The 288,358-nt window shown below is 43.7% G+C and overlaps 1 long non-coding RNA gene across 1 annotated transcript; it reads right to left on the reverse strand.

The window, feature by feature from the left end:
* Positions 1–3,090: 3,090 nt before the first annotated feature.
* LOC309855068 lies at positions 3,091–229,290 on the reverse strand. The gene is made up of 4 exons (XR_014306597.1): positions 228,524–229,290; positions 183,955–184,057; positions 16,132–16,312; positions 3,091–3,253 (listed from the first exon to the last, which is right to left on the reverse strand). It is a non-coding gene; the product is annotated as an uncharacterized lncRNA (long non-coding RNA).
* Between the last annotated feature and the right edge of the window lie 59,068 nt (positions 229,291–288,358).

The raw sequence follows: 288,358 nt of genomic DNA on the forward strand, positions 1-288,358 counted from the left end.
ATAGTTTACCTCTTGTAACTCTTCACTGTTTCCAGACAGTGTCTTGATTTTTTTTTCCCTGCTATGTCTCCTACTAAAATGCAAGCTTCACGAGGGCAGGAACTTATCTAGTACCACTATAATCTCCAGTTCTAGAACAGCTTCTGAAAAAGTAGTCCCTGACAAACACCTATTTATAGAATGAAAGACTCTTAACATCCCAGTGTGTTAACTTATAAGCACCTTTTCCAAAATGCTATGTACTTTTGACATACTGAGATGGTGTCACACGTATGACTTTACATCTTGGTTTTGTCCTCTAATATTATACTTAAAGATTTCTCTAGGAAATTACAAATTCTTTGCAGAGCTCCTTTTTATGAATTTGGGATAGTTTATCAAAGGGAGAGATTATAATTATTTTAATCACTCATTCTGTTAGATGTTTGGGTTGTTGCCACCGTTTTTATTTGGATTAACACAGTGATAAACATATTTAAGCATAGATGTTCGCCTATAAACTTGAATATTCACTAAAATTGGATTTATTAGGTTTAAAGGGTAAGATGATGTTAAACCTTCAGACACTTTTTTGAAATAGCTTTTCGGAAAGATTGCAATAATTTACACACCTTCCAGCAGTAAATTACCTCATCCTCAGCAGCTTTAATAGGTTTTCAGTATTTGCTAATCTGATAAATTAAACTGTTGTCTTTTATAACTAATAAAGTCAAATATTTTTATAGGGCATCTTTTAGTGATTAATAACAGCATTATATCAACACCCATTTCTATAGGCTTAGGAAGGGTTTGGCTTTATCAAAGCATCATGTAAGCTAACTGTGAATTTTCTGCAAAGGAAAAAATTATTGAACAGCCTTATGGGATTACCACATAAGTACTGCTTGCCTGTCACCTACTTTGAAGAAAGATGGACCTCTTTTATGGTACAATTTCCAGGAAATGCATTATACACCCCTTGTTTTCTTCATAGGATGTAATTTCCAGCACTACTGCTACACTTCCAAGAGTGAGGCATTTCTGAACCTCTGGTGGATATTTTTAAGGGCCCATCACAAAGCTTCTGGGAGGGGTCTCTGTTTGGCATTTTCTTGGGCCATGCTTCTGGGCAAAATTTTGATCATTTCACTTTACCCCTTGTCCCAGAACGGAATCCATGAACGTGTATCAGCAAAAGGACATAACATAGCACGTCTCCTCTACAGTTAAGCTAACCTTAAAGTTAATCTTAGAATTTTCAATAACTGTCTCCCCAAACGAGGCATGTTATCCAATGATATCAAATTAGCATGTTAGAAGGGGTGCTGCACAAATAGCTTACATTGATTCACAGATGACTTTAAAAATTCAGCGAGCCAAGAAACCCACATTATTGATTCATGCTAACAAAACGATGAAGCACAGCTAATCTTTACAACACACGCTGGGCAGAATGACATTTACAAATGCAGACAGACGGAAACCAATTGGACATAATTCTTTAAGGATTAAACTGATGGCTGCAATTAGATGAGAAAAGGTGAGCAGTCTCACTGCTGGGAATTGAGACAGCCTCTGGGTCTGGGCCTAATTTGGCCTCTCCCTTGGTTAACCATGATATCCCACTGACCAGCTAGGTGAATGGAGTTTCCCATGGCTAGTCAAGCTTAATTAAGTTGGTTTGTAAAGTATGCCATGTTATTGCTTCCAATTGCTTCTTGGGCTTTTAATCACAAATGCTCTGAAGAAGGCCATGCTTAGGATCGTCACAGTTGGGTGCTATCACTGTAGGATACCAGGTGAGTCCACCAAAACGCTTGCTGGGACAGAATATGAATATGTCCCTTCCCAACTGATTCTTTGTTGGAATTAAATACTCTGAGTCCGAATGAAGAGGAAGTCCTTGGAATCTGATTTTTTTGTTTGTTTTGCTTCCTCCCTTTTTTAAAAAAAAATGATTTTATTTATTTACTTATTTAGAGAGGAAGCATGGGAGAGCAGAGGGAGAGGGACAAGCAGATTCCATCCTGAGCACACAGCCTGACCCCAGGGCTCGATCCCACTACCCCTGAGATCATGACCTGAGCTGAAACCAAGAGTCAGCTGCTTAACCAGCTGAGCCACCCAGACACCCCTCCTTCTTTTTTAAGAAACATTCAGGCCATACTCACAGCTTCCCACCTTAGAGAACAGCTCTGCCATTTCTGAGCAGTTCCAAGGTTAGCCTGATAAACATCACCCAAAGAACAGAAAATCTTGATAACCTTCAAGATAACTCTCATCGTCTTAAAATTCATAATGACTCTGGTTATCAGCAAAGCGGAACAGTATGGAGTTAGAAGTGCTTTGCAGGCGTGGAGTGTAACAAAGCACCTGTGTTTGAAAATCAAATCCCATTCCTGTCACTTACACAGTAAGGGTTTAGTACAACTTGTTCCTATGTCCTAGATCCCCCAGCCCAATAGATCTGCCAGGGTTTCTTAGACTCTGCTAGAATGGCTCAGGGAAGCTCTTCTAAAAAATATAAAACACACCATCCTAAAACACCATGGTCCACATTTGATAGTTTCCTTGTCCTCTCTTCCCTATCTTTCCAGTGCATTCCATAACTTCCCCTCTCTCTGCTATGCACTTGTATCTGGGGAACCAGCAAGAATATACCCAAAGAAAAACTCCAAGAAAGGACAATTGTAGAGACACTCATCAGCATTTTTGAAAGAGTTATTACTCTGTCGGTGGATAGTGAGCAAAAACCAAGCAGACAAAACCTGTAAATTACCTGAGACACAAAAGTATGAGTGTTTATCCCATCAAACACAGGCATTGCCAAAAGAGCAAAATATCTCCTTGATGGACTCAAACTCAGACCTGCTAGTTTCCACATTTGTCCTTTCTCACACTTAGAGGAGATGCCACGTTTGCTTGTTGTGGTGGGGTCTTATAGCAGAAATTGCTTCCCTTTTGAAATCTGACCTTCATGGAGTTAAACCCTATCTCCTCGACATTTGGGACAAGTAAACAAGTCTCACCTAGCCTCAGTTTCCTAATCTGTGAAATGTCCACAGTGTGACAGAACTCAAGGCTCAGTTTCTGTCCATATTGCAACCCTACCTTTCTCTGTGCAAGCTTCATTCTTAGGATGCAGGTGAGCTCCCAGCTTCTCCAGGTTCAAATCCAGCTGAAACAAGGAAGCCTCCTGCAAAGTCCTAGGGAACGTGAGGCTGAAGTCTGAGAGTCCTGTTCGACCCAGATCCACGGGTCAATATCTCCAAAGCTGCATGGATAGAAAGACAGAGGTGAGAAATTCCCAACCAAAACAGGGGGCTGTGGCCTGAAATGTAAAAATGTCTGCCATGTTTGCCCAATGGGAACTCCATGGTAACCTTCTCAATGCCCGATGTTTCTTAACTTGGTTGTAGATTAGAATCACCTGAGGAAAGTGTCAAAAAACAAAACACTCTCTGGGCTCTAACCCAGAAAGGTTAAATCAAAACACCCTGAATAAGAACTAGACATTGGTGTTCTTTAAGCACCCCAGCCAATTCTAATATTTTGCTGGGGTTAAGAACCCTGTCTGTGTAGATATGTACAGAGATAAATCTTCATACAAACCACTCATCCATATGGGATGTTTGGGCATAAAACTTTGTTTTGAAAGCTATTCTATAGAGTCAAAATCAGAACTCTCATCTAAGAAGTTCAAAAGACTACAAAGTTAAGAGACTAGAATCTTGTCACGATTTTCCAAGTAATTAAAGATCTTCAGGGTTTTGAACAATCTGAACAAGTTGCAGCCTCTGCTCAAAATATGCATCAGCTAAAGTGCATTCTGATGTTGTCCAGTTTTTTTTTTTCTTGTACATCTCTAATGACTGTGAACTCGTGACTTCATGGGGGAACAAAGTCCAATCTTGGAATTTCTTCCATAGCTCTGACTTCCCGAGACCTACATATTGTTTAGAATTCTGATCCAGAAGTTCTATAAAATCACTCTAATCTCTGTCTCTGTCTCCTGGCTTTCTCTGTCTTCTCTCCCCAGAGCAATCACCACTTCAACTTTTCCCCCAATCTCATTTCCTCATCTGTTCCTCATGTAGCAAAACGCTGCAACTTTTACTGGGACCACACTTGTCTGGATGCACTCCAGGTAATCTGTAAACCTGAAATTGTACTCTCGGTTACCAGACACAAAGCCCACAGCTAATTAGAGAGCTGGTGGTTGATCTAGACTCATTTTTAACTACTTCATTATTATGCCGCTTATAGTTCAAAAAAAAAAAAAAAAGCTGGGGGGAGGATGCGGGAGCAGTTAATAAAACTGAGGAAACTAGAAAACAAATCAGAGAAATAAACCCAAGCAAACATGTTATGACAACAAATGCAAATTTTTTAAGCTCCCTAATGAAAAGTCAGAGACTCTGAGATTGGGTCAAAACTTTGAATCCAGCCTTATTCTGTTTACATTGGCCAGACCTAAAATAAAATCACTTATTTGGGTTAAATGCAAAAGAATAAGCAAAGAGGTGCCTGTCTACTGCAAACAAAAGTTAAGCCAGGGACTGCAAAACGAATGTCAGGCACTGTAGGATTCAAGTAAAATATCTTAAAATAGAACAGATTATTTTACTCTGATAAATACGCAATGCACAAGGCACACCAAGAGTCATAAATGTTTACTTACTGAAATCGTTAAATACCTAGAGCTAAATTACTAGCAATGCAAAGGGCAGATGATATAAACACTTTGGTGCCGGGAGATTTTAACACTCAGAGTTCTCGACAGATTAAGTGGACCAAAATAAATAAGGATGTAAGGGATCTCAATAATATGATATTGATTGAACAGACTTTTAAATATTATGCCAAGAAGATGATGAAACTTCTTTCAAGAGATCAATTAATACAATTTCCTAAATTTATATAATATTTAGTCACACGTACTCAAAACAAAAAGTGGTAATTTAGGTCACGTTCTCTGAGCATATATAAAAAACACAGCAGAGTATACAAAATATAGAAAAAAAACACAGTTTTCTGGGCATATATAATGAAAAACACTCTTTAAAAAAATCTAAATAAAGGAACAAAAACTAGAAAGGTCCAAGCCTTTACAAATTAAAAATCTCCTTCCTAAATAACATGTTGGTTAAAGAGAAAATTAAAACACTGGTTATAGATTATTTAGAAATAACTTATCTGAGAAAACAGAATACAAAAATGTGATGGTCCAAGAGTTTAGCCTGAAATTTTATTAAGCAAGAAATGATGAAAAGAAATGAACAAAGGAAAGCACATTAACTTTTTTTTCAAAGGCAGCAAGTGAAAACGGAGAGAAGTGTAAGAAAGACATGAAGGGGAGATTTTTAAAAACTCAATAATTTAAGAAAACAAATAACCTGTATGGTGACTACATAAACCTGAATGCTATTTTGTCCACAGAAATATTAAAAAAAAAAAAAGATGAGATGGGACGCCTGGGTGGCTCAGTGGGTTAAGCAGCTGCCTTCGGCTCAGGTCATGATCCAAGCAGCCTGGGATCGAGTCCCACATCGGGCTCCTTGCTCGGCGGGGAGCCTGCTTCTCCCTCTGCCTCTGCCTGCCTCTCTGTCTGCCTGTGCTCACTCGCTCTCTCTCCCTCTATCTCTGACAAAAAAAAAAAAAAATCTTAAAAAAAAATATATATATGAGGGGTGCCTGGGTGGCTCAGTGGGTTAAAGCCTCTGCCTTCGGCTCAGGTCATGATCCCAGGGTCCTGGGATCGAGCCCCATGTCGGGTTCTCTGCTCTGCAGGGAGCCTGCTTCCTCCCCCTGCTCTCTCTCTGCCTGCCTCTCTGCCTATTTGTGATTTCTCTCTCTCTGTCAAATAAATAAAAAATTAAAAAAAAAAAAGATGAGAAAACAGAATAATAGCAAATACTGTTAGTTTTGTGCCTGACAGTGGTTTCATTAACAAAGATACAAGGAGGGTACTGTTATTATCTTCATTTTACAAATGAAGAAATTGAGGAGAACTGATGAACCGAAGAGCATGCAGCAGAGGAGGGATCAAAATCCTGCCGCCCTGGGGCGCCTGGGTGGCTCAGTGAGTTAAGCCGCTGCCTTCGGCTCAGGTCATGATCTCAGGGTCCTGGGATGGGGCCCGCATCGGGCTCTCTGCTCAGCAGGGAGCCTGCTTCCTCCTCTCTCTCTGCCTGCCTCTCTGCCTACTTGTGATCTCTCTCTGTCAAATAAATAAAAAAAATCTAAAAAAAAAAAAAAAAAATCCTGCCGCCCTACCCACGACTCACTCCTGACCCGTGCTTTGTTGGCCTCACAACACAAGGGAGAATTAATAGATTTAAAAAACTACAAATCAATAAATTAGAAGATAATGCAATGTAAAATAAATACATAATTGTATACCAAATAAATTTGAAATTTTTAGTGATATTGACAAGTCTTCCGGGAAAATATAAACGATAAAAAAAAGGCTCAGAAATGCAAGTATAACTTTGATAGAAATTGGAGTAAGTCATATAAAAATCACCTCTGTGGAAGATACTTGGCCCAAGTTATTTTAAGTGTTAAGTATTTCAACATTTTAATAATAAGTAAGTCCCATGTTAGGTTAGGAAGAAATAAGAAGAGAAAATGTGTCCTAATTTCTTTAGTGGTGCTGGCATAAGGGCTGGCATGAGTCTGCTCAGACCCAATAACTGCAGCCGAAGAAAGAGGACGCTCCAGTCCGATCTTCCTTATTGATATAGATATAAACACGCTAAATAAAATACCAGCAAGGGCAACTCAGCTGAGCTTCGGAAGGATAATTTACCATGACCCAGTAGGTTTTACTCCAGGAAACCAAGGATGATTTACTATTAGGAGTTATTTAATATTCAAAACTCTATTAACGTAATTCATCACACCCAGTGGGTCAAAGAGGAAAGACCATAATCAAATACCTCAAGGTTTTTGACAAAATTGTGTATTCATCTCTGACTGACTCATCTTGGAATAAAGAACTACTTTGCTAATCTTGTAAAGAACGGCTCTCACATCTCAACAGCTGATGCTTTACCCACCTACGAGACCCAGAAACACTCCCACTGAAGTCCTGGCAAAACAGAGGTCCCGGGGCCCCTTGGAGGCTCAGTCGGTTAAGCATCTGCCTTTGGCTCAGGTCATGATCTTAGGGTCCCTCGATGGAGCATCACTTCCCCTGCAGTGGGCTCCCTGCTTCTCTATCTCCCTCTGCTTATGTTCTTTCTCTCTTAAATAAATTAAATATTTTTAAAAAATAAAAAAATAATACATTTAATTAATTTATTTATTTACTGGATAGAGGGCACAAGCAAGGGGAGCAGCAGACAGAGGGAGAAGCGGGCTCCCCGCTGAGCAGGGAGCCCCACACAGGGTGGGGGGGCTCGATCCCAGAACCCCAGGACCACAACCCAAGCTGAAGGCTGCCCCTTAAATGACTGAGCCACCCAGGTGCCCCCAAATAATAAGTTTTAAAAAACAAAAACAAAAACCAAAGGTCCCTGCTTTTCAATGCTTTAGATATTTAAAAAGACAAGTGAAAAACCCAAAATATTAGGTTATGTATCAAAATGACAATGAACCATCACATCTTATCTGTTAGATGGCTATTACCGAAGAGACAAAAGACAAGTGTTGGCCAGGATGTGAAGAAACCCTAAGCTGGTGCACACTGCTGGGAATGTAAATTGGTGCAACCACCGTGGAAAACAGAGGTTTCTCAAAAAAATTACAGGCAGAATTACCTATGATCCAGCAATCCAACTTCTGAGTGTTTATCCAAAAGAACCGAAATCAGGATCTCAAAGAGATCTACGCACTGTCATGTCATTACAGCAGAATTCACAAAAGCCAAGATATGGAAACAATCTAAATGTCCAAGAGCTAACAAACAGATGAAGAAAATTATATATATATATATATATATATATATATATATATATATATATATATAAAACAGAATATTATTCAGCCTTAAAAAAAAAGGAAAAAAGGAAATCCTGTCACATGCAACAACATGCATGAACATTGAGGTCATGGTAAGCAAAATAAGCCAGGCACAGAAGGCCAAACACTGCACGGTTCCACTCATATGAGGCATCTGAAAGAGTCCCACTCATAAAGAGGGAGAGCAGAATGGGGACTGCCAGGGGCTGTGGGGAGGAGGGAACAGCAAGCTGCTATTCAACTCCTAGAGCTTCAGTTTCACGAGGTGAATGTGTTCTGGAGATCTGCAGGACCACAGGGTGCCTACAGATAACAGCATGGTATTGGACACTTAGAAATTTGTTAAGAAGGTAGCTCTCAGGTTATGCATTCTTTCCACAACAAAAATATAATTCCCTATTTAATAAAATAGAAATTCCTGAATGCTTTGACTTTTTGTATAAGGGTACAGAATCAAATATAAATGTTTAAAAAGGTTAAAATTTTTTTAAAAGGTTGGCTTAATGCCAGATTGCACACATGCACGTGCACGCGCGCGCACACCCACACACACACACACTGGGGTTAGACTTGGGTCTGGATCCCAGCTGCATTGTTTACTAGCAACTGTGGTAAATACTTGGCTAGTATGACCGTTGGTTTCCTGTGTCTGAGAGCAGTGAACCCGCCCCATAAAGGACAGTGAGGATTCCACAAGCAGTCACAGACAGAGCCCTTAGCATGGGGCCTGACACATGGCAAAGGTTGAAATCACCACTGCTATCAGGCCTAGTCACAAGTGATAAGACCGTAGCTCTAGAAAACACAGTCAAATCAACTGGAAAATAATCAGAAGTCCAAAAAGTTCAATAAGATGGCCAGAAGCAATGTAAAGACCTACAAATAGTAGTGAAAATCAGGTAGAAAACAGAAATCCCCCAAAGGGTCTTCTGTTGGGAAGACCCTTTGGCGGGATTTGGCGCAGAATCCCTTCTTGGGCCATCTCTGTCCCATCCCTGCCTGGTGATAGCTTGGAATTATCATTTAGATTTGAAACATTCCTCAGCCTCTTGTGGAAGCTTTGCCTGATCTCCAGGTCAAATCCCCTACCATCTACTCTTTCCTAAGAGCATCTCCTTTGCAGCTTACCAAAGCAGAAATTCCGTATTTATTTGTGGCATATTTGGATAAATGCCCATTCTCCCCCCAAGACTTGGGTTGTCAGACTATGCAGTTTCTAAAAATTATGTTCACATAATTGGATTTAAATTCTACATGCTATTTATATCATTTTAAAATGCATCCTGGAAGTCAGTATCTAAGCATCCAATCCTAGTTTTCGAAAGCACACATTGACATCCACATCCAGAGAAGAAAACAAAGATATAGCATCATATTAACAGCAACACCAGATGCCTTATTTTTAACTTTTCTTTCTCTTTAATACTCAAGAATACTTTTAATCATTTAGTACAAAGTCATACTTTCTCTCCTTTAAATGATACACAGGGACTTACCAAATACCACAATTCCCCCACAACTTAAAAGAGAGATACATACATACATACATACATATATACATATGTATATATATATAGTTTTTTTTTAAACCATCTGGTGACAGGTCAGGTGTTCAGGTGGCCAGTCACTGATGTGGACCACATATAAACACATGCCTGAAAATGTCTCTCTTTCAGAAGATTATCTTCCTGGACAATAAAGTATCATTCCTACAGGAGAGAAGAAAGAATCGCATATATAAAGAAAGCATCAGCAATGATGATAAAAGCTGGAGAAATATTTTAATCTGTCAAGTATAAGAACCAGCCTGAATTTCAGCCCACAGAGACTCACACACGTAGCACGCCCTCAGCGACACACGCGCACACACACACACATGCACGCCCCAAGCCCAGTATGCCATCAGGTACACACTGAACATCTACTATGTGGCTCAGCCCTGTGCTGGCTGCTCCGAGGGCTTCCTTCCTGTTCTCAATGAAGTCACTGGTGACTGAGAACCACACATGGAGGAAAGAGAACCAACAGCATAAAATGGGAAGGGAATACCGACAAACAAGGGGGTAGACTGTAGCTTTGCATGTTTGCAGAACTAGACCTTCGCACCTGTCACTGGCTGCCAGCGGGACTCCCGGCAGTGGTGTGAATCAACAACCTTGCTGTTTCCACGGCACTGGCATAAATAGAGGAATGGATGGAGGAACTCCTGTGCTAAGAAAATGCAAACACCTTGGTCAGGTTCCACTCTCTCGCCACCTACCCACCTGGCATGCTGCCCCCTAGTCTGACTGCAGAGCTTGTGCCCGAGCCAAGGGCTCCTTGAAACGTACTTCTCCTTCCATCTTTGGTGTTTGGTTCTGCTTCCCTCCCCAGGAGGAAGTCTTTCCTGGCCTTTCCCGCCGGAGGCAAGTGCCCGCCTCTGTTCTTCCAATCTCCTGTGGTCTTTCGCTTTTTGCTCTTGCTGTCCTACACTGCACTTTCTCCTCACCTTCTCTGATTCACCCACTAGGTCCAACTCTTGTCATGTTTTATGCATCTTAATATGCCCGGGTCCTAGCTCTCTGACTCTGGGCGTACTCCGGGCTGAGGATATGACACTTCCACTGAATGAAGGAAGGCAGGAAGGAGTAAATGAAATCCAGCTTAGGACATCTTTATGACCTGAGCTGCCTTTGTTCAAACTGTTCTATGCACCTGAGATGTCCTTTACTCAACCAATTTCTACACATTTAAATTCTAATCTTCCTTAAAGGTCTTAGGACAAACGCCACGGACGCCATAAAGACTCCCTGGCTTCCAGCTAGCAATGACTTCTTCCAGTGCCTACAATCCTTTATCAGGACTTCCTGATAAAGGAACCTGTGGATATATTTTATTTTGTTTATTTTGAGAGAGTGAGTGCATGCACTTGCACATGGGTGAGTTGGGAGGGGGAGAGTGACAGAGAGAATCTTAAGCAGGTTCCATGTCCAGCACAGAGCCCAACACAGGGCTTGATCTCATGACCCTGCGATCACAACCTGAGCTGAAATCAAGAGCTGGACACTTAACTGACTGAGCCAGCCAAGCGTCCCAGTGTGGGCACATTTTACACACCTTCCCCATTAACGGATGCACCCTGTGATGATAGAACCCATGCGTCTCCTCCACGCTTGGCTCCCTCTTAGCTACCACCGCACTGTAGATAACAAACAGAGAGTGGGCAAATGGATAAGTGCAGGATTAGTGGCCTGGAGATGTTAGTCTGGTGTTCATTCCCCCATGGCTGGACTTGGCAAATTGAAGCAGAGCAGAAGGGGTAGTGGTGAAGACAAGTTCTTGGATCTTACTCAGAACTCAGATATTCCCATCACTGCCATCTTTTATGAGTCGTGTTTTCACTCAGCCTATCAGGAAATGGATGTGATTTCCTGTAAGTATCTGAATGAACTTAAGGTGTCAGAAGAAACATGAGACTGTCATCTGGGGGAACGTCACGGATGAAATTCTTTCTGGAATCCCATCCTTCCAGGAGAGTGAGGCAATGACATTTGCACTCTGCCTCATCGAAACACACCTCTGAAGACAGAGGCGTGGACGGTCTCAGATGAGGGGTTCGGTTGTTCTTGCTGTCTAACTTGGGGCCTCCCAGACACACTGTTTCTCTCCTGTCTGGGCTGGATCTTGGCAGCTCCTGCAGCAATAAGGGGAGTTATTCTGGGGAGGCGGTTGATACGTGGCTACTCCTCCCACAGATCAGCAAGAGCTGCTTGAAATGTTAAATGTCTCCCAGATGGAGATACTTAGCATTTGTAGGAGGAATAATTTGGAGGAGAAAAAAATGCATTTGTCTTTTTGGCATCCTGTGGATTCCGTTCGAGAAGAAAGAGAACACTGCGATTCCTGCCATCCACATGTCACTATTTTCTTGGAATTTTGCAAGTTCCAGTGACTGTGCTACTTCTTCCTCCCATCAAGTTTTGGATGTGCCTGAGCTCAAGGGAAAAGTGTATAGAACTGAGCCTCAGAGGTCAGACAGTTCCAAATTTCCCCAAAACCATCCAAGTTCAGCCTCTTGTCCATCAGTGGCAAATGCTTCCATATGTGTGTACCAGATGGTTTTTTTTCTTTTGGTAAGATCTCTTAAGTACAGGGAAGGTTGCAAAGTATAGGGCAGACTGGTCTAGAACACTAGGACTTAGGACACATGAGTTCTGGCCTTGCTTCTGCCACTAACTTTCTTTGTGATCATGGGCAAATGACCTTATCTCACAAAGCCTTGCTTTCTTTTCCCACCTATGAGACAAAGGGGTTTGGTTAAATAATCTTTAAATCCCCCTCTAACTGAAGAACAATGCTGTCATTCTGCTATGGCAGTGACATTGAGTGATATCATTGTAAGGAAACGTGAACTTGTCCTTCAACTAGGAAGCAAAGGCTTTGCTGAACTGCCCATAGTGCCCACTACTCATGGAAGAGAAAGAGTGCACCACTCACAAAAAGGCTGAATCAGTGACCCTTTTCTACTTTTCTCCTTTTCCAAACACCATAAGATACCCATGGCTCACCAGTAAGGCTCACCAGTAAGTCAAGTCTTTGAGTTAAGACCTGCCTTTGGCACCAGACTGAATTAAAGCAGAGAGAAAGCTGAGCAATAGCACAGAAAACTTGTAACTGGGTTGCAAATGTGCTCCCATGACATTGAGGTATGTAAAGAAAAGTGTACCTTACTTATCTTCTATGACTAGTCTCACATTCTTTAGGAATTCCCACCTTCCTTTGGTAGATCAGTAGGTAAATGGAAGTAGGGGGCTAAATTTAGTCCAAAACACAGTAAGCTTGGCCCTATTCAATAATGTAAACAACTATTGGGCACCTGGGTGGCTCAGTGGGTTAAGCCGCTGCCTTCAGCTCAGGTCATGATCTCGGGGTCCTGGGATCGAGTCCCACATAGGACTCTCTGCTCAGCAGGGAGCCTGCTTCCCTCTCTCTCTGCCTGCCTCTCTATCTACTTGTGATCTCTCTCTCTCTGTCAAATAAATAAATAAAAAATCTTTAAAAAAATAATGTAAACAATTATTATAGGAAACTCAAACTAACTAACTTCCTTTTTTTTTTTAAAGGATAATGTGATCTTCCCAATTTCCTTCCTCTCGTCCCGATCATTCCTGAGAGATTCTGGGCACTAGGGAGAGGGAAGAAGATGACCCTGGGTGCCTCTGTATTTCTGCTCCCCTGCACTGTGCCCGGTTGGTCACTGGTCACCAATCACCGATCAGGACCTGACAGAGAAGTCTGGGGCTGCTGAATTCGGGAAACTGTCTTCTCATTTCTTCAGAACCCAGATTCTGACTCGACCATACTGGGCTGGATATACTTGATTTCAGCGTGGTCCCAAGCTCCAGGAACCCTACACAGTGGCCCCTGGTAGCACGGTCATTTCCTCACCCTGGAAGCTTCCTAGATAAGAAACTCTTATCTACCCTCTTCCTCTTTCATCTTGATGTACAGGGAAATTTCTTGGTTCATTATACGACATGGGACTCCAGTAGCACTTGGGAATGGCATTTGAGTCTCTATGTGTCTGTCTCTCCCCCTCTTCCTCGCAATCTTGTTATGGACCTATCTATCACCTTGATATCGAAGTCTCCATTTTAATATAGGGGCAGCTTGGAAGGAGTCAAGTCCGCAAATCCCAACCTATCTCCACGCCTGATCCTGAAAGAGAAGGGAAGGATCCATGTGTCTCCCAATAGCCTCTCTTAGTAAGCTGAACCCATTCTGAGCCAGAAGAAAAAGGAGGGATTTCTACCCTTCCTGTCTTATGAGAATTTCACTTAAATTTTATCCTATTCTTTTCTGAGGTTAAAAAAGGGTTTTTTTCTCATTTTCCCTGGGGCTTTATTGGTACAATAGCATTCTGGGAACACAATTCTTGTGGTAGAAGATGAAAACAAGTAATTCATATTTTTAAATATTATTCCCATTCCCAAATTAGTTCTCCAATTGCTGAAAGAGACTTGCTTGACTTAGGGGTGACTCACTTCCCGTCTGCGAGCCTTTGAACTATAAAATGAGGTGGTCGGAACGTACATCCACCAAAACATCTTCCAGTTCTTATGTCCTGGTCTCACTGCAGCCACGAGGAGCTGTGGGAGGCTCACAACAATCTGGAAAGCCAGCCATTCCTCTCCTCAACCATGTTAGGGCACTATTTAGTTTCTTTGGCATCTCAGCTATGAAAAAGTTAGCTTCACAACCTTTTGCCTAGGCTAAACTCCACTGTGACTTGTATGCTTTAACAACTGAGTGTTCTAGTTATTTTAGGAAAAACAGAGAAGAGGAGAGGGACAAGATGGTAGTCAACAAGAACAATTAAGCTCCCTTCTCAATGGCTGAAACCTGAGGCTGGTGAAAACGGACAGGATCAAAAACATATCAACACAGAGGTCCTGGTACACTCACCTTAATGCAGAATTAAGTCAGGCAGGGCAGAGAAACTTCATGATCAATTTTAAGATTTGGAAAGCTGAGAGATTGGATACTGTCTCACACACACACACACACACACACACACACACACATAAGATCCATTCAGAAAAAAGGTTCAGTGGCATCAACTCAGGGAGTGGTGACTGTTCTCCAGATTGCGACTGTGTCAGTCATTCTAACATGTGTTAGATTCTGCATGCTTTACGCACGTACATTGTCTAGGATTGCTTTTTTAATGACAGCAAAAAGACTGTGGTCTGCGTGAATGTCACGTTTCAGCTATTCTAAGTCAGGATGGGAAGGTGGACCCTACCACTCAGAAAAATGAAAAAAAAAAAAAAATCTCTTGGGAGAATGTAGTGTTGAGTTACAACATTCCATTCCTTTGGCCTATCACGAAATATTATTAAGGCCACTGTGTGCCAAGGTAACCTGCCAGGTGATGAGCGATTCTATGTCACAAGAAAGGCACAGTCCCTCCCCTTGCAAACATGATCAGGTAAGGAAGCTGGTAAAATAAGCCAACGATTCGATTTAAACACAGTTAGTGCTAACAGTTAGAGGGGGCTTCCACAGAAGCCGAGAGCTAACCACCTAAGCTATCTCGTGGTTGTTGGGTAGGTGAGCAGTCAGAGGAGGCCTCTGAGAGGACATGGCCTTTGAAAAAAGAACTTCCAGTGTTCCAAATTGGCCTGGCTAAGGGTGATTTCCATGAAAAGAGATAATGGAAGCCTCCAATCCTCAGATTCCCCGATATCAGTCCCAACTGTACTTGAGTTCTCCGATCTTTCTCCCTCTTAATTTGTCTGTATTTATAAACATAGAGCTGCATCCCAGAGCAGCCCTGCATGGCTGACTTTAATGGCAGCACAGAAAATAAGCAGTTGGCATTTCTCGGGGCAGCCCAAACTACAGAAACTCCTGCTAAATGCTTGAAACAATGTAATGCTTATAGAGATTTGGATTTCTGGCATGGAACCCATTTTATTTATTTATTTATTTTAAAGGGAAAGAGATTTTTTTAAAAAAAGAAAGAAAGAAAAGGAAGAAACAGCAAACAAACTCTAAAAGAATGCCTTCAAACTCCCCAGTTCCCAGGGCAGTCAGACATCAATAATGTATTTTAAGGCCGTGGGTTTCTCATTCCTTGCTGTCTTCCGGGGCAGTCCTCGGGGGCCACCATATTGAGTTGCAGCAATAACCGTCTTGGCCACATCGTGCCTGGAATCATGCAGGGAGTAGCCCACGGCCCCCAGTCTCATTGCCTTAATGAGGGACTCGAAGGGTTTACTGCACACCCGGCTCCCTCTAACTGACCTCATAGGAGGCTCATAAGGGGAATATTATCTGTCAGAGGCTGGTTTTCTTTAACTGATTTTTATGTAGCAAGCAAGGAACTGCTCCTGAGAAACAGAAACATCCTGTTGTGCTAAGATGGACACTTGTGGGCTCGAATCTGCTTCTCTGATTTACCTGGGCACGTCACCTTACCCTCTGAGGCTCAGTTTACTCCTCTGTTCAATGGTAACATTTCTTCTTTGTAAGATTATTATCCTAAAATTAAATTTTATATTTGCCAAATATACACATTGAAAAAAAATCAAAGAGTACTGAAAGTCTTAGAATGAAAATCCGCAGTTTCACCCCTCCTTCTTCCTGAACCTGCTCCCCAGGGAGCCACTCTCCACTGCCTGAGCTGATTCTTCTAATACTTACCTCCACATATTGAAATACTGCAGATTTCTCTTGTGCTTGCCTTGTTTCTCGCATATTTGGGTCTTCCTCTTTCAGACTGGACCTTTCCTGCACAGAGGTGGTGGTCAGATTGAAGATCAAGGCTCTAGGAAGCCGTTGTGAGTTCCATGCATGTGAGGGCAGGGAGCTGCCTGACGAAATTCTGTGTAGGACGAGAAGGCAGGGAGTCAGCCTATTCATTTGAGAACCACAATATTTTAGTACCTTGATATCTTTCCTCATCGACCTGTCACTTTCTCCAGATAGCCTCTGGGTGAGGAGAAGGAAGCTGAGGGACCTTAGGGTTGACTCACTTCTCTTTTCAACTGTCCGCTGTCTTTGTTGAGCCCAAGAGTCCTGGGCGTGTCTCCTGGATTAATACAAAAATCCCACTTCTGTGGAGAGTCAAAGATCCATATAAAGCTTCTAAATCCCAACTCATTCCCACCTTCCCGAGCCTGGGTCTCGGAAAGCCTGCTCTGCTCGCACCTCTTCTTGTCGATGTCTCTCATCAACTCTTCTGCTTTCCACTTCCCAGAATCCACCTAAATCTCTCATGGTCTGCTCTCCTCTCCTGTGCTCTTTGTCTTTGTAAGATAATACCTTCTTCCCTCCCTCCCTTCCTTTTTTGCTACCTCTCCAGTGAAATTTAAGGAGGGAGAAGAGATACATTCTTGTGGCCAAACTGCCAACACTTCAACCCCTTACTTTATAAACAGGAGTTCTGTTGAAGACCTGCCCAAGGTAAAGGAAGTACAGTGTCCTGCCCTACCTGGCATATATTTAAGTACTCAATAAAATAACTGCACTGTGTCTCTCGTCTTCCCCGAAGAACATTCCCTAACATCCCCAGAGGATGGCCTGAGAGCTGTAAGACTTCTAGGAGACTACTGGAATCCATAGTGCCTCCAAGGGAACAGTGAGGAGTCTGAAATGCTGTTTCTCCAGGTCAATTAGCTCTATTAACTTAACTAATCCTCAAGACAGCTTCGTTAAGCAGGTATGGTTATCATTCCCATTTTATGCCCATTGTCTTAATATCCAGGCGCTGTAACAAGGGGATGGGGCAGTCTCTCGTTTGGGAGGAAGGAAAGAAAGAAGAGAAACCTCCCTTAACCCTCTGCCGGCGACCAGACATCAGAGAAATGCATCCATCCTGCCCTATGAGAGCCTTTCCAAGGCCCGGATAGACACAACTGGACATTAATTGAAGTGGTGAAAACAGATTTAATTTTCTATATTATTTGATAACTACTGATAGCAGGGGGAAAAGCGGGACTCTGCTCCATTTGTGCAGAGATGATTTGGGCGTTTTAAAGGGAAGGTGAGTGGGAGGAAAGTGGGGGGGCTCAGCTGAGTCAGAGAAGAGGAAATTTACAAAGGGCTGGTCAGGTAAATGCAAAGGGCTGTGTCTGCTGGCTGGCAGTCATCAAGGTCAGGTTTCTCTCCTGCAGACACTGGGAGACAGAAGTCCTATCCTTCTGATCACTGCATTCAAAATGAAAGGCTCTCAGGTCCTTAAGGAAAACACTTGAATTTTAAGAGATATATATTCGCAATTATAAGACCTTTTTGGTAGATTGCCTAAGGAAGAAAGGTCAGGGACCTATGTCAGGTGTTGGCTAGGGACAAACAGTAAATCCCTCCGCAGCACTGAGCTTTCTCAAGCAGGCACTTTAACAGAGGACTGGGGTCACCCTTTGGACGTGGCCTTCTGCTGCTAGAAGTCACATTTGGACAGAGCTCGGATCAGCAGTTCTCTCCACTAGGTCCCAAAAAGATGTAAAATAATGGTCTTAGTGTGATGCTAGTGCGCGCGCACGCGCACACACACACACACACACACACACACTCTTACTATGGAGAGTGATAACTAATAAGCGAAACTACGGTCCCTGGGTATGCTGGTGCCTGAGCTCCCCTGCAGAGTTCCCAATCAATGCAAGGTTGGCTGTCTGCAGCTCGACTGAGTTACTCAGATTACAAATGAAAACCAGCCCCTAGAGAGTGCACACTGCCGCAGCACAGAAGGAAAGCATAATTCTTGCTTACACTTGGCTTTGTGATCAGTTTCTCCCCTGGTAGCTACTCTTGTAACTTCTTTTTAGGGCTGCCACTTTTATAAACACACACACACACACACACACACACACACTCACACAACCCACAACTTCTGCAGATCAAGTCTTTCGCATCTCTCCACGGCATTCCTTCCCCGACTCGGTGGAGGATATTCTTTCTCTGTGGCTGCCTGTTTCAAACAGAGCAGCTCTTTTTATAGCTTAAAAAATAAACTGAATAAGGAGTAGCAGTAACAGTAGTAGGAATTATTATTATTGGGTTTACTGTTACAATTTCCAGTTTCCGGGTCTAAACGTCCAAACGCTATGTCAGATATTATGCTAGGTGCTATGTAGACATTACCTCTAAACCTTCCCCGAACCACAGTACTCATGTACAGATATCATTTTCTAATAAATGAGGAAATAGGGATCAGAGACACTAAACAATGTACTCAAGGTCACACAGCCAGCACAGAGGGTCTCAAACCCAGATCTGTCTGCCAGAAGAGCTCAGGCCCTCCCAGTGACACTGAGATAATGGGAGCACGTTCTAGGCATAAGAAGAGCTGACTTTTTGACCGGACATCATCCCCATCAACAGAGGTTTGAAACAACATCAGATTAAAAAGTCAGAGGATCTTCCCCCAGCCCAAGAAATGCTATCATCTGGAACTTTCAGGTTTATCTCATAAGACAGACAGAAGAAATGACGCCTACCTATCTCCAAAGATCAGTGTGTGAGTAAACTCTTGGAACAGTAGTAAAACTTCAGAGCATCTGGTAGCTAAGGAGAATCCCTAATGATTTAATAAAATGCCCGTCCTCTACCATCCCTCACAGAAGGACGCTCAAAGTAGAAATCTCTACAACACCCCTGACAGATGGTCATCCTGTTGATATTTCAACGTCTGAAATCCAAAATGCTGACAGTCCCAGAAGATTGTTATATCATCTTTAATGAGCTCCAGCAAATTTTTTTTTTTTTTTATAATTTCTGCTCTGGTAAGTGCAAGTCTACCTTTTTGTTCCTTATACTTGTTAATGGTAAAGTAAGAACAGCGACGATCACTGACAATGTACCTACCGCATGCCCAAGTGCTGTATGTGTTATCTAAGTTCATCTTCAAAGCAACTCTCGAATGTAAGTATAGTTATCCTTTTTTTTAGGAGTCAAGGAAACACACTCAGAGCAGTAGAAGGCTGTGCCCAGAATCACATGGAGAGAAAGTAGCACAGCTGGGATGAGCACCTGGTTCCAGCAAAGCCCAGGCTCTTGACCGCCATGCCAAGAGGATGGAACGAACATAGGCCTTTCCTCCGCCCACTGCCCTTCTGATTTCTTAAGAAAGAGCCCATGTGTTCTTTTTTCCCACCTCCTTTCCCTCCTGGCTCTTTCAACTGTTCATTTTCTGAAAGGATTGGCAATGGAAGTAATTTGAGGTCCGCGTGCTGAGATACGGAGCAAGAGTGGAAAAGCCAGGCTTATTTTCGTAGCATCTTAGTGTTTTACTTGAGATGGCAAATGGAGAGTATCTGGACGGTCCATCTGGTCCCATCTGCAGGAGTAATATTTTGCTTGGAGAGCCCTGGGTTCTTTGGATAACGGGGAGTAGAAGAGAGCTGTGGCTACATCCCAGCTTCTCATCCTGTGAATCTCAAGGGCAGGTGAGAGGTGAGGCCCCATCCTCTGGGGTCACTTGACTGAGCTGGACGATGGGGGCTCTGATGAGGGTGAGGTGAAGGAGGTAAGATGGAGGCGTCACCACGGTAGTTGGCAGTAAGTAGGCCCAAAAAGGTTTTCAAAACCAGATGGCTGCATTAAGTTTAGAGTGAGCCTCTCCAACACCACACTGGTGACACTGGCTTTCTCTCAGTCCCTGGTACTCAGCAAACCTCTTCCCACCACAGAACTGTGAACATGCTATTATTGTTCCTTCACCTTTTCCTTCTCTTTGCCCCAGTAACTTCCATTAGTCTTTCAAACTGTGGCTCAAGTGATCCCTGGGTTTTTAAAACCAGCTGAAAACTACATTTTAAGTTTTCCTAGGATGAAATACCTCTCCTTTCTGTGCTAATCACATCTGCAAATTTACATTTATTTCTGTAACTAATTAATATTTATCTTCTTGGTTAGGCATAAACTCTATAAGAATAGGACCCATCTGCTTGTTTCTCACCATCATTTTCTCAGTCTCTAGCAAGGGGTCTGGAAGAGAGCAGGGGCTCAAAAAATTATTTGTGAATTAGAAGATGAATGAATAAATAGGAGTAGAGGAAAAAAGCAAGGCAATGAGGGTGGCTTCCAGAGAAGATGCGATAAGCATCACAGATAGTTAAAATCACCAGGCACTTCCCAGGGGGCTGTCACATATGATCATTTTATGCAACTGGAACCACTTGGCTTTGCACAGTGCACAAACTAGACAACTGTATTTGGTGGTTCTACAAATGGTCCAAAGGGCTTCCAAATGGTCCAAAGCTCCTTGCACAGATGTACCAGATCTATTTAAGAGTCAGTGGTGTAGAGCAGACACATTTCATCATTTGTTATCCTTTAAAGTTCTCCAATTAACATACTGGTTCTCACTGGCTTAGGTACCTCCATAAACCCAACTTCCGATACTAAGCAAGGACTGTGATATATGAGCAAGGAATAACTTCCACATACTCTTCAAAGATTATGGTGATGAATCCACCTCAGAGATGATCAGGTTTACTTATGCCTACATTCCACCATACTGCTTGGTTTCTGGATCCGTCACCCTCAGAGCTCAAATAAAAAGCCAAGTGCCTTCCCTCTGGGAAAGTCACATATCTTAAAAGGGTGATAAGTATCTCCAAGCTTTCTATCCATACCAGACACTGTCAGAGCTCTCCTTCACGGGCCCCGTCTGTGCCCCACTGACCTTTCAGCTCCCTGATGCATAATGTAGGGAGGAAGAGAGCTTGAATCTCGCCTTAGACTCAGGTTCATTCAAAGACCCCAAAATAAAACTCAGGCCAGGGCAGGAAATGAGGGCCAGGTGATCCGGGTTCTCCTCAACACCTACTCCTACTCGAGTTTACACACCCTAGTGATTTGGGAACCAGGAAAGGCTCCTCTAAGTGGTAGGCCTTGTAAGACATGCCTCAGTAAAGCCATATAATTCATATGGGAATGCTCTCAGCCACAAGTAGTACAATAGCCAATTAACAAATAGGTCCCTCCTTTCATATAACAAGAAGGCTCCTGACTTGGTTCAATGATCACAAGTTCTCAAGCTTCCCCGCAGCTAGCTATCTTAGCTTTCCTTCATGGTCTGCTCTGCTCCCAGGCCCCATAGCCACGATATAAGTAACATCAAGCAGGAAATGTGTGTGTGTGTGTGTGTGTGTGTGTGTGTGTGTGTCCACAGTCAGAGAAGCAGTAAGAGTAATAAGTAAAGGGACATCTTCCCCCTTTTATCAAGAAAGAAATTTTCCTGGAAGCTCTACCCAGCAAACTATTTTTGACCTCCTCCGCTGTATCTGTATCATAGGGCATGAGGCATGTCTCCTGGCTTCAAGGGAATCTGGAAAATCAAGAGTTTTAGTTGGGTACATTTCTACCCAGCACGAAAACCAGAGTTGTTTTAATAAGGAAGCAGAGTAAATCAATGTCCGGTAATTATCTTTCTGAATTGCCAGTGCAAAGCAGTTTAGTTATCCTGAATTAGAGTCCTCTCCGAGCAGCTCGGCACTTGACAAGGACTTTCTTCCTATCAAGGAAAACCGCCACAGTCTCCTTGGGACTTTTTCAAATAACAACAGCGGTGCAGGTGAGAGAATTGTTAATCAAGGCTTGTGCTCTCTGACTTTTCTACAGAAATGGATATCAAATGTACTTTTCATGGTAACTGAAATCTGATTTGTGCACCTGATGGTTTAAATAAATTATTCTGCCTCAGGAAATACCCATCACCCGGCATGTAAATGGAGATCAGCCATGTCCTAGTGGGATATGAGAGGGAGAAACCATCCCATCTCAAGGAGACCCTCACGTATATGTTGATTCTGATTCAGTGTCTGCCTTTCCGCGTCTGTCTGCCTGAGCTCTTGTAACAAGTCTGCTAGCAATCCTTCATCTCAGAGATTCATCCCATGTTGAGCCCACATCTCTGGCTAAAGCAAACGCAGGTGTGGAAGAGAATTTTAAAAATCAGCTTGTTATTCAAGAAGCTGGAATTGGAATCCAGGGCTTGTTGCTTGCTTGCAAGTTCAATAAGGTAATGTTTATAAAACATCTAGCTTGGTCCCTGGTGCACAGATGCTTGGGAAATGTTACTCTTATTAACATCACTTTAAGAAAGTGGAGTTGAATGAGATTAAGATGCTAAATTCTAATTGTCACCCAAATCTAGAAGAACCAAATTTGATGTTTCAGAGGTCTGAACATGGTCTTTGGAGTCCTCTAGAAATCAAATTCAAATCCCTTCTCCTCCACGTGGTGATTGTCCTGTTAGATAACCTGCTAACCTCTTGGGAGTTTCATTTCTTCATCTGTAAAATGGAGGGAAATAGCTCCGACATTACTTCGTTGATTACTCATTCAACAAATGCATATAGTACAGATGAGACAGATGTTGGGGATACACATATTAACAGGACATAGGGGACACCTGGGTGGCTCAGTCGGTTAAGTGGCCACCTTCGGCTCAGGTCATGATCTCGGGGTCTGGCATTGAGTCCTGCATTGGGCTCCTTGCTCGGCTGGGAGCCTGCTTCTCTCCCTCTGCCTGCCACTCTGGCTGCTTGTGCTCTCTCTCTCTGTCAAATAAATAAATAATCCTTGAAACAGGACATAGTTCCTTTCCTTTGTAATTCAAAGTCTAGTGTATGGATATGCAGAGCAACCTTAACTGCTTACATTTACTAAAAATCTACTAGATGCTGAATGTTCTAAACACATTATCCAAATACTCACAGCTTCCCTACAAGATAGAGAATACCATCCCTGTGTTACAGTTGCAGAAACAGAATTCAGAGAATTTAAGGAAATAACCCAAGGACACACAGTTGATGGCCATATCACGATCTGCATGCAGGTTCATGGGAACTCAGCACTGGGCATGACACCAAGGGCATGGCGAACGCAATCCAGGAAACCGGTACTCTGTTACCACTGAGGTCCCATTAGCTACTTTGGCCCTGTACATAGGGGATGAGTCGCATGTGACCACAGTGACTGCTCTCAGGGCTACCTGCCTTGCAGACGCAGATGAACGTGGGTTTGCTTTAATAGGTCTGGAAGATGAGCTGCAAAAATGATTATGTAGCAGAGGCAGGCCTTACAAGACAGCAGAACAAATAGAAATAGCCTGGGAGACCAGCAGCCCGGCATTAATTACCAAGGGCCCTTGGAGAGCACAGCTGTATCCAAAGCACGTGATTGCACAGATACACACAGAGACCCTGTCAAGAATGTATGATGACTGTCCTTAAAGCTCCCTAAATAGGTACACTGGGAAAACGGGCCTACACCCTGCCAAGAAAATGAGTAACGCTAATAATAACAATTACACTTATCAAGCAATTAATAGATGTCAGGCACGTTGTTTAACAATTTACATACACGGTCTGCTTTTCCTGTCAATGGCTCTTTGAGTTGGATACTATAAAAATACCCAAACTCTAAGGGTGGGGGAAACTGAGGCTTTAAGAGGCTGAGCCACTTGTCGAAGTGATGCACTTGGTAATTGGCAGAGTTCAAAAGAAGGTCCGTGTGAGCCCTGTACTCTTCACGACACACATCATTATAAACACAAACATTATAAACTCGACCTCCACCCATAACATACCTCTATAAATGGACAGACAGACAACCATCACTACTCCCCCTACTTACCGCCAACTCCAGCCCCAGCTGGGTCCCATCCCCACCTACCCACTGGCCACCTTCTTCCAGATCTATTTCTCTATCCCCATCACCAGGGCCTATATCCCCAAAGAGAAAGATTTTCCTGCAATGTGACCTTGGGTCATGTGCTCCTAAAACATGTTCAAAGTGCGCCCAGGCCTTTTCATATCACCATGTCTTTGCAATCCTTCCCTTCCAGGGGACTGAATCAGAAAATCCTTGGTTCAAGGGCCCCTGGGTGGCTCAGTCAGTTCAGCATCCAACTCTTGGTTTTGGGTCAGGTTGTGATCTTAGGGTCATGAAACTGAGTCCTGAGAGTCTGCTTATGACTCTCTTTCCCTTTGCCCTTCTCTCCTGATCTCTCTCTCAAATAAGTAAATCTTTAAAAAAAAAAAAGGAAAAGGAAAAGAAAAGAAAACCCTTGGTTCAAATCTAGGCTTCACTCCTCCCTGCTGGGTAAACTTGGGCCAGTCACTTAACCTCTCTGAGCCTGTGTCTTCATCTGTATCGATGTCTATTTCCTCAGGGTTCTCATTAGGAATAAATTAAATGAAAAATTTTATGCATGGAAATTTAAAAGACATGAAAATGTCTAACACATAAGAGGCAAAATAACTGTTATTCTCCTTCTCTGGAGAGCACATACTCATCCTTGAAAACCCAGATCAAAGTCTCCTCATTTTGCCACAGGTGGATTTTGTCACTCTATCCTCTGTGTTCTGGGAACTCTCTGTATCTCTAATTAGCATTTTTCACATTGTCTTTCTTTTTTTTGTTTTAATCTGTTTACCAGACTATCTCTTCTATGAGAAGGTGAGCTCCTACAGGGAAGAGGCTTGGTCTCATTTCTGTGTGCATCCAGACTGTCTACCGCCGTCCCACCACGGGGTAGGGTGATCCATTATTTGCCAATTGAAGGCATTAAACCGCATTAACACTCTCTCATCCACACAAGCACCTGGAGGGGGCAGGTCTTGGAAAGCAGACTCGCTGTCTTGTTTTGTATATGGTCTCACAACCAGCACGGGAGCATCTGTCCAAATCTAACTAAGGACGACTGAAAACACAGCGTCCTTCCTTTGAGCCCTTATCCTGTGCTATGCACCCGCGACTTTACATATGGTTCTCTAATTCTCACAGTGCCCTTACGAAGTTCATGAGACTGGACTGAGAGAAAGATGGGTTAAATTATGTTTGTGGTCGGGCTCCGTGCTCTGCCGGTGAAGGGGGCATATCTTGCTCTGGCTCGGGAGAGTCTGTTTATTAAGCAGAGCGACGGTTCATTTGAGGCGTCTGCTCGACTGGGGGGCAGGGGAGACAGACATTTGGCCAAATGTCCTGGTGTCTGTGAGGGTGTTTGTGGAGAAGATCGATGTTTGAACAGGTAGGCTGAGTAAAGCAAGTTACTCTCCCTAACGGGGGTGACGCTCGTCCAATCACTGGAGGGCCTGAACAGAAGAAAAAGGCTGGTCCTCTCTCAAATAAGAGGGACTGCCTTCCGCCTGACTGTTCTGAGCTGGGACAAGGGCTTTTTCGGCCTCTGGACTAAAAACAGACTGTAATTTGTCCCACTGGCTCTCCTGCGTGTCCACCTTGCGAACTGCACATCTTGGGACTTTTCAGTTTCCAGAATTGCATGAGTTGATGTCCTTACAAGTCTCTCTCTCTCCCTGCATTATTTGGATTTTTGTCAAATGAACAGAACCAAAACGATATGTCGCTCCTACTGTTTCTTTAGAGAATGCAAATACAAGCAGAATCCAAATGACATTAAAATAAGGAAGATTGGGGCGCCTGGGTGGCTCAGTTGGTTAAGCAACTGCCTTCGGCTCAGGTCATGATCCCAGAGTCGCAGGATGGAGTCCTGCATCGGTCTCCCTGCTCCCTCTGACCTTACCCCCTCTCATGTACCCTCTCTCTTTCATTCTCTCTCTCTAAAGTAAATAAACAAAATATTAAAAAAAAAAAAAAAGACTGGAGGGGGTCTGGGTGGCTCAGTGGGTCAAGCATCTGCCTTCAGCTTAGGTTATGATCTCTGGGTCCTGGGATCGAGTCCCACATTAGGCTCCCTGTTCAGTGGGTAGTCTGCTTCTCCCCCTCCCTCTGCCTTCCACTCTGCCTACTTGTGTGCTCTCCTTCTCTAATAAATAAATAAAATATGGGGGGAAAAAACAAAATAAGGAAGAAAACTGAAGAAATAAGAGAGGCTTATTTGATACTTATAACCTAAAAATACTAAAGTAGGAAGAGAAGTGGAAAAACAGAAGAATATCTTAGCTTATAGATCAAGAAGCATTGGGGGACAGTACAGAGAAATGGGAAAATGGTTTTGTAAGGAATCATTCCCAAGTATGAGACACTGAAACAGAGAAATAGAGAAGTTTTATGAAATAGGTAGAAAATTGGGATGTATTCCCTTCTTTGTCATTTTCTCATGACTTTGAATGAAGCTTCGATATTTTTTTGGCTCTATTTCTATAAAAATGAGATATTATATAAGACAGGACCATCCAGGGCCCTGGTTATATGTGGGTCACAATGTATATTCATATTCTCATGCATCAACTGAGCATTTGGGGTGGGTGATAGGTCTGTGACCATCTCTCTTGCATTCTCTCTTTCTCTGTGTATCTCTCTACATTTATCTCTGTCTCCTTCTTTGACTCCTTTTCTCCCTCTCTCCTCCCCAAGGTAACTAATGTATTAAGCTAAGGATACAGAAACCTGTTGGAATCAGAGGAGCCTCACTGAACATGGGCCATTGCAACGTGTCTCATGGTCTCCAGGCTCTCTGAAAAGTACACATTAACACACACCAGATTTGGAAAGTCCCATTCCTAACTACAATCCTTGAGTTTTATATACTCACAAGGTGCACATCAGAATTGCAAACTAAGTTTCACCCACAAACTACATACTTCCATTTAAGGACAGTTTTGTAAAAGAAGAAAAAGGAAGAAAGAAAGAAAGAAAGGAAGGAAGAAAGAGGGAGGAAAGGAAAGGAAAAGAAAAGGAAATAAAAGAAAAGAAAAGAAAAGAAAAGAAAAGAAAAGAAAAGAAAGGAAGTGTGTGCTTTCTCCTGGTTCTCAAACCTAAATTCAGTATTGGCAAGGTCATGTCCTCATCAGAGGTAATGGGGGAGAGAAGAAGAGAATTCTTCAGTCACCTTGAAAACAAAACAAAATAAAAACACACACATCTGCCCCTAGCATTCCAGAACACTTGCTTCCCTGCCACCAAAGCTCTGTTAACATCATTGAGATAGCTCAAATTATAGATAGCAAAGACAAGATCTGAATTTGGGTCTACCCAACCCTGAAGTACATGGTCCCAAACTCTCATTTCTGCCAGCCAGCACTCAGTGATAAATGAGGCCACGTGACCCTTAAGTAAGGACAATCCCACATTATCAGCTCAGCTCTGAGAAGTTACCCAAAAAGTGAGCGGTTTTCTCCTGGGAATCTGAAATGCAGGAGTGGATACACTGGTATGACCAGTTCCTCCAGGGCAGGTCCTATCAGATGTGGACCCAATTCAAGCCAGCCGTGAGGTCAAATAATGCTTCTGACGAATTCTCAGTTGGCAAGCAGGAGGCATGATAGAACCTACTGAAATTTATGACAGAAAAAAAATATATATCAGATAATTCAGTCTCTTTGGCAGCTTCGGGTCAGAGATTTTAAGTCTAAATTTTACTTTATTTTGCTCTGAATAGAAACAGGCAATTAAAGATGTCCAGAGAAATTTGCTTTTGAGGTAAAAAGGTCCTAAGACTATACTCGCATGTTCTATGGCACTCCAAATGTCAAATTGGAATGGTCATAAAAAAGGTAAAGTTGAATGTTAACCATAAATTGCTGCAATTGAAATGCCATAAAACATGATAGCCTCTTGCAGAATTTTAATATTTGGAGAGGATTAGAACTGCACCGAGCCCTTGAGATGTTCTCTGACACCCTCATTCCCAAATCCCCACCACTGGTGAAAATGAGGTACGAACTAGAACTTGAACCCAAATTTCTTGATTCTCAGGCCAGAGAACTCATTCATTAATTTTTGAATGCAGGAATGAAATATTTATGATGGGTGACTTAATTTTTACCCTTATGTCAAATTTCACTGACACCATTAAATATTTCAGAAACAATCACCAGAAAAATTCCCGACACACTCCACAAGGGGAAAGAGTTTAGAAGGGGGTCACAGAGGGTGTCTAGGACACTGTTTAAATCAGAATATGTTTCTAGAATATGATCCCTGGTTAAATGCATTCAGGTAAATTATAAGATATAGTCCCTTCTTGGAGATTCTCAGTTCTCTTTAGCTTATTAAAAGTTCTACAGAGTAATACAGAGCACACTTAGCATTCTCTGTCATCTAGCCTAGGGATCTGATAGTACGCTGCAAGCTAATCCTGTCCAAGTAACTCCTGAACCCCTGTGAATTCCCAAGCTTATGTCTATATACTTTTCTTCTTTCTTGAGAAAAATGGAATTCTTTGGAAATTGGGATATGACATTATTCCTTCCCCCCAAAGATAACAGGACATTTCCCAAAAAGCCTACGGAGTAAGCTTAACACAGAAACCTTGTGGGAGAGCGGATCCTACAAAGGCATGCGAAGTCAGGGTGAGCACTGCCTTCTCAAGAGTTTCAACTCTTTTGTGGAGCCAAAAGTGCAGACAGAGCCAGTGGTGGCAGGATGGGAGAATGAAGAAAAAGCAACTATTGGAAGGGAAGGGGTCAAGGAAGCTCTGGACACTGGCTTAACACCCAGAGTGATCGACTAGGTCAGTGGTTCTCGAACTCAAGCATGCATCAGAACCATGCTTATTCAAACAGGGTGCTGGGCCCCACTCCTCAAGCTTCTGAGTCAGAAGGTCTGGGTGGAGCCCAAGAAGTTGCCTGCCTAACAAGGTGCCAGGTAACGTGGATGCTGCCGATCCCAGAGTCACGCTTTAAGAAGCACTGGCCTTGACCATTGGCTTACCTAGGATTTCTAGCATGAATACTGAGCTTCTTCCAAGCTCATAATACTTTCAGCATGACATCTCCATAGTTGGCCTCACCTAGCATCCAGGTCACATCCTGTGGCCACATCATCTCAACCTTTCACATTGTCTTGAGAATGTCATTCAAGGTCTTTCCCCTTCTCCCAGGCGTACACCAGATGCTATATCCAAGCCATGGAGAGGACTTGCTATAAGGTACTTGAGCAAAGCTGAGTGGCAGGGGAACCTGGAGGAGCAGCAGAAATTTCACTCTCTGTTCCTGGAAGATGAGCACCAAAAAGGGGTGCCATAATGCAATCACTTTTCCTACATCACAAGGTCCTGCTTCTCTTAGTAGCTTTTCAATATAGTCTTGTCACTGCTCTCGATAAATTATTTTAATTTTTATAAAAATGCTTAAGAATGAACCTACCTACTTGACCCAGTTACCTTTCTAACCTAAGCCAATCAGACTCTTGCTCCTGAGCATTTAAACACAAATTCTCCCAAACCATTTCCTAACAGAAAGATGGGAAATCACTGAGGCACAACACTGGAGCCCTGAAAAGTGAACCCATTCAATTTCTGCTCCTCAGATCCTGGAGCTACCCCAGGTACAAGCTTCCTGAAGCCTACTTATCCAAGTTTTGCTTCTCTGTGCCCCCTCATTTCTCTTTACTAAATCTCTCTCTCTCTCTCTCTCTCTCTCTCTCTCTCTTTATGTGCCTAAGTAAGCTAGTTTGTTTCTAGGACTTAAAATCTGATAGGAGAGTCTTCCAAAATAAAAGATCTAGAACTCTATATTTAACCCAGATTTAAAAAAAAAAAAAATGTCTCTGGATAGAGAGTGAAGTTGGGATCTAAGACTCCAGGCCACTTGGCATCCATAACACACACACACACACACACACACACACACACACGCATACGCACACACGCTACACACACACATAAACACATACACACATGCACGCACACACACACGCGCACACACTCTGACCCAGGAATATCCCTGAAGAATCTCTAGAACCTCAGCATTTGTCGGACACAGTGTAAGACCTTGAGCCATAACACTGGCTTCTGTTAGGGACTCACTCTGGCAACCAGCAGGAGATAAGGACTAAGGTGGATCTAGTCATCTTCGAGGCCAGTGGGTAAAAATATTACCTGCCTCCCTGAGGGGTTTAAGTATAAATTTCTATTTTAGATCATCCCTCAAAGAGTCACCCCCCGCAAAAGGCCTAGTTATATTCATATATAACACCAACTCCCTGGCCCATAAGGCTGTATTTCTCATTTCATCAGCAGAGATGGAATCAGATCTTTGGCTCGACAATTACGACACGCATCCAAGGTTTTGCTTCCTCCCAAAATATACAATAGGAAATAACAGCTGAAACTGAGCCAATACATGTTAATTTCAGCATAAATTGTTAAAGAGCAGACCTCAGCAAAGATGCAGCCGTGGAGGAGGCCCACACAACAGCACCACCGGAATGCGTTCCAGCCCGGTTCCAAGCAGAAGTGGCTTCACAAAGGATTCAAAGAAGGAAAGAAATGCACATAAATCAGTTTTGTCTTAAAAAAAGAAGGAGGAGGAGGAAGAAGGGGAAGAAGGAGAAGAAACAGAGTTACCCATCCCACAATATCCTCCGCAGGATGGCTCAATGAAGCAAGTCACCTTCTTTAGGAAACAAGGTCTCTTTACCTAGTTGAGGGCCATTCTGCCTCCACAGATGGATGCTTCACTTGGAAGCACTGGGACTCCAGGAAATCTGAATCTCACAAGCGGAGGGCCAGACCATTCTAGCCAGGAGACTGGAGGGGCAGACTTCTGGAGTACCAGACAAGTCTATTCTTGGGTATTATTTTGACCAGGGCGGTTCGGTCAAAGGGTGAGGGTCTTAGAAATTCTGATGACCAAACCAGCTCTATCAGGCAGTTGGGATACAGACTCTCTGAAGGTTAACCAATTCAGTAAGGGCAGAAGGACTCCAAAATCTCCATAGGTCCATATACGGGACAGAATCTCAGAACTAGGGGACTGAACCAGTCTATTGAGGTGACGGGCCATTCAAATGAGAAAGGGCCAGGCAATCACATGAAGGAAACTCACATACTCTGAGGTCCAAAAGTCTACCTTTACAAGAAATTGGGGGCTCAGACCCACTGGCGAATTTCAATCTGGTATAGACAGAAATGTTTTTTGCAGAAAAATTCCCATCTTAGTACATTACTCTGTAAAGAGACTAAGGCTGGAAGGAGTTCTTAAACAATCCATATCCTGCATATAAAGATGAGAATAAAAGCATTCTTGATCCAGGCTGGAGCCAAAAAAAAAAAAAAAAAAGAAAGAAAGAAAGAAAGAAAAAAGAAAAAGAAAATAAAAGAAAACAAAAGAGAAAATAACCCTTGAGTAATATTGAAAAAGGAGCAGAAATATGAGTACCCAGGAAGTGTGACACACTGAAAAGGAGTCACTGATCCCACAACCTTGTCAAAACAGCGTCGCCCCTTTGTCTAAGCTTACCTTTGCTTCTCTGCATTTAATTCTCAAGTAATCACTGAATACATGTCCTGAGATGCCCCGACATTTTCTTATAAACTGCCATTTTGCTTAGATGTGATCTCTGGCTGGCAGCCAAAAAACTGTATCAGATACAATTTCAAGGTGTTAAAAAACACACGTGGTCTTCATTGCCTTATTCTCGGTCCCGCCACCACAAAGTGCCTACAAATATACGCTGCTCCATTTGAAGAAATAAAAGTTCTCCAATTACGTATTTGCATCCAGATATCGGCACAGCATTCATAGTTCACAAGCATTTTCACAGCTTCATTGATTGGGGGTCCTTATATATTCACAAGGTTAAAGAGAAGAATTGTTGATGTGGTTATCCCAGTTTTATAGATAAGAAACAGAAGGTTTGTGAGATTAATCAGTTTGTCCCAAGATCTCATAGCTCACAAGTGATGCAACCTCATTTAGAACCAGGCATGTCCCAGTCTACTGCTGAAGTCCCAGCCTTACCATCCATCTTTAGAATTTCTTCCTACAGTACCCCCCACTCTGATTTCCCACCCCCAATACTGTGTATCTGGAACCGGATGCTGGTCCATGCCTGGCATGGAACTGCTGTGTGATCTTAAGCAGGTTACTTAACTACTCTGAATCAGATTCTGCATCCATATAAAAGTCCCACAAAATAAGTATTTGGGCAGCTTGAATGAAATGATATGCAAGAATGTGTATTGCACAACAAAGTAACTAAAAAATGGAAGGCCCTGAGGTCACTCATTCATCACCATCTTTCCCTTGGCCAGGTGGATGGCATTTTCATAAAGGGACACAATCACTCCTGAAATGTCAGTGTTATTGCCTTTTTTTTTTTTTTTTTTTTTGCTCTGTCTCAAAAGGTCAAAGTGTAAGATGCTAATACTCCTGCTGTGCCTGAGATGAGTCTTAATCTAATTCCCTAGCACAGATCCACCCTGAACATACCCTAAGAGAGTCTTTGTCCCTGGGCAGATTCAAACCTCCACATCTGGAGTCTATAGGTTGGAGGCCTGGGCAGATGTCCCTCTGAAAATGTTACCAAGGAATCGTGAATTCCTCGAATTGCTGCCAGCTTATCTACATGAACTACCACGTTTGCCAAGTCAAAAAAGATCTCTAAGAGCCTGGGCCCAGGAGAGAGAAGCCCTGATGGAGACAAGGTAAGAGAACAGTCTCAGTGCTATTCTCCTTGAGGGAGGATAGGATTCATCCCAGCAGGGAAGGCTGAACACCAGGAGGACCCAGAGAGCCTTGTAGGGCACGGAAGCAGAGAGGGAGGGTGTACACAAGGAAATAGATCCTTGTTCCAAAATCCACCTCTCAGGTCCTGACGGTCATTAATTAGCAGTGTGGTTACGGGCGAATGTCCTACTTTCCTGTATTCGAAAATGGGAGAGGAAGTGCTTTGAAAGGAACAGGGCTTGTCTGGATTTATGAGGGAGGAGCAGGAGGTCATCAGAGGACTCACAGGTCTCTGCTCAAGAAATCAAGTTCATGAGACAGGAGACCATGGAAGAAAAACACGGTGGAGGAAAAGCACTGGGTGAGGGCTGCCCTGAGCTTCCTGAGCTAGTGAGCTATCAAAATGGAGACATGGGGCAGGCCACTAGGTATCCAGAGCTGTTGAGCCAGATGTGCTGGGGAATGGGACCGATAATCACATGTCACATCTCACTCTCGTCTGGCTCTCGTTCTGGCTCTGATGGCTGGTCCTCTGGGGACTCCATTTCCTGTCACTAATCCTCCCGGCCCTGAGACCCCTCCGCAGGATCCCATCTCATTTCCCTGCACATAAATCAGCAGAAGAACCATGCTAAGTCCCAGGTGATAAATGAAGCCCTTCCCCAAAGAGTTTGGCCCAAGCCCAAAGCAGCAGCTTGCCTGTCGATTTATTGTCTGTTTAAATCATTTCTTGCCTCTATGACAAAATGTTAATGACAAAATATAGGTGATCCTCCAAGAGAGGGAAAAGCTATATTTTTGCAACTGGAAATTAGAAATGTATTATTAACAATGAACATCAATTATATATTTTAATGCTCGCATGGGAGAGGAGACGGGGGCATAATTTGCAGAGAGGTGCAGGGGAGCCCTGGAAGCTAGCATGGCCATTTTATTAAACACGGATCCTATTTCCTGCAACCATGAATATTTCATTTGGAATATTTACTTCATCCTATTACTCAGCCATTCCTTCTTAGCTAAGCCACGGTTTTAGACAAGTCTTTTCTTTCTTGGTCTTGTTCTTGGAAGAATGACACTTATCCAGAAATGATGTATGATTCTGAAAAAGAGTATCCTGAAAACCGAATTAAAATTTACTCAGTGCTCAGGAGAATCCATAATAGCACTGGAAGGAAGCCCCATGACCACTTTAGGCTATGAACAGCTCTATGGGAAATGAACATGAGGTGTTTTCAGTATTGATAATTACTGACCCCAGAAAGACTTTCCAATAATCTAATCCCTGGGTCCAGGTCTGCCTACTGTTCTTTCACCGCGACCCGCCCTATCCCTATCAGAGCCCCCCTTGGACATCCCAATTGCCTGAGGATAAGACACACACCCCCTTCCAAATGTGCCAGATTCTCAAAGGAAGGCCAGGCACAGAAACTTCAATCTCATTACTAGATATTGGTCTGTTCAGGTTGTCAATTTCTTCCTGATTCAGTTTTGGAAGTTTCTAGGTTTCCAGGAATGCATCCATTTCGTCTAGGTTGCTTAACTTATTGGCATATAACTATTGATAATAATTTCTGATGATTGTTTCTATTTCCTTGGTGTCAGTCATGCTCTCTCCCTTTTCATTCATAATTTTATTAATTTGGGTCCTCTTTCTTTTCTTTCGGATCAGTTTGGCCAGTGGTTTATTGATATTATTGATTCTTTCAAAAAACCAGCTTTTAATTTTTTTTTTTTTTTTTATTTGACAGACAGAGATCACGAGTAGGCAGAGAGGCAGGCAGAGATAGAGAGAGGAGGAAGCAGGCTCCCTGCTGAGCAGAGAGCCCGATGCGGGACTCGATCCCAGGACCCTGAGATCATGACCTGAGCCGAAGGCAGTGGCTTAACCCACTGAGCCACCCAGGCGCCCAAAACCAGCTTTTAATTTCACTGATGTGTTCTACTGTATCTCTAGTTTCTATCTCATTGATCTCTGCTCTAATCTTGATTGTTTCCCTTCTTGTGTACGGAGCTGACTTAATTTGTTGTTGATTCTCCAGTTCTTTAAGGTGTAAAGAGAGCTGATGTATTCTGGATTTTTCTGTTTTTTAGAGTGAGGCTTGGATGGCTATGTATTTCCCCCTTAGGGCTGCTTTTGCTGTATCCCATAGGTTTTGGACTAATGTGTCTTCATTCTCATCTTCTTTGATTTCCTGGTTGATCTAAACATTCTTAAGCAGGGTGGTCTTTAGCTTCCAAGTGTTGGAATTCCTTCCAAACTTTTTCTTGTGGTTGGGTTCCAGTTTCAAAGCATTTTGGTCTGAGAATACATAGGGAATAATCTCAGTGTTTTGGTATTGGTTGAGCCCTGATTTGTTACCCAGTATGTGGTCTATTCTGGAGAAAGTTCCATGTGTGCTCGAGAAGAATAAGTATTCTGTTGTTTTAGGGTAGGATGTTCTGTATATATCTATGAGGTCCATCTGGTCCAATATGTCTTCAATGCTCTTGTTTCTTTATTCATTTTCTGCTTGGATGATCTGTCTATCACTGAGAGTGGCATGTTAAAATCCCCTACTATTAATGTATTCATATCAATATGACTCCTTATCTTGATCACCACATGGTCGGTCCTCTCAATTGATGCAGAAAAAACATTTGACAAGATACAGCATTCGTTCCTTATTAAAATGCTTCGAAGTATACAGATAGAGGGAACATTCCTCAACTTCATAAAATCTATCTATGAAAAACCCACAGCAAATATCATCCTCAATGGGGGAAAAGTGGACAGCCTTCCCTTTGAGATCAGGAACACGACAAGGATGTTCACTCTCACCACTGTTCTTCAACATAATACTAGAAATCCTACCAACAGCAATCAGACAAGAAAGAGAAATAAAAGGTATTCAACTTGGCAAAGAAGTCAAACTTTCTTTGCAAATTACCCAGTATTTTAAATAGAAAACCCCAAAGACTCCACCCCCAAACTACTAGAACTCATACAGCAATTCAGTAATGTGGCAGGATACAAAATCAATGTACAGAAATAAGTTGTTTTCTTATACATTAACAATGAAAATATAGAAAGGGAAATTAGAGAATCAATTCCACTTACTTTAGCAGCAAGAACCATAAGACACCTGCGAATAAACCTAATCAAAGAGGTAAAGAATCTGTACTCAAGGAACTAGAGAATACTCGTGAAAGAAATTGAAGAAGACATAAAAAGATGGAAGACCATTCCATGCTCATGGATCGGAAGAATAAACATTGTTAAAATGTCTATACTGCCTAGAGCAATCTATACTTTCAATGCCATCCCGATAAAAATTCTACCAGCGTTTTTCAAAGAGCTGGAACAAATGATCCTAAAATTTATATGGAACCAGAAGAGACCCTGAATTGCTAAGGAAATGTTGAAAAAGAAAAACAAAACTGACGGCATCACGTTGCCTGATTTCAAGCTTTACTACAAAGCTGTGATCACCAAGACAGCATGGCACTGGCACAAAAACAGACACACAGACCAGTAGAACAGAGTAGAGAGCCCAGATATGGACCCTCAACTCTATGCTCAAATAATCTTCGACAAAGCAGGAAAAAATATACACTGGAAAAAAGACAGTCTCTTCAATAAATGGTGCTCAGAAAATTGAACAGCTATGTGTAGAAGAATGAAACTCGACCATTCTCTTATACCATACACAAAGATAAACTTGAAATGGATAGAAGACCTCAACATGAGACAGGAATCTATCAAAATCCTAGAGGAGAACATAGGCAGTAATCTCTTTGCATCAGCCATGGCAACTTCTTTTAAGACATGTCTCCAAAGGCAAAGGAAACAAAAGCAAAAAGGAACTTTTGGGACTTCATCAAAATAAAAGCCTCCCCCACAGCAAAGGAAATAGTCAACACAACAAAGAGGCAACCCACGGAATGGGAGAAGGTATTCAGAAATGACAGTACAGACAAAAGGTTGATATCTAGGATCTATAAAGAACCCCTCAAACTCAACACACACAAAACAGACAATCATATCAAAAAATGGGCAGAAGATATGAACAGACACTTCTCCAATGAAGACATACAAATGGCTATCAGACACATGAAAGAATGTTCATCATCACTAGCCATCAGGGAGATTCAAATTAAAACCACATTGAGATATCACCTTACACCAGTTAGAATGGCCAAAATTAACAAGACAGGAAACAACATGTGTTGGAGGGGATGTGGAGAAAGGGGAACCCTCTTACACTGTTGGTGGGAATGCAAGTTGGTGCAGCCACTTTGGAAAACAGTGTGGAGATTCCTCAAGAAATTAAAAATAGAACTTCCCTATGACCCTGCAATTGCACTCCTGGGTATCTACCTCAAAGATACAGATGTCGTGAAAAGAAGGGCCATCTGTACCCCAATGTTTATAGCAGCAATGGCCACAGTTGCCAAACTGTGGAAAGAACCAAGATGCCCTTCAACGGACGAATGGATAAGGAAGATGTGGTCCATACACATAAGGAAGATGTGATGGAGTATTATGCCTCCATCAGAAAGGATGAATACCCAACTTTTGTAGCAACATGGACGGGACTGGGAGAGATTATGCTGAGTGAAATAAGTCAAGCACAGAGAGTCAATTATCATATGGCTTCACTTATTTGTGGAGCATAACAAAGAGCATGGAGGACAAGGGGAGTTAGAGAGGAGAAGGGAGTTGGGGAAAATTGGAAGGGGAGGTAAACCATGAGAGACTATGGACTCTGAAAAACAATCTGAGGGGTCTGAAGTGGCAGGGGGTGGGAGGTTGGGGAAACCAGGTGGTGGGTATTATAGAGGGCACGGATTGCATGGAGCACTGGGTGTGGTGAAAAAATAATGAATACTATTATGCTGGAAAAAAAAAAGAATGCTATTGGGCAATAAAAAGGACTGAACTACTGAAAAAAAAAATTAAAAATAGGGGCGCCTAGGTGGTTCAGTGGGTTAAAGCCTCTGCCTTCAGCTCAGGTCATGATCCCGGGGTCCTGGGATCAAGCCCCCCATAGGGCTCTCTGCTCGGCAGGGAGCCTGCTTCCCTTCCTCTCTCTCTCTGCCTGCCTCTCTGCCTACTTGTGATCTCTGTCTGTCAAATAAATAAATAAATAAATAATCTTTTTTTAAAAAATAAGAAATTAAAAATAGAAGTACCCTATGACCTTGCAATTGTACTACTGGGTATTTACCCCAAAGATACAGATGTAGTGAAAAGAAGGGCCATCTATCTATACCCTAATGTTCATAGCAGCAGTGCCCTCAGTCACCAAACTGTGGAAAGAGCCAAGATGCCCTTCAATGGACGAATGGATAAAGAAGATGTGGTCCATATATACAATGGAATATTACATCTCCATCAGAAAGGATGAATACCCAACTTTTGCATCAACATGGACAGGACTGGAGGAGATCATGCTGAGTGAAATAAGTCAAGCAGAGAGAGTCAATTATCATATGATTTCACTTACTTGTGGAGCATAAGGAATAACACGGAGGACATTGGGAGGTGGAGAGAAGTGAATTGGGGGAAATCAGAGAGGGAGATGAACCATGAGAGACTGTGGACTCTGAGAAACAGACCGAGGGTTTTGGAGGGGCAAGGGTGGGGGGATGGGTGAGTCTGGTGGTGGGTATTAAGGAGGGCATGTGGTGCATAAACAGTGAACTTGGGGACACTGAAAAAAATTTGAATTAAAAAAAGAAATACACATTCTAATAAATATGCAGAAATGTACACATGTGACTTATACCCCTGCAAATATGATAAGATGATAAACTTCACGAGGGCAGACATGCTTGCCTCCTCCCCCCGCACTCCTCCTCCTCCTCCTTCTTCTTCTTTTTTTTTTTTTTTAACAGTTTACATGTCTCTAGCCTGCATATAAGACCACTCCTGCTACTTCAGTGTATGGTATTAAAGGAAATATTTCTCTTCATTTTACTTCTGGAATATAGTGTCATTCCTCCCTCACAACCTCATAGAAAGATTTTTTTTCATTGTATGTAATTTATTTATTTATTTATTTTAAAGATTTTATTTATTTATTTGACAGATAGAGATCACAGTAGACAGAGAGGCAGGCAGAGAGAGAGAGGGGAAGCAGGCCCCCTGCTGAGCAGAGAGCCCAATGTCGGGCTCGATCCCAGGACCCTGAGATCATGACCTGAGCTGAAGGCAGCGGCTTAATCCACTGAGCCACCCAGGCGCCCCATTGTATGTAATTTTTTGATAGACATCAGGTGACCTTCAGAGTGACTAAGAAATAAGCCTTCAAGTGCACATGCTGGTTGGTACTGGCCAGAACGGGGCTTGACGTGAAGACTAATGTCTGATCTGATGCATGTAGCCCTTGTGTATGACACCACTCATGTGTCCCCATCATTGGGTGAGCTCGGGGAAGACAACGATCATCTCAGCCTTACACAAATACCATCTAGTCACAGTACACTGAGAGCTTTGCACATCGTATCTCATTTACTGCCCTCAACCACTGGGGAAAGCAGGTAGAGTTACCTTACCTACTTTACTGAAGACAAAAGTGAGGCTCAGTGGGATTAAGCAACTTCCCCAGACACATGCAGCTTTTAAGTATAGAATCAGAAACAGAACTCACATCTCGTTGACTCCAAAACAGGTGACTTTTCACATTGGCATCAAAGCATCAGTCTCAAACACATGCTGCTTTTCTTGCTGATTGCCCAGAAAATAGCAAACTTTCTTGCACCGCAGGTCCTAAACTACCTTCTTCTGCTTGTGCCAGACTGCAGACTCAGCAGGCCTGGACCTTGGCTCCAGCTCTCTGCCTCAGGGACCCTCTGGGCCTTTGGGGCCAGAAAAGACACTTCTCCAGTCCAGAAAAACTCCTTCACCTAAAAGTCCAGTTTTGTCTGGGTAAAGAACAAACCTATTAGAGAATGGCCTATAAGAGATTTTAACTCTGGCTACCTTTGGGAACGTGTTTAGGGATAAGCTCTCTAATGAATGCTAAAGGTAATTGGTGTGGTTTCTGTGGTGAGTGCTAAGAACGTCCCATAAGAGTATGACTGAAACCCTAAACAAATGACAGAATGTTTAACTGTGTGTGCAAATAAAATTATTCAAATCCCCCTAATTTGAATATAAAGTTTGAAAGACCATTTAGATTTTCTGAAGTATTTTAATGACCTGAGAAGATTGTCACACGAGCATGGTACAGAGGAAAAAAAGAGTGGGTGTGAAGCTCTGCATAGGGTATGACACAGTTATGTAAATTATTTAAAAGGTGTGTGTGTGGTGTAGGTGGAGAACCTGAAGATAGATACACCAACATGCTAACAATGGTTCCTGACAGATGGCATTATGGAGACTTTAAATTATCCTCTTTTATCCTTTGTTGAATTTTCCAAATTCTCCTCAATGAAAATATTTGCCTTTGTCATGGGGGAAAATAAACATTTAAGTAACTACAATCTGTTCGGTTATAATTTTAAAATTTACGTGGAGGTCTAACATAGATTTGAGTGTGAACTTGAAAGGAGAATAAAGCTTTCAGATTTTGCTCCTGTGTCCATTTACCATTAGAGAGCATTTTCTTTGCATGTTTTCTCTTTGTTCCTTTCCTTCAGAGATAATGGAGTTCGAGTACCTGTGTTAAACAAACATGTCTGAAGGCCTGCAAACCAATTACAGCCTTCCTCCCAAGCCCAGAAGAGGGGAAAGGAGGAACATCTACTTTCCCTGTCAGATACACATACTTAGGCTGGGCACAGATGACACTTTTGCGGACAAAGGATAATACTGCAATCACTCCTGATTATGTTCCTGCTAGCATCACACTATTCGTCACTGCAGTGTGCTGGAAGGAGGAAAGAGGGCGAGATGTAAGAAGATATTATAATTTGAACCCATGATATCTTCATGAAAACCTTTTCTTCAGAATCAGAACCCCCTCTCCTTCTCTCCTTCCTCCCATCAGATATTCTGGATATGGGACATGCCACGTGACCAGTAAAATTTAAGTTTCTGCAGGGCAGAGTGGCTGTCTTAATTTACATTTGCCCAGGATGGTAGAAGTCGTAACTCCAATGAAAAATAAACAAGTCCTTGGGATTGTAAGAAGGTCCATGTAGTTTTCCACTGACATTTTTTCTGCAAACATCAAGGAGGAAAGGGTTCCCCCCGCCCCAAGCCTTTGGTGAACTTTATACCCATTTTCTGAGCAACTCAGTTTTTGAGAGCCACTCTTAATTCTGTACTAATCAAAACTTGATTTTAGAAAAATCAGGAAGATACGTTATAAGAGCTGTCAGTCCACTTTCTAATGACCCAGATTCCCTTCTTCAAGGCCAAAGCCATAACTTTAATATGAAAATATATGTTCACAGGGTTTGTACCAATGCCTATTAAGCCAGGGAGGAGGCAAGAGGCAGAAAAGATCGACAGTATATTTTCATTCAATCTCTCTTAAAATAATGATGCATGCAACTTCATGTCATTACTTTTTAATGATCTTAGCCTAGTTAATAGCACAGTAATATTCCAAAAAGGAGCAGGGAATTATCTCCCCATTTAATTTTCATTGCAAAAGTGAAAGGAGCTCTCTCTATTTTTTTTTTTCCCCTGCCAGAGCTGTCTGCAGTCTATGACTGCATTAGCTCTGCTACATTACAGCTGAGCTAATGGATCAAAACCAAGTGATTAGTTTTCTACTCTTTCGAGCTTTTCCAAGTACTGACTGACTGGCTCCCAGAAACTTGGACGTGGCTTTTCAATGTCTGCGTGAAGTTGGCTTGGGTCTTTTGACCTTCCAGCAGCCTTGGCGGGATTCATTATAAGTATTCCTTTGGGTTTGTGGGTTGCATAGAGGAATTAAGAAAGAGGGCTTCTGGGGAGTTTAACAGAGATAATGCATCTATGCTCAGTTTTTCAATCTTAGTCAAAAGCCCAGACAATCCCACCATTCACAAGGCATTCATCCCTCCATTACTTACTGTGTGCTGGGCACTGCTCTTGGCCCTTGGCATGCTATACTGACCACTACAGAGACAGTTCCCTGTGCTGAAGCTCATAGCAGCAATATTTTGAGTATGAGATCTCCTCAATAAAAAATGCTCTCGATTGGAACAAGTACAATGAGTGGGACCATTTGTTTCGGGAGAAAGGAGTATAATAAGCAGCAGACCAACCTAAATATTGACTTAGATCAGAAGATGCATCCCAAATAATATTCAATGTGGAAAAAAATAAAAGAGCATTTCTGAACCACAATGACACGCCACTATGTATACAACAGAATGACAGAATGGCTAAAGTTAAGATGGCTGACAACACTAGGTGTTGACAAGGATGTAGGGCAACTATTAGTCTTATACACTGTTGTGGGAAGGTAAAATCAATCAACCACTTTGTAAAAAGTTCTGAGTTTCTTCCTAAATGAGACACATTACTATGCTGTGACCCAGCAGTTCCGCCCCTCGGCAGATATCCAAGAGAAATGAAAGCATATGGGGCGCCTGGGTGGCTCAGTGGGTTAAGCCGCTGCCTTCGGCTCAGGTCATGATCTCAGGGTCCTGGGATCGAGTCCCGCATCGGGCTCTCTGCTCAGCAGGGAGCCTGCTTCCGTCTCTCTCTCTCTGCCTGCCTCTCCGACTACTTGTGATTTCTCTCTGTCAAATAAATAAATAAAATCTTTAAAAAAAAAAAAAAAGAAATGAAAGCATAGATCCACTAAAGACTTGTACAATAATGTCAGTAGCACCTCTATTTGTAACAGCCAAAAGCTGGCACCTTGTTCATCAACAGGAGACTCTGAACCAAGGACAGAATCTTCATTCAGTGTAGTACTACTCAAAACACAGAAGAAACAAAGTACTGACATGCGCAACAATGTAGGTAAATCTCACAGACATTATGTGTCTAATTTTGCTAAGCAAAATGTCCAACACAAAAGAGTAGATATCATATGATTGCATTTACCAAAACATGTAAAACTAAACTACTGTGGAAAAAAAAAATTAGAACAGTGACTATCTCTGGAGGAGAAGGGAGAGGGAACTTGCTGGGAAGAGACCCAAAAAAACTTTCTGGGGTGACAGTAATGTCCTATGTTTTGACAGGTACTTGGGTTACACAGGTGTATTCACTTGTCAAAGCTCTTGTAATATTACACTTAAGAACTATGCATTTCACTGTATGCAAATTTTATAAGAAAAAACAAATGTAGACAAATACTGAACTCTGATTAGTGATACCCATGCTGATAGTTGCAGACATCATGTCTGCAACTTGCTTTGAAATGCATCAAAAATATAAGCAGAGGGATGGAGGGAAGGAGGAAGGAAGGATAAAGAGATGACGGAAGAATGTGTTACAAAGTAAGCAGAGTAAAGCATAATTCTAGAAACGAGGTGGTTGGTATATGGGTGCTCATTGTAAAATTAACCTTTCTGTAAGTTGAATTTATCATAAAAAAGCATTAGAAAACTGTATCTTTGAATCAAATAACTATGGTAGATGACATACATCACTGGCACCTTTCTGTCTCCCTATATTAGCCATTTTTAAACTATGCTGCTCACTTGTCTCCCACTTAAAGATCCATCATCCCCCCCACACCTTCTGAAACCTCAAGGTCCTTCCCTACATCTTCTACCATCCAGTAAACCAAAAAAATCAACACATATGAACTTGTTAAGGCTTTAAAATAGGTCAATGTGCATGACCCTCTCACTGGGGTACTTATACTTCAATCCAGTAATTCAATTAACATTCACCAAATACCTTTTTTTTTTAAAAGATTTATTTATTTATTTTAGAGAGAGAGAGATAGCATGCAAGCACAAATGAGGGAGGAAGGGGGTAGAGGGAGAGAATCCTGCTGAGCATGGAGCCTGACAAGGAGCTGATTTCACCACCCATGAGACCACGACCTGAGCCCAGACCAAGAGTCAGACACTTAACTGATTGAGCCACCCAGGTGCCCCTCAATAATTATCTTTTAAATTTCCCCACGGCCTCATCTATTTCCTTTTATTTCAATATAGTAATTACCATGTTTTGTGCATCTCCTGTGTGCCAGCTACGATGCTGAGTGCTTTCATAAGTTATCATTGTCACCAGAAACAATCCTGCTACATAGGAGTCACCATCAACTGCTTTACAGATGACAAAACTAAGGAATTTTCTTAAGGTCACACACCCGCCGTAGGGCAAAGCCACCATTCAAAACCTGGCATGTCTGATCATGAAGGCCATGCAGCTTTAACAAGCAGTCAAAGGCGACCTTTAAGGTTCTTTTCTGTTCCCAAATCAGATTCCAGAGGGTTAAAAACAAAAACAAAAATGAAACAAAACCAAAAAATGCCGTACTACATATTGTTGAGCAGAGCTATTAAGGGCCTTATTGAAACTGTAACTAACTACTAACTGACTAACTAACTAACTAACTACTAACTAACTAACTAACTAACTGAAAATCCTCATCTTACCTAAGGCATTACCTGCAGCCAATCCTGCAGACAGCTGTGCTTCCTGTTCCCCAAACACACCCTTGTTTTTAAGCATAACACAATGCAAAAAAAGACAATCAGGGATAAATCTGGAAAAGAGCATAGCAGCTGTCACCAGGAACCCGAGATACAGATTGTTAGAGCTGAGGTTGAATGTGTTGTTTCCTGGAAGCCACAGTGCAGGGGGGAGAATCGTGCATTCTGTAGCGCTTGGTTTCAGATCAAAGATAGTGCACCAAAATATCTGCAGGGCTGAGCATCCCCCCGCCCCGCCCCTGGACAACCTGGTAGGAATCTACCACACCCTGACTCCAGGAACATTAACAGGGAACAGTTTCTTCGGCTTTTTCTTTTCTTTTTTTTTTGTAAACAGAAAGATATGAAAGCATTGTTTAAATGGGCAGACCTTCAGGAATGCTCCTTAAAGCAGTGGACCTTAGATGGGAACTCGGCAGCTTTGCTGTGAGGCTAAGCACCGGGTTCACATAACTTGGTTCCATGCAAATCTCATAAATTACTGATTTAGAACTTAAAGAGTCCAGATAAAGGACTAAGCTAACTGGTCTTTTGGTTGATGGTGGGCTGCAAGTGATTCATGACTGGTTTCCCTAATAGCAATTCATGGGTCAGAAACTCAGAGTTTTGGGTTAGAACGCACACATGTCTCACTTTGCCATTAAACACCGCACACATGGCTTACCTAGATGATCAACTAAACTGTAACAATATCCCCTTACATGAAGCACCACCAGGTGGTTTTCAAAGGCCTCCAACCCCACCCCTCACCCCGCCAATTCTCATCTCTGTACCACAGACACAGCAGATACTGTCATTTCACTTTACAGAAGAGAAAAGAAACGAGAACTGACAAACATTAGAAATGTGATAGTCGGGACGGCTAGAACTTGACCTTGCCCTCTGCTCTGACTAGTAACAGTAATGTAAAAATAATAGTAATAGTAGCTGTGATAGTACCGATAGCCAACAGCAGCAATACTAACTAACAGTCATAAAGACATCACAGCTGTAAGCAAGATGCTTTGCCTCCGTGGGTCAGGGATGCTCTCGTCCACCAGCGGGCCAGACTTCCCCAGCTCAGCAGCTCTCTCTTCTGGATGATTCAGAAAACCTGAGCCTGTCTGCTGCCATTTTGTTAGTTCCTCACTACGGCTCCCCGCCATCATGGCTGCAGGCAATGAAACTGAGGGGCTCCTAGCTGGGTCGGTGACACGTTCACATTTCCTGAAAACCTTCCAGAGGCTGGCAGCAGTGGGACACTCCCAGTGGGACACTTCCGGGCCAAGTCCTGAGATCGGGTTTAGATTCACCTGCTGCCTGACATTTAGTCCTGACATAAGGTCTGCCCATTTAGTCCTTCCCAATTCAAGGTGTGCCAATGGGGTTCCCCCATGGTTTGGGAACCCTCCATCCTTCCTTTCCTCCCTTCCTATGCCTTATTACACTGAGAGAAGTTTGGAGGGTTGTCAGCATAAGGTAAAGAGTGTGTGTCTCACAGTAGGGCTCATGAACTGTAGACACTTCTTACCCAAAAGTGATCGAGAACCTCGCAACACACAACCAGCACAAGCTCCCACGGCCAGGCTCTGTGACTCAGCTTACCTGTCCCCCAACTGGCCAAAAACTAAGCAAAAATACAATGACCTTGTATGTTATGACCCAAAAAAATGCAACAACATGTCTTTTATTGTACGACACACAATTCCACAGATTTCTATGTTTTCACAGATGACTTATCTTCAAGTCACCAAATGAGTTACTAAGGATCATAGATGCTGGTATTCAGGAACCAATATCACTACGTTCCTAGAGCTCTCTGAAGACTAATTCAGTATTCTTGAAAGAGTACTTGGGCCATGAAGAATCCCTTATGCCCCTTCTCACATGCAGCAGAGGGGTCTTTGGTGCTAATGGGCACAGGAAAAATCAGCTGAGTTGCCAAAAATGGGGGGAGGGGGGTTACTGCAACTGACTACTAGAATTTCTACCTTAACTCATGACCTGTTTCCCTTCTTCCCACGCTCCTCATGCTCTCATTAGCACCAAGTCGCCTTTCTCATTTCACAGGAAAAAGCAAGCCCTTCCAGTGATGCTACCATCCAGCTCTCTGCCTGCCTACATGCTGGTATGTAGGAGCTGCTACTGAAGGCATGGCACAGGGGAGGGCAGAGTTTTGCAGCCTGAAGAAAGAGTGGAAGGAGAGTATTTGGCACATCAATTACCAACCTCAAGGGCTGTTCATTAAGTGAGATGATTTATATAAAGCACCTAGCACATAATAAATGCTCAATAAACATGAGACCCTTTCACTCCCCCTCCCACAATCCATCTTCTACCTGCTGATTAATTAGCGAGAGGGCTGCATATCTGAGTGATGTGCCATATAGACCGTGGACAGTTGATTCATCATGAATAATGTAATGTCACAATCTGGACTATTTATATTCAGATGAATTGTACATAATATGCCACACATGCTAAAGAGGAACATTAATATTTAGCATTCCAAGCTAAGCCAGGATGATTAATTTGGCTTTAACTTCGTATCTTCTTTGCAGAATTTTCAATCTCCTCTCCTTTTAAAGGGACATTATAAGAAATATTTTCTGAAACATAAGTGGAACTTGCTTATGCATCTTTCAAAAGCCTTAAAAAATCTCCATGGCTTTTTACCCAAATATTTCAGTTCTGAGACTTTATCCTAAAGAAGCATTTCAAAATATAGAGAGGAGAAAATCATTATGCACAAATATATAAATGATAGGTAATCAGTTCAGTAAATTCATCCATTATATAGAACATTATGCAGTCATTAAAAATTACTTACACAAAGCATTATCAACAACACAGAAATATACTTCTGGCATAGATTTAAGTAGAAATAATTAGCATAGACTAAGGGACTAAAGGAAGAAACACCAGCATGTTTACTATGGCCGTTGTGAAATAGTGAGTCTACTGATAGCTGCGCTCCTACTTTCTCACATTTCTATAGAAATACTTCCCCCAACCACTTTTTAATTGAAAAAGCTCTTTTAAAAAGAAATAAAACATCACTGACTATAAGAACCATGAGGTCAGAGTCCTTATTTCTCTCTCACTATTGTGATACCCTGTGTTAGCGCAGGACCTACCACATAAACATAGAGTGATTTTTATCAACTGGTTTTCCTGCAGTAATGATTTCCACTACACTTTTTTTTTTTTTTTTAATGTTGGCAAGCTTCTAAAGTCAGGTAAATTTAGTGATAAGGAGGAAGGAGATGACAGTCACCAGCCACCATTTCTTGAGTACCTATTAAATGCCTGTCTGGTGCTAGCCAGTTACCTACTTGATTTCTAATCCTTTTTTTTTTTTTTTTTTTTAAATGTTATTTCTAATCCTTTTAACAGCCTTGTGAGCAAATGCCATTATTTGCATATCCCAGATATGTACACTGAGGCACAAGGAAGACACTAAGGAATGTGGCCAAGTCCTACCGCTGGCAAGAGCAACTAAATCCCCACTGGTGTGACTCCAGTGTTTTCACTCTTTCCAGTAGGACTCACCCAGCCACTTGGATTATTCTTGGGAATTCCAAAAGCAGAAGCTCTCTGTTTGTTATTTATTATTTGGTTATTTGGTCATTTTGTTAATTTCAGAGGTGAAATTTACTGATTCATCAGTTGCATAGGACACCCCCTACTCAATACATCAATTGCCCTCCTTAATGCCTGTCACCCAGTTATCCCACTCACCTCCCCTCCAGCGATCCTGTTTGTTTCCCACACTTCAGCGTCTCTTACAGTTTGCCTCCCTTGTAATTTTCATCTTATTTTATGTTTCCTTCCCTTCCCCTATATTCATCTGTTTTGTTTTTTAAATTCTGCACAGAGCTACCCTACTTCTGAGCAACTGCACTCCTAGGTATTTATCCAAAAGATACAAACACAGTGATTTGAAGGGGGCCTGCACTCCAATGTGTATAGGAGCCATGTCAACAATAGCCAGTTACCTTTCTATTACCCATCCTGCTCTACAAATGCCTTCAGATTCTTTTTTTTTTTTTCAAGATTCTATTTATCCATTTGACAGGCAGAGATCACAAGTAGGCAGAGAGGCAGGCAGAGAGAGAAGAGGAAACAGGCTCCCCGCTGAGCAGAGAGCCCGATGTGGGGCTGGATCCCAGGACCCTGGGATCATGACCTGAGCCGAAGGCAGAGGCTTTAACCCACTGAGCCACCCAGGCACGACCCCTTCAGATTCTTTCACTGAAGAACTTGGCCTTCTGGAGTCCCCGGGCCTCCTGGCAAGGCCAGAGAGGACAGCTCTTCATTGGGCTATCTTGTCCACCAGGAAGGCAGACATAGAGGTTCTATGCAAAATCAGACAGTGATCTGGTGGGCTTTGGGGTTTCCTGGATTCGCAGGTTTAGAAGGTGCTCTCTTCCTCATTCTTTCCGCAAATACCCATTGAGTGCTCTCTCGGCGCAGCACAGCAGTAAGTTCTGGAGTCTGAGCGGGAGCCAAACCTGTGAGATCCAGGTCTGCCCGGAGCGCCCATCCCATGGAATAGGTAGCATTGCACACAGAATGAGTGGACTGCCGTGTGCCCCGACGGACAAGTACATGGACAAGTACAACAGGGGCATTCAGAAGGTCCCTGAGGAAGTACCAATCGTCTGAACTATGACAGGTGAGTAGAGATTGATTCAGCAAGAGGGTGGGAAGGGAGGACACGTGGCTAGAAGAAAGCTGGAGCCTGGGAGAAATACACATGGTCAGATTTCTGCAGAGCAGATTTCTGCAAAGCTAGCGAGAACAGAGAGCAAGGTGGGAGGGGGAGGCCGGACAAAGGGCACATAAGGCCACGCCGGGGCTGTCTGCATGGATCCCCAAAGCGAGGGGAAGTCACAACTGTCCTATAATCAGGCTCAAGTGACGGCTCTAAGAAAAATCCCTCTGACTAGTGTGGGAAAGAACTGGGGAGGGGCAAGAGTGGAGACCACCTCCCCCTTTGTGCCCTGGCCCAGAGTAGCATCTCTCACTCGGCACACATTCCCGGGACACCGGCTCCTTCACGAAGTCCACTCTGTGCCTGGGAGTCTATCTAAGGAACCCCTCCTGTGCCCTGGAGTAATCTGCACTTACCCCATCTGAGCACACGTCACAACACATTGGCCCTTCCTGGTTACTTTGTTGTACCAACGTTAACTCACCAACATTAACATGTCCTAATCTCTCCATATGTATTTGCCCGTCCGATGCTCCCAATGTCCCTATGCAACAGGTTCTGTTAGTATCCCCGCGGTAACACATGAGGAAACTGAGTCACAGAGCGGCGAGATAACATGTCCAGGGTGATGCAGCTACGAAGTGGCGCCACTGAGTCCCAGAGCCCATGCTCTAAACCATGACACTGTAGTGAATAGCAAAAGACTGGCATTCTGACCTGTTAGAGCCAGCATTTAATTATCTGTGTTAACGGTTTAAAGCAGCAGCCTGCTTCCTCCACAACAGGGAGTAACTATGAAATAATCCCTGGCGGACTCGGTGATACATATGGGCTTTTCTCAGTAGACTGACCTTCGTAAATTACCACTTAGAATAGCCGATGACAAAACCAATCCCTGTTCCCGCGGCAGCAATCAAACTAATGGACAGGAAGTAACTAAGAACTAAATGGACTAAGCCAAAAAAAAAAAAAAAAAAAAAAGGAAAAAAAGCACTCAATCAACAAATTTAATTAGCACTTACTTTGTCTTCAAGCTCCCGCCATCTTCCTCTGCCCGCCATCGCTGTCTAACTGCTTGAAAGCACATCCCACACCATAGTCTCTACTTCCTTACCTCTGGTTCACTCATCCTGAAATTTGGGTCTTTGTTCCCACAACTTTGTAGAGGGATTTCACCTTCTACAAAGAGTCACCAATGACCGCTGTGTTACCACGTCCAGTGCCTTCCTGTGATCTGTGCCCTGTCTGTGGCATTGGGCCCCCTGCAATACCTTCTCTTTGAAAATCCTCTCTTAGCACCCTGAGTCCTGCTGTGAAGACCAAAGGACAAGGGATCCAGAGGGCCCTATCTGATTCCTCTTCTCTCTGTGACTGGTAAAATCACATATTCTCCCTCTGCCCCTGAGTTTCAACCCACTGGGTGCTACTGTGAGATTAAAATGAGTCCCAGTTGTGACTTTCTCTCTCTTTTTACCTCTCCTAATCTTGTAGGGACATCACAAAGAATTTTAATAAGGCAATAAGTACTTCGAGTCAGTTGGAAAATACATGAGTAAACAAAACCTCCAGGGAGAGAATACCGTGTTGGATTCTGAGACTTGCAGTCAGTGTCAGTGAAATTTAGCCTCATCCCCTGAAATGAGTTTTGCTTTGTTTTTCATTCTAGCAGGGGACGTCACTGAAGAATATGAGGGGTATGGAGCTTCAGAGATGGGGGAAACCACCTGTCACACAGACAAGGAGCCTCTGGTAACTGCGGTTACGGTGGTAGTGGATTAAAAAGGGCTTGGGCTTTGGTATCAGACACTTGGGCTAAAACTCTCGTTCAGCAAATTACCAGTGCTGTAAATTTCTGCACCCGTGCTTAGCTCTCCGAGGCTCAAAGCTCTTATGGGGAAAGTGAGGATGACAGTAGGAGGGGTAGTGAAGAACAAAATGGGATGACGTAAGCACAGAGGTCTCGGCATGTTTCCTCTCCTTTCCATGCCCATTCGAAGGATTTAGATGCCGCCATCTTCCCAATGTCAGAAACACAACTCATGGCTCACTTCACAGCCATGAGTTTCCCCATGCTTCCCAGCCTCTACAAGGTGGGCAGGGCCATGTGAATAGTAGCGTCCAATGGCATGGGAGGGGAGGTCATCTGTGCCACTTCCTGCTTGAAGGCTTCAGGGCCAGTGCAAGATGCCCCCGCCACCTATGCCTGGTGGCAGTCACCCAGAAGCCATGAGATCAAAGCAGCTTGCATTTCTGACCAACCACCGGGAAGGCAGCCCTGGAGAACTGCCTAACCTGCTGTGGAACCTGCGTGAGTGACACATAAACCACTGTTGTGCTAAACCACTGAATTTCTGGGTTGGTCTGTCATTATGACACAGCCTAGCCCACCCTGATTAAATCCATCACTCACTGGGGGTTCCTTGTTTTCTCAGTGGTGGAAGAAAGGGTGAATTAAAGCTCATTGCTTTTCTTACCCCAGGTCTTTGCTACCAGCATCTCCCCTTTCCTTCTACCTCTCTCCATCACACACCAGAATCCAATATTTTAATTTGACCTGAGAAGGTGAGATGACATGTCCAAAGCCTCCCAGCATGAATGTGGCATGGCCAGGCCAAGAAGGCAGGCCCTCTGACTTCCCAGAAGCTCTCCGTCTAGCCACACTATACCACCTCAAAGCTTCCTACTTCAGACGTTAATAATGCTCCGAGCTTGCCATACCTTTCAGTCACTGTTAAGTAATACAATCCGTGCTACATTAATGCCAACAGAGCACATTACCATGCCCTAGTCACTAAGAAGAAGTATTGTCAATTCACCATTCTGTTTGCCAACACATGCAAAATGTTTCCAGACTCATTCTCGAGGTTTGGCACAAGGAGAGAAGATATAATACAATGAACAACAGTTTGATTCATTTCATATTGATAACCAGTCTGGTTGTCCTTCTATTAATATTCTTGGCTAGCTAAACAAAATTCGACAGAGTCCCAGAAGGAAGGTGGCTGATAGCATTAGGTAGTGTGGATGAGCTCTAGAAATACAGCTCCCGCCTGGTTTAGATTCTCATGCTCCCCTTTTCTCCCTCCATGGGTTTTCCAAGGTTCGGTTTTTCAGTCACAAAATGGGAATGAGAGTAGTGCCAGCCTCAGGAGGCTGCCCTAAGAAGTGAAGAGTATCACGCACATGAAGTCCTGAGCAAAATGCCAAGCCCAGAGTGAGGAGCTCAATCGATGCCAGCTGTGATTATGATTGCTCTTTAGGGATAGCTCTCCCTGTGTCTTAATAATTAACTTTTCCCAAAGGCTTAAAGGAAAACTGGTAAAGGAGGTAAGGATGAAGGACCTTAAATTATCATTTATGAAACACTTGCCTATTCTGCGGCAGGATTCTTGACAGATACTTTGCTAACATTCCACCCTCTAACCCTTATCCCCACCCTATGAATTAGGTATAGGTATAGGTATCCCTACTCCTAGACAAGGAAACAGAGGCTCAGAGAGGTTAAGGAACTTGTCCAAGGTCACATAGCTGGTAAGTAGTAAGCAGCAAAACCAGGAATACAATCCAGAACAACCTGCATTTTTTTCCACTTCACAACAATGTGCTAATTCAGTTTACTCCTCGTGGATCTGCTGTCTCCAAACACCTTCATGGATACGTATTTTGGGAAAAACAAAGGGAATTCCATTTGGGAGTAGAGGGACAGGCGTATTTACCAGGACTGCCATCTGGAACATCTTTAGTCCTGTGCTCCTGCTGAGCATTTACTTTGTGTCCAGCACAGTGTGTAGCACTGGGATCACAGAGACAGATTGGATGTGGCCCCTGAGGTCAAGGCCATCAGGGTCCAATGGAAGACGGACATGGATGTGAGTCAATTACAGTAACCTCAACAGCACAACAAAATAGGAGAGCATAGAGGAGACGGGGTGGTCAAGAGACACTTCTTAGAAGCAAAACCTCAAGCAAGTTTTGAAAGATCAATAAACACCTGCACGCAGATTTGGGGAGAAAGGACATTCCAGATGTGAGATCAGCCTGTGCAAATCAAAGAGCTGTAAAGCAGCCAGTTTTGCTGGACGATACCACGTGTATGAGGGGGAGAGGAAAGCCCAAGAGAGCAGGCCAGGGTCCAGTCACTCCTGGGGACCCTGCTCCAGACAGTGAAACCCGGAGCTGACACAGATGGGCAGGCTTTATTCCAGAGCCTTCTGTTTGCTGAATGAAGCCAAGTAGGTATAAGGCAGTGATTTGGAACCCTGGATACTAGTGAGCATTTAAAGAAATCCAATGACAGGATCCGGCGGCCCCAGACCAATTAAATCAGCCACTCTGCAGGGTGGACACTAGTGCATCCAAAAGGCTCTTTGGGCAATTCTAATGGAGAGCCAGGATTCAGGCTGCTGGTTTAGAAGCAGGAATAGCATCTGTGAGCTCATGCTAGGGAAGCAGAGTCTGGAAACAACAATATTTTTAGGAGGTAAAACTGACAATTTTGATTGATGAGATGTAAGTGCTGAGAAGGAGGAAGAGGGTGGGTGGGAGGAGGCACTCCAAACATATTTATAATTATATATATATCATCTCCCATAATATTGCCAGAGAGTCTAACAAGCCCATCAGCAATTATACATGTTTTCCATCCCCGTGGTGGTTTATCTAAGGAGAGGACAAAAATATTACAATAACTCAAGAAAGCATATTGCCTTCCACAGACACGATCCTCAATACTCGGGGGTCTACATTCATTCCAGTCACCCTTCAGGATCCAGAGGGATTTGCGCTGAACTCATCCTGGCCTCCTGAAAGAGAAATACCTAGGGAATTTCAGGGCAGGAATGAAATGGCTGTCTCGTTAGTGCATTATTTACTTTGATGCAGAATGCTGGCAGGCGCAGCAGCCCAGCCTGGGCCCCACTGTTCACATGGCCGGGTAGGAAGTGTAATGGGAATACCATTAATTTGATAGTTTTAAAGGAGGTGATTTCCTTTCTGAATTATTCTTAAGTTGTGAAATGAATCTGGGCCGGTTTGTAAAACCGGCAAAGAGTCAGGGCACCATATAACCTTGATTTTTCCGAGTCCTTGTGCTATAGGGAAAAAAAAAAAAAAAATCTCCTCTGAACCCAGTATAAGGGGGTTTAAAAAAATAAATAAATAAAGGCCCGGCTCCTCCCACCCCCTAGGCAAATTAGCAAGACAAATGTTAGCAAAAAGCTCTGCAGACGCACCATTATTTACAAAGGGGAGAGGGAAGAAGATGCTATGAAATAAATCATGCTGACAGTTCAATCAAAAAAAATCAGAATATATTATTCATGCCGCTTCTCAAGAGTTGGAGGGAAACTGGACAGGGAGAGCCAAATATGTACTTGTGTGCTTTATTTACCCATAATAACAATTTGAATCCCTAAGGAACCCCTGTTTAATGAAATCTGCATGCTAACCGGACGTGACAGGCCTGCGCAACACATTTTTTTTTTTTTTTTTAAATTCCAACCCGGAGCCAGGACTGTTGTAGGAGGTACTGGGAATACAAAGGTGACCAAGACAGGCGAGACCCCAGATCCTATGGAGGATAAATTCCTGAGCTGAGCAGGGTGAACGGGCAGGCAACAAGCAAGCAAACAAGCGACACAATGGTCAGCTCAGTAGGGACCAGCTAGCGCCTACTTTATACTGGGGACTGGATGAGACCTCTCTGCCAGGTGACATTTAAGTTAAGTGGCCAATCTGAAAGAATCCAGAAAAACAGTGCTCCAGCGTGGGGTCTCCCCCAGGGTGAGGACTGGACATAAGACCTAAGGTGGGGAAGTCCAAACTGGAAAAAAGTCCACTGGGCCGAGCTGCAGTGGGCATATGGCACAGGTAAGAGGTGACGTCGGAGAGGAAGACAGGAAATCCTCACCCAGACAAGACTTTGAAGGTTGTGGGAAGGAGCCTGGATTTTATTCTGAGATGCAAAGCAGGCTGCTGGAGGGTTTTCAACAGAGGGGCAACATGATCTGATTTAAACACTGCGCAGACCCCTGCGGTTAGGTCAATAATTCAGTGCTGTGCTTGATTCCACGAGGGGGAGGAACACAAGCAGGCTTAGGGTCAGAGAGGGGGTGCACCCAGAGGAAATCCTTGAGAAAGACCAGTTGAAACCTTTGATAGTAAGAGAGCCAAGTGAGCCATGGAAATCACTTTGTAAGTGTTGATCAATCACCAACATGAACATGTCTGGGAGAAATGATATAGTGTAGGGTGGGGGTTGCCGCAGAGGAACAGGATCTGGAAGAGAAAACATGGACCAGCATGTCTTGGGAGGAAGCATGAGCAGCAACCTGGTGGTCACTGGGCATGAGACTGGACAAGAATGCTAACAGGCCTCGGGGTGCCTGGGTGGCTCCTTGGTTGAGCGTCTGACTCTTGGTTTTGGCTTAGGTCATGATCTTGGGGTCTTGGGATCCAGCTCTGTGCTCAGCATGGAGTCTGCTTCAGGATTTTCTCTCTCCCTCTGCCCCTTCCCCTCACGCTTGCTCACATTCTCTCTCTCTCTCTCAAATAAATAAGTCTTTAAAAAAATTTTTTAAAAAAATGCTCTAGGCCTCACATTTCAACTGGGGGTGGCACTGCCCTTACAGGGGCAACAGGTAGCATTTCTGTCATCTAGGAGAGAGGAGGCTAGTGACTTCTACTAGGGAGAAACCAGGGATGCTGTTAACCATGACACAATGCACAAGAGAATTATCCTGCCCCAAGTGTCCTTGGAGCCAAGGTGGAGAAACCCTGAGGGTACTACAGCAGGAGACTCAGACAGGCCCGGGTTTTCAGTCTGCATTGTGCGATCTTGGGCAAAATCCTTAATCTCAATGTGACCCAGTGTCTCCATCTGTAAAATGGAGATGACACTAGTCCCTGCCTCCCATGGGGATGTGGATATAGAACTGAGGCCACAGGTCAATAACCACACTTGGGGGCACTGAGAGGAGAAGACAGAGGCTGTATCATGTTCTGTGGAATGAGGTCTCAAAATACCTGGGTGAGCATGGGAGGTGGGGTAATGCTTTGTATGGGGCATAAGAAGATTGGGGTGTGGGTCTGGGTTCTCTCACACACAACGGGTGACTTTGAAAAGTGGTCCAGCTTCCCCTGCCCTCCCTGTCCTAATTCACAAGTGGATACAGAAGCACAGGACCGTGTCTCCATGACCACCCCAGTGGGGACAGTCCTCTCCAGGTTCCAGCCTCTACAGGGAGAGACCAGGGACAATTAACTGATGTGTCCATATAAGCTGGGGTACCCTTCCTTCACATGGCAGTGGGGGGCCCACCTGCCCCAGAGGGCTTTCTAAGGAACACCTCAAGCCACCCTCATTTAACTCAACACTGAAAAGATGGTCAAAAAACATTTGCTAAGAATGTCTCAACGAACGTGAGATTTCTCAACCTTAGCCCTATTGACATTTGGGGTGATTCTCTGGGTGGGGGTGGGGGGCTGTCCTGTGTATTATAGAATATTCGGCAGCATCCCTGAACCTCCAACCATGAGATTTAAGTAACCCCCAGTGGAGAACCACTGAGCCAGCATGGTGGAGTAAAATAATCTGTACGGAAAGATAAATGTTGGACTCAAATCTCATCTCTACCCCTTGCTAGCCATGAGGCCTTACACAGACCACATCCCCTCTTCGGGATTCTGTTCTCTCATCTGTAATATGGGTCTGGTATTTCTCTGTAAAGGGAATGAAATCATACGTAAAGTTCTAGCACGTGACTGATTCTTGAAAAGCTTTTCTTCTTGTTTCTTTTACATGGTGGAAAGTTAGAGTCAAGACAGAACTTAGTGGCTGGATCCCAAGAACAAAATCCATCCGTGATAACAGGAGCCACAAACAGTGCGCAGGACCCAATGCCTCTTCAACCTTGTGCCGTGAACATGTGCTCTCTCCTCTACGGAGTGGATATGATTAAGATCACCACTGTCCTCAGTAGCGGAAGACCCTCCTGGAGTCTTCACCATGTCTGCAAGCTGTCTTGACCCCATTCTGATTCAAAGAACGCTTGACCCTTCAAGTCTTCCCATTTTTAGGGAGGGAGACTGTGAACACCAACTCTTTACAAGATCCACCAACACAGGGGAAGAATGGGAACCGCAGCAGGCCAGGGTAGGGCACGGCGGGTCTCCCTGACAGCCTGGGTTTGAATCCTTCCAAACGAAAGCCAGTGTGCCTCCAAGGAACTGTCTGTGTGCTGGCAGATGCAAACACGGAAGCACAGTCCTCAAAGCCAGCTGCAGGCAGACATCCTAACGAAGGAGTGGTACTGATTTAAGCCCATTTTGTGAGGTGGCCACAGCCTCCATGGGAAATCAGCACCATCCTCCGGGGGGACAGTTAAGCACCTTATCCTGTCATGGGGATGGAGGAAACAAAAGCCTCTCAGGAAGGGAGCCTCCCAAGTGGCACGTTCGGCAGGACATTACGCCCTAAGCATTTTCTTCCCATACTGCGTTCTGCTGAAAAGAACAGACTATTAGGATTTAAAATGCCTTTCAATGCTATTTTGGTGACAGGGAGCCAATGATGTTCCCCAGTCCTGCCCACCTTTTACTCTTCCTCTTGGTGGAGTTCCCACAGGACATATAAAGCAAAGAACCTTAGCCAAATGGAAGCAAAGACTGCTTTGTTATTAGCTGGACTGATACCCAACACTACAGTGCTGAACCTTCTAGAAAGGCTAGTCTGTGTAGAATGGACTTGACATTCACCTTCTTAATGCAAAGAAGAGTCCTGGCTGGGTAGAGTAAGGAGGATCTCTAGGTATTAGGAGTGTGGCTGACAGAATTCACCTGACGGACCACCTATGTCTCTTTACGGGGGCTGAGCGACAAGCAGGAGTGAAGGGATCTGGCTGGGCTGGCCCTCAGCTCAACTCAGTCACCCAAATGTATGAAAGGAATAGGAAAGAGGGAGTTTAGGGCAGTACAGATCTTTAAAACAGAGGACCCCAGTAAATGTGGCCCATACCAGCCTCTTCTGCTCCCTTAGAGGTAGGCGCTAGGATGGGAATGTACTGAAGAAGCTTCCCAGCACAGGGAGACCAAAGCTTCTGAGATCACCGCCCACTAACAAGGAGCTCTATGCACAAGTGGTCCTTTCTAGAGGTGCCTGGATGGCTCCATTGGCTAACCGTCCAACTCTTGATTTAGCCTCTGGTCATGATCTCAGGGTCCTGGGATCAAGCCCTAAATCAGGCTTCATGATCACCGGGGAGTCTGCTTGAGGATTTAGTCCTTCTGCTCCCCACCCCTCTGCTCTCTAAAATAAATAAACAAACCTTAACAACAACAAAAAAGGAAGTGATCCTTTCTAGGAGATACAAACTCAAATTGGTCCTCCCACCTCCAGTGCCAATTATGAGGGCCCGGCACAGAAGAAGCGAGTTTCTGAAGATGCAGTGCTGCCGACCTTGGAAAACGGTCCTTTGTTCACTCGGTTCTTCCTTTATCTAGCCTCACACAAAACAGCTTCCAGGGCCGCATGTGTGAGTCAGCGCTTCTCCTAGGAGCAGGCCCGTGGATGACCAAGGTCAGGTGTGGGTGGGGGAGAAACCATCCCAGCCCCCCAAACTCTGCCGGCTGATTCAGCTCCAGCCTCTTCTGCCCATGTTTCCCCAAACTTTGCTCCACCTCCTGCCATCTTCTCTCTGCAACTCAGGCATTCATTCATTCATTCATTCGTTCAGCAGATATTCAGTGCATGCCTCCATCTTGGGTGGGTGCCCCAGGGCAAAAGCTGAGAGAGAGAGATGTGGGGGGCATATGAGTCACGGAAGGAGAACCCCTCAAGAGAAGCTTCTAAGGGAGGAAGTGAGCAGAAGAGAGCAGGAGAAAGACTAAAGCAAGAGTGTGCTCACGGGCAGAGCCTCAGCTTGGCCCCATCCCCAGGGGCATGGCTCTCAGCAGTGACTGGCAGACTCTCTCTGCAAAGGGTTAGATATTTGAGCCTTTGCAGACTGTGCGATCTCTGTCACAACTGCTCAACTCTGCCACCGGGGTAGGAAAGCAGCAGGGGCAACACACAGATGCGTGAGTGTGGCCATGAGCTGAGGAGCTACCTGTCCTGCCCACGAGGGTACCCGGCGCCCGGGATACCGCAGGCAGGCATCAGTGCTGTTACAGCACCCCCCCCCCACCGGGGTTCCTCTTTATGGTGCCCCTGGACCCATGCTCCAGCCGCCAGGAATGCTGGGTGCTACTGGCTTGCAGCTCCCCTCCTTATACAGAAAATTGCCCACACCTAACAGAAAGCACCTTGCATTGGAGATCATACTCCCTCCCCTCATCTACCCAGCATCGTCCCATAGCCAGTGGCTGATGCATGTGGAGACACAAAAGACCAACCCTCTTGCCCCCCAGATGGATACTTCAAGGGTCCCTCATAGGCTCTCAAGTCAGGCTTAGCAAGTTACAGCCCAGGGGCCAATGTGGACCCACTGTGCATTCAACTCAACTCCCTGTGCCTAGCAGAGCCCAGAAGAGAGCAGACAGAGCGGACGTTTATTGAAGAGAGTGGAATAAAATTAAACCTTAAAAGATCAGCAGGATTTGGGCAGGGTAGGGAGAGGAAAGCACTGTTTCAGGCCCTCAAACAAACCAAGGGCTTTATTACACACTTTCCCATCTGCCACCAACATTAGCCTGCTTCCCCCCGCACCACCGTACCTGGCTAACCCACCTCCCCAGTTAGCACTACTTAGGTTCAACAACGATTAATATTTGACGTCCTACATATTTGCAAATAACAGCAAACATTCTTTGGGCATTTACTGCAGGCCAAGCGCCTCGCAGGTCTACATAGCATAGACAATAAGCTCTCTTCTTCCCATTTCACTGAGCAAAATGGGGATTTAAGAAGTGAAATCAGCTCTGCAAACTCAAGCAGCTGCTTACAGTTATAGCAGACATGAAGCTGGGGTGGACATGGAGCTAACTTCCTGATCGCTGGGTTGTGCTGCCTCATGAACCCCAACGATAGAAACTGCGGGAGAATCCCAAAGGTTATGGGGTTAGGGGGTTCTTTCTAGGGGGTCTGAGACAGACTCTGAAGCGATGGCTCCAGAGGGTGGCTGAAAAGCTGACTGAGCTCAGGAAGGACCGAGCTCAGGAAGGAAGCCTGAGGTCTGGGAGCCAACACCAGAGAGGAACTCCAACGGCATCTACCCCGATGCCGCCCTCCCTTGCCATACATCTCCGACATGACCATTATTAGTGACTGGGCTCAGAAGCTCACCACCTTGTATGATCTGAATTGATCCAGTAAAGAATTCTCTGAAAAGCACCATTAAGATGATTTATAGTCTAATTTTGGTGGCTATAGATTCTGAGTCAGACTTATGACTGCAGAGAGGAGAAGAAAAAAAAAATCCTGCACTTGCTTGGAATTCAGGCGAAGGTTTCCGTATTGATAGAGAAGCATGGCTGGCTGGGAAAAAGTCATATTTTTTAAGTTTACAGCTACCACTCCTGGTTTGGGGTTGCTATGGCAACCGAAGGCCTGCGGGGGGCCTCTGCAGTACGGAACGCTGATTGATAGGTCTCCCGAACACTGTTTAGACACTTCTGTGCTAGGAGCCAGATAACATTAGTTTATTTATTAAAATACATGTTAAAACACCCAGCCGTCTTTCTTGCCCCGGCATTTCATTCTAATCATTGTTGTTAAGGAATTGTTAACAGGCTACTGATAGGAATGGAAGGCAGGTCCCATTAGGGAGCTAAACACCATTTCTCAGGGGTGGGGGGACGGGCCCAAGGCTCTGGGCAGTCCCCTGCACCATGCATAATCATGTTAATTAGGCACAACTGACTGCTTCACTGTCCCACCACCCGCATGCTGGTACCGGACCCACCTGGGCTTGTAGGGAGTTTGAGGCAAGGCTGATCCCAGCAAAGACTTCTGATCCTGGCTGCGAGGAGGCCCAGGCTTGTGTCCAGCTAAGGCCCCTGAATTTCTGTCTTCTCCATCAACAGGCTGCCAGCCTGGCCTGGGTGAGTGGCAGTTTGCACCTTGTGAAGAGCGAGTGTCATGGAGCACAGGCGGCCAGTGTGTATAGCCTGTCAAAGGTGACACGGCTCAGGAGATGGCCTACAGCTGCAAGCAGGACAGGCTGGGTGTGAATCCCTGTCTTGCTGCTTGCTGGATTCCTTATACTAAGCCCAAATACCAGCCAACGCTGCTCTTCCATGAGTTTCAATCTCCAGAGCAACCTACATACAAGCAGCCTTTGCTCATTTACTCATTGGCTCACTCCTCTACCATTCGGGTACCCAGTCGTTCCACAGAGAGCAGTGGAGATGCTCTTGTGTGCCAGGCACTGGGCCACCAGGCTCAAAGGAACAGGCACTGTACTGCTCCCGTGTGACTTATATTTACTTGGGACAAAGGCATTAGAAACTACTTTTTAGAAGTTTTTTTCATGGTGGATCTTAAGAATGATAAAGGAGATTGATATAGGTGATTCTAAAGGACAAATCTAGTATTCTGTGGAAGCACGTAACTGGGGACAAATAGGAACTGCCTTGGCAAAGAAGATGCTGGAAAGCAAGAGAGGCATGACCTATCCGAGGCGGGATGCATTCCAGGGAAAATGAGAAGCATGGGCAAAGGTCCTGTGGTAAGAAAGAATTCAATGTGTTTGAGGAACTAAAAGAATAGTGGAAGTGAAAGAGAGTGAGATATTCCACTGGAACAAACTGAAGCCAGAAAAAAAATTCCATTCCTTGCCTCTCTTCCAGCTTCTTAAAAAGCACATAGAAAGGAAGCTAGGTCCTGGAGGGAGCATAAAGGTTGGAAACAAGTTGGACTAAGAATTTTCTTCTAGACCTTGATCTCTGAATATGTCTGTGACTCTTGTGTTTTTGCCATTGTCACCTTATTGAAGCTGACAACTGTCTGTGTTCCCACAGAATCACCATTCCTGTAGGGTTCTGGCTTGAACTGTCCAAAAAAGGAACTTGTGAGGGATTTTGAAGGCAGAGATTGAACTGCAATCCTTAAAAAAGTCATTGAGTCCGACATGGTGAGGGACACAGATGTTCTTGGGGGACCTCAGAGTGCCCTCCCTCTCCTCTGCGCCCCAGCAAGCTTGCCTTCCTGACCACCCACCCTGCGGGCCAACGGCATTCCCAGGCCGCTACCCTGCACCTGGCGGCTGACTCCCAGAGGTACAGCCATATAGAGTCAACCTTGGCCCCGAAGAGCTCCCTGGGAGCACCCCTTTGTGGTCCTGCTTCTCCAAATGGACATGCCAAGAGCCTCGTATCTGCCCCGCCCCCAGGCCAGTGCTCCCGACAAACTGGTTATTGGCTTTTTCTGCTGCCCTTTTGCTCCCTTTCCAGGCCTTGATTTCCCCAGCTCCTCACCCAAGTGTGTGAGGTACAGTTCCTGGGAGAAAAGCTCACCTGACATCAATCCAGAAGAAGGGAAGGGAAGAGAGAGGAAGGGCAGGGGAGGCGAGGGCAGAGCAAAGAAGACACCTCCACCCTAGAATCCCATCAAGCTGCCTGCCTTCTTTTCCTGCAGGAAGGGATCCACGGTTAGAGCCTCCTACCGCAGGTGCCTTTGTGGCCTTCCCCCCTGATTGGAGCAAGTCACTGTTGGTGGCCTGTTGACACTCATTTCATAATTGAGGAAAAATAGGATGCCTTTCTGCCATCAGGAAATGTGGCACTGAGGGGCGCCTGGGTGGCTCAGTGCCTTAAGCCTCTGCCTTCAGCTCAGGTCATGATCTCAGGGTCCTGGGATCGAGCCCTGCATCAGGCTCTCTGCTCATTGGGAAGCCTGCTTGCTCCCCTCTCTCTCTCTCTCTCTCTGCCTGCCTCTCTGCCTACTTGTGATCTCTGTCTGTCAAATAAATAAATATTTTTTTAAAAAAACATTAAAAAAAAAGAACTAAAGCACTGACTTAAATGGGCGTTGAGGTGCTGTGAGAGGTGAGAACGGAACCTGGAACACTCGCTCCTCCCTCTCTCACTTCTACATGTCCCACCCTGTTGGGACAGCCCCTGCCACGGTTCCGTCCCATCACTCACGGTTCAAGACCCAGCATGGCACCTGGAGGCCCAGGGCCTGGACTCAAATACCTGCTCTGCTGCCCCCTGCCTGCCGCCCTCAAGTGACATCACCTCTTTTGTCCTCCTCTGAAAATGGAAGTAATCACCATCACCCAGAGAAGCATCTAGTAAGATAATGGGTAGAAAGTTCTCAGCACAGTGCTTGACAGCTCAGCTCATAAGTGCCACTGTTCTCATCGTACTTGTTACAACAGGTCCAAATTCCTCTACCTGGTTTTGCATTTTTGAATGAAACAAAATACGCATAAGTGATGCATATTTTGTCCAACATTTTTTCACAGCAGCACATGCTGGTTACTCTGAGAGTTCTACTGCCCTTCCCTGGTGTTCTCTCTCTTGCACCTTAGACAGCCAGTGAAGTAGTGACTGACTCTTTTGTTTGGCCCTCCCAAAAACCATTCCCAAACCTCGTAACCTCCCCCACTGCAGACAGAGTGAAAATAGACCGGACAGCTGCTTTGTCAGGCTCCTTGCAACTCAGAGTGGACCCATGACCCAGTTCTGATTAGTGAATTATAATGGCGGAAATTCAAAAGCATAGTGTCTGAGAAGGCTTTACTGATGAAAGGGACAGGTCTTATTGGTGCTTCCCTTCCTCCTTCCTGCCTTGAACATGGATGTGATGACTGGTGCTGTGGCAGCCATCTTTCACACGTGGGGATGAGAAGCTTATAGCCAAGAATATGAGAACAGATGGACAGAAAGTACCCGAGTCCTTGAAAACGTGACTGGGTTCCTGAACAAACCTGGAGACACATATGTGTCCTTATACTTACTCAATTTGTCATTGGGGAGAGGTCTGTGATTGCCACTTTTCATCATTTCTGTTTACTCACATATAAAAGCATTCTTAACTGATACCACGCTACTATGTCTCTACATATAGGGAGGCTCAAAAGGATGGGCAAAATCCAAAAGTTTTCACAGCTTTTAAGTAGCAGAATCAGAGTTCAGTCCCAGAATTCTGCCTTCTCTCCTCCATATATTTAAATTCCATTTTGATATCAAGTCTGAGTCCTAGACCCACCGTAAATCTTTCTATGTTTAATCTAGTCCACAGAGAACTCTTGCCGCACTGATTCCCATCTTCCCATTTCTACAGTTAAATGTGGCACTTTGTGGATTTCTAATTCTTTAAGGGCATTGCAATTTTGACCCTCCCCCCCTCCCTCACCCCTTAAGGTCAGAGAAGCCACCTAGTACGTAAAGAAGATCAGGGGATTTGGAGATCGGTTCAAATTCTGGCTTTACCTCCTGCCTGTTGTGTGGCTTTGAGAAAAAGTCAGCTCGTCTCTCTGGATCTCATTCTGATTTATGCCATGAAGGTCATAACGTTGCCTTGAGGTATTAATGAGGAAAGTATTTGTAAAGCAATTAGCAGAGTACCTGACTCATAACAGACGCTCCACATGATAGCTACCACTGTTATTACTGTGTGTTTTTTCTCTTGCGTGCTGCCTTAGTGCGTCGCAAAGGGACAACAAATAGGATGAGTTCAATAAGCAACTGTTAATAGAACAGTCCATTGACTATTTCATTAAGAACTTACTGAGATGTCACTTTATTCCAGACAGTGTGCTAAGTATTTGACTTTAAAGATTTTTTTCAAGTCAAATACAACACCCCTGTCTGGGGCACCTGAACAGATAACTATAATACAATGTGACAAATTAAATAATAAAGAAACTCATAGGGTTTTATAGAGGAAGAAATCTAGGAAGGCTTGCAGGAGGAGGTCCCAACTTGGCTCCAAAAGAGTAGAAGAAATTAAACCACAGGTTTGCAAATGCCTTCCAACCCCCAGAACTTTGTTATCCTTGCCTAAATTAAGTAGAGAAACAGCAGAGACAGGAGTGGCGTTTGCATATCTACGAGTAAGGACTCAGATTTGTGTTTATGATAATTCACTCCTGCATCTTAGGACTCCTGTCTGGAGGCTGGATTAGTTAGAAACAAGCTCCTTTTCAAGCTCGCTTTCATTTCAGCTTTTCCTCCTTTGCGGTAAACACATAAGCCATTCTCTAAGCTCTCTCCCTTCCCTTTCAAGCACCGCGCAGATTCTTAGAAGCAGCCTGCCAAGAAACAAAGGTTAATTCTGCAGGGAATGAGTTGCCAGAGCCATGTTCTTATTTTAAGTTTTGATTTAGGGAAACGACGTGGGTCTGTCTTTATTTTGCAAAGTTCCATCACATCTCCAAAGGCAGATCCATCAATGTCTCTCCGCACGGGGGCCAAAGTCACAGGCAAGATTTTGATCCTCCACCTCTGAAAAAGCAGGATACCGGCTTTGTCAGTGGCTTGCCGGGCCTGTGGGGGAGGGGCGCTCTATTGGAAGACTTCCATCCTGTCAACCTGACTGCACCCAGGGTGCTGTCGAGTCACCCGGCAACAACAAGGCTGACAGCAGGACTCAGATAAGAGCCCCTGAGGTCGATGCATTTGTGAAATACCAGAAGGTCACAGGAGTCATCCTCAGTTGGTTACCGTGCTGCTGGGAAGACTCCTGTCTTCCAACTGTGAGCCTCTGATTGCCTGTGCCTGGCCTGGTCTGAAAAGACTTTTTGCAAGGGCTTCTTGGGGACTCTCCTAGAAGGAGATTGCTGTATAACATGGAAAGTTCGGTAGGTCTGGGGGTGCTTTGTTCATTCACCGAGTATTAATGAATACCTACCGTGTACCTCGGGCAATCCAAGTCCCAAATATGGATAAGCAGGGCTGCCACCTATGTTGCTCAAGTTCTGTGCTGCACACAGAAGGAAACTGTGGGGTCAAATCCACTCCCCAAGCTATGAACTCGTGCAGCTGTGTCTGCCAAGAAGGTGGGAGGTTTTCTAACTCACCTGCTTAGAGAGAGCAATTTTCTCTAATTTGCACAAACATGCAGTCTACTTGGTGTACAGGGCAATCACAGCGCTTGCTTTTATTCTAGAAGAGGATGAGGAGAAGGCCAGGAGATGTGCGTTGTGAGCAACTTGAAAACTGAACTTATGCGATTTTTTGTACTTAGGTAGTCTAGCTAGGAGCTGCCTATCATGACCTCTTAACAGACCCTGAAAAGAATTTGTGTTCATAAATGCATAACTGAATAATGTAAAATTTACTGAAAATTCCATGGAGTAAACTAGCAACCTAATAATATGTGAGATGACTTGAGATTTTGCCAAGGGCTAAAAAGGAAATGAACAGTGAGGCATTAATGCAGTGATGGGTGAGGGGTATTACCTTGAATAGTGGTTGATAAGGTTTTCCTCAATGATGAGCATCTGAGCTTTAGACTAAGGTACAGAAGACCCAGGCATTAAAAAATTGCAGATCCAAGGTAGTCAAAGAGTCCAACGGTCTGACTAGAGGAAGGTGTATGTGGATTTCCCAGGACATTTATTGGAGGGAAGGAGAAGGATATCCCAGGGATAGCAACTGCATTTCCTTCTGGGTCCTGACATTGTTCTTGTGCTCAGAATCGATCGATTCCTTGCTATTCTTGGTGGGCAGAAAGTCTTTGCAAAACTTGACCTTTCCCAAGTGTTATCAATAGAGCTAATAGAGATGCTGTCAGAAATGTCCACTAATCATCACACATCAAGGGGCTTTTGGAGTTCAGTGTTCTTGGTTCACAATTTCTGCTGCCCTTGGAATGTGTCAATGTTTGTTGAAGAGTCTTTCTTTACAGAAGTTCAATTATGGTATCATATTGATTCATTTTATGTCTTATATTTTTACATGTTTATATATTTGTTTTCACCAAAAGACTAGGAATTCCTGGAAGGAAGGGCTCTGATTTTTCCATTTTGTGCTCCCAATACTAAAATAGTATAGAATTCAAAACAGATATTTAGTCAAGGCTTTTGTGTTCTGATGATCCTAAGATGATCCCGTAACAAAGCCGCTTGTTATTTCGATACTTTAATTAACTTTTAAGACTGACAGACAGAGACGATAACTGGAAAGTCCAAAGCCACTCTCCTGGACTGATGACATTCTCCTGTGTATTATAAATGACTTGAAAATGGGGTCTGTGCATTTTTCCATACTTGGGTAATATAGATATGAGTGGCCTTGTTGTGTCCTCTTAAAGTACCCTAAATACATCAGTGAATAATGTAAAATTTACTAAAGATTCCGTGGGATAAATAAGATACTTAAACTTACACACCAAGATCAACAATCTAAATTTCCCTTTTGAGCTCCCTTTTTTTTTTTAAATTTTTAATTTTTTATAAACATATATTTTTATCCCCAGGGGTACAGGTCTGTGAATCGCCAGGTTTACACACTTCACTTGAGCTCCCTTTTAATCAAATTTCACTCGTCCGTACTGTCTGAAAACTGTGTCTCTGTATCCCTGATTTCCTAAAACACTCCAACTTCACTGACATCTTCTCTTCCTTACTTCTTGGAGTATCTCCTGTGGGCCAAACCATTTGTCAAAGCTCTCCTTCTAAATGATTCCTGTACTTTCTTCAAATTGGAGTTTTCATAACAGCTTCTAAGAAAATATAATACTCTCCATACTGTTTGTCCAATAGTGTTCATAGTGTTTTGAACATAATAGATGCTCAGTTAACAGCTAACTGGCTCCTCAGTAGCACAGCGCAATCTATGACTACTGTGTTATGAACAAAACAAAAGCTTCTAGTCTTACTAAGATTACTCAAGATCTACCCCCATTTTTCTGTTGGAGGGGGAGCTGCTGCTGAGGCCTGTCATCACCAAACAGCAAAACAAGACTTTCCTCAGACCTGTTAAACAGTAAACAGCTTCTAAGTTTGTGCATGTACATGGGGATGGCTATAAAGCACTTCTTATCTACTTCCTTTATGGGTTAGAAGCTGTTCTACTGCCAAAAAGCCAGTGGTACTGGGATCCCAGGTAGTAACTGCTCTGGCAATTCCTCCTTCCTTACAGTGCTTTTTTAAAAAACTCTGCCTTGCCAGCAACCTCTTTGACCTTGGCCATAGTAATTTCTTACTATGACACAAACAAACACAAAAATGAACTACTGAGACCTTATCAAGATAAAAGGCCTCAGTACAGCGAAGCAAACAAAACTGAAAGTCACCTACAGAATGGGAGAGGATATTTGCAAATGACATATCCGATAAAGGGTTAGTATCTAGAATCTACAAAGAACTTATCCAACTCAACACTCAAAAAACAAATGGGTAGTTAAAAATGGGCAGAAGACATGAGTAGACATTTTTCCAAAGAAGACATCCAAACGGCTAACACATGAAAAGACACTCAAAATCACTCATCAGCAGGGAAATGCAAACCAAAACAATATTGGGATATCATCTCACACCTGTCTGAATGGCTAAAATTAACAAGGAAATAACAGGTAAACAACAGGTATTGTTGAGGAACAGGTGTTATTGAGGAATACCTCAGGAAACAACAGGTATTGGTGAGGATGTGGATGAAGGGGATACGTCATCCACTCTTGGTGGGAATACAAGCTGGTGCAGCTACTTGGGAAACAGTATGGAGGTTACCCAACAAGTTAAAAAGAGAACTCTCCAATGACCCAGCAATTGTCCTACTAGGTATCAGCCCAAAGGATACAAAATTGCAGATCCAAAGGGGAACATACACCCCGATGTTTATAGCACCATTATCTACAACAGCCAAACTATGGGAAGAGACCAAATGTCCACTGACAAATGAATGGATAAAAGTGTGGTGCATATACACAAAAGAATGTTAGTCAGTGATCAAAAAGAATGGAATCTTGCCATTCACCACAGCATGAATGGAGCTAGAGACCATTAGGCTAAGTGAAATAAGCCTGTCTGAGAAGGACAAGTGCCATATGATTTCACTCAGATGTGGAATTTAAGAAACAAAACAGATGAAAATATGGGAAGGGGGTAAAAGAGAGGGGGGAAACAAACCACAAGGGACTCTTAACGAGAACAAATGGAGGGTTGACAGAGGGAGGCTGGTGGGGGATGGGCTAAGTGGCTGATGGGTATGAAGGAAGACACTAGTTATGATGAGCAATGGGTGCTGGTTTTCGTTTAAAGATTTATTTATTTGAGAGAGAGCGAGAGAGGAAGAGAGGGCAGGAGGAGGGAGAGAGAATCTCAAGCAGATTCAGTGCCTAGCGTGGAGCCCCCTGTGGGTCTCAATCTCACAATCCTGAGATCTCAACCTGAGCTGAAAGCAAGAGCTGGATGCTTAACCAACTGTACCACCCAGGGAGTGTGAGCACTGGGTGCTGTATGGAGGTGATGAATCACTGAATCCTACTCCTGAAACCAATATCACACTGTATGTTAACTAGCTAGAACGAAATAAAAATTAGAAGAAAAAAACAAAGTATGTTCAAAAAACAATAATAATAAATACAATTAAAAAAATAAAAATCGGGGCATCTGAGTAGCTCAGTGGGTTAAAGCCTCTGCCTTCGGCTCAAGTCATGATTCCAGGGTCCTGGGATCGAGCCCCGCATCGGGCTCTCTGCTCGGCGGGGAGCCTGCTTCCTCCTCTCTCTCTCTGCCTGACTCTCTGCCTACTTGTGATCTCTGTCAAATAAATAAATAATTTAAAAAATTAAAAAAATAAAAATCTACCTTGCCAAAAGTCCACAGCACCTACCTAGTGATTCTCCTCCAAGGACTCTGCTAAGTGGAGTAAAGAAGGCACATGGCCCTGATTGAGCCCACAACCCTCTCTCTCCCCGGGTATCTCACACTGGGGCACGGAGAAGGAATTAGCGGCTCAACTAGATGACCTGTAGATCAACAGACCTATAGATAGCAGATGAAGCTGGACTGAGGGGAGAAGAGATGATGTGGTCAGAGAGCCAAGTGGGAATTCCCGGTGATTCTACAGTTTCTAAGAAGCCTCTGGCATTTATCTGGTAAGATTCTCTCCACATCTTTGTAACAGCTTCAGTTATAAACTCTGTTCTTGTGCATGTGTGTCTCTGGCCCGTAAACCCAATCATGCCTGACCAACCACCTCCTTCCACCTGACAGAGACAACCGTGCCTTCCCTGTGGTCTCCCTGCGCATGTGGCATGCAGGCTCCTCTGACTACACGGAATGTGACTTGTCATTCACACATCTCCTCCTTACCAGGCTGTGAGCAGACTGAAGTCAGGGTCCGTGAGTGCATCCCTAACCCTACTAGCTAACTCCACCCTAGGGACATAATAAATGCCCAAAAAATGTTTGTTGAATCACATTAAGAACAATGTCATCTGCAGAATAAAATCATGTACATCTCGATTTATTCCTAAGCCCTCACGGTTTCCACAGGAGGCCGGGATTCCATAATCAGCTTCGACATGCCTTTACAACACTCACCAACCACAGACTGTTGGGGGGACTCTTCTCTAAAAATAAGTTCATTCCTGGGGTGCCTGGATGGTTCAGTGGGTTAAGCGTATCTACCTTTGACTCAGGTCAAAGCCAGGGTCCTGGGATCAAGCCCCACATTGGGCTCCCTGCTCAGTGGGAAGACCTCTTCTCCCTCTGTCCCTCCTCCTACTTGTGCGCTCTCTCTCTCAAATAAATAAAATCTTTTTTTTTTAATTTTATTTATTTATTTGACAGAGAGAGATCACAAGTAAGCAGAGAGGCAGGCAGAGAGAGCGGGGAGGAAACAGGCTCCCTGCTGAGCAGAGAGCCCAATTAGGGGCTCAATCCCAGAACCCTGGGATCATGACCTGAGCCAAAGGCAGAGGCTTTGACCCACTGAGTCACCCAGGCGCCCCTCAAATAAATAAATAAAATCTTTTTTTAAAAAAATAAGCCCATAGTGATGCTGCTGCCACGAAACCAGAGGACCCTCTTCAGTAGGAGCTTTTGAATGCCAACCTGTATACAGTCCCCTCACACGTTACTGAAGGGTCTCCTACAGCCATTTCTCATTACCAAATAGGCCCTCAACCCACCTCTTCAGACCAGTGGAATCACACAATTACATGTGAAGCTCATTTCTTTCTTTCATTTCCTTCTGATTACAGGGGTAATACAATGGGAGATGGTGCTCCAACGGCATCAAAGGTTGTTTTGGTCCCATGTCCCCAGACCCGCGTTCAGTGGCCCACAACATCTGCCTCTGTCCCAGCCCTCACCGCCCCTTTATCTAAGGCTGGGAACCACTTGTCCAGGATACCCAGTGAAATCCACCAAAGCTGCCTTTGCTGTTATTATGGATGTTTACTGTGTGGTCAATGCAAGAATTTTTTTTTTCTACAATCTGTGTAGTTCACCAAAATGCTGCTGAATGGGATATAATAATTAAAAAAAAAAAAAAAACCTAAAATAAAATTTTAAAACTCAAGAAACAAAAGGGCTAGGGTTAGTAAGGAATAAAAATCCACGTTTTAAAATAATAATATGAAATGTAGGTCCACGAGTGCGGCTTAAGAAGCCATGAACACATTTGAAACTGGGTGAGCTCTGTAAATCATGAGAAACACAGTCAAGGATGATCATCGATGTTCACCTACCCACCGTTTAGCCTGGGTATTTCAAAATTAGCTAGCAAAAAAGTAGCAGAGCAGGTTTTACCCCATAGTTTTTCTTTGAGAGAATCCACAGAACCTTAACTTTTGTACATTGTAAGATCAAAAATTAACAGTACAGTGCATGTTCTTTTTACATAAATGCATAGGAGTTTGATTCTATCTTAAACTGAGTAATCCAGAATTGGATACCTTTCTTACTATGCCATTTGATCTACATGTAGATCAAATTTTTCTTAGAATGGTGGTTTCCAAACTCTTGAGCACATTAAAATACCCAGTGGAGATTTAAAGTTGTTTGCCCACCAAAATCAATTAAATTAGAATCCCTGGGTATGAGACCCAGGCCTTGGCATTTTTAAAAGCTCCTCAGATGATTCTAATACACAGCCCAAACACAGAGCCACTGTCCTCAAAAACATCTGGGAATGCCAATCATCCGTTCCCATTAAACAGCAAATCCCTTGCCTCCCTCTCAGATCTCAAACAACCTGATCCAGACAAGCAAGACCTATGCAGGATAATGAGAACCAGATTTGGGGAACGGGCTGTAAAGTACATAGACGTAGATAGGTAAGTATCTCAAGCTATTTGGGCCATATCTCTATGAGTCGGATACCTCAGCAAACATATCCTTCATTGCAAATACACAAAACACACACTTTCCATCGGCTGATGTAAATGTGGTTGGGGATCAGAATAAAAACTGCAGGCAGAGGGGCTGTCAGTTTTGGATATCCTGGGAAGGGAGAGAGGGAGTGGCTCACTGGCCACCATGAGCAACTGGTCACCATACATTCTGGTTGTCTTCAACTCTTCGCCCTCCTTATGACAAAGCACAAGCTAGAACAACATAAAATAATGCCAACAACCCTTCCAACAGAATTAATTAATAACTTTTTAGAGGTATGCATAGGACTATTTGTGCTCCCAATACAAAACACTGAGCCATTATTCAGTTGATCCACAGTTACCACTGTAGAGATAAAGATGAATATATACAGTCCAATTGGAGTAAAGGATACACATCCCTAGAAAGAAATTTTCAGGTTGGAAGGTACTTTAGAAGTCAAAAATTCCAAATGCTATATTTTAGGTCGGGGGATTCTGAGGCCCAGAGAGGACTAATTACTAAGGCTCTGAATTCTAAGACCACCATTCTACCTTCTCCTCAAAGTCTTTTTTCTTGAGTCCATCAACAGTTGACCACCATGGCTGATTAATAATATTTCAGAAAGAACCTGGAGGCAGAAGAATAAGGGGTTTCCATAGTTACATTGGGCAGAGCTAAAATGGGAACACTAGACTCTCCCACCAATTCTAGAGGAGCAGGTATCGGCCCCAGATAAACTACACATATTCTAGTCTGCACTGCCAGCTCAGAAAAGCATTAATTGAATCATCTTGGAAAACAAAAGTTTACCTCTTGGAGTCTCAGTTTCATTCGTCATAAGTAAAATACCTATAACAAAAAACATCTATCCTGCAAGACAGTTAGGAAGATAAAGCAAGATCACCAGGGGTCAGTGGGCTTTTTCTATAAAGACCCAGATAATGAATATTTGAGCCTTTGTGGGCCACGTGAGATCTCTGCTGCAAGTTTCCTCACTCATTGGTTTAGAATCCTTTAAAAAAGGTTAAAAAAAAAAATTCTTAGCTCACAGACTATATAGAAGCAGGCCACCAGCTATAATCGCCATGCCGGTCAAGACCATATGGTTCAAGAATGTAGAAACTAGGCATGTCTTAATGCTGTATATTCAGCAACCTAGGGTAGCACTGGATGTTTGAGTATTTACTCTGCAAATCAGTTACGGAATAAAATATGTAAAGGGCTTGGTCCAAGGTCTAACATGTAAAGCTTACTGTGTCTATTCATGCTGTTACCATGAGACAATAAGAGATACAAATAGACCATCCATACAGGGAGACTGAAAGCTGAATTAGTCAATAGAAGGATTCAGAGAAAAAAATAGGCAACTGTGATCTGGAATAGCTAGGCAAAATATCACTGAGAAGGTGGCATCTGCCTGAGCTTGGAAGAATGGGGAAATTTTGGAGAAACAGAAATTCAGAAGGTAACAATAAATGTGTTCCAAGAGAAGTAAGAAGGAAGTTGTGTACCCACTACTATGCCATGTTTTATCTACATTATCAGAACAAGATTATGGTTTGACAATGATCACCTCATTCTATGAGTCCTTAGGATGTGAAACTCAATGATTATTAGGGTAACCAATGGATATGGGCAAATTCCCATAGGGAGAATGGACCCCTTATTGTTTTGCGTTTCAATGATAGTAGACTACCTCTACCACAAAGATGGCCCTGAATGACCAGTGAACATGAAAACATATGAAATTCCCTTCTGATTCACTGTGAAATAAAAGGGAAACTTGATCATTTAGATCAAAGCCACCATCTCAACAGTCGCAGAAGCCGATTCTGTGCACAGACTGTGGCTAAGCCTGGAAACTTCAGGTGTCCCAGCCCACTGAGCGCTATGCTGCATTTTGGATTACTGACTGTGCATGCACATGTCAACTGCAGACCTATAATTGTGAAGCCAGTCCTCCGATAGCATGGAACAAAGGTGGTTGAGTGTCACGGGGGGGAGAAGCACTCTCCCCCCTTCCCCACTAATAAACCCTCCAACACAAGCTGAGACGAGGTACTGCCAGGCCAGCACTGGGGTGTAGAATTACACTGATCAGATCACTAACAGAAGTGTTCCCTGATTTATACCTCCCAGTTTGTGAATGGTTACATACTGGCAATGGAAACATTATGACATTGAATTCTCCCATCCTCTTTAACAGATAAGGAAGTAGTTTCAAAGGTGAAAAAACCCAGCTCTAGTTCACCCAGCTTAAGAGTGGAGTTAGGTCTCTCTGTCTTTTCACTAAACCACATGGTTCACCTTAAAAGATGAATTATAAATGACTAGCATCAGCTCCCTTGCCAAGAATGGATTTTGAATGGCAGAAGGCTTTGAGTCTCTGAGCAAGGATTTGACACTCAGACAGGGGAGGCAGAGAGAGTGAAGATAAGCTTCAGAGCTATTTTCCTCGGGTACAGAAAGCCCAGACTTCATCAGTCAAGTACACAGGATCTCGGGGCCTTACGTGAGCGCGGCTGGAATTTGGATAACGGTGACGCCCAGAGGGTCATTAGACCATTGCTGCAGTCAACAGGTGCACAGCCATCAGGCCCAGGGTTACAGCTCAGGCTTCCTAAAGCTGCTGTCATGAGAAGTCAAGAAGAGACGGGCAGGGACCTAGGAGACAAAGCACGCCCCGGTCCCTCATTCAGAATAATTGGCCATGTCTATTAAAATGTAACCTCTGGATGCATCATGCTAGATGGGCTATGTCAAGTACAGACGTTAGTAGTGGGTCTGTTTCATTCAACCCTTTGAGATGGATCAATAGAAAGATGTATACGGTGCCTGTGTGTCTGGCAAAAAAAAAAAAAAAAAAATAGAAGAAGAAGAAGAAGAAGAAATGACCTCAGTGAATCTGAACAGCGATTAGATTTCTTAGAGCATCTACGAGAGCCTGAGTAAACCAGGCAGGTTCAAGTATGTGATGGATCTCTGCCGTCCAATTTAATATTTAATATTTTAATATTTAATCCAAAATCCATGTGCCCCATTTTTTAAGTTACAGGATATTAAAAAGTGAAGCTATTAAAAGCAGTAAGTGTTTTAGTTCAAGAAGAGAGTACAACCTTCCCTAAGTGACGGGTGGGCTCTGGGCGTCGTGCTTTGTTTTTGAAAACGTGGATTTATTTCTTAAATATTTATTATTAATGCAACAACGATCCTACCTGGTATTTATATAGTATCTTGTCTTCTGAGGAATATTTTGGCTGAATAACATCATCTGTCTTTATGAACCTCATTGTCAGGAAGAATGCTGAACTAACTTTTGCCTTTTCCCACATGAGAAAATAGAGGCCTGGAGAGATTAAACAGGTTTTCCCAACTCAGAGAGCAAATCTACTGGATTTACTCACAGAGAAGCTGCTCAGACCAGTGTCGGCTGGCTACAAGAGTAAAAGCCCCACTGGAGATTTCCAGAGCAATGTCCTTTCCACCATTTGTTGACTGCTTACTCATAAACCTTTACCTAGAGTGCGATGCATGTGGGGCAGAGACGCAAACCTTGCTTTCCAAATGACTCATTCAACTCCTTGAAAAAATATTTATTAAGTGCCTACTATGTGCCTACTATGTGTCAGGCACTATCAAAGCCCTGGAGCTGTGCATTCCTCTCCTACGGCTACTGTAACAAATGACCACAAACTCAGTAGCTTCAAACAACACACATTTACACTCTGGTGGTACTGGAGGCTGGGAGTCCTAAAATTAAGGTCGTCAGAAGGGCTGTGTTCCCCCTGCAGGCTTTAGAAGAGAACACACTGCCTTGCCTCTTCCAGCTTCTAGAGCATTCCTTGTTCATGGGCTCTGCCCCCATCTTCAAAGTCCACTCCTCTAACCTCTCCTTTTCCTGACTCGGTCCTCCTTGTCTTCCTCTTGCAAGGACGCCGTGATTGCCCTGGGCGCACGTGGATAACCCAGGCAAATCTCCCCATATCGAGGTCCACCAAGCCCCCTTTGCTCTGCGCAGTAACATACTGACAGGGTCTTCCCCGGGGAGGTGGGTCATCACTCAGTCCACCACAGACCGGAAGGATGCTTGACTTGGCCGAACCCCTCACAGCCATTGTCATGGGCTGGGAAAGAGGCACATGGGCAAATGAGAAACCGTGAAGGTAAACAACAGAGATGCTAAGAGGACGAGCTTCTAGCCCAGAATGGCAGGTGTGAAGAAGGCTGCCGGGTTAGATGATGTTCAAGGCTAGTAGTCCTAGAGGATTAATAGGACACAATCTCACCCAAGAGCAAGGTGGTATGCTGGAAGTCAGGCAGGCCAGGGAACAAGGGTGCTCTAGGTGAAAGGCTCAGCAGAAGCAGAGAATGGAGGACACTGGTCTAGTTCGCTGACTTCAGTGTATTCTTCCAACTGGGTCTGCTTTGCTTCAGAGTCATCCTGAGTGACAGACAGAAAAAGGACCAGACTGGCCAGCATAACCATGAAACCTGGAGCTACTCCGTAGGTATCACGCTGTTACTCCCATTTGACAGAAGAGAAAACAGTTGATCAGAGAAGTCCAACTTTTAAGAAGGGTCAGGGCCTGGAGAAAGTCCAGATTACTGGACTTCTGGTGCTCCAAACATAAAGTGAAATCACGAGCATGAAGTTCCTGGCACCGTGCCTCCATAGTAGGTGTTCAATGAACACTGGGTTGTTTTTTTTTTTTTTTTTCTTGTGGATGCTTCATCTTGAGCTTTTCTGCTCTGGAATGCAACAATAGGGTTCGTGCCAGGAAGCCCCTCTAGGAAAAGCAGGTGACTCTTGCCCGGGAGACTCTCATCTCCCAGGGAGCTATCACCCCATGTTACTTCATGAGGATTATGAGGAGTTTCCAGGAAAATGTTACATGGGGCACAAAATACAGTTCAGAGGAAGCAAGACCACAGCCAGCACACTCAGACCTCCAGATCCCATAAAACTTCCATTATTAGAGGGGCATCTGGGTGGCTCGGTCAGTGAAGGGGCTGCCTTCAGCTCAGGTCATGGTCCCAGGGTTCTGGGATCGAGCCACATCAGGCTCCCTGCTCAGCAAGGAGTCTGATTCTCTCTCCCTGTCCCTCCCCACTGCTCTTTCTCTCTCTCTCAAATAAATAAATAAAATCTTTAAAAATTTTTTCTATTGTTGGAGTTCCACTTTTCTCTCTTCTTGAAATAGCTACATTCAGGGGATAAATAAATAGTCATGATTTCTGTTCACCAGAGGAGCCCTAACTTCCTGACTTTTCCCCATACGGTCGACAGTGTCATGTGGATGAGAAGAAGTTGCCGATGCTGGGCCAGGTCGGCTGCTAATAATCCCATTTCTATAGACAGAACCTGAATTTACCCACTGATAAAATAAAAGGTTTTGAACCAGATGATTTGTAAGACTCCTGAATTTAAAATTCTATGATTCTATAGTGAGTCTGGAGCATAAAGAGACACCAGCTCCAGACAGCCTGGGCTGATGGGCAAAGCATGACTTTGGGACTTGACATGCTTGAGTCCATGCACCAGGATTTACTCACAAGATTACTTAGCTTCCCTGAGTCTCAGCTTCTGCAAAATGAGGATACAAAGGCCCAACTGGAGGGGATGATTGGGAGACTATGTGAAATATCACAGGAGACAGAATCTGGCACAGAATCAGTGTTTAGTAATCGCTGAATGCAGAAGTTGAAAGGTGAGGTGTCTCACCAATGGTTTGCCTCAATATTGGCGGCCAAATCACATTCTGAAAAATCTTCTTTCTCTGAATTTAATGTTGACAGTTATCAAAGTATCAAGGGTTTATAATTCAAAAAGTCAAGAGTATTAAAAGGCTTAAAAATAAGAAAGGCCCTCCCCTTCCTTGCTCCTCCCCACCACTAAAGAATGCCCCTCAGAGGAAATAAATTCTTTTTTCCATTCCTGGTCATTTCTAGTTTCCCTCCATATTTTGAAATAATACGGTCATACTGTTTGCTTTTCTTTTTGGGGGGATGGAAATGTTTTCAAGATTTTAATTTTTTAATTTGATAAATTTGACATGTTGTGGTTTGTAAATTTATAATGCACAGTGTGTTACTTTGATACATTTATATATTCAATATGCTTATACATTTAATAAGATTGCCAATTGTTTCTTAATATATCAATTTTAACTTCCTGTTAATGGTATTAAAAATGTAGTCTCAGGGTGCCTGCTTAGCTCAATGGATTAAGCCTCTGCCTTCAGCTCAGGTCATGATCTCAGGGTCCTGGGATCGAGCCCCGTGTCGGGCTCTCTGCTGAATGGGGAGCCTGGTTCCCCCTCTATCTCTGCCTGCTTCTCTGCCTACTTGTGATCTCTCTCTCTCTCTCTGTCAAATAAGTAAATAATCCTTAAAAAAAAAAATGCATTCTCCTCCCCCCCCGCCACGCACACTCACTGCCAATTCTGTAATACAGCATTTTGGCGAAATTGATAACCAGCAAGTGTATCACTGTGGCTGTTGAGGCAAACAGAGGACAATGGTTCCATTTCTCCCCCTTTCAGGTTTAGTTCTTCACAAAGTTACTGCATTTTTCCTTTTTGACCGTCTAGGCACCTAACGTGAATTCTTCCCTGAACTCTCCACAACTCCAAACAAATTTTAACATGATAAAGTTCATCAGTAAGCTCTCAGTCCTTTACCTAGGAGGTAAAGACACCGGGTACTGACACCTGGGTCATCTTCTCCAGTATGGACGGGTTGCTCCGCATAAATACTGTGCGAGGAGCTTCCCACATCACCGCCTTCCCTCCTCCCCTTCAACACCTTCCCATCTTCCTGGGACTGTCTTTAACCTCTTGGCTCTGCTGAATCCCATTTCCATGTTTCCATGTTTTCCTTCCTCTTGGCTCCCCACCCCTGTCTTTTTTTTTTTTTTTTTTTTTTTTTTTTTAACAAAGGCACATGGTCCAAAAGCCTTCTTGGGTAAATTTTTAAAAATTTATTTTGAGGTATAGCTGACATACAGTGTTACACCAGTTTCAAGTGTACAACATAATGATCTGACAATTCTGTACTATAAAAATAGTTTTCATTATCTCTTCACTCATGAGTAATAATTTGAGTGGGAGTTGAATTTTAGGTTATAGTTTTGAGAGCAGGGATCTATTGTCTTCTAGCTTCTAGTACTTCTGCTGAGAAGTCCAGGGTCGATTCCTTATTCTTAATCCTTTTCATATGACCTGTTATTATTCCCTTGAAGTTTTTAGGATGATCTCTGCATCCTCAGCATTCTGTGACTTAAAAATGATGTGCTTTATAATGAGTTTGAAAATTTATTTTACTGGGTACTCAGTAAATCTCTATAGCCTGGAGCTTCATACCTTTTACTTCTGGGAAAAGTTACAGCATTCATCCTTTGATAAGCTTCTCTCTGACATTTTCTGTTTCCTCTCTCTGCAATTTCTGGTAGTTATATATACAACTTCTGAACCGTTCCTCTACTTTCCTGAAATCTTCCCTAATTTACATCTCTTTGACTGTGCTTTCTACCATCTTGGAAATTTCCTGAACTTTCTCTTTCAATTAAGCTTTTGAAAGTCTGTCTTATCTTTCATATTTTTAATTCCTAAGAGTTGTTCCTTGTGCTCTTACAGCTCACCCTTTATAGCCTCCTTCTCTTGTTGCAGCAATGAAATATTTTCTCTAAATACTCGGAGAATTATAATTATCATGTATTTGAAGTTTTCTTCTGCTTCCTGTGTTGTCTCTGTTTTTCTCAACCTCCTTTTTACTGTTTGTATGTTTTAGTTTTTTGTTCATGAACACTTTTCTCAGATGGCTAATTGTACTTGGTAATGTACTAATATTTGAATGAAGTAAACACAAACAAACACACACACATAGTCACACTCACATGCTGACTGGAGGATCTGTGGACAGAGTTCATCAGCTGAAATTCAAGAAAGAATTTCACTATCATGGACCAAATTCTCCTCCTGCAATAAACCTAAATGTTAGTATCTGTAATTCTCTTTTTAGGGGTTATTTCTGTTTCTTTCAAGAAGATTCTTTTAATTTTGTGTCCAGAGGAAAAATCCAGGCTGCCAACATTCCAGGAGCATGCCCACCACTCTCTGTGCTTAATATTTCTGAATAAGGAGCCATCTCAGTTTTTCTGAACTTTCCTCTCCCATTCCCTGCCTAACTTCCCAGGATGGAGCTGGGAATCTGGGGGTCAATGAACCAACTCTCCTGATATCAGTAGATCCTTTGTTCATGCTTTCTGAGGTAGGTGATACCTCCAATTCCTGAAACTTTCTTGAGGTTCTGTGACCCAGATCACCTTGATTTTTATTTATGTTTCTCCAACCTTGACAAGACCTTAGATTTTGGGATGCCTGGGTGGCTCAGTTGGTTGGACAACTGCCTTCGGCTCAGGTCATGATCCTGGAGTCCCGGGATCGAGTCCCGCATCAGACTCCCAGCTCCATGGGGAGTCCGCTTCTCTCTCTGACCTTTTCCTCGTTCATGCTCTCTCTCACTGTCTCTCTCACAAGTAAATAAATAAAATCTTAAAAAAAAAAAAAACACCTTAGATTTTGGTTTTCTTGGGCACCTGGGTGGCTCAGGTGGTTAAGCATCTGCCTTTGGCTTGGGTCATGATCCCAGGGTCCTGGGATCAAGCCCTGCATTGGGCTTCCTGCTCAGCAGGGAGTCTGCTTCTCCCTCTGCCACTCTCTCTCTCTTTCTCTCATGAATATATAAATAAATAAATAAATAAGATTTTTGTTTTCTTCATGTTGTTACTTCAGTTACCATTCACTGGTCCCCATTCCATTACTCAAAACTTGGTTGACATACCTTATCCATGATTGTCTTCTCTCTTATTTTAACTTCTCACTCTATTGATACCATTTATCCCTTCAATGTCATTTAGGTGGGAGTTCACAGGGAGGAATGGAGATAAAGGGATGAGTTCAATCAGCAGTGTTTAACTGGGAGGTGTGTTGGGGGTTCCCTTCTGCGAGAGAATCTGTACATGGGTGGCACAAGGAAAAATAGAGACAATGGATATATATATATTTTTTTTTAACAAATGATCAACCTTTTTTTTTTCTAATTTTATTTATTTATTTGACAGACAGAGATCACAAGTAGGCAGAGAGGCAGGCACAGAGAGAGGGGGAAACAGGCCCCCCGCTGAGCAGAGAGCCCAACACGGGGCTCAATCCCAAGACCCTGAGATCATGACCCGAGCCGAAGGCAGAGGCTTTAACCCACTGAGCCACCCAGGTGCCCCGAGACAATGGATATTTATAATTAAGTCTCTAGGTTTCCAATTCACAGTGGCTTCATTTTCTAGAGTAATAGAAATGATCTAGAATTATTCTGCCTTCTCTAGAGATCTAGATGAAATTAACTTGAATTCTGACCTCACATCCTGTCTTTCCTGAAACTCCCAACACTCCCAAAGCTTATACTTTCCCTAAGCACCCTTTTCTCTGCTCAGATGGACTGGGGTTGTTTTTATTTGCTTGTTTATCTGTTCTAGCATCACCTCAAATCTGGGGCACGGGGCTTTTTTTGTATTTCAGCCCACCCTCTCCCTTTCCCCCATACTCTAAGGAAATAAGCCTTCTGAAAAGTTTCCCTGCATGTAATAGGCTTCTTACTTCTCCAGAATGACATCTGGTGTCAAATGGTAAGATTTTAATCTCCCTCGCCTTGCTATTTCACGATCTATGTAGAAGTTTATTTCTAAAATGAACATAACAATTTAAATTGGATGGGTCTTCTATGTATCCTGACAGAAGAGATGAGGAAATCATAGTTTTCTATCAAGGAGGTAGGTGGTCTACAGCCATGAATTCTCATAAATAATACTTAAGACATCCTATATCTGCTTTTGTTTTCTATATCCCAAGAAAGAATTAAGATATTTAGAACAAGGCCAAGAGGTGACAAAGGACATCTGTGTACATTATTTCACTTAATCTTCTTAACAACCTTGTAAGACATCATTTCTTCCCAGTTTACAGATGAGACAACACAGTTCAAATGACTTTTCTGAGCCACAGAGCTAGATAAGAGCAAAGTCAAGAATTTTAATAACTTCCACTGACCATGAGTGTGCTTTTACACTCATACATACACTTAAACATAGAAATAGACAGATACATAGACAAATAGAGAGGTGTATACATATAAATGGATTTGTGTGTGTATATATGTAACATTTCACTTTCATGACTGCAATTGGTTATTGTTATTCCTCTTTCTCGTATTTACAAATTAAGACAGAGAAAAGTTAAGCAATATGCGTGAAGTAACATACATAAATAGTGGGTATATAAAATACTGAAAGGCTCCTGGAGGGCAATTTAGCAATACATTTGATGTGTTATAATGATCATGCTCCTTGACCTGGAGGTAATGACTTCTAGGCATTTATCCTTGGGGGCCATAAAAAGACAGGCTGTTGTTGTTGTTTTTTCCCTATAAAAAGTGCTCAGCATAGTAATCTTTATAAGAGCACACTCAGAGGGATGCCTGGGTGGCTCAGTGGGTTAAGCCGCTGCCTTCGGCTCAGGTCATGATCTCAGGGTCCTGGGATCGAGTCCCACATCGGGCTCTCTGCTCAGCGGGGAGCCTGCTTCCCTTCCTCTCTCTCTGCCTGCCTCTCTGCCTACTTGTGATTTCTCTCTGTCAAATAAATAAATAAAATCTTAAAAAAAAAAAAAAAAAGAGCACACTCAGAGAAACTAAGAGAGAAAATGAGACAAGGCAAGACAGAGACCTTAAATATCCACCAATAGGGGATTGAGGTAAATAAATTATAATATATTCATGTAATGGGTAATTATTATATGGCTACTGAAAACAATGGAAATGTTTTTCAAGGCATGGAAACACATCCATTTTGAAGAGGAACAAAGCCATAAATAAAACTCTATGAAACAGTTTCCACTGTTTTTGCTTTATGTTAAGATTTATTTATTCTAAAGAGAGAGTGCGCATGTGCCCACAGCAGGGGGAAGGGCAAAGGGAGAGGGAGACAGAACCTCAAGCAGACTCCCCAGTCAGCAGGGAGCCAAATGTGGGGCTTGATCTCGTGACCCTGAGATCATGACCTGGGTAGATACCAAGAGTCAGATGCTCAGCCGACTGTGCCATCCAGATATCCCTCTGCCATCTTTTGTAAGCAACATCAACAACTATAACTAGCACCAAAACCGGGCTTCCTCCATGGCAAGTACTTCTCATGGACATATCAAAGTAAATGATGACTATTTCTCCTTAGTATGATTATTTCTTCTTCATACTTTTTAATATATACTAGCTATTTTTAATAAACATTAAGAATATAAATGTCGACTCGTTAGTATAAGCGTAGATAGAATTTTTCAAATAGGTTAGTAGCTTTGGGATTTCTGGGGTGATTAAAAAAACAGTTCAGACATTCTGAGATTATCATGCTCACAAACCACACATTCCCATGAGACAGGAGCTCAAGCCAGATTCCTGAGCTAAAGGAGCCCCTGGTCTCATGCATATTTTCAGTGCTTCATCTTAGGTCAATTCTGGGACATCTCCTGGCCAGTTCCCAATTTCATGTCTGCCATATGCCTTAGGCAAGGGATTCCAGAGGGTTCTTTGCAGGGGGTGGGTCAAGGGAGCATTCAGTTTTATTGCATCCCGGAAGTTATAAGCTCTCCAGGGATTCAGAACACATGCTTCTTCATGCTTTATAAGCTTGGGAAGCTGGGGTCTCTCTGCATTCTAAACTGACCCTTCTGCAATTAGAAATGAGATTTCCAGCAGGGGCTCTATCTTGGTGTGAACAGCAGACAATAGCCTTTGGCTCTCTCTAACAAGATCAGCAAACCAGGCTCTTCAAATTGGCTAAATTTATATTGCACGCTAGGCCCTGTGAATAAATAACAAGGAAATTCTTTTGTTAGCTTGAAAATAATCTATACAAATTCTATCTTAATAATAGTCTCTCAACAGGCCACGTCAGTGCCAGAAGGCAGGGGCCAGAGCAGAGATGGGAACAAGAGCTCAGAGTTTGGAGTGACTGTAATGAAATGCTACACCTGCTGCCTCTCAAAGTAGAATTGATTGGATAAAAATTTAGTACACAAGAGTCATCCTGTGCTTGTTTCCCAGGCTTTCGGTGTCTGGAGATTAAGCACCTATTTCCCTGGAACCTGGAAGATGCTTTGAATTTCGAGTGAGATAAGCAGTGGCCTGGCACATGGGAGGTGCTCTGCGTTTAAAAATCAAATGAACTAGGAAGGGGGGCAACAACCATTGGTCACTCTGTCAGTTAATATTCATTTGGTGTCACACAGACCTCTTTCCACACACCTAAAGCACAAAGGGAATTTATCTACTTGCATTAACTGAACATTTCAGGAGCTGGACCAGCTGCAGGAGTGGCTTGATCAGGGGTTAAAAGGCTACCACAAAACCTAATTTCTCTTTCTTTAAATTACAACTTGACCCACCTTATGATGGCTTCATTTCTTTTCTCCCCTCCCCCCTTGTAAAAAAGTTCTTCCATTATGATCAGAGACAACTGCAATGTTTTCAGAATTACATCCCTTTGGCTTCAATTTCCTTGTGGAAAAAGCAAGAATATCTTTCCCTGGAGGCCCAACAAAAAGCTCATTATGCTCTACTGGCTCTGTCTAGGTCACATATCTAGCCATTGAACTAATCACCGTGGCGAATAAATAGATCTAAGTATGAACAACTTCGACTGTGTTCCCTTGACTTGTATTTAGGAAAGTGGGAGTGAGATCTCATCACCACCCAAAAACATGGACTGAAATGGGGAAGGACTAACTGAACCACAGCTAAATCAGAGTATGCTTGAAAAGACTAGTGTGCCTGGATCTGGTGGCAAAGACCTCAAATACAACACCGACATTATAGAAAAATGCTAATTATTCCCTTTAAGATTTTATTTATTTACTTGAGAGAGAGACAGAGAGAGAGAGCATGAGCGAGGAGAAGGTCAGAGAGAGAAGCAGACTCCCCATGGAGCTGGGAGCCCGATGCGGGACTCGATCCCGGGACTCCAGGATCATGACCTGAGCCGAAGGCAGTCGTCCAACCAACTGAGCCACCCAGGCGTCCCTAATTATTCCCTTTAAAGAAGCCACTTAAAGCTCTTTTTCTACAAAGGAAGAGAATGAGTTTTCTATTTCTTTTTTTTTTTTTTAATATTTTATTTATTTATTTGAGAGAGAGACAGTGAGAGAGAGCATGAGCGAGGAGAAGGTCAGAGAGAGAAGCAGACTCTCCATGGGCTGGGAGCCCGATGCGGGACTCGATCCCGGGACTCCAGGATCATGACCTGAGCCGAAGGCAGTCGTCCAACCAACTGAGCCACCCAGGCATCCCTCTCTTCTATTTCTTGTAGAACAGTCCACGGGGTGGGAGTCCTCTCCCACCTCATTGCAACCCCTGCTCTTCGTGGGTGGATCTAGCTAGGTCCCTCCTCTCACTTCTTGCCCCCCTCAATTCTTCAGCCTGTCCTGATGAAGGGAGGGCGTTTCCTCTACTTCGTAGTACCAGCCGTCACTGGCAGATTACTTAGTCTATGCCAGGCATGGCACAACGTCCTTTAGGCAAAAATCTCATTTAATCTTCACATAAACTCTAGGAGGTCACATCTGCTATTTATGAGAAAAATGAGGTTCAGGAAGATGATGAACTCGGGCAAGATCATACAGCTATGTGATGAGAGGAAAGGAGTCTCACAGTAGCACGCTTTCTGAGCCGGTACTCTTCCCTGTACAATTCCATTATCTCCCTTCTCCACCACCCTGAACTGATTCACAGCAATGCTTCCACTCTCTCTCTTTTTCTTAGACCTGGTTTCTCAATCCTAGCCTCCATTCGCATACTTTTTGTCTTATGACTGTAAATATGTTTTAAGCTCCACATCATTGGCTCAGAGGCCTATACCTTCCAAGGATACCAAACTGGCCTCATGGGTAGGACCACGTTTCCTACATGAACACTGCCACCTGCTTGGTCCCAGGAATACTGACCACTACTTGTGTTTTTCATCCCTCTGCCCCCTGATTAGGAAAATCCACTTTGACAATATCTTACTTGACTTACTATCTTCCCTGCCAAGAAGAAGCTTCCTCCCACAAGATAGGTAAGCCCAAAATTACAGAAAAAGAGATACAAGGGCCCGTAGCAATATGCAAAGATGTGCAATGTCACTGAGAATATCAATTTCCTCCCACGAGACAGGTAAACCAAAAACTCGAGAAGAAGAAATACAAGTGCCCCATAGCAATATGCAAAGATATTGAGAATAAAAGAGATGCAAATTAAAACTACATTTGAAATAACCACATCGATTGGCAAATTAAAAAATAGACAACATATTCCTTTGGTGATGCTGCAGGAAAGAGATACTTTCATCTATTCTAGTGGATTACAGAATGCTACAACCATCAAGGAGAGGAAATTGCCAATGCTTACAAAATCTATCTACCCACTTATCCTTTGACTAGCAATCCCACTTCAAGGACTCCATTCCAAGGAGAAGGGGTCAAAAATTTGAGTGCACAAATGCCTAAGCCTATTCTCTGTGGTATTCGTTATAATGGAAAAGACTAGAAATTACCCAAATGCCATAAACAGGGGAACAATGAAAATAACAATAGTACATGCTCTTGATGGAGTACTATACAACTGTAAAAAAGGGATGAGGAAAGCAGCTGCTGCTTATTTTATTTATTTATTTATTTATTTATTTTGCAATTCTGTATTTGCCAATTAAACCACTAGCTACAATTCACTTGTGCCCCCCAAGTCAATACTGATAGCCCTTTTCACAGTCATTCCCAGACACACACATGCATAGAAGAACAAAACACTTGAGTTGTCTGATATGTACATTCCTGGTTACGGTCAAACAAGAGAGTCAAACTCTCTGCCTTCTACTTTCTGTTCTCATACTATAAACTTGTGTTCTTTACACAGTATTTAGTGCCATATTTTTCACACTTTTGTCTGCTTGATTATTTTAACTGTTTAAAACACACCCAAGGGGCGCCTGGGTGGCTCAGTAGGTTAAAGCCTCTGCCTTCAGCTCAGGTCATGATCCCAAGGTCCTGGGATCGAGTCCTGCATTGGGCTCTCTGCTCAGTGGGGAGACTGCTTCCTCCTCTCTCTCTCTCTGCCTGCCTCTCTGCCTACTTGTGATCTCTGTCTGTCAGGTAAATAAATAAAATCTTTTTTAAAAAAATAAATAAGTAAGTAAAACACACCCAAGCATAATGCCAAAGTACGATTAAGAGTTCCTAAGCAAAAGAAAGCTGTGATTTGCCTGGCAGAGAAATATGTATGTTTTGTTAGATAAGCTTTGTTTGGGCACGAGTTAGTGTCTGAGTCTCATGTTAGTGAATTAAGAACATATATTAAATAAGGGACCTTTAAACAGAAACACACATAAAATAAGTTTATGTGCTGATTGGCTGACAAAAAATAATTTATGACAAGAGGCTCAAAGGAATCTAACCATGTAGTTCCCCTAAGAGGAAGGATTCAGAATTTTCTGGTTCAGTGTTGATAGCAACTTTATTGAATATAACTACAACAAAGGATGAGAATTTCCTACATTTCTACATAGTGATAAGGTGTGTTCTCTAGGATGCATTCATAAGTAAAAAAGTAAGGTTCAGGGGCGCCTAAATGCTAAACATCAGACTCTTGATCTCAGCTCAAAGTCTTGATCTCAGGGTTCTGAGTTGAGGCCCCTCCACTGGGCTCTGTGCTGGGTGAGGAGCCTACTTAAAAAAAAAAAAAAAAAAAGTAAGGTGCAAAAGGATGATTATGGAATGCTACTTTTTAGCCTATGAAAAGAACAGATATGAATAGATATTTACTTGCTTACATAGAAGAAAAACAATGAAAGAATACACAACAAAAACAGTTACCCAATGCAAGTGGTAAAAAACATGACGTGGAGGGGAGAGGCATGGACACTAGACGTCTCTGAGTGCAATCTGTTCCAGATATTTTACTTTTAAGCAAGTATATGTTTTTTAAATCTTAATACTTATAAAACAATAGTTTAGCAAAATTTATAATGAATTAAATAAAATTTGCAAGAAGCGATCCCACAAAATCTAAAACGAGGAAATAAGTGAACTCAACTGTGTATCAGACTGGTGGCTTCACAGCGAAGAATTATGTTAAACCATTTCAAAATACAGTGATTTGCCTGCATGTCCCCACTGGGATATAGCTTAAGGTTAAAGACAATGGCAAAGAAATTGCAAGTTGTTTTCAGAAATCATATTTTTAGTTGTAATATTGATTTTGTTATTCTGGGACTGTTGTAAGAGTGTTGTAGGATAAAGCAAGTCAGTATTTATGTTGCTGTAACTGGGGCTGAGGATTTTTGTTATGGGGAAGCAATATCCAAGTACAGAATCAGAAAACTTGGGTAAGCCCTCTGACCTTAAAGGCTTGTTGGAGATAGCGGGAGGAACACATGATGTATTTTCTCTTTTAAAAATACTCACTTCCTAGCTCTATGTACAAAAAAGGCCTAGAAAGAATAACATGGCCTAGAAAGAATGACACAGCCCAGACTGTGGTTTCTAAATACCATTTCCCACTAAAAGGAAGGAGGACTCTTTGGATATGTGGTCAATTCCCCATCTGGTCAGAAAATATAAAGAGTGGGCCCAGAACATGAGATTGTCCCAGAAGGCAAGAGAGTTAGCAAGACCACTGGGTCAAAACGATTCAAGCAGTTCTCTAGAAGGAACTCCTACAGGCCAAAGGTAGTTTGATCTTAACTTTAAAAAGAAGAATATACTTCTTTAAAAAGAAGAATGAATAAAAATAATTAAATATGCCGGGGTACCTGGGTGGCTCAGTCGGTTAAGACTGAGAAAATATGCAAAGCCCAGAGATGTTCCACAGCCACATGTTACGCAGAAACATTCTTTTGAGGATGCTGTCACTGATATGGCTACCACTGGATGCTCAGGGCAGGAGCCCCTGGACTCTCAATGCTGCCACTGCCACTGGACCCTTGGTGTTTTCATTACTAGACCCTCAAGATTCAAGGTCATGGGCCTGAACCTCTGGTTGACCAAGGCTGAATGATTAACTATACTCCAGGTGCCAAAAAGTGGGAAAGAGGGTCTAATCAGGTTCCTTTGGCTTCTTCTATCATCAAGACAGTACTTCCCACTGGATGCACAAAGGAAGATTCTCCTAAAAATAAGAATGTTTACACCTTGAGTAGCAAAATGGTCAAAAGACCACGAGAGAAGCCAAAAACAACTTGCTAAAAAGATGAGTAAGCTTTATCTAGCCATTGCTGAGCACATGCTAACTTCACCAAATATCTTAGCATAATAAATCATGGAATTATCAAAGTCAGGAGAGATTGGTGTTAGTTGATTAACGGGCCATGAAGGACAAGTCGGAAGCTGTCTATCCATCTATCATAAAGCTTGCGGTGACTTCAGAGAAGCCTTTTAACTTCTTCAGCATCTAATTCAATTAAAGGATCACAAGTTTCACTGAATAGAAACTGTAGACGAGAAACCAATATTCTTCAGTTTAACTTAGAATTATATTATCAATCCTAAGAACATGAAAGAGGTCAAGTAGCGTGAGTCATGATAAAGAGCAGCACATCAAGATGACTCTGCGGGAATGTCTGCGCTCCAAAGTCATTTGGGAGAGCCTTGGGATTCAGAATAGGAAGAGGCTTGACTCCAAATGGATTGTGGTTTTCAAAGAAAAAGGAATCAAATTTTAAAGACAAATTTAAGCTCTTTTGGATGAATAAAATCAAATTGTCTACAATTTAAGAGTATTTCTTTTTCCACCCCGTATCCTCCCTCCAAAAGCTGTCATTAAATCCGTGGTGATTTTTAGAATCCATACGATACTGCAGCAAATGCAAAGTAAACTTTGGTTTAAAGATATTGCCTTCGGGCGGCATCTTCCAGACCCAGCTAGACTTTCTTTTCCTTTCTTGACCATACACTCTTGGCCTGAACTTTCTCACCTCTGTAGAGTCCACAGTCCCATGTCCGAGCTGAGTGGCGTATAGGGACAGGGGACATCAAAGTTTTGATTTCTTCCCCATGAGCAATGCCAGGAAGCAGTCTCTGCTGCACAGTGAAGGAGACCACTGAGAAGAAAGGGTAGGGAAGCTGACCGATAGCTATGGATTCATTTCTTCGCCTTAGCCCCTGAGCCAGTGACTAGGGGTCCTAAGATTGCTTGGGAAATCTGTCCTTCTATCTTGTAGAGCCTACTATACCTTTGGTGCAGACAAGCACAGAGTAACGGGACCTGGGGGACAGGAGGAGAATATAGCTGCCCTTGGCTCCCATTACCTATAACATATTTAAGGCCAAGAGCCATGTATCCCTAGAAACACAGCTCTTCTCCAAATACCATTTCTAAAAATGGTGAGACTACAGACCTGGTACGCTCGAAAAAAAATTAAAATAAAATAAAATTAAAATGGTTAGTCTTCCTTTATCTGATTGCTTTCAAAATTTATTATTGGATTCCATTTTTGTTTACTTGTTATGTTTCAGGAACTGTATGTATATTATCTCATTTAATCCTCCCAAACACTCTATCAATACTATTTCCCCCCACTCTCCACTTTATAAATGATGTAAATGAGCTTTGGAGATGGGGTTGGGACTTGACCCCAAGCTGTGTGTGCAAAACTCCTCTGAACTTAATCAGCATTGGATTGAACTCATCAGATTCTCAAAACACACTTTTAAAAAAAAAATAATGGTTTTATTGAGGTATACTTCACATACCATATAAGTCACCCTTTTAAAGTATATGCTTCAACAGGTTTTAGTGTATTTATAGAATTATACAACCATTTCCAATATCTAATTCCAGAATATTTGCATCACTCTCAAAAGAAATTCTATTCCTATTAATAAACACTTATTCTCCCTACCCAGCCTCTGGCTACCACTGACATATTTTCTGTCTATGAACTTTCTACTCTGGAAATTTCATATAAATGGAATCACACAGTATGTGCCTTTTGGGTCTGACTATTTCACTTAGCATAATGTTTTCAAGATTCATCTATGTTGTAAGATAATTCAGTACTTCATTCCTTTTGATAACTGCATATTATTCCATTGTATAGCTATGCCACATTTTGTCTGTTCATTCAACAGTGGATGGACATTTGGGTTGTGCCCACATTTTGGCTGTCATAAATCATGTGCCATGCAATCCATGGATAAGGTTTTGTATAAGTTTTGGATGGACATATTTTTCAACTTTTGTAGGTACATACCTAGGAGTGGAATTTCTGGGTTATACAATAAATCTATATTTATCTTTAAGGAACTGCCAAACTGCTTTCCATGATGATGCACCATTTTACATTCCCATCAGCAATGTATGAGGGTCCCAATTTCCCCACATCTTACTGTGTGTCTTTTTTATTAAAATAATCCCAGCAGGTATGAGTGGTATCTCATTATAGGTTTGATTTGCATTTCCCTAATGATTTATGATCTCGAGCATCTTTTCATGAGCTTAATTACCATTTGTGTATCTTCCTTGGAGAAGTCTCTATTCAATTTTTTTTTTTGCCCACTTGCAAATTGGCATATTTGTCTTATTATTGATTTGTGAGAGTCTTTCATAACTTTTCAATACAAGTCAGATATACTATATGCAAACATATTATCCTATTCTGTGAGTTTTCTCTTCACTTTCTTGTCAGTGTCCTTTGAAGCACAAAAATTCTTAATTTTGATTAAGTCTACTTTTTCTTTAGTTGTTAGTGCTTTTGGTGTCATATCCAAGAAATTGTTATCTTATACAAGGTCATGAGATTCTATTTCTATATTTCATTCTAAGAGTTTTATAGCATTAGCTCTTAGGTCTATTAACTTTTTTCAGCCAATTTTGTATACAGTGTAAGTAGGGATTCAATTTCCTTTTTTAGTATGAGGATATCTAGTTGCCCCAGTATCATTTGTTGAAAAGACTATTCTTTCCTCAATTTAATTGTCTTGAGGACTTTTAAGAAAATTTAAAGATTTATTTCTAGACTTTCAGTTATCTTCCATTGATCTATATGTGTACCTTTATGCCAATATCACACTGTCTTGATTAAGATAGCTTTGTAGTTTAAGTTAGCAATAGGGAAACCTGAGTTTTCCACCTTTGTTCTTTTTTCTTTTCTTTTTCCATTTTTTGTTCTGTTTTGTTTTGTTTTTGCCAAGAACTCTTGGGCTATTCTGGGTCCCTATTATTTCCATATGAATTTTCAGAGCAGCCTGTCAAATTATACAAAAGAGGCAGCTGGGATTTTGATAGAAATGGCACTGAGTTTTTTCATCAATTTGGGGAATATCGATGTATTATGATATTAAATCTTAATTTCAATTTTAAATGTTCCAATTCATGAACATGAGGTTTATTTCTATTTATTTTTTTAAGATTTTATTTATTTATTTCACAGACAGAGATCACAAGTAGGCAGAGAGGCAGGCAGAAGTGGTGGAGGAAGCAGGCTCCCCATGGAGCAGAGAGCCTGATGTATGGCTCAATCCCAAGACCCTGGGATCATGACCTGAGACTCGAAGGCAGAGGCTTAACCCACTGAGCCACCCAGATGCCCCTATTTCGATTTATTTAGATCTTCAAATTCTTCCAATGATTTTTTTTTTTAAGTTTTCAGTGACTAAGTTTTTACTTCTTAAATCTATTCCTAAGTATTTTATTCTTTTGGATGCTTTTGTACATGGAATTTTCTTACTTTCTTTTTGGATTTTTCACTGCTAGTGTATATAAAAACAATCGATTTTTGTACATTCTTCTTATACCATGCATCCTTACTGATCATATTTATTAGTTCTAACACATTTTTTGCATGTGAATTCTTTAGGATTTCCTATCTACGTCCTCAAAACACTGCTTGTGAAAGCCTGAATCTGTGGATGGTCTCTTCAGATCCGAACTTCATTTTAATTATAAAGCAAGACCCTCTCTTACCCCGTTGGTTCTAATTTTGCCTTTGTTGTTGTTTCATTGATTTCACCACCTAGTAGCTATTCTCTCTTCTGGAAACAGTACCCCAGTTCTTCCAAGGGATACACTCCCTCTTCTGCTCTCAGTCCATAGCCTTCGGGGAGCTCCAGTTCCGGGGGTGGGCATGCAGTACAAATCTGGCCCTCATATCCATCCAGCCATCACAACTGGTCTGGGCTTAGCCTACAGCACAATCAGAATCAATGAGCTGCATTCCCATGAATGAAAAGTCCCCCATAAGCTCACACACTTTACTTTTCTGTTGGACTTGGGTTCAACACAAAGACAAGAGATGGAGAGAGATTGGTTCTGATTATATCACTTCAACCCAGGAACACACCATACAGAAGTCTGCCCAAGTCCTCAACTGTTCAGGTTTGTGATCCAATAAACTCTCCTCAGCAATCAGCCAGTTCAGAGTTGGTTGTCCGTCACTTGCACTGATGTGAGTGCAGATAAGGGGTCAGGTATTGCTACTCATAGAAGAGGGTAGTATCTCCCAATGCAACCCCTAAGAGCTTTATTTTAACTAAATGGGTTAGTGATAAAAGGCGTAACAAACACTTTTTAAAAATACCATCATGTTTTACCCTTTCCATTCCATGAAGGAGGCTCAAATTTCAAAAACGGATTTTCATTTGGGGCACACATCTATGAATTATTTAGCTTTATGTCTGGCAATGCACTTTACTTAAACTCCATGTGCAGCCCCTCCAGTGGTTAATTTAATATGGAACAGTCCAGGCTCCCTTCTTTCCCTGGTTTTGCTAACACTGAGCTTGTTCTCAGAGGGTCTGAGGCCATGAAGACTCATCACCATAGTGTTTTTAAAAAGAATCCCATTAGGTGGGAACAGCCAGTGTATTTTATTAGGAGGCTCTTCTAGAAAGTTTTGCATAATATCCAACAGTGTTCAGCAAGGGGGGAAAAAAAGAAATTTCTTCAAATAATCAGTTCTACAAGGGAGGCCGTTTACTTTTACACCTTTGTACATCACTGAACTCCGATCTTGAACTCTAGAGAGAGAGCTACCCTCAGCTTATGATTTTACGTTCACCAGGAAATGCAGAAGTTTTCAGCTCTGAGGACTAAAATCTATCCCTCTGGTTAAAATATTTTAGCTGACAGAAAATAGGAAATTACTCTGGTAAAGGAAGCTCTTTCATTTCCCACCTGAAGATTTATTTAGAAAGAGGGGGTTAGGGAAGCCAGAAGGGGATCCCCTGACTAAATGACCTTGATTTATTATTTGCCAACTTTATAAAGTAAAGGCACATAGCAGTGCTTAACAGCCTAGATTTGGAACTTCTCAAACATGGATCAAAACCTTGCCTCTACCGCTCACTAGAATGTGCTCATGGGAAAGTTACTGAGCCACTCTGAGCTTCAGACTCTTCTTCTGTATAATGGGATTAATAATAAAACCTATTCATAGGCTTTTGGAGGACTGAATGGGAAAACACAAAATGCACACAGGTCCTGGTGCCTAATAAGCACTCAATAAACATTATGTTATTACTGCTACTTCATAACCTTAGCAGAAAACAATGAATATCAGACATCCCTGTCTCACTCTGAGAAGGCATATTCGCAATCCATTCCCAAAGCCCAGGTGTCCCAGCTGAAGTGCTTTGCCAGATGTGACCCAGACTGAAAAAGGTGGCATTACCTGCCCCTGATGCTGTCCTTGAAAGAATGGCTGTGTCAGAATATCCATGTGTCACAACTCTTAAAATCATGGATTTCAACTCCAGAAAAAAATCACTGGTTATTGGCATATAGATCCTTTTTTTTTTTCTTTTAATTCTGGTTGCTATTTTTTTTTTCCTTTCTGCTTCTCTTTTCTTACTCCTGAGTTTTACAAGTGTCAGGAGAGACCATCATTAAACTTTCTCGACCTCTGTTGTTATCCCACTGGAATACTTAAAAACCTCTCTTCTGAAATTTGGCCAGAAATGACAAGGAATCATGAGTTAATTCCACCAAGCATCCACCAAGAATGATGACTCTCAAGCTAAAGGCGTTTTTCAGCCATCACAGTGGAGTGAATGATGTGGACATTAGTGCCCCTACTTACAGTCATTGATGAATCTGCTCTGAGCGGCTGGGGCACCCAAGTGTGGCGGCAGCAATGGGGAGAGAAAGGGATGTACCGGGGGATGAAGGAGCTCATTGCACCTGTGTATTTTGGAGGCCAAGACTACTGCCAGATGGCTCAAGAAATGGGATGCAAGAAAAATGACTTTTATCACCTAAAAAGAGTAAAAGATTTAACAAAAGCAAACTCTACGAAGAAAGGACAGCCAATACTGCCTTAATCCTAGCACTTCCTTTCATGGCATTGGCCGATTCCATTATCCTAGCTTAGGAAAAAATGCCTCCTTTACAGGTGCATTCTGCTGCACACAGCCATTATTAAAGCAATTTGTTAGAGGTGGATCGTGTACATATTCAAGCAGGATAATCATACCGGAGAAGGTGGGCTGAAGTACTGACTCAGCTGAAGAGGTCATGGGACATAACTCCGTTCTCTAGACCCAGGTAAGGATGGCCACACTGAGTGACCTAGCTGTACAGCACACTCTAGTGGGATTTCCCCCCAAAATATATCTGGCAATGGGATTAAGCCAATTTAAAAAGAAGACACACGTGGAATCCTGCTTTAAGAGAGGAGAGCGCATCAATCAGACCACAGCCTCTTTCAGGAGAGAAAAATTTCAGTCTGCCTCTTAAGTTTCTTTACTCAAACAATCAATATTTATCCGACACCCACTCTGCAAGGGGATGGTAATTTACGCAGGAGAGAATAAGAAAGACAGAATGTCCTATTTTTGCACGGTTGCTGTACTGGTGGGAGAGGCCAAACAAGGCGCTGTTTAATTTAATTAATTAAATTAATTATTTAATTATTTAATTTCAAAGGCGAACTACAGGTACTTTGCATATGAATATTAATGAACTCTCCCTAATGGGGTGGTCAGAGAATGTTTTCTTGAGGAGGGAACATCTGAGCTCACCACTAATAGATGAGAACTAGTTAAGAAGTAGGGTGGCCAAGTGGAAAGGTGTTCTAGACAAAGAATATGGCGTAGGCCAGAGCTTCAAAGCAGAACCAACAAGGAAAAACAGTGTGATTGTAGCTCAGAGAGTTGCAGGGGAAAGGCACATCAAGGCTCTAAGAAGACTGTAACAGCCCTTCGCACGTGCTGTGCTCCTTGCTGGGAACACAGTGGAACACTGGAACATGTGTGCAAGGCCATTGTGAGAATTTGGCTCTACTCCAAGAGAAAGGGGGAGCCATTGAACAACCTTAGGCAGGAGGAGTGACAGTAGTAAGCATTTTTGAAAGGTCATTCCGTCTTACGTGTGAAGAATGAGTTGGACACTGCAAGACGGAGTGTCCGGTCAAGAAGTATTTTGGACAAAAACCCAACAATACTTGGAAATTGACTGGATATAGAACAGACCGATGAATCTCTCTGATACATGGCGAGGAGAAAATTTTCATTTTAGAAAGAAACTTTAACACTGAGGAAATTTCCAATATTTGGCTCCACAACTCCCCACTCTGAGCCTCATTTAGTGAGACAATTAAAATCAGCGTAATACACACTCTGAGTGTGATATTATCAGACATGGTTGTCGTAATCCTGGAAAAATAAATGTGGACGTGCACAGTGTGCTTAAAGTGTTCTCAACTGTTTTTAAGGTCTCAACCGCCATAAGTGGGGAGTGTGGCTTCTCCCCATGGCAGACCCAGAGGCTGGAGCCAATGCACTGAGACCCCCTAGAACTGTGTTCTGATGCTGAGCACTGTGGCAAAAAGGCAACATCATGGATCTGTGAGGTCAGCTATGTGTCAGCTGACAGTCTCATTTTGTCCCTACTTTTGGGTGGTTCTGACTCTCAAGTATTACTATACCCCTCTGAATTTCTCTTTCTTTCTCCCAGAAGTGAACCTGAGAGAGGCACTGTGTGTGTAAGGCACTCACAGTAAGTACTTAGCTCAATAAATATTAGTTGCTTTATTAGTCCCTTTTCTCCAAAAGTAATTATAATGATCTAGCTAATCATCACATTTGTAATAAAATAACAGTAATAGCTCACCGTTACTGAATGCCTCAATGTGCCAGCAACTATTCAAAACACACATATTTATATTTATTAATTCACTGAGTCTTATAACAACCCTGTGAAATAGATGCTATCAGCATACTTGTTTTATAGATGTGAAAACAGAGGACAAAGACTCAGGGCCGTCCAAAGGAGTGGCCCCAGCAGGACTCAAAGCCAGCTCGTCTGAGTGGGTATTTTAAAAAAGTTTTCATACAACTTATGAGGCAACAAAAGGCAGAAACGGAGGTTGAAATTTATGTTAATCACCTTCTGTGATTCTATACTCTCAATAAATTCAGACAGAAAAATCCAAGTAGACTACACAGAGGCACAGTGCTCTGAAAAATTTAACACTGTGCCATGCTTATGAAGAATGAAACCCGCTGGATGTCTATTTCACGGCGTTCCAAATGCTCCCTCCGCCCTTTGCCTGATGACAAAGAAACAACAACTTCAATTTATATGCCAACTCATCACGCCCCAGCATTCCAAGGTACTTTGCTGGGGACGAAGTGCAGTGGTTTAATGGCACAGTAAGTCACACTGGGTTAATGACAGAGAATAGCCATGCCAACAAAGTCCCCAGCTGGGCACCCGGTCAGGGATCTGGGCACGCCAGCCAAACCTGTAGTGGGGAGGGCTGAAAGTGTGAACCAGCCTCCTCTTCTGCTCTTCTCTGGTGAGGGGCAGAGAAATCCTGCAGACCTATCCAACTTATCTCACGCAGAACGCTTTAATCACAGCCACTGCGATGGTAACAACTGGACTGCTTAAGACGGCACTTTGAGAGCTCAGCTTTTGATTCCATCTGTTGGTACAGAGGTCGGTAGATATTGATGCGGGACAATGCTGTGTGCTGTTTTCAACACCTGCTTTTCCCCGGGAACTCCGCGAGAGCAAGAGTGAGTCAGCCTGAATCACCGCTACATCATAGCACTTAGCATGATGTCTGGGAAAATAATAACAATAACGAAGAGGGGGAGGTGGAAGTATCAGCTTACCCCTACTGCGCGCTTACCCACCACAGTCTAAATACTTTCCGTGAATAACTTAATGCTGATAATAATCCTATGTGATAGGTTCTATTGCTGTCCTATTTTACACATAAAGAAACTGAGGCGGACTGCACTGCAGCAGTTGGCTCAACTGCCAAGTGGTAGAGACAGGATTCAATCCCACGCCCCAACCTCAGAGTCTGTGTTTCTAAGCACTATACCATGACGTCCCTCTAAAGAGCAGAAAAAAGCCATCCTTGTGCAGTGAGGAAATGTTCGAGCAACTCCAACAGTAGCATGGCAGGTGGGTGAGGAACTAAGTGTGCCTTCTTAAGAAGGCATTCAAAGCCGCAGGGAACCGTTCCAAACTACACACCCCTTTCTTAGCCATTTCTCATCCCCACTCCTAGATGAAAATCGTTGCCACAGTCAGTTACTTTTCGTGGCAGGAAGTGTGTTTTCTCCCTTAAGCGTACTGGTGAAAAAAAGAGACTTAAGAAAGGACTGCTCTGTACCAGGGGTTCTCAAACCCAGCCACACTACAGACAAAACCAGGGAGTTTTTGTTCCACTGAAATCATTCCCTTTACTTACCCTCGTTCATTCACGTAGCACATCCATCCTACCATGATGTCATCACCCAATGATGGATTCTGTTTAATAGAATGCTGGTTTTTGAACAGAAATTATGATATATTTAAATATTCAGGGTATGACCTTTTTAAATTTCTAAGTGACTGGAATAGCTGCATAGGGCAAGTAACAAAATCCTAGAGTATGAAAACTAATAGGAACATCAGAGATCTTTCGATCTCTTGGTTTGTAACTAAAGACAAACCAGGGCTCTTTTAAAAATAGAGATGCCAGGCACCCGGGTGACTCAGTTGGTTAAGCATCTGCGTTTGGCTTAGGTCATGATCCTGAGGTCCTGGGATCAAGGCCTAAGTCAGGCTCCCTGCTCAGCGGGGAGTCTGCTTCTCACTCTCCTGCCTGCTGCTCCCTCTGCTTGTGATCTCTCTCAAATAAATAAAATCTTAAAAAAAAAATAGTGATGCCATGCCCCGCCTTAGGTTAAGTAAGTGAAAATTGCTGGGGATGGGGTACGGGCACTGGTATTTCTTAAAGCCACCCAGGTAGATCCAATATAATAGTCAAGATTGAGGAGTGCTGGTCCACCCTCCTCATCTAAAAGCAACCAAGGGATTCTCCAGGCCAACCTCATTCCCCTTCCTTTGGTAATAGCTTCGAGGTACATTCCCCTTCCTTAGGTAATAGCTTAGGGGTACAGATATCAGGGTAGTCAGGTATTTTAAAATTTACCCCAACAAACATTTCATGAGCATCTCCTATGTGGAAAACACAAAGAAGTATAAAGCACAACTTTCATCTTTATGGCCATAACGCTCAATGATGAGATCACACAAGCCTAAGTATATGGCACAGCTCTCCTATGTGAGAAATACCACAGAGATGGGAAAGAGCAGGAGGACTGATGGGAGGAGAGGCCCTAATGGAAAGCGGAAGTGACTCCTCTCTGGACAGCTAAGAAAAATGCCATAGAAGCGAGAACAAAGGGAAGAGGAAGAGCAGAGAAAGCGAAGATGCACATGTTCTTCTTTTCCTCACTTAAAATTTATTTTGAGTGGCGCCTGGGTGGCTCCGTGGGTTAAAGCCTCTGCCTTTGGCTCAGGTCATGATCTCAGGGTCCTGGGATCGAGCCCCGCATCGGGCTCTCTGCTCAGCAGGGAGCCTGCTTCCGCCTCTCTCTCTCTGCCTGGCTCTCTGCCTACTTGTGATCTCCGTCTGTCAAATAAATGAATAAAATCTTTAAAAAAAATTATTTTGAGACAAGTATGGATTCACTGGTAGTTGTAAGAAACAATGCACAGAAATTCTATCTGCCCTCCACTCAGCCTTCCTCAGTGACATCTTCCATGACTAGAGTACACACCACATTTATTTTTGACAGAAGGCTCTGAGGACAAACAGATTTTTTAAAGTTTAAAATAGCCTATTAGATAATTTAATTGCAAGCACAGATCAACATTTTATTCCAAACTCATGGTGGAAGAAGAGACCTTGCTTGACCTTGGAAGGGACCATGTCGAGGAAGAGGAATGTGAGGTAATCACAGTTAGGCTGGATACATGTATGGAGAGCATCTAGTTCAGATCATTAGACCCTTGACTGACAGTCCGCTAAGGAGGTGGGTCGGTAGTTTCCCAGAAGAAGTCTTATCTCATTAAAGTTTAATGTAAAAATGCTTAAGCATTTTATCACAAATCTTAATTTCCTTCTTAATTGGAGGCTGTGAATTACATCATGAAAAAAGTTCTGTCTCAAACCACGTTTGGGACCAGTTTTCTTTATCATAAGCCAACGAACTCAATGAGGTACGGAGGACCCACTTGAGATTTAGAAGGACTGAACACGATGCCTCCAGCTGAGCCCATGGGGAACAGAACCCAAGAAGCCACCCATGAGCGAAAGACTGGCCATGTGGGAACTTGAGCTTCTGTGTGACATAAAGGACTTGATGCTTGTTATGTATTCCTTCTATATTGGACTGTGATTCCTCTGTAATGCAAGCTACGGAAGGGCAGGGATATTTGCCTATTATTTACACTGATTTTCTCCATTAGAAAACACGTTTTTTTCCTGCAGAAGAAGTATAAATAACAGACATTATCAAGCACCTAATTGGCCTGCAGTAAGTAGTGGTTTAATAAAGTAAGTCCTAAACACTCAGACACCAGTAATACTGCCAGCCCTATGTTTGAGTCATGCTAAAGGGGGGGGGGGGATTTTTAGATCAGAACTGCACTTCATGAACCAATATTTGGGGAACACATGCATGAGTATACTCATATATGTCAACGCCCCAACTATGAAGAAAATTTCAGCTTCATCTTGGACAAGGACCTCACAGGGACACAGTGTTGGGGATCCAGGAATCACTCAAGAAAGTCTTTATTGTAATTATAATGATGAAGAACAAGGCAGTGGTTTCTGGGGATTGAGGTGGGGGCTGTGATGACGAAGAGATAGCATGAGAAAGTTTTTTGGGTTACTCCGTATTCTGTTTATGACAGTGCCTATCCAACTCTTTGTTGGGCTGGCAGAAAGGGCTACTTAAGATGGCAAAAGTTCCCACCACAAAACCTGAGCTCAGACAGGAGAACAAAAACCCAAGCAGGAATCTAAAAACCCTCCCGCCCCGGGCCCCAGTGGACCAATGGGATCCCGACGAGGAGGCGAAATATCCGAATAAGGAAAACTTGCCAAAAGACCCCTGAACTCCCCTCGAGGCCCCTTAAAAGTCCCCTCCTCCCTGCCTTGGGCGTGACTTCCGCCACTCCGCTTTCCACAGTCGGGGAACCTCGCCCGAGGGTGCCCACCTCCTTCCGGTGCAACTTTCCTGGCTCCCCTTCTCCTGAGCCCTGAAACTTCGACAGAGAGTGTTTTTAATAAATCTTGCCTTGCACCCACTTTGCCTGGTGTTGTGTTTATCTCACCAGAAAAAACCTTACACTCTTTACATTTATTAAATTTAATAGAATGCTGGGTGTGCCTGAGTGGCTCAGTCAGTTAAGTGCTGGACTCTTGGTTTCAGCTCAGGTCATGATCTCAGGGTTGTGAAATTGAGTCCTGGGTCAGGCTCCACACTCAGCACAGAGTCTGCTTATCCCTTTCCCTCACTTTCACTCATGCACACACACACATGCTCTCTCTCTTGAATAAATAAAATCTTTAAAACATAAAATAAAATTCATATAATGCTACACAATAAGTCAATTACTTTAAAAATAAAATATCTGCCATTAAATGACTACTAAATGTATATATTATGAACTGGCCAGCCAATGAACTAGTACTCCCTTCTCTTGGACTAATCCCTGCCCCCATACTTGATTAGATTTCCAGGAAAGCTATTTATATTTGATATTCCATCCCCAACCCACCCTTCAGGGCAAGTGACAATGAGAAGGCATGAAGCTGGACTAATTGATTCTCTCTCAGATATTTAAAATTGGGATTATAGCCACAAGTCAACCTCTTAGAGTAACTGGAATAGTAAATGGTAAATGGTTGTGAGCCAGGCATATGCTTAAATAGATTCAAAAGCTGAAAAAGCTGGCTTGCCAGGGAAAAGGAAGAAGGATGCAAACCCCCCAAAAGTGGACATAAAGGAAATGAGAAAAAGAGAAAGAGAATCAGACATATTGACCGATTTCATGGTTCCTCTTCTTAAACTCTATCTACTTTCTCAGTCTTCACTTCAATGAGCTATTCTATGCTTTTCTAACATAACCTGGTTTATGTTTATATTTAATCAACCTCAAGTAATCATGTTGCTAGGATCACAGACTCTTTCAGTTCATTGATGTGCCATTAAATACTAGCTCCACCACCTCTAACACAGGACCATTTGGGCAACTCAACCTCGCTGTGCCTCACTTTTCTCATTTTGTAAAAACAAGAATAAAAGGGTCGTGAGGATTAAATGAGTCCATGTAAGGTTGTTAGAGCAATGCCTGACATATAGTAAGAACCCAAATATTGTTGTTGATATTTTTGTTTTCCTTCCTCATCTCCTTAATACTAACAAAGCTTTTTCAGAATCTGTCTAGATTCCCACTCTCACTCCAAAGCAAAGAAAGAGCAATGATCATCCATGTTTTGCAAGGTGAGAAGACAAGGTATGGGAAAGTATTTCATCCATTTTAAGAACCTCAAGATCTCCCCCAAAACATGAAAGAGTTCCTTAAAATAATAATATAGTGCAAAATTATGAAAATCAGGAGTTTTATTATATTTCATTAAATTCTGGTAAGATTTCCTAGAGAATTATTATATCACGCAGTGCCAAATTACATTCATGACCATTCACTAAGTTTATTCCTATTCTCTCTGTGCCATGAATATAGTGGGGAGTTGTAGATGACATCTTATACCCACATTGTAATTTAGGGTTTACAAAACACTCCCTTGGATTCTATTTTATTGTGGTCTCTATGACATCCTTAGAGGCAGGCTGTTGAAATTTTATAGATGAGAAAATTAAGGCTCAGAGAGAATCCAATGTCATCCAACTACTTAGTGTAATAACTAGGATGGAGATCTTCTGGCCCCAAGATTAAGTAAGCTTTTTCACAATAATCGTAATTATGCCTACCAAACAAACAGCTCTGCAGATGAAGATGTTCTCCCCACTTCTCAGACTCTACTACTAACTCATGTTTTCCAGACCCATACGTTTAGTGCTCACAGCAGTGCAATTTGGTAAGTAGACTATCCTCATTATATAGATTATGTACCATGTACGAAAAGTAGCAGAGGCTCAGTACAATATTACCTTCTACAGGGGATTTCATTTTCTTCTGGCGGCCACAGAGTATTAGCAGGTCATCTTGCTCTGGTAAAGACTGGGTTTCAGGTTTTTAAGCACATCCATGGAATTTGCTGGCCTTACCATGCCCCTGGACATCCTGAAAAATGGGCTTTTGAAAAAAGGAATGGCCTTTTGAAGTTTCAGTGCCAACTAGGTGCCAGTACCTTGCAGGGCTGGGGTAAGGTTCTTCGAAACGCTGTCTATACTCTGAATCAGCATCCAATATACAGTGCTCTTTCTACAAAGCCTAGGATTTGAGTCCAGGAAGCAAGCGAGGGATGAGTGACTCTGCAGGTGATTCAGAGATAATCAGAACTACCAGGCTGCAACTGCCCAGTGCCTCAGGGTTGGGGCCACTGTGAGAGCAGTAGGGGTAGGGCTTCCCTCCAAAGCCCTTTGGAGCTTCCCTGGGGGTGTTACTGCTGCCCTGTGGATATAATCATCTCCGGACTTAAGATCTAATGGATTTTTGCCTTGCTAGTTTTCAGACTTTTTAGGGATCCATCACCCCATTCTTCTTTCCCATGTCTCCCTTTTAGAATGGGATCATCTATCCTATGCTTGTCCCACCATTATATTTCGGATGCATGAACTTGTTTCATAAATTCACTGCTGGAGAAGAATTTTGCCTCAAGATGAATCATACTACAGATCTCACCTGCACTTGATTTAGTTGATATTTTGATGAGACTTTTAACTGCAGGCTATAGAGTTGATGGAGGAATGGATTAAGACCTTTGGGACTCTTAGGATGGAATGAATGTACATCAGGGTTCCCTTGCTTCTTCAATCAAAAAATACCTGGAGGTAGGTAGTCACCTACTCCAAGAAACAAATGCCAAGAGTGGGGCTGTGAGAATGAAACATATTCTTTACCGCAGGGCTCCTGCTCTGGTCTAATGTCCAAGCTGTAGACCTTTATAACCAAGTTCTTCAATGACTAAATCTCTCTGAAAGGTGCCCAAAGTGGGCCTACTTTCTACCCATTTCTCTCCACTGTGATGAGTAGCTAGCACTACACTGATGCTTCAGTAAGCATATCGTGAGAAAGCTAGATGAACTGAGGTGGGCGAGGAGAAAATCCTCTAACCATAACAATATTAAAATCATGATGTTGCTAAAAACATTCTGAGAAATAATTCTTTGGAAATACCTATTATCCAAATCCCTGTATGATAGAGATAAAAGAGAGCAGTCCTTGTATAAACTTAATTAAGAGCAAAAAAATTGTATAAACTTAATTAAGAGCAAATATATATATATATATATATATATATATATATGCAGTTTTTTAAAGAATATACTTAAAGCCACAGAATAGATTTTGAGTGTAAGTTAAAGCAGAAAGAGCTGCAGGGTGTCTCCCTATGCCTTATCCAGTTATATCAGTGAGAAGCAGGATATGAAGGTAAAAAGTTCCTTTTAAGCACCCTTCAGAAGATTTGCTTATTCCTAGCATCATGTGTCCATCAACTTGCCAGTCTCCTATAAGGTCTGTTTCCTTGATATTAAAAATGATATCCACACCATCCTGTTATCGGTGCCCATGAGTCACTCACTCCTTTGAAATTCAAGCAAAATTAGCTCAAGACGCATACCATATGCTGGGGAAAAGCTCAGTGTTGATCCCGATCTCTGGAGATTCTTGAGTTGTAGGGACAGGACTGTCACTATCTCTTAATCACTTCTAGCTTGGAATATCACAGTTTGGGGAGACGATTCAGTTTATGATAAGCACACTTTCTGCCCATTTCTGCACTGTCACCAGTGACAGAGCCCCACCCCTTCAAACCTGATTGCGGGAATGGCAGTTTTCTACTGAAAGTCTGGACAATGACTACAGCACAGCCAGTAAAGCAGTAAATCATCTCACTGTCTTAAAATTCCTTCAACCTTTTGGGTACCTGGCTCAGTTGGTTGAGCATCTGATTAATGATTTCGGCTCAGGTACGCTCTTGGGGTCATGAGGTCAAGCCCTTCTTCGGGCTCCAAGCTCAGTGCAGAGTCTGCTTTAGATTCTCTCTCCTTCTTCCTCTCCCTCTGCCTCTCCCCCTGCTTGTGCTTGCTCATCTCTCTCTTTCAAATAAATAAAGTCTTTTTAAAGAATTCCTTCAGCCTCTCTGTCTGCCAGCAGGATGCTCATGGGCCATGCAGTTCAGTCCATTCTTTCTCCTTCCTCTTCCTCACCTTTCCTTTGCTCCTTGCAAGCCGTAGCTCCTAAGTTACACTACTAACCTCCTATGCAAGCCAGTTTTCAAGGCACCTTTATTTCAGTGTCTCCTTCCTAACTCAACATCTCACCACCCACCTTCCAATCCTAAGGGGTCTATTCTTCTAAACAACAGGAGGTCTCTCCCCAAAAGAAACTCAGCTGCCAGATATAAAATTATTAATTTTTACCCTGTTTCAATACTTCTACTTCTAAATGTAACCAGTAGGTGGAAACTAATCTGTGCCAGGCACTAATACATAGTGGGTGAACACAACAAAGTTCCTAATTTCATCAAGTTCCCAAGTGGGGGGCTCTAAAAACACTTCTTTGTTTGGAAAAAATAGAGTAAGTTCTTCAGCATTAATGAATGAATACAGGGCTGTATTTCCATATCTGTGACTCGGAACTCAGATTTTTTTATACATAATAATGATTCTTCTGAGAATATCCACCTGGGCCCTCTCTTTGCATAAACAGGGGAGCGACAAACTACCAAAAAAAGTTCCTAACCAACTTCTACTAAATCCACCTTATCAAAATAACTACCATTCTCCATTTCCTCTGCAAAACATACAGACTGCTCTCGACAGAAAGCTGGAAGCTCATGGCTAATAGGCAACTCTAATTCTTCTGCTAGATTAACCAGCCAACTACCAGTTCTAATTATATCAGATAAGAAGGCTTCTACTGCATTTTTCCAAATAAAAACATTTTCTCCCCAAGTGGAACTCTAACGCCGGCTGTTGAAAAAAAAGTACTTCTGTTCTCTTCCTACCACAGAGATGACTGGATGCTTCAGGAAGACTGTGCCAGGACGACAAAAAATTCACCTCCTACTTATGGTAGAATGTAATTCCAATCTCCATCTGCAGGAAGGAAACTTAAGTGCTTGAATAAGTTATCAGTTAACTATTCCGGAATAACAACAATAAGCATTTATTATTGCTGCAGAATCTACTGGTGAGCAGGGAAGTCCTATTGATATGAGCAATGTTTGGGTGATTTCATCTTGTATCTGTGGTTAGCTGACAGAGTCACTGAGAGGTAGCTGGTCAAGGATGGCATCACATGTCTATGGTTGGCTGGCTTTTGGTCAGATCATAAGAAGTGACTGAAACCTATGAATCTACACATCTATCAGGCTAATTCAAGGCAACTACACAGAGTTCCAAGATAAAAAGTAGAAGAAATAGGGCCTATTGAGGTCTAGTCTCAATACTGACACACTGTCAGTTCGACCACATTCTACTGGTCAAAGTAACTTACAAGGTGAGTCCAAATTTAGGGGAAAGTAAATATGATCCACCTATTTATGAAAGGAGCTACCTATTTATGAAAAGTGCAAACTCTTATAGCAAAAGTTGTGGATAGAGGGAGGAATGGAAAACTAAAGCCTTTATTGTAATTAACATACCACACTGGTTGGCACGCACTGTCAACTTTTTTGCGTTGTATCTCAAATTTACCTGGAAGTTTTAATACTTAGAAGAAAGACAGTGGATTCCCTTCTATTCCAGACGCAGAAAGTCATGAGAGACAGCTGCTCTCATACAAAGAACCAAAACAAGTTACTTAAGGCAGACCAAAGAGCTGAACCTACATGCATGTGTGCATGTGAGCCCATGCGTGCATACACACACACACACACACACACACACACACACAGGGCCTGAAAGAACAAACCTCCAAAAAGTGAGAAGCCCCTTACACAAACAAGAAACTGTAGATAATGGGAAAAGGGGGAAAATAACAAATTTTCTAAAAAAAAAACAAACAAACGTAAAAGCCATGTAAATGTTTGCATGAGAAATTAGAATTTCAAAGAGCTCCAGCCACAAAGCAAGTTTTACCACATCTTCTAAATATTTTCTCAAAGGTGAAAGAAAATATTTTCTCAAAGAGGTGAAAAAAATCAGCCCTGAAATGTTTCATTCCTCCTCACATGTAATGATACTATTGTCCAAAAGGAATGAAGAGGCAGGTGGGAGAGATGAGACAAATCTCTCCCCCATTCACACTGGGTTTCATCTAAGAAACATTAAGGTAGGACAGTAGACCTGAGAGAAACCATAACATGTTTCAGGCTTTCAATCATTAAAGAATGGGGGAGAATGAGTAGATGTGATAAAATCTCCCTTGAAGGTATTCTAGTAATTTATGATGATTATAGCTACAACTCTTAGAAGACCCAGAGGGTAAAAAGTAGGGCTGAAAAGTCTCCTATGCTGAATTAAGGACCAATACTGGAGAGCAGAGTATTCCCCAGAAACCCAATGTGCTAGCAGGCTGGTGGGATACCAGAGGAAAAACCCCCCTCAACTCTTGTAATTGGCAGCTTGTTTGTGCAGCACAGACATATTTTAGTAATCTCACTAGCATCCAGATCCCAGGTCCTACTCATTAGAAAATCCTGATTCCATTAATCAAATCATTGGAGGGGAAGGAGTCAAGATGGCAGACAAGTAGCAGGCTGAGATGACATCATGTAGCAGGAGATCAGCTAGACAGCTTATCAAACCATTGCAAACACCTACAAATCCAACAGGAGATCGAAGGGAATAAGAGTAGCAATTCTAGAAACAGAAAATCGACCACTTTCTGAGAGGTAGGACCGTCGGAGAAGTGAATCCAAAGTGACGGGAAGACAGACCGCGGGGGGAGTGGCCGGCTCCCGGCAAGCGGTGGAGCAACAGAGCACAAAATCAGGACTTTTAAAAGTCTGCTCCACTGAGGGACATCGCTCCAGAGGCTAAACTGGGGTGAAGCCCACGTGGGGAGAGCGTGGCCTCAGGGCCCACGTGGTCACAGAAGGATGGGGGTGTCTGAGTGTCGCAGAGCTTGCAGGTATCAGAGCAGGGAAGCCGGCTACAGAGACAGAGCCGAGGAGTGAGTTCTCAGCTCGGCGTTACCTTGAACGGGTCACAGGCTCGGTGAGCTCGGAGCGTGGCCAGAGACCAAGGAGATGGAAGTGATTGAGCGCTTTTCCTGAGGGCGCACCGAAGAGTGGGGCCCGACATCTCGGCTCCTCAGGACCAGGGATTGGGAGGCCGCCATTTTCATTCCCATCCTCTGGAACTCTACGGAAAGCGCTCAGGGAACAAAAGCTCCTGAAAGTGAACCGGAGCGGATTACTCAGCCTGGCCCCTGGTAAGGGCGGTGCAATTCCGCCTTGAGCAAAGACACTTGAGAATCACTTCAACAGGTTCCTCCCCACAGAAGATCAACAAGAAATCCAGCCAAGACCAAGTTCACTTACCAAGGAGAACAGCGGAATTCCAGAGGAGGAGAAAGCAAAGCATGGAACTCATGGCTTTCTCCCCATGATTCTTTAGTCTTGCAGTTAATTTAATTTTTTTTATTTTTTTTCTTCCACGAAATTTTTTTTTAACTTTTACCCTTTCCTCTTTTAACATTTTTTAACTAGTTTATCTTAACAATACCTTTTATAAAAAATAATAATACATTCATTATTATATTCATATTTTATCCTTCATTGTATCTAACTTTATTTTTTGTAACATAGGGTTTTTTCTTCTAAAAAACTTGGGGTACAAGTTCTTCTAATAGATCGAAATATATCATAAATCTATCTCCAGGCTTGTTCTAGTCTCCAGCCTGAGCAAATTCTCTCCACTTTCTTTTTCTTTATTCTCCCAACCAACTTACTTTATCAACTCCTTTTTTAGAAATTAAAAAAAATTTTTTTCATCTTCATAGGCATATTCCATCCCTTCATTGTGTTTACCCTTATATATGTTTTTCATTCTTTAAAATTTTGGGAGGTAGTTTCTTCTAAGAGACCAAAATACTCCCAAAATTAAGTGGATGACCCTGTTCTAGTCCAGTCTAATATATATATATTTTTTTTTCTTAATTTCTTTTCTTTTTTTAATTTTTTTTTCTGAACTTCTCTTTATCCCCTTTCTTCCTCCCCCACCCCCATGATTTGGGGTCTCTTCTGATTTGGTTAAAGTGCATTTTCCTGGGGTCTTTGCCACCTTTTTAGTATTTTATTTGCTTCTTCATATATTCTTATCTGGACAAAATGACAAGGTGGAAAAATTCACCACAAAAAAAAAAAAAAAAAAAAAAAAAAAAGAACAAGAGGCAGTACCGAAGGCTAGGGACCTAATCAATATGGACATTGGTAATATGTCAGATCTAGAGTTCAGAATGACGATTCTCAAGGTTCTAGCCGGGCTCAAGAAAGGCATGGAAGATATTAGAGAAACCCTCTCTGGAGAGATAAAAGCCCTTTTTGGAGAAATAAAAGAACTAAAATCTAACCAAGTTGAAATCAAAAACCTATTAATGAGGTGCAATTAAAAATGGAGGCTCTTACTGCTAGGATAAATGAAGCAGAAGAAAGAATTAGTGAGATAGAAGACCAAATGACAGAGAATAAAGAAGCTAAGCAAAAGAGAGACAAACAGCTACTGGACCACAAGGGGAGAATTTGAGAGATAAGTGACACCATAAGACAAAACAACAGAATAATTGAGATTCCAGAAGAAGAAGAAAGAGAGAGCGGAGCAGAAGGTATATTGGAGAGAATTATTGTAGAGATTTTCCCTAATATGGCAAAGGGAACAAGCATCAAAATCCAGGAGGTGCAGAGAATCCCCCTCAAAATCAACAAGAATAGGTCCACACCCCATCACCTAATAGTAAAATTTACAAGTCTTAGTGACAAAGAGAAAATCCTGAAAGCAGCCTGGGAAAAGAAGTCTGTAACATACAATGGTAAAAATATTAGATTGGCAGCGGACTTATCCACAGAGACCTCGCAGGCCAGAAAGAACTGGCATGGTATATTCAGAGCACTAAATGAGAAAAACATGCAGCCAAGAATACTATATCCAGCTAGGCTATCATTGAAAATAGAAGGAGAGATAAAAATCTTCCAGGACAAACAAAAACTGAAAGAATTTGCAAACACCAAACCAGCTCTACAAGAAATATTGAAAGGGGTCCTCTAAGCAAAGAGAGTCCCTAAAAGTAGTATATCAGAAAGGAACAGAGACAATATACAGTAACAGTCACCTTACAGGCAATACAATGGCCATTAATCAAATCACTGGAAGCCAAGGGTAAACTGAATCAAATAAAAGCTGCAGCAAAGCCCAGACTGAGCTTACAAATCAGATTGAATTAGCCTTCATCCTGGTGTAATAAAGGGTGTATCCCTTTCTGGAGGTAAACATTATTTACTTCAGTCTTTATGATTCCTTTATGTCCAGCATACAATCAAAATAAAATCACAAGACATACCAAACAACAAGAAAGAAATGCTATAATGATAAGGAAATAAAACAGAAAATTGAAGCAGATCAAGAAATGGCCCAGAGGTTGGAATTAGTAAGTAAAGAATGTAAAAATAACTGATTAAAAATGTTAAAGTATCTAGGAGAAAATGCATGACAAGATGGGGAATTTATCAGAAACATGAACCAAAAAAATATCAACTGGAAATACAAAAATGAAAAATAAAATATCAGGGAAAAAGAATTTAACAGATTGGCTGAAGAACAGGCTAACTGTAAAAAAGGAGGGAACAAGTGAATGAATAGATGAGTTCATAAAAGTATCCAAACTAAAACAAAAATAGAAAGAGAGTAGGAAAAAATGGGCATTAGAGACTTGTGACACCATATCAAATTGTCCAACATATGTGTAACTGGAAATTTAGAGAGCAAGGAAATGTATGAAATGGAAACAACTGAGAATGGCCCAAAAGGATTAAAGATATTAACCTACATATCCAAGAAGTTCCATGAACACCAAGCAGGAAACAAGCAGGATAAATACAAAGGAAAAATATAGGCACTTCACAGTAAAACTGCAGAAAACCGAAAATAAAGAGCACACCTTAAACAGCAACCAGAGATAAAACCTAATACATACAATGGAAAAAAATATACGAATGATGGCTGCCTTCTTAGGAGAAACAATGAGGATCAGAAAAAAAAAATGCACTGACATCTATAAAGTATTGAAAGAAAAAAAAGTCAATCTAGAATTCTGTATCAATCACAAATATCCTTCAAATTTCAAGGGAAATACAGAAATCCTCAGACAGACAAAAGCTAAGAGAATTCATCTCTAGCACAGTGGAGCTACAAGAAATGATGAAAGAAGTGATTCAGGCTGAAAGGCAATAAAACTAAATGGAATTCTGAAAACCAGTAAGAAATGAGGAGCACTAGAAAGGTTAAATAATTGGCTCAATGTAAAACATTTTTATTTTAGTACCTTTATTTTATATAAATACATTTCCATCAATTTCATTTAATTATTTGGAGCAAATAAAATGATAATTATGAGGCTTATTACATAAAAAGTAGTAAAATACAAGATGGCAGCAGGAAAGGTTGGAGAAAGTATTGGAATTTAATTGATGTAAGGTTCTTATATCCTCTGTGGAGTGATACAATGTTATTTGAAGGTAGGCTCCAATCATTTAAAACTGCATATTGTAATTTCCACAGCAGCTACTTGACACCAATAAAAATGAGTAGCTAAAACTTAATTACAGGGAAAAAAAATTAACAGATTCAATTTACCCAAAAGGAAAACAGAACAAAGAATAAGAGAAAAAGGTGTAAAATAAAAATCAGAATGGGAAACTAAAACTCAATTATATTCCTAATTACATTAAATGTAAATGAACAAAACCAGCCAATTAAAGGGCTGACAGCTGGACCAATGAGGGGTGAGGGGGAATCTTATAATGATATGCTGTCTACAATAACAACACACACACAAAAACACACACTTTAATTATAAAGAAAAATACAGGTTGATAGACAATGTATATAATATAAACATAAAGCATAGTAAAGCCAGTATGGCCACACTAATATCAAACAAAGTAGAATTACAGAAAATAGTACTACCATAGATAAGAAGGAAATTTTCATAATGATAAAAGCATAAATTCATCAAATAAACAGAGCAATCCTACATGTTAATTTAGATTCAACAACACAGCTTCAAATATATAACACAAATTGACATGGAACATTCTCCAAGAATTTAATAAACATAAAAATTTTTAAACCATAAAGAAGAAAAAGATCATACAGAAGATATTCCTTAAACACAACAGCATTAAATTGCAACTGAATAAAAAATAAAGTATCTAGAAAAATCCCCAATTTTTAAATTAAATGGCACATTTATAAATAACTCATAGATCAAAGAGGAATTGATGAGGAAAACTAGAAAACTAGAAAATGTGACTGAGTCACAGTGAAAATATTAGAACATATCAAAATTTATGAGCTATATCTTTAAAAATGCTTCCAGGAAAATTTAGGGTATCAAATCTAAAGCAGAAGTCAGTAAACTATAGCCATGGGCTAAACTCAATTTCCTGACTATTTTCATAAATAAAGTTTTATTGAAACAAAGGCACACTCATTCATTTACATTTTGTCTACAGCTGCCTTCAGGCTGCAATGGAAAAAATAGAGTAGTTGTAACAAACCACATGGCCCACCAAGCCTCTATTTAGAATCTATTCCTTTATTTTCAATCTACTGTAAGTTTTCACCTTAACAACTGAGAACAAAGTAAGTAGAAGAGATGAAATCATAAAGAGCAAAAATTAACAAAGTATAAAACAGGAAACAATAAGAGAAAATATATAAATCACAAGTTGGTTCTTTAAAAAGACTAATAAAACTGATAAATCACTACCACAACTGAAACAAACAAAAAAAGATACAAATGATCAAGAAAAGGAATTAAAAGAACATCATTACAGATGACATAGACATTATTTTTTCTTTAATGGTCAGGGAGTTTTTTGAGTAACTTAATGTCAAATAAAAAAACTTAAATGACATAGAGCCCTTGAAAAAATAAATTATCAAACCTCACATAAGAAGAAGAAAATCTAGGAGTGCCTGGGTGGCTCAGTGGGTTAAGCCTCTGCCTTGGGCCCAGGTCATGATCTCAGGGTCCTGGAATCAAGCTCCACATTGGCTCTCTGCTCAGTGGGGAGCTGGTGTCCCCCTCTCTTTCTGCCTGCCTCTTTGCCTACTTGTGATCTCTCTCTCTGTCAAATAAATACATAAAATCTTAAAAAAAAAAGAAGAAGAAGAAGAAAATCTAAACATCCTTATATATATTAAAGAAATTGAGTTCATAGTAAACAACCAAAACTTTCACATATATTCAAGTACAGCTAATGTCGCCAGGGAATTCTACAAACATTTAAAGAAGAAATGATATCAATTCTACAAAGCCTTTTCAAAAAAAAATAGAGGATGAAACACTTTCCAATTTATCTAGGAGCCCTATGGAACCCTGATATTGACATTTGACAAAGATTATTACAAAAAGAAAATCACAGATCAAAATATGTTATGAAGAAATGCAAAAATCCTCCTGAATATCTAAGCCAACAGAATTTAATAATACATTTTTAAAAAGTTAATGCATTATGACCAGGTAGGATTTATCCTATGAATCAAAGATTGACTTAATATTTAAAAAAACTCAGTTAATGTAATATATTACAGTGGCAAAAAACAAAAATCATATTTGCATTCCAACAGGTGTAGAAATTCAATACCTTTTGTGATTAAAAAAAAAAAGAAGAAAAACTTCAGTACATGAAGAATAAGGAAAAAAACTTTGAGCTGAATAGTTAATCTACGAAAAACCTATAGTTATCACCATTATCTCTTATTATATTTAATGTTAATCATTTTACCCCAGATTAAAAACAAAGCCATGATGTTTTTCTTACCACTTGTACTCAGTAATATCCTGGAAATCATAGACAATGCAATAAAAAATAAATAAAATGTATAAAGATTAGAAAAGATAAAATTCTAGTTATTTACAGACGATACTATTGTGTATGCAGAATGTCTAAAGGAATTTACCAAACTACTAAAACTAATTAGTAAATTTGACAAAGTCGTAGGACACCACGTTGAAATAAAAATTAACTTTATAACCACACCTAACCAGTAAACAATTGAAAACTGAAATTTAAAAACACACTGACCCTTTCTTTTTTTCTTCCCCTTTCCTTCCTGAAAAACTGTCCAAAAGCCATTTGGTGGGCCTGAACACAGGAATCTCTGCAGGAAGGTAAGAAAAAGTTGTTATGGAACAGTACGTGGTGTTGAAGCCGAAGCATTAGTAAAGAGAACATTTAAAAGAGAAACTGGCCCACTGCAAAGTGTCAGAGGCTGAGCAGAGGGACAGGGCAATCTGCACCAGGGAAGGTAGGTAGGTTCAGGGCACCAAGCCCATGTAGATTGAACAGGGCATCCAAGTGGGAGGGAAGCCCAGCACAAGGTGCTGGAGTCTGAGTAGGGTGAGCAGGGTGGCAGCAGTGATGGGGGAATGGTACCCACAGAGGGAGTGATCAAGTAAGTAAACATACTGAGGGTAATGTAAGTTAAATTTCTACCATAAAGAGATGCACAAATATGAAAAGGGAGAAAATTAGAATGAACTCCACAGTGTCAGATGGAATTAAATGCATTGGTATAAACCAGTGATTTTCTATAAATATATACAGGTACCCATTAAACAATATGTATAGTAATGAGCATACCTAAGACCCAAGTGTTGATTTCTGAACACCATTCTGAAATAAAAGGATTAAGGTTTCTTGGATAAAAGGCTATTTCCAGGTCTAAAGCAAGAAAAGCAAGATGAGCCTGGAATATTTTTTTGTTAGAAAGGAAGTTGAGTAGTTAAAGCACAATGCAGGTATGTCAAACAGACACAGGGGGCTGGATTGAAGGTGCTCCTGTCAGCCCAAACTGGGACAATTTGAGCAACAAAATAAAGAATGATATTAATAAAATAAAGTCTATTAAATAAAACAGGAATGCATAAAAACAGGAATTCATGAGCATATGCTGATAAAAATGACTAATTTTGAAGTTTGATAAAAATAAGAACTTTCAAAGTATCACTAAATAAGTATCTATTACAAAGGGATAAATAGTAAATTTACAGTGGAGAAGTTTAATAGATGCTACCTTAAATCAATCAAATAACATCAATCAAAGTAAAAATCCTCAGTAAGAGAACAAATCAAAACTATGTGCCACTTGACAGGGTGCAGTAAGAATATAATAAAGCTCTGTTTCTATAATATTTCTGCCAAAGATGAATAATTTAAATCTAACAAAAAGGAAAAGTCAGAGCCATCCAATGCCTATGAAATAATTGTAGAATTTGTCAAGGTCATTAAATTTAAAGAAAGACCAAGGAACTATTTCAGATTAGTACAACAAAATACAACACATGTTTCTGGATGAGATGCTTGTCCTTTAAGGAGCATTTTGGGGAAGTTGACAAACCTTAAATGAAATCTTAATACTATATGTTAACAACATACCCGTATTTATTTCCTGATTTTGAAGGTTGTATTGTGGTTATTAAAGGAAACACCCTTGTTTTTAGGAAATGCATGAAGTATTAGGGGATGATATGATACCAGGATGACAAATTACTCTCAAATGCTTCTAAGAAAAAGTTTCTTTGTTCTCTACTTATAACTTTTTGGAAAGTTTGAAGTTCTTTAAAAAGAGAGAGAGAAACAGTATAATTTTCAATAATATCAGAAGTGTCAAATATGTAGGGATAAATCTAATGAAATATGTGTATGACGTTCCTACAAACAACAAAAACAACAACAACACAGTATTCCTGAGAAAAGGTAGAGACCTGAATAAATGGGAGAGTCATACAATGTTTACAGATTAGAATACTCACTGTTGTTAAGACAGTCATTGTCCTTAACTGGCATGCAACTTCAACATCATTCCTATCAAAATTCCAGCATGCTATTTATTACAAATACTCAAGATAATTCTAAAATTTATATACAGTATTAGAGATCAAGAATAACCAAAGCAAAATTGAAAATATTAACAAAGCTGGAGAACTAAAACTATCTAATTACAAGCCTTATTCCAAAGATACAGTAATCTAGACAGTTTCATAGGGTGGTAGGATAAAAACTTTTCAGTGGAAAAGAATAGACTATGAAGAAATAGACTCACACTTAAGTGGTCAACTGATTTTTCCTAAAGATGCCAATTCAGTTGTATGGGATAAAGAGCATCTTTTTAACAAATCTTGCTAAAATGACTGAATTCTGTATAGGGAAAATAATGAACCTTGATCACTTTCCTCTGTATAAACAAAAATTAATGCAATATGAATCATGTGCTTAGACATAAAATTCAGAAACTGAACACTTTTGGGAAAAAAAGGGAATATTCTCATGACCTTGGATAGACAAAGTTTTTTTGAACAAGACAAAAAAATAGAAACCCTAAAAACTAAATTTTTAAAGGTTAGACTTCATCAAAATTAAAACATTTCACTCATCAAAAGACACCATTATGACAGTGAATAGGGTAAGGCAAAGATTAGGAAATATATTTACAACATCTATATATAACAATGGACTTACATCCAGAGTCCACAAAAAAATAAACAAACAATTAAAAAAAAATAAGCAACCACATTTTTAAAAATTCACAAAATACCTTAACAGCTTCTTCACAAAAGAAGACATACAAATAACCAACAAGTATTTCAAAAGGGATTCAATATCATCATCCTCAAGAAATGTCAATTAAAGACTATAACCAGCACCTGAAACCCACGAGAATAGCTAAAACAAAAGACTGACAATGTCAAATGTTGGCAAGGATGTGGAACAACTGGAACTCTCACACACTGTTGGTATGAGTGCACAAAGGTCACCATCGCTTTTAGAACTATGCATCAGTTTCTTATAAAAGTTAAATAGATGTGTACCCTCTGATCCACGTGTTCTTCAACTAGATATTTACTCAACAGAAATAAAAAGATGTTTACTCAAAATCTCCTATCAGAAGAACATTTTAGCCACATGGATAACTGCCAGAAGGTACAACAATGCAAACACCCACCGAATGGAGAATGCTGAAGCCTTCAGTGGAGTTATCACCACTCCGCAATAAAAAGAACACACTAATAGCACACATGATAATATGCATGGGTCTCAAAAGCAGGCATGTTAAACAACAGAAGCAAAAAAAAAAAAAAATCCAAACCATAAGAATAACCATATTTATGGAATTGGTATATGAACAAAGCTAATCTAAGATGACAGAAATCAGCAGTGTTGCTGGCAGTGGGAGGTGAAGCCTCAACTGGCTGAAAAAGAACCGAAGGGTTTCTAGAATGATGGAGATCTGTGTCGTTTTGAGTGGGAATTTCACTGATGTGTATAATTGTCAAAACTCAGTGTATCTTCCTGTATATTAATTATATATCTCAATGAATAAAAGAAGGTCCTTTACTCTAAATGTCTGATTCAGGACCTATCTCAGATGAGCAAAATGTTGAGTATTTAGATTTCTTCCCTCCAAAAGAGCACAGCATCTGAAAAATTAAACATTTAGGATATGTATAATACATCAGAATACACATTTGCAGCTCAGTGCTTCCAAACGGATACTACCCAACCAAACAAATCAGCGAGAGAGAGCCAACACAATTTATGTGTAACTGGCGAGACCCCCGCGATGCCCTGGGTTGTATCCAACAGCCAGCAGCACCCTGTCCGTGACTCAGGGACCACGCAGTCACTGCTATATCACTGGGGTTGAGAGCACTACCTTGCAAGCCAGGCGGACCTTGGCCCAAACTCTGCCTCAGAAAATACCCTACTGTAGCTTCACGCTCTTCTGTAATAGTTCTGCGAGCCGGAAGTCTAGTGGTAAATGGGTGGGCGGTTCATTTCCATCTATTAAAGGGCTCTACTCGGTTCCTGCTCATTTCTGGGGATGACCCCTAACCTCAGGGTCACCAGATGTAGCATCAGCTCCAGACACACAGGCTACACTAGAATTATAAATGCATACTTCACTTAGCCCCTCATACCCTCAGCCACCCCTTCCCCTCTTTGGGAAACAGCAAACGAATAACCAAGACGCCACACCAAGTGGCACAGATATTGGAAAGAAGCGCAGCCAGAATGTAAAATGCCTTCCTTGAACAAGACTGTCAAGGAGCAAATAGATATTTCCTTATTTGGGGATTATGCGTGATCAAGGATGCCACTCCACGGCCCTGGGTTCGCATTTAATGCCCCTCAGGAATGCAAGTGTTTGACAGGCTTAAAACACATGCATCTATTTCCAAAGACAGAGACAGACATCAAGGCCCTCCAGTCTGAGTGTGGAGACCAAAGAGCAAAGAGCAGAAGAAACCAGCAACAGAGGGTGAGCCCACAGACGGCTGCTACCGCCATTTGTCTTAGAGCAGAAGCAAGGAAAATGCTCCTCTGACTTTGGAAAACTTTGCATACCCTCCCCCCTTTGGCCCCCCCACCTCCGTAACTGCCAAGCATCCCCAGACTTCCTCAATAAAGCCCCAGATGCCGCTATCTTCCAGGATAGAGATGTGACCCTCTCTTCGTATTTCAAGGCAGGGCAAGACCTCGAGATTTATTCACTACGGCTACGGGGACCCTCAGATGGTTTGCTGAACCAGGAAGAGGGCTGAGCCACAGCAAGGTGGCAGCTCGCTCCTTCCCAGAGAGCCACATGCTCCTGATTCACTCACACACTTTCCTCTGGGCAAGCCAACTATTTAAAACCTTCCAGTGTGGGTCTTCCAGGAATTACAAAGTGGGAGTGCATCAGGACTTGAGGATTGGGGGCCCCTGTCCCCTGGTGCCACGCCAGCTGGAAGACAGCCAGGAACTGGTTACAGAGTCTCTTTGACAGAAATGGAGATTAGCAGGTGTTAAAGACAGATTAGCAACTCAATGAGTTTCTCACTGGCATAATCAGTATTCAAAAAGGAAGGTTCTAGAGGGAAGGTGGGCAGCCACTGGGAGTCTTCTCTGACAAGAAAACATTTGCCTGCATTTACCAGGCCCCTGCAAACTCAAGAAACCAAAACATAAAGGTAGCCCATTAACGGACTGTGGAGCAGGCAGGCTCTCAGGCTGAATGTGCATCTGAGAAAAGACGGGGCCATATGCACGCCAATGTTCACAGCAACAGTGTGCACAATAGCCAAACTGTGGAAAGAGACCTGATGCCCTTCAATAGAGGAATGGATAAAGAAGATGTGGTCTGGGGCGCCTGGGTGGCTCTGTGGGTTAGAGCCTCTGCCTTTGGCTTGGGTTATGATCCCAGGGTCCTGGGGTCGAGCCCCGCATCGGGCTCTCTGCTGGGCGGGGAGCCTGCTTCCTCCTCTTTCTCTGCCTTCCTCTCTGCCGACTTGTGATCTCTGTCTGTCAAATAAATAAATAAAATCTTAAAAAAAAAAAAAAGAAGATGTGGTCCATATATACAATGGAATATTACTCAGCCATCAGAAGGGATGAATACTCAACTTCTGCATCAACATGGATAGGACTAGAGGAAAGGATGTTGAGTGAAAAAAGTCGAGCAGAAAAAGTTAATTATATAGTTTCACTTATTTATGGACTGTAGGGAATAGCATGGAGGACATTAGGAGAAGGAAGGGAAAAGGAAGGGGGCGGAAATCAGAGGGGGAGACAAACAACGAGAGGCTGTGGACTCTGGGAAGCAAACTGAGGGTTTTAGAGGGGAGGGAGGTGGGGGCATGGGTGAGCCTGGTGACGGGGATGAAGGAGAGCATGTTCTGCATGGAGCACTGGGTGTTATATCAAACCATGAATCCTGGAACACCACATCAAAAACTAATGATGTACCCGTATGGTGACTACCATAACACAGTAAAAAAAAAATTTTTTTTTAATTTATTTGATAGACAGAGATCACAAGTAGTCAGAGAGGCAGGCAGAGAGAGAGGAAGGAAAGCAGGCTCCCCGCTGAGCAGAGAGTCCGACGCGGGGCTCACTCCCAGGGCCCTGGGATCATGACCTGAGCCAAAAGCAGAGGCTTAACCCACTGAGCCACCCAGGCGCCCCAGTAAAAAAAATTTGTTTAAAGAAGAGAAAGAAAAAGAAAAAAGAAAAGAAAAGATGGGGTCACACTAGGTTCAGTTTTGTTTTCTAGGCACTTCTTGGGGACGGGCAGGAGGAGCTTCCACCTCTGTTCTCTCCTTTTGTCCTGACTCGGGTTCTTACTCTAATGCCAATACACTTGGAGCTGGTGCCGTACCTTCCTTCTGCACCCTGAGGTCCGGCCATTGGGCTGGACGGAAGAGGGCAGCATTTGAACAGTCTCAGGTGAAACAATGCTGTCTCAGTCCATTTGGGCGACTATAACACCATAGACTAAGAGTGGCTCAACCATTAAACTTTCTCTTACTCCATTTTAAAGGCTGGAAAAATCCAAGATCACTTTCAGCAGATCTGGTGTCTGGGGGAAACCCTCTTCTCCTTGTACCCTTACTTGGCAGAGAGAGAGAGGTCATCTACCTTGTCTCTTTTTAAAAGGGCACTAATCCCACTCATGAGAGCTCCACCCTCATGACCTAATGACCTCCCCAAAGCCCCACCCTCTAACATCATTCCATTCGGGGTTAGGCAGCAACATATAAAATTTGGGTAGGACACAAACATTCAATCCACATCAAATATCAAATACATAGCTAGATTTTTAGAGCGAAAGAAAGAAAACAGCTCTTTATTAAAGTACCTACTATTTAGTGTGCATTTCCCAGGGCCCCTTTCATCATTTGATGTTAACCCAAAGGACAGAGTAACCCAAAAGACCTAGTCCACACTTGTAGATTTCACATAAGAGAAAATAAAGACAGATTGAGTTCCCTGTTTCTTTCCTTCCCATGGTTTTGCATTTCCTTCTTAATGCTATTTTGAATTTGTTTGGGCTCAAATTATATTACACCCTTGTCATCTCCATTAGCTAAAATGTATTTATGGCTGATTATGCATGCAGAAAATAAATTAAATATCTGAATAACATTACCGGTAATTGGTGAAATTGCCTTATGTTTTCACATCCTTACAACAAAAAAGGCATCAACAAATGACCGGGAAAACAAAAGGATAATCCATTATAATTGTCCATATTACCATAGAGATAGGACAGACACAATTATGGGCAATTTCAGTGTCTAAAAATCAAGTGTGATGAAAATTATATTGAAGTTAACACAAAAAGAATTACTTTAACTGGGGCTTTAAAACAACTGCTAGTCAGGATAAAAGGGAATAGCCCCTGCTTTGAAAAATCAGCCACAACTTGGAAGTTGACACTGAATCTCTTAAGTTCTACAAAATCCAAACCATGGCTGAAGCGCTCATTTAGATCTGCCTGAATGATTCTTCATGATACCGACACCCTTCAGACACTACTGCTTTCCTGGTGAAATATTCATGCTGATTTAGGGAGAGATTCTAATGTGGTTTAGTTTCTAAACACCTAAGTGCCACCCCCAGCAGAGCCCGATATATTTATTAGATGAGAATGGCTTCATCTCTCCTTCGGTTGCATACCTGTGTTGTTTGAAAATGATATAAATTTTAAATATGTACCATAGTAATTATTTTATTATGGTATACGTACTGACCAGGTGGGAAGGATGCCAGTTGCTGGATCAGAGCAGAATCTGAGACTCCTTTTGTATAGGCAGGGGGCCCCAGTCACTGGGGTTTCCAGAGAAGCTGCCACTTATCAACCAATAGGGAAGTCTTTTAACATTTTCACAGTGGGGCAACTATACCAGTGTCCTGCTCGATGTCGGCACTGCACAGACACACACACATGAAAGACCAAGGCTGGCCTCTCACTTAGCCTCATTTATCCAGGTGGCTCCTCTCAGCATCCTGGCAAATGGACACCCCAGGAAACTGCATCCCCGCAGAGCTCTGACCGGTAATAGGGCAGCCCAAGCCAAAGACCATTTCTATAAGAACACACTTTCACTTTTAGCACTGACTGCTTGAAAATCCAGGTCTGCCCACAGAACACAGCAGCTGGGGCCCAAACAGAGTTAGCACCATTTTGGTTTTTAAATCTCAAAAACGTGTGAGATTTAAAACAGAGAAAGTCTCCAGATCTACCCAAGGGAACCTAAAGAATAAAATAAATCCACAAAGAGAGAAGGGGCAGGACCTGTGTCTTGAGAGAAACAGAACCTTTCCATTTATACTGTCAGAGTGAACTTTAGAAAGTGCAGACCCAGTCAAGCCATTCTTCAAAATTGCTCGACTGCCAAACATTTACTTTGGTACCCAACGGACTTACCTTCCTTTATTTCTTGCTGCCCGCATCTCTTGCTTCTAAGCACTACTGGTACCACTGCAATATCAGAACACGTCACACACTCCCACTCCACTGAGTGGGCACTCCCACAAACCATGTCTTAAGTCTTGAAATCGTTTGTTAGAAAATCACCTACTTGCCTCCATCCCAGTGTCCTGAATAACACAAGACTTCATGCCTATTAGGTCACAAGAATTTGGACCCAACAGATAATTCAATTTAATCACCAAAAATGGTAGGCAGACTATGATAAATCTTTGGCAAAGTAAAGATATGTCTAATATAGCCTAAGATCACATGATCAAAAATGAGAAGACCTGAAAATTAAAAGACCAACTGTATCATGGTAGAGTGGTAAAGATGAGGAAGAACTGGAACTTTCATACACTACCGATGAGAATCCAAAACGGTACAACATGGAAAACAGTCTGGCAGCTTTTAAGGACTTAAACATAAACCTATTATATGATCCAGTCTTTCCAGTCTTAAATATTTATCCAAGAGAAATGAAAGTGTATATTCATACCAACTTTTTACACAGATATTCATAGAAACTTTAGCTGTAATAGGCAAAAACTGGAAGCAATCAAATGTCCTTAAACAAGTGAATGGATAAACAAATTGTGGTACGTGTATACAATAGATTACCTCCCAGCAATAAAAATCACTGAACTACTGATACACAATAACATGGATGAATTTCAAAGCAATGATGCTAAGTGAAAGTGACCCAGCAAGGAAAGTATATGCTATATGATCCCACCTATATAAAATTCTAGAGAATGCAAAGTCATCTATAGTGACAGAGAGCAGATCAGGGCTTCCTGAGGGATGGAAAAGGGAGGCGTAGGAAGGAGAGACTATAAAGAGGCAAGTGGAAATTTTGGGAGGTAATGACCATATTCCCTATCTCTAGTATGATGATGGTTTCACACGCAATAGACAAGCCAAGACTCATCAAGTTTTACACACACACACACATTTTTTTTTTTTGAAAGTAGGCTCCAGGCAGGGCACAGGTTTGAACTCATGACCCTGAGATCAAGACCTGAGCTGAGACCCAGAGTCAGACACTTAACCAACTGAGCCATACAAGTAAAATTGTATGTCAATTTTACTTCAATAAAGTTATAAAAAATTAAAACTAAGCATATGAGAAGCCAGTCATTGTAGTTTAGGGAATGCTCTGATTTTAGAAGTAGAGGTTAGAGACTTTGAAGAGGGACAAAATAAAATAAAAAAAGTCTGGGGACGCCTGGGTGGCTCAGTTGGTTAAGCAGCTGCCTTCGGCTCAGGTCATGATCCCAGCGTCCTGGGATCGAGTCCCACATCAGCCTCCTTGCCCCGCAGGGAGCCTGCCTCTCCCTCTGACTCTGCCTGCCACTCTGCCTGTGCTCTCTCTCTCTCTGACAAATAAATAAATAAAATCTTAAAAAAAAAAAAAAAGTCTGACAGTCAAAGTCAAGGATGTCCAATGATAAAATACACTGGCCTCATAGGTAGTGAGCTGTCAGTCCCTGGGAGTATTAATCTGATGACCACTCTTAGTCCTAGAAATGGATTTCTGCCCTGGCTGGGCAATTCTCATAGACGATCCCTGAGATTCTTGTAAACTCTAAATTCACTCATTCACTGAGATGGTACTGGCAGGGTACATTTGCTGGTAGCAAACTCCCTGTTACGGATGCTCACAAAAACATCCATTAGGAATTTTCCTCAAGAATAAAAGAAGTGAAAAGAATTCAAAGGACTAGAACTTCAAAGTGGAGTTGAAAGGAAATCAGTTCTTCAGATATAGGAATTACAAGTGAGTACAAAGAGAAGTGAGTGATGGAACTTTGGAGAGAGGGTGGCTGGGTGGCAGATAGTCTGGTTGTGAGAATATCTGGGAGCGGGGGAGAGGCACTGGGGTCTAGAAAACCTAGGGGGTTGATGTAAGAAAATGAGAAACAGAGTCTCAGCAGGGGTGGGAAGCTGGGGTGCAGGGATGTTTTATCACAGATGCTGATGGACTTGATCTGGAATCATCTTTTAAAGAACAAAATACAACTCCATGTTCAAAAGCTTCCAATAGCTTCCTGTCGTACTTAGAATATCATTAAAATTCTTTACCAGGGTTGCATGGGTGCTGCTAAGCAAAAATTGCAAGACAGAGAAAAATGTACTACAAAAACGGGGTGGGATTAAAAACAACGACAATAAAAATTCCTTGCATGTGTACGTGGATTCTACACGAGCATTTTACACAAAGGCATCACTCTCAATGATGGCACTAAATTAAAGCTTCTCCTAAAGCCTGTCCCAGGTCCCCCATAAGCCCCACTCTGGCATATGGTGCTGCTCTGAGGGGGAGACAGGGATAATTGCTGGAAGCAGAGGGGGTCCTTCAAGGAGCAGTTGTGATCCCCACCAGCCACCTGGATGAAGCAATTAAATGATCGAGTGAGTGAATAGTAACAAGATGCCAAAGGGATTAAAATTGACTTGGGTAAAGGAAAAATGAGGTCAATTTCCTCACTCCGGGAAAACAAGGTGACTGTTAAGGGCAGACTCTTCTCTTTATCCCACATCCCCTCCTTGGCTCATAGAGGAGAGGACAGCACTCTGATTTTGTGCAGAGGAAGCTGCCAACTCTCTCTACTCCTTTATCTCCCCCGCCGCCCCCCGAAAAACGGAAAGAACTAAAATAAGTAGTCAGAGGGCAACACCTACTGGACTGTGGTTTCCTAAAGGACAGGGATGGTGTGCCTCAGAGATAGGACCCACTGTTGACCACTTGCTCTTGAACACATCCCAGACACCGCTTTCCTTCTGTCTTCTGTGCTCAAGTTCTATAGAGCTTGTCACTGTAGCTGGATAGATAACTCAAGTCAGACGTGACCTACAAATTAACCGTCTTCAATTCTAAGGAGAAAGCATAGGAGACTCTACTCAGTCTTGGGACATGTTGTTATTCAAGGTTTAACTGGAAACTCTGCTTTGGATGTAGTTAGGGGTGTTAGGTAGCTGTCATGAACATGGAACCATATGCTTTGTTGGGGAGCCCAAAAGTCAGAATCCTGGAAGAGACTGCTAGGATATGACTACCCTGAAGTCTTAAACAGTGAGAAAAACCAACGGAGTTACACAAAGGAAGTAGCAAGTTAGTCTCGGAATATACAACGACTTTAGGCACTCCTCTACCTTCTGATCTCACTGCTGTGCGGTACTCACTCTTCTTTCTACTTCATATGTGAATAAGTGGAGACGAGCACTCTGGACTGAATGTTTGTGTCCCCCAAAATTCTTGTGTTGAAACCTAATCTCTTATGTGATAGTATGAGGAGATGAGGGCTTTGGGAGGTAATTAGGTCATGAAGGTTAAGCTTTCACAAATGAGATGAGTGCACTCATAGAAGAGACACCACAGAGCTCCCAGCCTTCTTCATCATGTGAGGACACAAGTAGATGGCCATCTATGAATCAGGAATCAGGCTCTCACCACGCATTGAGTCTGCCAGCACCCTGGTCTTGGACTTCAGAGCCTATAGAACCATGACAAACATCTGTTGTGAAGAAGCTACCCAGCTGGGAGACACCTAGGTAACTCAATCAGTTGGGCAGCCGACTCTTGATTTCGGTTCAGGGCATGATCTCAGGGTGCTGGGATGGAGCCCCAGGTCGGGCTCTGTGCTCAGCAGGGAGTCTGCTTGAGAGTCTCTCTCTTCCTCTGCCTCCCCCTGCTCACTGGTATACTCTCTCTTTCCCTCTCTCAAAAATAAATCTTTTTTTTAAAGATTTTATTTATTATTTATTTGACAGACAGAGATCACAAGTAGGCAGAGAGGCAGGCAGAGAGAGAGAGGAGGAAGCAGGCTCCCTGCTGAGCAGAGAGCCCGATGTGGGGCTCGATCCCAGGACCCTGGAATCATGACTTGAGCCGAAGGCAGAGGCTTTAACCCATTGAGCTACTCAGGTGCCCCGATTTTTATTTTTTTAATTGTAAGAGAACTGGGAGTGGCACCAGCCTAGTTTCAGAGAGCTCCTCGTCACCACACTATTCTAACTCTTTAAATGCATGAAAATATATCATAATGATTCTTATGTTATGATTACAATTCGAAAGAAAAACATACTAAACCACGTATGCACAGCAGCTCTCTAAGCCAAAGATGGGCAGAAAACGCAGAGAAAAAGCAGTGTGGTACAGCGAGCAGAGCTCAGAGTGTGGTCCCAGAAGACTAGGGTTCAAGTGCCAGTTCTACCACAAAATCAGCTCCTTCAGCTGGGAAACTCTGTGTCCTGGCAAGGCTCGGACAAGCTCACACTCACAAAAGCATCTTACATACGCAATGCTACATCTGAACAAGCAAATGCTTGATATGCTTGTAGTGTCAGTTGTTCTAAGTCACCAACTTTGAGTTGTCCCAATGGTTCTCCACAGAGTGTTTTTTGTTTTTTTTTCTCCCAAGGGACACTGGGCAAAGTCTGGAGACATTTTTGGTTGTCACAACTTCGAGGAGGGTTTGCTACTGACATCCAGTAGGTAGAGGCTGGGGATGCTGCCAAAGGTCCTGCATTGCACAAGACAGCCCCCTAAACAATTATCCAGCCCAACATGCCACAGCTGAGAAACACTGCTTTAGAAATACATGTGTTACGACAATTCGGGAACAGACCGGAAGCTCAATACACATTTGCTGAATATTAGTATAGGAAAACAAGGGAACAATCAAGCCCTGCGGGAAGGTTAATCTCAGAGAGTGAAGTCACGGCCAGTACACTGATGTAAACCAGCCAGGAAGGCTGACAAGTGAGCTACATCTCTGCTACTCAAATTGTGGTTCATGGACCAGCTTCACCCTTACCTGAACACCTGTTAGAGAGACTCCCAGCCTCTACCCCAGATCTACTGAATCAGAATCTGAATTACAGTAAGACTCCCAGGTGATTCATAGGTATGTTAAAGTCTGAAAAACACTGTCCTAGAGTCTGTACTTGATGGTAGGTTACTTCCCAATGCCAGTCTTATATTCCAACTGCCTAGTGCAGAAACTAAGGTCTCTTAAAGATCAGCCCAGCTGAAGTCTCCCCCTGGCTATCATCCAGCTCTGTCCACAGGTGGCATTTCCTCCTGGATGCTCTCCATTTGGATAACGGGGAGTGTGTCCCCCAGGCACAACAGCGGAACCTTCTCTCTTTGTTCACAAAGTAGAGCGCTGAATATAATGAAATATGGCACATCATCAATACCCCCCATGCAGAAACTGTACAGAATGCCACAGCTGAAAGATTCTTTGAAGAGGAAAAGAAAATTCTATTGCAACTTTTATTTGGAGTTTGATTGCTTCATTGCCTCTTGCCCTCCAGGTGAAGGGGCGGCCAAGAAAAATGCATTCTGTGTGAAACTATGAGCTTTGATAACGTTCTGAATGTTGCTCAGACTGTGCCCTGTTGCACTGAGAAGGGAAAAGGGGTGCCCCGCATCTTCCCCAAAGCCAAACACTTCCCCCAATCAGGATTCTCTTATTCCTCCTTAAAGGAATAACGGGACATAAGAACGCAGTATTTATCAAGCACCGCTAAATACGCTAAATACATGGCCCTATTCTAAGTTTTTGACATATAGTCACTCCTTTAAAAACTCTGAGGCATTACATACCCTATGAGGCAGGAACTATCAATAGCCCCATTTCATAGATGAAGAAACTAAGCACAGAGAAGTTAAGTAACTTTCCCAAAGTCAGATTATCTTGGAAGTGGCAAAGTCGAGATTTGAACCCATGGCTTAATTGTGTATTAAGGGCTCTGAAAGGATTTTATGAGCATCAGTAAGATGAAATTTCTTCCCTGATGCCATAGTCAGCCTGGGAAAGGGGGAGGAAAAAAATGAATACAACGCGCATTAGGTGCTTGGAGCAAAATGTGCTGCTCTCCTGGATAGCACCATCATCACATTCCTCCTCTTTCTCTGTCCTTATTCTAATTTGACTCTAGAAACATGCTAAAACTTATCAGTTACCTTCTAGGAGGTCATTAAATAATGGTTGAATGAATGAACAAAGTAATTCATGAACAAATGTGGTCCTACATTGAGATATGCAGACAGTAAGGCATTCTGAATACTAATAGGCTCTTAGAGTGAATTATCTGCTTTTTTTAAATTTTTCTATCCAGCACTATTTCTCAAGCCCCCTCCTTATTCATGGAATTGCTTCTTTCCACCCCCATCTCTACCAATGTGGTTCCCACTGGAGTGGACATGGCTTTAGCTGACTGGCCAGGGATGAGCTCCTAAACTGAGCTAGGCCAATGAGTTCCCTTCCTCCAGATTTTTGTAATCAGGAGGAAGAGAATCAGAACAATCTCTCTAAGGCAGTTAAAATTGTATGATGAAAGAAAATGGAATCTGTTGGCATCCACATTTTCAACCCCAAGGAGAAGTCTTGTCTCAGTAAGAGAGCTGCATAAAGCTTGCGCTAATGTGAAGTCAAGAACCAAAGAGATGAGATGGAGAGAAATTACTTTTGACATCGTTCAAGGCTCTGTTTCCAGACACGTAACATCTCTGAGCTTTCATTTCCTCTTTTGTAAGAATAAGGGGAGGGAAAATACATCTTAAAGGGCTACAGTATCACCACTGTTGAAGAAGGAAGGGTCTCCCAAACAGACAGCATCCAAGGAATGGGGAAAGTTGACCATCCCTCCTATCTTCACAGTCATGGCCCCTAGCATCACAAAACACTTAACAGTAGAGAGAATCTAGTTCCTTCTGTTCTTGAGTTCCATCAAATAGCCTTCTGACTCCTGACCAGAAGTGAAGTGGAAAAAGAGTTGCTGTGACGGACAGTATGAATAGGTAAATCTCTATGTCAGATGAGTCTTAGGTTTCTCATGAATAAAATGGCAGATTACTTTTTTAAATGTATATAGCTGCCCTCCTGTGTCTTTGGATGCCAGGAGCCATTTCTCAGGGTCTGCTCACCTGGACAGGCTCAGCATTCAAATTCGGCTCCTGTAGAGCTGAAAGATCATGCCCTTTTGGCTCCCACCCAACATCTGGCCTCAACAAGGTGGTTTCCCACGGCTATTACAAGGCTATGCGGCTCCTCAATGAAGAAACACAGTAGTTTCAGTGAGTTCCAACCACAATATGGCCAATGGAAATAGCCCTGAAAATTCCCTAGACCCATGGTTTTCAGATTTTATTTGAGGATCCTCAGAGGTCCCCTGGGGAGAAGGGAGGAAGTTAAAATGGAACGGTCCTTCTACTGGCTTCCACCACTGTAGCTCTAATCTGATGTACTTTATTTAGGTTTAACATGTATTAGGGTTCTCCAAAGAAGCAGAAGGCATAGGAGATAGATAATAGACAGACAGACAGATAGATAGATAAGGAGATGTATTATGGAAATTGTCTCAATTTGTTATAGAGACCAAGAAGTCCTACAGTTTGCTGTCTGCAAGCCAGAGAACAAGGAACACAGGTGGTATGTTTCAGTCCAAGCCCAAAAGCTTGAGGATCAGGGGAGCCAATGGTGTAAGCCCCTATCTGAGTCTGAAAGCCTAGAAGCAGAGCACTGATGTCTGTGGGCAGGAGAATATGGATGCCTTAGCCAAAGCAGAGAGACTGACTTTGCCCTTCTTCCACCTTTTGTTCTACTTGGGCCCCCAGGGCACTGGATGATCCCCACCCACCCTGGGGAGGGAGATCTTCTTCAGTCTGTCTAATGATCCAGGTGCTAATCCCTTCTAGAAACATCCTCAAAGATATGTCCAGAAATAATGTTCTACCAGCTATGTAGGTATCCCTTAGCCCAGTGAAGTTCACACATAAAACTAACCATCACATAACATGTTATACATTCTGACATTTCCTCTTTTATTTAAAAATTTTAAAAGGCAACCATACCTCACTAAATAAACCAGGATCTCCTAATGGGTCCCACACTGAAGTTTGAAAAACATTACTCTAAAAAACAAAACTCATTTCCCGAAGTTTTGAATGGGGACACATACATTCTAGGACTCAAGCCTTCCCTGGGGGTTGGGGCAGGGAAGCAGAGGTTGGGGATAGCAAATAAACAGAAGGTTGTACAACACAGGGTCTATATTCCCACACAGCGACAATTGGCTGACTCTGAGTGGTGGCCAATGAATTACATGGAGCATTCCTCTTCCAGTGGACCAAGGTCCTTTTTGCTTATGACAATCTCACTAATATGGAAAAAGATCTCTGACTTGCCCTCTTCATCCCAGACCTTTCCCAAAATATAAGTCTGAAGAGGAAGCAATTCCAGTACCACGGGGGCTCGCCCCGAGGTTGCCTTGACTTCCACCTGTCAAGCCTCCCACTGCAAAACTCTTCTCACCAGGGATTTGGTGAGTACACCCGGTTCTCCTTTTGATAAATATACTTTGCTAAGATGCAGGTCAGTGTAATTTCCCAAAAGGTTAGGAGGAGTGACTGCTCAGAGAGGTCTTGCTTATTATTTCAAATGCCACCCATCCCATTCTCTAACATTTACTGAGTTATTTACAACTTGATTCCTGCCACACCTGCCAGAGTATCTGACCTACTCTGGTCTCCCCTCCAGGCACCATCTCTCCAGCCCTGAAATGAGAGTGGGGGGCCATAGGGCCATGCCTCCTAGAGCCAGGGTGGTCTCTAAGCTAAGACAGAGAAGCTACCGTAATGGGTAATTTTTGCACCAAGTCATGCTTAAAAGTCATCAGTAAAATTCACCTATTTTGAGGGATGCCAGGTTGTTAACTGTGTCCATGTGGCTGCAAATGTTGAGTCCATTTTCAATTTGCTCAGACAGATTAAAAAACCAATACTAATGTTTTGAACTAGCAAGCCTCAAAAACACTTCATTTCTTCTTAAAATAGCGTGGGGCATGTGTTTGGGTGAATAATTTCAGTTAAAGAAACTTTGGGGGGAAGATATTTTTAAATAAAAATCCAATTTAAAAATTTAATAAAATAAAAAATTATAATAAGAGTCCCACAAGATCTTTCATCTCTTCAGTGTCTACTATGTATCAGGCAGACATGTGCTATTCAGCTCTTTGCTCTGTAGACAGAGAGAGAGAGACCGAGAGATACAGGTAGTTGTTTAACTCACAACACCCCTGAAAGTGAGACACTAGAGAGTTAATTCTTTTTTACGAATAAAAAACCAAAGCTCAGAGAGCTTCAGTGTTTTCCATATGCCATTCGGTCATTATCGGAGCCAGGACGAGACTTCAGGACCATCTGTGCTTTCTTCCCTACCCACTTCTCAATCAAAATTATACCAAGAAGCACCCCCCTGCAGCCAGCATCTATGTCCGCATAGGCATCGAAGCACCAAGATTACTCAAGAAAGTAACTCTGGAAATTCCCTGTAGCTGTGGATTTTCTTTCCGTCTGGAATGAGAAATTCTAGAGCTAAGGTGGGCCCAGACTCCTTTTCCCAAGATCCAGAAGATTGTGGTTTCCAAGCCCAGAGTGGTTGAACACCTCAACACCGGGACCAGACTAACTGAGACTGCTACCCACCTTCCCTCACTTAGTAGTGAGGAGACCTTGGGCAAGTCATTTAGTCTTGCTAAGGTTCAGTACCGTCATCACAAAGAAAGTGGGGCATTAACAGTGCCCAACTCATAGGGTCATGGTGGGAGAAGAGTAAAGTACTGTGTGTAAAGCCCATCACCCTGGGGCCAGAGCGGTGAGGAGCAAGCATCAGATATTGTCATGGTTAGCCAGCTGAAGGCCGCCTGAGCAGCCACGAGAGCCGTGATCGAGAATCTACAAGAAATGAACATCACAGCTTTACTACGGGAACAAAATGACCACCTCTCACCCCACCCCATATGCACTCTCCTACCCCACTGACCACCCACAGCATCACCACCACTTCCTCCTCCACTGCAGAGAAAAGCCTTCGGCCAGGTTTTCAAAAGTAGACAACTGAAAGGCAGCCTTTGTCAGTCTGTCGGTCTGCAGAGTTCACCCTAGGAAGTCCCGGACTGTGTGCATCCCGGGCTGGTCCTCTGACCTGCCACCTCCCCCACTGGGCATCAACTCTGGGTCCTTTGCTCTTCAATCTACATGACTAAAGAGCTCCAACCTCCTCTGCACTGACTCTCGGGTCCTAACAGTAGGAGACCGATCTTCCTCACTCTCCCCTTCCCTCCTTCTTCTTCCTCCACCCCTGCCCCTTCCCTATTCTTCCTTTCATCACTTTTACTCCAGGATAATTAGGTTCCACCCAGTTTGACCTATGAGCTCTCAGATCTGCCCAGTGTTATCTGCTTCTCCATCCTGGTTCAGTACCAAGCGTAGGCTGGAGGGAAGAAATTCCCCTGTCCCATTAAATGTCTTCTCATCTCAGTGTCCTTGTGCCTCAGGTCTGTGTTAGTTTTCTAGGGTTGCCAGGACAGATGATCACAAACCTGGAGACTTAAAACAATGAAAGTATTCTCTCACAGGGCTAGAAGCCAGAAGTCCAAAATCAAGGTGTCCATTGGGCCATGTTTCTTCCAAAGTTTCCAAGGAAGAATGCTCCCTCACCTCTTCCAGCTTCTGGTGCATTTGGGCATTCCCTGGCTTGTGACAACACAACTGCCTTCTCTTCCCTCTGGGTCCTTTCTTCATCTACGTCTAAAGAGGATAAATGTCATTGGATTTAGGGCCTGTCCTAATCCAAGACAATCCCATCTCAAGATCCTTAATCTGTACATCTGCAAAGACCCTTTTTTCAAGTAGGGTCATGTTCACAGATTCCAGGTGGACCTCCCTTTTGGGGAACCACCTGTTTAAGCCATTCCTTGGTACAAACAAATCCCTGGAGAGTTGTGGTATATCTTCCCTGCATCATTCAGCTCACCTTACTCCTTTACCAAAACAATGCCAAGACCTCTCATTCTGTGGCACAAGCCAGATCTTCCACTCCCTTCTCCAAAGTCCACACTGTGCAGAAATCCAAGCCTGGAGTAGGAGCTTGTGGGAGTGATATGGGGAAATGAAACAGAACTCCAGGAAGATAAAAGGGTCTTTGGTCTCCTCCCAGAGCCAATCAGCTGTCCCCTCTAAGCCACGAGACAGAGGCTAAGCAATGAGCAGACCTCAGCACTTCCCAAAACCTATTTCCACTGTGGTAACAAAATTTCTAATTTCAAGTAAATCTAGGAAGTGTTGAGTTAAATAAATACAAATTGGTTTCTTCACCAAAGATCTTGCCAAAGCTCTCAATACGGTAACTACAAACAGAGGTAGAAATGATGTATAGTATTTCCCAAACTTACATCCCGGAGAACCACTTTACCTGTGAGGTATCTCATAGGCCTGGCATTCTTCCAAATATACAGTGGGGAGATCCTGATACAAATCACCCCATGCAAGTAAGGAGCTATCAAATCACTGGGGAAATACAAACTAAAACCACAATAAGGTACCTCTTTATACCCACTGGGATGACTATGATCGAGAGACAGATGATGACAAGCATTGGTGATACTGTGGAGCTGTGGGAACCTCAGAATTAACTGATGGGAACAAAAGATGGTGCAGCTGCTTTGGAAAGAAAGTTCAGCAGCTTCTTTAAAGGGTCAAATGTACCATGTGACCCAACAGTTTCACTCAGGAAAGAAAAGAAAAGAAAAAAAAGATATATATATCCTCAGTATGAACGTGCATAGCAGCATGTTCCTAACAGCCAAAACCTGGAAACAGCCCAAAATCTCATCAACTGGTAAAAGGATAAATAAAATATGGCAAGGCCACACAATGAATTATTATCCAGCAATAAGAAGGAATGAAATACTGATGCATACTACAACATCCAAGAAACAAGGGGCCACATATTACATGATTCATATTATATGATGTATATGAAATGCCCCCAAAATATAGATCTACAGAGACAGAGTAGATGAATGGTTGCCAGGGGACTGGCAATGGGATTAGGGATTGGCTGGAAATGGACATGAAGAATTTTACTGACATGATGAAAAGGTTCTAAGACTGGACTCTAATCATGATTGCACAACTCTGTCAATTTACTAAAAAATCATTCAGTTGTACCTTTAAAATAGGTGAATTTTATGGTATGTAAATTATGTCATGATAAAAGTTTTTTTCAAAAAGCGCTGCCATTGATTAATGAAATAACATTTTATTAATCTAAAAAAAAAAAAAAAAGACACCCAATGCTTACTTAAGTGAAGGTGTTGAGGAGTTTTCAGAGTAAAGAGGAGGCAAGTTTCCAGTACAGAGTTCTTCATCACACTTGGGCAAGTTGAGCATCTTGTATGCAGTCCCCACCTCTTGGGTTGTGTTTAGAGGGATGCAATGAGGTCTTTTTTTATGGAAGGATTTCTGGAGCTAACCAGAATACGTGTGATGAATCTCTGCCTGCAAACTGTACACTCAACAAAACAAGACCCAGCCCATAGAATTTAATAAAATGGTAGGATTGATTAGAATTCCAGGACCAGGGTGATGGAGGTTCTAAGGGAGAGGGATTGGGCTCTTTGATCTGCCTGGTTCCACCCTGACTTCTTTCTAATTAGCAAAGCTTTTGAGGCTGACTGATAAGCATTCTGGGCACTGCACATGTCTGGCCACTGACTAATTAATTAATTTTTGACTTTGAGCAGTGACACTTAATTTGAAAACTTTCTACCATCCGTAGATAAATGTGGAAAAGTAGGGCAAAAGATTTAAAAATATGCTAAAGGTGCCATTTCAAATCCAGCTCACTCCCAAAGCAGCAGAAAGGGTCAATGAGTTAAATAAAGAGAATGGATGCTGGAGTGGATGGGATGGATCTGGGGATATAGCGCTAGGCTGGCTCTGCACCCATCCCACTGTGTGTTTGGGCTTAGCTCTTTACCCTCTCTGTTCTTTCGGGCACTTTATTTAAAGATTAGTCTCCTCTGCAGCTTTGTTTATTGAAAAGTGACTGTGTGCACTGGCCACAAAGAGAAAAGAGACAGAAAACAAAAAATGACTCCCCAAGAGGGGAATGAGAGGCTAGACAAGATTTATGAATCTACCCAGAGGTTTTAAATGAACACTGCCTGGGTCAAGGGTCTGCAAACTATACCCCAAGAGCCAAATCCAGCCTGTCATGGTTTTTTGTAAATAAAGTTTTATTGGGACACCCATTTGTCCATGTACTACTGCCTTTGGTTGTTTTCATGCTACCATGACTGAGCTGAATGGGAGCAAGAGAAATTATCTGAGCAGCAAAGCAGAAAATATTTGCTCTCTGACTCTTTTTTTTTTTTTTAAGATTTTATTTTTATTTATTTGACAGATGGAGATCACAAGCAGGTAGAGAGGCAGGCAGAGAGAGAGGGGAGGAAGCAGGCTCCCTGCTGAGCAGTGAGCCCGATGTAGGGCTCGATGTGGGGCTCAATCCCAGGACCCTGGGATCATGACCTGAGCTGAAGGCAGAGGCCTTAACCCACTGAGCCACCAGGCGCCCCTGCTCTCTGACTCTTAAGAGAAGAAGTTTACCAATCCCTGGTCTAGCATCATGCTTTTTTGGTATAATTTTTTAAAGTAATAATTAAAGAAACATTGGAAACTCTTCCTTTTTAATCTTAAAAGATCTCCTTTTTCTGACAAGAAAGGAACTAACATTTTTTGAGCACCTCTATGCAGCTGGCTCTACATCCCTTTCTCAAAGATTAGCCTCGCCCCAAATCTTTGAGGTGGGGATTAACATGGTCATGTTTCAGAGGAGAAATTTGAAGCTCAGAAAGTTAATAACTAGCTCATAAGTTACAGAATCGGCATTTGAAACCAACCCAACTTGTCTCCAACATCACAGCATGATGCCTTCCTATTATGCCAACATTAAAAGTGAACATTTTGGCAAAAGGCTCCCTTAGACATTCCCTTTGTAAAGGGTCAAAAAGCCTTGGGATAGATTTTAGAGTGATGCATTCGGTAGCCTTTATGCAGTCATCTCTGTGCGAACTTTATCCTCTAAGCTTGGAGAAAAGCCCCTCTACTAATCCCCTTCCAAGCAGAACCAAGACCAGGCCATAAAATTTAATAAATACTTACCAAAGAATTGAGAACTCCAAAATTTTTCACATAGGGGAATTCATCACTGCCACTAGAATTACTGCCTCTCCAGTAGAAATCCTATAAATGTAGGTCCCTTTTCCTCTTATCCCCAAGTCCCAGATGCAAAAGAGAGTCACGCTTCCAGCCCAAGGCCTTCTCTTTCCCATCCCAGTGTATTGACCATAGAGAAGACCCTTCCTTCAGAAGAAATTCCCACTCCAACCACACAGCAAACTCCACCCTTTAAGGTCCAGATAAGGCATTCAAAATATTTACAGTGTAGTTCTGAAGACAGCATAAGAACCATATGATCCTTTCATTAATACACCACATTAATACAAGACAGCATAAGAACCATATGATCCTTTCAACTGATGAAAAAAAAAGCATTTGACAAAGTACAACATTCACTCATGATAAAGATCCTCAACAAAGTAGGGTTAGAGGGGAATTATCTCAACATAATAATGGCCATATATGAAAAACCCATAGCTAATATCATCCTAGATTGGGAAAAACTGAGAGCTTTTCCTCTATGGTCAGAAATAGCACAGGGATGTCTACTCTCACCACTGTTATTTACAATAGTATCGGAAGTCCTAGCTAGAGCAATCAGACAACATAAAGAAATAAAAGGCATCCAAGTCAGCATGGAAGAAGTCAAACTTTCAGTATTTGTAGATGACATGATATAACATATAGAAAGCCCAAAATACTCCATCAAAAAATTGCTAGAACTGATACTGAATTCAGTAAAGTCACAGGATATAAGATCAATGTACAGAAATGTGTTCCATTTCAATATACCGAAAATGAAACAGTAGAAATAAAGAAAAATCAAGGAATCAATCCCATCTGCAATTGCACCAAACACCATAAGATACCTAGGAATAAACCTAACTAAAGAGGTAAAGACCTATACTCTGAAAACTATAAAACACCAATGAAAGAAGCTGAAGGTGACAAAAAGAATTGGAAAAACATTCTATGCTCATGGATTGGAAGAACAAATATTATTAAAATATCCATACTAAGCAAAGCAAATAATGCAATCCCTGTCAAAATACCACCAGTGTTTTTCAAAGAGGTAGAACAAAAGATTCTAAAATTTGTGTGGAACTACAAAAGACCTTGAATAGCCAAAGCAATCTTGAAAAAGAAAAGCAAAGCTGGAGGCATCACAACTTCAGACTTAAGGCTATATTACAAAGCAGTAATCATCAAGACAGTATGGTACTGGCACAAAAACTGACACATAATACCAATAGAACAGAACAGAAACTCAGAAATGGACCCTCATACTACGGTCAACTAATCTTCAACAAAGTAGGAAAGAATATCCAATGGAAAAAGATAGTCACTTCAAGAAATGGCATTGGGAAAACTGGACAGCAACACGCAGAATAGTGAAATTGGGCCACCTTCTTATACATACACGCAAGTGAAAGACCTAAATGTAAGACAGGAAGCCATCAATATCCTAAAGAAGAACAGAGACAGTAACCTCTTTGACTTTGGCCATGACAACTCCTTACTAGGTATGTCTCTGGAGGCAATGGAAACAACAGCAAAAATAAACTACCAAGACTTCATCAAAATAAAAAGCTTCTGAAAAGTGAAGGAAACAAGCAACAAAACTAAAGGTCAACCTACAGAATGGGAGAAGATATTCAAAAATGACATATTTGATAAAGGGTTAACATTACAAACTACAAAGAACTTATCAAACTCAACATCCACAAAACAAATAATCCAATTTAAAAATGGGCAGAAGACATGAGTAGACATTTTTCCAAAGAAAAGATCCAGATGGCTAACAAACACATGAAAACATGTTCAATGTCACACATCATCAGGGAAATACCAAATGAAAACAATGATGAGCTATCACCTCAAACCAGTCAAGATGGCTAAAATCAACAAGACAAGAAAGAACAGGTGTTGGTGAGGATGTGGACAAAGGATGCATTGTTGGTGGGAAAGAAAACTGGTGCAGCCACTCTGGGGAACAGTATGGAGGTGTCTCAAAAAGTTAAAAGCAGAACAGCCTTATGATCCAGCAATTGCATTACCAGGTATTTACCCAAAGGATACGAAAATACAGATTTGAAGGGATACATGTATCCCAATGTTTACAGTAGCGTTATCAACAAAAGCCAAATTATGGAAAGAGCTCAAGTGTTCATCACAGTGGAATATTACGCAGCCAGAAAAAAATAATATTTTGCCATTTGTAATCATGGGGATGGAGCTAGAAAGCCATATGCCAAGCAAAATAAGTCAATCAGAGTAAGACAAATAGCATATGATTTCTCTCATATGTGGAATTTCAGGAAAAAAAAAACAAATCATAAGGGAAGAAAAGAGGAAAACCAAGAAATGGACTCTTAACTATTAAGAAAAAACTGATGGATACCAGAGGGGAGGTGGTTGGGGGGATGGGTAAATAGATGATGGGGATTAATGAGGGCACCTGCTGTAATGAACACTGGGTGTGATATGTAATTGTTGAATCACTAAGTTGTAAACCTGAAACTAATATTATACTGCATATTAACTAACTGGAATTTAAATAAAAATGAAAATAAATAAATAAATACATAAATAAATAAATAAAAGTCTGCCTGCTCACTACCCCAGAAGGGCTATGTCCAGGCTAGTCCAGTTCATGTTCAAAGTCCTTTCTCCAGTCTCAGGTAAAGAGATCGGCTCTGACCACATTGCCCTCCCAATAGGATTCTGCACCCCTTATCACCTATAAGCAAACTTCTAGGAAATGAATACATACGCATTTCCCATGAAGAAATAATTTTCAAATATCATTCAACCAAAATCCATTTTTAGAGAGGAACAGGTTTTTTTCTAACTCTGCAGAGTTCAACCCTGCTAAAGAGAACATCGACTTTTATCACTAACTGGAACTCTGAGGATTTCAGGGCATAACTTTTGCATTTAAGTTCCATTTGACCAAGGTCACTAAGAGCTCTTGTCGCATCTTTGTGCAAATCAGCAAATGGCCATTTCCTCCCAGCAGGTATACCACTGGACAAGTGCACAGTGCCACTGTGAGGGAGAGCAAAGGGCTCCCCACTCTGGGTGCACACTCGTCATCCTGGGGCGCAAGGCCAGGCAAAGGGATCATGGGCTGGGCTTCAGTGTGACCTCTGTGTAGTGAGCAATATGCAAAGACATCATGATTCCACATGGTTTTCTCCAGCAATATTGGTCATATACTTCTTACCTGTTTAACTAACACACTCATTCCAATGACTTTTTTCATAAACAGATGTCATCTGCTAAAATTAAACAGATATCTACCCCTAGAGAAAACTAACGTGCTGAGATCGTCAATAAATCAGTTCAGGAGACCTGGGTTGAATTTACAACTCAGTCAATTGCCAGCTGTGTGATCTCACATATGTCACTTGGTCTTCCTCAGGTTTTCATCTATAAATTGGAGGTATTGACACCAGCCCTCCCAAGATCTCAAAGATGTTCAAAATCTCTAATCACGAAATGCAGAGTGACTTGATAAACATAAAAGGATCTGTGGATATTAAGCAGTAACCACCTAAAACACAGAAACAACATATGATATCATTCATGCTCCCATCCAAAGTCATTTTTCCTATTCCTGCTGTCTCTTGGCTACAGTATTCTTCCAGCAAAACTCTGAGAAGGGCCATTAGTTGTCCTTGGTTTTCCAAAAAGGTCATCCAACCAATAAAGGGTTTCCAATGTGGAAGGTAATTAGCTCTCAAAGCCTTTCCATCCCACCTGATCAATTAGATGAAGCACTAAACACTCCCATCCCCAAAGTGCATAAAATTGAATTGTATGTGTGCTTTACCGTTACAGAATGATAATGTGCTGCTCTCAGAATCGGTCACACAAGCCGGAGAATAATCAATATATTTTTTTGAAGTCTGCACCCTGCCTGGTGATATTTGACTAAGGTTTTCAATTTCGGGAGAAAGTAACACAAAATTTTTAAAACTATGATTTTTAAAACTAGGCTTTGGTGTGGCTCCTCGGGTCCACTTTAAAGGCCCCTGCAGAATCCAGCCCTGATGGCAACTGGGCCACATTGACCATGCCTTTCCACTGCCATAATCTGCCATGTAGCCTCAGCGACAAGGCTGGATGGAAGTACCAAATGCAAGGCCCATTTTTCTTTGTCAAAGTCTCCCCGCGGTAGGAGGAGGTGTCAGACATCTGGCATGGGATTTTTCTCAGCAACCCACCCAAGCATAGATGTGCACCCTTTCCCTCCTCTCCTAGAAGACAAGTTATTTAAAAGATGCATTTCTGAAAGCAGCCTTCTCTGCAAGTAATGTCAACAGCCACAAACAAAGGGGGAGGGAAGAAAAGGCAATGCGGGGGGGCATCGGAGGAGAGGAGGGAGGTGCCTCCCTACACACTTGAAGGAAAGATTGATGCACGTGTCAAAGGCGGTGATAAGACAGGCCGAGCTTATCAAAAACCGAAGCTCTGATGACAGAGTTCACATGTGGCGGGTAGATAAGAGAAGCTGGGTTCTTGGCTCCCTTTTTTCTCTCCCCAAAGACCCTGTTTTAATTTCCCACTCCGCATGTTACGTTTTCAGTCCCAATGGAGACCATTGAGCCTCGTTCAATTCCTTTTCTAATCTCACTGTAAAGGTTTCCAGGAGAGGGTGATTAGCAGATGTCGACCTCAGAGCTATTTGGGGAAATATTGTGCGAGGGGTGTCAGAGATCCAAAATACAGCTGAAGGTTTTGGAAATACTCAGAGTGTGGGAAGGGAATTAAGCCGATGTTGAACATGCACGTACATCCCAGCTCTGCCACAAACACGCTGCGTGACTTTGCATAAGTCATGTCGTCTCCCTGGAAAGGAGTTCCCTCTTCTGTAAAATGAGATGGGCTGTGTTACCAAGAATCTTTCCACCTGCAACAATCCCATCTTCATTGTGGCTCTCTGGAAACCAGGCTGAGGGGTTGCAAAGCTGGAAACCTGAGCCCAGAGTCTTCTACTGTGTTATCATTAACAGAGGGTGGGTTGCCTTAACAAAATACCATAGATTGGGGTGCTTAAAAAACAGAGATGCTTTTCTCACAGTTCTGAAGGCTGGGAGTCCAATATCAAGGTGCTAACAGTGGTGGCTCTTGATAAATGCCCTATTCCCGGCTTGCAGAGAATATCCACCTCATAGCTGTGTCCTCACACGGCAGGAGAGCAGAAACTCCAATGTCTCTTTTCCTTCTTAGAAGGGCACGAATCCCGTAACTCCTCCCTCATGACTTCAAATACTACAAACCTCCCAGAGGCTCCACCTCCTACTACCATCCACCTAGGGTCAGGGCTTCAACATGTGAATTCAGGGAGGGCACATTCAGTCCATAACAAGTATGGGAATTATTGCAAGAGGACCAGAAGCTGGCATGAAAGTCTGTTGTACTTTTCCTTGAACCAAAACCACTTTTTGTTCCCTTTGCCCAAGCCTGAGATGAAACGAACCCTTTTCAAGAAATGGATTTCTCTGTTTCCCTACTTAAGGCTCCTCCATGGAATTTTGCCCTTGAAAGTGGCTGCCTGGCATTGAGAAGGATCCGGAGGCCATGTTTGGGCTGAGATGGGAAGAGACCTGTGATGGATTAGTAATTCCTGCCCTGGATGCCATGTGGGAGAGTAGTCGAAGATACATCACATGCTTGTCACCCCTGACACCCTAAGCCTGAAGCAGTGGTCCTCCAACACTGGTGTGCATCAGAATGATCTAGAGAACTCACTGAAAGTACAGGTTCCCAGACTCCATCAAGGATTTCTGACAAGTGAGTTGGGGTGGGGGGCAGGGGCTGTGCATCTCACTGTAACAATGCCGCAAGGTGGATCATATGCATATGATCCTGCAGTCTCTCTGCTGGCTACAATCAAAAAAAAAAAAAAAAATCAGTATCTCCAAAAGATATCTGCACTTCTGTCTTCACTACAGCTTTATTCACAACTACCAAATACAGAAGCAACCTAAGGGCCCATCAGTGGATGAATGGATAAAGAAAAGGTAGAACAAGTGTAGGGATAGAGGGTACATACCTCAATATCATAAAAGCCACCTTCAAAAACCCACACAAGTATCATTCTCAATGGGGAAAAACTGAGAGCTGTTCCCTTAAGGTCAGGAACATGGCAGGGATGTCCACTATCACCACTGCTATTCAACATAGGAATAGCAGGACCAGAAGTCCTAGCCTCAGCAATCAGACAACAAAAAGAAATAAAAGCCATCTGAATTGGCAAAGAGGAATTCAAACTCTCACTCTTTGCAGATGATATGACACTTTATGTGGAAAACCCAAAAGGCTCCACCCCAAAACTGCTAGAACTCATACAGGAATTCAGTAAAGTGTCAGGATATAAAATCAATGCACAGAAATCAGCTGGATTTCTATAAACCAACAAAAAGACAGAAGAAAGAGAAATTAAGGAGCTAATCCCACTTACAATTGCACCCAAAACCATAAGATACCTAGGAATAAATCTAACCAAAGAGGCAAAGAATCTGTACTCAACAAACTATCGAATACTCGCTAAGGAAATTGAGGAAGACACAAAGAAATGGAAAAAACATTCCATGGTCATGGATTGTAGAAGCAAATATTGTGAAAATGTCTATGTTGCCTAGAGTAATCTACACACAACGCAATTCTTACCAAAATACCATCAACTTTTTTCAAAGAAATGGAACAAATAATCCTAAAATCTGTATGGAACAAAAAAGACCCTGAATAGCCAGAGGAATGTTGAAAAAGAAAAGCAAAGCTGGTGGCATCACAATTTCAGAGTTCAAGCTCTATTACAAAACTGTAATCATCAAGATAGTATGGTACTGGCACAAAAACAGACGCATAGATCAAGGGAACAGAACAGAGAGCCCAGAAATGGACCCTCAAGTCTATGGTCAACTAATCTTTGACAAAGGAGGAAAGAATGTCCAATGGAAAAAAGTCTCTTCAACAAATGGTGTTGGGAAAATTGGACAGCCACAGGCAGAAGAATGAACCTGGACCATTTCCTTACACCACACACAAAAACAGACTCAAAATGGATAAAAGACCTCAGTGTGAAACAGGAATCCATCAAAACCTTGAGGAGAACACAGGCAGCAACCTCTCAGACCTCAACCACAGCAAGTTCTTCCTAGAAACATCACCAAAGGCAAGGGAAGCGAGGGCAAAAATGAACTATTGGGGCTTCATCAAGATAAAAGGCTTTTGCACAGCAAAGGAAACAGTCAACAAAACCAAAAGACAACCGACAGAATGGGAGAGGATATTTGCAAATGATATATCAGATAAAGGGCTAGTATCCAAAATCTACAAATAACTTACAAAACTCAACACACAAAGAATAAATAATCCAATCAAGAAATAGGTAGAAGACATGAACAGACATTTCGGCAAAGACCCCCCAAATGGCAAAGAGACACATGAAAAAGTGCTCCACATCACTTGGCATCAGAGATACACAAATCAAAACCTCAGTAAAATACCACCTCATACCAGCCAGAATGGCTTAAATTAACAAGTCCGGAAATGACAGATGTTGTCAAGTATGTGGAGAAAGGGGCACCCTCCCACACTGTTGGTGGGAATGCAAGCTGGTGCAGCCACTCTGGAAAACAGTATGAAGATTCCTCAAAAAGTTGAAAAATAGAGCTACCCTATGACCCAGCAATTGCACTACTGGGTATTTACCCCAAAGACAAAAATGTAGTGATCTGAAGGGGCATGTGTACCCCAATGTTTATAGCAGCAATGTCCACCACAACAGCGAAACTGTGAGAAGAGTCTAGATGTACATCACAGATGAATGGCTAAAAAAGATGTGAGATATATATATATATATATATATATATATATATATATATATATATCACAATGGAATACTATGCAGCCATTAAAAATTGGAATCTTGCCATTTGCAACAATGTGGATGGAACTAGAGGGTATTATGTTAAATGAAATATGTCAGACAATGACCATATGATCTCACTGATATGTGAGAAATAATGCAGAGGATCATAGCGAAGAGAGGAAAAATTGAAACAAGACAAAACCAGAGAAGACAAACCACAAGAGACTTAAGAGTCTCAAGATCTCTGGGGCACGTGGGTGGCTCAGTGGGTTAAAGCCTCTGCCTTCGACTCAGGCCATGATCTCAGGGTCCTGGGATCGAGCCCCGCATCGGGCTCTCTGCTCAGCGGGGAGCCTGCTTTCTCCTCTCTGCCTGCCTCTCTGCCTACTTGTGATCTCTGTCTGTCAAATAAATAAAATCTTTAAAACAAAGAGTCTCAAGATCTCAAGAAACAAACTGAGGGTGGCTGGAGTGGAGGAGGGTGGTAGGGATGGGGTGGCTTCGTGATGGACACTGGCGAGGGTATGTGCTATGGACAGTGCTGTGAATTATGTAACACTGATGAATCACAGACCTATACCCCTGAAATAAATAATATACATTAGTGTAAATAAAACAGCTCTATTATACAACAGATTATTTTTCAGCCTTAAAAAAAGAAGTAAAATCTCTCATTTATAATGACATGGTTGAGCCTGGAAGACATTATGCTAAATGAAATAAAGCAGACACAGAAAGACAAAACTGTGTACCTCACTTATATGTGGAATCTAAAACAAGCCCAACCCCTATAAACAAGAGTAAAATGGAGGATTATAGCAGCTGTAAGATAGGAGTGTTGCCTGTACCTGGAGGACAAGGGATGACCCAAGAAACAGATGGACAGTCCAGATGGGTGGATGGCAGGTTTCAATAAGCACCGGGACTTACATACAAGGCTCGTCTTAGGTGGCTGCAAGACAAGTAGGTCTGTGCACCTGCTGGCCGGAATTTTAAAAGTTTATACAGAAGGTGTAATAGGGTCTAGTTACATACACTGTCCAGATAGTCTCAACAACACCTTACTACCTCAAGGCTATGTCCTTGAAATGGCTCCAGCTATGGGAACAGTGGGCAAAGCCACATCCCAAGGACAGGGATGGGGGTAAAGAGCCTCTAGCTGGTCAGGTCCAGCCTGAGGGTCAATAAACAGTCATATCCTTTCAATGACCTCCTCCATAAGAGGATGGAGAGAAGTCAGGAGGGGTTGTGCAAGGGGTACCAAGGTGTGTACTTGTGGAGGATAAGTAAGCTCTAGAGATCTAATGCACAGCATAGTGACTATAGTTAATAATACTGTATTCTATACTGGAAATTTGCTAAGAGTAGATTTGAGGTGCTCTCAGCACACACAAAAAACTGGTAACTGTGTGAGTAGATGGAGATGTTAATTAGCTCAACAGTCGTAATCATTTTACTGTATATAAGGAGATCCAAACATCATGTTGAACATCTTAAGTGGATGTAGTTTTTATGGAGTGAATAAACTGAGTTAATTTTCAAGCATAAACTTTGTGAAAGAAAGTGGCTATGTCCAAGTTAAAAGCATTATAGTTTCTTCCTTAAATTCCCTTCCCTCCCTCAAAACATGCAGCTCTAATTCTCCCTCCCAATCTAACCACATTCCATTCACAACCTGAAAGATTCTGTGTATTTGTATGGAGCGGTTTTAGCTTTCTGAAGCATTTAGACACCCTTTTGGTATTTATAAGACATCTTCCAGGTAGACTAGGCAACAGCATTATTTTCTCTGGGCAAATGAGATCGGCCCCTGGAACACACATCCAGAAGTGAGTCAGAATGTACAAGGTCACACATCCCATTGGCCTCCGGCGTGTCTCTAGCATCACTGTGTCTCCAGGGTGGCATCGTGTGCTGTGGGTTATACAATCCCAGGGGGCAGGGACAGGGCTGAGCGCAGGCACCGCACCCCACCAGAACAGAGGCTCGCTATGAGAATGCTTAGTGGTAACAGTCACTGTTGTCACTCTGGGGCAAGGAGATGATTGTAAGAGAACACTGCTGTCGAATACCATCCTTGGTGGGGCAGACAGACTCACTGAGCTGGAGTTTGCTAAAGGAGAGCCAGTCAATGGTATTCTGTTCTTTATCTTCTGTTCACGGGCACCCAACGCTCGCAGGGGCAGAAGAAAGGGAACTGGCTTCTCGGATACGGCAATGCAAAGGTCGAGTCTGTGTATTCACAGGTATAAATGTCAGATACAGATTAGCACACCAGAAGAGAAATCAGATTTTTAAAAAATGAAAAACAAAAACAAAGTAACAAACTTTTCCCAAATTACTGGTTTTCCAAAAATACCGTGCACCCAGATGCCCCTAGAGGGCCTGTTAAAATCCAGACTGCTGGCCCTACCCCAGACTTTCTGATTTCGTAGGTCTGGGTGGGGCCTGAGACTCTGAATTTCCAGCAAGTTCCTGATGAGGCCACAGATGCAGCTCTGACTCTGAGGACCATGCTTTGGTGCTTATCCATCTGTAGCATGCGCAAGCGACTTGCAACTACAGGTGAAACGCAGATTTGGCCTCAGGAGGTCCCAGCTGTCTTTCCAACAGGCTCTTAGTGACACTGATGCTGCCAATCTGTGGACCACGGTGAGGAACAGGGCTGGAGCCTGGCATCCCTCCAAGGGATGTGCAACAACCCCCTCACATCTGAGGGCACTGCTGTGACAAAAAGGGGAGGTGAAAACGAGTGGACCCACATTCTGGGATGAATGGACACATATACCAACAGACTCGTGGACAATAAAGGATAAAGTCTGCGTGGCCAGTTACTATGTCAGTCCCTAGCTCTGTTCCCCCAGCAGGGCTATCTCAGGGCATTGAACTCTGCTCTGGCTCTCTTAAGTTTGCACCAAAGGTGGAATCCCTAGAGTACTGGGAAACAGCAAGCGGGTGCCCACCCAAAGTGAAAGAGAGCCAGCACACCTGCTTGGCCTAGGAGAAACATGGCCTTCACACTAGAAACCAGCTGGGACCTCGAGCTGAGCCAGGCGGTGCTGGTCCCTCATCAATCTGACATCCCTGAGGCTATGGACAGAACATGGCCTTACCTCAACCAAAAAGAGAAGAAGAGAGGGAAGGAATGGGGCAGAGAAAAGAGACAGAAAAAGGAAGTTGTGCTCTCATTGTAATGATGATTACATCATCATTGTGATAGATGGTATTTGGAATAACGTAGAAGTTCAAAACAAATACAGAACAATTTGCAAATTGCATCTTCCTGGGACTTTTCTCTTGGCTTTTTTGGTTTGTTTGCTTTAATTGAAAGCGGTGTGCTTCGGTGAGCTCACGCGACATGCACTGTTCAGTTATTCCAAATGACTGGGGCTGCGTGATGCTCTATTTTTCGTCAGTTGTGGAGCACATTTTATGTTTCAGGAACTAAAGTACAATCACTTCCTAACTATCATATTGCATGCAAATGGCTCTGGCACTCAGGTACAATGGCACTTTCTGAGTGATTGGGAGGGTCACCCCTGGGTCAAAGATGAGCAGGGATCATGAAAAGCAGGTGGTTCCCTGTGTACTGCCTAGCGAAAAGGACAGGAAACTGGAGAAGAACCAGCCACAGGGGAACAGAACATGGCACCCAGGGGTCCCCTGGCCCTACAGTCAGAAAAACGGGGGTAAAAAGCCCAAGAATGTGGCTGGAGAAACTGGGGCAGGCAGGAGACATGGAGCAATCCACTTTATTTCTAGAAAGAGAAAGCCCACTGCCTTTTATATTCTCAAGACTAGAAACTTGTATCAAATCACTCTCTGAAACGGGGCAAGTTGCAGTAATTTATTGAATTCAAATATTGGGATTTTTTTCCCTATCTCCCCACAAGGAAAAATTGTTTACCCCAAACCAAAAACAAGCACATATTTACTCACAACACTAACAGCTAATACAGAAATCCCTATATGGATAGACGGCTGGGCCAGTAACCTGACTTTCACTCTTCCCAAACACCGTATAAAGTAGGTATTATTTCCATTTTATAAAGCCTGTCTTTGCTGAGCCATCAAACCAATGCCAACAGCCACTACCTCTAGACTTTTTGACATCTGGATTTTTCTATCGCCTGCAGGTAAATGCATTTGTTATTAGAAGCCAAACCAAAGTAGTCACGCTTTCTCATTCCTGAAATGCTTGACGGTCTCCTGCTTTGTTCTTTCTCCCTTTACTGGAGTTCTTCCAAACCATCCCTAAGTTCTTTGTCATTCAACCAGAAGACCAAGGGGCTGGTCTGTGTAGCCCTTACGTTAGTGTCAGTTCTAAACAGCGGCTTACAACGCCTCTTCTCTGGTGCTGGATTCACCCGAAGTGTCCCAAAGCAACAGCCCCAGGAGGAGGTAAATGAGTCTGATTTCAGAAGAGACAAGGCCATCGTCTCTCCTCACAAGCAATCTCACAGTACAATGGTAATTACCAATAATGATAACAGCAGTTCATACACATTCACCATAATCAATGCCTCTCACCATGAGGGTCCTTCCTTTCTCCCATATCTGATCTTGGTGGAAGAGGGAAATTTCAGCATAGTATATTCCAGAAACATGCAGTGAGCCCTCAGGTAGCCACCTTGACTTCCTTTCCCTCCGTTTTTTCAGAACAGGAAGTCAGGAAACGGAGGGATCACCCGCGGCACCAGGGTACCCCGCCTCCCTCCGCAGCCGGACATACACTGTCTTGATCGCAAGCAGGCTGCATTTAAACTGAAGGAAGGAGACAGCGCCTCTTTAGGTACTTGGGAGAATCATGATGGAGAAGCTCCAGAGATATGACAAAGCATTCAACAGTGATCAGATGTGGTGGAATCCAGGGGGCAGGAGGATGTATTTCTCGGAGAGAGCTGGGATTGAGGGATGGGACACTGGAGAAAGGAGGAGGAAGGAAAGCATGGTGTGAAGCTTCTGACACAGTCTCCCAGTGACCTCCTCCCTTTTGTGAGCGAGCCAGACCAGAAGATTCGCTGCTGGCAGAGAGAATGTGGCAAAAGTGATGGGATGTCACGTCTGTGATTAGGTTACAAAAGGCTGTGATTTCCATCTTGCTATTATTCTCTCTGCCTCTTCTCACATGTTTGCTCTGATGGAAAGAGTCACACCCTGCAAAGAGGTGAGGATGGCCTCTGGCCAAGCAAGTGAGGAACTGAGGCTCTCAGTCTGACAGCCTATGAGTTTCTAGATCCTACCAAAAATACTGGGTGGGCTCAGGAGCGGCAAATGCCCCGGCTGACCTTGAGGTGACTAGGCCCCAGCCCAGACCTTGACTACAGCCAGTGAGAGAGCTTGAAGTGCTGAATCCAGCTCTGCCACTCCTGGATTCCTCACCCTCAGAAACCGTCTTGTTTAAAATTTTGGGGTCATTTGTTACGCAGCAGTGGAACATACAGAAAAAGCAGAAAAAAATACACACATGCATAAATGTTTTGAGTCCTCAAAACCTTTCTCTATTCCGTATTGTAAGAAGGTTTTCATTTTGTTCTGTTTGAGGATTTTTCTTTGTTTGCCGGCTTGATTTTGTTTCGGAAGTTTTCCTTTCTATTTCTTTTCTGCTCAAGCCGCTGCTGATTGAATCTGGGCTTTTTCTGGGTTAACCAGGATGGTACCAACCTATCGTTGTTACCATGGCTGCCATTTAATCTGACTTTGTAACATGTCAGGCACTCTGCTGAGATTTTTAACTATTATCTCATTTAACCCTCACAACCACCCAGGGGAAGAGGTACTAGGATTACCCCCACCCCTTTCACACATGAGAACATGGACATTAGAGAGTTCCAGTTTTGCCTGAGTCACTTAACTGGCCAGCTGTAGAGCCACAATTCAGCCAGGGAATCTGACTCACAGCCTATTCTCTGAAACACTTAGCAGGGCAGAGGTGAAGAAGGGAGATGGGGTGGGAAGGCCAGCAGGACTTGTGCTGGAGAGGGCACAGATCCCAAAGGCTGGCTGTCAGAGTACCTGGACGGGGAGAAGAGCTGACAAAGACCAGGTTTTGCAAGAGAAAGGTTGGACAGGTGGAAAGGAATGCATGAGGGACTGGGTCACCACCATGCATGATGAGGGGAGTAGGAAATGGAGGGAGGAAATTTGGGAAAGAGGGGGCCCAGAGAGAAGGAAGGACAGAGAGAGAGACCGAGTAATTCTGCTGTACGTTACGCACACAATCTCTTTTCAGCATTTCCAAGAGCTGCAATAAAGACCTAAACTACCTGGAAAGTAGAGATGGCCACAAGGAGATGGGCACAACATCAGAATTACCTTGTGTCTTCACATTCTGTTAGCTTCTCCATCCACAGTTTCTACGATGCCTTCCTGGTCTCTCTGACCCCTTGTCTGTTGTATGCAGATCTGAGATTGTTCCTAATAATCTTCTGTATCTCCTTCCTCCTCCTGGCCACTGATGCTGAGCCACATCCAACCCTCAACCTTCTTCCTCCCGGATTATGCCAAAAGCCTCTCAAAAGACTTGTGCGCCTTCTCTCTTAGCCCCACCAACTGCTCTTCTAGACTAGTAGTGAGGCAACTGGTTTAGTTATACACACCTAACCAGGACCATGCAGCACCAATGCCCTTCACATATAGAATCAATTACAAGTTTCAAACCATGACATAAAAGACTACCACCACCTCCTGAGTGAACTACAGTGACCATTTCTCAGTGGAATAAAAAACAAGTAAGTCCTCTTGCAATTGCTGTTCCTTGGGATCCCACTCCCTCCCCCAAGAGAAAACCCTACTTTTCCTGTATACTTCTAAATATGTGGGATGTGTAGATAAGCATAATGTGTAGGAGGATTAAACTGTACCCACTACAACTCACATAAAAAATGCAGCAAATACAATCAACTGATCTTTGACAAAGAAGCAAAGACAAAACAATGGACAAAGTCCCTTCAAGAGATGGAGCTAGAACAAACAAGTGGACATTAAAAAAAAAAAAGAAAAAGAAAAAGAAAGGTCTAAACACAGACTTTATGCCCTTCACAAAAATTAACTCAAAATGGATAGATCTAAGTGTACAAAACCATGAAAGTCCTAGGAGAGGGGTGTCTGGGTGGTTCAGTGGGTTAAAGCCTCTGCCTTCAGCTCAGGTCATGATCTCAGGGTCCTGGGATTGAGCCCCGCATCGGGCTCTCTGCTCAGCAGGGAGCCTGCTTCCCTCTCTCTCTCTCTGCCTGCCTCTCTGCCTACTTGTGATCTCTGTCAAATAAATAAATAAAATCTTAAAAAAAAAAGGCAGAACAAAAAACTCCTAGGAGATAACCTTGCTTACCTTGATTACCTCTTTAGATACAACACCAAAGATATAATTCATGAAAGAAATGATGATAAGCTATATTTCATTAAATTTTTTTAAAAAATTAAAAATTGCCTCCATGAAAGGCAAGCCACAGACTGGAAGAAAATATTTACAAAAGATGTATTTGATGGACTGTCACTCAGCATATACAAATAACTCTTAAAATTCAACAGTAAGAAAACAAACAACCCAATTTTTAAAAAGGGCCAAAGGCCTTAATAGACACCTCACCAAAGAAGACTGTACAGCAGAACTGCATCTCTTTTCTGCAGCTGTCATCAGGGAAATGTAATTAAAGCAACAATGAAAAACTATTACACACCTATTAGAATGACCCAAATCTGGAATACAGACAACACCAAATGCTGGTGAGGATGTAGAGCAACAGGAATGCTCCTTCAGTGCTGATGGAAATACAAAACAGGACAGCCACTGAAGACAGTCTGGCAGTTTTTTAAGTATAATTAATATACAAGGTTATATTAGTTTTAGGGGGTACAACACAGTGATTTAATAATTCTATGCATAACTCCATGCTCACTGTGATGAGTGGAGTCACCATCTGTCACCATACTGCATCATTACAATGTTACTGACTGTATTCTCTAAGCTGTACTTTTTTCATTACCATGATTTATTTTATACCTGGAAGTTTGCACCTCTTAATCCCCTTTATCTATTTCACCCAACCCCCTACCCACCTCCCCTCTGGAAACCACCCATTTGTTCCCTGTACTGAAGACTCAGTTTATTTACTGTGGTTTGTTCATTTATTCTTTAGATTCCACATTTAAATGAAATAATATGGTATATGCCTTTCTCTGTCTGACTTATTTCACTTAGCATGGACCCTCTAGGTCCATTCATGCTGTCACCAAAAAAAGAAAAAAGATATCATTCCTTTTTTTTAACAGGTAAAATTCCATTATTTATCTATCTATCTCCCTATCTATACACCACATCTTCTTTATCCATTCATCTATCAATGGACACTTGGGTTGCTTCCATGTTTTGGCTACTGTAAATAATTCTGGTGGTTTCTTACAAAACTAAACTTGTTCTTAATACATGATATGGCGATTTAACTCTGTGGTATTTATGCAAAGGGCAAAACCTGCACATGGATGTTTACAGCAGCTTTATCACAACTGCCAAAACTTAGAAACAGCCAAGATGTCCTTCACTAGGTGAAGGAATGAATAACCTGTGGTCTATCCAGACAATGGAATGTCATTAAGCACTAAAAAGCAATGAGCTATTAAGCCACGAAAAGACATGGAAGAATCTTGAATGCATATTGCTAAATGAAAGAAACCAATCTGAAAAGGCTACACACTGTGTGGTTACAACTATATGACACTGTGGAAAAGGCCAAACTATGAAAAGGACCAAAAGATTGATAGTTTCCAGGGGTAGACTTGATGAGAGAAATAGACCACAGAGGATATTAAGGGCAGTGAAAATACGTATGGTATTATAACAGTAAATATATATCACTATGCATTTTTCCAAAGCCATAGAATTTACAATACCAAGAGTGAACTCTAAAGTAAACTATAGGCTGTGGGTGATTTCGATGTAGGGTCATCCCTGGTAACCAGTGTACCATTCTGGTAAGTGATGTTGATAGTGAGGGAGGCTGTGCATGTGTGGCGGTAGACAGAAAATAGAAAATCTCTGTACCTTCCTCTCAACTTTGCTGTGAACCTAACACTTCTCAAGAAAAAACAAAAGTCTTAAAAAGGCAGCAAACTTCAGATTTCCCTGATTTCATCTTGCTCAGAGCCCCATTCCACTAGGTAGTACGGAAAACACTAAACATGCCAGGTTTTACAGCCCCATCTCAGGAAGTTTAAAACAGTCTTGAGTTGGGTCAGACTTTTTAGGATAAACATTCAATCAAATCTGAAGGTCCAACTCTATAGCAGGACTGTTTCTCTTTTCCACAAGGTATCCCATGCATGCAGGAGAGGAAGGAAGAATCAGGTCACCACACATCTCTTAGGATTTTTCTAGTGCCTGCAACAATATGGCTGGACTGGTCTGTTCCTGGTATCTTCAAAAGGGATGGCGGGGTCTCTCGACAATTAAGGTATCATACTGGAAACTACTTCTCTTTCTGGCCACTCGTCCCTTGTTGCAAAGTCCCTGTCTTCTGAGAGCTCTTTGTTCTGACTCCAGATGGCCCCCAGTTTCTCTTAGCATCTCCACATCACCCTGCAAAGACTAGGGGGACTTCTGGACACAGGTTGCTGAGAATGCATCCCATGTTACTCCCTCACTATTCCTCTACCAAACTGACACAGAGCTTCTAAAAGTCAGGGGTGTGAGAATATTCAGTCTGCACTACAGGAAATCAGAAGCATGCCCCATCCTGCTCTGAAAGGCCTCCAGAGTTATTTTCCTGTTTCTATCACCACCTCCTGTGTATCCATCATAGAGGAGGCACTGGAGACATCCACACCTTTCTCTTTCCCACCGGCCCTACTCCTCCTCCAGGACAGGACAGGCTTCCTTTCACAACTCCACCAAGCGGAACGCATGCCCTGTCCTAAAACCCTATAGTCTAAGTTGTCCGGGCTTGCACCCTGGTGCATAAAAAGGCCTTTAGAATTTAGAAAGAAAGGGCAAACAAACAAATGCACAAAAACCTTTATCTCTGAATGAAGTTTCAATCTAAAGATTATTTTCTTGCCAGTTACTGGGAAAAAAATAAATAAGTCATCTTTGAGAGTCAAGGTTGAGTGATGACCTCTGTGTTCCACTCCTTGCGGTCCTCTCCTTCTCCAGGGCCATCAGCTCATGTCTTAGCTTTAATAACTCAAGGGTGCTGTGAAGAAAGAAACTGGCTTCTAAGGGAATAATTAACCACCATGGAGTATTTCAAAAACATCACACCTATCGTGTGAGTATAGGTGTATGTGCTGTGTGCCTATTTCCACATAAGTACTGACATGTTCTACACGAGGGGTCTGCAAAACCATGGCCTGTAGGCCAAATCCAGACTGCCTCCGGTTTCCTGTATTGCCAAAAATTATTTTCATATTTTTTAATGATTGGGGAACAAAACAAAAAAGAAAAAAAAAAAAACTAACAGAAGAAGAATATTTTGTGACATATAAACATTTCCGAAATTCAAATTTCATTATGCATAAAGTGTTACTGGAACACAGGCCTGGTCCTTTATGTAGTGTCTACGGCTCTTTCACATAAAGCGGGCAGAGACCATATAGACCACAGAGTCTATGGCAGTAACTAACCAGCCTTTAGGGGAGCCTGAGTGGCTTAGTCAGTTGAACGTTCATCTCTTAGTTTAGGCTCAGGTCATGATCTCAGGGTCATGAGATCAAGCCCAACACTGGGCTCTGCGCTCAGTGGGGTGTCTACTTGAGAATCTCTGTCTCCCTCTCCCTCCACCCCTCCCCTGGCTCACATTCTCTCTCTCTAAAAATAAATTAATTTTAAAAATTGTCACTAGGGACACCTGGATGGCTCAGTGGGTTAAAGCCTCTGCCTTCAGCTCAGGTCATGATCTCAGGGTCCTGGGATCGAGCCCTGCATCAGGCTCTCTGCTCAGCGGGGAACCTTCTTCCTCCTCTCTCTCTCTGCCTGCTGCTCTGCCTACTTGTGATCTGTCAAATAAATAAAATCTTAAAAAAAAAAAAAAGTCACTATCCAGCCTTTTAAGAAAAAGTTTCCCAACCCCCCTCTTTTTTAAAAATAGATTTTATTTATTTATTTGACAGAGAAAGAGATCACAAGTAGGCAGAGAGGCAGGCAGAGGGAGAAGGGGGAAGCAGGCTCCCTGTTGAGCAGAGCACCTGATGTGGGGCTCGATCCCAGGACCCTGAGATCATGACCTGAGCAGAAGGCAGAAGCTTAACTCACTGAGCCACCCAGGTGCCCCCAACCCCTTTTCTATACTGTTTGCTTACTCTGTTTTTTCATCTTAAACATATCTTGACAATCAGTCCTTACTGAATGGGATGAACTCCACATTAATATGAATTTCATCCATACACTAAACTACTTCATTCTTTCAGGAGGCTTTTTCCTCCTGAAATTTTCCTCTTACCATACTGCCACTATGAATATTCTTGGACATCTGACCTTCTATATATAATATACCGCACCTCCTTCCATACTCCTCCCCCTCCAGACCATAAGCCCCCTGAAGATAGCAACCTTGTCCTTATGGTTCCAGAGTAAAACTAAATAAAAACATTGGTTGGTTGATCATAATACATCTGGTTCCAAGTGTAAAATTAAAACAGAATTGGCATTCTCGCCAAAAGCTGAACGTCGTTCAGACAAAGGGATTTGAACTTCTGTAAATCCCACGTCCTTTAGTAAGGAAACCTATCTTCTGCACCATTCTTAGTATGCATAAATATCTACTCTGCCTCCCTTTTTCTTAGCAATTTGACTTATGTTTAGCAACCATACCCCAAGATAGCATATTCCTCTGTGACAAGATTTAATTAAACTTCCAGCAAAATAATTAGCAAGGCTATCTTAAAAGACTGTTTTAAAGTACCAGAGTGATACCAAGGAGCAAATAGAGTTAACACTGTCATCAGAGATCAAAGCCATCCGAAGACGTGACTGAAAATTTAACCTCCAGCAGCTGACTAATGAAGAAGTACACAGTGGAGCAGTTGTGATATCCTCCCTCTCGGGTCCCATCAACAAATTCATTTGACATGGAAAGTTTCCCAGAGGAAGCTTAAAAATGGTAAATTTCCATTAATTACATAGCAAAGAATGTTCTTCTCATAATTTATTATCCATTAGGAAACTTTTGGGGAAGCTGTAATGTCCTCTTATTATACAGACTATCCATTACTTGGGGAGGCTGATGGGATCGACTAAGTTTCTCAACTGATGCGAAAGCTCAGGAAGAAAGGAGGGAGACCCTGGGTAAAATTACCTTGGCTGTAACAGGGGTGATGGCTCTCTTGACAATGAGTCCTGTAGTGATACAGCGGGAGTGGTGAGAGAATGGGGACGTTCAACAAGCCCAGCTACCTTGGTAGGAAGGTAGGACATGCTACCTCTCACCAGGATTCTTGGGAAGAACAGGGAAAGGTCAGGAGATACAAGCCAGAGAACTTATGTGCGAGCCTCTGCGCTACCACTCGGTCACTCGACCGTCACAAGGAAGTATTTAAGTCGGGGTGCCTGGGTGGCTCAGTGGGTTAAAGCCTCTGCTTTCGGCTCAGGTCATGATCCTAGGGTCCTGGGATCGAGTCCCGCATCGGGCTCTCTGCTCGGTGGGGAGCCTGCTTCCTCCTCTCTCTCTGCCTGCCTCTCTGCCTACTTGTGATCTCTCTCTGTCGAATAAATCAAATCTTAAAAAAAAAAAAAAGGAAGTATTTAAGTCTCCTTGTTCACCTGTACAGTGGGTATCCCACTCTCCTCCTTGCCTATTTATGGCAGCTGTGGGGATACTGGGATTATGCCGCCAACACTCAGCTGGATGGTGAGCAGAGGAATTCTCTACAGAACCTCCTTCTCACTTGCCTTTCTCACCATCTTTCATGAATACCTCTTCCCCCCAGCAGCTCCCTAGAGACCTAAAAGTGGAATAACAAAGGTGAGATTCTGGTTATTTTGCAATTAACACAGAGACGTGGTGACTCTCATGTCTTACTTTGGGGTCCACAGTTGAAGAGTTTGCCTTACTTTTTTCTCTGTGTTGGGGATATATGTATGAAGGTTTATTCACTCTTTGGAGATGCATATTGAACTACCTTCCAAATGGTGGTGACCAATTATTGCCCTTTTGCATTTCTTAAGTAGTCAGAAAATCCTGATTGTTATTATCCCATACAAGAGATATGAATACCGAATATTTCAGCACTCATTATGCGTCAGGCATGGCACTAAGTTCCTTTGAAGCTGGTACAATTATCATCCCCATTTTATGAATGAGGAAGCTAAGGGCTATCGGTGTTCTCCTACATTTGCACCTTCTAAATGCTTGTCTCCGCCTCGCACATCCAATGTGTCTGTCCACTCCCATCAAAATCACCATCACCCTTCTTGCCAGTGTCAACCCTACCACTTATCAGAGATCCGTAGATCCTGCCCCTCTGTCCCTCATCTTCCGGACTGCAGTGACATACATCTTAATCAGCATTTAAACAGTTAAATGGACCAGGATCTGCAATGGACCTAGCTTGCTGCCCAAAACACAGTGGCTGTTTAGTAAATGGTGGCGGCAACATAGCCCGGAAGGTTCAGTGCAAGAGCTCAGGGTTCTGAGGTCTTGGTTCCAACCCTGGCTCTTCCACTTACAAAAGGGACACCTTACCCAACATGCTTCACTTCTCCAAGACTCCACTTCATCTTGGGAATAATAATACGTCCCCTCACTGGGTTGTTGCGCAGATTTTTAAGTGAACAGGATGCACATAATATGCTTGGGATGCTGTCTGGCACTATAAACATTCCATACATACCACTCCCACGACTATTGTTATTCCCTGACAATGCAAAGCTTCTAGTAAGTGAGTTCTCCCCCCAACCCCCCAAACCCCCCCCCATGCTGTGTTCAAGCCAGATAAACCAAATTAACCTTAGGAAGCTTATTACCTTTAAATCTTGATTGCAAACATGCCCCCCTCCCCCAGCAAGACTCTCTCATTCTCTCAATTCCTCTGTTAATTCTTTGGCTGATTATTTTTCTTAAATAGGGTTAGATTGTTTTCCCCCCAACAAACTCAGGAGGAAAAATAGAGATGAGGGAAAAATCTGTTTTTGCCATTAACTCTGTCTCTCATGCTGCCGGCAACCTCGGTGGGGCTCTTGTCAACCCTCCTCACCTCCCATCTGCACTTGAGTTTCCTTTAATTTTAATAGAAGCAGTAGTAGGTCAACCCACCACAGCCTGTGACCTGGCCAACAAAACCAGACCCGAACGTGGCATTCATAGTACAGGAAACTTCCAAGTGTGCTTTAAAATAAATACTCACCATAGGCTTTGCGGTCAGCTCTCAGAATTTGTCTCAAACTGATTTGCATATTCAAGACCATATTCTCCAAAGCTTTGGCCCATTGGGGAGTGATTTGCATTCAGGGAGGAAAGGCTAATATTCTAGTCTTAGCAATTATTGAAACACATGCAGTCAGTGCTCTAATAAATTATCTTAACCCAATTACTAGAAACATTGCAAAACATTACTGTGCATCGAAGACCGTTCTGCCCAGGAATCTTTATTGGCAGGGTAATTAAAAACGTACTAGCTATGGCTTCTGCTCAAATATTTGGGGATGTTTTGAGCCATCTGAATGAGCTCTGTAGGACTCCGAGGAGGAAGATCTGCCTACTCCTTGCTTCACCCATCCCTCCCTTCCCCGTTCCTCATTCCTGGAGTCACTCCCTGGGTCTCATTCCCTCATCAATGCCACCCTCAAGTTCCTTCCCACCCTAATCCGTCTTCCAGGAATAAATACTTATATGGGTTTGGTCCTCTCTCCTCCATCCCTTCCTTCTCTGTTCAAAGCAAAAGATTTTCATTAGTTGTCATGTGCCTACCGTGTGCCAGAAACTGTCACAGTATCAGAATATCCTAAGGTAATGTTGCAAGGAACAGTATTCTCATTCCCAAGTATGAGAAAATGTAAGGATTAGAAAGGTTAAGTGAACTCCCAAAGTTGACAAAGCCAATAAGTGGCAAAGCCAGGACCCAACTCAGATCTGGTGGTGCCCAGATTTTTCTCTCATTCTTCAACAAAGTATTTATCTACTGCTGATCTGTGTCAGGCACTGTGGTAGGTCCTAGGAAGGACAGTACACAAAGTCAGGCAAGGCCCCCACCCCGTGTATGCAGTGATCAGGTGTATCAGTCAGGGCATACGAGTTACACTGAAGTAACAAGCAAGCCCCAGATCTCAGTGGGATGTAATAAGTTGCTGCCTCATTGGTGCCATGCACCCACAGAGGCTGACTGAGCCCAGAGCAGGTCCTATGTCCTCATCTAACTTTAAAGTAGATACAGACACATAATCCTAGCAGAAGACTGGGAAGTTGGAACTATTCGGTGAACAACACTGACAAAAACCCCAGCCCCTGCCAGACGGAGAGGAGGGATGCCATTTTCAAAGAAGCAACTTGGAGCTCTGCGGCAGATTTACGATTGAGCTGTGATCCTGGCCGGTGACCCCAGCGCTCTGCTTACAGATCCAACATTCCACTCCAGTCCCATCTCCATAAGACCACAGGGATCCCAGGCATCAAACCCTGCCATGATCACAGGGACAGGCAACCTTCCTTCCCTCATAATTAGGCTCCTCTTCCCGTCCTGCAGTGTACACCAGGAAGCTAGAGTCCTGAGCCAGGATCCGAGGGTGCAAATGAAGGCAGCCTGCACCCAGAATATGGAGGTGGCCAGTGCAGCCCTGCCTATTGAATTCATGTTTTAGAATATGCAGAAAGTTCTGAGCAATTTAATCAAGCAGCCACAAAGAGGTCGTTCTCCCTCAGTTTCGTTAAGGACACCATGTGGCACTGCTTCTCCGTTCACTGTGGGACACAACTAGACTGTATCATCCAATTTCATCTACACAACAATGCTAAAAGGAACATATCAATGGCTCCATCTTACAGGTGAAGACACAGGAGCAGGAAGTGGCAAAGCAGGCACCAAGCCCTTGTCTTTCTGACATCTGAGGGCACAGTAGCCTGGAGCAGCTAGCTAGAGCCTCAGAACCACAACGACACTTTGATTCCAGGGCCCCAAAACCAAAGGCGCCTGAAGCTGTGAGATAAACAAAATGGTCCAGAGTCCAACACAGAAGTAGCTGAACTCAACCCAAATCCACCAACATTTAGTGTGAGAATAAAAACTAATTCAGAAGGACCTACAGCATGCCAGAAAGCAGACAAATGCACAGGCTATGCGTTTCCACAGTGTGCATGACTTAGGCTCGAGGCTGTATCTCTTTATTTAATCTTCACACCGTCGCTACGTTAGGTATTTTATGGATAAGAAGTCTTGAGTCTCGGGGCCGCGTGGGGGGCTCAGTCAGTTGAGTATCTAAGCCTTGATTTTGGATGGGGTTATGATCTTGAGGTCATGGGATCCAGCCCCATGGGCTCCAAGTTAAGTCGGGAGTCTGCCTGGGATTCCCTCCCCCCCACCCCACCTCCTGTTCACTTGTGCACGGTCTCTCTCACTAATAAATAAATCTTTTTTTAAAGATTTTATTTATTTATTTGATAGAGAGAGAGATTGCAAGTAGGCAGAGAGGCAAGCAGAGAGAGAGGGGGAAACAGGCTCCCCACTGAGCAGAGAGCCCGATGCAGGACTTGATCCCAGGACCCAGAGATCATGAGCTGAGCCGAAGGCAGAGACTTAACCCACTGAGCCACCCAGACACCCCTCTAATAAATAAATCTTTAAAAAATAGAAGAAAGAGGGGCAACTGGGTGGCTCAGTCATTAAGTGTCTGCCTTTGGCTCAGGCATGACCCCAGGGTCCTGGGATGGAGCCCCACATCAGGCTTCCTGCTCAGCAGAGAGTCTGCTTCTCCCTCTCCCTCTCCCCTGCTTGTAACACCTCTCTTGCTCTCTCCCTCTCTGTCAAATAAATAAAGAAAATCTTTAAAAAAAAAGAAAAGAAAGAAACCTGAGTCTCATAGAGGATGAGTAACTTGCCAATGCCACACAGCTTTTTTTTTTTTAAGATTTTATTTATTTATTTGACAGAGATCACAAGTAGGCAGAGAGGCAGGCAGAGAGAGAGGGGGAAGGGAAACAGGCTCCCTGCCAAGCAGAGAGCCCGACTCGGGGCTCAATTCTAGGACCCTGAGATCATGACCTGAGCCGAAGGCAGAGGCTTTAACCCACTGAGGCACCCAGGTGCCCCTGCCACACAGCTTCTAAGAGACAAAGTGCACACACAAATTCTGTGCTGCCTGACTGCATATTTCTGGTTCCTAGGGGAAGGCCAAGGATTTCCCCTGCAACACCACACACACACACACACACACACACACACACACACACACACACACACAATGTACATATACATGGATTTTCAAGATTGTCTTAGAAATAGCAGAGCATCACCTGGGAACGGGTAGGGGCTCTTCCCCTAAAGTGAACTGTGCCTCACTCTGAACCAAGCCCACTAACTTGTCAGGTGATACAACCATCATCAGCCCTACCAACAGCTGCAAAAATAGTAGGAAACAGGAAGAAGACAAAAGGGAAGGAAGTGAGAGGGAGAATACAAAGAAGAACCAACGTCACTCCCTCCATCACGATCAGTTAAGAATTTCACAAGAACCAGCATGTTCTGAGTAACTTACAAGCACCATTAAATCATTAAATCTTTACAGAAAGCTCCAAAATGTAAGCAGCAATATTATTCCTATTCTACAGGCAAGGAGACTGAGACACAGAATGGTTGGGTAGCCTCCCCCAGGTCACCCAGCAGAGGACCCAATTCTGCATGTCAAGCCCATTCTCTTAACCATGCATCTGCCTCTGATGAAATGTGGCAAGGGCTCTATGTGGATCAGGGCTTGAGGAGGGAGGGACACAATGCATTTTCCTGTGAGGGGGTAAAAAATAACTACACAACAGGCTTGGTTTCTTTCCAAAAGGGGTTGTTTTTCAAAGGTCTGCCTTATAGCCCTCCCACCTTCCTCTTAGTACCCAAACCAGATTTCCTGTTTGGTGGGTGCATCCCTCCCCCAGCTTCTGTGAAAATTGGCTGATAGCAACTCACAGCTGCACACGCCGGACTCCAGGATACTGCTTTACCCACTCCCTCCCCTAACCCCGCACAGAGGCAGGACCCATGCTTCCTCCTGAGGGCTCTCCCCAAGAGCCCTCACAAGAATCCCTGCCTCAGGCTCTGCATCTAGAGTACTGGACCGGACACCTCCCTTCTCCTGCTCTCCATCTCTGCCTCTGCTCACTTGGGGTTCTGGTACATAAGCATCTCCTTCTCAGACTCAGAGGTGGGAGAGGCAGAAGGAGGTGAAGTGAGGGACTCTGAAATCTGGTGTTGCTGGGAGGCAGGAGGCCAGGCAACTGAGAGACAGCAGCCAACTCAACCATGTTGGCAGTGCCCAGCCACCCCCAGGCCAGCCTGCCCTCGGCCTCATGCACTTTGGGTAATTAAGAACAGATGGCCCAGCACCTCCGCCAAGCCCCATTAACTCCTTAATGCTGCTCTTCTGGAGGCTAGATGGCGGCTGGAAAAGCCAGCTTTGGAGGTCATCTAATTAAATGATGCCCGGCACAGAGGGTTGCCTAGTCTCTCTTCCCAGGCTGGCAGCTGCCCCCGCTGCTTCATCTGAGCCGCCATCGGTGACCAGATGGGCTGGGAAAGGGGCCCGGGTGTGCTGAATGGGGAGAGAGGTGCTGAGGGCAAGGAGCACTGGCTTCGGAGTCAGGGGATGACCGCTGTCCCGTGTCCTCAGACAGGTCACTTAATCCAGGTCTCACTCTCATCACCCGCCAAACGGCAAGGTAATAAGAGCGATAATAACCATGCAACAAGAAGTTTAACATTGTTCTCACGGTCACTACTATTCCCTCAGTATTGAGGATCATTCTAGTGGTGGTAAAAATGCTGTGCCAAACCCTTCACGGGAAATCTACTCTTTGATGTCCATAACCACTCTCTGGGATGGTACCTCTTCTGAGCTCCATTTCACATATGGAAAAACAGAGGCTTGGAGAGGTTAAGTACTGTGCCAAGTTCATTTGGCTGGAAAGAGCCAGAGGGAGGATTCGAATCCAGGTCCGACCAACTCGAGAGCTCCTGCTTGTCACTACCGCGTGACAGCACCCCCCGCCACCTGCCTGGCAGGACAGTCAAACCTCAGAGGAAAAGGAAAAAAGAAAAAACACAAAAATGTTCCCTTGTCCTTGACACACCAAAGAATCCTTCATCCCTCTCCTCCAAAAATAAAAAAATAAAAATAAAGACCCTATTACTGATTCAGTCCATTCTTTACCAGATGACTTTCTCAGACCTAGACATCCAAGGCTTGTACCAGAAACTCCAGGTCCTTTGTACTGCTTCTCACTACCTAGACCAAGGGAAAGGTAACACATGTATATCTTCACATTTTGTATAAAAAGGAGGTTCTGAGAAGGTGGCTGCGTCCTGGGTGAATGAGAACCAAAGAAACGTAAATGCTTGTGTCTCACTGGAGATCGCTGGCCACGTCTGATGGGCCACAGGGGAGCACAAGCAGACGAGGGATATGGGCTTCTGGTAGGATTGTGGGGGCGCTGATCAAGAGGGCACAGGGAACCCACATCCTACACACACACCTTTGGGGCTGACTGACCGAAGTGCACTTTGGTGCCTGATTTCGGCCACTGACAGGAGAGACTTCAAAGAAATAGGCAATTTTAGTACCTGGTTTTGAAATTTAAGAATGCTTTGGCAGAAAATGTTTTATTTCTTGTTACATGGATGTATTCCGTTTGTGAAAAGTCCCTGAGCCACTGACTTAGAAATACACTTTTCTGACTGGATGTTATACTTCGATAAAGAGTTTTTTCAATAAAGGAAAACTACCTCTAATGAAAAGCAGGAAGTGCTTTGGAAAACCCAAACGGCTATCCGGGCTGAAAGTGCTGCCATTCTTACCACACTGTAGACAATCCCCCAGCCCCCACCCCACCGCCCAAAGAGCCGGCTCCTCATCTTCAAACAAACGGGTACTGGGTTTGCTGCATCCCTGCCCGTGGCAGTCTTCACGATGGTGGCGGAATGGTCCCCAAGCCAGCCTACCGCTGGAAGCGTTCGGAAGCATCTTTCAGGCAAGGCTTCATTCCTCTTATTCTGCAAAGGCTTTACAAAGCCAGACATTCTCCTCCCCTATCATACCCACTCCTGGAAGCTGGAGACTGACACAGTGTAAGCAGCTCCGTGGAGAGCTCACCCTGGCAAACGTTAAGCTTGTCGCCAAAAGCACCGAATCCCGACAGAACACTGGTGGACCCTCCCTTTAGCCGCCTTCAACCACCAAATATCCCACTCATCTTCTCCACTGTCCCTGCCTCTGTCTGGCTGTGTACCTTGACCTCTACTTGTCTTCGAATTCCATGTGAGACTTCTAATACTTTTCATCGTTCCCCACTTCCCCCAATATCACACCACTTTCTCCTCCAGCCCTCCCCAGTCACCATGACCATCCACCTGGTTGCTGAAGTTGCAGATCTTAGAATCACCCTTGGTTCCTCCTGTTCCCTGACGCCTCACATCTGGAATCCAGCTGCACCTCCCCGCCTCCAGTGACATCACTGCTCCAGGTCACTTGGATGATGGTGGTAGCTCTCCTTCACCCCCCTTCCCAACTACTCCTACCAACAACCCAACACCCCAGCGAGTTCTGAAAATGTAAATCAGATTAAGGTAACCCCCTGCTCTGAACCTCCATGGGTCTCCCCATCCCACTTAGAGCAAACTCCAACGTACTGCTCTGCTTACGGGCCTATGTCTGCAGACATCCACTTGACATTGTAGAGAGGGGCCCCCTCACTCCGCCCCAACACCAGGGACCAATTTCCATTTCCCAAGCACTAACCTCATTCCTGACCCAAGTCTTTACACTTTAGCACAGGACACTTTTTCCTTGGCTGTTCCCATAAGTGGTGGCTTCTCAGCCTTCAGGTCTCAAAGAAAGGTCACCTCCTTGGAGGGGCTCTCTCTGACCACCCATCTCAACTGCCCCCAGTTATTCCCATTAGACCATCCTGCTTTGTCTCACTGGCTTACTGTCTGTCCTCCACTCAAACAGGAAGGACCATGGTACCTATCTGTTCTATTCTGCCATGAGCCTTTAGCACCCAGCACATGCATCACTCACCCAGGCTGCCTACAAGAGAAGTACCTACCTCTGGCCCACTCCCCAGTAGCATCCCAAGTCATGAAGAGATAAATGGGGCATAAAACATGTCAGATCCTCCTCAAATGTTTCTGCTTCCCATACCTCACTCCGTGCATGCCAATGTCCCAAACCAACAGAAAAAGTGCGGTTGACATGGGCCTGCCTCCCACCTTCCCAAGTACCAGTGGTCACGTAGACAGACCTTCACCCCCCACTCAACTGGGAATGGAGAGGCAGCCACATGAAACAGTGGAGCAGAAAGTCTGGACTCTACATGTGGAAGGATCCAAGGTCAAGGTCTAGTCCCAATGTGTTTATTAGCTATTTTCCCTAATATGAATCCTTCTGCCTCAGTTTCCCCTTCTGTAAAAGAACAATCAATCCATCTGCCACAAAGCAATCTGTGGCATGAGGGAATCCTTTTGCGGTAAACAATCCCATGAAGTCCACCTAGAAAATGTTCAGTATAGTAGATGATACCAAGCACGCACTAAATGTTATCTATGATGAAGAGTGATATCTCTGGGAAGCCTGCAGTCTCTCTTTCTAGCTTCCTTCCTCTTGAGAAGACTGCCTTGCTCCACGGCCTTCTCAGTCTGATGGAGATTCTGCTCCCACACACAGCTCTCAAAGCCAGTGCTCAGTGGGAGCCCTGTCTCTTTCAGAGCGAGAGCCAGTTCCTCCATGGAGACTACACGCAACTGACCCCCATCAGCTCTTTGACCCTCTTCACACCGCTCTCCCCATGATTTGACTCTGCTCCAGACATCTTGGCCTCCATGCTGTTCCTCAAAACCTTTTTAGTCACTCACCAACTTCGCCTATGACCCTACCTTCCTAGAACCCACTCTACCCCAGCTATTTGCATAGTGCCCGCCCTCCTCTCCTTCAGGAACTTGATTAAAACTCCAGGACAGTCTCCTGGGCTACTGCGCTAGGCTGAAAATGACTCCCCAAAGATGCCTACATCCTAATCCTTTGAACCTTAGGTGGCAAGAGGACCTATGCAGATGTGATTAAGGAGCTCGTCCTGGGTTATCCAAGCAGGCCCACCGTCATCACAAGAGGAAGGGGCCATGAGCCAAGGAATCCAGGCGGCGTTCAGTAGCTAGAAAAGGCAAGAAAACAAATATCCCCCCAACAGCCTCCAGAAAAAACACAGGCCTGCTGACCCATTTCAAACTTTTGACCTCTAGAAGTGTCATGTAATACATCATGTTATCATAGCAGCAATGGAAGGCACATACAGCTATCTAACCTAAGATTGTGCTCTTCACCAGATGTGGGCATATGCAGGTATCTTGCACACAACACACACACACACACACTCCTTACCCCATCTCCTAGATTAAAAGTTTCTCTATACCCCTTACCATCTGACAAACAAAGTAACTCAGAAAAATATGGCACGTATTTCCCGCACACATACACACAGAAATAAATGTTCTATGAAAACAGCAATTTTTGTCTATTTTGGAAACTGCTATATTCCTTGCACCTAGAAACAGGCCTGGCATTATTGAGTGGATCGACACTCACTAAATTTGCTGACTGCATACCTTCTTTCTCTTTAGCACTTATATATCCTATTCTGTTCCGTTATATAAAATCTCTCTCACCCCTCGACCCTCAGCCCTTGAGAGCAGGGACCTATCTCCCTTGGTCACTGCTACATCCTTCCATCACTAACACAGAACCTCGCCCTGAACCCAAGATGATCCCCACCAACAGGCGATGCATGAGCATGATACCACAGAGTTGTCAGAATTCCAACCTGTCAAGAGCCCTCACATTTTATTTGATTGCAAATATGTCTAATTCCCAGTTCACTGAAGCAAGAAAAAAAAAAAAAAAAGAAGAAGAAGAATCCACTCAAGTCTGTAATTTACAAAGCAAATCTGCCCAGCAGAAATACTCATCTTCAGAAGACAGTGGGATTCAATCATTTTTAAAAAGGGAGAAGAAAGAACCCCACCCCGTTCCTCAGACTTTCCCATTATATTGTTTGCAAACCTTCTGAAAGCAGTTTGAGGCCAAGGCTAATCATTCTGCCTCAAGGGGCTCATTTCCTGTGGCTGGTGGTACTTTTGTTCCTGAGGAAGGAACCAGCAGGCAGGATAACTGAGATTGTGGCCCAAGTGCTTCTGGGGGAAAGGATGTATGAAAATCCAGTCGAATCCACTTGGCTTGCTAATTAGAATTCCGGGAGTACAGGGCAATGCGTCCCTTTGAAATCCTTGGAAACAATCAGATGAACAATTTAACTATCCCTAAGAGGAAATATGCAAGGACATATTTAAATTATATTATTTTCACTTTAAATAACCATGTAGGAAAAATTGGTGACCAGAAGTTAAATGAGGCAGGTGTGGGGGAGGAGGGCGATCAGTATGTAATAGTTGCCTTTACTTTTTTATTTCCTTGTCAAATTGAGCTCATCATGCCATGTTGTGAAGGACACTTCTGTGCCCGTTCCTGGACCCGTCCGTGGGCTCCTAAAGGGCAGGGACCATGTGTCACTTTTCAGCGCACTTCCCGGCAGCCGCGATAGTGCCTGACACATGCTAGACACCGTGCTCGCTGGTTAAAGAGATGAGCAGACGAGCAGATGAACAGAGGGATGAACGGATGCTTAAGCCGGGAATGAGTGTGCTGGCTATCCCCTCGCCTGATAACCACTACCCTGGGCACATGTGCAATCCACAGCAGCTTGGGCTATCTGGAACAGAACCTGGGAATACGTTCGTAAACTTTTACCCCAGCAGGCCTGCCCCAGGAAAGTTTGGGAACCCCATGCTGCATCCACCTGTTTCATGCATCCTCACCTAAAAATGACCTTGGGTTATGTTTCCCACCTGCAGCAGCAGACGAAAGGTTCTTACATTCAGAAGGAGAAGCAAGCCCTTTCCCCTTCAAGCCACTCCGTATTTCCCCCAGCCACCATTCAGCTGCTCCAATCCCAGACTGGTATTTCCATTCTGGCTCTCTTCAGTGGAGCGCTGAAAAGTTTCCAACCCAAGATGGAGACAGCAGAGCACAAGGAGCTCTGCATGCAGCCTGACATCCACACAGTGACCACATTCAGTTCCCTGGAAGACCTCGCATGCAAAAGCAGGGCCTCCCGGCTCAGATTCCCTTGCACACAGTGTCCTTCCTGCCAGGTCAGCGGATGCACCAACTTGGGAAATACGTGTTTGGCATGGTTATTTACTTTATGTCACAACACAGATCTCTCCTTTGAGGAACAAGGTCTCCACAGTGGCTTGTCAAGCTGTGGTCCGAGGAGCCTTTAGGGGCCCGCCAGACTCCAGGACTCTGTTCTCCTCTCTCAAGACACCATTAGAATGAAAAGGAATTGGTGTTTGAGGACCTGGAGAGCCAGACCTTGGAGTGATAATTCCCATTTATGCCGGGGTGACAGATAAAACTGGACATTGACTGTCATCAATTCTTGGAAGTAGGAGGAACCACAGAAGAAATGAACACTCCCTGTATTCATGGTCCATCGCTGCATAACAAACTGCCCCAGACCTTAGTGCAGAAAAAACAATGTTGATCATCTCAGTTTCTGTGGGCCAGGAACCCATGCATAGCTTATCTGGGTTCTTTCCCTCTGTCTCTGACAAAGCCGGAGTCATCCTGGGCTGACTGAGCTGGGGAAGGCTCCACTTCCCAGATCACTCACATGGCTGCCAGCGAGATTCAGCTCCTCAGCGGTACTGGACTGGGGGCCTCGGCTCCTCTCTCGCTGTTGGCCAGAGCTGCTGCCATATGGGCTCTCCATTAGACAATCCAAGATATGGCAACTGGCTTCGGAGTTGAGCAAGGGAGAGAGAACATACAATCCGGATGGAAGGAACCTAACCTTTTTGCAACCTGATCCTGGAAGTGCTGTCCCATTCCTTTTCCTGTGATCTGTTTATCGGAAGCCAGCTCACGCTCTGGGGGAGGACATTACCCATGAACGTGAGTACTGGGAGTTGGGGACCCCTTGGTAGCCATTTCAGAGGCTGCTCCCTGCAACGCCTAAAGGACCCCCATCAGATAACCTATCAGAAGCAATGCGTGTGATATGGTCAGCCAGACCTAGGTTCAGATCTTGGGTCTGTCACTTACTATTACCACCACTACTAAAGGCAACCATGAGGATGTCATGAATGCAGCCCTTCTTACTGACTAGACACTCTACAGATCTTCACGAACGTCATTTATTTTATCCTAAACATGCCTTTGAGAAAGTGCTTTTATGACACCCATTGCACAGATGAGGAAACTGAGCCGTAGGAGAGCCCAGCCTTGCCCAAGCCCTCCCAGTAAGAAAAGCAGGCAGATTTCGGCCTCTGTGCTTCAGCACCGTGAAAATCCCTCTAACCTCCCCCATGACAGGCTCTGACTAACACTGGCCAGCAAGGGCTAGCAGAGAGGAACAAATAAACTAATTAAAGAATGTCCCGTGGGCAGAGATGTATAAAGGAGATGTATTTTGTTTAACAAATACCCACTGAGCACTTCCCCTGTGCGGAGCACTGTGCAGATTCGGGGTTCACTTATGCAGTTTGCTCAGGACTCGTGCCAACCCTGGGAAGTAGGTGGTGTACGTGCTCACTCTGGCTGATCAAAACTAGACTGTTTGGAGAGCTTTACAAGTTGGGGGACTCATTGAGCCCTCAGAATGACTCTAGCAGATGCCAGGGGCCCTCACTTGGATCACTGAAGACACACAGGCCGATTCCCAGTCTCTGGCACCTGCTTCTTGGCCAGGGCTTTCTGGGGCTGCCAAAGCTTGCTTCCCCCTCCCGCCTGGCCCGCACTGCTGCTCCTCCCCTGGGAACATCCTTCAACAGTGACTAATACCCCGGCACACTCATCCTTCCAGAGGGGTCACTTGGAGCCGAGTGCTAAGCGATGTCAACCCAAGTCACTGAGAGTGATTTCTGTGAAGCCTCAGTGGCCACTGGCTGAATAATACGCCCTTTCTGGCTGCCTTCCCTTCCCTGGCCCACTTCCCCACTCCCCTACCTAGCTTCTCTGATCCTTTGAGATAAATTACTTATACTCAAATCTTTGTCTCGGTGTCTGCTTCTGAGGAACTCGAAGTAACACAATGCTATTATTAACCTCATGTGCAGAAGAGAAAACTGAGGCACGGAGAGTTTACGTCTCTTGCCCAAGGCCATGCAGCTCACACAGCTGGGAAGTGGTGGAGGCAGGATTCAAACCTGGGCAGTCTGACTCTTAACATTACACATCCTGATGTTTTTCCTTCTAACTAAGCTGGGTAAACAGAGTAAGAATAGCTGCCTTCTAGCGCCAAGGAGAGCCCTACCCCAAAGCACTGTGTAACCAGCGGCCAAGCAGACACACGTGCTTTCATGTACGACTACAAAGACCAGCTCCGGTCTTCAGCAAACATGTCAGCTCCCCAACACAGCCGGCTGCGATCCCACTGAACGATGTGATTATGGAAGCCATGTTAATGGTGTTATCACGTAGCAAGGATTTCTGGTGTGCTTGTAAACCTAAAACCTAAAACCGTAATTGCCAAAGAGAACTCATCCCCTACAAATCAAGTCTCTGTATTGACAATTACATCCGGTGTTGCATGGAATTTAATGCCTAAATAATGAAGTCAAAGAACAAAGCTGGAGACTGAGCATTTGAATATACTTGATTGATTCATTTCTCGCTCCCGTTTAATAACCCACTTAGTCGGTGACGGTTAAGTGCAGCAGACTTAGAAAGAACATAACACACCAGAGAGAAAACATTTCACAGATTAATAACTGGATGTGGGTACAAGCTGGCGCTCCCCTAATAGCAGCACAAAAATAGGTTATCGTCAAAAATCTGGATTTAATGTTCCAAAATGGGGATTCGTGCTTTTCTTTTAGACGGCTCCATACTTATCACCACAGGCTAATGAAACATAAATCAGAAATCAGGAGCTAATAAATGCAATTCTGGGGGAGTATTTTTTTTTAATTTAATACCTTCGAAGATCGTGATCTTTGTTCAAGATCTTTAATGTTCAAATTACAATGTGTGAATATTAAGTATATTCGATTATGATTGAACTCTCCAAAAGGCTAATTTATGAACCCTACAGCCTGACACGCATGCACTATTTAAAGGAGGATGTGGCCACAGTTCATTTATACCAATTTCTCCAGTATAGAGACAAACACTCTTTAACTGCCTGGGCGAATAAAGTCATGCGCGTATATATCTGGCTGGTTTGCTTGATTTGTGCCAAGGGATGTACAATTAAATGATATTGACTCAGTGTTTAAAGCAATTTTGGCAGGAATTTTGCTTTAGGGAATGTTCTCTTAAGTTTCTTACTTGCTGTCTGGGTGAAGGAAAGAGGTGGTTTGCTCAAGGTAGGGTGCTTTCTCAGGTCAGACAGTGACAAAATGTCCTTCCTCTCCAGCCATAATTCTCTTCCTAAAATAATTTTATGATGTCTGTGGGAAAATACTTTTCCCCAATGAAGCCAGTTTTAATGTCAGCTGAACAACGTCCTCATCCCTTTAATTTGTTCTGAGATTTACTCCCTGCTTGTCTGGTTTATCAAGGGAGGGGCCAGCCCCTGGTTGTGAGGAGAACTGCCTCATGTCATGCCCAGAAGGATGTATTACTAAAGCAGCGGGAACAGGAGGAAGGAGAGTGAAAGTGTTTCCTCTGTGCTAGGAAACACTCTGTCCCAAGACAACTGGGTCCATTCATTCTCCTTTTGACACAGCATAATTTTTTTTTTAATTTCTTGCCAAAGATTATACAGGATACCAATTTAGTAAAACTGAAACATGAAGTCAGAACTCAGAAGTTAGGGTAAGACTGGGTAAAATATAATGCAGAGACTGACACCTCATGATCCTAACCATTTGATTGAGACCATTTGATTCTGAGCCCCCTGGCGGTCAAGGTATAGAAGGAAACTCATCCCTTAAATAATTCCCCAGGGGAGGCAGACATTTTCCTGGCCCTTGAGCAAATACTGCCACTGACCTGCATTGTCTGGAAGAACTGACAACCCTGCTCCCACGCCCTGCCTTCCATACGCACACGCCTCCTAGGGGCAGGCTCCACTTACTGAGCACACAGTATCTTTATGCAATTTAGCAATAACCTTTCCCCTCTCTGGGCGGGAGCGGGGGTGCAGGCAAGCTGACTGGGCCTAATGCAGGGAAGAAGGCACCCCTTCCTCCAACAAGACAGAGCCAAAGAAAGGAAAACAGCTTGGCCAACACATGCTGGCTTGATAATCAGCTTCCATGCACTCCTTTGGCTGGATGGTGCACAAGGACCTGGACTTAATTCTGAACATTTTGGATTCCCTGAAGCAGTACCGCAGTCTTTGGTGAAAGCCAAGGACAGTGTCTGTGGGAAATTTAAGGGAAAACAATTCTACTGAGGCCAAGATAATGAGGTCCTCAAATCCCCAATGGTCTATTTCAAAACTATCCTGGAGGGTTATCGCACTGACCGCATCTTCCAAAGTACTACTTCTCTCTGTATGTTCAGAGTATTTCAGAATAGATCAGAGAAATTAAACCATTCCGCTACCTCACGGTGCTCGAGGAGCTCTGAGGAAGGCAATACCAGCCCCGGAGTGGACCTTCTAGGATGGGGGAGAGATTCCTTTCCCAGGTGAGAAGGGCAGAATGGACAGAAGGCAGAGATAACCACAAAAATCACCATCTTCTCTCTTTTATTTCAATAAGCCCGCTTTTCCTTCCTTAATTTCATTTGTCTTGGGGGACTTGATTTAGGGAGCCATCCAGGTGGGTTTCAAGTACAGAAACAGGCTGTCAATAAGGAAGGCAGCCCAGAAACCATTCAGTTGTAGGGAGCGACAGATAACACGAGTGCTAGTAGCCTAAAGAGTGCCAGAGTTAAGTCGCTTTAGCAGGGAGAAGAAAAAAGAAGGGAGCAACAGAGCAGGGGGAGTGGACCAAGGCTCTGAGACTTGCCACTACGAAGCAATCCTCTGTAACCCTCTGACAGCGAACCAAAGACAACAAGTTGGTACATTTTCCACCAACATCATGCCACTCGGTGAGAAGGTTCCTTGTTGTTGCAAGTAACCTCAAAAGAGACACACACACAGTCTCTCTCTCTCTCTCTCTCTCTCTAACCATTAGGAACACTCTAATCATGAGGGGAGGGGTCTCTGTTGGAAATAATTTATGCTGGCCATCCAGAAAGCAGTATGCAAATTTTGACTGTTCTGACTGGACAGAACCTGGCAGGACGCCAACCAATGCTCACGCAACAGGGTTTAACCCTTTCATCTTTGTTTCTATGGTCAGTCTGGGAGCAAGACTGCCCCCTCCCCCAGACTCAACTCACTAAGCTTACAGGAGAGGTTTCATCATTGAGGAGCTGGTGCCTGAGCTACAGAAATCCTCCGCTCCCCCTGTTCCTGGTTTTGTTCATGACCTCTCCTATTATGGTCAACATCTGGAATGAACAACTAATAATTGCAGCAATGCCTTGAGGGGGTTTCACCTATTTACATATAAATGGTTCTGACCAGAGCTGGCCACCAGCAACGGTTAATTTAATTTACTATCCCTTGGCAAAAGAATAGTCATTGGTTTTTCGGCACTTTTAACCTTGGTAGACCCTTGGGAAATAAAAATTAGATTGAGAGAAAATTACCAGTGGTGGAGAACAGTATAAAAGTGACAGTAACATATATAAACCTCCGGCAGGAGTGAAATAAAGTGGCATATTATTGTTCGCTGTCTTCCGAAGTTCAATATTTCTTGCGTGATTTACACTTCCGCCATTGTCTCGCCCCCTGGAGTAATTCTGGCCACTCCGGGCAGCCTCTCCCAAGATGCATATCCTTGTTACTGTCAGGGAAGGGACGGATTACCTGGCTAAGTAGGGAGAGATGTTTGGACAAACAGCCATGAGAAAACAGGGCTCAACAAATAAGACTTTAAAGAGGTGCCTGGAACGAAGCAGGTGAGTGGGATGGCTAAGGCTGAAATTCCAGCTTTCTCCACAGAATTCTGTGACCATGCTCCATGTGGAGCTCAGCTCTGACTGGAGGTTCTGAGCAGCCAGTGTTGCCCTCTCAGCTTCATTGCTCCCCGCAGTATGCCTCCCACTCCATGAAATCCCCTCAATTCTCACACTCTCTCACACGCACGTGCACGTGCGCACACACACCCATACCTATACGACAGTTGTTTCTCTTCCCTGAAACTTTGCTCCTCTGCCTGGTCCACTCTTCTTCCCCTTCTCTATTGTGCCCGTCTAGCTCCTAATTGCCTTTCAAAACTCAGCCCACATATCACCTCCTCTAGGAAGATTTCCCCGATTACCTCCAGGCCAGGTGATAATCCTTTTCAGAATTATCCTTCTGAACTTGCCACTTCCATTATTTGCATTCATCTCCTTATGCCCTTCTGTCCCACCTCCAGAGCACAGAATGAGACCTCTATGACCTCCAAAAGAACTGAAAATTTAAGTCCAGACAGAGAGGTCAGGATTCAACACAGGAGACAGAGGCAGAGGTTAGAAAACTTCTGACATCTCTAAGTGGACAGATTTTCTGGTGTAGGCTTTTCCTTCATTGCACATACCACAATTTTGTCCTTAACTTATTTTACCTGGTTGATTAATACACACACACACACACACACACACACCCATACACACACTAAAGGCTGTAAAGGCAGGGGACATGTCCATCTTTCTTTCCCACATTTTCAGTATCTACCTCAGTCCCCAGCACATAGATGGTGCCCTATAAACATGTGTATAATTAATTGGCTAATTAATTAATGAGAAGATATGAAACAGATCAGGGAGAGAAAAAGCAGAAATAAGGTCATCTAGGGGCCTGAATTCCAAGGTTCATGTGCAAATGTCCATGTGGCACAAGAAGAAACAAGCAAAGAGATGTATGGAGATGATGGACAGAGATGTAGAGAGATAATGATATTAGCTCCAATTCCAATGAAACTGCACCCAAGCCAGAGAGGGTCTGATTCTGGGACTTATGTTTAAACAAATATAGAAACCACCAGATTTTCTTTTCCCTGAGAGGACACCAAGCCCATAACTTATTGACTATAAACAGACTCAAATGACGAAGCTCCTGGCATCCACAAACACCGTCATTTTACACGTAATGAGGTAGAGCAGGATTTGATTCCCTCACTCACTGAATTGATAACTTCTCATGAAGAGAGCACGGAATTTGTTTAGGAAACACTCTGATTAACAGTTTGGAGTAGAGCGTAAGACTTCAAAAGTTATGCACAAGTCACAACAGAGGACACCGAAGTGCCTTGTTTAAACAATGATCACAGTGACCCTGGGGTTGTTTTGTTTCCCCAAGCATTGTTGTGAGTTGAATTTGCAAGTCTGGGGCAGAGAAGAATTGCTCTGATAATAGAAAAGAAGGGAGGGATCCAGGGCACTGCAGTGGGCATCAGGAAAGATAGACACATGGGTGATGAAACTCTAAGAGACTGGGGAATTTCTCACTCTGCTTGCTGTGGGCAACATGATTTAGACACTCACTCCCTGTCTCCCCACAACATCTTCAGTAAATTCTGTTTGGCTTCTTAATGCTCTCACGTGAGGTGATTTTTATTTGGGAGATGAGAAGGAGGATTCAAGGAGTAGTATAAGTTGGTAGCTGACATCTGGTTGTTAAAAAGACGAGGAAAATGATTCTTTTTTTTTTTAAGATTTTATTTATTTATTTGACAGACAGAGATCACAAGTAGGCAAGAGAGGCAGGCAGGGAGAGAAAGGAGGAAGCAGGCTTTCTGCAGAGCTGAGAGCCCGATGTGGGGCTCGATCCCAGGACCCCGGGATCATGACCTGAGCTGAAGACAGAGGCTTTAACCCACTGAGCCACCCAGGCGCCCCGGGGAAAATGATTCTTAGCCAAGCTAGTGGACTTACCAAAGAACCCTCTGCTAGGCAAAGACTGAACCACTCAGACCCACCAGCTTCATCTATCCCTGTCCTGTATGCTAAAGATTTCAACTTGCCTTTTAGCAGGGTACTGTAGGCAACAGAAAAGGAAGGGTGAGTTCACTCTGGAGAGTTAGCATCAACATTTATTGACACCTAATACACATCCAACCATCTACGTGCATTCTCACTTATGCTTCACAACATCTCTATGGAGTAGTCAGTGTTACTTCTATTTTACAGAGGAAGAACGAAGAACTTCGGAACTATGGAGGTAAACTGTTACAAGTCAGGGAGCCAGTAAGTATTACAGCCAGTATCTGAATTCCCATCTGACTTTCCACCATGTTACACCACTTCCTTATTTTTTTTTATTAAATTTATTTATTTTTTTAATACACCTATAATGTATATTTATCCCCAGGGGTACAGGTCTGTGAATCGCCAGGTTTACACATTTCACAGCACTCATCATAGCACATACCCTCCCCAGTGTCCATATCCCCACCACCCTCTCCCATCCCCCCTCCCCCCAGCAACCCTCAGTCTGTTTTCTGAGATTGAGTCTTTTATGGTTTGTCTCCCTCCCAATCCCACCTTCTTTCATTTTTTTCTTTTCCTACCGCCCAAACCCCCCCACACTGCATCTCCACTTCTTCATATCAGGGAGATGATAGTTGTCTTTCTCCAATTGACTTATTTCGCTAAACATAATACCCTCTAGTTCCATCCACGTAGTTGCAAATGGCAAGATTTCATTTCTTTTGATGGCCACATAGTATTCCATTGTGTATATATACCACATCTTCTTTATCCATTCATCTGGTTCTTTCCATAATTTGGCTATTATGGACATTGCTGCTATAAACATTCAGGTGCATGTGCCCCCTTTGGAGCACCACGTTTGTATCTTTAGGATATATACCCAGTAGTGCAGTCGCTGGGTCATAGGGTAGCTCTGTTTTCAGTTTTTTGAGGAACCTCCACACGGTTTTCCAGAGTGGTTGCACCAGCTTGTATTCCCACCAACAGTGTAGGAGGGTTCCCCTCTCTCCACATCCTCACCAGCATCTGTCATTTCTTGACTTGTTAATTTTAGCCATTCTGAATGGTGTGAGGTGGTATCTCATTGTGGTTTTGATTTGTATTTCCCTGATGCCGAGTGATTACACCACCTCCTTATAAAAGCTATATGATGACTAAGAAAGGAGAAAGGACAGAGTTGGGAGATGAGGCCACCAATTCAGGTGGAACTTTCTGGAAGAAACTATTGCCACAGAGGACTTAACACTACAGGGACCCAAATGAGGTGTGCTGGTAAGGTAGATAATCATAAGCCTGGAAACTGTGGGGCTTACATTTGCCATGATCACCAAGGGGAGTCGGACAGCATGGTGCCGGAAATGCAGGCATTGGAATCCGGCAACTCCTCATTTGAATCATGACTCTGATTTATTTTCTAAAACGGTTCAACTCCAAATTTCCCTTTAGAAATAATAATCATAAACATAAATTTAATGATTAGTCAAAAAGAAGAACAGCCCTTCTGAATTAGGGAACAACTGTCGCCAGAGAATAATAACCCTAAATCTCCTTTGCTGGATTCATGGCAGCCTCCAGTTCACAGAGCGTGAGAGCGCAACCTTGTAATTTCCTTAATTTCTAAAAAGGAACTGAAATTTCTGCTGTCATTGGGATGAATCTTAATTCTATGGAAGATACAATACTGAGAGTGGTGACTGTTTTGTCACCTTGGGCAAATTATTTCACCTCTTTGAGACACGGCTCTGTCATCTGTAAAAGGGGGATAACCATGCACCGAAGTTCATTTTGAAGGTGCTGTGAGATAAGGCATGGAAAGAGCTCAGCACAGTGCCCGGCACAGAGCAAGCACTCACTGAAAGGGAGTGAGGGGAGTAGCGGTGTCCATGGTAACAACAATGATGGAAACGATGCAAAGATGAGACCCCAATGAGACAATGATTTGTTGCCTTTGATGTAGATGTGAGTGATGATGATGATGATAATTTGGTGATCAAGGTGATGGTGATCATGGTGACAAAGACAACAGTGCCATGATAAGATCCTGATAAGCAGAGGTCATGATGTTAACGTGTTTGTTAATGGTGATGATGTTGGTGAGGATGAACATGATGAAGGAAGAAAAAATGAAAAGGAAAAAAGCAGCAAACTAGAGGAAAGAAAGAATTTAAAAAAAAGAAAGCCTAGGATCTCTGTGATGAAGCAACTGTAACTCGTGAGTGACTGGGTCCCACACACCCAAAACTAAGGTGCTCTGTCCCTTCAACCAGAACAGATGGGCTCTTCCCTATCTACACACCCATGGACATTGCCTCTGGGATCCTTCTAACTCCAAAGATCAACCAGCCCACTCCTCCCCCAAGGGGAGGATTTTTAAAAATTATTTTTTGATTTATTATTATTTTGATCTCTGAAGAGAGTAATGCAGCCATGTCCTTTCTGTGAGGTGAAGCCAAAGCCGTGAAGACTAAAAATATACAGGGGCAATCCTCGAGAGCCTGGTTTCCAAGTGGACCGAGACCATGCCTGGCAGGACCTGGCCAAATCACTTGCTCAGTGTCATCATTCATGAAAAGGAGCTGAAGCCTTTACAAGTGTTCTAAGAATATCAAGCAGATGAACGGGATCATATAAGCAAATGTGCTCCGTGTTCTCTCGAGTAGCAACTATGAATATCTCAATTTTTAGAGAACTATAAAGTACAGAATTATTCTAATGGTTGAAAGCATGACTTTTAACAAGTTAATTAATCTCTTTGAATCTCTAAATGATGAAATAATAAGTTTATATAGCAGTACCTGTCTTATAAGATAATAACAAGCCTTAAAGGAGGTGATCTATATAGAGCCCAACATCGTGTCCTTCTTGTGGCAGGCTCCGGGAACAGTAGCTGATATTATTACTAGTGTTGGAGACAATAAAACAAATAAACCCAAAATACAGATGTGATGATGTGACTCTCTGGCTTAAAACTTTTGGTGGTTTAGGGGCGTCTGGGTGGCTCAGTGGGTTAAAGCCTCTGCCTTCAGCTCAGGTCATGATCTCAGGGTCCTGGGATCGAGCCCCACATCAGGCTCTCTGCTCAGCGGGGAGCCTGCTTCCCTCTCTCTCTCTTTCTGCCTGCCTCTCTGCCTGATTGTGATCTCTGTCTGTCAAATAAATAAATAAAATCTTTAAAAAAAAAAAAAACTTTAAGTGGTTTCCCCACAGTTCTAAGGACAGGAAAAGCCCTTCACAACTTGAAGTCCTACCCAACTCCCTACGCAACTAACCCTTCCCAAACTGCTTGTATGCCTCCTGGGCTTCAAACTCTGTGTGCTCGCACACTCCCATCATGCCGCGGGCCCTGCTAAAACACTCAGCCCCCAGGCTCGAGGAGGCTGCCTCCCTCTGTGGCTCAGAGCCCTTTGAATCTCCCACGTTACAGCATGGTTGGGTAGTTTCTCGGTGATTTATCTGTTTCCACAACTACTTGGGATTGAGATGGTATACTGACCGTTAATCTTCGCCATCTATCATAGCACCGGGCACAGAGCAGAGCCCAGTAAATGCTTGCTGAATGAAGGAATGAGTACTGTGATTGATGTTTGCATGGGGCGCCGAGGAGGAGCACGGAAGGGGTCAGAGGAAGTCTGATGGAGGGTGATACCTGAGCAGGATCTTCATGGACAGGCAAGATTTATCCAGGCAGATAAAAAGAGTAAGAGCATTCCAGAAAGAGAAGAGAGCATGGACAAAGTATAAAAGCATCACACAGCAATGTGTACTGGGGAAACTTCCTATAATTGCACAGGACTGAAATATAGGATTCCAGAGTACAGGAGTGTAAGATGACGCTGGGTGGGCGTTGGGGAGGCATCAGTAAACTTAGCCTTTATGCAGTAAACACTGGCAGCCATTGAAGAATGTAAAGCGGAGGCTGACTCGATCAGATTGTGGCATGGGATTGAAGCCTGGGATCTAGTATCTGATCTGTTCCCATTCTTCCCACCCTCCCATCCGGTTCTCCTTTCCCATGTCTTCTTGAATATATTCTTTCCTTTCCTACAGTTTCCATTTATGCTTTTGTTGACCCAAGGGGTCAGAGGATCATGAATGAAGCTAGGTCATCCTAACAGCAACAACTGGGATTCAGGGGATAAAATTCCATTCTGACACAGCTGAAAACTCTAATGGGCACTTCTCAATGTGAGGGCTCTGAAAATGAGGCAGATGGTCCAAAAATGAGGCAGGGATTGTATTTTCATGTTGACATAAAGGAACATGCTTATTTCTTGCTTAAAATAATTATCTACCTGAGCATGCCTGGGACAATACACTAAGCCTTTCCAATGATCAAAGCGCTTCTTTTTAAATCATAAATACAATTCTTCTCATCTCTCCTCTCTCAGTGCAGAATGCACACAATATCCACTGAAGAGCATGGCTCGTGAGGTCATTCTAAGATGATGGTTATCAAACTCAAAGTCTCAGCCTTCCCTGAGGATTAAGGTTAGCGTTAAGGTTTAAGTCTAGAGTTGGGGTTTAGGGTCAAGGTTTATATTAAGGTCAAGATGGCCTTTAAGGAAAATATTTTAGAATGATTATGATCTGAGCCACTTAGAAGGTCCAAAGAACGAGACCCAAGACTCTAGAGGTTAGGTAGAAACCATGATATGAAGCGAAGAATGAAAGGGTGGCCGAGGAGCTAATAATTAATGGAGCAGGGAGACATTTTTGAGAATTTTGAGAATGAGGATTAATACCCTTCTTCAAGAGCAGGTGTCAGCAAAGATTTTCTGTGAAGGACCACAGGGCAATTATTAACCACTATGCAGGCTACCTCCAGTTTCTCTCATAGATACTTAGTTCTGTGGCTCCAGAGTAAAAGCATTCATGGGCCATGCATGTATGAACAATGGGTAATATGAATACAGGTATGGCTGTGTGTCAGTAAAATTCTGTTTAGGAAAATAGACAGCAAGTAAAATTTGGCCCTTGTCCTAGGGTCTTTAAGAGCATGTTTGGTGATAGACTATAAAAGGACAGTCTTCTGAGAATTGAACCAATGTAGAGAGATGCAGAATGGAGATACTGGAAAGGAAGATCAAGGCTGCAGTATTATTAGAAATCCTAGATCCAGCCACACCTGCAACTAAATCCCCCTGATATCTTCATTTACAGGTTCGCCCTCCTCATCCATGGTTTTGCTTTCCATGTCCGGTTACCCATGGTCAGCCGTGGACCAAGAACAGATGATCCTCCTTCTGACAACAGCCTCAACACTATGTCAAAGAGCTGTATCATTGACCTCACTTCATCTCAGCATGTAGGCATTTCAACACATTGCATCATAACAACCAGGGTGGGTACAGGACACTAAGATATTTTGAGAGATCCAGTCATAAACCTTTTTTTTACAATATATTGTTATAATTATTCTATTTTGTTATTAATAGTCATTGTAGTAATCTCTTATTATGCCCAATTTATAGATTAAACTTGATCATAGGCATAAGCATAGGAAAAAATCACAGTATATGAGGGCTCCGACTGCTGCTGAGGATCTTAGAACATACTCCCTGAAGATAAGGAACACTGCTGCGTATGAAATAACAAATTATCTTTTTTGTTTATGCAGTGTGAGGTAGGTTTCTATCCATTGTTTCTAACCAGAAAAGTCCTGATTGGCACAAAGAATGTCAGAAAAAAAAAATCTTCTGACTCCCAATCCAATGTTCTTTCTTTTCAGGCAGAAATGAATGCCCTAGTTGAGATATCTTTTGTCCTCACCAAGGCCAATATTGCATATGGGGGCTAGATTTTACTCCAAGAAACTCCTATTTCCTGGAGTATCATTAAAGGAAAGGAGGTGCCTAAGAAATGCTGCCCATGGATGTGGAACGTTGACAGAACAGCTCTGGAGGGCCAGATGGATTCCAGACAGCTGTGACTTGATGGAGACGCTCCACTTGGCGGGGCCATGGAGAGCCCAGCGTGAACAGCATCAATTAGCAACCTCTTTTGAGAGAGGATGATTATAGCACACCACTGCAATCAAGCTTCATGCAGCCACTACAAATAATAGTTATGAAGTCTCCGTAGCAACGTGCAGACATGTTTGATAGGAGTTTAGAAAGAGAAGAGCAGAATACACCACAATTCTCATTCATAGCTGAAGAAATTATGAATTGGTACAAACGCCCCAGAAAGCAATTTTGCCGCATGTATCAGAAACCTTTAAAATAAAAAATTTTAAAAAAGCCTTCATGACTTTTGATTCAAAGAATCTACCCCAAAAAAACAGTCGGCAACATAAGCATGGATTTCCACGTAAGGATGTTCATCACAGCATTATTTACACTGGGGATAAAACAAAACAGTGCCCAAAGGCCAAACGTAGGAAATTGATGAGATACACAACGGTGTAGCAACATAGGGGGAAACATGATGATTGTGATCAAAATGACGGTTAAGAAGCATCTCTAAGGCCATGGGAAAATATTTACACAATAACCAGTACACATGCCATGGTACCAGTTTTCCTTTTCACTTACCCAGATATGGTGAAGTGTTTGAAGTGGTGGACTCAGGGCTCCTCTCATGGGTTTATCTGCATGGGGATGCTTTTCTGGGGCTTAGGAGTAAGAAGGAGGACTCCTAGAGAGAGAAGAAACCAAGGGCAATTAAAAGGATGTAACGAGGGGTGCCTGGGTGGCTAACAGTTATGTGTCTGCCTTCAGCTCAGGTCTGACCTCAGGGTCCTGGGATGGAGCCCAGCCCTGCTAACTGGGGAGCCTGCTTCTCCCTCTGCCCCTCCCACCGGCCTGTGCTTGCACTCTCTCGCTCTCTCCCCTCCCCCCAGGTGACATACCATGCCTCTCTGATAGATGTTCTCAAAGCACTTTATGTTTCACCTTCAAAGCACACCGTAGATGCTGTGAGCATGTATTCAATGATGTGCTGTTCTCACTCACCAGTCCCATCTGGTTGAATATGGTAGCCACGGTAAAGAGCATGTGGCTATTTAAAGTTAAGCGTAAACTAATTCAAATAAAACAAAAACAAACGTTGATTTCACAGTCACACCAGCCATGTTTCAAGCAGATGACACAGATAGGAAACACTTCCATCAGCACAGTCTTACTGGACAGTGCTGTCCTAGCCATGATTCCAGGTCTTGCTCACATGCCATCCCTAGTTCCTAGAATCTGGCACATTATAGGCGTTTCATAAACATTTCCTGAGTAAATACAGTAAGGAGAATGTTTTCATTAAAAGTAGGACCTCGGGGGGAGCCTGGGTGGCTCAGTGGGTTAAAGCCTCTGCCTTTGGCTCAGGTCATGACTCAGGGTCCTGGGATCGAGCCTCACATTAGGCTCTCTGCTCAGCAGGGAGCCTGCTTCTCTCTCTCTCTCTCTCTCTCTCTCTCTCTCTCTCTCTGCCTGCCTCTCTGCCTACTTGTGATCTCTGTCAAATAAATAAAATCTTTAAAAAAAAAAATTAGGACCTTGGGGAGCCTGGGTGGCTTAGTCTGTCGAGTATCTGACTTTTGGTTTCAATTCAGGTCATGAGGTCAGGGTCGGGGGATCGAGCCTCACATCGTGCTGCATGCTCAGTGTGGAGCCGGCCTGAGAGTCTCTCCTTCTCCCTCTGCCCTGCCCCCAAATCATGTGTTCGCGGACTCCTGCTCTCTCTCCCAAATAAATGAATAAATCCGTATTTTAAAAAGTAGGACCCAACATAGCAAGAGAAATAAAACCATACCTCCCCCTTAGATCTGTCCCATTTTCCAACAAAAACTAGTTATGAACACATTTCTTTGGTAAGCAATAAACAGAATAAAAATGATAAAAGAGCTCTGAACTCAAACTTGGTGTCCAGGTACATGGCATCAGTCCTAGCGGCAGAGAGGTCTGGATGACACAATGCCGTCCACTCAGGACTAAATCTGAACTGGAAGCTGGGTATCTCCATCACTGGGGCCAGGCTGGGGGGATGAGAGAGCCAAGGCCCTGGCCATGGCTGGTCCATGCTCTCTTCACCAGTGATAGGTTTTTCCCAACAGCTAAATGGGAAAATAAAAGTTAAAATCTCAATCATATACAGGGACCTGAGGGTGGTGAGCTCCAGAGCTCTAGAAGACCCAGGCTATTCAAGCCCTGTAGGCTCCTCACTCACACACACATACACCAGCGAACAGCTTAAGAATGTCAATGTGGAGAGGCAAGAAACTACTCTCATACACCTCCTTCCCTACTGGAGGTGCTCAGATAAATGCTGAATTAACAGCTAACTCTCAGTCTTGGAGGGCTGGTACCTCGTAAGTAGCATTCACACATTCATTTAACAAATGTTGGGGACACCTGGGTGGCTCAGTTGGTTGAGCAGCTGCCTTCGGCTCAGGTCATGATCCTGGCGTCCTGGGATCGAGTCCCACATCGGGCTCCTTGCTCAGCAGGGAGCCTGCTTCTCCCTCTGCCTCTTCCTGCCATTCTGTCTGCCTGTGCTTGCTCTCTCCCCTTCTCTCTCTCTGATAAATAAATAAAATCTTTAAAAAAAAACAAACAAACAAACAAATGTTGACAGAGGGACAGGCAATTTTTTGGCACCAGAGATATACCAGTGAACGAAAGAGAAACATGTCTGCCTTTGTGAAGCTTATTACCTGCCAGGCAAGGGTTTCCTATTAGAATCATCTTGGGAGTTTGGAGGACTCCCACTGCTTAGGACGGACACACACACACACACACACACACACACACACACTTAGGACAGACACACACATACACACACACACACACGTTGATTGAAGTGGTCCAAGATAAGAATAGGAACAGATTAGTTTCCCAAGTGGGTCCAGTGAGCTGTCACCCAGGGAAACTGTGGTCCCAAGACCACCAACACCAGGAACTCCTGGGCACTTGTTAAAATGCAAGTTCTCAGGCCTCTCCCCAGATGTACGTTGTCAAACACTCTGGGAGTAGGGCCCAGCAAGCCATGTTTTAACAATCTCTCCTGGTGACTCTGATGCCCACAAAAGTCGGCGAACCCTGCTCTAAACAACATTAACTGGGGAGGTAAGTTTTTAGAGGTAGAAGACTCACACTCTTCATCTTTTCCCAATCACGGCAGCAGCACAGGTCCATATGTGACTGACACACCAGTGGGTTTTCAGATGCTCCCACCAGTACTCAAGGCCCTGCTCTGCTAACTAAGCCTCCTCCTCTTCCCACCCAGGTCCCCAGTTAGCAACTCCTCCCCAACTGCCAACGAGCCTGGCACAGACACCTTCTGGCCACCGTCTCCATGATAAACTACAGGTGTGACTGGCTCCCACAGCCATTTGATGTCCTTATCTCCCACAGGGCTGCACAGTGCACACTCTCACACACAGAGACTTGCCTCAATGTGGCACACATACACACAGAGTCACCCCCTTTCCACACAACACACATAAACATATTCCTCCTCTATCACAAATATCACATACGCACAAGCACTCGGGGTCAAGCATACATTCACATCCTCTTATGCTGTACTATATATATATATACACACACCTGCTGAAATCATATTTTACCAGTAATTCTCCAATTTGTCTGCATAGTGGCCTCACCCACAAGCTTTAAAAATGCTGATGCCCAGGCCACAAGCCACACCAATGAAACCAGCATCTCTGGAGTTGGAACCCAGGTATCTGTGTTTTTCAAGCTACCCAAGTGGTTCCAGTGCACAGCCAAAGTTGGAAATCCTGTTCTATGCCATGACTAATAGAAGAATTTTGAGGGTCTCAGGTTTTTTCAGAGAAGAGACGAGATCCATGCTGAAAACTGGAATTGACAGACTTCCAGAGGTCTCACAGGAAGCCTGTGAATCACGATTTATCTGCACCAGGCATCTGGTGTTTATTTTCCCATTTGTTGTATACCCATGAGTCGAAGACCCCTGGGAACACATTTCCTCAAATGAGGTTGGCATTACTGGACCACTGCGATGAGGGGGATGGCCCACCATGGAGAAGATGCCATGAGGCATCTCAGTAAGAGATTATTAGTAGTATTAGCAGAAACTTGTTAGGGTTTGAGATGGTATTGTGTGAATTGAGAGAAGTGGCAAAGGAGCAAGGCTTCCCTCTGGACTGGACGTGTCAGGAAATGAAGATGACGATAATTCTATGACCGGGGATCCTAATGAATCTTATCTAGTGGACATGAGGAATAAAGTCATAACTGGTAAGGAAGAAGACATGACTCCCTAAGCCAGGGAATAAGGATGCCTAGATTTTATGGTTTCAACAGTGGTGTTGTTTTGTGCTCACACATGATTACAGAATGTCTTGTGTTTGTCTTGCTCCATGATAGCCACCGGGTGGCCCTGTCTAGTGTTGGTCATCTGTGCCCCTGCCGATGTCCACCCAGAGAGCACCAAGGACCAGCTGTGAGTGTGACGTCAGCACCTGACTGTCCAGGGCTGTTTTCCTCTTTCTCACCTCTCCTGCCTTCTCCATGTTGACTCTGTATTGTCTCTCTGCATTCTACATGTGTCTGCTTGTTCCTCTAGGAAATAACCCTCATGTTCTCTGTGTCCTCTATAATACATGGCACACACAATACACATAGCACATATGATACACGCTGGATGTGTAGACAAAGGAGCCTCCCCATTCTGAAAAGTATCCTGGTTTAGATTTGGAACCAGAAAATCCAACTTTGAATTCCTACTTTCTACTTGTGAAGGGTACAACCTTGTACACGGCTCAACTTCTCTGAGCTCTTCTCTGACTGAGGGTGACAGGCCCCATCTGCCCCACTAGGTTTCTGGTGGCAAGAGATGCAGCAACTCTGAGAGCTCAGGAAGGTGGCAGAGCAGAAGATTCTCAAGAAAAGCACACAGAGCAGGTAATTAGACAGGAGAGATGATTGGTTTGACCAATACCTTGGTCAGGGGTAGCAAAAGACCATTGGCTTAAGGGTCCTCTCAGGACTTAAAAGTGGGTACGGGAAGTTGAATTACCAGGTGGAATGCCAGTCACCTAGGTGATCCTCCGGCTCTTAAAAACTGGCTTCAACAGTAAGCAACTAGACACTGAAGTTGCTTAGAAGGCCATGCCGTAACACTTCCTGAGTGCTCAGTATGTGTTGGGCATTATGATGCAGAAGTGGGAAAAAAATATATACTTTCTTCCCAAAGATGCTCCTAGTCTACTGAGAAATGATGATGATATTGGGAAAAGAGAGACACAAGTAAAACGACTGCAATTCACCATAATAATAAGAAGAATAAGAAGCAGCAGCAGCAGTACTTAGAAGCTAGAGTATAGCATACAGCAGGGAGGAGTTAATCCCATCAGGGCCTGGGGAGGAGTGACACGGAGAGTTTAGGGAAAACCGGAGAGTTTAGGGAAAACCGTACAAAAGGGATAATGCATCGTCTGGGTTTTCCCAGGATAAGCAGGAACCTGCCAGGCAGATAGAGGAGGAAGTATCAGGAAGAAGTGACCAATTACCATCAGGAAAGGAGAACGTTACAGTAGGAAGGATAGAGAGGCAGAGGATACTGATTCGGATGGAGTATGAGGGAAGATTCCAGGGTGCAAATGATAGTCTATTTCTTGACCTCAGGGGTAGTTACTACGGAGGTTTATGTATAATATTAAAGTTATAGGTTTAAAAAAAAAAAAAGGAAGAAGTGACCAGTAGGAGATGCAAAGACAAACGAGTATAAGATACTTGGATGTGGGGGCGCCTGGGTGGCTCAGTGGTTTAAGCCGCTGCCTTCGGCTCAGGTCATGATCTCAGGGTCCTGGGATCGAGTCCCGCATCGCGCTCTCTGCTCAGCGAGGAGCCTGCTTCCCTCTCTTTCTCTCTGCCTGCCTCTCCATCTAATTGTGATTTCTCTCTGTCAAATAAATAAATAAAATCTTTAAAAAGAAAAAAAAAGATACTTGGATGTGTTCTGGGATCTTGAAACACATCCATGAATAAGTCTCAAGGGTCTCTAAGACCGCCACGCCAACTACCACATCCCCAGGCCATAACAAATTGTCCAGGGCATTGTACTTACTTACAAACGGAGGGAGCAATTAATGAACATTACAGCTGTTCCTATCAGAGAGTTCAACCACTGTGACAGAATTCTAAACATTTACAAATGTACGTGCATGGTGTAGGCTTGCTTTACAGGTAGAGTTACATCATATTGTCACGCTTCCAACAATCCCATGTGTATAAATGTTTGGAATTATCTATAAGGTTACCTGGTATCAACGCTCAAATCCAGGTTTTTGAACAAAGAACTATACCAATATTGAAATTTCTTCTTATTCTTATTCAGTCCTTAGTTGCTGTTGCTGTATTCAGGAAGGGTCTGACCCAAGGGCCCAAGACTCCCCCCCTCCCCCAGGCTCTTCTGAATTTCGCTTCTCGAAAGCCAAGTTTAGTGAGCTATCTGTAAGATAACTAACTCTCTATGAGAGAGCCCTGGGCTCTTCCCAAAGATCTTGCTTTTACATCAGAGACTCCAAAGAGAATTCTAGGAGTAGCTGCCAAGAGAGCTTTGGACTTCACAGACCACGTGAGTGGAAGTCCCCTGGGCGAACAAAACTGAAAGTCATCTATGTGGCCAAATTTCGTGGGCGGAGAGGTCATTCTTTTAGGATATGCTCTGTACAGATTAGAGGAGTGGGTACACTTCCACTGGGTGTCTGGATCCTCTGTGCTGAACATGCTACACAGCCAACTGGCTAACGAACCAACCCTGTCACCGCCCCCCGTGTCAGCCATGTCTAGGGCCGGTTGGCCTTGAGACAAATGGGTCCCCACTGTGGCAAGCATAAAGCAGGACTCACTAACAGAACGAATGCCTCTCTGGGTGGCTGAGGCAGTGGTGGAGACCCAGATGGCCCAAGACATGTGAAGAGTCCAGATGAAATCATTCCATGAAATGGGAGCACGAGGAAAAAAGTTGTGCTCTAAAATATTATTTTGGGTTTTTTAAAGATTTTATTTATTTAGTTATTTGAGAGGAAGAGAACACATGCTACAAGGAGAGGGAGAAGGAGAGAGAATCTGAAGCAGACTCCACACCGAGCACAGAAACTGACGTGGGGCTCAAACCCACAACCCCGAGATCATGACCTGAGCAGAAACCAAGAGTCAGCTACTTAAGGAACTGAGCCATCCAGGTGCCCCAAATTGAAATTGGCATATGAACTAAACAAATTAAATGTAAATAGACATTTCCATCTCTAGAAATTGAGATTTTCAAGTTGGCCAAAAAAAAAAAAAAAAAAAAGTATTAGCCATTTCATTAAGATCATGAAAGTTAGTGTAATTCAGAGATACAGATATATTTAATACTGAGTGCTGTGAAAGAGGCCTGGGGGAGGCGTAGGGAGGGTCAGGAAGGAGGATGAGTGGATCTAAGCCCTCCATGCTGTCCCCACATGCCACCTACACAGAGGACTCGACGCCCTTGGAGAGGTTCATATTCCTCGTCTGTGCTTCTCCCTGTGACCTCTCATCTACCTCTTTCCATACAACCTCAGTGTCTATGACTCTGTCCTTAATTAGTTTTATCTTTTTACATCAGTATCAAAGAGGTATAATTTATGTAAAATAAAATGTTTCCATTTGGGGGGCATGGCCTGACAAGTTTAGAGAAGTGCATGTGGCTATCTAACCCATACCCCAATCAAATACGACTCCCTAAAGAGTGTCCTCGTGCCCCTTCATGGTCAGTCCTTTCTGTCACCACGGGGTCACTTCCCCATTCTAGGATTTAACGTGAATGGAATCATACAGAACACGCTCCTCCACCTCTGGCTTTTCACCCTCAGAAAGAGGCTTCTGAGATTCACCCACACTGCGGCACATACTGCCACTGTAGTCTTTTTCGTGACTGAGGAGTATGGCATTATACGAATCCGCTTCTATTCATTTATCCGTTCTTATGGTGAAAGGCATTTGGGGTTTTCCCGTTTGTGAATATGACACCTAAAATGTATACAAACATCCAACATCCTGTGCTGCCTTCGTCCCGTGTCAGAACAGTTAATTCTCCTGTCATATCGGGTTCTCAAACCGCCTGCAGCAGCTCCATCGTGGGCAGGAGCACAACAGAATCATCTTTAATTACCGTCAACAGATTTGCCTTCCTGCCCCAGAACTGCTGGCTCTGCGCTCCTCGAGAACGTGCTATTTGACTCAACCCTAAGACACCCTTGCCTGCCAGCCAAAAGTATTCCCATCAACCATGCTCCTGCCCTGAAAATGGAAAATAGGGATTTATGAATCAGGTGTAGGTGATCAGGTTAACTTCTCCAGGGACCAGTCACGTCGACAGCATGCGCCCCCTACATGGTGCATGAGAAGGGCACTTCTCTCTATGGATCCTTCCCCAAAGCCCATTACACCAGTCCAATAAAAGAAGCCCAGAGAGACAGTCGACGACCAGTACTCTTCAAAACTGCCAAGAAAAACAGAGGAAGACCGAGAAACTGTCACTGGACCAGAGGAAACTCACGAGCCGTGACGATGAAATGTAATGTGATCCCCTAGTCTGGATCCTAGAACAGGAAAAGGATACAAACACAAAACCTGGCAATCGGGCTCCCAGCTCCATGGGGAGTCTGCTTCTCCCTCTGACCTTCTCCCCTCTCATGTGCGCGCTCTTTCTCTCTCTCTCTCTCAAATAAATAAATTAAAATATTTTGAAAGAAAGAAAATAAATCTGGCAAGATTTGAATGAAGTCTGGAATTTGGCTTATAGTGATGCCGCTGTGTTGGGTTCTGTGTTTGACCAATGTACCACAATAATAAAATTTTTTAACAACATAGGAATCTAGATACAGGGTCTACAGGAATGATCTATGCCACCTTTGCAAATTTTCAGCATATATAAAATTGCTCCTCCCCCCAGTTTTTTAAAAGGTCAGACTTGAACATTCTGAGCACATAAGGGCCAATCAGGTAGTTGGCCTGAGACACGGCCACCCCAGCCAAACCCGCTGTGCCTGCCCCTCCTGGGAGAGGCCGGCTAACCCCTGTCTGTCTGCACATCTTGTTCCACCCCATGTCCCCTTTGGGTAGATCTGCCTGGGATTTACGATTATTAAGCTGCTGTCTCATTGCTACAGCCAAAAATCCTTATCGTAGCTTTTCTGCACAGACTGGCCAATAAACAGCCCCAACCAAGGAGAGAGAGGCAGGCTAAGCCTGGAAAAGATGTGTTGTAATGCACACATCGAGGCCCAGCTATCTCTGGGAAGAAGATAAAGCCCGAGGGGGACACGTACCACCCAAAACTCCTCCGTGGGCGGCAATACACCAGTGCCTTGCCTTTTCCATCACTTTCTCTCTACCCCTGGAAAGTCAAGCACCCCGGTATGGGTGAGGCGGCCGTTTTACAAACCCTGCGCTGGGCTCCAGTTTTATTTCCCAGGGTTAACGATCAAATAAATCTGCCCTGCCTTACCTCTACTAAGCTGCTTAAGAAACGATGCTTTATAGTCAACATAGATCAGATTGGTACTTTCTCCCTTTGAAAGTTGCTGTCAGTAGAAGCTCTCGCTCTACCTAATGAACCAATATTAGTTTAACTACATGTTGTTAATTAAAAGCAGAGTTTTATGCAGGCTTGTTTTTCCTGGGGAGGGGGGGGGGGGATATTATACTTGCAGAGCTCCCAAGTCCTAGAATTTATAGGCCTCCCTTAATGGATATGGTAAACTATGTTTTAAGGTTTCCTTCCCTTAGGGATCTCATTCTCCTTCCAACCAAGATCTGACCCCAGATAACTTTCTATAGCCCGGGCCACTTAGCTTCTTTGTGGGAGAAAACCTTTCCTCCTAGCTTGTTGTAAGTTGTTTTTTCATCCCAAATCATTTTCTTGGTAAAGTCAACATGAATTGTGTGCCCAAGAAGACAAAAGCCACATCTCCTGGTGGTTCTAGCCAAAGACCTCGGGGAGTGTCTCCATTTGGGTTCTTCCAGAAGCAAACCCTAAAATTAAGGATTCAAATGCAAAGGATTTATTCAGAGGTGATCCAAGGACCCATGAATACGGTGAAGAGAAGTGAGAGAGGAAGGGAGGGAAACCACTACGAAGGGTAGGTTAACCAGGCAAATTCCCACCGTGAGAAACTGGGGCTTCGCCATCCTGGCACTCTCTAGGACCAATGAGGAATATGCATTGTTGAGTCATCCAAAAGGGCTGGAAATTGTTGCCCAACTTTCAATCATCATAGGTTGGTGCCTACTCTTGAGAGATGTTAACTTCCCACTCCTTTCAGTGTCCCAGGAGCACGGGCAAAGTAGGCTCCAGGGACCACAAAGACCCTTCAGGCAAAGAGACGCGGGTACCAACAGTTGGAAGTTAGGCCAGCTTCCACAGAAACAGTGACAGCAGAAGGGCTGTGGGTTGGACACCAGTATCACCTGCAAAAACAGTGGTGAGTCAAAGCAGAGATGATATGAAGAGCCTCCCAGCCCTCTAGCCATACTGGGTAAACCCCATTTCTGCCTTTGGCAGCAGCAAGACAAGAGTCTGCCACATTTTAAATATGGCAGGGAGGCAGACTAGCTCCAGAAACTGCTAGGTGGGACACAGTGTACAGCGCGGAGGCTTCCCTTTCTCTTTGTGTGGTCCTAGGAATGGCACAGTAGAAAGATGTCTGAGCCAAGGAATCTGTTTCTGCCAGGAATGGTGACCTTGGAAAGTCACTTAACTTTCTCTAGAACTCGGTTTCCTCCATGTGTGACGTGGGGATAATAAGAAATATCTCATTAATAAGAAATATCTCATTAATACTTGAATGAAAACTAATATGATCTCAAGTCTATAACTAAAAAAACTGGAGCATCCAGTGTTACTGAGAGAAGCAGATAAGATAATACATTCATAAGGTAGGAACGCCTGGGTGGCTCAGTCAGTTAAGCGTCTGCCTTTAGCTCAGGTCATGATCCCAGGGTCCCGGGATCGAGTCCCGCATGAGGCTCCTTGCTCAGCATGGAGCCCGCTTCTCCTTCTGCCTGCTGCTCCCCCTGCTTGTGTCCACTCACTCTCTCACTCTCGCTAAATAAATAAAATCTTTAAAAAAATACATTCATAGGGTAAACAGCAGCCTACAAAGATAAGGTAGTGTTAATAAGAACTTCTTAAGAGGAGCCTTTTCAAGACAGTCTTTTGGAGGATGGTTGCCAAAAACACAGCCTTCCCAAGGCTTTCCTTGGGTCATTAAGAATATTGCAACCAATGTATGAGAATGGTCATGAGACCATCAATCAATGAGAATGACAATGGATACTAGCGGCAAAGGAGGACTAAAAGAAACACAAAAAGCAAATGCAACCCATTATTCTTGTTTGGATCCTGGATTTGTTTGTTTGTCTTTTAAGATTTATTTATTTATTTGAGGGGGAGGGCGGAGAGAGGGGGGTAGAGAGAATCTCAAGCCGACTCCCCACTCAGCACAGAGCCCTGACACAGGACTCAATCCCAGGACCCTGAGATCACAACCTGAGTTGCAATCAAGGGCTGGATGCTTAACCAACTGAGCTAGCAAGGCAACCCTGGATCCTGGTTTTAAAAAAATTGTTATAAAATATAATTTGAGAACATTATGGGAATTTAAATATGGACCAATATAACAGAAGATATTAAAGAACTGGTCATTTTGTCAAGTGTGATAATGGCACTGTGGGTCCATAGGAAAATGATCTTGTTCTTTGGGAGACACAGGGTCACATATTTAGGGGTGAAGTGTTATGGGTCTGTACTTACTTTAAAATGACTGAGTAAGATACAGCAAAACGCTAACAAATGCTAGGGGACAGCTGTATGGGTGTCTGTTATACTGTCTTTTCTACTTTCCTGTAGTTTGAAAAGTCTCACAATAAAGAGTCAATTATTATATGGTTTCACTTACTTGTGGAGCATAAGGAATAATACAGAGGGCACTGGGTGAAGGACGGGAGAAGTGAGTTGGGGGGAATCGGAGGGAAGACGAACCACAAGACTGGGGACTCTGAGAAACAAACTGAGGGTTTTGAAGGGAGGGGGTTGGGGGGGAATGGATGGGCCTGGTGGTGGGTATTAAGGAGGGCACAGATTGCATGGAGCACTGGGTGTGGTGCATGAACAATAAATCTTGGAACAGTGAAAAAAAATTACAATATTAAAAAAAAGACTTCCCGATGTTTTTAAGCAGTTTTTAAATAAACATTTCAAGCATCAGAAAACTATATAGCATACTTAGGATTTATCTGTGCTGTTACATATCAAACCCTCATTCATTTAGTTGAAAATTTCATTGAGATCATTGTAGATTCACATGCAGACACAAGAAATAACCCAGAGAGCCCGCACGAACACTATGCCCAGTTTTCCCCATTGGTACCATTTTGCAAAACCACAGTCTAATACAATACCATAATGTATGATATAATACATTACAATCATATGCATGATCTAATACAATACCATAATGTATGATATAATACATTACAATCATATGCATGATCTAATACAATATTGTAATGTATTCGTAGCACTGACATCAATTCATCTAACTCCATTCTCCCCATTTTTTATCTAGTTGTGCATCTAGTTGTATGCAAATTCCTCATACGCATAGGAACATGTATCCACCATCACACTGACATACAGAACACTTCTGTCACCCCAAAAATCCCTCATGTTGGCCTTTTATAACTACACCCACCTCACTCCCCACCTACACCCCTCCCCATTGCTAAGCCTTGGCTCCTCGCATTCTAAATGACTTAGGTCACTTCAGAAATGTTATATAAATGGAGTCATATGGTATGTAACCTAAAAAGTCAACAGGCAGTGAGAGGTATGACTGAACTAGGAACCAGAAGACCTGGGTTTGAGCCCAAATTCTGCCATTGGGTGAATGTATTTCTTAGGTATATACCAATTTATCTTGGCCTCTATTTCTTCAACTGTAAAATCAAGGGGCCACTTGCCTTCAAGAGTACAAGGATTGGCCCAGGAGGCAAAAGTGTGTCCTTGGCAAGAAACCCAATATGAACTGTGGCCCCAAGAGTAATGCGGGCACCCTCTGTACTGGCTTCCAGGCTGCCATACTTCCTCCTTCTGAATGACTTATGTTGACATTTAGATGTCTCCTGCGTTTCTGCACTCACCCCAATACCTGAGAGAATATTCTGCTCTCCTACACTGATGTAGAAAGCTTCTAAGCCTGGGGAGGTCCTGGATGGTGTATGATAAATCCATTCCCCAAATAAAGGCCAGCTTGCGAAGCCCCTTGTCAGACAGTTAAAACTCTCCTGGTGACATCCTGACTTTACTGCCAACTTCTCTTCCACGTGAACAGACAGTCTGACCTTTTCACGGTCTGCATTTCACCTACCAAAAGAGGATATGCAACTACTGGAATTCTACACCAGCAGAACAGGGACAGATGGCTACAGGGACAGGGTGCTCTGAACTCTTAGCATTTAAATACGTGACACACTGCACCTCTCTGCAGCCAAAGTGTGACTCCAACGTCATCTAATTTATGTTCCATTATTTATTCTGCGGTGATGCCTTCTCCAATTACTAATAGATAATTGCATAAGAGGAAATGAAACCCAACATGCCAGGCTAATGTGAGATCATTTTATGGGCAAATTCCTGGCTTGGAAACACTTGCTGAAATGGGGCACAGGTGATTTAGTACGATGAAATCAGGGAGACAGGGCCCCCTTTAATTAGCTCCTTAACTCATTTAATGATGCATCGTGGATCCTGAAAGCTGTTATTGTTTAAGGGTTTAATGTGCCGTACAAGTCCGGGAAAGTAGCCTGGGAAGGGAAAAGGCAAGATACTGACTCCCAACCCAAGTTCCCCATGTGCCCTGCTCAGCAGCACCCACAGCCCTGGGGATGGTTAATTTACTTTCTCGCTCCGTTTTGCGCATCAGATGTTAGTAGGAAGAACTTTGAGTGGCTTCATGCCTCCATTAGCCTCAAAAGTCTACTTTACAACCTCGCCACTACATGGATTTCTACTTCCTGCCTCAACACATTCATAACCAACCACAAGGGACTCACTTTTCCCTCTGAAGTCATCCTTCACCTTGGGAAAATCAGAGTCCAAAGGAGATGAGCAAGAAATGTCATTATTTTTCTACAAGAGAACTTTTCATTTCCAAAGTTCATTTCACAGGGAAGGTATCGGAATTGTTGGGTTCTCCTACCCTTGGGGATACCAGTTACCTGTAGGCATGCATGGCTTCTGCTCTCTTGTTTGTTGCCCTGGTTTTCTAGCTGAGAGCTCTAGGGTAAAGTGCAGGCACACCTTCTAGGTGACCAGTGCCTGCACCCAGGCTTTCACTGTTTCCTCTCTGGGGCCGGATGTGTTGCCATATCTTTCTAAGTTCAGCTTCTCCTGGCATTCCTCTTCTCATTCAAGTTAGGCACCTTTGGGTGGCCTTGTCCACATGGACCAAAATGCTGGAGATCACAGATCACAGAATTTGAAACATAGAAGGAGAACTCAGAAAGAACCTGGCACTGCTCCCAGTCCCTCACAGTGCACTCAGTCAGGAGTAGGGGTCGAGTATGAACACAAAAGAAGAGCATGAGAAAATTTCCATTCTGACAAACGGTTCTGTGCTCTGGTTGTAGCGGTGGTTAGAAGACAATATACCTGTGGTAGAGTTCGTAGAACCTGAACACATACACAAAATTACTTTTACCATAGGACAGTTTAAAAAAGCAAAATTAACTTCGAAAATAGAGAACTAGCATGTTTGAGGGTTGGGATCCAAAGGAACACAAGTGAGACACCGGCGACCCGAGTACAGACTTGAACTTTCGGCCTCCAGTACTCTGCCCATCTGCTTACTCGTCCCATGCCCCTACCAGATCGAGGCCCAGCTAATTACGGGTGCTCATAAAAAGTCAGCGCTGAGGGAAGCTGTCGTTTTTCAAAAAGCCCTTCAAAACACCCGTAGTGGTTTTTACTCGGACCCGTCCCTTGAGCCCCAGGCACAAACGTGACCTGCAGCCTGGAAAGCCCCATTTCAGTGTTCTCCAGGCTCCTCAAACTCCACAGGGCCACAACCGCACTGATGAGTGCCCGTCCCCCAGATAAAACTCCAAGCAAAAGCCAAGTGTCTCTTTCCCATTTCAGTAAATGGTACCACCCTTCCTGCAGCTACTTAAGCCAAAACCTCAAATGTCACCCACTCCTGGTCGGCACTCCTCCCCTGGAAAACTCCCAGCTTCCACACCTGCCCTGCTGCAGGCCATTCTCCGCAGAAGGAGCTGGCCTTTTAAATGGAAATCACGACATGCCAGCAAAACCTCTGGTGCTTCCCTTCATGCTTAGAATCCACTCCCGTGTCAGGCCCTCTGTGGTCTGACCCCTGCCCTCTCTCCCAACCCAGCTCTCTGCACTGACCCTCTCTCTTACACTCCAGCCGCTTCTGACTTTGAACTGCGCATCAAATATGTCAAGCTCATTCTTTGGGGTCCCTACCCTCACTGGTCCTTGGCCCGCATGACCCTTCCCCTGGACTGTGGAGTGCTCGCTGCCTCTTTCCCTGTGGGTCTCGCTTCAGATGTGAACTCCTCGGATAAGATGTCCGTGACCCCCACCCTGATACACCTTCTTTGAAAGTGAAGCGCATTCATTATTTTCATCACAGGACCGGATATTTTCATTTATAAAAATAAGTCACCTACTGTCTTCCTCTGAGCTGTGGGGTTCTTGCTAGGTTATTCTCTGCAACAGTTTCGTGCCAAGAACAGGGCACAGAGTTGGTGTGCAGCAAATGTTTGATGAATGAATTGATTGGAAAGGAAATGAAGGCAATGCACGTATTTAAAAAAAAAAAAAAAAAAAAAAGCTAACTGGGATATCCTCGGAGAAATTCTCAAAGACTGGATAAGCTGGCTGACGTATTCCAGAGGACACTTTCAAAGGAACAATTGCTAAGGCACAAACGATTTCAGTGAAAAACTATAGCCCAGGGGCAAGAATGCCTTTCTCTTTGTATACTGTAACTTCAAGACTTGGAGCTTCTTCCCTCAGCTGGTAGGACACTTTCTCTGAGGGCAAAGAGTAGGGCATGTATTTGGGGAATGAATTAGTATATTTATTGGGCCACATCCCCAAAGACAGACCACTTGTTTCATCAATGTTACAACTGTCTCCAAAGCATGGAAAAGGCTCTCCAATCGGCAATTTACATGGGCAAACTTAACATATTGGACGATGTTGATTTATGGTGACAATTAAGAACATATTACCAAAGTCTATTTCACCATTAACATCCCTGGGGACAGGATAAGTTTTAAATCTTCTGGCTGCTTCTTCCCTAAAGGCTTGGATCTTGGCTAAGGATTTAGAGATTATAAATTTAACAAAGGATGAAAACTGCAAGAGGAGAGTCTTGAACAGCAAATAATGAGTTTAACCAGCGTCTCAAGTTCTCAGCAAGATTTATAATGCTTCTCTGCCTAAGGCCAAGGAATCTTTTATATTGAAGTTTATAGTGCTGTCCCTTGCTGTTTTAGATCCAGATGTGAGAGTCTGGCCCTGGAAGGGGACTCTTCAATGAAGTCAGTGGTCACTGCTTCGGCAGAACATTCCTTCTGAGGACCTTTCTGGAGAATAGTATAGTGACCAGCATGCAACAGCTGTCACCTCCAAAGAGCTCAAGAGGCACCTCTGGCTTGAACACGTGGCTCAAAGTACAGACCACTGAACTGCATCAGACCAGAAAACCCAGTGGCTAGACTTTCAACACTCTGGAAGTTGGCTTACAGTGGCTTGTAAGAACTCTGGGGCTATCAAGATTTACTGGGATGGATCAGAGCAGACCTCCCAGAACATCTACTCTACGCAGAGCTCTCGGATGCCACCAGTAAGTCTTTCTCTTTGCCTTTAGTTATTTTCCTCTGAAAATGCAGCCATCACGAGGACCTCAGGAAGACCAAGGGAGGTTAGGTTCCTGAAAAACATTCATTTCTTCTGAGACATTTACCCTCCACTGGACCATCCACTAGCACGGCAATATTTCTATACAATCCTGCCCAGTTTTCACTTGAAATATGTTATCTACAGGACACCTGGCACTCCACTAGGTGCTAGACTATTTTGAAAGACTAAAAAATTGAGAACCTGAGTAATGAATATCCAGGAGGAGAATTTCAGATACCAGGAAGGCTACAGGGGAAAGCATTTTAACTCTATTTATAGACAACCCTACCTTATCCCCTCCCCTACTGTCTCCCAAAAGAGAGAGTCATATGAAGGTTGGCTTGCATGACCATATATTGGATAATAGAGCCTAGCACATTCTGTGAGTCCAAAATCTCTGTGTTGTCTGATCATGAGCCTTTCAAAGCATGGCATTTTACCAAACATGAGAATCACCCACAAAGTACAATGTGTATTATGTACACACACACACACACACACACACACACACACAAATATATACATACAAATAAGCCTAGGAAATGTATTGTTCTGCACAGCATGGAACTGGCAGAAGATGGTGGATCTGATCACCAGAAGCTTAACTGCAATAATCAGTAAGTATCAGAGTGCCTGGGTGGCTCAGTTAGTTAAGCAACTGCCTTCTGCTCAGGTCATGATCCCAGAGTCCTGGGATCAAGCCCCATGGTGGGCTCTCTTCAGTGCAGAGTCTGCTTCTCCCTCTGCCTCCCTTTACCTCTGCTCATGTTCACTCACACTCTCCTTCTCTCAAATAAAATCTTTAAAAAATAAAATTAAAATAATCAATAAGTATCTAGAAATAGCAGGTAGCCATCTTTCATAACATAAACATTTCTCTTACAGAATAAATTTTCGTAACATGAACTGGTCATGATTTGGCGTAACAGGATGATGAGCATAACTAACATTTATTGGGAATTTACCTTGTGCTCAAGAATGTTACATTCACTGGGAGTGATTCTCATCACGACTGAGTTAGGTAATGTTTTATATCCATTCTACAGATGAGAGAACAAAAGATTTAAGTGACATTTCAAGGCTAAACAGCAGAGAAATAAGCTGGGATTTGAAGCCTCTAAAATTTGACTTTAGAGGCAAATTTTTCTGAAAAGGCTAGATAATAAATGTTTTAGGCTTTCCAGGCAATACAACCTTTGTTGTAACTACTCAACTCCACCATTTGATAGTCGTTGGACAACAGGAGGTGGATGCAAATGAGCATGGCTGTTTACCAATAAAACTTTATTTATGGGCATTGATATTTAAACTTCCTAGAATTTTCACGCATCATAAAATATTCTTTTTGGGGTTTTTCCAACCACTTAAAAATGCAAAAACTATTGTTGTGGTTGAATCAAAAATGGGTGGTGGGCTAGACTTGGTTGGCAGGCTGTAGTCAGCGGACCTTTGCTATACGCTACTTTCTAGTCCTGATATCTTGGGAAGGTCTCTCAAAGCCTTAGTGTCTTTTTTTTTTTTTTTTTAAGATTTGACTTATTTATTTGATAGAGGGAGAGAATGAGAGAGAGTGAGCATAAGAGGGGGAAGGTCAGTGGGAGAAACAGACCCTCTGCTAAGCAGGGAGTTCAATGCAGGACTTGATCCCGGGACTCCAGGATCATGACCTGAGAGCTGAAGGCAATTGCTCAAGCAACTGAGCCACCCAGGTGCCCAATGCCTCAGTGTCTTATTCTTAATCACTAGGCTATGACACCCTGAGTGACAGAATACAGTAAGTCATTTGCTCACTCACGTGTTCATATTTTCATGTAACAGGTATTTATGGGACCATGCACTGGGGTAGAAGCTGAAGATGCTAGATTCAGCCCCATCCCTCAGCGAGCTTACATTTCAGTGGGAGTAACGGATAAGCAAGTGTTGCATGTGGCAAGCGTCTCATGGCAATGCAGAGAGTGCTATGGGACTACTAACTCTGGAATAAGGAGCTCAGAATGTCTTAAAGTCATCATTTCGGGACACAGGTAGTTCCATTCCAGGAGGGGGCCCCAATGCTTATGGTCATGCATCCTACCCTCTTGGGAGACTGAAGGATTATCTGAATCACAGAATCTAGGTCATTGCTCTAATTCCTTGACGAAAGATGTATTTGTTTTGTGTAGCTGTGTAACATGTTACCATATACTTAACAGCTTAGAACAACACACATTTATTATCTCACAGTTTCAACGGGTCGGGAGTCTGGACATGGCTTAGCTGGCTCTTCTGTTTGGGGGCCCACGAGGTGTGATCAAGGAATCAGCGGGGCCACGTGCTCATCTAGAGGTTTGGCTGGAGAAGAATCAGCCTTGGAAATCACTCACATTGTTGGCAGGATTCATTTTCCTGTGGCTGTGGAAGTCGGGGTGGCTTGCCTCTTCAAGGCTAGCAGGGATCAGAATGACTCTTCTCAGAGTCATACAAATATAAGTACATATCAACAATGAAGGGAGTGACAGCCCATCACCCTTGCCATATGACATAACTTAATCAAGGAATCCGTCATGTATTGGCAGAAGCAAGCTGCAGTCCTCCCATACTCAAGGAGGAAGAGAACTTCCAGGGCACTATACCAGGAGGCAGAGCTCATGGGGGTCGTCCTAGGATGCTGAGGCCACAAAGACTTCAGGCACACAGGACTGACAGCATACGTGGCTCACGTGGTCTATGTGCTAAAAGAGCTTAGAACAGTGTCTGGCATGGAAGGGGCTCGCTATCATTATCCTTATCATCTGCCACTGTCACTATGAGGAAGGTTCCCATCCATAATTCATCCTGCTCAGAGTGTCATTCCTCTCTCCAAGGTGATCTGGGATATTGCTATGCAGAGAGCAACTTCTCTTCTCTCTCTCCAGGGACTTCCACACATCACGCTGAGTCCACATCCCCTTTGATGGCTTGGAATCTTGGAGCGGACCTAGCGGTCCTGTGCTACATCACTGTCTAGGTGGAAATGCTTCTGTCAGAGATGGGTTTGGTCAACTTGTGCCCATAAGCCTTGAACTCCCAAATTCCAAATGCTAATTTTCTTTGTTTCAACAGATTCATCTCATAATCTTACTGTGTACCTCCTGCATGTCACGGATTACTCCTTCTCCTTCTTGGTAGATTTGCTCCAACTCCTATCCCCAGAATTATCTGCTATTTTGACTGCTGTAATTTGTATTCAGTATCACTTTTACACCCATTCTATTTAAGACTGAGTCCATTTTTTTTTACAAGCAGTATCTAAAGTTTGAAGTGTCAGAGAAATAGCGCATCTCATTGACCCTCTCATACATAACCTTAGGAGTGCATTTGACTGAGCTTTTTCCTCTCTCCTTCTATTTCCTACTATCTTTTCCTGCCATTGAGATTCAGAATTGCTCTGTGCCCTCCCTCTTTTAGAATCAACTCTCAAAAAAGGATGGGGGGTGTGCAGCTGGGTGGCTCAGTCAGTAAGCATCCATCTCTTGATGTCAGCTCAGGTCATGATCTTGGGGTCCTGGGATCGAGCCCCATCTTGGCTCCGTGCTCAGTGGGGAATCCATTTGAGGAGTCTCGCTCTCCCTCTGCTTCTTCCCCTTCCCCCACTCATGCACACACCCTCTCTCTCTCAAATGAGTAAATAAACCTTTTTTTAAAAAAAAAAAAAAAAGGAAACAAAGAAAGAAAGAAACTTCTGGTACTTTAGCTGACTATCTTTTCTTTTTTTGTGCTTCTGACTTTCCAGGAATACTTTCTGATTCAAGTGTTACCCTATCATTAGTAATAACAATTAATATTAATATTGATGATATTAATAAAAACTGCCACTGCTAGAGCTCTAATTACATTCCAAAGTCATCTGTTCTAAGACATATTTATACATATGTATATAAAACAGGAGCATCTCAGTGGCTCAGTCAGTTAAGCATCTGCCTTCGGCTTGGGTCATGATCCCAGGGTCCTGGGATCAAGCCCCACCTTGGGCTCCCTGCTCAGCGGGGAGCCTGCTTCTCCTCTCCCTCTGCTCACCACCATGCTCGCTCTCACTCTCACTCTCTCTCTCTCTCTCACTCTCACTCTATCTCAAGTGAATAAATAAAATAAAATTAAAAATAAAAAAAAACAAAAAACAAAACAGTGATCCCTGCAAAGCTTCAACATGATGCCAGGTTCTGTGCTAAGTAAGCCTGGCATAAAGAATGGGTTACCTAAACCAGCCCAGTCCCTGCTTCCTGGGCTCACTCTCTGTTGAGTACTGAACCATATAAGATTGCCAATATTTAACCACTTTTTCATTTGCAAGAGTGGCAATCTCATAATCTCATAATCTCTCTTAAATGATTACACAGAAATACAATTATTATCTAGGAGCCATGCAGAAAAAAATGTGCAGTTCTACATACAAGCAAAACAGGGGAAACTGACTAAATCTCAGGTTCAGGATGGTGTTGGGGAGATGCTTCTTCTCCAGCACTATGTTGCTGCCCGAGTGGGGGGAATTCCAGTGATGCCATAGCCCTGCCGTCCTCCACCGTCCTCCACCGTTGAGTTAGGGAGAGAACCGTTACTGGGTCCCCTTCCTTCTCCTTCCTCTCAGCAGTCTAACCCCCCAGAAATATCTGCTTTGCTGGGTCCTCCATGCTTGTGTGTTTCTTTTTATTGTGGCAAAATCCACACAACATAAAATTTGCCACTTGACCCATGTTAAGGATGCAATTTAGTGGCAGTGACGCACATTCACACCACGGTGCAACCATCACCAGCCACCTCCAGAACTTTCTTTCGTCTTCAGACTGAAATTCTATCCCCATTAAATTCGCCCCCATTCTGCCCTCCCCCAAGCCCTGACAACCACCTCCACCTCCAGTCTCTATGAGTCTGACTACTTCAGATATATCATATAAGTGGAATCATATGGTATTTGTCTTTTGGCAACTGCCTTATTTTACCAACCATAATCTCCTCAGGGTTCACCCATCTTGGCGCCTCCTGTGTCAGAACTGCCTTCCTCTTTCTAAGGCTGAATAATTTGCCTCTATATGCATATACCACATGTTCTTTATCTAGTTATCCATCCATTAGAACACACCTGGGTTGTCGCTCCCTTTTGGCTAATCCTGAAAATGTTGCTATGAACATGGGGATGCAAATATCTGTTCAAGTTCCCGCTTTCAATTCCTTTTTTTTTTTTTAAGGTTTATTTATTTGAGAGAGAGAGAGCATGTATGTGCAGGGAGGGGCAGAGAGAGAGACAGAGACAGAGACATACTTTAGCAGACTCCTCACAGAGCATGAAGCCCGATGCAGGGCTCAAACACCCAACCCTGAGATCATGACCTGAACCAAAACCAAGAGTTGGATGCTTACCCAGCTGCACCTCCTCCTCCAGGGCCCCTCCCACTTTCAGTTCTTCAGGGAACGTACCCATAAGCGGAACTGCTGGACCAGAAGGCAATTCTATTTTTGATTCTTTGAGAAACTACCACACTGTTTTCCACGGCAGCAGTGCTGTTTTCAGTCCCCAACAGCAAGGCACAAGGGCTCCGATTTCTCTATATCCTTGCCAACATTTCTTTTCTTGGTAAGAGCCATCTTCATGGGTGTCAACCAGTATCTCACTGTGGCTTTTATTTGCATTTGGTTTGCATTTCCCTAATGATGAATGATGTTAAGCATCTTGTCTTGTGTCTACTGGCCAACTGTAGATCTTCTTTGGAAAACTGTCCATCCATATCTATTGCCCAACTTTTCATCAGGTTGCTTGTTGTTGTATTGGAGTTCTTCGCATTGTCTAAATATTAACCCTTTATCAGATAGAAGTTTTGCAAATATTTTCTCCCATTCCATGAGTTGCCTTTTCACTCTGTTGACAGCAACCTTTGAAGCAAAGTGATGAATTTTGGTGTAGTCCAGTTTTCCTTTCGTTGCCTGTGCTTCTGGAGGCCAATCATGCTTCAGTTTTGCAGAGGCAGACCCACCCCTGGGGATCATGCGAGGACCTACACCACTGAGAGTGCAGTTCATTCTGGGTGTGGTGGTAAGAATCTCACTTATCCACAGAAATAAGCCCTATTTGCTCACATCAGCTTTTCTGGTTTAACAAAGAGATATTTTGATCTCCAGAACAATTACTCCTTGCCTTTTCCTTAATTCATGTGGTACTAATTTATGCCTTTCTCCTAATACCAAGGATGTAGGAGAATGTGATTTTAGCATGATATTGAAAGGATGCACAGAAGTTGATGAATTGGAAGCAGAAGAGAAGGGCAAATCATTTGAGGCAGACAGGAGAGAAGATACAAACGCGTTGTAATAAGAGAAATACAATGTTATTGAGTAAATGAAAAAAAGCACAAGAGGGGCTGGAAAAGGTAGAGAGAAGTCAGCAAAGAGGACACTGCCAGCAAGGAGCAGACCCAGAGCCCTACATCAGCAGGATCTTGTGGGGTAGTGTGCCTGCCCTTGGCCAGAGGTAAGCCTGCTTTCCATGACCCCTAAAGGTTTTCACTCATTGGTTACCCTCATTCCTGGGTATGAATAATAGAATCAAGAGATTTCTCCCAGAAGATGAGGTTTCCTATTGAATAACAAAGATAAACATGTCATTTTACTGACACCAAAGTCTTAGGTAAAAAAAATGTTTTGGGGAGCCTGGGTGGCTCAGTGGGTTAAAGCCTCTGCCTTTAGCTCAGGTCATGTTCCCAGGGTCCTGGGATCAAGCCCCACATCGAGCTTTCTGCTTGGCAGGGAACCTGCTTCTTCCTCTCTCTCTGCCTGCCTTTCTGCCTACCTGTGATCTCTGTCTGTCAAATAAATAAATATAATCTTTTTTTTTAATGTTTTAATTGGATAACTAAACTTCCTTATGCCAAAAATGGGGGAGGTGGGGATCACAGAAAAAAGGGAACACAAACTAAACTAATTCAATAGGGAGTCCGGGTGGCTCAGTTGGTTAAACATCTGCCTTTGGCTCATATCATGATTCCAGGGTCCTGAGATCAAGTCCAGCATCAGGCCCCTTGCTCAGCAGCAAACCTGCTTCTCCCTCTGCCTGCCAGTCCCCTGCTAGTGCGCTCACGCTCACTCTCTCTCTCTCTGACAAACAGATAAATAAAATTTTTAAAAAACAAAAAAACAACGCTAACTCAATAAAGTGCTTGTCCAAAAAAATTTTAAATGAACACCCCAAAATACTTTTGGCCATTAGAAATATAAACGCCTTCCACAGTTCCCCAGTATAGAAGCTCCTCAAGAAGTTAAAAATAGAGCTACCCTATGCCCAAGCAACTGCACTATTAGGTATTTATCCAAAGGACTCAAAAAAGTGATTCAAAGGGGCACCTGCACCTCAATGTTCATAGCACAGTGGCCACAATAGCCAAACTATGGAAAGAGCCCAGATGTCTATCAGCAGATGAATGGATAAGATGATGTGGTATATATACATACAATGGAATATTACCTAGTCTTCAAAAAAATGAAATCTTGCCATTTGCAACAACTAGAAGATAAAACTAGAAGATATTACGCTAAGTGAAATAAGTTAGTCAGAGGAAGACAAATACCATATGATTTCCCCCATATATGGAATCTAAGAAACAAAACAGATGGACATAGGGGAGGTGAAGGAAAAATAAAATGGGATAGAAACAGAGAGAGAGACAAACTCTAAGAGACTCTTAATTACAGGAAACAAACAGAGGATTGCTGGAGGGGCAGGGGAGGGATCCCTGGATGACGGGCATTAAGGAACACACTTGATATAATAAGCACTAGGTGTTATAAGCAACTCATTAATCACTAAATTCTACCCCTGAAACTAATAATACACTAAAAGTTAACTAAACTGAATTTTAAAAAAAGAAATATAAACATTGTCTGGGACACCTGGGTGTCTCAGTTGTTCAACTCTTGGTATCTACTCGGGCCATTATCTCATGAGTTGTGAGATCGAGCCCCATGTCTCTAGGCTCAGTGTGGGGTCTGCTTGAGAGTCACGCTCCTTTTCCTTCTGCCCCTCACCCAGCTCACATGTGTGCTTGCGCTCTCTCTTTTGCTCTCCCAAAAATAAATAAATAAATCCTAAAAAAAAGAAAGAAAAGAAAAGAAAAAAAAAAAAACTTTCCCCTAGTCCTTGGCAAGGAGGATCTGTTTGTTTTTTTTTAAGATTTTTATTTTTAAGTAATCTCTACACCCAACATGAGGCTCAAACCTACAACCCCAAGATCAAGAGTGGCACGGTCCCCTGACTGAGCCAACCAGGAGCCCCAGTGAATGAGTTAGATCTTAATAAACAACACTTCCCTCTGATGCTTGAATCAATCCGCAGCACCCAGGACTACACAGAGGTACCTCATTGCTTTACTACCCACAACTTCCGTAGGAGGATGGGTACCATTATTAACCCTGTCCTGCAGATGAAAACACCAAGAGATTAAAGAAGTGAGAAGAATTCCCAATGGTCATCACACTACTGCATAGTAGAAAGATGAAAAACCACTCTGACGCCAGAATTCACATTTCTCATCATTATAACAACGGCCTCATTTACAGAAGAGGCAGCTTTGCCTAGCTCAGTTAAAAAAGACCCTTCCCTAAATATGAGATTTTCATGTTGCTTTGACCCTTTATTCAGCTACCTCCAGACCCTGATGACAGACCTCCGGCGTGTGTACGAAGTTCTCCTGAGTGGGAACGAGGGGGGAGAAAAAGGGAAGATGGACGCACTGTGAAGAAGGATGTGTGTAAAGAAAGAAGACACCATGGAAGGAAAAAGGGGAGTTATCCCCCTCCCCCAGAGAGCATCTATCTTACTAAATCTACTTAGCCCCAATTCTTTGTCATCCAGATATTAGCTTCTCCTACCCAAAAAGCGAGAAGCAGAGTTAAAGACAGAGAATTAAAAATAAGACTAGCTCTTTCTCATTCATTCACTTTTGACATTAATTCATGGAGGCCCTTCTCTGCATCCGGCACTGTTCAAGGCATCTGGGATAGATCAGTGGGCCAGACAAGGATCCCTCCCCACATTAAGTCCTAATGAAGAGAAACAGACAATACCCAATAACCAAAATATAAAGAGTAGGCCCAAAGGGTCTGAAATAAGTCTTTCTCGCCCCTTTATCACTTCAAATCTGGTCACTGTAATAGCATTCATGAAATGTCTGCTCTGCGAAAGACTTGACTTTAGATGTTGATCTCACATAGCTCACTTGAATGAGTCTATCCGGTAGACACTGTTATAATCCCCATTTTACAGATGGGTAAGCAGAAGCTTAAAAAGGAATCCGTCTAACGGCCAATGACTAGTAAGTGGCAGATCCTAGATTTGAACTCCAATAGCCTAATTCCAAAATCTGTTCTGTAAGTACTAGACAGACCAGCTCCTGAGATTAGGTTCAAAGGTATTAACAAGAGAAATGGACTCTATATGTAATTCAAACAGAAAAGGGATTATCAGAAGAATATCCAATAGCTCACATAGTCAAAAAGGAAAGAGAAAATCTACTTTGAAAACAGGGAAGAATCAGGGAGAAACAGGCAAATTGTAGTCAAAATCTCACCCCAGGAGAATCCAGTAGGAGTGTGTCTACCTCCTCCACAGTCCACGTCATGGTGTCAACAGCTCTAGATCACAGTCCTAGGAAAGGGCACGCTCCTGGCTGAGCTTGTTCTAGAGCCTCATTCTATCCTCTAGGAATCATGCAAAGCAAGTACCTGGCCTTTCAGCTTCTATAGGAGAAGCAGTGCCCAGGCACGTCTCCCAGACAGTCTGTAGCGAACTCTTTGAACACGGCAAGAGGGGAGCACCACCCTCACGAGTTTCTGTCATACTGGTGCCTCACCTGCCCTATTATCTGCTTAATATTTCTCTCCAAATACGATCCACGTTTTTACTTAATTTACTTTAAAAGGAAACTTTATGTTACTGCTAAGAACACAGGTCTGAAGTGATGGCTCTATTTTGTCTTATAATAATCACTAAAATAACCAAGGAACTCTGCAAGTTTCTTCAGTTGACCCAGGAATCACCCAAGAGCATCCTGGGCTCCCGGAGATGCCGCTCTAATAGGAGTAATGGTGTGCTCACTCCCCGCGAGGATGGCTGAGTGCGCGGTGACATCAGGAGAGACTACTGGAGGCTCCAAGTTTAACGCCAGAATTCAGAGTCAGGGACCTCTGGGAAATCTACCTTTGCGTTCTCTCCTCTTCCTTGATTAGGCTTCAGTGGAGCCCCACGGCTCCCTTGCTTCCTGGCCCCCACAACGGTGGCATTAAGGAACAAAGACAGTAACGCGGGCACAGCCCCTCCTTGGGTTTGGGACATGAATGACCTTCTCCGCATTTCCCAAAATGCTATTTCGGCTTTACATTTATTTCCCTTTGAGAAACAGAATTCTAAGTCTCTTGCACCCACTTTATTTCCCTTATCCCAGACCCACAGCCTCGGCAGACGGACCAAATAAGCAAATGAGCAAACAAACATAAATAAGCCTTACCAAAAACAGGGGTGGGAATGGGAGATGGGGGGGGCGATTTTGCTCAAGAAATGCACTCCTTCCCCTGCTGTTCAAGCGATGAGGAAATTGATTTACACAACTTGCATCCACCTAGGACTACGCTGGCACCGCAAGGATACAAGGCCTCTGGAGGAAGCGGAGCAGGAGATGCCACACATCCCTGCCCTGCAGGAGAATTCCCCCCTTCCCTCCTGCCCAAATCCCTCTTCCTCCTCTGGCTCCTTCTCTCTCTCCCTCTCATAGCTCTCTCTCTTGCTCCCTCCTCCCTACCTCTCCCAGAGGGTGCTGATGAGCTGGTGGCTTGGAGAAGCCTGGACGGAGCTCCAGAGGTGCCGTCCTGGAACAGAAGCTGCCAGGCCAGCTTCCCTGACCTGGGAGAGCTGCTCGCAGCACATGGGATCCTCCACCCCAGCCACAGACTGGCCCAGAAAATCATCTCAGCGCATTTAGTCCTAAAGCCTCCCGCTTAATACAGTTGACTGAACGAGATAATCAATTAATTAATAAGTCGCACTGCTCTAGACTAATACATATGCCAACACAGCAAGAAATGGGAAAAGCGCAAGGGAGAAAGCAAAGAGGCTTCCTGTGCCAGAGGAGAGTATTTACTTGGAGTGCGGCGCAAGTTCGGCAAACATCTGCTTATTCCGGATACGAGCAACCAGGGAACTCAAAATAAGCAGAAAGGTTTTCCTGGAATTTTAAAAGAACCGTTGATGCTCTTAACCACAAGATGCTCGGGCCTTATAAGATCTTGAAGTGCTCTCTGACTCCGATTTTTTTTTTCCCCTATAGAGTCTTAGAATAAAGTGAGTTCCAGCTTTCTGAAAAATCAGCTAGAAGGGTATGTTCTCTGGACGGTTTCCAGCTAAGGTGGATATTCTGTCCACGAGTACTCCTTCTCAATGATTCCAGGGCATGAGCACAGGGCGGGGGTTTATGCTAAGAAGGCTGCCTTGTGGTTTGGAGAACTGTGACCTTGGCCTCTAGAAAACCAGGTAGGAACCCTGGTTCTTCACCTACCAGAGGTCGGAGAACCTGGGCAAGCCTCTCAGAGCCTCAGCTTCCCAATCTGTGTAATGGGAAAAGCATTTCGTCTTCACAAAGTGGCTGTGGTTGCGACTGCGTGCTTTGGGGGTCAGGGAGAAGCACTGGAATGCAAGGAACAATGACTGTCATTTATATAACAACAGGCTCTCAGGTTTGAGTTCTTCTCTCATGCTCCCTCCCCCACCTTCCCTTCCCCTTGCCTGCCAGGGAGCATCATAATATTCATGCTCTTACTCATGGAAATTGCATCTCTCCCTTAGTTCTTCTTACAGAAAAAATTTCATCTAAATCCATTACGATCTTTTAAGCAGTATGCCTACTTTAAAGGTGTTATTAGTTAACGATTTTATTTCAAGATGTTGGTCTGAGGGGGAAAAAAGCTAGACCTTAGCCATTTGGTGACGCATTTTGAGAGTAAGAGTGGGTTTCATTAGCCTCAGCCCACTCCCAAACTATCAACAATGGCAGAGAGAGAGGAAGTCAAACAACCATGAAATATCCATCAAATAAGCCAAGGCCAAGATCTCTACTGGACTTAGGAAAGCTATAATAAGTTCAAAAGACAATGCCTTGCCCACAAACTCAATACCCATCCAAACAGCAAGTTTACACTCTGCTCAGCCTCCGGGAATGGGAATGTTTTGAGTGTTTTGAGACTTTTCCCTATTACCCCTTAGCCCTCAGAGAATAGGCATCTGATGTAGATAGCGGATAAGCAGACAGACCAGACGGACAGACAGATGATGGGATGGATGCAAAGCTAGATTCCATTTACATGCATTCGTTCTCCCGGGCCCAGGGGGACACAAGACAAAGGGACTGAAGAGAAGTCTGAGTGTGACTGATTAGAAGGAACCTCAAACTACTCTTGCCCCACCTTCTCATATTTAAAAAACTGATAGTGAGAGGGGAACCAACTCACCCCCGGTCACAAAGCCACCAGTGCAATGGTGACTGGTACCAGCAAATAGGCATTAAGTACCTACTGTGTGCCAGGTTTTGCACAATCCTTCCAGAACAATCAGAATGTGGGTCTTATGAATAAGAAGACTAAGGTTCAGACAGGTAAAGCAGCACCCAAGATCACTTGGCTGGTAAGAGGCAAAGACAGTTCTGGAACACGAAAGGTACCCTGGCCTACATGGAACCCAAACGCCTCATCTCTAATACAGTACAAGGTCTCTGTACATTTGAACCTGAAATTGTAATTTAAAATGGTACTTACATTCCAGTTGTTAATTGGAAAGTTCCCTTTTTTTTTTTTTTTAATGAGCATATGGAAAAATAATTATCTCCCCAAATCGCGCATTCCCTTTTCTCAAGTGAAGTCAGCTGCCAGCGCTGAGACTAGCTCAGCTGGGGCTGGGCTACCCGAGCTGAGTCAGGCTGCCTGTCACTGTATATATAACAGCACGGACAATGTCAGGGAGCAGTTAGTGCTCCCCTCCACGAGCACATGTTTCCAAATTGCCCTTGACAGGTTATGAGCAGAGCATTTCAAAGGGATGCATTAAATACCAGCATGAGCGCCGTGAGAGTCTGCCTTTCGGCTTCCTGGGGCTGGCACTCTGATTTCCTCCAGTGCCTTTTGGGTTTGCCTTCGCTTCTGTAAGGAAGTCCACAGTGACTCCTGGGGCAAGCTGGTCTGGCTCCAGGGTTACTCTCCTTGCCTCTGAATACTAGCCCAGCAGAGCTACAAGCTGCTGAGGTACATGGTCTCTGAGACCAAGAGAAGCAGGTTCAAATCCTGATTCTACTGTTTACCAGCTATGTGGCCCTAGGCAACCTCCATAGCCATGCAGTTCTTCAAATATGGAACAGGGCTGATAAAGGTCTCCTCCAGAGGTTGTGGTGAGGAGTAAATAAGTATGTTGATAATAGCTCAGTTTATTCATGACTCATTATATTCCCCACTCTTCATTAAGCACTGAACATGCATGTATCATTCCTGTAATTCTGAGAGAAATAGGTGGTATTATCACCCCCATGTCACAGAGAGGAAACTGAGTCACAGAGAGGTTACACATACCCTCTCAGCCTCTCAAATTTTATCTTTTTGTCATGTGGTTATTGTGTACATTTTATATGCAATCTTTCCAGTAATAAATGAAAACTCACATTGTTATGACACATATTTAACCCCAAAAGGAGAATTCTGCCATATGCAAAATGCAGCAGTTCTAGCAATTTACAAGTGACTAAAGACTTAAGAAATGACAGTCTGATGACATTTGGTCATACATAGTTAAATCTTTCGAAAAAACAACAACAACAACAACAACAAAAAAACCCAATAACAACAACAACAAAAAAAACCCACAAAAATAAACCCTTTCCCACTCTCAAATTTAAACCTAGTAAGGGGTTCTTCGTAAAGTGGCCCTCTCTTGCTAGCCCATGATTTTCATAGCTACTGTCCTTCCTGTCCAGCCTCATCTCTCTATGCATTCCCCCAAAACCTTCTCTGCCCAGCTGTGCTCGTCTTTCAGCTCCTTGATGGCTATGATCACTCTTACTTCAGGGCCTAACTACGCTCCTCTCTACATGGGGATAATTCTCTGGAGATCTCTCTGTCCCCATGCCCAGAGTTTCCTTCCATAGGGCAGGGCTCATGGTCAGGACGGACTCGCTGACCCTGCTCACCATTCCAAGAGGCTGACTTCATTTCCTCTTCTCTCCAGGTGGGTCATCACTTTTTGGTGATCCAGGAAAAAAAAAGTTAAAAAAGCAATCAAGGTGAAACAATGTCACGATGGCTAGTAACCCAGGCCAGCTTACAAAAGCCACTAGAATGACCTCCATTATCACGCCGGCAAGGATTTCCCCCATGGATCAATGCCAAGAGGTAGGACAAGGGAAGGAGTGTGAATTCACAAGCATTCTATTAATACATCCTGGTTACAACAATACTGATAGAAGAAGGCACTACCACCAAGAAGTTCCTGCTTATAAAACTCAATGCATTCTCTTTTGGTCACAGATTCAAACTTTCCAATGATCTCCATTATTGCCTTCCGGGAAAACTTCTCCTGGACTTACTTCCAGTGATTTTCCTTTCTTGTGACTGTGAAAATATCAAAACTGCAACATCTCTTCTTCTTTACCATGCCTGGCTCTCCGACCATCTCTCTGGCAAAGACTTCATCTTATCAGCAGGTTATGACTGCTTAAGTCTACTATTTCAATACTATTTATAAGAACAAAACAAAATACACAAAATATTATTATCATCCCTATTGTGTAGATGCAGAAACTGAGACACAAGAGGTAAAGTGATTTTCGCAGTATCATAGAGGTGGTAAGTCTGAATTTGAACTTGAACTCAGGCTGTCTGGATCCCATAGTCCTAAACCACTATACATTGCTACTCTTGTTTACAGGATACCTGTCTACACATATTGCTTAACCTAATAATCTCTCATTTTAATTCACTTAACTCCTGATCAGCACATTCCGTGCGTATAATTTTAAATTGCCATGGAAATTCAAAGAACAGGGTGCTATGAGAAAGAGAAACACTGAGGACCTAATTTTGATCTGGGGAGTAAAGGAAGTGCTCTCTGAAGAAAGGAACTCGAATGGGGACCTGAAAGATGAGGAAGGGTCAAGCACACAAGACCTCGGGTAGAAAAATGTTCGAAGACATGAGAATAGCTTAGCCAAACCCTAAAGACAGGAAAGTAACTGGCAGTAAAGAAGCGATCTAAAAACTTGGTGATTAGAACAGGTAAGAGCAAAGTGGAGGGTGGGGGCAACCAGTTCAAGGGATTTGGCAGTGCATATGGATAAAGAACCAGTAACCAGAGAGAGAAATGTTTGGGGGGTTGGTGGCTAAGACAAGAAGTCATTTGAATGTGTAAGGGGTGACAGCACGGGGGCAAAAAAGACTTAGATACACAACACAGAGGGAAACGGTATTTTATTAAAAGCTCCCCAGGTGACCCCAATGGTATCAGAGGTAAAATGAGTACCACCTGATGTGATCCTTGAGGGACACCCAGCAGAGTGACAGAATTCCAGAAGGACAGGGAGGGCAGACAATCGAATGAAAAGAGAATAAAAGAAATCAGGGAATCCGTCATCCTTAACGCCAAATCCATTATTTTTCTCTCTAGACCTTCTCCCACCTTTTCCTTCCATCACTCACAATGGAAGTTCACAGGATGACAGAATCGCAGGTCACAAAGCTGCTCACCAGACAATGAAGGAACCAAGGATCAGAGTGGGTGAATCACACAGCCAGATGGCTCCGTGGTTTGTCCCCGCCCCTTCTGTCCTACAGAACCACACATACGAAACCTTGAAGCTATGCTAGGCAAGGTAGGGTGATACCCAGAAGTCAGCCATGGAGCCTCAGCCCCCATGGATCCCTTAATGGGTCTTGTTTGACCAACCTCATAAAGCTACAGAATAAGGCTCCTCTTTCTTTTGTACTAGAAGTGTCAAGAGCCTCTCCAGCCATTTATTTGATGGAGAGGTTGCTAAATGTTATGGCAAACAGCCCCATCAATCTGGGTAATCGCTGAGTGTTAGTGTCTGCTGAAACCCTAAGACCTCACCAACCTGCAAGGAAAAGTTTTCCTGACCTCCAGAGTGTGCTGTGCATGATTACCAGGAACAGAAAAGTCATGGGCTTCGATGGACCCTGGCCTGGAGCTAAGGGGTATTCTACCGGAGCCGTGATTCTGCTGCTGACTTGCGTGGCCTTGAGGAAATCACTTGATCTCTCCAGGGAAACTTTTACTAGATGGGAAAAGGGGCCAATACAAATAATCCGAAACATGTGTACACAGACTTCAGAAGCAAGTGTATCCTTTCAGAGCTGGGTGACACCAGTGAATTCTTTCTAGCAGCTAACTGTGGCTACAACAGTGTTTGCTGCTGAGTAACAACCACAAAATCCCAGTGGTGTGCAACAGTGAGAATTCACAGAGCTCATGCATCATCCACAGTTTGGGTGATGGAGGTTCAGCTGGGCTGGCTGGTGGAACCTGGGCTTGGCTGGAGTCTCTGGCTCTGTTCCGTGTGAGTCCCACCCTCTTCCGGCTCTAGCCAACTAGCCCAGGTAGACACCTCTCATGACGACGGCGGGGATGTGAAAGAGCAGGCAGAAACACACGAGGCCAGGGGCTCAGTGGGTTACAGCCTCTGCCTTCAGCTCAGCTCATGATCCCAGGATCCTGGGATCGAGCCCCACATCAGGCTCTCTGCTCAGCGGGGATCCTGCTTCCTCCTATCTCTCTGCCTGCCTCTCTGCCTACTTGTAATCTCTGTCAAATAAATAAATAAATCTTTAAGAGAAACAAAACAAAACAAAACACGAGACCTCTTAAAGCTCAGGCACACTGTTACTCTCATCTTATTCTACTGCCCAAGCAGTCCACGTGGCCAAACCCAAAGTCAAGGGACAGGGAAATGTACTCCATTCCTTTGGTGCCAGGAGCGACCAAGTCATGTGGGATAGGACATACACAGAGAGAGGAGCCAGGGAGCTGGTCTGCTTTTCCAACCAGTTTTCCCCTTGCCCCACCTGGAATGAGCCCCCACCCACCTAGCTAAACCTGACCTATTCCACAAGTCCCAGACCAGCAGCCCCCCTCCTCCACCACATGGAGCCCTGCAGCTGACTAGAGCTGTTCCAATTCTCTGGACCTTAACAGAATGTGTCTTTCTCGGCACCCCCGATGCTGGAGCTCAAACAGGGGCTGGGTGACAGATTCAGCTCTCCGTGAAGGGGATGTGGTGTTGGCACTTAGCTTTCCCAAGAAGAGAAGGAAGTATTAACTGTTTCTGATAGAACAGTCTGACTTAAAACGCCTGGAGAGCTGAGTGGTGGGACTCCCTTTCTGGGGTCACAGTGGGAACCAAGCTGCAGCCCACCAGCAGAAGGCGCTGTGCTTTGTTGCAATGGCCCCACAACAGCCTTGCTGGGGCACCAATGGCCCACGGTGCCCCCTTCGGCTGGTGTCAGAACCTTCATTCTCCTGGAGGTCCGGGCCCAGTGGGGCTCAGGAGCAGATATCATCAGGTTCCTTTAGAGGATTGTGAACCTCTCCTGTCAGCCACAATACCCCAAACTTCCTTGTTGAACAATGTGTCCCCGGATAAAACCAATCAGTGCACAGACAAGTGTGGATGACAATTTAGATTTCAGACCTCAATTTAGATTTCTTCAATCCACCCCCAACTCTAAATATAATTTTCTTAAGTGAGAAAAATATTTAGAAGAGATAAAACTGGGAAAAAAACAAGATGAAGCCATAAGCAGGACGAACACTCAACATTAATTATATTGCATCCCTGCTAATACCCAGCTTTCAAGGAGCTAGGAGGAGAAACAAATGCGTGGATGGCCCCAGTTCAGCTTCTGCCACAGAGATCAATGGCTGAGTCTCCTTTCTCCCATCTTTGGATGTTCCTTATCAGGTTCCTGGGTTTTCCAGGTCTCACACACTCTGGCTACAGGACCAGGCCAGCTGGGTCTCAAAATAAATACCGTCTGACCCCCTCAGAGATTGCCTCTCATCCCCCAGGGCCACTCTCTCAAAGTCCTGTTCTGCCACTTTCTTCAACATCGGAGACAGCCCAGCCCCCTGCACACCAGACTGTAGACTCTTACCTTGTCTCCCTCCTAAGTGCCCAGGGACCATTTTGCACACACGTCTCAGCAGCGGCTGCAGCAGACACCGTAAACCTATGAGCAGAATTCATTAGCTCCATAACAGGTCCTGGGGCTCATCCTGCCCAGCACTCTGCTTCCTCGAGGTAACTGCAGGCTCCGGCACAGAAAAGAAAGAGAGAGTCCGGCAGCCGCTGATGCCCCACGGTGGCTCCGGTGGCCACTTGGAGCACATCAAAGTGGGCTCCTGACCCTTCAGGCACGTACCAGAGCCCGGGAGACACACTTCTGGCCTGGTCGTGCTGCCTATGCTCAGAGTATGATTTAGTACATTTCTTTCCACGCCATTCTAGCAAGTGGGGACCTAGAAAGATTTGCTAATTGGCATCACAAGTCCTAGCATGCCGTGATCTCTGCAGAGCACTTTGTTACTCTAATTGTTTGGAGACCCATTTTCATATCCCAACACCAGGGGCCAGAGACTCTATAATAACCTGAAGGCAAGAGATGCTAAACATTCTCACTGCCACTGCTATGGACAGAACGCAGTTTGCTATTTCAGCTGCGGCAGGCCAGAACAATTCTAGGGACATTTGTGATCTAGGAAGCTCCTTCCAATGGGTCAGGGTCCACAGGAAGAAGGGATCAATCAGGGTTACTCCAAAGGGGGATAAGGTGGCATGGGAGGTCATGGGTATGGGGGGGTGGGGGATATCAAAGTGACCACCTAGGTCAGGCCAAAAACCTGCCCTTACCTATGGTTGTTCTTCCTCTCTCCACGACCAATTCAGCAGTCAGCACTGTTACCTCCTAACTGGCTCTAGAATCTGTCCCCTCCTCTCCGTTTCTACTAACCGAAGCTCAGTTCTTCACCTAGACCGTTCTCTCCACCCACACCCCCAGCCTGAGTCTCCAGCCCTCTAACCCACGGAGCAGCAAACTACAGCTCATGGACTCGCCAGCCCACAGTTTCTGTAAATAAAGTTCATCGGCACACAGCCAAGCCCATTTGCTGACACACTGTTTTTATGCCAACATCAGAGTTGAGTAGTTGCAAGACGGCACGTGGCACGGAGTGAAAAACATCTACTCTGTGGCCTTTAAGAAAAAGCCTGCTGAGCTCTGCTCTCAGCCACCACCACCGGCATGAGTTCAAATCAGTTGTCTCACTCAAGATTCACCAACTTCTCCCCCTGCCTAATGAAAAAAATTTAAATTCCTTGGCATACATGCATGTAACATTCTTTATGAATCTTTACCTAGTTCTAGGGTTACAAACTGACAGCCCATGGGTTTCACCTAGCCACTGTATGTCTTCCGTAGCCCACACAAAGTATTAAATTAATTGCCAACTTATACAAATCACAAGATTATACAACAAAGTTCAGATTTCTGATTTATCTTTGAAAACACAGAACTCTGGCAACACGTGGCCCCTGTTCCCACACAGCATCCACCAGCCAGTCAACCTGCATCTGCCCCCTGAGGTTGATGCCTGCGCTCTCCAGTTTGCCACAGACCCTACCACTCCCTAGTATCCTATGCCAGGGCCTGCTTCCCTCGTGGACACCCGTGAGTCTGACACCCCGCGCTCTTCCTTGTCTCTTTTCCAGCCAGCCCTGGTAGTTCTCTCCCTGGAATGAGTTACTACAGTTACACCCAAAGATTCAGAGTCCCCAGAGAAGAATGCTGTCCCCCACCTCCACGCCGGTACACACACTGCACCCCTGTGATAGTCGGCCGGGGCTGCCATAACTCAGTACCGCACACTGTGTGGCTTCAACAACTGAAATGTGTTTTCTCACAGCCCCAGATGAAGGTGAGAGCAGGCTAGGTCCTTCTGAGGCCTCTCTCCTGGGCTGATAGGTGGTCTTTCTCTCTCTCTGCATCTTCACGTGGTCTTCTTCTGTGCATGTCTGTCCTCACCTCCTCTTCTTATAAGGACACCAGTCATACTGGAGTAGGGCCCACCCTAATGATCTCATTTAACCTTGAGTACCTTTTTAAGGACCCTACCCCAAAGAGAGTCACACTCTCAGGCACTGGGGGTTAGGACTTCAACATATGAACTGGAGTGGGGGACACCGCTGAGCCCACACACATCTCCTCCAAGAATGCCCTCCCATACTTTAATCATCTGACAAATACTCGCTCCTTTTTTTTTTTTTTAAGATTTTATTTGTATTTGTTTGACAGACAGAGACACAATGAGAGAGGGAATACAAGCAGGGGGAGTGGGAAAGGGAAAAGCAGGCCTCCCACTGAGCAGAGAGCCTAGAGCAGGGCTCTATCCCAGGACCTGGGATCGACCCAAGCCAAAGGCAGATGCCCAATGACTTAGCCATCCAGCCACCCCTACTCACTCTTTCTTTAAGAGGCATATCAGACACCCCTTCCGTGGTGGGGCCTCCTCAGAAATCTCCTGCAAGGTTTGCCTTCCCATCTTCTATTTCTTTGCCACTTGCGCACGCCCTCACTAGAGAACTATCACTTTGCACTACAATGATTTGTATCTGCCCTCCCCCTTTTTTTCCCACTGAACTGTGAGCTTGTGGAAATAATAACCACTTTTCTCACCTCTATTCATTCAATAACTATCCAATGGGGACCCACGTGGGCCAGGCATTGCTGATGTCACTGAAGATTTGACAGTGAACAAGATTGGCCTAGTTTCCTGCCTGCAGAGAGTCCACACTCCAGTGAGGGAAAAGGATAATGAATAAGAAAATAAACAAAAGACATAAATTGCACAGCACCAGGTTTAACCCCTTGGAGACGTTCAAGAGACCTTGAATGAATGCTATAAGGGAAACGCATGCAAGATGGGTCTAGATATCTTCGGACATTTGCAGACTTCAATTTCTATACTATTGTGACTCTGGGTTGCTGAGACAGTTATTAGGAGAAAGTCAGTCAGCCTCCGCTTGTCCTGAAAGCTCCTGCCACTAGCTTGGGTCCCTGCCTCCCTATGTCCTTCATTAAGTCATGGGGACCCAATACCATACCTAGGAAGAGATGTAAGGACCAACACAAAGCCCATCAATAACTCCCACTGCCCCTGCCTCAAAAATCCCCAAGGTTAAGGTCTGGTTACCAATGGCCAGACCCAGAGATGGGCAAGATTTTCCTGTGTGCAACTTCCAGGTAAACTTGACAGGGGCGGGGTTGGGGGGATGAAGGAAGGACAAAGGACTAGGCAGAAGAGGAACCCCTCTATGAAAATGATGTCTGTTTCAGGAGCATCACAGTTTATAACCACCTGTAGGGAAGTAATGGGTGATTCTGGAAGTTCTCCACTAATACATGAGAAATGGTGCCAGCCACACCATAACCATAACACCATAATCTGCTGAAAGCACAAAGCCAGTGGGAGCTCAGCACAGCCACCCATCATGTCCACTCCCTGCCTGTTTCCCATAATTCTTAAAAATAGGTGCTCTTTGTGTATTGTTGAATTTTTTTTTTAAAAGCCTACTACAGGAATTTTTCAGTGCGTTACAAAACTCACCCATGGAACTCCGTGTCCTCTCATATTCAGTCAAACATATAAAATTCAGAAATCATTTTTGTTGCATAAAAATTTATCTTAAACTTATGGGTTAGTGTTAAATTTATACATTAGCAGAAAGTGGCTTACGAATCCTAGGCACCTGTTCTAGAGCATGTCTAACGGTCTTTTACAACATTTAGTGCCCTTATAAATATATATGGCCTGCATGTCAATTATCTATTGCTAGATGGTTTATATTGTAGGTGGCCACTCTCGACGATTATTATAATTATATTTAAATGATTATATTTTCTATGCAACTATTGTTAGTAAAGAAAAGGTAAGGTTCACCAAACTACCCAATTCTTATTATTTTTAATAGGTTTTAGTTCATTCCCTGAGATTTTCTATGTAGATAGTCCCATCATTTTATGTAATGATTATCTTGCCATGTTCTTTCCAGTATATATCCTTAGTTCATTTTCTTCTATAATTGCATTGGTGAGCAATCCCAGGGCACGTGTAAATAATGAGAGAAAGAATAGTTTGTTCCTATATTCAGTGGAAATGTCATTAGGATCTCCGTGCATTGACAGGCATAATATTGGTTAGCTGTTAGTTTGGTATAGATTTCTTTTTCTGGTCAATAAAAAACGCAGCACTTGCGGATTCCAATCATCCTATTATCAGTAACAGATGTCAGATGTTATCAAATATTTTTAAGGATCTACCATGATGATCTCAAGATTTAGAGAATACTTTTTTCCTACACTGCACATTTCTATAATCCTTTATTTTCCCATGTCACAGGGTGAACAGCAGAATTACTAGATCAAAGATATAAACGTTTGAAAGTTCTTCATATATTTTGTCAAACTGTATCCCCAAAGGATTGGGCCAAATGATACTCCTCACCTACCCCCACCCCATAGGGGATGAAAACGGACTCTGCCCAGCATTGTGCTTTAACAACTAAAATATCTGTCAACTGATAAGACTACTGAATGTTGGCTATAAAATATACAAGATATACCGCCTCTGTCCCACTCTCCTACTACAACTCTTAAAAAATAATTGTTGGTCCTCAGGTTTATGGTACCTGCTGACATTTCATAAAGATTTTAACACAATTCCTCTGGAAGGGCCCTTAAGGAATATCTAGCACAATGACTGAAAAACATTTTGAGGTCACAGAACTATAATAATCTGAAAAAGTTATCACATGCTTCTCCCAGAAAAAAAATGTGCACACGTGGATTTTTTTCCAGAAATTTCCATTTATCGGCAGCTTTCCTGAAGCGCGCCGTGGGCGAGTCACAGACCCACAGTGAAAGTCTGACCTAGTGCAACACTTCTATTTTACAGATAGGGACAAATAAGGCCAGCATCCTGCTTTGGTTAAAAACTGAAATGAAACCATCCTTTGATTTGTTTTAAAGGTCTTTTCCAAAAATATCTGAAAAGAAAAGCATATTTTAGTTTTCTGCTTTTAAAAAGATCTTTTTATTTTGAAAAAGTAAGACATTTAGAGGAGCAGCAGCATTACTGAACTTGTCATGAAGCTTCCGAGATACATACTTTAAGGAAGCCCATATCCATTCTCAAGGGGAGAAGGGAAACATGTGTCCAAGCAGGTTTGGGAAGATCCAGAGTCTGGTCCCAGCAGGCCAGAAACTTAAAGATCTATCCTGCAATAACTCATAAACCCTGTGAGCCTTATCTATCATGTGTGTAAAACAGGGGAATAATAAGGTTGTTGGCTGTGGAGGGCTGTATCTGCGTGCTGTGTATGTATGTGTGTATGGTGGGTAATGGCGGGTTGTGAGTTTTTCACTTCACAGCCCCAGTCACACTGGGATGTTTTCCTAGAACCACCTTCAAAAGCACCGTGCCCAAACCACTGTGTGTTGCAGATTTTATGTCCCTAGGTGTGTGACTTTTAGGTTATGTGGGGGTGGTATGTTGTGTGGAGGGAGTTGTGGATTGTGTGTATATGGGGACTGCAGGGTGTGGGGGTGTGGGAGTGTGCGTGTGTGTGTGTGTGTGTGTGTGTAGATAAGGCCATAGAGGCAGGCCAGACCAGACTATGGATGGTGCCATAGATGTTGCTGGTGTCCCAATGGCATCCCTTCTTCAGTGCGAGAAGCTGGCCTCCAATCGCCAGCACCAGTGTGGATTTGCCTGAGGGGCTTCTCTGGGTCTGGGTCCCACTTTGGCCCCATATCAGCGGGCCAGAAGTGCCAGCGAATTCATTTCTCAAGCCCCAATGGCCCCTAATCAATGACTGACAAGGGTAAGAGGATAAATACCGCAGCTCTCTGGAGTTCAAGTTCTACACCGTTCCCTGGAGCTGCCCTGCATGGTCTTACTCCAAGTGCCCCATGCAGTAACGGTCAAGTAATGGTGATAACATGTTTGAAAGAAGTCTTCTAATAGTTACTTTCTTTTTTCGGTTGTACTTCCATACCCTTGTCTGGATGTTTCCCGAGATCCTTCTCAAATAAATGACCCATTCTCACATCCATTATCTCAATGGTCCACCTCTTTTTTTTTTTTTTAATTTTATTTGACAGACAGAGATCACAAGTAGGCAGAGAGGCAGGCAGAGAGAGAGGAGGAAGCAGGCTCTCCGCTGAGCAGAGAACCCGATGTAGGGCTCGATCCCAGGACCCTGGGATCATGACCTGAGCCGAAGGCAGAGGCTTTAACCCACTGAGCCACCCAGGTGCCCCTCAATGGTCCACTTCTGGGCAAACCTACACTAAGACAGCTTTGTTAGCCATCCTGAACTTACCGCTGAGGACAATGGGCAGCCACGAACAGAGGGAGCATCACACAACCCATTATGTGTTTGAAAAATTAAGTGAATAAGACCTAAGAGTCTGGGAACTTCCTGTAGCCCACAACTCACAAGTGGTCTAGCTTGCTGACACACAAAGCCTTCTAATCAAGGAAGGGTATTTGCCCCCCTGCCATTCTCTGGGGAGCAGGCAAGCCAAAATACAGGTCCAAGCAACCTGCTTCACAGCCCCATTCACACCGGGATGCTTTCCTGGAAACACCTTCAAAAGCACCGAGCCCAAGACAGTCAAGAGAGAGATCCTGGGCCAACGTAAAACGTTATCAGGCAGAGCTGCTGTTTCTGGTGGACACTGTCATTTCTACTCAGCCCCCACTTGGAAAAGGGAGGCCAAAGTCACCTCCTGCCCTGGGACAGGAGCCAGGGGCCTGGTTTGCAAGTCAGGCAGCTGCTGGTGAACCTGCATTAAGGGCAGAAATTGGGGCCACAAGAAGCTTCGGTCCTATCCGTGTGGCTCTATAGAAGTGCCATGGCCGTCAGGTGGGTGAAGCCCATGGAGACTGCCACTCTCTCAGTGTGATGGACAGCAGCCTTCTTGGCTGAGGCACCTGTGAAATTCTTCCCTGCCAGCCTCGTCCTTCAGGGCAAATGAGAAAGGGCGGATCCCAGGTCTCTGGAGGGCTGGAAGGGCGCATCAGGGTAGCGTGTGCACACGTGAAAGAGGGAAAACACAGGAGGAGACGAGGTGCCTCTAAGCTGACAGGATGGCCAGGACCCTCCCTCTGTGCTATGGTGGGGCTGTCCAAGCCTCTCACTGTCTCCTAGAGACCCCAGGAGGCCTGGCAAAGCCGCAATAACAGTGCAAAGCATGAAACAGACTCAACGCCAAAGCCCCAATATCCCTCCTGTACACACAGTCTTGAACAAACTACTTAACCCTCCATGCCTCAGTGTCCTCTCTTATAAAATGAGGCTAATCACACTTACTTCAGTGTTGCTGAGAGGCTTACATGAGATCCAGTGTGTGGGTCTAACAGGATGCCTAATACCTACCGTTAAATATTCCTTTCCTTTCCCATTAGAAAAAGGAACACATTCGCAATAATTTCCACATGCTAGGCACTGTCGAAAGAAACCTCTCCATACTTTGTGAAGCAGGTCCTATAACTCATCCCATTTTATAGATTAGCAAACGGAGTCAGAGAGATCCTGTAACCATCAGGAGTCTTGGCACGTCTGGTGAGGGCACCAGGGTTGGAACACCGCGGCTCTGGCCCCAGAGCCCAAGTTCTCCCCTCCACTTACAAGAAAAACGGGAAGCTCACCTGTCCCAGGAAGAACGCTTATGCACCATCAGCCATCACACACATCACTTATTTACACTAAGTTTCAGGACAACGTGTGCACTCGCTAGTGGCGTATATGCTATAACTCTGGCTTCAAAACCAAACAAGCCAAAGTCAGGCTGCCGTGCAGCAGTGGTTCACAAGATGTGACCCACAGACCAGCAACATTGGCATCACCGAGGCAGGTGTCAGAAATGCAAATTCTCAAGTCCCCCCACCAGGACCTACTGAATCAGAAACCCTGGGGGAAGGGCCCAGCCACCTGTGAGCAAGCTCTCCAGGCGATATCCACGAACACTCAAGTCTGAACATCACCGCTGTAGAAGAACACTTGTTTTTCTTCTGCAGTAACTCCTAAGCATGAAGAATGAATGAGTGAATGAGGCAATGAACTATAACATTGTTATTGTTTTATATCCAGCTGAGGTTGTTGGGCAATAGGAGTAGTGGACATGTAATGTGCGTTGAGGACAAACAAATTCATTTATTCATTTATTCATTCTTCATTCAATATCCATTTTTGAGCACTGACTGTGGGGGAGGCACCATGCTGGCAATGGCAGCATATAGCTAAAAAGACAAATGCACCAGGTTCCTACTTATACAAACGAACAACCTAGTAGGGGAAGCAGTCATGTAACACATAACTACACAATTATTAAATTGTGCTTGAGGTAAAGAACATGAAAGAGGAAAAGAAGAAGTCAGGAATGCATAGCAGGGGTCGCAGATCTCATTTTGGAAGTCAGAGAAAACCTCTCCAGGAAAGTGACATTGGAGTCAGGCCACCGTCCACTGAAGCAGGTTAAAAGGGGGCAGCCAGCTGTGAGGGTGAGTAGGACAAAGTACCCTGGCAGGGGGAGCAGCCTGTACCAAGGCCCTGGGGTAGGAAGATGCTCCCTGGGTGGTCTTAGGGACCGGAGCCCTTTGAACCAGTTTTTCTGAGAATCCCTCTGCTCAGGGTCCCCACACTGTGTGACAGGGCAAAGCCAGAATGTACAAACACACACAGGGCCCCGTGGGAATCCAGATTCTCTCAGGGGACTTTATTCCCACCCACAGCACTAGACAGAATCTTGGCTTGCTTGCTACATCCCTAAGCTAGCAGGTGGCGGTTCGGAGATCCCATTTCACTGATGGGTAAACCGTGCGTGAAGCCGGGAGCTCCCAACAAGGAGGGGCCACCTGGGACGGCCTAAACCCAGCTCCTGGTCATTACTTTCACTCTGAACTTCCTCTAGCTTTCTAAAAGTGCAGCTCAGATTTCTTTCTTCCAAGATTAGCTACATTTCTTTTTTCTTGTTATATCTTACCCAGAATTGCCCTATAATTAAAGAGAAGCAATAAGAGTGAATTTGCCCCCTCAGCTCACTGCACTACATTTACTTTTTAAAAATATTTTTAAATCTGGGGCACCTGGGTGGCTCAGTGGGTTAAAGCCTCTGCCTTCAGCTCAGGTCATGATCTCAGGGTTCTGGGATCGAGCCCCACGTCGGGCTTTCCGCTCGGCGGGGAGCATGCTTCTCCCTCTCTCTGTCTGCCTGCCTCTCTGCCTACCTGTGGTCTCGGTCTGTCAAATAAATAAAATAAAATCTTTTAAAAAAATTAAAATTAAAAAAAAATGTTATAAAAAATATTTTAAAATCTATTAACAATTTTAATTTATTTTTTTTAACAGTAAGGACAGCTTTTTTTTTTTTAAGATTTTATTTATTTGACAGACAGAAATCACAGATAGGCAGAGAGGCAGGCAGAGAGAGAGGAGGAAGCAGGCTCCCAGCTGAGCAGAGAGGTCAATGCAGGGCTCGATCCCAGGACCCTGGGACCATGACCTGAGCCGAAGGCAGAGGCTTTAACCCACTGAGCCACCTAGGCACCCCTATTTTTTAATTATTTTTTTAAGATTTTATTTCTTTATTAGAGAGATAGAGAACACAACTAGGCAGAGCAGCAGAGAGAGGGAGAGGGAGAAGCAGGCTCTCCGCAGAGCAGGGATGCAGGGATGCAGGGCTCCATCCCAGGACCCTGGGATCATGACCTGAGCTGAAGGCAGTTGCTTGACTGAGTGAGCCACCCAAGTGCCCCATGCACTACACTTACTTTTAAAATCCCCCAGGACTACGTTAGTTGTCACTGCCACAGACTTCCAGAGGATCCCGGCCTTCCCATCTGAACCTGAACCACCCCGGTATGCAATCCCTACCTCAAGCTCCTCTCTGCCAAATCCCATGAGCTCCCCGATTGCTTGCCAAGATTCCCAGCAACTCCCACAGCCTGTGGCATAACAGTGACCGGAAAATATTTTTGAATGAATAAATGAGTTCATTGCTAACCTTCATACAATCCTACAAGGTGGAGAGAACACTGTTCCTCTTTGAAAGAAAGGTAAGGGAACACAGGCTCCGAGAGTCAGGTCATCACCAGAAGTCCATCAGAGAGCGAGCTACAGATCGGAGTCAGAATCAGGGCTGTGATCCCAGAGGCCTCTCTCCATCCACCACAGCGCCTCTTCCACAGCCGTGAAGAAGCCCTTGGCTTGGAGGTGAGGGCAGCTGGATGGAAAACAGGGCTGCTCGGTTCTGCGGGCAGGGAGGACAGCGCTGTGTGACCGGAGATGAAGGGCATGAGCCCTGTGGCAAGCGGGAGTAACGGGGTGGCCGACAGATGAAGTGAAGGCAGACGTCCCCGCACTGTCGCACAGAGAAGACAAGCTCTCATCCCAGAAATAAAAAAGGTTAATCCCTCATGAAGAGCACAGCAGCTCTACCCTGGAGTGCAGGCAGGGAGCCGCAGGACCTTCCGGATGAAAATCCAGCTCGGACTGGTCGGCCCACCTTTGGGGCCAATCCCCAGACCTTATGCTCCAGAGCTTGCCAAGAGGTCCTCATAGGGACCAAAGTGTCATCAAGAAAATCACAAGAAGGGAGGCCGACAGTTCTCTGTGACTCTCCCTCCACGGGATCCATCCTAACTTGCCGAGATATTCAGAATTCTAAACCCCTAGCAGACTGGAAACAGTGGTTATCACCTCATCACCATGCAAGCTGAGCGAAGAGAAGCTGAGGACAGATTGTATTTCACAGTGACTGCAACCTTGCTTAAGACGCAAAATAGAAATATGTGCAACAGGAAGACAAAACAGGAAGAAGAGCAGTAACATGGAAAGTTGTAGGAGTAGGACTCAAAGTGAGGGTTTCCCCCTCATTTGAATATTGTCATGAATGATCTTGCCTCCCTGGAATAAAACAAAACTGCACAATAAAGGAATATAATGGTGCTTACTAAGTGCTTGTTACCTGGCTATTTGGTCCCACTTTACATAACCTAAGGAAATGCATATTATTAGCCTTGTTTTACAGGGAGGCCAGTAACCTCTGATGGGCTGAATGATCTAACCACATTGTAGCTGGTGCAAAGACATGTTTTAGAAATAGATGTTGACCTACTCAAAAGTGTACTTTCCAACCTTGGCTTCACGTTAGAATCATATAGGAAGCTTCTGAACATTTTGCTGTCCAGGTCATACCCCAGGCCATTTATATCTGAATCCCTCACGGACACCTGGGTGGCTCAGTCGTGATCTTGGGGTCCTGGGATGGAGCCTAACAGTAGGCTCCTTGCTCAGCAGAAAGTCTGCTTCTCCCTCTAGCCCCTCCCCACCATTTGTGCTCTCTGTCTCTTTCTCAAATAAAGAAATAAAACCTTTAAAAACAAAATCTGAATCCCTCAGTAACCTGAGCTTGGTGCCAGGGACAGCAAGAGTGTGGTCTTCAAAGACCAGCCCTGTAGTGGAGCTCCTGGCAAGCCCAACCTCCAGCCCTTAGAGACAGTCTCTGCATACCTTGAAGAAGCTCCTTTCTGCTTAAACTAGCTCAAGTGCTGTCTGTTGCCTATAATCACAAACAAGTAACTTCACCCCTCTGAGCCTTTTCAGGAAGAATAATTAGCAGTATTAGGAATCTAAGGGAGGAGTCCAGAACCGGAGGTTGAGGCTGGACTGCCTGCTTTCAAACCCCAGCTCCACCACTTACACCATGGCTTTGGACAAGAAAACTTGTCCAAAGAACTTTCTGAGCCTAGTTTCCAGGAAGTACAATGAAGACAGTATGTACTTTGCGCAGTATCTTGAAAATCAAAAGGGAGAGTGGAAATGGGGCTTTGCACATACAAAGCACTTAAAGTTTAGCTATTACTAAATAACTAAACTATTGATGAGGTTGACACTGAAAGCTCTTCCCTTCCATAGGACCACTACAACCCCAAGCTCCAGGAACGCGAATCTCCTCGATGCTTCTTAGACATCAGGCCATGGCTGCCACCATCCCTCTGCCCTTGTGGCTCCTGCCTGGGACTGAGGCTAGCTGAGGACAAAGCATGAGCTGACACCCTGAAACCTCCCCCCCTCCCGCTGCCACACACACACACACACACACACACACACACACACTCTTAGGTAGGACATGTGTGCCATACTTCTAGGGATCTCCCAACTGTCTTCATGTTAATGCCTCGCTAGAGCGGAAAAACCACCTTAACTTGACAATGGCAAGGCCTCCAGTATCTTGTAGGTCCTCTTTAACATATGAAAACCCTTTTGAAACCTCCCTGTTCCTTACCTCCCCCAACCCCATAGTATAAAATCAGCCAACCAAGGGACAGCAGCTCTTTCTGCCCATGGGTCCTGTGCCCATGCTTTCGTAAAACCACCATTTTGCATCAAAGACGACTCGAGAATTCTTTCTTGGTCACTGGCGCCAGACCTCATCCCACTGAACCTCCCCTATATTCCAAAACCCCATCAGAAAGACCGCCCTTTTCACTCCCACCTATCCGAATCTTTCAAAACCTAACTTCTTTCCCTTCGTGAAATCCACACTGCAATTTCCTTTTGATGAAGTCCCAGAACCTAAGTCAGGTTCGGTGGGGTGAGGTTCGGAGCTGATGACTAAAGAAAGAATTCTTAAGACATCTTTGGTGCAAAATGGTGGTTTATTAAAGCACGGGGACAGGGCCCGTGGGCAGGCAGAGATGCGGCTGCCGCCCCGGGTTGTTAGGAGTGGTTGGTTATATACACAGGAGTTGGGTAGGTGAGGACAAAGGGGTGTTCAGAAGGGCTATTGGGGCAAAGAATACTATCAGGATATTGAAGGCTTAGTAGTTGTTATCAAGTAAAGACAATTGGGAGTCTCCTGGTGGAATGTTACATTCCTGCTATCAAGCATCCTTGTTAATGAGATTTAGGTTTAGAAGAAATTTAACTTTATTTACTTTTCCTTCTACCTCCACCTCCTTCGGTTTTTATGGAGGGGAGGGTAACTGAGTTCTGTGTCTTTGGAAATTGGGCTATTGATTGTTGTAATCTCAAGGACATTTGCAAACCAAGGGAGACTCCTGTTTTGAAGGATTGTGATCTCAGCAAGTTAACTATTTATCATTTTATGGCAGTCAGGGGTGCCTGAGGAATGCTACACCTATGGAGGGGAGCGGATGAAGGGGGGGTTGCAAGGCGCCAGCTCTTGCTTTGTCCTCAGCCAGCCACCTGCTCCCTCATCACTTTCTCTGAACCTTTGTCGCATCTGGTGATTCCTACTGCATAATTTAGAATTTAATTATGCATTGCCGTGATAATCTCAGGATTCCCACCCCAGATAAATCCTGTCTCAACAGCTACACTGTAGACTCTGCCAGGGGAGCTCCCTTGTCTCATATACGTCTTGGTCAACCCCACCCCTCTGAACACTTCAGAGGAAAGAAAGGAAAAATGTCTCATATTGTATTGAGCACCTCAACAGATGCCAAATCAATGTCTTAGGTCGCAGGAGCAGGGAGAAGGTCAGCGAGGAAGCCAGGAGTGATCTCCAGGCAGCCCTGAATTCCACCAGAGGAATGACTAGGAGGCTGTTTGGTAATTTGCATACAGATGACATTCTACAAAATGCAGGTGCCTGCTTTTTCACCACAGAGGCCAATTAAGTGCTTTACATTTTAAAAGCAGACTCTTTAAGAAATGCCTGTGAGAACAATTAAGAGCACAAAACACAGTAAATGAAACTGGAAGTTATCAAAAGCTATTGAAAGAAGTTGGAGAAAAATGGCCAGTGGCCAAATGGGAGGACACGGAGTCCAGTGGATCAGGTGCAATGCGAAAGCTGGGAGTCACTGGTCAGGGTCCCTGCAGAGCCTCCCACCGGCCAACTGCAACACAGAGATAATACCAGTGCTAGCCTCCTATGGTAGTTAAGACTGAACGTATTAATACATGTAAAGTAATTAAGACCGTGCCTGGCACTTGAGTGCTCAGTAACTGTTGGTTGCAATGATTATGATGATTATTAATATAGTATTACATACGCTCCAAAATAGCAGGGACCTTTTCCACCCTGTTTTCGCAGTCCCCCGCACTTCCAGAACACAGGAGGAAACTCAATAAACGTTTGTTGAGTGATGGAATTAAATGGCAAGCTTAGCTGGTAACAAATTATGATTTGGAGCAGCCTACAGATCTACTACCCGAATGCCTCATCAGTGCTCCCTCCCTCCCAGAGCAAAGTGTCAGGAGCCCTTTTATAAGTTTCAACCCCAGTCAGATAGCCTCAGGGACCCCTCCTGGCTCATCCTCTCGGACTCTTCTGGCCCGGGGCCCTCCCCTTCCACAGATGATCTGCTTCCTGCATCTTATCCAGCCGCCTCTGGACTTGCTCGTTCTGAGCCCTCCCCCAGCTCCAACCTGGGACTCTAGAATCTTACAGGCCCGGGTATAAATCCCAGCATTCAGTGTCTTGCTAACCAGTGTCCTCATGTGTCTGACCTCAGTCTCCTCACCTGAAAAGTGGAAAAACTGATGAGGGAGCAGGTGGCTGGCTGAGGACAAAGCAAGAGCTGGCGCCTTGCACCCCCCCCCCTTCATCCGCTCCCCTCCATAGGTGTAGCATTCCTCAGGCACCCCTGACTGCCATAAAATGATAAATAGTTAACTTGCTGAGATCACAATCCTGCAAGACAGGAGTCTCCCTTGGTTTGCAAATTTCTTTGAGATTACAACAAAGAAGTTACCTTATCAATAGCCCAATCTCCAAGGACACAGAACTCAGTTTCTCAAGTCAAATGTCACCCTCCCCTCCATAAAACCTAAGGAGGCGGAGGTGGAAGGAAAAGTAAATAAAGTTAAATTTCTTCTAAAACCTAAATCTCATTAACAAGGATGCTTGATAGCAGGAATGTAACATTCCACCAGGAGACTCCCAATTGTCTTTACTTGATAACAACTAAGCCTTCAATATCCTGATAGTATTCTTTGCCCCAATAGCCCTTCTGAATACCCCTTTGTCCTCACCTACCCAACTCCTGCGTATATAACCAACCACTCCTAACAACCCGGGGCGGCAGCCGCATCTCCGCCTGCCCACGGGCCCTGTCCCCGTGCTCTAATAAATCACCTTTTGCACCAACGACGTCTTAAGAATTCTTTCTTTAGTCGTCGGCTCCGAACCTCCTCACCCCACCGAACCTGACTTAGGTTCTGGGACTTCATCAAAACGAAACCCACTGATGGATGTAAATGGCCATAACGTGCCCAGCACAGTGTCTGCACACAAAGGGGGTTGGCCCGATGTTAAGTCCCTCCCCATGTGCTACTTGCACCAATGGTGGAATCACCAGAGCCCCATTAAAAACCTCATGAGCCGTTTGGCCAACAGGAGCCTGGTGACTGAAATCACAAGCTTCAAGTCTGTTTCTCCAAAAGAAAGCAAAACTTTGTAATAAAACTGAGTTGTGGAAGGATGTTAGGAAAAGCTGTTTGTTGCAGCCTTAACGGGCAAGATGGAGAGGGCATAGCCTCAGAGGGCAGGGGACAGGTTTATTAGCAGGATTAAAGCCAGGGGGAGCTGCTAGAGAGTCAGGGAGGCTTATCAGGATGAAATAGTGTGTACTCACAGATAAGATCACCCATAGAGCAGCCAAGAGGCCACGTCAGAAATAAAAAATTGTAATGGGCTATTGGGAGAGCAAATACCAGTAGGCACCGGAGCACTGGTCCATGATCTTCTATAAGGACGGCCACATCAGAAGCACCAAGAGAGGTTTTTCAAGTACAGAATCCAGACCCCTCCCTTAAGTTTCTAGTTGGGTCAGTGTAAGTGGTCTCGGGCAACCTGCTCCCAATTTTTACAAGAATCAGAAGCAATGATGCTAAGAACGCAGCCAACTTTCTCGGAATGAGTTATAACACGTGGATTATTTTATAATTAGTTCAGTAGCCATCCACGCACCTGGATTTATTCATTCATTTATTTAACAAATATGCATTTTATTTTTGGTAAGAAAGAAAGAAGAGGAAAAGATGGTCAGGTCCCTCACCAAGCTTACCACTGACAAATGCAGACGCTGACTGAAGAGCCTGGCAATAGAGCGGTCATTCATTCACACAAAAATTACGTCCCTACCCTGTACTGGGCTCTGTGCTAAGGAAGCGGGCTCTAAAGAAAAGGGAAGCAAACACGAAACTTCCGAGAAAGAAGTATTTTAGATCCCAGCCTATCCAAGGGAGACATCACTACTTTCCTTCTCTTTCTCAGAATCCCGTCCTCTATTCTCTGAAAGGGGAAAGGAATATTTCCTAAAGTTCAGAGAAAAGATTATGTTGCTAAGAACACAGTCTGCAGGCTTAGGAGACAGGTTTACACAAATGAAATACTGACAGTATGTGCTCAAATGATACTAATGAGATTTTTAAAAAGTGAACAGAGTAAAAATGAAAAACAGTAAGAGCAGCAGTAATAATATCTAACATATTAAGCACTTACTACGTGCCAGGCATTGATCTCAGTGCTGAACAGACCTAAATAAAAATACACAGCCCTTTCATCTGCTCCTGGAGCGAGCAGCAAAGGCAATAGTTCTTCGGAGAGGTAGTTCCACAATGGCATCAACGGTCTTAAAAAGCGTTCCTGTCATTTGACCACGTTCCTTCTTTTCAGAAAGTGCATTCTTTGGAACTATCACGAAGGTTTCATGCACAAAGATGGGCATCTCTGCTTTATTACAGCACAAAACCTGGAAACAAACCATGTGCCTAACAGGAGAAACCCCTACTTAAATTATGCATCTAGTGTGTCCACATAATGAAAGGATGAGGGGACTCTCTTTGTACTGACATAAAACTCTTGCCAAGATTTACTATTAAGTGAAAAATATAAGATACAGAAGACTGTGTGGGATCTTTGAAATTTCATGTCGTTATGCATGTATCAACGTGGCAAAAACGATTTGAGGCAACATGCTAAGCTATTATGGAGTGTACTCCAACAGTCTATGCAAGAACAAGAAAAGTTGGGAAAGAATGTGAAGAAAATGTTAACTGATTTTGAGTAATAGACCACTCGATTTTTTTTGTCCCATTTTCCTATATTTCTAAATTCAGATGTGTGACAAAATGAAATACTTCCATCAGAAAAAAAAAAAAAAACTAAATAAAAGAAGTCACAGGTCAAGGCTAGTGATTTGCTTAAAACCCTACAACACACACAAGAAGATATTCATGATCAAGAAACAGACACCAGGGATTAATGGCAGAAAATGTCGAGGATATGGTCAGAAAGGCATAAATCCTAGAATAACATTCAAAAAAAACCAAAAAACCAAGGGCCTCTCAAAATTGAGTTTTGTCTCTTCAACCAAAGGGAAAACTGGACAGCGACCTGCGAAAGAATGAAACTGGGCCACTTTCGCATACCACACAAAAAAAATTAAAGATGGATGAAATTAAAAATAGGATGAGGGGCGCCTGGGTGACTCAGTGGGTTAAGCCGCTGCCTTCGGCTCAGGTTATGATCCCAGGGTCCTGGGATCGAGCCCCACATCGGGCTCTCTGCTCAGCCAGGAGCCTGCTTCCTTCTCTCTCTCTCTGCCTGCTTGTGATCTCTCTCTGTCAAACAAATAAATAAAATCTTAAAAAAAAAAATAGGATGAAAGACCTAAGTGTGAGTCAGGAAACCATCAACCTCCTAGAGGAGAACATAGGCAGTAACCTTTCTGACATCGGCCATGGCATCTCCTTACTAGATATGTCTCCAGAGGCAAGGGAAACAACAGCAAAAATAAACTACTGAGACTACATCAGTTTGGCGAAGCAAACAATCAACAAAATAAAAGGTAACCTACAGAATGGGAGAAGATATTTGCAAATGACATATATGATAAAGGGGTGGTATCCCAAATCTACAAAGAACTTATCAAACTCAACACACAAAATACAAATAATCCAGTTAAGAAATGGGCAGAAAACACAAACAGACATTTTTCCAAAGAAGACATCCAGATGGCTAGTAGACACATGAAAAGATGCCCAACACCACTCATTATAAAGGAAATGCAAATCAAAACTACCATAAGATACCACCTCGCACCTGGCAGAATGGCTAACATTAACAACACAAGAAACAACAGGTGTTGGTGAGGATGCAGAGAAAGGGGATCCCTCTTACACTGTTTGTGGGAATGAAAACTGGTGCAGCCACTCCGGAGAACAGTACAGAGGTGCCTCAAAAAGTTAAAAATAGAATTACCGTATGATCCAGCAATTGCACTACTAGGTATTTACCCAAAGGATACAAAAATACTGATTCGAAGAAGTACATGCATCCTGATGTTTATGGTAGCGTTGTCTACAATAGCCCAATTATGGAAAGAGCCCAAATGTCCATCAAAGGTTGAGCGGAAAAAGAATGATGTGGTAATATATACCCATGATGGAGTATTAGCCATAAAAAAGCATGGGATCTTTCCATTTACAATGACATGGATGGTGCTAGAGACTATTACACTAAGTGATAGAAGTGAGAGAAAGACAAATACCGTATTATTCCACTCATAGGAGGAATTTAAGAAAAACAAAACAAATGAACATGGGGAAAACAAAAGAGAGAAGCAAACCATAAAACACTCTTAACTACAGAGAACAAAAGTGATGGTTGCTGGGCGGGAGGTGGGCGGGGGGATGGGTGGCAAAGGTGAGGAAGATGAAGGAGCACATTTGCCATGACGAACACCAGGTGCTGTAAGGACCACTTGGTGGTCCACTGAACTGGACCACTGAACTGTATTCCTGAAACTAGTATCAGGCTGTATGTGAACTAACTGGACTTATAAAAGCTTGAAACTATTTAAAAAAATGATATTTAAAGCATCATTGAGAGGTTGTTTGGGGGTTGTTCCTTCTGCAATGTGTTCGTTAGGATGCTTTTTGTTGTAATTGACAGGAACCCCAAGTCCAACTGCATGAAGCAAAAAGGAATTTATTGACTTAATAAAGAGTCCAGAGCAAGAACTGAGTTCTGGAATAGCTCACTAGCATCTTTTTTTTTTTTTTTATTTATTTATTTGTCAGAGAGACAGCGAGCGAGAGCGAGCACAGGCAGACAGAGAGGCAGGCAGAGTCAGAGGGAGAAGCAGGCTCCCTGCGGAGCAAGGAGCCCGATGTGGGACTCGATCCCAAGACGCTGGGATCATGACCTGAGCCGAAGGCAGCTGCTTAACCAACTGAGCCACCCAGGCATCCCAGCTCACTAGCATCTTGACTTACTTTATTTTAACTCAGTTCTCCACTATATAGGTTTCAGTACCAGGCCCCAGGTAGTGGCCCCTGGAAATCTAGACTCACTTCACTTTACTACAAGCAGTTCTAGAAGAAAAGAGCCTCTGCTTCCTTCCCCAACAGAGGCAAGAACATCTGAGACACACCAACAGGGTCACATGCCATCTCTGAACTGGAGCGAAGGGAAAGGGATATTCGGACAGCCCAGGCCAGGACACATGACACACACTGGAGTTTAGGATATACTGAACACCATCTGAATCTCCTTCCAGAAGAAAAGCAGGTACCAGAAGAAGAAGGAGCCTAGGAAGCAAAACAACACCTGACCCCAGGTAGCAGAGAAGTGCAAATTTACAAAAGGCCATCTCTTTGATGATTAAAAAAAAAAAAAAGAGTTAAGAGCAAAAGATGAAAAACACACCATTAAGAAGAATGTGAAATCTGGCTTAAAGAAGCAGCTAGTAAGAGCACATGACTTTAACTGAGTTCAGAAGCCAGAGTTCAGTGTCACAATTCACGGTTCTGTTCACAGAGCTGCTCTCAAAGATCTGGGCTTTGCTATCTTTGGGAGAAACCGAGAAACTAGGGAGGCCCCAAAGGAGGCAGAGAGGAGTTGAAAGTTGATAGCCAAGGACCAGAGGCAACCACTGAAGAAATTACTGAAGAGATTGTAAAATAGCAGATTTAAGCAGGTTTAGAGAAGAGCTGATTAACAAAACTACCAAAAGCTCACCAAGCACGAAGCCTGCCAAATGCACTGCACGGGATCATCAGGTGGGGACATCTTGGGAAGACCAGGTTAAAATCAGCACATGTAGCTTCCAGAAGAGCATCTGGGAATTGGAAAACAAGTTCTAGTGGTAAATCTCTGGATAGCAGAGTGTGACTGAGTAGCTGAGCGGCTGGTTATCCATCCCCACCGAATGTCGGGCTGGCTGTCCTGAGAACGGCTATCAAGGGTACTGACTACGTGCCAAGAACCAGGCTGCACCAAAGGCTACGTCACACCACCTCGTTTAAACCTCTAAGCAATGCAGAAAGTAGATACTTACTGGTGTCCTTTTACAGATGAGAATGCCAAGGCTTAAGGCTTAAAAAAAAAAAAGAGTCAAACTAGCAACCAATTGAGCAGGCATTCTGACCCAGATCTGTTCAACTGCAAAATCTGTCCTAATGAACACTGTCCTCGGCTGATGTGGTATACAGTGAGTGTTCATAATTGGTAGCTCTTCTCATGAGTTGTTAGCATGATCCCAAACAAAATACTGCCCTCTAAATATTAAAATGTGCTCAGTTTACTCCTCTTCTAGGGGAACCTGAAATTTAAAAGCATACCAAGAAAAACAGCAGTCTTTTTTTTTTTAATAAAAGATTTTATATATTTGACAGAGATCAAAGTAGACAGAGAGGCAGGCAGAGAGAGGGGGGGAAGCAGGCTCCCTGTTGAGCAGAGAGCCTGATGCATCACTCGATCTCTGGACCCTAGGATCAAGACCTGAGCCGAAGGCAGGGGCTTTAACTCACTGAGCCACCCAGGTGCCCCTGACAGCAGCCTTTTTGAGACAGGAGGTTAACACCTTGGCCAATGGTTTCGTACCCAGGCTTGACATTTTTCTTTCTAGAAAATCTGCTCATTTCTGTTCCTCTTCCTTCTTCCTCATCTTTTGCCTCTCCTTTTTCAGCTATCTGTGCAACTCGAGACTTTATTTTATTTGGTGTTTTAACCACCAAAGTAATATATGCCTATCATCAAACTATCAAGCAGTGCATAGTAAAAAATGAATGTTCCCATCCCTTAGGAAATCACTGGTGACGGTCTGGCACACAACCTTCCATAATATTTACTGTGCACATATAAGTAAACCATGTTTAATACAATATTATTTATGTATATAGGAGCGGTGAGATATACAGCAGAAGGACCAGCAGCCTCGAGCAGTCTCTGAGGCGCGCACAGTGTTCTCAGAAACCACATCCACTGTCCCTTATGTTCATTCCTCTACCAGTCAACAAATGTGTTCATGCCTACTATGTGCCAGCTGCCATGCTGGGTGCTCAGAATACATGTGGGAGCTGGACAGGCACAGGGCCATTCCTGAAGACAGATGTTGGGGGTGGGTGGGTAGGTCCCAACTCAGTTCCAGACATGCAACTGCCAAGTACCTTCCCTGGGCCAGCCCTTGTAGAGGGTGTGGGATATCGCAGTGAAAACCACACGGCCCCTGCTCTGATGTGCTCATGAAATAGAAGAGACATTCCAGAAAATGAGATACTTTATTTTTGGTTTTTCATTTTACTATTATTAATTAAATTTGATGAGCATTTATCATGAGTCAGGCATTATAATGCCATGAGCATTTACTCATGTCATCCTCATGTGGACTCTGAGAAGGTAAGTGACTACCCCCATTTCCGGAGGGGGCCAGTAACTTGCTTGAGGTCTCACCATTGGTGAGTGACTGGGCTACGACTCAAACCCAGAGCTAGCTGTCTCCAAGACTCCTCTTTTTCTACCCACCACGCTACTCTATTCCACGGCATTCTCTTTTGCCTGGTCATCAGCAGATCCCTACAGACCCGACATGACTCTAATCTGTTCCAATCAATTTGTGCCTGGGTCTCTAAACTTTAGGAAACAGTCTTGCTTGAACTATACCGACAGCCACAACTAAAATTGTGTCACCTACAACAAAGAAGAGTCCCAGGGTACCCAGTGAGACAGAAATAGGTCTAACAGTCTCGTGTTCTGCATTCAACTTAAGAGGTTAACATTCAGGGTCACATTCCTCCTGAGCTTGAAGACCAGGGGCATCAATGTAATGAGAGGTACCAGCATGCCATGAGGTCTGGATAGTGACCTGTGAGCTTCCATTGAGCCCTGAGTTCTTGTGATTTTTTTTAGTTCAACACGGCGAGAGAACTTAACGAGGATCTTGGTCAAAAGAAGTCTTGATCATTTAATGAAAAAGGCTAACTGGTCAACATCCCACTCTCAATTTATTTTCGGATCAACCTCAGTCATAATTCTATCCATTATCTTACCCCCATCATTGCTCTGTCCCTGCCCTGTACCCAATCACTGTAAGCCAGTTCTCGGATATAAATGTTCTCCAGGGTCCCCCTGCCCCGCAGGATTCCTTACACAGTGATGCCTTGACTGCAGAGGTGTCATTACCTAGCTCTATAAAAAGGTCTTCCCGCTGAGTCAAATGACTGCTAGGTTCCTTCTTTTGCCATGCCACCCCTTCCCTAGCTCCTGTTCTCCATCCAGACCCTCCAATTCACATCAATGATGTTCTACTGAGCTTCAGCTACAAGCTGAGCACCAGACTAGGCTGAGGATAGAAAGATGAGACCCGGGTCCTATAAGACCCACAGCACTCATCATCAGAAGGAAAGGGTAAACCACTTACACCAAAATAAAAATAGGACTGTGTTTTCCATGCAGTAACACAAGGCAGGAGTAGATAAAGGGGTAGGGTTATTTATTCTCTTTGGAGAGGGCAGGAGAGGACATAAAGAAGTTTTCACAGATGAGGGTTTGTAAAGGATGAACAGGAGTTTCCCAGGAAGAGGCGGAGGAAACAGAGGCAGGAAACTGTAAAAGGACATGTTTGGTAGGTCAGGGAGTGGGAAGAAGAAAAGAGGATCCCACATAATCCCGGAATGCTATCGTGTGCAGCACGGGGAGCAGAGTGGCAGGAGATGAGCAGGACAAATGACGATGGCCCCACAACCACTCCACTCCGCTGGCTTAGTTCTGGCATTTGATTTTAAATTCTGAAATAATTTCACACGAACAGGAAAGCTATAAGATTCACAGAAAGAACTCTAATATACAACCCTTTCTACCTAGTTCCCCCAAATGGTCAATATTTTACTCCACTAGCTACAGAGCCTTTTCTTATACACACATTTTTGTGACTTTTTCTGAGCCACTTGAGAGTGAGCTGAGGTCATGATATTCCTTTACCTTAAATACTTCAGTGTGTTATTTTCTAAGACCAAAGTCACTTTTTTATAACTGCTATATAAAGTCAGGAAATTTATGTTGACTTAATACTATTATCTACTCTTCAAACCTTATTCATATTTCACCAATTTTCCCAATTACTCCCTTCATAGCATGCAAAAAGACTTAACTGCCCTATTTTAAATTGGAACCCCAATACCGCCAACATGCCCTGGCCCTGTTTCATTTTCCTGGCTAGCATTGACCACCATCTAACATACAACATACTGTTCTTATTTTTTAAATTGTCTCTTGCTTCCTACCACCCTACTAGAATGTAAGTCCTACAAGGTCAAGACTTTTGTCGACTTTGTTGACGTGGCCCCAACACCCAGAAGACTGCCTGCCATGTGGTAGCTCTTCAATATTCTTTGAATGACTGATTGGCAAAACCTGAAGGTAACCTTTCCCAACCTCCAATTCCTTTTATCTTTTTTAAGTAAAAAATCAATGTGGGGGTGCCTAGGTGGCTCAGTCATTAAGCATCTGCCTTCTGCTCAGTTCGTGATCCCAGGGTCCTGGGATCAGGCCCCGCATCGGGCTCCCTGCTCCGCGAAGGGCCTGCTTCTCCCTCTCCCATTTCCCCTGTTTGTGTTCCCTCTCTAGCTGTGTCTGTCTCTGTCAAATAAATAAATAAAATCTTAAAAAAAATCAATGTGATATTCATGTCAAGAACATTGAGACTCCGTATTATTGTTTTCCCTCCTTTAAAGTTCTCCTTTGGGGTTCTTTTGTCCCCCTGTAAGTATATGGTGCAAATTTCCAGGGATAGAGCTGAAACTACTCTACCCCAGAACAAAGGGTAGAGCAGGAAGCCCAAGTCAACTGAATCCCCTTTGGGCTGTCCAAATAGATCCAAAAGTCCTTGAAGTGCACTGCTATCCATCCCTCTGCAAAGAGAGTTGGCATCTTTAAATCTAATTGAAAGATTAAAAGAAAACCCCCAACTAGAAGGTCAATTTATAGATTCAACAGTTAAATCAAGCCATATCCTTAAACACATGGGACACAAACCTGGTATTAAATCAGAGACTTAATCTAAGTTAAGCCACCCTGGCTGGGAAATTGAGCTGGAGATGTATAATTAACACCAGCCATTCAGCACCAACCACCCCATCTGACAGTCCACAGCCTAAACAACCTTGCTGTAATTTCCAGGACCTCTGGGGATACTCCCCCTGCAAGCTGCAGACATGATGGGCTTGGCTTTGCTCTACCTGACCTCAACTCCTCTGACTCACGCCAGAGCTCCTAACACTCTAGGCCCACGGACTTCCTTTCACTTCTCAAACATGCCAAGACACTTCAAGGTCATTTGTACCTGCGCTCCAGCCAACTTCTTGCTGGACTTTGCTCCAGTGTCACTTTCTCAGTGCGAATTTCTCTCTTGCGCTATTGAACTCTGTAGAGCCCCTCCTGTCCCTTTCCCTTGCTATCCCTCTCCCCTGCTTTATCCTTCCCCATGAAACATACTACCTGACATACTGAACATTTTACTTATTCATTTACTCTCTCTTCCCTGCAGTAGGATGTAAGACCTATGAAGGCAGGGATTCTGTTTTTTCATTCATTGCTGCCTCCCCAGCCACACAGAAGTGTCTGGTATATATTAGGCACTCAATACCTAATTTTTAAAATGAATTAATTAATTGGTTAGTTATTTGATTAAGTGATTAATTAAGTAGTTACTTAATTCAGCTCAAGTGCCTGGCCCAGTGTGACCACCAGGTTAATAAACTCCATTAAAGCCTCTGCTGGGTACTTGAGGTATTGAGTCAAAAAAGATCCACCAAGAAAAATCCAAACCCCATATATCTGTAATATCCAACCTGAGTCCCTGAAGCAGGCTGGTGCCCTCGGGACAAAGTTCAGATTCTCTGTCCCTAGAGTTCTCATCTCTTGGACTCCCACCTTCATTACCCCAGTAGGTCCTCTAACCCTCCAGCGACCCAGAACTCCTTGGAGCTCCTCAAAGTCATGAGGTTCTTCCCACATGCAACATCTCTCTTCCTACAACAGTCTTCTTCATCATCCCCTGCTCTGCAAGCCTGGCCAATTCCTACTTACCAAGTACATCTCCTACCCCACAACTCAACACACTCTATGGTAACCATCTTCGTAGGGGTCTGTCTCACTAGACTGTGGGTTCCACAAACCCAAAGCCCTTTCTTCTTCTCCACTGTATTCCAGGGTCAAGGACACTGCCAGATTCCTACTTGAATATTTGCTAATTTGGGCAAGGCTTATCCTATTTAAGTGTAGTGTAATGATACCATAGTAGTGTAAGTATATAATTATAGCATAATGTATAGTAAGATACATTATACTTATAATAATATAAGTATAATATAATAATAAGACAGACCATGGCCTTGAAACAGCTGAGTTCAAAGCCCCAACTCTTCCACATAATAGCTGTGTGACCTTAAGAAGGTTTCTTAAGCATTCTGAATTTTTTTCTCATCTGTGAAATGATGAACATGATAAATTCATAATCCATTCAACACTGTTCTGAGGGCTGAGGACATGGCAGTAAACAAAAGGTGGTCTGCAGTGATCGCTGAGCCAAGTTCTAAGGATGAGAAGTTGCTGGCTACCTTGGACAAAAGGACAAACACGTGAGGCACAAGAAAGGGCACACACTGCGTCACTGAGACAGGAACAACCTTGTAGTTTTCAGGGAGAAGGAAGGAAGTCCCGTGGTGCAGCTGGTAGGAATGCACACAGGCATGGCCCAAGCAACATGTTACTATTTAATCAGAGCAAGAGTCACAGATCCAAAGACAAGTAGCTCCATAGGCAATTCTTACCAAGCTCCTTACAACAACATATACGAAAATAATCACTGTGACGCTATTTGTGGTTTTAGAAAGTTAAAGGCCACAGGGTGTCTATCACTGCGGAAGGAGACAAGCAAAAGTAGATGAATTAGAATTATTAGAATTGACACCTGAGATGCGCAAGCAGCAGTAGAGATGGACCTTACAACTACAGTGCAAGGGAGCAGGGGGAGTCAAAGCACCATGAGGTCATTAGGACAATTCCACACACATCAATTTTTTTAAGTGTACACATTTGGAGAATCCACTGGCACAAGTACTTTGGAAAATTGTTTGCCAGTATTTATTAAAGCCAAATATAAATACTATGATTCAGTAATTATACTCCTAGACCTATACTCAAGAATAATGAATGCTGGGTCTACCTGAAGACTTTTTAAAGAATGTTCATAGCAGTTTAATTCATAATAACCCCAAACTAGAAACAGCCAGCTGTCACTAAATAAATTGATGGATATGGAATACTATACAGCAAGGAAAACAGACAAGCCACAACTGAACACAGCACAGATGAATCTCACAGAGATAATGTTCAGCAAAAGAAGCCAAACACATAAAGTATTAATGTGTGATCCCTTTAATACAGTTCAAAATCACACAAAACTAATCAATAGTGTTAGAGGTCATGACAGGAGTTCCCCTTGGGAAGGACAGACTTTAAGGATGCACCAAGGAGATTTCTGCAGTGATAGGAATATTCCGTATCTTAATCTAGGTAGTAATTATACAGCGGTCTATACATATGCAAAATACCAAGCTACACATATAAAATGTGTGCTCTTTATGTTAATTATACCTTGACTAAAAATAAAACACGGAAGGGGCACTTTCAAAAGATATAGATTCAACTGACAATACTAAGTACTAGCAAATACACAGCTTGGAATGCTCATATATTGCTGATAGGAATGGAAAATGACATAGCCAGTCTGCAAAACAGTGTGGCAGCTTCTTATAAAGTTAAACATATACCTATAATATGGCCCAGTCATCCCACTCCTAAGAACCCTAAACAATGAAAACCTATGTTCACACAAAAACCTATATCCACAGACACACCAATGTTATTAGTGGCTCCGCTGATAATCACCAAGAACCGGAGACAATCCAAATGTCCTTCAGTGTGGGAGCGGATAAACAAACACCCACAGCACACAGTACTATCCATCAGTAGTGACAAGCTACCCACATAGGCAACAATCTGGATGGACTTCAAAGGCATTATTCTGACTGAAAGAAACCAATCTCAAAATGTTACAGACTGCACGATCCCATTTATAGGACTCCCTTGAAAAGGCAAAATTGTACTGAGGGAGACAGCTCAAGGGTCACCAGGAGTTACGAGGGGAGAGAGAGTATGGTGACAAAGGAAGAGCACGAGGGAGTTCTTCGGGGTGATGCAAGTGTTCAGTGTCCTGATCATGGTGAGAGGGGTAATGTGAAGCCATCCATGTGTTAAATTCACAGAACTATATACACCCCCCAAAAGAGTCAACTGTACTGAATGAGAACTTAAAGTATGAAATAAATAACATATTGATGCAGAATCCTAATCCATAATTAATAGATAGGTACATTAGAAATAAGGTAAAGATGGGTAGCAATCTAACAGAAGGTATTACGTACTTGAAAGTTCCAAAGAGAATAAATTTCAGTGTCACCACAAAAAAGAAATAGTCATTTATATGATGTAACAGAGGCATTAGCTAACGCTGTGGTGTAACCGGTTTTGCAGTATATGAGTGTAGCAAATCAAGGCATCGTAAACCTTAAATTTGCACCATGTCAGATGTCAATTATATCTTGATAAAGCTAGGAACAGAGATTTGTGTGTGTGTGCGTGTATACATACACAATACATACACAATACATACACACACATACACACCCTACAGGGATATATACAAACAGAAAGATATCTTTTAAGTATAAGACAGTGGCCTCTTGATGGTATCCAATGTAAATGAATGAAAGCAAGCTGTGGAGACAAAAAGCAGAAGAGCCTACAGGCAAATAAAACAGACACATTCACTGATACGCTAGAAAGACTAGCACCTAGGACTGAGAGAGAGGCACTTGTAGTCATGGCTGTAGCTCATGCTCAGGAAGGGGAAAAGGCTGTATCAGGCGGGGTGTGAAGGAATCCATGCACAGGCCCCCAATATTCTCCCTGCCTCTCTGCAACCCCAGGGTTCGCACTGACCATGCTCCTTCCTTGAGCAAAGATCAGCGACATGTGTGCAGTGTTTCTACCCAGGGAAGCCCACTCAAAACTCAAAGTTTAGAGATTTTATTGGGGACTGATCACATAGGCACAACAACCACACACTACTGAAACCCCAGGATCCTAAAAGGGAAGCAGGTACTCAGTGCCCTTGGTGAGCAAATGAGCCTTAGCAGCATTTGGAACAATGCAAGAGCTGAGTTCCCTGATGCCAGTCAAGGGTCAAGCCCAAAAGCATCCCCTTCTAAAGAAGGCAAGCTTCTTCCTGCTTTGTGAACTTCTACTTGCTCTGGAGCCCTGCAAATACCTGTGTTGAAATGTAATGAGTCTTAGCCCAAAAGAAAAAGTACAATAAAATCATCACTGTATCAGTCAAACGCTACAATGGTTTGACCGAGATACAGCTATGGCCATTGTGTTGTGAGTCTGCTTTTGGAGCTGTAACCACAGGGAAAAGAAGTCCTACAAATGCTCCCACCCCTGCCCCACCGGGCAGATTATGGCCACCGGTGACAGGAGGCAGAATGGACAGCCCTCCCCTTTTCTCATATTAAACCAGCAGAGACCTCAACAAACCGACCTGAATGTAGTTCTCTCAAACCTCTGCCTCACTATGTCACAGCCAAAGTCACACACAAAAAATCCCTGAGCAAATGTTTAAATAAACAGAGACATACAGAGGGGCAGGGCACAACGCCCAAATCTCCTCAAGAATAATCTAAAGATGGAATGAGTCTCACCCACCCTGAAATGACCCTCCCAGCCCTCACCCCAAGCTGTGAAGCTTCTTAGAGTAAAAGGAAAAATTCTCTGATGTTTGCAGTTTCAGTCTTTCAAAGTTTCAGGAATGAAAGAATGTTTGCCTCCTAATGATAATTCCAGTTATAGCAAGGCTTGGGCTCTATTTAACTAAAGAACCACCTTTATGTTGACTATAGTCTTGCCTAGCCTCAAAGACACATGCTCAGCAAGAACAAGGAGCCTGAAAAAGTCATAAAAAAATTCTCTGATATTAATGGATCTGTTCTGAGGTGTCAGTTCTTCTGATGATGATTTAAGCCACGTTAATGTGTTAACCAGGCACCATCACTGGAAGGAAAGAAGGGAGGGAGGAGAGGTGAGTGGGTGGACGGACGGATGGATGGATGGAGACAGGCAGATACAGACAGAATTATATACAGACAAATAGAGATAGAAGTAAAGAGAAACAGAGAGAGGTAATTTATCCATTCATTCAATAATTATTTGTTGAGTATCTACTAGGTGCTGAGGATATAGCAGTAACCAAAACAGGTAAACATCCCCTACCTTACTGGAGTCTAGAATGTCTTGGAGACATTCCAGAAAGAGGACAGACAGACTATACACAAATAAATGTAGCATATAGAATGACAGTTGATGTTAAGTGCTATGGAGAGGAAAAACAAAAGTGAAAGGTTTGAGACTGGCTGGGAGGGGCTTTGATCTTAAATAGCAGGGCCAGGAAAGGACTCACTAGGAAAATGATTTCTGAATTGAGATCTAAAGAAACTAGGGAATTCAGATTCAATTTCACTTTTTAAGTAGACAGACCTAACCACCTACAGAAAAATAGGCTTATGCCAAAAGTACCAGGACAACGGAAATCATGAAAGTTGTTAACACCAACAGGAATGTACAGTTCTTGGAATATAAATGCATAGCTGATTGCAAGATTTACACTGGAGAAGCATAATATGGCTAAGGTACAGTTGGGAAGAAACTGATGAGCTATCATGAAAAAAGGCCTCCAGGCCCAGGATAACTGGACTTAAATACTCCTTTGGTCATAATAATGGCATCACACACAGATGGCTTCACAGGTGAATTCTACTAAAATTTAAAGAGTTAATACCTATTCTATTCAACCTATTCCAAAAAATAGAAGAAGGAGGAAAGCTTCCAAATTCATTCTATGAGGCCAGCATTACCCTGATACCAAAACCAGATAAAAACACTACAATAAAAAAAAGAACTACAGGCCAATATCTCTGATGAACATAGATGCAAAAATCCTCAACAAAATAGTAGCAAACTGAATGCAACAATATATCCAAAAAAATCATTCACCACAATTAAATGGGATTTATTCCTGGGATGCAAAGGTGTTTCTATATTTGCAAATCCATATGATAAATCACATCAATAAGAAAAAGGATTAAAAAACGTATGATTATTTCAATAGATGCAGAAAAAAACATTTGACAAAGGACAATAGCATTCATAACAAAAATTCTCCACGAAATAGATTTAGAGGAAACATTACCTTAACATAATAAAGACCATATAAGAAAAACCCACACTAACATCATATCCAATGGTGAAAAACTTTTCTTCCAAGATCAAGAACAAGACAAGGATGTCCATTCTCACCATTTTTACTCAACACAGCACTGAAAATCCCTGCCACAGCAATCAGACAAGACAAGGAAATAAAAGGCATCCAAACTGGTAAGAAAGAAGTAGAACTTTAGCTATTTGTAGATATGATACTATATATATAGAACACACACACACAAGCTCTACCAAAAAACTATTAGAACTACAATCAATACATGAATTCAGTAAAGCTGCAGGACACAAAATCAAAATAGAGAAATGTGTTGCATTTCTATACACTAATAATGAAGTAGCAGAAAGAGAAATTTAAGAAAACAATCCCATTTGCAATTATATCAAAAGTAATAAAATACCTAGGAATATACTTAACCAAGGAGGTGAAAGACCTGTACTCTAAAAACAATAAAATGTTGGTGAAAGAAATTGAAGAAGACGTGGCACCTGGGTGGCTCAGTAGGTTAAGCATCTGCCTTTAGCATGGGTCATGATCCCAGGGTCCTGGGACCAGGCCCTGCATTATGCTCCTTGCTGAGTGGGGAGGTTGCTTTCCCCTCTCCCTCTGACCTTCCCCCACCCCACTTGTGTTCTATCACTCTCTCTCTCTCTCTCGTGCTCTTTATCTCTCAAATAAATAAATAAAATCTTAAAAAAAAAATTGAAGAAGATATAAGAAAATGGAAAGATATCCCATGTTCATGAATTGGAAGAACTAATATTGTTAAAATATCCATACTACTCAAGGCAATCTACAGACTTAATGCAATCCTTATCAAAATACCACAAGTATTTTTCACAGAACTATAATAAATAATCCTAAAATTTGTATGGAACCACAAAGACCCTGAATAGCCAAAGCAATCTTGAAAATAAATAAATAAATAAATAAATAAAACAGGAGGTAACACGATCCCAGATTTCAAGATATACTGCAAAGCTGTGATAATCAAAACGGTATGGTATAGGCACAAAAACAGATACATAAATCAATGGAACAGAAAAGAGAGCCCAGAAATAAACCCCAAATTATATGGTCAATTAATCTACAACAAAGGAAGTAAGAATACACAATGGGAAAAAAACATTTCAACAAATGGTGTTGGTCAAACTGGACAGCTACATGCAAAAGAATGAAACTGGACCACTTTCTTACACCACACACAAAAATAAGCTCAAAATGGACTGAAGACCTAAATGTGAGACCTGAAACCATAAAATTCCTAGAAAAAAACATGGGCAGTAATCTCTTTGACCATTAGCTGTAGAAATATTTTTCAAGCTATGTCTTCTTTGGCAAGGGAAACAAAAGAAAAAATAAACTCTTGGGACTACACCAAAATAAAAGCTTTTATACAGCAAAGGAAAGTATTGACAAAGCAAAAAGACAACCGACCAAATGGGGAAAGATATTTGCAAATGACATATCCAATAAGGAGTTAATATTCAAAATATATAAAGAATTTAAACACATCAACACCAAAAACCCCCCCAAATAATCCAATTAAAATGGGCCTATGACAGGAATAGACATTTTTCCAAAAAAGACATACAGATGGCAGGACTGGAGGAGATTATGCTGAGTGAAATAAGTCAAGCAGAGAGAGTCAATTATCATATGGTTTCACTTACTTGTGGAGCATAACAAATAGCATGGTGGACATGGGGAGTTAGGAGAAGGGAGTTGGGGGAAATTGGAAGGGGAGGTGAACCATGAGAGACTATGGACTCTGAAAAACAATCTGAGGGGTTTTAAGTGGTGGGAGGGTGGGAGGTTGGGAAAACCTGGTGGTGGGTATTAGAGAGGGCACGGATTGCATGGAGCACTGGGTGTGGTACAAAAACAATGAATACTGTTATGCTGAAAATAAATAAAAAATATATTTAAAAAAAAAACAAAACACACACACAATGAGATAATACATCATACCTGTCTGAATGGCTAAAACCAAATCACAAGAAACAACAAGTGTTGGCGAGGATGTGGAAAAAGAGAAATCTTCATGTGATGTTGGTGGGAATTCAAGCCGGTGCAGCCATTGTGGAAAACAGTATGGAGGTTCCTCAAAAATTTATAAATAGAATTACCACCTCATCCAGTAATTACACCCCTGGATATTTGCCCAAAGAAAACAAAAACACTAATTTGAAAAGACATATGCACCCCTAGGTTAACTGTAGCATCTTTTACACTAGCCAAATTACAGAAGCAACCCATGCACCCATTAACATGAATGGATAAAGAAGACGTGGTATACATATACAACGGGACAACACTCGGCCATAAAAAAGAATGCGATCTTGCCATCTGCAACAGCATAGGTGGCTCTAGAGGGTATACTGCTAAGCGAATTAAATCAGCCAAGGGAAGACAAATACCATATGATTTCCCTCTAAGGTGGAAAACAAAGAAAGAAACTAAGAAAAACAAAGAAAGAAAGATAGAAAGAAAGAAAGGGACAAAAAAAGAAACTCTTAAATACAGAGAACAAACTGACAGCAGAGGGGAGGACCGGGTGGAAGGAATGTGTGCAATAGGGATGGGGATTAAGAGCACATTTTCTGTGATGAGAACTGAGTATTACACAGAATTGCTGGATCATATTGTATACCCAAAACTAATATAACACTACATGCTAAATAAAATTGAGTTTTTAAAATTAATTCAGTAATTTTTTAAAAATCCGGTCCCACAAAGGTTGTGGGGGGCATGTCTAATTTGGGCACAGAAGTAGGTAGAAGTGTGGGACCAACCAGTGTTGACAGAGATACCCTAGGGATGTGCCACGTGCCTCAAAAGATGGAACAGAGGGGCGCCTGGATGGCCCAGTTCATTAGGCATCTGCCTTTGGTTGAGGTCACAATCCCAGAGACCTGGGATGGGGATCCAGTGGCACATCGGTCTCCCTACTCGGAGGGGAGTCTGCTTCTCCCTCTGCTTCTCCCCGACTCCTGCTCTCTCTCACTCACTCTCTCAAATAAAGAAAATCTTTTTAAAAAGGCGGGGGGCGGGGGGGAGGATGGCACAAAAATAATAGGACAGTTGAAGTTCTATAAAGATGTGGAAATGCAGTTATAGGCACTTGGGACTCCCAGGGAATGTTGCAGTTCTGCCGCTTTTTTGGACGAGGAACCAGCAATGGCTGGTCTAAGAGGCAGTCAGGAGCCAAATTGGGTTTACAGTGACCACCGACAGTGGGCCCCGAATTCTTCCCACCCTTATATGCGCACATCTTTATCATGCAACTCTGTTCCTCTCCCCGAGAAGGCAGGGGGTCTATTCCTCTGGCCTCTTCCGCCTGAGCTGGCCCAGTGGCTTGCTTTGACCGATAAAATCTCAAAGAAGTGATGTCATAGGAGTTCCTGTCTAAGCTTCAAAAGGCCTGCCCCTCCCGCCTTCTCCCTCTTGAAAGGCTCCCCTGCAGGCTGAGTGCAACTTTCATTCTGCATCCTAGTCTCCGGCTTGCCTCCGCACTGCCAGGCCCTGCACCTTCCCTTCCAGGACTCTGGAATGGGGGACAGTGAAAATCCTGAAGAGGAGCACAGCCCTGTCCTTTGGGCTTGCGTCTTGACTGGCGCCTCACCTTTCCTGCGCAGGTGGGGCTGATTAATGTCACTGTTAAAGAGACCCAGCTGCTGCTGGCCGTTTCCCCTTCCTGCAGAGAGCCTTAATTACTGGGCTTCACCTGTTGAGTCTCCTTAAGCGATGTGAGTGTGTATTTTTAAGAGGGAAAACAATTCATTAGCAAGTGCCAACATCCTAGAGGAGGGAGAGCCCCCAATTAATTTGAGTACTGCTTTTATCAGAATGCCATAAAGTCCCCCCCCCAAAGACCTTCAGCAGATGGTGGGGACTTGGGAGCCCACAGAGAAGGGGAAGGGTCATGAGGTCAGACCACCCCCTTCTCAATCTCCATCCATGTTTTAGCATCCCCCCAACCCCGTGCTTCCCCACATTAGCTCTGTAGCTTTGGAATGCCAGCACTGGCCAGGCATTCGGGGGTCACCCTACAGAGGGCCAAAACTGATTTACCATTCTTGCTTTAGCTTTGGCATTTTGTTAAATAAATGCAAGATCTGTAAAAGCCTAGCCTACAGTTATTTTTTCAAAATATTTTATTTATTTATTTGACAGAGAGAGAGATCACAAGTAGGCAGAGAGGCAGGCAGAGAGAGAGGAGGAAGCAGGTTCCCCGCCGAGCAGAGAGCCCGATGCAGGTCTCGATCCCAGGACCCTGGAATCATGACCCGAGCCAAAGGCAGAGGCTTTAACCCACTGAGCCACCCAGGCGCCCCCCTACCCTAGAGTTATTAATAAATATTCTGGCCTAGAATAATATGTCTGGGTGTATTAGAATTCAGGTTCTAACACAGTGGTTCTCAACCCTCAGATCAGAGGAAATTCATGATTCAGGTATCCAGACTCTGGATTCAGGTTTAATGGGTCTGGGGTGGACCCAGGCACTAGAATTTTCAAAACTCTCCCACGGCTTCTCTGATGTGCAGCCAGAACTGCAAACCACTCTGCCTTGCACTGCACTTGCACAGATTACCAAGTACTTTCTAAAGGATGGGTCCTGGGCCTTATCACTGGATGACCCATGCCAAGCACAGTGCCTGATACAGAGCTCTTCACTGATACATGTTATGGAAATAGAAGAATGTCACTTGATTCACTGATGATTTTTTTCAAGTTATTTTGCCTTATATCCATGCCTATATCTATGCGTATGTGTGATCCAACACATGCTCTGCATGTGTGTGAGAGAGAAAGAAACAGTGACAGACAGACAGTGAGAGAGACAGAGACAGCACTTTAATTTCTTTATCATTTTTTTGCTTGCTTGCCTTGCCCGCTCTCATGTCCATCCCTATTCCAAAACCTGTCCTGCTTGCAAACCTTCTATCAACAGCCTGGTTGGTGATTTTCCATATATTCCCCAATCTCGTTTAATTTGAGGCAGATCTAAGGGCGTATATGAGTCTGGATGGCCCTGTGTGTTTTGAAGAAATGTGATCGTACCATACACGCCAATTCCTTGCAGAAAGCCCCACAAGTCACCTGATACAGCCCTACTTCACGCTCCTTCATGGGCACAAACTTAGTCCCCGAGAAGATGCACTATAATTTACTCGGCCATTCCCCTGTGAGAGGCACTCACTTTGCTTCCCATTTCTCCCCCATCAGAAATCCTACAACAATAAACCAAAGGCTGTCGGATGCTGGCAACCATCCCGTGAAGTACAAATGTCCATGTGGATCTTTCTTTCCATGCCCACACACAAAGCCAAATGTTTGCTGAGCCTGCTTTGACACCCTAAACCTCATCTCTGGCCAAGGAAGATGATAATGAATTATACGAGATCATGCATACAAAAAAACACTCTATAGTCTACAGAATGCTTTGTGTCAAAGTCGGGCATTCATATGGCATGGGCCAGCCCCATTCACAACCCAGCTTGGCAGGAAAGTGTTCAATAGCATCATTAACAGCCCATTGATCCAATTACATTTCTTTCTGTTCCATTTCAGAATTACAATCTCTCGTTCCCCCCCCGCAAGAGCCCAGATAGATTCCCGATGATCACTGGAAGAGGGAGCTGCCGTCAGGACTCGCTTGAAGGGCCCAGACGCTCATCTAACTGTGGCAAGGGATGAATTAATCTGGTTGACACATCAGGCCTCTCTCCTCCATGGGAATTTGCTATTTACTCCAGCCCCGTAGTCTTTCAGGCGAGATGTCGGGATGCAGCAAAGTTTGGTCAATCCAGGGGTACTGTGGGGCTGCCCTTATCTGGCATGTAGTAAGCACTCTATAAATAACTGCTTCATTGGAAAATGCCCAAGGGATCATATACTGGGGCTCAAAGCAGAGCAGACTGGTGGAATAAATGAGATTTGCCCAAACCATCTCTTTGCAGACGGGCCAGTATGGAAGCTGGAATCTGAGTCCAAAGACAATGCATAATATGAAAACACATCCTAGATAAAGGCAAAGTCAAGACCTTGAGTGACAGCTGAGGGCAAAGTGGAGGGAACTAAATACGCATTCTAAGTCCAATGGGAAAGACAATGAAGGAGAGAAATAGTAATTGGACCAGAACAGGAAGCATTCCCTCACTCGACAACAATATATTGAATACCCAGCTTATGGCAGACACTGCGCTAAGTACTGATGATATGGTGGGACAGGAGTCAGGATTCCAGCCCTCACTGCTCTTGCGAAGGGTCTTGTGAAGGAGACCAAAACAGAAACGCACAAGATTAACACAGACAGGACAGGGCAGGCCAGAGCTAAGGCCCAGGACAGAGGAAAAACCCAGGGAGACTCGAGGGTACGCAGGGAGACACCTAAGCCAAACTGGGGAAGTGTGGAAGGTGTCCTGGAGGGGGAGATGGATGTGGAAGCATCCATACAGCTGTGGGGGAGGGGAGACAGATGAACCATTTACACCATGAAAGGCTGTGGTCTCTTCTGCCACTGCATTCACCATGTTAGACTTCTACGTCTGGATTCCTCACCAATGGATATCTACATCCGTAAGTATACCTGGGATGCCACTGACCCTGTGTTTTTGTCCGTGCTGTTCCCTCTGCCTGGAGAGCTTGAGCCCCACCTCCTGCTCCACTCTATATAACCATCATCTCCACCTCCCAGCAAGGCACAGCCCACATGTTACCTCCTTTGTGAAGCTGCTCTAGATTCCTCTACCGGGAATTCATCTCTGCCTCTCTCCCTGAATTCCAATACCACTTTTCTTGTTCCTCTCTTTATAGTACACAGCACTCTTGACATTGTATTATAATTACTTGTGTATTTGTCTTCTCTCCTCTACTAAACGATGAACTCCACTGGGGCAGAAAACCTTGTCTTAACCACCTTGGTATTCCCCACAGTGCTTTATCCAAGGCAGATGCTCAGTACATGTTGAATGAAGATTATGTTTACCGGATCCAAGGTAAATGGAAGGATGTTAACAGACAGCACAGCTAGAATCAGTGGACAGGCGTTACGGGTAAGCCCCACTTTCTAACAACTAAAATTGGTTGCTGGCTGAAATAGTGGATTTTCCATCATTGGATAGACAGATTCTTTAAAAAAAATAGCTCGATCAGGTGGCTTCTAAGCTTATCTAACCTTTTCCAAGTAACTGTGATGGAGAATGCTTGGTGAACAAAGATGAGAAAATCCCACAAACAGGTGAGCTAGGAATAGGTGTGAGCTGTTGTCAATGCTGTAGCACCCAGGCTGCATAATACATGCGAGGGCATTTATAATGTTATTAAATGCTTAAACAATTAGAGAAAATTTTAAAAAGTCATCCTTAGAGAAGTTCGGATGGTATGTCAAGAATGAGGGTTCTAATCAACCTAAATCTGAACACGTGAGATCCATTTAGTGTTTGAGGTAGAACAGAGCTGATCCCCGGATCTGTTTGGTGTATCAGTTAGATCAAGTGGTGAGGGCTTTTGAGAGCAGAAATCGCACAGTGTCATCTGCTAAAAACTTCAGTGGTTCCCCAGTGCCCTGGGATATGCTCCTCAGTACTCAACATGATGTTTGAGGCCCAAATGATGTAGATCATGCCAGCCTCCCCTTCACGTTTCCCCCGACACAGTCAGACCAGGGGTCCCAATCTCAGTGCCCCCAGTGGGACACAGTGGAGTGTCCTGGACCCAGAGAAAACAACAAACATATGCCCCAGTTCAAAAACCAAGCAATTTCACAGGCTCAGTTCCTTCTTCCAATGGGCATACAGGCTCAGCACTGTAAGTCCTTCCAAGTTTTCTAATGAATCAGGAAATTCAGACTTTTTTTTTTAAGATCTGCCATTCTTCAGTACTGGCTCAACAATTTTTAAACACTATGCAGCCCAGACAAGCCCCTTCTGTGGTCCATGGATCCCTACACTGTGTTTTACTTAGAACCTCTTTTTGTGGTCAGCTTAGTGGTCCTCTATAGAACTATGCCTGCTCACCTCCGTAATTCCCTCCCTGGTTCTCCTCTGCCTACATCACCCCTCCCATCTCCTTTTCCTGGATTCACTCCTGCGCAATCTTTAAGACTCCGTTTTGTCTGAATCACCTGAAGTTATTCCTGCAGAATTTTCATTTGTACTTGTGTATATTTTCACAATTTCTTACAGTGAATATGAACAGCAGATGCTGTCACTGCTCTCCCACTCCCAAGATCCTTCTGACATTGTCACACACACTAGTCTCTACGGGCTATCACTCTCAACAGCCTTGGGCTACTGAAACCCACTCTTTCTTTGTGCTTGGAGAGCTACGAGTTCCTGGGAATGTACGTCCTACTAAAGCAGCACTTATCCAATGAATGTCAGGGGCAGGGGTATAAAGAGTCCCCCTCCGTTGTCTCCTGATGAAGATAAATTCAAAATGTACTGTCTGCAGATCTCCTCTCCAGATTGAGCCAAAGTTCTCCTCTGCAGGATTTTGCTTGCTATTACACACTTGCTTCTGTTTTTCCTGGAAACACTTCCACACAGACCAGTTTAAAACGAGTCCTTATTCCAGGATCTACTTCTGGGATCTGCAAGAAACAGCTTCTGACACAGCTCCAATGACCTATACCTCCTCGTGTTCATGACATTGTGCAATCTCCTCCCTGGAGTACGGCTTGCTTCTAAGTCTACAGGTGAAGTGTGGCTTCCATGATTAGGTTAGAAACAATTATGACGTCTATCCTGCTAGCACACTCTATTGTCTTCCCATCTTGCATAATGCGCGTTGCTTTCATAATGCAGCTGCTGTGTGGGAGAAACCCATGTGAGAGGAAATGGGGGGTGACCTCTGGCCAACACCCAGCAAAGAATTCAATCGTGCCAAAAGTCACTGAGCTTGGAAATGGATACTTCCCCAGTTGAGTCTTCGGATGAGACCAGAAACAGACACTGGACCAACACTTGATTGCAATCTTCTGAAAAGCACAAAGCAGGGGACCCAGCTAAGCCACAGCCAGACTCCTGACCCACAAAAACTATGAGATCGTAAATGTGTACTGTTTTAAGCCCCTGAGTTTTGGGGTGACTTGTTACATAGCAATAGATAACTAATACAGGATCTCAACTTAAGAAAGCATGTAATACTTTTGGGGTGCCTGGGTGGCTCAGCGGGTTAAGCCTCTGCCTTCAGCTCAGGTCATGATCTCAGGGTCTTGGGATCAAGCCCCACACCAGGCTCTCTGCCGAGCAGGGAGCCTGCTCATCCCTCTCTCTGCCTGCATCTCTGCCTACTTGTGATTTCTCTGTCAAATAAATAAATAAAATCTTAAAAAAAAAAAAGAAAAGAAAAGAAAAAAAGAAAGCATATAATACTTTTATAAGTAGAAAATATTTATCCCAGAAATCTTCTCTAGAAAGCCATTTCTGAATCTCCAGGCCAGAGCCCGGTGTCCTTTCTGTCATGGACCTTATCACCCTGAATTTAATCATCAATGTCCCTTGCCCCCCCCCCATTTGTCTCCCCACCTCATCACCCTGAATACAGACCTTTGGGAGAGGAAAAGCTCAATATATGTCTTTATCTTACCACCTAAGCACAGTATCTGGTTATAGTAGATGCTTAATGAAAGTTTATTAAAGTAATTAATTTCCTTGTTAAGTATTTCCACCATGAGGTTTTCGCCACATGTCTCCCTATACTCTGTCATTCTCCAAATGCCAGATGAAGGGTAGAGGAGGCCGTTGGTATTCGGCAAGATCTCCACTCTATGCATCCCCTGCTTTACTATCTAAGCAGCTTCTCCTTTCCCATCACTAGGGTGCATATCAATTTCACATTGACACTTCCTCCCATCTGTTCGATTCATCTGTTGGACGGTCACTTGCTGCCACTTCAGAGCAACAGGGAGTTCACTCTTCCTTTCATACCCCTCTGGGAAGCCCAGGGAAATTATCTCTGATTGATGTGATTTCTTCTTTTGGTTCTAATGACAAAATTATAGAAAAATCCAGCCCCATTTTGCACCACACTTGGAAGAAATCTGTTCGGCTTTTGTCTGCCAACTACGACAAAAACTTGATTAACCAGGATTCAGCACACAGTGGTTTTGTTTGGGGGCCTTTTTTTTCCCCCTCTGGTTAGCTGAGGGATAAAACTGAAAATGCCATTTACTTCCTCCCTTATTACTTGGAAAAAGAATCAATAGGTTAGCCCACATTGCTGCCCACTGTAAATAAATTCTCCCAGAGAAATTGAGTCTGAGAGAGATGAGCATCTTGCAGGCCAGAGGACTAAAGATGCTGTTAGAAATTAGGTTGAATTGGCAGAGATCTTTGGAGTGTGGGGGTTTTATTTTAAAAAGTACTTGCTAATATTCATATTCCTTGTCTTTGCCCCTTCTTCTAATTGCAAAGGATAGAGTGTGTGTCCTGGTTATTTGTAGATTCCAGATGCCTGAAGTCCAGCTCATATAAGTTGTACTGTATCTTAGTTAATATGGTAGAGACTCACTCACAGATCTCTAAATCCAAGCTGATTAAGTCTCATCTTCTGCTACTCCATGGGGTCCCCTAAGCATCTTGAATCCTCCCTCCAAGACACACAAGTTTCCTTCTCTGTTCCCTCCTATGGCCTAGGGCATGGCGAGAAAAGGAGACTTCTTTATTGCTAAACTAACAGATCCTTTTAGCTTTAGGAGATAAAGAAGAAGCCAGAATGGTAACTTGGTATCTTGACCAAAATTCAACCCAAGGGAAATGGGGTGTCAGGAGAGGAAATAGTTGCCCAAGCACTGACTCTGGGCCAGGTGCCAGGTTGGAGATCGCAGCTTTTACTCCTGGCCACAGTTTGTGAGGTTTTACTTGGTCTGGCCCCCTGATGCCTTCTCTGCCCATGCTCCCACAGCCCCTAACATGCAACAGCCATGCTAGCCCTCTCCATAGTCTTTCTACCTCGAGACGTTTGTGCCTGCTGTTCCCTATCTGGCAGTGCTCTTTTCCAGATACTTCTGCAGCTCACTCTTTGTCATCCCTCACCGCTCAATTCAGTGTCTTGTCACAGAGGTTCTCCCTAGCTGAGTTGCCCACCTTCTAAGCCCAGCCATTCTCCACCATCTTCCTTTACTGTATTTTCTTCAGAACCCGCAACCACTTTTAATTAACTTACCTCAATTCTTGTCTGCCTCCCTGTGAGAAAAGAAACTTCATGAATGCGAGGAAATTTCCTGCCTGACTTGCATGAGTCCACCACGTCAACACATGCCTGCCCTGTCCTGTGTGGCGTGAACTGAATAAATAACTTCCTCATGAATCCTCCCCCAAGCTAAGTATTTTTATTACCACCCCCGCCCACTACAGACGAGGAAGCTGAGACCTGGAGCAAGGCAGTCAACTCCACACATTTACGGAGCCAGAGGTAACAGCCCGACTTCTGACCACAGAACTACCCAACGCCAAGAGCCTGAATTCTCCATCACTACTATGTACTGTGTGGGAAGACAGGAGATTATGCTTTAATCAATTGTTTTCTAACTTCTGTTAATGAAAAATGTCTGAGCAGCTGTGACAAGGAAAGAAAAAGTCTTTTATCAGCTCACAATCATGATTATGTCATACTTGGGACATATCTTCCAAATCAAACATTGCTAATTTGTCAAATAACTGGATAGAGAGGAAATTTCCAGAAACCATCGTGCCTGTGCTTCCCTGCTGCACTCCCTTTCTTTGGGATCCTCCCAATAGGCAAATGAGGTCAAAGCAGATTAGGTGATGCAGGCACCTGTCTGGGATGGTTGTAGAAGATGGACTTGCCAAGCCCTGTATTTCCCATGGGCTGTCTGCACTCACCCCCAACCTCCCTCAAGTGACCACCTACCGAGCATGGAAGTGGGTGGTACAAAATCATGGGAGATGGAACCTGCAGCCCCACGGGTATTTTTCTGGGACTTTCTTCTTTTACTAAGACCATTGGGGGTAAGATATACCCAAAGGTCCGACCCTTGGCCTTACTTCTTATCTCAGCTCAAAGTTCAAAAGCCTCAAAATAGAGAACTGGATTTTATTTTCTGGATCTTAAAAGTTGGGCCTTCCTAAGGATAGGGTCTCTATGCTCTGCCCCCATCTTCTCGTCATTTCTGAGGAGGACTGATTTTAGGGAATTGCTCCACCCCAGCTTTGGAGCCCCAAACAACATGCCCAGCTTTGGATATTCCCTACCCAATACAATCCATTACCTCACCATACTGACTATCATGAAACTTCCCACCTGAGTATGGAAACTCATCTTGGGGACACAACAGTGGGGAGCTGCTTAAAGCTACCGAACCAAAGTGAGACATTCCAGTTCAAAGACGTAACTTGCTCTATCTTCTCATCCCCATCTTTTCTTATTTTAAGTCTTTTTTATTAAGAGACTCACAATGTTCTCCATCTACATTGACACTTTCCATCTTTAAACATTAACTAATTAATTGACTGAAATGGTATCTTGGGAGCATTTATCATCTATCCCATTAGCCGGAGAGCCAGGCGACTATCTATAAAAACCATTGAACACTCAGTGGAGGCTTTGTCTTTCCACTTCCCTTCCCAGGAATGTGTGTGTGTGTGTGTGTGTGTGTGTGTGTGTGTGTGTGTCTGAATGTGTAATGGAAAAAAATAAAAAGAAAGAATTTTGTTTCTACCAACCACTATAAAAATCTACCTCTGGGAGACATGGAATTTCAATTGTGAAATAATCAGTCTTGGAAATTGTCCTGTCCTCCAGGAAAAGAAAAAATAAGTAGTTTAACAGCGATTGCCCTTCAAAACAATCACTAATTATAATGTCTATAAAGAAAAATACCCTCGATACCATTACTCCTAATAAAGCCAGGCAAATCTATAGAAAGGAATTAGCTGGCATGTCTAGAATCTGACGGGAGAGCTCTTGGGGGTCGATTAGAAAGGGGGGTGTGCTCCAACAGGCTTATAAACCTGAATCCAAAGCTTTAGAAAGCTCACCCCCTGGGGCAAGTCCCTGTCAGCAAATTGGGAAGATTAACACATGCCTGGAGGAAATCAGGCCAGGACAATTAAGAGCGGAGAACCCAAGTTTCTTCCTGACCCTCTCTGCAGCCCCTCCATCCCACTTCTCTCCTGCCCCCCTCACCTCCTCCTCAGGCAGCGGCCACAGAGTCTGGGACCCCATTTATGAGGCATGCCTCAGCGTTGAGCACCACCCTCTCCCCTTGGCCCACTCAAAGACAGAAATGCCTGGAATGGCCCTAAGGCCTGGGAATGAGTTTGCCTGTCAGATCCCATCTGTTTGGAACCAAATGTGGTGTGGGGAAAGGATATGGGAGGAGAGGAAGGGAGAAAAGGGGCCCGCAGGAGAGAACAGGGAGCAGCAGGGAAGACGGACAAAAGGAAACAGCCAGTCTGGTTTCAAGTTCTCCCCTGTTTCACCTGCTGAGAAAGCCGGGTCAAGTCACTCGAACCCTGTTGCTCAGACCTCATGCCCTCATCTGTAAAATGGGGGTTGGGAGCAGGGTGTGGGAACCCCAGTGTTTCGAGTGGTGATCAACTGCACACAAACAGAAACCCCTCCAGCTACTTTAAGCGGGAAGCGGAAATTTATTACCAGGGGTAAGGTGATTTAGAAAACCAACGGAAGCACTCAAAGAGTTATACCTCCTAAGAACAAACCCCTGCTCCCAAATAGCCCTGCCTTGTGATGACTGGGATAGCTACCACCACTGCTAGTAGAAGTCACCCTGTCAGGAAGCCAGTGGCTGTAGGAGCGCCCTGCTCCGCAGGGATCCATGCCAGCAAGGTAACCGCGTCCCACCTTTCTCCCCTCTAACAGTCTTCATCCAAGACTCACGGCCATGTGTCCTATGCGTGGAACATGAATCATAGCCAGGACCTTGATGCAGGAATCTGGGAACTGTGCTTTTTAGCTCCCCAGCCTCTGCAAGAAAAGACGGCACAGCTGACAGAGGCTATAATGGAAGCTGAAGGAGACCATCTACTAGGCTGTCAAGAGAATTTAATGAGATGGTATTTACAAAGTGTGTCACAGACGCCTGGCCATTAGCAGGTTGTCAATAACCATTAGTTTCCCTTTACTTTCCCCTGATCTTGCCACAGGTTGACCCTGTGAATCCTCTCGAAATAACACAAAGAAAAAACCATAGAGCAGAGAATGGATCTTCTAACCCACGTATGAGTTACTTGCGCTTCTTAAATTTAGCAACCTTATCAAACCTCACAGTTATCCCCATGTACGGCATGTCCTATCTCCACAGGAAGATGAAGTCACTTTAAACAATAACTTTATAAGTTTTTACATTTTGTAAACAACATTTTCAAAGGATCATCCCTCTGGATAATCATAATTACTTTATCAATTTAACTGATATTGGACACCTAGCAGATGCCAGGTAGATAGGTTTCCTCCCCTCCAAAAGTTAACAGTCTAGGCAGAATAATTGTACAAAACATATAAAATTACACATTCTGATAAAAACTAAGATTAAAGGACAGGGTGCCATGAGCCAGAAAAAAATAGCGTGAAACCAATACTGCTCGAGGAGTGAAGAAGGGCTTGCTTAGAAAACAATGTGTCAGCTTACCTGAAGGACAATGAAGGTCAACCAAGTCGAGAGTGGGAGAGATGAGCGTTTCTGGCAGAGGAAACAGCAGGTGCAAAGGCTGTGCGTTTGAGAAACCAGAAGAATACCAACATGGCTTGAGTGTCCCGAGTGAGGAGAGAACGACTGGTGTGGGGAAAATGACTGTGGCTGTATCCCCCAGACTATTACCTGGGGGTGACGTTTCCCCTTAGGTTAGAACCCAGACACGCTAGACAATTAACATTTTACAAACACAACAGTGGAAGCAATGTTCTCCCTTACTGCATCTTGGTTGTTGTCTGCTTAGTAAAAGAGAAGAATATTAATCCTTCATAGTTGTGTTAAACGGGCTAACGAGTATGAAGCTAGTGGAGAGGCTGGGCACATTTTGAGCACCAGCAGTGGCACTGTGGTCATCATCCTCAGTGTCCCGCCACACTGCTCCAGAAAGGTCCATCAGTTCTGCCCTATCTGCATCCCTTCCCCCATCACATCCCCTCTCTAGCCTATCCATGGCAAAGACATCCATCACATTATACCACCTACCTGGCCTCAATTGACTGGAACGGAGCAGATGCCAATCACCCCTTGGGCCTCTCAGATTCTGACATGTGGAAATTTGCAATGGAGACAGAGGCTGAATTGGTCAGAGCGTGAAACAGTAGAAGCTGGAACAGTAAGGTCGTGAAGAGGAAGAGCCAGAGCCACAGGCAAGTGGAAATTGATCAAGAGCAAAATGTGAGATCTTGATGGCACAAGCTGGTCTGCAGAGAGGGGATGGAACAGATGTGCAGAGATAGGCTCCAGACAGCAAGACGGAGACAACGGTTAGTTAACAGCATTCCAGGCCCCATGAGGTCTAGCTGCTACACTGGATTCCCTGAGAACCTTCTGTGACCTGACAATAAAACTTCCTATTCACTTTTCTTTCCTTGAATGAGTTTCTGTTCCTTGAAATTAAACAATCACTCCTGACTCACTGAGGTGAAGAGCTGAGGCCACCCTTCCTAATAAAATCAGAGCTGAAATGCAACCCCATCTTGCAAACCATGACCATGGACTCCACCACCATCTCACGGCTTTGTACAGGCTGTTCCTTCTGCACAGAAAGCTCTTCCACCTACTCTCTGCAAAACGAGCTCTTGCCCACCTTCCAGACTACTCTCTTTCAATATCACTTCCACAGACCTCCACTCTAAGGTGGACTTTGCTGCGGTTTTCATAGCTCTTAGAACCTCCACTTAGCAGCATGCAAATTTTTGGTCACTTGTGCAATGGCTGCCACACCAGCAATGTTCCACTTCACATGTACCTGCCCTGTTTCCTGCTATGTCTCCAGGGCTTGACATGGTGCTGGGCACATAGTAGCTGCTAAATAAACATCTGATAGTATGAAAGGACCAAATTGCCTTTTCAGCTCTCTATTACTCCTTCCTCTAAGGAAAAAAAAAAGTTTTATTCTAAGCTACTGGGTGCCCTACCCTGTGCAAGGTGTTAGAAACAAAAACGTGCATTAGACAGAATCCCTATGGTTAGGACTTCACCATCTAGGAGAACAGATGGATGTATATACACAGAAAACTTTATTATAATTTAATACTAGTATTAAAAGACTCTATAGAAAGATGATCACAGGAGTATTAAAAATAACTTTGGATGATGGAGGAGGAAAGGGATGGAAGAGAGGGGTCTGAGTGTCCCCCATGCCACTGCTCCTCTGAATTTCCTCAGAGAATAAGTATAATGGACGCCTACTGTTTGGCTGCTCAGCATCTATTCTCCCCCTTTCCAGAAACAGCACCCCATGCTTCCTTTTGGAGAAACATCTGCCACCCTCTTCGCTCAAGTGGTTTAGATAGGACTAACCCAATGTCCGGCCCCCCAGTGCCAGAGGCAGGTGCATGGCCCAGGTCTGGCCAGTTACCCTACTCTACTCACATGGTGAGTGATTCAGGAATGAGGGGACAAGGGCTAGCCAAATGAGAGATGATCTCTGGATTCTTGTGGGGGAGAGACCAATGAAAAAGGCAAGCTCTTTTTTCATAAGATTGAGCCACTGAATCCTATCTTAGGACTAAGAGGAGAAAACCTTCCTAAGAATGAGGTTTACAGGGAAAGGAGCAGGCCAGCAAGAAAAAGATACTTCCGATGACACTGTTTGCACACCTGAGTCCAGCTAGAACGACTCTGGATTGTTAAATTATGGGTCAATAAATTCTACTTTTTTTTTCCTAAACCAGAATTTCTCAACAGCAACACTATTGGCTTTTTCTGCTGACGGGTGGGGGCTGTCCTGTGCATCGTAGAATGGTCAAGCAGCAGCCCCAGCTTCCACCCACTGAATGTCAATCAACAGCATCCTCAGCCCTGACAACCGAAAAGGTCCCCACTCATTGCCCAATACACCCTGAATCAAGACCGCAAAAGGACCCCTCCAATTCCCTATCTAATTTCCAGGGACAATTTTCACTCCTACGTTTCTTTACTTTCCAAGGTACCTGAAAATATCTTTCTTACGGCCTTTGCTCTCCAAAGCCAGTCAGTCTAGTTCACATTTTTAAATATTGGCATAAATGAAAGTAAGTCAATCAGATCAAGAACGACTTAGATCTGGTTCCAGCGGGTGCGTCTGTAAGTGGCAGATTTGAGGACATCGATTACACCCTTCACTCCCCTTTAAAAATTTAAACATCTTCCCTCATTTACTTTCTTTATTTTAAGAATTTTCAACAGTCAATTTTCTGTTCTCTACAGACCTTGCCTTCGATGGGAAACTAATCAATAAGAAATTATATTTTTGCCAGGCTATTTTAAAGTAACGTAACCAACATATATTTCTCTCTCATCGCGGCTTTATTGATTGTGAAATAAAAACAGAAGGCCGGTGGAGACTCCAGCCTGCATCCCCGAGACTCCCACTTCATTATGCTCCACCTTCAAGAGTTTCATCCCCTAGAGCTCTTTCTCCCAGCGTTCTTACTCTGTGTGAGCCTTGCGTCTGATCACCAGCCTCACACCGTAAACTGAAGCTTCGCTAGAAATGAGTTCATCCTTTGGGAGGGATGGCAGGGTGGTAATTAACAGCAAAACTCAGGCAGACGAGTTGCACCCACTAATTCTTTCCAAAATCATTCTTTTTTTTTTTGGAAGTTATTACTCTTATCATGACAGAGCTAACCTACCTTCTGGCTTCTAAATTAGAATATCCCTTGCAAGAAAATGTCACATTGTTCTGAATAATAAGATCAGAATGAAAGTGAATTTTCAAGACAAATACAGCTACCATCATTTCAACTGTCTTTTAAAATACCAGTCAGGATTGGGGCGCCTGGGTAGCTCAGTTGGTTAAGCATCTGTCTTCAGCTCGGGTCATGATCTCCGGGTCCTGGGATCGAGCCTGCTTCTCCCTCTCCCTCTTGCTCCTCCCTGCCCCACGCACTGTCTCTCTCAAATAAATAAAATCTTCAAACAATAAAAAGTAAAATAAAACCCAGCCAGGAGAGCTTTTAAGACACAAGCACAGAGTTAGACGTGTGGGTCCATTTCATAGATGCGTGTGTGTATCTGAAGACAAATAAGATACCGATGAAGGAGAGAAAGACAATGAACAGCGAGTGCACATTCTGGGTGCCTGGTGCCTGGGGACCTGGCCCAGTTTCTCAGGGTAGGGGAATGGGAGGGATTCTGTCGCTGAGACCATCAATTGTATTGAACTGTAAAGTTACGCATGGGTCCTTTATTAAAGGGAGAGAAATCCATCCATTTGGGACAGTTACTTGAGAGTATGTCAAGTTATTAAGTGAAGGCACATGCACAGGTCAGCAGGACATCGGGAGCACGCTGACCAAACAGCACAGAGCATACACGTTCTTGCCACCACAAGAACCTGGGCCCAGGACTCTTGCCAAGACCAAAGGAAGCAGCCAATAAGCGAGGCCTGCCTGGGTGTCTGGATGTCACAGAACTCCACTCCTGGTTGCCCTGCCCCTGTACTACCCTCCATGCTAATGATAGTACAGCAACAACAGGCACACACAAATGAAGAGAGAAGTAACAGGATGGGAGAATATGATCTAGCTAATTCCATTTTGAGGGCAAACATGGGATAGTGGTTGGGAGGGCTTCGTGAATTTCCTGTTCCAACACGATGATGCAGCTCCTGCTCTGAGTTCGAGCACCGCCCTAAGCTCTTGCAATACAAACCAAAGATCGCCGTGCTTGTGGGGCAGGCATTCTAGCAGGGAAAGAGTGAAATCTCGAGGAAGGTCAAGGGCTGTTGTTAAAAGGGCCTGTATTAAGCCTGACCACTTCCTAAGTCCTCTAAGCCCATAAGAGCTCCCACAGACTGTGGCAGAGGGGAGTGTAAAAAAAAAAAAAATGCTTCCCACCTCCACATGCTCTCCTCTACCTTACCTGCCATGGAAGCAAACTCCCACCTCCAGGACAAGGAGATGGAAAAGCAGCTTCTCCTGGTACGGCAGCAGCACTCAGCCTGAGCTGTGGCCGATTTTGGCAGTTCTCTGCCCAGAGAACTCAGCCACCCCGAGCTGCCGTCAGTGAGGTCGGAGCCTCCACGAAGCAACCAGGATCAACTCATAGGAGACGCCGCCAAACAGTAAGAATGAGCCTGTGCTGAGTCGGCTCTGCCCACCCTTTTATGAGGTATGTATGCACGCCCCCATCTCACAGATGGAGAAACTGAAGCTCAGAGAGAAGTGACTGTGAGGTCTGAGTGACTCCAAACTCTATGTCCTTTCTTCATTGCTATGCTGCCCATTTCACTCAATACAACCCAACTCACGACCATGTGAGTATTAATGACTCAATAAGCTGAGTCTTTAACTCTGTGCCTATCCCCAGGTAGGGTACTGTGGAGGCATGGAATTAAGATGCAGTCTTTGCTCTCCTGGGACTAACAGTCTAGTTGAAGAGACAAGGGGAGACATGGGGAAAAAACACTCATCCAATTTTCAACAAACAATACAGACATTCCACCACGCCCATCTTATGTTGTGCAAACACTTGTGGCTCTGCATAAGCCAGAAATGCCCTATACCCTCTCTTCTCTCCCCTTTCCCAAATCCTCTCCATCCCCCATGAGTCAGCTCCTCTAGAAAGCTCCACTAAATCCCCAATCTGGTCGGTTATCTCTCTTCTGTGTACTCTGAAATCCCCAGTGCTTACCTTCACCAGGAAACATACAATTATCTCTAACAAAGAGAATATCAGTGAGAACTTCAGAGGTCAGGGAGGAAACAAAAGCCTGAGATGCCAAGGTAGAAAAAGATAAAGGTAGGAGGGACATGTATTATGGTCCAAGGAGGGGACCATCTGTGACAGGAAACTGACGGCCAGGTAAGGGACCAAGGAGGGAGCTGGGAACAAGGTAAGACACAGAAGTCAGTATATTAAAAACCTAAGTAATCCCAATGTTCTACTTCCACCTATTTTCTCTAAGTGTTTCTACCTCAGGAATTCTATCTGATCATCGCAACTATGAGACAGGCAGGAAATACTGTCCTCCTCATCTGATGGAAGAAGAAACTGAAACACTCAGAGAGGTTAGGTGAGCTGCCCAAGGTCAGACAGCGTAAAGACCTTCAGGCAGCAGAGCCACATGGTTAAGATCACAGTCGAGGGTCAGACAGAAAACACCTCTCTACTTCCTAGCCCGTGACCTTGAGCAGGAGACTTTCTCTAAACCTCTGTTTCCACATTTATAAAAGGAAACTAAAGGCCTCTACTTCACAGAGCTGTTGGGACCATCAGATGATTCTGTGAGACCTCAGTTAGCCCTTGACAACTGCCATGACACCTTTATCTTCCCCTTTACCACCTCCACTTTTGTGTAGCTTGAGTCCTCTGCAAAACCATTTACGTGGAACTCTGGTCCTAGCTGTTCTCCACGAACACTGGGGTTTCCTCCTGAAGCGTGACCATGATGACTGTGGACCCCAAATTCCTGAGGTCTTGTCTGACCACACATCCTCTTCCTTAAAAAGTCACTGGCTTCTCATTTCCTTTCTGAGCTGGCAGGAAACAAATACCAGGGGCTTGTTTTACAGAGTGGTTGGCAAATAATTAGTTTGCCTTCCACAAAGGCCAGAGTTCACCGTGGAGATATTTAAAACTCTACTGATGGCTTAAAATAAATATCACAATGGAGATGTCAAAATAGCAGTGTTCTAACACATGACATTTGTGGGGGGAGGAGAAGGTAAAAAATGTAAATGGATTTACCAAAATAATCTCAAGGTAAGACCTTTGAGGTTTTGCTACCATAGAAATGTCATATTGTTTCAAGTTCCTTTCTTTTTTGTGTGAAGTTTGTTTTCCTCTTCTGAGGGCAGTGAAAGGTTTGTCATGAGAAAGAATCAAAAACTTTTCTCAACAAGAAAGCATAATTGTATTTTTCTAGATCAATTATAATAATTTTCAGCTCTTTTTCTATGAGCTGAACACAATTCCCAAATACAAATACAGCAGTCCCCCCTTACCTGTGGGGATTACGTTCCAGGACCCCTCTGCCACCGCCCAGCCCAGCCCCCCAACCCCATTCTCCATGTGAATGCCTAGGAGTAGTACCAAACTCTATACATACTATGTTATTTCCTATACAGACACCAACGATAAAGTTTAATTCCTAAATTAAAGTAAGAGATTAACAATAATAACTGTAACAAAATAGAACAATCACAGCAATATACTAATAAAATTCAGGTGAATATGGTCTCTGTCTCTCAAAATCTCTGACTGTTTCATACCCGTCCTTCTTGTGACTGTGTGAGAAGATGTGATGCCCAGGTGAGGACATCAAGTGAGGTGCAGGACGTAGGCGCTGTGACCTAGTGTTAGGCTACTACTGACCTTCTGCCCACAAGGCAGGAAGAGGATCATCTACTTCTGGACAGTGGGGAACCAACCAAAGAAAACAAAACAGGGGATCGGGGCGGGGGGCGGCTACTCTAAATCATTTCCCCAAATGGAAGATGTACTAAGTACCCAAGGGATACCATGGTCTGGGCTGGGCCTTTTTAAATTTTTTTTTTTTAAGATTTTATTTATTTCTTTGACATAGAGAGAGAAAGCACAAGCAGGGGGAGAGGCAGAGGGACAAGTACGCTCCCTGCTGAGAAGGGAACCCAAGGCAGGGCTTGATCCTGCAGAGGACCATAAGATCATGACCTGAGCCTAAGGCAGATGCTTAACCAAACCACCCAGGTACCCTTGAGCTGGGTCTTTTAAGTATTTCCTTCATTTCAATCCTCTCAGATACTCAGTGAGACAAGCATGATTTCAGAGGTTCTGGAAGCCTCTGGTAACTACTCAAGAACAGGGGCAAATAAAGCATGCCAGGATTACATGAGTCTGTCTTTATCCTGACTCAATGCTCCTTCCAGCACATCTCCAGAGTGTTCTACTCCATCCAGAACTATGACGGCTAAACATCCCACATTATCAGGCAAGGCAACAAATACAATCTTAGTAATTGTGGAGTTTGTGGCTAGTATAAATAAATAAAGGGTAAATCTCAAAGAGAAGCAGCTCTAATCTTCTTCCCCTCACTTGCCTGGCATAATCTTCTTCCTTAGCTCCTACTACTTCCCACTTGGCCCCTTATGCTCTATTAAACACAGAATCTCACAGATTGCCCAGGACTGTGCATGTCTCACATCACTGGGCCTTTGCAAATGCTGTTCCTTTTCTTAAACACTCTTCCTCCACAATCTACTTGGTGAACGCATCAAAACCCAGATGAACATAACCGTGCGGAAAAAGCCTTCCTCATCACTCTCCCACTCCTACACCCAGCAGAATTCACGAGTTACTCCTCCGTCCTCTATCACGCCCCTGCTCACATCTTTGTGATTATCACAGCATTGGGGGTTTTGCTCTCTTGGTTGGATGTCTGGCTGGTCTGCCTAACAAAACTGTTAAACTGTTCCCCCTCACCACAGTGACTTTCCTGCAGGCGGAAGCTATGCCTTAATCTACCTCTGTGTCCCCCATGCCCAGCTCAGTGTCTGAGTCAAAACAAGCATCTAATTGAATTGAATGCAAATTGGAAATGAAAACAAATATTGCAGAGAACTAGGAGAAAGAGAAAACAAGTGCTAATGCTGTGAACGTCTATTACAGGGCAATCAACCAGACCGTGTTTGCCTAATACAGATTACGAAACTGGCACAGAGGCAAGACGGCACAGCAGTAGGGACTCGTGTTCTCTGGACATCTGCTGGGTGTCTCATCTGATCAATCCCTGCCTTGCCTAGCTGATGATTTCATCTTTCACAAGTCGAAGGACGTGGCAGGGGAAATGGTTACTTGGCACTAAATCCTGGCAACGAGAAAACACTGGTTGACGGGAAAGGGGTGGAATTCTTGGGAAAAGACAAACTGGCAGGGAATCTTGTAGTTAATGACGGTGCAGGAAAAGAAGAAAGAAAACAAGCATTCATTAAACACCTACTGTATGACACCCACTTCCTATGTGTTATTGCACTTAATTCCCACGAACATCTCAGAAGGTGGGTCCGCATCTCTTCCATCTGCACAAAAGCAGAGAATGCACAAAGGTAAAATCACGTGCCCGAGGTCATCTTGCACACATCTGTCTGCCTACGAGCCTCTGGTTCTAACCTCACACTGTGTTGCTGAGCCAAAACAGCAGGGCGCTGCCTGACTGGACAACCTTGATCTGAAGAAAAAGTGGCGTCCCTCCGTATGTGGCAGGGGATGGGACAGGGACAATATACCCACAATCACAGAACCACGATACAGTAACAATTCTTTCTTCTAGCTGGAGCAGATTTCTAGGACAGGTGGCCACTGTCCTTTGGGTGGTGACTGAGCACTCGTGGAGCTCACGGGCCTGCCATCTCACCAGATGTTTCAGGTTATGCCTCCATTAGGGAAAAGGCCCTGGGGGTGTCCCACACCACTAATGACACCCCTCTGCCCAGAAGCAGCACCCATCACTTCCATGCACAGGACCCAACCTTATGCAGCCAGCAGAGAAGTGCCATTCTCCACCTGGGGGAAAGGACCAGCATCAGTGGCCCATCTAAGGTCCCTGCCATGGCAGCTTCTGTAAAAGTAGGAAAGAAGCTTCCAGGGCAGCAATGAACACCTGACAAATCCTACCTGAACGTACTGGCCAAGGAGAGAGAAAACACGGAAACAAAAATTTGCAACCAGATGGCAAAGCTCAAGTATAGAAAAGGGGACTCTCTGCATGAGAGAATTTGGTGAGATTCACAACCAAGGATCACCAAGCACGTGGGGAAGTTTGGTGCTACAGACAAGGCCGCCTGGCCACAACCCAAGAAGGAAGCGTTGTGCAAAATGAATAGGAGTATCGTAGCCCAGGTCACTCTACCAAAAACCCCGTGGACTACCGGGCTTGAACTCCAGTTTTGAGGCTGGAAGCCCACGATCAGGGTGTCGCCGTGCTCGAGTTCTGGTGAGAACTTTTCCTGGGTTACAGATAGCCACTTTCTCCTGGAGAGCGGACATGCAGGTCTCTTTCTCTTCTAAGAGCACTAATCCCACTACAGAAGCTCAACCTGCGCGACTTCATCTAAACCTGATCACTCCCCAAAGCTCCACCTCCTTCTACCATCCTCCGCAGGCTGGGGCTCCAAAATGTAACTTGGTGGAGCCACAAACATGTAGTGTATGACAGGGAGGACCAAAAAAGCTCCATCTGCCCGCTCCTTTTTTACCAATCCCAGAGAGAAGGAAGAGGAAATCAGACTGGCATACACCAGATCTCCCTGAATGCTCTTACTGGAAAAGGTAGGAGCAAAATCTGGAAGGCTGGACGCAAACAAGCAGAGGCCAGCATGACGGAACATGCCCTGAGCCTTTGCCACGGAGCTGGGGGGCCTTACAAAGTCCCTGAACCTCCCCAAGCCTGGATTTCTTCTATGGGCAATAGGAAGAATATATGGTCTGCCTCAAAGCATTGTTAGAAGGACTGAGAAGATTCTACAGTAATGTGCTTGTCCAAGTGCCTAGTAAAATGTCACGGCAAGGAAAAGTGTTAAAAAGAGGAAGGATGAAGATGTCAATAAGCCCTTCGGTGGGACGAACATTAACTCGGTCACCCCAGGAAACATCCATCCAGGCTCTCTTACTTCATTTCCCATCACCCTGTTCTTGCCCGAATTTTGCCCCATTCTAGCTACAATGGACTTTTTGCCCTTCTTTGAAAGTGCCGGCATGCCTGGGCCTCAGTGTCTAGGCACTTTGGGATTCCCTCTTCAGGGAATGCTCTTCTCAGAACCTGGCCAAGTGTCTTGCTCAAGTGTTATTTACTCATCTGCCCGTGGAAGGTGGCCACATCCAAAACTGTCCCTGACTCACAGACTCATCGGCAAACGTTCCAGCTAGTGTGGCTGCGAATTGTCAGCCTGGCTTGATACCCCTTGTACTTACCTCTGTGCTTTCTCAGGGGGAAGGGATATTCTTCGGTGAAGCTGGAAAACAGCTCGTGTGCTTCTGCACAAGTGAGACGGACGCATATGTACTGAGTTCCATCGAGTGCCCTTGTGCTCACGGAGAAGCAATGGTCTGCAAGTTATCACGACATTTAAATTCTTCGGAGGATTTCTGATTGCTTTTGCAACGTGGTGATAAAACATGGAGGCCATTTTATTCTTTTTCTTTTCTTTTTTTTTTTTTAAGTTTTATTTATTTAATTGAGAGAGAGAGAGCAAGAGAGAGAATACAAGCTGAGAGGTAAGGCAGAGGGAGAAGCAGACTCCCCGCCGGGCAGGGAGCCTGATGTGGGACTCGATTCCAGGACCCTGGGATCATGAACTGAGCTGAGGGCAGATGCTTAGCCAACTGAGCAACCACAGTGCCCCTGGAGGCGATTTTAATATCAGCTTTTATTTCTATGAAAATATCAAACTTTCCAGAGGTAACAGAATAAGTATGCAGCTACACATTATCTGGGAGGTACTTCACATTCCCTTCAGGAAAAAGGGCTCACAAATATCAGGCACTTTCACAGTACCAGGCCACATGATGAGCACCTAAAAAAAATGCTATCCCATTTCCTGTCCACTATGAGGGAATGGCCAGGTAAGCGCCACTGACTCCATTTCTCAGATTTAAAAAACGAAGGTCTAAAGAGGTTAAGATCATTGCACAAGTGTGAACATTAATCACAAGTGAGACTAGAAGCCAAAGCTATGTTTGTGTGACTCTAAAGACTGCTTTTTCTACTGCAGAGGATGGGAACCAGGGAAAACATGCTGCTCAAAAAATAAATGTATGGGAGTCCTGGTAGACCTTCTCCTATGGGATCCTTGAAGGAGCTGCTCCGAAGCCACCAAAGCCAGGACAAGGTGCTATGTTGAGTCCAGGCAGGCCCTCACTTCACTGAGGAATTGACAGCTGTCCCTAGTTGACTTAGCTCATTGAAGGCATTTAATTGAATCTATTCATCCACAATTACTAATTGGTCTCCACAGACCAAGAGAAGAAAGGATCTGTTCATCTAGTTGACCTTGGGACTAGCTCATCCTTGATCTCAGCGCTCTCACTGGAATATCCAGCAGGGGAGAAATCCTCCAGGCATGGCTGAGAAACTGAGACCTCTCCCCCAGAGCTGGCAGCTTTGTGAAAGCCATCAACTTAGTATCATAAGAGATGACATGAGACAAATAGAGGGTACAGGGCTGGAAAGACCCAAAAATAGACAAGAAGAACTCAGCAGCTTCTATTTCCCACACTGCTCCAAAAGAGTAGCATTCTCTCAACATGACTGTCTTAAGAACCAAAGCACCTTTTCCTGAGCCTTGATTTGTAAGTGGCTGGAAATACAGGAAGACAAGAGTGCTGAAGAAGCTTGGCTGAGAGCCAAGTCTTGGTTGGGGGGTCTCACTCCCAAGCCCAGTGCACACTAGCATGAGGATGTGAGCAATTACTTAATGTCACCAAGCCTCAGTTTCTTTATCCCTAGAAGAGGAATAAACCTAGTGTCTCCCTGTCTTCGGATTACAAGTGCTAAATGAAGAAATAGAGGAAAGCTCTTGACACAGGGCCCAGCACACAGAAAGTACTCAATAAATGTTGGCTATTACTTTCAAGAAAGAAAAAGGTTAGCTAGTCTATAAATTTTATAGGGCCAACATCAGTCCTGGAAACAACTCTTTTCCATACCCTGAATCTTCTTTGCTTGATCGATATGCTTATGATTTCTCAATGTAAAGCTTCTCTTAATTCACTTTGGGGATCCCTGAGGGTAATGTTCCCCAGGACGCTTCTTCCCTCTGTACCCTGCTGGAGTCATGTTCCTCTGGACAATGTCATCCACCTTATGGTTTCAGCCATCTACTCATTCCCTCAAATATTCATTAATTATCTACTAGCCACCAATCACTGTGCTCTGCATATGGAGCTAAGGCACCATATTTCCTGCTCATCTCCACCTGGATGGCCCAAGATACCTGAAAACCAAAGCATCCAAAACATGACATTCCATCTTTCTCTTAAATCATGGCTTCTCTTCCTGACTTCTTTCTTGGTCATTGGCTCCATCAACCACCCAAACTGGAGTCATTCGAGACTTCCTCTCACTCCCACATCCAACTATCCCCAAGTCTGGTGGATTTCAGGTCTGAATGGCTCTCCCAGCCCATTATTCTCCATTCCCAGCTGATTTTTTTTTAAATTTTTTATTTCTTTTCAGCGTAACAGTATTCATTGTTTTTGCACCACACCCAGTGCCTCATGCAATCCGTGCCCTCTCTAATACCTACCACCTGGTTTCCCCAACCTCCCACCCCCCGCCCCTTCAAAACCCTCAGATTGTTTTTCAGAGTCCATAGTCTCTCATGGTTCACCTCCCCTTCCAATTTCCCTCAACTCCCTTCTCCTCTCCATCTCCCCTTGTCCTCCATGCTATTTGTTATGCTCCACAAATAAGTGAAACCATATGAAAATTGACTCTCTCTGCTTGACTTATTTCACTGAGCATAATCTCTTCCAGTCCCGTCCATGTTGCTACAAAAGATCGGTATTCATCCTTTCTGATGGAGGCATAATACTCCATAGTATTATGGAGTATATGGACCACATCTTCCTTATCCATTCGTCCTTTGAAAGGCATCTTGGTTCTTTCCACTGTTTGGCGACCGTGACCATTGCTGCTATAAACATTGGGGTACAGAAGGCCCTTCTTTTCACTACATCTGTATCTTTGGGGTAAATACCCAGTAATGCAATTGCAGGGTCATAAGGAAGCTCTATTTTTAATTTCTTGGGGGAATCTCCACACTGTTTTCCAAAGTGGCTGCACCAACTTGCATTCCCACCAACAGTGTAAGAGGGTTCCCCTTTCTCCACATCCCCTCCAACACATGTTGTTTCCTGTCTTGCTAATTTTGGCCATTCTAACTGGTGGAAGGTGGTATCTCAGTGTGGTTTTTTGTTTTTTTGTTTTTTTTTTTAAGATTTTATTTATTTATTTGACAGACAGAGATCACAAGTAGGCAGAGAGGCAGGCAGAGAGAGAGAGAGAGAGAGGGAAGCAGGCTTCCTGCGGAGCAGAGAGCCCAATGCGGGGCTCGATCCCAGGACCCTGAGATCATGACCTGAGCTGAAGGCAGCAGCCCAAACCACTGAACCACCCAGGCGCCCCAGTGTGGTTTTAATTTGAATCTCCCTGATGGCTAGTGATGATGAACATTTTTTCATGTGTCTGATAGCCATGACCTTTTTAATTTATTTTTTGTTGTTTCACATTCAATTTTTTTTTTTTTTCATTCCCAGCTGATTCTGACTCACTCACACTCAGTGCTCAGCGGAGCTTCTCTCGAACACTACAGCGCCTCCGTGTGGTCTCACTGCCTCCAGTCTCACCCAGTAGAGCCCCACATGCTGCCCAGAGTCATCCTCCAAAACATGATTGTGAATCTGCCAATTTCCTGTTTAAAAACCTTCAAGGATTCAGAAAACCTCCAAAATAAAATCTCTGCTCCTCAGCCTGGAAGGCCCATCCTGATCTAGCCCTGCCTACCTACCCAGACCTATCTGCGGCCATTTCTCAGCAAATCCCTTCCCGTGACATGCCACTGCTTACCTGCAAGTCCCCCAAAAGTCTCCCTACCTCCATGTCTTCGGCCACGCGGTTCTTTGTGTGTGTCCCTCCCACTCCTTGGCTGCTCAGCTCACCCTCATCATCATCTTTCCATGAGTTCAAATCCCCCCAGAGGCCTTTGCTGATTTCTACTCCCCAGGCTGTATAAGGTCTCGTTCCTATATTCCTTCCAGCATGTTCCTTATGTAAGGAGCATGACCCAGTATTGTAATTTGCTCTTTTTTATGCTTTCGCTAATTCCCCAAAACCAGACGGTCATCTCTTTAGGATAGAGATCCTATCTTTCTTATTTCCAATGATACTCATGTTTTTAAGGATAAAAGATGTGTAAAAGTTTCTGTAACTAAGCAAACCAGAAATCTCTGAAAGCAAATGCTTTATGCATATCAGGGGAATAATAATACTGATAATAACAATGCCAACTATTTTAAGTGCTTACCATGACTAAACACTTTGTAAGCATAGCTCATTTAATCCTTGTAACCATTCCACAAGGAGGTACTATTTTTGTTCTCTTTTTGGATGAGGCAAATGAGGCACAGAGAGATCACACATGCGTGCGTGCACACACACACACACACACACACACACACACACACGTTTTAGAGTCAGAATGGTATAGTTCCTAATGTGGTTCTGTCATTTACCTTCTACATGACCTCGAGGCAGTTCACCTGGTCTCCATTTGTTTCATCATCTCTGGGATGCAGAAGGATTTACTGTGATAATTAAAATACTATTTATAAAATTACTGGCACACGGTAGATACCCCCATGTGACTGCCTCTTCCCTCTGACAATGACCTCTGACAACTTATCCAAACTCTCATTATTCAGGAACATTAGTAAATTCTTAAATCGGAAGAGTGGACCTCTGGTTGGCTAGTTCAGCGAGCCAATGGAAATCTCCCCTCATCTTTTCTCTCCTCTTTCCTCCATAGCCTCCCACCAACACGAGCTTCATGGATAAAGTTGGGACTCAGGGTGAGTGATCTGGGAGAGTAAACCTAACACTGTTTACTTAATAAATGCAAAAAGCCAAAAGCTTACCAGTATGCTTTTGAGGTTGTGAAGCAAATGTGAAAGCGTTGGATAGCCAGAAGGCCATTTCCAACACCACACACCCAGAGAAGGAGGCCCAGAGATCTGACACAGGTGAGGATTTGCCGTGAGCAGATTTAAAGAAGGAGCGGTTCGTCTGGAGATGCTAAAGCCGTCTTCCCATCAGCTCCGGTACCCTCCCCTCCTGTCTCGGGCCCTCCCCAGCTCCTCACAGAGGAATACATTGACATTTCGAAATGTATTGATTACAGGAGCAGACTAGGTTTGGGCATGGGAAGGGGGAGAAATTGATTGATTTTATTATTTGTGGGAGGAAAAAAGAAGAACAAACAGCGGTGCTTTTGTTTGGAGGACAAAACCAAAATTATCGGTTGAATGGGGCTGAATTAAGCACTTAAAGTTCAATCTTTCCAGAGTGCTGACAATGCAGGTGGAGATCAATACGGAAACAATTTGCACCATGGGGAACCTGGGCTCTGGTTATTAACAACTAATTATACCAAGTTTTCTGCAGGATTGGGTTAGTTCTCTTCAAAACTGTGATCTACAGCGGTACTTGCAGGCCATGTCCAGGGCAGGGATTTGGTTCCCAGAGCAGCAAATCCACAGCTGGGCCAGGAAACTCACAGACACTTCGGCTCTACGGAGCCCACTCCATGGTCTGACACCACAGATAAGGGTATAGGAAGTCTACCATATTTTTAACAGAATTCTAAAATGTGATTTCCACTGGCAAGGCTGATCTTTAACCAGGAGCATTGTTGTGGTCATACCAGTGGTTAAAATATTGAAAGCCTTCCATATATGTTAGTCAACAGTCACTCTTGGGACTTCCCAGACCCCTCTTCCACCCTGATCTAAGAACTAAAAGGCTAACAGCTGGCACAGTAAGGGTTGGTTCTCCAGTACGCACCCCAACATCCATTCTGGTGAGTTAGTGTCTATACCCTATGGGTAGTTGAACATTTTGATTATGACCTTAACCAAAGACAATGGCTTTTTATGATCAGCTAGTTAATGATGTAGGAAAGATGCTGGGGTTCAGAGCTGGTGGCCCAGAAAGAACTGAGAATTTTGTGGTGCAAAAAGGTGGTTTTCTTGAAGCACAGGGATTGGACCTGTGGCCAGAGAGGGCTGCACCGGGGGCCTGAGGAGTGGCTGATTATGCTTCCAAGTCGGGAGGGGGTTGGGGACAGAACAAACCTCCAAGGTATTTTGAAAACAAGGTTTCCAGGACCCTGAGTGGGCTAGCTATTGTTCTGAAAAGGTCATTTATTATTATTTAGTAAAAACTCAGTCATGAGACCCCTCAGATGTATATCCTTGGGTCATATGCGTGGGGATGATTGCCAACATAGATCTTGGGGGACGGGTAGAGATAAAGGAAGTTTCCAAAGGAATTCTTATACTAGACTTACAGGATCCTGGGGGTGAGGGTGGGGGTTCAGGCTAAGATTGCCTTTTGCCCTTGGCAAAGTATTAACATCAAGGCAGCAGAACTCCTAGAGGAAGGTAACTCTGTTTCAAGGACTTGTCAGCGGGCTGTCAGTAGTAAGGACATTTAATTGTTTTTCTTTTGCCTTTGTTTCCCGCATCAGTTAAACCCAGCTGCCTCTCTTTGGGGGGCATATTTAGTGTATATCAATAAGGTCATACACATACTGTTTGTATGCACACACACACACACACATATATATATACACATCTACACATATATTTACTTATACAGAGCTCCATGTGTAATTGTATATAATTACGTACATATTAGATATAGTTCTATGTATATAAAGATAGATCAATAGCTTAATACACCTGGTACATTTGGGAGATTAGCTCCATGTGAGCACACCCAAACGTCTCTCCTCTTTTTAGGAACTACATGGCACTCGACTATGATTGAGCAACCCCCTCCCTGATGGACATTCAGGCGGCCGCACTTCTTCGCTACTACTAACAATGCCGTAATAAACACCCGGAACATATGTCATTCCACACGTACCTCAACGCTTCTGTACAACAGATTCCAAGAAGCAGAAATGCTGGATTAAAGGAGATGTAGGTTTCTGATGCTGGCAGATCCTGAGAAAGTCGTCCTACTTTCTTTGATACACAAATGACAACACTTGTGCCCCATTTACGTGGACAGTTTGCAGAAATTAACCATTCTCAAAGTGGTCTCTAGTCAACTTGAGGAGTGTTCACGTTGTGGCCATCTGCATTTAACAATTAGAGTCCTCCAAGCTCTTTCATGTCTGCTCTGGCACCAATGTGCCAGAGGCCGAGGGAAGCTTCACCACTGTTTGAAGCCAACAGATTATTCCAGATGCCCCCAAAGCTTCCAATCTGTTGAGCTGCCTGAGAAGACCGAATAGCAAGATTCCCGGCAGAGCCTGGGAGAATGGCACGCTCGATAGCCCTGGGTCATCAGTTGTTCCCCAGGCCCTGAAGCAGCTTTGCTTGTCTCCAGAGCCATATTAAGTCCCCGTGACAGTTGTGACAACTCCTGGCCACCACACCTTGCCTGGGATAGCCCAAGCCTCCCCTGAAAAACAGCTGTCAGTTTCTGTCCCTCTGATCAGAGGACCTCAGACACAGCACAGAGGGCTACATGGAAAACAATGCCAATCTGTCCCTTCTGTTTCCCTTCTTCCCATAACAAAAGCTCCAGGACCCAGGAGGAGACAGGAGAGAGGGAGGTACTGCTCACAGTAAAAGCATCTAGACCCTCAGCTCAGTCAGCCAAATGCCCCACCACACAAGCATTTTTATTCATTCTACAAAGGACTTGAGGCAGATTCTGAAAAGGTACACAATACAATAAAAATGGAAAATGTAATTAAAAGATGAAGCCAGGAGAGATAAGAAATGAAGACCAAAAGGAAATGCATCTGGGTTCTGCACCATTTTTTTGTATTTCTTTTTTTTTTTTTAAGATTTTATTTACTTACTTAACAGAGATCACGAGTGGGCAGAGAGGCAGGCAGAGAGAGAGAGGGAAGCAGGCTCCCTGCTGAGCAGAGAGCCCAATTCGGGGCTCGATCCCAGGACCCCAGGATCATGACCGGGCTGAAGGCAGAAGCCTTAACCCACTGAGCCACCCAGGCGCCCCCATTTTTTGGTATTTCAACTCCAACTGGACTCTAAGCTCCCTGGCCATCAAAAGGGGAATAAAACCAAAAAGGGTGGGGGGTGGTGGGACTAGATTAGACATATACTATCCAGACCCACAATGTGAATGAAGAGAGTTGCCATATTTCACACATTTAGGCTTTAAGGATAATCATGAAAAAAGTAGAAAGTAAAGATGACGCAACCCTTAGTCTCTCAGTACAGCTGTGTCTCCTTTGAACATGGATCCTGGGAGCTGAAAACCCAACTCATTTTCCTCCCAACCCATCAGGCAAAACTCTTCTGAACTGACTTGACGCACTGTGCCCCATTTCAGCTCCGCAATGTCTACTCCAATGAGATCTCCCCTCACCTTTGTCCTCCCCCACCCTCAGAATGCTGCCCAAACCGGACAAAACCCTGAGCACCCAAGATCCTCCCACAGACCCCTACAAGACTCCCAGAGATCTGCTTGGTCCCCCAGTCAACACAGCCATTGTTTCCAGCCACCTGGCTAACGAGTATGTTTCTGATCTTTCCTTCTAATCCTCCTCCTACACACACACACACACACACACACACACACACGAGGATATGGTAGGAGGCCATTCCAGTTTGTGGATACCAAAAACCACAAGGAGTATTTTTATCAACCCCCTTCCTTTATTTCATCGGTAACTGTTAAAACATTAAGAAACATCATATAAAAATCCCGATTTCTCACTTTTTAAAAAAATCAGGCCAAAAAAATCTTTTAAGTAGGCAATATGGCATCTCCCTAGAGGTGGGGCTGAGCAACAGGTGCCCCCTTGAACAGAGAAAGGCACCTCCAGCCCACCAGAGTCCTCACCACCCCTATGCTGTACCCATTGCCCACGTCACTCACCATGTTTGCAAATCCCAGCCTGGGCAACTAGTGCTTAAACTTTAAAAAAAAAAAAAGGAAAAGGCAAATGGAGTGAGCAAAAGCAAAATTACACTGAAAGACTGGAGTTCAGACCCTTGGCTTACCGTCCATCTTCAAGATCCACCAAATGAGGGGTCAGACTCCAAAAGGAAACTCTTTCCACCTCTGACAAAATTCTCTCTTCTGACTGGCAGAGGCCTTGCTTTCCAGGGTGGGGGAATTTGGTGACATCTGTAAACCATGGCAACTCTGATGAAAGGGTCAAGAAGGGGGTTCTCTATGATGGGGCCATTTTGCTTTATTTTTTTCCTGGAAAGTTCTCACCCTGCCAGGGCGCTCACCAGCCCCACCCCCAGGGTTGGGCCGACACCTTAGGCGAGTTAGGCTGCTGTAGCTACAAAGCTGAACTGCAGGCTCGGAGGCAGTAGATTCCTTTTGCAGGCAGAAACAAAAACAAAACAGAGGGATATTTTTTCTTTTCTTTTTTTTTTTTTTTTTTGGTCTCTTCCTTTCCTTACAATAAATTGGGTTTTTGTTTTTGTTTTCTTTTTTGGTTTTGTTGTTGTTGTTGGGTTTTTGGCGGGGGGGGGGGTGCAAAATGGTGTTTTACTGAAGCACGGGGACAGGATCTGTAGGCAGGAAGAGTGGCTGCACTGGGGTTGTGAGAAGTAGCTGATTATATGCTACGGGGTTGGGGGAGGTAAGGAAAAGGTGTTGCGTAAAACCTGTAGCCTGTTCACCAGAGGTGGGCTGGAGTCCCAGGTGTGTCCTGGAAGCCAAGCCTTGACCGCCATCTAGGTGCAGAGAGTGGTACTGCAGGTGCCAGACCTTGCACTTCACCAGCCACTTCTTGCCAACACTTCCCCTCCTGAATCCCATCTCCCATTGTCTGAAAGTATCAGGAGAAGCGATGTGCTACAGTGGGGGTTCAGGGGCTTTGCAGTCGGAGCCAGTCACTTCACTAACTGTGGAGTTTTGTTTCCTTATCTACAAAATGGGGATAATCATGCCCATTTTACAGGGTGATTGGAAGATTAAGTAGGAAAAACTACACACTCCGGCATATGATATAGAATCAATAAGCTTTCATTCCCTTCCCCCACTGCCCTAAACATTTACTCAGCCAAGTAACTTCAGAAGGGCTGGTTCTGTTCATCTTAAACCAAGGATGGGGGACCTCCACGGTTGCTGGAAGCAGAGGGAACATAACCGATACATACAACTCCTGGCACACAGTGAGTGCTCACGGCTGAGAATGGGAAGGGAAGGAAACTTTAAGTCAGGCCTTGATCACTGACAGGCACTGAGGTTACATGAGAGTACATGAGATGGTTATAAAGGCAAATAAGGCAGTCTTCTAGTGAGAGAGCCAAATGTAAGTAGCAACAGCAGGTAACAGATTAGATGAAGGAACAGAGTACACGTCAACAGAGCCTCCCAGGCTGTATCCATTACCAAACTTAATTTCCATACGCAGCCAGCAACAAAGGATTCTCACCCCAAATGCTGGGCTAGGAGAGACTCAGAGAAAATAAGGGGGCACACTCTGAACTTACAGTGCTTACGTCCCTACCTCTCCTCTGTCCTATTCCAGATCTGCCTCAACCTCACTTTCTTCCTCAAAATGGCTTCCCCATTTCTGCCACTGAAATAGAACAAATGTGAAACCTGACTCTTCCCTCCCATATCTCCCCTCTCCCCTGCTCCCAGTACTTCATCAGCCTGGAATCCCGTCTATTCCAGTTGTCCACGTCTCTCCCCAGTTAGACCCCCACTTGATCCGCGCAGGAGCCTTCGACCGGAGCTCTCTGCTCTCCTCCTTCCAATCTCCCCCATGGGGACCCCCAGGGGGTCTCACGCCTTTCAGTGGGTCCTACCACAAGTCTCACTTCTCTGGCCTGCTCAGCTTCCTGCAAACAAGCTTTTCCCAGCCACACCACCACGCCAGCAGCTCTGCTTTCCCTACACACAGACATGTAGTTCCCAATTCTGCCGCCATCGCCAATAAGCACATGAAAAGATGCTTGACATCATTAGCCATCAAAGGAATGCAAATCCAAGCCCTAGTGAGATACCATGTCACACCTGCTAGAATCGACATAATGAAAAACTATGGACAACAGTAAGTGCTGGTGAAGATATGGAGAAACCCGAACACTCATGCACTACTGGTGAGAATTTACAAAAGTGTGGTCACTTTGGAAAAAAAAGCCAGCATTTCCTTAAAAGATTAAGCATGGAGTTGACCCTCTGCCCCGGCAACTCCACCCTTAAGTATATATCCAAGAGAATTCAAAACATATAACCATGTAAAAACTTGCATACCAATGTTCATAATAGCATTATTCATCATATCCAACCATCCTGGGTTGAAATTCCTTGAGAGCAGCCCAGGAATCTGCACATTTCACAAGGGTCTCTATTCAAACATCTTGCAACTTGAGAAGCACTGACCTACAGAATCGAATGAGTCCAAGGCCTGTGTCACAGCCAATAAGACCTGGTCTTCAGGTCCTGGCTCCACCCACATCTCTAACGTCCTCTCTCCCCACTCTGCAGCCCACGCAGCTCCACCAACACATGCTGCTCCGTGTTTAACAGAAATGACCTCTCCCTTCCCCTCCCTTGGCTCCTCCACCTGGCCTCCAGGCCTCCAGTCCAGCTTCACCTCCTCTGGCAGACTTTGCCCAGCCTCCCGACCTCCTACAGATAGATGTACTTACTAGAGCCCAGTGCTTCTCAGCCAGGAGCGCCTGCACTCCCCAGGGACACCTGGCAAACATGGAGAGAATTCTCATTATCATTAACGAGGGCTGGGGAGGTAGCACTGTCATCTAATGATGCTGCTGACGGCCCACAATGCACAAGACAACCATGCACACAGATACACACATCTGCACACACCAAAGAATTATCTAGCCGAGAAGGCCAACGGTGCTGACAATGAGAAATGCTGCTACAGACAGTTGTCATGTGAGTTCCTCGAGGGCAAGGAATATCTGAGACTCAGCGATGTAACCTCCCTACCAGGTACAGAGCCTGACACACAACAGACATGCAGTAAATATATCTGTTCCTCTTATCTAGCACTTAGGTGCGCTCATTTATACTCTACCTTATTCAAGAGAAGAACTGTAGCGGTTAACGAAACTGTATGCAAGGCAAAAGGGTAAAAGAAACAGATGAGAGGGTCTTAGGAGAAGATAAGATGAGCCCATAGGTGGGCTGCATCAGAAATGGTGATTATAGGGGCGTCTGGGTGGCTCAGCCCGTTAAGCGTCTGCCTCCAGTTCAGGTCTTGATCTCAGGGGTCTGGGATCGAGCCCCGCATGGGGGCTCCCTGCTGGGTAGGGATCTGTTCCTCTCTCTGGCTTGTGCGCACTCTCTCTCAAAATGAATGCATGAAATCGTCTTTTAAAAAAAAGAAAGAAATGGTGATTGTAGCCCTGAGGTAGAGACGAGCTGAAATCTGACTCTGACTCTGGGCTTCCTGCGGGCCACAGCAACAAGGGAATCGGGAGACTCACGGGCATTCACCTGATAAAAATACCTCAGCTGCTTGAGGAAAGCACAGCCTCCTCTGATGCTGACACGTGACAGACACCCTCACGACAACATCGAGACAGCAGGAGTCTTTCGTGACGATTTCTTCTTACTCCCTCTGGGTCCCTCTCTCCCCCGTGACCTCACTGTCTTTGCCATGTGCTTGGCAGTTTGTCCTCACCCCTGAGAAGGATGAAGACGGGTATGCCACAAGCAGATGACAAGAGAGGGTTTCTCCAGTTGGATGAGCCATGTTGCGTGTCTGCTCTCACCGAGAGAGGACTGCGCCCTGGCCAGCCCCCTCGTCCAAAGAGAGTGAGAAGCAAATGGAGTTTGTCTTTGTGGAGCCAAGCCACAGTCCTGTGACCGGACGCAGAACCACCCAGCTGAGCCCAGCCCAGCTCAGCTAAGCCCCTGAATACCTACAGCTGCATGAGCAAACCTGGCTGTGGGTGGCAGAGCCTCCCCGGGCGACTCCTCAGAGCCCCAGCTAAGTCCACATTTGGCATGACATGCCGGGCTATGGGGACAGCTGGTTATGTGGCAGTGCTCTGGCACTGGCTAACTAAGACAACTCCATCATGTGACGCTCCAGGAAGACACCAAAAGTATAGCAAATGTAATTAAGTAAATACATAATCAGAAGCAATCTTGGGCTTGTATTTAGGGAGTGACTCCTTCATGGCAGTCCACCTTTCCCCCAAGGGACCACGACAGACCTGGACACTTAGAGATATATGCTGTAAATGTGTGCATCAGCATTTGATTGGGAGCACAGCCAAGTGGAGGCATGTCAACAAAAAGCTGCAATGAACCAAATTCTTGGCCATGGGACACTCCGCTGAATCAGTCTAGGTAGGCTCAGGTGTTCTAAACGCCCTCCAACACCTGAGATCTACCGAAGGACCTAAAACAGATGATGTGGCAGCAGGTTTCGCCGTCTCAGTTCCCACGTGCTATCCATCTTCCTGCATATGGTTGGGTTCTCCCCCACCCCCTCAGACCCCTCGGGAAGAGATCCAAGAACTCTCCTGATTTCTCATTCTTGGACTGGCTCCACTTCCAACTCAGACAATTTCTGTACTTCCCTCCACTGGGTGACAGGCCCGGGATCTCTGGCTTGTCTGCTCAGGAATTAAAAGGTTCGGCCCCATCCACAGTAACATTCTCTTGATTCCTCATGCAACAGAACGCTTTAAAGCTCAAACTGGAATCAAGGAGTCCCCCTGTTTCTACAGGAGCTCTGCCACTTAGGTGCTGTGTGACCTTGAGGGAGGCACTTAACTTCTCAGAGCCTCTGCTGTCTTAACCATACAATGGACATGATCATACTTACCTTAGGGTTGTTAGGCTTGAAAATGTAAGACATTTAAAGTACTCAGCACAGCCCCAGCACAGTGTCCAATGAATGTGAGCCATTGTCACTGGGCTCTGAGTTCAGAGCAGACTGGTCAAACAGAGCTTCTACGGGGCAGAATGAGAAACAGAGGCAAGAGGACCTACTGTGAACACCTACTGTGTGCTGGCTGCTATGCTGGGCTCTTGAAATATGCTCTCCCATTAATCTTCACCACCTTGCCCTGCCTGGTTATCACTGCTGCTATAGGAGGAAATCAAGTGCGGATTTTCCAATTATTCTGGAATTGATGACAGTGGCAAGCAGTTGGCTCCTAGCTCAGGGCAGGATCTTTCCAAGAAAAATTGCTCCTAGAGAGGATGAGCATACATCCCATGCCTGCCTGGGATGGTCCCAGTTTATACGTGTTGTCTTAGGATAACTATTAATTCTCTGCTCCCTTTCACACTCAGGAGTGTCCAAGTTTGGACAATAAATTG

Source organism: Mustela nivalis (genome assembly GCF_964662115.1).
Source record: "Mustela nivalis genome assembly, chromosome: 19".
NCBI classification, from domain to species: Eukaryota; Metazoa; Chordata; class Mammalia; order Carnivora; family Mustelidae; genus Mustela; species Mustela nivalis.